At 36.6% G+C, this 249,642-nt stretch overlaps 10 protein-coding genes across 12 annotated transcripts; 6 read left to right on the forward strand and 4 right to left on the reverse strand.

The window, feature by feature from the left end:
* Nucleotides 1-1,101: 1,101 nt before the first annotated feature.
* Nucleotides 1,102-104,256, reverse strand: lrp2a (low density lipoprotein receptor-related protein 2a; the record flags this gene model as incomplete). The annotated part of the gene is made up of 81 exons (XM_081367703.1): nucleotides 1,102-1,858; nucleotides 2,899-2,970; nucleotides 3,507-3,623; nucleotides 3,737-3,844; nucleotides 4,939-5,065; nucleotides 6,545-6,662; nucleotides 6,880-6,947; nucleotides 7,980-8,070; nucleotides 8,282-8,401; nucleotides 9,514-9,693; nucleotides 9,772-9,992; nucleotides 11,157-11,285; nucleotides 11,395-11,560; nucleotides 11,885-12,028; nucleotides 13,708-13,839; nucleotides 15,098-15,229; nucleotides 15,360-15,488; nucleotides 15,643-15,765; nucleotides 16,396-16,533; nucleotides 17,617-17,733; nucleotides 18,001-18,117; nucleotides 25,114-25,233; nucleotides 26,926-27,054; nucleotides 28,075-28,320; nucleotides 29,458-29,654; nucleotides 29,806-29,983; nucleotides 31,223-31,446; nucleotides 31,857-32,027; nucleotides 33,011-33,677; nucleotides 34,529-34,824; nucleotides 36,312-36,513; nucleotides 38,908-39,039; nucleotides 40,861-40,980; nucleotides 42,271-42,396; nucleotides 42,485-42,727; nucleotides 42,844-42,876; nucleotides 43,741-43,764; nucleotides 44,203-44,403; nucleotides 45,662-45,951; nucleotides 46,054-46,212; nucleotides 46,300-46,465; nucleotides 47,112-48,032; nucleotides 49,226-49,414; nucleotides 50,365-50,604; nucleotides 51,802-52,015; nucleotides 52,729-52,906; nucleotides 53,637-53,746; nucleotides 54,759-54,902; nucleotides 55,045-55,211; nucleotides 57,699-57,833; nucleotides 58,467-58,644; nucleotides 59,538-59,766; nucleotides 59,930-60,114; nucleotides 60,200-60,411; nucleotides 61,813-62,061; nucleotides 63,143-63,157; nucleotides 65,313-65,693; nucleotides 66,696-66,812; nucleotides 67,070-67,189; nucleotides 68,184-68,423; nucleotides 68,889-69,170; nucleotides 69,322-69,459; nucleotides 70,179-70,309; nucleotides 70,582-70,707; nucleotides 73,523-73,715; nucleotides 75,217-75,420; nucleotides 75,564-75,704; nucleotides 77,441-77,643; nucleotides 77,754-77,960; nucleotides 78,510-78,733; nucleotides 83,772-83,941; nucleotides 84,908-85,036; nucleotides 85,132-85,251; nucleotides 85,942-86,085; nucleotides 86,200-86,316; nucleotides 86,424-86,537; nucleotides 88,401-88,511; nucleotides 89,771-89,887; nucleotides 90,161-90,283; nucleotides 91,937-92,050; nucleotides 104,199-104,256. The coding sequence occupies 81 exons, from the start codon at nucleotides 104,254-104,256 to the stop codon at nucleotides 1,688-1,690; spliced, it is 14,034 nt and encodes a 4,677-aa protein (XP_081223829.1). The 3' UTR covers nucleotides 1,102-1,687.
* A 2,385-nt stretch (nucleotides 104,257-106,641) lies between these two features.
* LOC308692986 (coiled-coil domain-containing protein 89) lies at nucleotides 106,642-115,601 on the forward strand (the record flags this gene model as incomplete). The annotated part of the gene is made up of 7 exons (XM_081369666.1): nucleotides 106,642-106,701; nucleotides 109,526-109,998; nucleotides 111,093-111,223; nucleotides 112,510-112,646; nucleotides 112,729-112,805; nucleotides 113,192-113,291; nucleotides 113,372-115,601. 7 exons carry the CDS (start codon nucleotides 106,642-106,644, stop codon nucleotides 113,456-113,458), a joined length of 1,065 nt encoding a protein of 354 aa, XP_081225792.1. The 3' UTR covers nucleotides 113,459-115,601.
* Nucleotides 115,602-121,314: 5,713 nt separating this feature from the next.
* On the forward strand, nucleotides 121,315-161,275 carry col28a2a (collagen, type XXVIII, alpha 2a). Its single transcript, XM_081368619.1, has 36 exons — nucleotides 121,315-121,439; nucleotides 122,854-123,009; nucleotides 127,506-128,080; nucleotides 129,627-129,647; nucleotides 129,761-129,820; nucleotides 132,812-132,865; nucleotides 133,087-133,131; nucleotides 133,859-133,885; nucleotides 133,982-134,026; nucleotides 134,137-134,181; nucleotides 135,762-135,815; nucleotides 138,929-138,997; nucleotides 141,357-141,425; nucleotides 141,833-141,901; nucleotides 143,959-144,027; nucleotides 144,357-144,425; nucleotides 145,721-145,789; nucleotides 145,896-145,964; nucleotides 146,595-146,666; nucleotides 147,868-147,936; nucleotides 148,096-148,167; nucleotides 148,524-148,592; nucleotides 148,746-148,814; nucleotides 149,173-149,241; nucleotides 149,969-150,037; nucleotides 150,823-150,891; nucleotides 151,060-151,128; nucleotides 151,921-151,989; nucleotides 153,193-153,273; nucleotides 153,387-153,422; nucleotides 154,158-154,194; nucleotides 154,280-154,837; nucleotides 156,118-156,374; nucleotides 156,470-156,671; nucleotides 157,844-158,035; nucleotides 159,190-161,275. The coding sequence occupies exons 2-36, from the start codon at nucleotides 122,865-122,867 to the stop codon at nucleotides 159,195-159,197; spliced, it is 3,621 nt and encodes a 1,206-aa protein (XP_081224745.1). The 5' UTR covers nucleotides 121,315-121,439; nucleotides 122,854-122,864; the 3' UTR covers nucleotides 159,198-161,275.
* An 896-nt stretch (nucleotides 161,276-162,171) lies between these two features.
* Nucleotides 162,172-169,186, forward strand: bbs5 (Bardet-Biedl syndrome 5). Its single transcript, XM_081367929.1, has 12 exons — nucleotides 162,172-162,421; nucleotides 163,510-163,592; nucleotides 163,739-163,804; nucleotides 164,103-164,152; nucleotides 164,247-164,374; nucleotides 165,794-165,929; nucleotides 166,698-166,793; nucleotides 166,896-166,958; nucleotides 167,611-167,745; nucleotides 167,975-168,058; nucleotides 168,321-168,344; nucleotides 168,431-169,186. Exons 1-12 carry the CDS (start codon nucleotides 162,360-162,362, stop codon nucleotides 168,530-168,532), a joined length of 1,029 nt encoding a protein of 342 aa, XP_081224055.1. The 5' UTR covers nucleotides 162,172-162,359; the 3' UTR covers nucleotides 168,533-169,186.
* A 514-nt stretch (nucleotides 169,187-169,700) lies between these two features.
* Nucleotides 169,701-175,851, forward strand: klhl41a (kelch-like family member 41a). Its single transcript, XM_081367997.1, has 6 exons — nucleotides 169,701-170,851; nucleotides 171,706-171,863; nucleotides 171,940-172,047; nucleotides 172,135-172,320; nucleotides 174,064-174,210; nucleotides 175,079-175,851. The coding sequence occupies exons 1-6, from the start codon at nucleotides 169,757-169,759 to the stop codon at nucleotides 175,188-175,190; spliced, it is 1,806 nt and encodes a 601-aa protein (XP_081224123.1). The 5' UTR covers nucleotides 169,701-169,756; the 3' UTR covers nucleotides 175,191-175,851.
* Nucleotides 175,774-195,549, reverse strand: fastkd1 (FAST kinase domains 1). 2 transcript variants are annotated; one of them, XM_081367995.1, is made up of 15 exons: nucleotides 195,275-195,549; nucleotides 191,822-192,258; nucleotides 190,803-190,871; nucleotides 189,677-189,802; nucleotides 188,755-189,153; nucleotides 188,263-188,373; nucleotides 186,190-186,321; nucleotides 183,885-184,371; nucleotides 182,535-182,649; nucleotides 182,318-182,446; nucleotides 180,428-180,559; nucleotides 179,507-179,620; nucleotides 176,837-176,981; nucleotides 176,215-176,329; nucleotides 175,774-176,129 (listed from the first exon to the last, which is right to left on the reverse strand). In XM_081367995.1, exons 2-15 carry the CDS (start codon nucleotides 192,154-192,156, stop codon nucleotides 176,037-176,039), a joined length of 2,502 nt encoding a protein of 833 aa, XP_081224121.1. In that variant the 5' UTR covers nucleotides 192,157-192,258; nucleotides 195,275-195,549; the 3' UTR covers nucleotides 175,774-176,036. The 2 variants fall into 2 exon arrangements, with proteins under 2 accessions (XP_081224121.1, XP_081224122.1); XM_081367996.1 differs by having other exon boundaries at nucleotides 191,822-192,255; nucleotides 195,275-195,522.
* Nucleotides 195,550-195,593: 44 nt separating this feature from the next.
* Nucleotides 195,594-203,301, reverse strand: cfap210 (cilia and flagella associated protein 210; the record flags this gene model as incomplete). Its single annotated transcript, XM_081368698.1, has 9 exons — nucleotides 195,594-197,554; nucleotides 197,634-197,798; nucleotides 198,053-198,245; nucleotides 199,799-199,938; nucleotides 200,026-200,182; nucleotides 201,265-201,470; nucleotides 201,550-201,723; nucleotides 202,936-203,135; nucleotides 203,235-203,301. The coding sequence occupies 9 exons, from the start codon at nucleotides 203,299-203,301 to the stop codon at nucleotides 197,201-197,203; spliced, it is 1,656 nt and encodes a 551-aa protein (XP_081224824.1). The 3' UTR covers nucleotides 195,594-197,200.
* A 5,931-nt stretch (nucleotides 203,302-209,232) lies between these two features.
* Nucleotides 209,233-220,416, forward strand: phgdh (phosphoglycerate dehydrogenase). The gene is made up of 12 exons (XM_081367708.1): nucleotides 209,233-209,480; nucleotides 210,235-210,386; nucleotides 210,715-210,780; nucleotides 211,076-211,130; nucleotides 213,106-213,204; nucleotides 214,873-215,005; nucleotides 215,601-215,749; nucleotides 215,881-216,033; nucleotides 217,136-217,274; nucleotides 218,424-218,551; nucleotides 218,646-218,862; nucleotides 219,617-220,416. Exons 1-12 carry the CDS (start codon nucleotides 209,247-209,249, stop codon nucleotides 219,769-219,771), a joined length of 1,680 nt encoding a protein of 559 aa, XP_081223834.1. The 5' UTR covers nucleotides 209,233-209,246; the 3' UTR covers nucleotides 219,772-220,416.
* A 4,302-nt stretch (nucleotides 220,417-224,718) lies between these two features.
* klhl23 (kelch-like family member 23) lies at nucleotides 224,719-230,426 on the forward strand. The gene is made up of 4 exons (XM_081369229.1): nucleotides 224,719-224,839; nucleotides 226,361-227,578; nucleotides 229,450-229,602; nucleotides 229,757-230,426. The coding sequence occupies exons 2-4, from the start codon at nucleotides 226,366-226,368 to the stop codon at nucleotides 230,065-230,067; spliced, it is 1,677 nt and encodes a 558-aa protein (XP_081225355.1). The 5' UTR covers nucleotides 224,719-224,839; nucleotides 226,361-226,365; the 3' UTR covers nucleotides 230,068-230,426.
* Nucleotides 230,427-232,289: 1,863 nt separating this feature from the next.
* On the reverse strand, nucleotides 232,290-236,617 carry mettl5 (methyltransferase 5, N6-adenosine). 2 transcript variants are annotated; one of them, XM_081367878.1, is made up of 8 exons: nucleotides 236,582-236,617; nucleotides 236,247-236,386; nucleotides 234,948-235,062; nucleotides 234,679-234,860; nucleotides 233,762-233,844; nucleotides 233,622-233,673; nucleotides 232,877-232,926; nucleotides 232,290-232,743 (listed from the first exon to the last, which is right to left on the reverse strand). In XM_081367878.1, exons 2-8 carry the CDS (start codon nucleotides 236,344-236,346, stop codon nucleotides 232,702-232,704), a joined length of 624 nt encoding a protein of 207 aa, XP_081224004.1. In that variant the 5' UTR covers nucleotides 236,347-236,386; nucleotides 236,582-236,617; the 3' UTR covers nucleotides 232,290-232,701. The 2 variants fall into 2 exon arrangements, with proteins under 2 accessions (XP_081224004.1, XP_081224005.1); XM_081367879.1 differs by having other exon boundaries at nucleotides 236,247-236,340; nucleotides 236,438-236,606.
* Nucleotides 236,618-249,642: the final 13,025 nt, after the last annotated feature.

Consider the following 249,642-nt stretch of genomic DNA (forward strand, 5'->3'; position numbering starts at 1 on the left):
GACTAATTGAAATTAAGGAGTCTCTAAAATGTAAAAGTGTTTACGACCAGGCTTTTAAAAAAAAAAAAAAGATAATAAATCTCAAACCGCTCATTTAGCTCAGACCAACTGACCTCACAAAAAAAAATCTTTCTTCCAATTTTACACAAAAACATTCTCCCATAATCATTCCTCACACTCATTCCTTCAACCCTATTAGGGAACACATTTTTTGAAGATTTATTAAGTTTTAAGTAACCAGTATCACCTGTCTTCACTAATTTGCTCAACCCATATCATTTAGCCTATTAGTTGAAGAGAAGAAAAAAATGTATCAGCAATGACCAAGAAGTGTAGCCATATGTAACTCATATAGCTACAGTATGCATATATATATATTATATGTATATGTGTGTGTGAATATGTCGTGCATGTTGTACATAAAGAATCTGCACATTTCTTAAAAACAAACAAAACAAATTTATTTGATTTTTTTCACAGCAGCATTAATTTGTTTCCAGTTCTTTTTCTCATCAGAAATGGGCTTTATTAAGATGAATACATTCATGATATTCTTTTTTTTTAATGTCATTGATATACAAAATCACTTAAAATTGACTTTCCTGCCCATGGACTTGTCAGATGGGAAAGTAAATATGAAAAGCCCTTGAAGCGCTGATGGGACATCAGAGATCTCCAGCACAGGTCGAAGCAATCAGAGTCACAATCCTAACCCATGCATATAAACTGGGCAATTTCAAGTATTATTTAAATATATAAAACAGAAGTTGTGTTTTCTGCTTCTATTATGATGTGTTTACAGCAGAATATGTCACTGCATTATGATATTTTCACTTTCTTTAATGAGTCTCGCACAGTATTTAGAGTTTCATTTCTGCCATTATTCACTCACCCTGATGTCTCTGGAAACCCATTTTATGTTATATTATGGAAAATAATTTCATAAGGAAACTTCACACCGCTCTTTATCATATATTCAGTGGTAGTCCCCCTCACAAAGCACAAGTAACATGTACTAGTTTTATGGTTGTTTTTGGAGCCTGACAAAGAGAACATCTTAAAGTTGAGTAAATAATGACAGATTTTTTTTTTTTTTTTTTTCTGGGTGAACTATTCCTTTAATTGCACTCGGTAGATCTGATATTTCAGACAAACTGGTGTTTTGCTCTCTCTTGAATCTGGCCGCTCCACAAATGAGTGAGGTATATCTACATAAGTGATGCATATGCATAATCATATCAAACGGCAAAGTCTCAGACGGCTCTCGAAGCACTTTACTCAGTAACATTGGCATATGTGTGTGTGTTTTGTGTGTGAATCTCCAGGAATAAGTAATAATCTATTTCAAAATAATGTCTGACCAGAGGATATTATCAAACAAAATCTTTTCAATTTACAAATGTACAAAATATTCATAACATTCTCCTTCAGCAGCATCAGTGCAAAGATATACAAATATGACATCACAATAATAATAAAAAAAAGAATCATACAACATGAATTGGCATACAAAGTATCAGAAGGCAAAGTGTCTTTTCTGTAGGCTATACAAACATATCTATTCTCATCTATACTTTTTTTTTGTCAAAAATAATCTTAAATTGATTTCTGTTGTATGCAGGCTGCATATAAAAATAGATTCTGTGCAAAGGGAGTGTTTCTTTGTATTATTTCCCATGTGTGTTGGTCATATTTCACTGTCCTCTTTAACCAGGTTGGCCGTGTCTCTGAAGGTGTCCTCTGTTGGTGAATAGGCGCTGAGTTTCTCTCGCTTCTGGGGTTTGGGAGGTGGAACGAAAGGAGACGGCTGTGATGAAGAGCTGGCGTCTACAGCTCCAGATGTCGGCTCGTCCTGCATCTGACACGTGAGAGAGCAAAGACCATGTCAACTTTCAAAATTCTCAGATTAACACCCATATTCTGCTTAAAACCAAAGTCTCTTTTAAGGATTAGTCAATCTTAAGTTTATCAAGCGACGAGAATACTTTTTGTGCGCAAAAAGTAAACAAAAATAACGACTTTATTCCACTATTCATTTTCTTCTCTCTGGGCCTCGAGTGAGTTCACATGTTTTTGTGCAGCGCGTCTGTGTTGTACGTCACACGCATCACACATGACCAGCGTCGGCCAATAGTGAGCCTACGTATGACGTACAACACAGACGCGCTACGCTGAAACACTATGTGAAATAGCTCGAGGCCCAGAGAGAAGGAAATGAATAGTGGCATAAAGTCGTTATTTTTGTTTACTTTTTGCGCACAAAAAGTATTCTCGCCGCTTGATAAACTTAAGATTGAGCCACTGATGTCACATGGACTACTTTGATGATGTCTGTATTGCCTTTCTGGACGTGAACAGTATGCCGTCCATTGACTTTCAATGGAGGAACAGAAAGCTCTCGGACTAAATCTAAAATATCTTAAACTGTGTTCCGAAGATGAACGGAGGTCTTACGGCTTGGAACGACATGAGGGTGAGTCATTAATGACATAATTTTCATTTTTGGGTGAACTAACCCTTTAAGGCAAGTCCCCTTTGAAACGCCTCTCGGGTAGCTATTTCAGTCATGCAAGAGCAGCTCCTATCTCTTTGACTAATTGCTTGTGATTTTCTTTAATTGTAAGTCGCTAAAATGTGTCTGCTTAATGACAAAATGCAAATGTAATATTTGTGCTTCCTTGGCTAGCTGTTTCTTGTTTTACTCATTATTACTATTGGACAAGTGAAATTATAAATAAATGTTTACATAGTCAGAATATGACTAAATTCCAAAATTCCAATAACGTCACAAATCTCAATTTTAATGTGCATATATAAATGTGGTCAATGTACATTCAGTGTTCTGCTATAAAAACAATCATATATACTATTTGAAGTTTCCTTTGTCTTGTTGCTCACCTCTGAATAAGTAGGGTTTTCAAACGTTGTGCTTGGCTTCAGTTTTCTTTTAAAGAAACTCCATTTGGACTCCTGAGTAATAAAATACAAATAAAACATGGTTACGTGATGGAAAATCAACAGGAAACTAGACATGTACATTTTCTGAAGAGAATCTAAGTGGGGATTGCCGTGCGCAACTACACTGGCTCGAGCTAAAAAAAGCTCACCCACTTCTCTATGATATCCTAAGAGGAGTATGGGTGTTGTTTAACATGATGCTAACACATTAGGCTTGTTACTAGCGTGATGCTAACATGACATGTTGTTAGCATAATGCTAACAGTTAATATGATGCTAACATGTTTTAATGCTTCACTAGATGTTGCTAGCATGTGTTAACATGTTTTTGACATGTTCTTAGCATGTTTAGGTAGCTAGGAGATGCTAACATCATTTATTGAGCATTGAGCATTAATTAAGCATGTTGTTATCATGATGCTAACACATTTTATCATGTTTTAATAATTAGTTAGGATTTACTTAGCTAATCGCTATTAGCCATGTAGCTATTCACTGCTAGCATGTGTAGTGGAAAAAACTGAAGACAAACGTTCAGATGTCCTAACCTGAGTGGTCGTTTCCTCTGCGGGTTCGCTCTTCACTTCCACTGCATGTTGACGAGTGTGGTACGCGGGGTTTGAGAAGTTATTCTCCACTTGGTCACCACTGACGTTCACAGTGACCTGTATGAAGCACAGAAACACAAAACTAAAGACCCTGCTCAGAATTGAAATGTTCGATTTATACTGCAGAAGTGTCTAGAAGGTTATGAAAGGCGTTCGAGTAGTAGATATACCTGTGTAGCATGTATTACTGCAGGGTCGCTGGATGGGCCGGCTGCAGTTGAGTACAGAGGATTCTCAAATGTGATTGGCTGCCTCCCAGAGTCTGCAAAATTCTCATCCTAATAATAAAAAACAGATTCCAGATCAGACACAAAGAAAATGCCTTCCTTTAATATCTTTAGTAGTTGTTATTTTTCCAATGCTACGACCCACAGCTGGCTACAGACCAATACCAGTCAGGTGAGTTAAATCCACCAATATCTGGGCACTTTGTCAGATTACCATGTCTACTTGGCACTAAACAGAAGTTGTTTGCCTTTTAAAAGTTTGGGGTCAATGTTTTTGAAACAAGTGTCTTATGCTCACCAGGAATCTTAAAGAAATCATAACTGTGACTTTTGATAAATTTAATGCATCCTTGCTGAATAAAAGTATTAATTACTTTTTTTTAAAACATATTACTGACCCCAAACTTTTAAACAGAAGTGTAAAAGTTCATGTAATTAACATCAACTCGTTTGAAAAGCTCATTTTAATCATGACAGCTCTCGGAATAGTTTCTGAATGTTATTCAATATGGCAGTGATGATGTGTTTGGTCTTGGCGGACTAGATTTGCTGCTGCTATAGATCAAAATATGTACTTGCTACGGCTAATAGATACACAGACACGCTGTTGTGAGCATGTAAGACATTCTGCTACTGCATTAATAGACATACAATCCTGAAGCAGATCTAGGCAGGTGGAGCTGGGGGAGGTGGAGGGGTTCAGCGGTTCGCTAGGGGTTGCAGGACTAGTTTACAGCAAACACTGAACCAGACTATTTAAATGTTGAGCAAGCAATCTCATTGGCTGCAGGATCAGCAGAGGCCAATCAGCTTGTGCCATGCGGTAATGATGGGATTGCTAGCAGACCTATCAGCCTAAGCCCTCTAGCGTTTCATGACTAAACTAGATATATCAGTCGACCACTACTTTTAACAGGATCTTTATTAGCCAAAAGTTTTTTTTTTTAGTGTGATTAATGATACAGCGAAATCCAGTGAGAAACTAGTGCACTTAGAAATCCTGGAAATTATGTAATATTAACACTAGGGTCAAAGTCAAAAGGTCGAACGGGGATTTTACGCCTCATAGATTAGTCAGGAAAAATGTGCTGAGTGCACTTAACAATTCAGGAGACACAAGTTACTGTTAAAAAGGCCAGATTTACCAGCTGCATGGCCCTGTCGATGAACGACACCCCCAGAGTCTGAGGCTCCAGGTCCATCGTGACATTGTCACCCGAATGAAACGACACTCCATTTCCTGTGTCCCCCGACTTCACCAGGCTGCTCAGACTAAGAGAAACAGTGGAGAAATAATTGGTACATGATATCTAAATAACTGGAATAATAATTAGAAATAAACACTAACAACACATGGAAGAGTTTTTAAACATTTTTCATTTATATGCATCAGTATAACAATACATATATTTACTGACATATCATTTTACTAAACATTTTACATGACAGATTCCACAAGGGGACTTCTGAAACTTTTTGAGCGATAAAGTAAATTAATTGTAAAAGTTTTGAATCGATCCATATTAAAGGAATAGTTCACTTACAAATGAAAATTCTGTCATCAACCAAACAGTTGATGGACGCCATTTTAGGAAAAAAATACTATGGAAGTCAATGGGGTCCATCAACTGTTTGGATACCGACATTCTTCAAAATATCTTCTTTTCTGTTCAACAAAAGCAAGATATTCATACAGGTTTGAAACAACTTCAGGGTGAGTAAATTATGACAGAATTTTCATTTTAAAGTTAACTATTCCTTTAATGATTTCACAGGAAATTAAACCAACTTGTACAGTGTTTTCACTGCTCAAGTTTAAATCAGAGACCTTCTTAAAGATCTTAGAAAGATCTTAATTTTAGTCTAATGACATGGACACTTCATAGCCAAATAAAAAGCACATTAAAAGCAGTGCAACATTGATATCATTTGATAACACCAGCAAAGTCTTTGCAAATATTATATCATGAATATTCAATATGAATTAACTCTACAGTAGATTCATTCAAATAGGCGGCAACCAACAAATATTTAACAATTTGGATGTTGTATAACAGTGACAAGCTATTAGTAAAGTTAACAAAGTTAATAAGTTGGGGATATTTTGGAGATATTTTGGGAATATTTAATTTAATTTTATCAATCAATAAATTTCACTAGAAACAAACCTTGTTGTATTATTTTAATTTAATACTGTGAAGCTGCTTTGATACAATCTGTATTGTGAAAAGCGCTATACAAATATACTTGACTTGACTTGACTTAAAGTTATCGGTTTGATATTAAAAAATCACTATCAACATGTATACCATTGGAAAAATATATTATTGCTTTTATTCAGCTAGAATGTATTAAATTCAAGAAAAGTGACAATAAAGATATATAATGTTACAAAAGATTTCTATTTTAAATAAATACTTTCTATTCAACGAAGAATCCTGAAAAAAAATGCAACGTCTGCCAAATGCATAAATGTAAATGTATTTTTTTTATTAAAATAGAAAACAATATTACTGTTTTACTGTATTTTTGATAAAATAAAGGCAGCCTTGGTGATTTTTCAACTCCAAAAATAATAAATAAATAAAACGGCAAAAAAATTCCCTCCAAAATTCACAATAGATGTACTGTTCATACATCCACTAAAAGCACCTCGAGACCGGTTGGTTAAAGAGAAGTCATGTGTTTTTAAGTGTGGCTTAAGTGTTTAAATATGTTTCTACTGTATGTATTTGAGTGTTTGTGTTGTACCTCGGTAGTTTAGGCATTGACGGGATGAGAGAGCCGGTGCGCCTGTAGTTGAGGAAAAGTCCCACAACCAGAGCTCCAGTAATCAGAATAATAACCACTGCTAACAGGACGGTCACGGCTACAAACACACACAATATGTAAGATATATTAGTGCAGTCTCATTACACTTCATTTCAAATGAACATGATCCTTCGCTGGGAATGAGTAAAGCTGCTGAACGAGCTTATTAGAGAAATCAGAGTTGATAAATAACAGCATCACATGTTAAAAACTGTGAGTAAAGGTGCCTACTCAACACTTATACTTCACTAATTAACAAGTAAGAGTTTGTTTACCTGTCCCAGCAGGAGCACCTCTAGACTTCCCCATCTCACAGTAACTCCCTGAGTAACCGTATGGACACCTGAGGAGAAAAAACACGGACCTGTTAGAGACACTCCACAGTTCATTTCTAATCGCTTTGGAAAAATCACTTCTCTTGCTACTATTTGAGACTTACTGCATTTCACCAGTTTCATTCTAAAAAAGGAATTAAAATAATTATTTTCCTATTCCATGTCCTTAAAGGGGCCAAAGAATTTTTTACCTTGTGTACATTTGTATGGTTAATAGTTTTTTTCCAGACAAAATGTCAGAAACAGTTTAGAATTTCATGACCACAGCCATGCGTTCATGTGTTCAAATGTTGCAACAGTTCAGAGTCGTTTTAACAGCTTAGTTTAATAAATTGTATTTTTCTTAAACTTTTTTTATTTAAATTTAATACTTTTACAAATATTTAAATTATATATTTTCATATGAAATTTTGCAGCAGTTATTCATCACAAAATATAGAGGTTTTGAGTATGATAAATTATATATATATATATATATATATATATATATATATATATATATATATATATATATATATATAAAAATAGATAAAAGGCATTGAAAAAGCAGAAATGTTTATATGTGACCCTGGAGTATCGCCTGAAAGCTGAATAAATAAGCTTTTGAAAATCTGGAATCTGAGGGTGCAAAAAAATCGAAACATTGAGAAAATCGCCTTTAAAGTTGTCCATTTATGTTCACGATTGTGCTGCATTCACTAACAAAAATAAATGCTTTATATATTTACGCTAGGAAATTTACAAAATATCTTCATGGAACATGATCTTTACTTAATATATTTAGCAAATTTTTGGCATAAAAGAAAAATGGATAATTTTGACCCGTACAATGTATTGTTGGCTATTGCCACAAATATACCCGTGCGACTAATGACTGGTTTTGTGACCCAGGCTCACATATACTGTTTATAAATTATATAAATAAAATATATCGATATTAAAATATTACAGTATATCTATTGAAAATAATATTAATTTTGGATCAAATAAATGCAGTCTTGGTGAGCATAAGATACTCCTTGACTAGCGGTCACACTCACTTGCACTTGGGCAGGCCTCCCTCATCAGTGAAGCATGTTCCTCCGTTCATGCATCTGCATGCAAGCGGCATGGACACCTCTGCCTCAATGGCTGCAGGTGCGAAGGCCAGGCATGACATGATAATGCAACACAACCACAATATAATCACATCACAACAAGTCAAACACACACATGGCAATAATGAAATCATGCAGTATTCGATGCAGCACATGCATGTACGCTATGAAAAGGATTGATGGGACGTGATCTGATGATCTCACAAACAAACAGCAGTGGGCATCTGTGCATCTGCATCTCTTACCGGCATCACATTCATTCTTGTTGAAGGAGAGGAGCGTGGTTCCCTCCGGACAGGCACAGGTGTATCCACCCGGCCGCAGCAAACACAGGTGACTGCAGGCATCCTGACAGGGGTTGAGCACTGCAAGAGAAAGCAATGATTTATTCCGGCACAGAAAATTTACCCACCAGTACTTTGAATAATTCACCTAAGATGTGCCTATATTTAAGGTTTGTAACTATCAATTTACTAGTATTAGGTTTAAGCCTTTTTTGCTTTTAAATTAGGCAATAAATAATGTCAGATCTATTCTTTATCATATTATTCCATCAAAATTCATAAAAAGGAGAAAATAAGATAAATGAGTACCTTTCATTTGTTAAGTATTTCATTCAATTCATTATGCAAATATAGGTTTTAACACAAGAATTTATCAAATAGAAACAATGTTTCAAATTTCCAGCAAAAACAACTATATTGTGATATACAGTTTACTGTTCATACTAGGATATAAGATACCATGTTATTAGCTAGGAACAGTCCTTCAGCACAATGTGGTATTGTATTTAAATATAAGGGCTGCTTAACCCCTTTCTCTGCACCCCCGATTTTTGCAAGGGAGGCATTAATGACATACCCAAAATAAAAAGGTTGCTGCTCATAAGTCATTCTGAATAGACACTTAACTAACATAATTAGAAAGCCAACACTTGAGAGTTTATAGTTCAAGACTCAGAATTACTCTTGACTGTTATTAATGTGGCGATATATAATCTCAAACATAAAATAAAAATATGAACAATATATATTTTAAACGTATAAAAAAATGCATGTGGTTGTAGAGTAGAAACTTAGAAATACAATGAGGCAGAAGCCACAAGTGTGGTCATGCTTCATTTCAATTCTGATGATGTTATCTCTAAAAATATGAATTTTATAAAACATTTTCACAGACCATGTCATGTGTGTTTTTATATTATTGCCCCCTGTAAGTTCCCTTGCAGTCTATTGTCTATGTCTGGTGTGTCAAATTTCCTCATTCATGTTTCTATTGTTGTCACTCGACAAAACTTTCACACCTTTGCTGGGTATGAGACCTAATCTTTTTCTATTTTAAGCTTTTTTCTATGCTTTTCCTCAAAACTCACTTTAAACCACCAACGAGTGTTTGCAATAACTTCCAATTGTGATCTAATGTGGATTGTGATCATATATTGTTGAAATATGTTTCTTTTTATAAGTTGTTGTCTCACCTGAGTGGTTGTGTCGGTGCTGTTGGTAGATGCGTACTTGAGTCAGCCAGGGGTTTATGGTCAACACCTTCACCTTGTCTCCTTTCCCAAACTTATCTTTTTTCCACACTTCTCCCTTTTCTTTAGTCGTCCAGTACACATGGCCCTCGAACACATCCAGACTGTAGGGATGCCCGATGTCTGCAATGAAAACAAACGTGTGAACGACGGCCATTCAAAGGTTTGAGATGTTCCCGGTCGTATGCTCCAGTGTCTCACCTCCTGATATGATAATTTGCCGGTCTGTTCCATCCACTTTCATGGACTCGATGATGTTCTCTTTTGAGTCACACCAGTAGATCCGGTTTTCATTCAGGTAGTCCAAAGCTAAACCAGTAGGCCAGCCCAGATCTTCATCTAACAGCACCTCTCTGTGCTGCCCATCCATCCACGCCACCTCAATCTTGGGCTTTCTGCCCCAGTCAGTCCAGAACATCTTCCTATAATATATACATGCACAAAATGATGCTCATTAATGACAACAACAGCACAGCATGAGTTCTGAACGATCAAGGCTCCCACAGCTTACACTCTTAAAAATAAAAGTCCAAAAGGGAGTTTTCGCAGCGATGCCATAGAAGAACCAGAACCTTTTAGTGAACAGTTCTTTAAAAAAAAAAAATCTTATTGTGAACATTTAAAAAATCTGAAGAACCTTTTTCCACTATAAATAACCTTTTGTGAAACGGAAAGGTTTCATGGATGTTAAAGCCAATTCAAACCGACAGACGGCAACAGATAATTTTTCGGATCAGTGTGTCTTTTGGAGCAAGTTTTCAGTGATTAAACATGTCTGAGAAGTGAGGTACTGTAATCTGGTGACTGTCCGCGTTGGTCTGTGAATAGGCCCAATAAAAGTTGTTCCTGAAACCAATTAATGCCAATAAAGAACCTTTTATTTTTAAGAGTGATGATCAATATATTTTCAATGTTTCCTCCACACTGTTTCAGACCAGTTCACTAACAAAACACTCCAAATTGAGAAGTGATTTGACTATTCATAGAAAAGAATCGGTACAAAAAGAAAGATTCACATACTGTACAAATCTCTACATAAGAGCAATATCTAGCCAAAAACATTTCTTCAACATAACTTAAAATATATTTTTGTTTATTTAATTCCCATGGCTTCTCCAGACCTGAAAATCACAATTAAAAAATTGCCAGATATTTCCACACAGCAAAAAAAATACGTTTTTCATCAGTATTTTTGTCTTGTTTTCCTGTATAAATATCTGAAAAATTCTTAAATCAAGATTGCAAACATAACATAAGATAAAAAGGGGAAGAAAAAAACATTTTTTTCCCTTTGAATTAAGCTTTTATTTTATCCCATTGGCATATATTTGTTCTTGTTTTAAGCATAAATCAATTCATTTTGATAAGTTTTTCAGAAACAAGACTTTTCATCTTATGTCATTTTGCATCTCAAGTAAATGTATCTTGATGTAAGAATGTTGAGATAGTTGTACTGGAAAAAGGACAAAAATACAAAGTAAGAAAATTATTTTTCGCAGTGCAGGATTTTCATAACCATGCATCTCTCAAGACTGCCCACTGAATTTTTCAATCCCAAGTGGGCAGTTATATATTCATGTTCTTACCCTAGACCAGGGTTGACCACAATAGCAGCCGGCTGATCAAGATGAGTGTAAATTAACCACTTTCTGTAACGTCCATCCAGTTTAGCCACTTCGATTCTATTAGTCCCAGCATCCGTCCAGTAAATATGGCTACATATAACGGAAATGACAAAAAGCATAGCAGATAGATATTTATTTTTCTGGAACTGTTTGCATCAGACCTCAAGTAAAGTAAAGTTTAGAAAAGCAGTGCACAAACCCTCCAATCCAGTCCACAGCGATGCCATCAGGACTGGAGATGTATCTGAGGTCCAGGTCCACCTCTTTTACAGGATTATTTCCATGGTCATCAAACGTGGTCATATACGCCCTCTTGATCGAGCCGAACTCAGAGCCTCGTCCCAACACTGTCCAGTACACTATACCTGAAAATCATTATGCTTCAGTTTGCATTCATAAACCTGATTATAGAAACAAGAAGATAATACAGTTCAACAGTGATCATGTTTTCAGGAACTTAGGACGGTATGGTAGGAATTTCAAAACATTCTTCAATAAAGATTTCACAAAGTCACAAACTAATAAGCACCAAGATGATTCGCAATCAGAAAAAAAGTGTATTTCTCTATAGAGATATAATTGTATTCCTGTTTTATTGTGCTGTAAATTATGCTTCCTTGTGCTGCATCTGCATCAAAACATATATGGGATATTCGGTGGGATATCTCGAGTCGTGAATAGTGCCTTACTGAGACCGAGGCCTTCTGGGTCCCACAGGTAGTCCAGTGCCTGAATGTGCTCTGCATTATCCACATAATCAGAGTACTGTGCAGACGAGAGATTAAAGCGACGGATGCGCACGTTATCAGGCAATAGCAACACGGGAGGATTTCCTGAGGAAAAAAGAAACAGAAAACGAAAGAAACAACAGGAGAGTGAGAAAGGGACACACTGAATTAGGACGTCACAGCCTATCTGTTTATGATCACGATAATTAATTAAAATAGTATGATAGCAAATACCAGTTTGCAATATCAAGCAGTATAACGTATTGGTTTTGTACAGCTAAAATAACTGGAAACGAATGACACTGGAAGTCAAATTCAAGTTACAAATGGCCACATCCACTCTTACATTAAGAATATGGTGGATCGACATTAGACAATTGACCATTTTTCCTGCAAAATGTAGTTAAAATTTTTGCTCATGTGACTGCACTGCACCTTAAGGCAGCAGCCTACCTGAAATGATTGACGCTTTGATGATTTTCAACAATTTGAAACACTCTACATGCAGCAACTCACAAATGTGCATCATTGTCATTGAATTCCATTGAATTTAACTGTATGCATTCTACCATAACAAATTAAAACATTTCTGTCCAAAAAACACTTCTGTCACAAAATATGCAACCTTGAGACTCAGACCTTTCTGACAATATGTGTTTTGTCAAGATTAGAAAATATTTTGATCATAAATTATGAAGCATGACAACGCCCAAAAGGGGAAGAGCCTGATAAAATAATTTAGAGCACCGTTTCTATGGTAACATAATGTCCAATTTCAAAACAGTTTTCACCGGATGAATTCTGAGACCGTAAGCTTTCAAATGATACCTAATTTATGATAACTACTAAAATATGTGATGTAATAAAAAAGGCAATAAAAAATATAATATTATATTTTAGAGGATAATATGTATATTATACTTTTTAGAGGATAATATTATTTTATATATTTTTTTTATTGACAAATACTAGATTAAATGTTTTATTATGAACTTTAAGCATGAAAACCAAAGTTTAAATTATTAAAAGTGTGTGCGTCGACTTTTGTGACAAACGCCAGAAACGCCTGTTATGATGTAGATTTTTTGAGGTGCGCTCTTAAATTCATCTATTACTGTTCTGGCATAAATTGTAACAAAAAACAATGCTGAAATATCTATTAAGGAGTCTTAGACCTTTCCAACGATATACAGTTTGTCACAAATAGATTAGGATTTAATAGTAATGTAGTGTAGTAAATTTAGGTTGCCCGTATACGGGCAGGTGACAGTTAAGGAGTTTGGAAATAGCAGGTTGCCAAGCTAACACCTCGATAATCTAAAAAAACATAAAAATATGTTTAAAACCAACGAATATTGGATAAAAGTCATTTTCAGTCATTCTCAAAAATGTTATCAATATTTTTCAGTACTGAATAATTATATTTATATTGATATATTTATATTTGTAATCAACATTTCTATATTTTTTCCAATAAGCTTACTGAAGTGTGTTATAGAATTGTTTCCTAAATTTGGACAATATAATGCAAGCACTGTAAAATGTTTTGCCACAAACTCAACTCCGTCATGCTGATATCACGAGACGGCTTTTCACCTCAACGAGAAATATTGTCACATTTTAATATCATGTCATGAGATCTCAGCCTTTCAGGAACACGCCCATGTTACTAGCTCACTAGGTTTCAGAAACAAATGCATAGAATGCTACAAATGACAAAAGTGAAAGATGCAGATATCCATCCCATCAATCCCAGAGAGAAATAATAAAACTGCAGGCCTCACCCTCAGCGGCGCATTCGACTCCCGGCTGCTCTCCCACGGATCGAAAGCCTTCAGCGCAGAAACACTCGTAAGTGCCCTTAGTGTTCCTGCACTGCTGAGGGCACATCCCGTAAATCTCACACTCGTTCACATCTGCAGATGGGGACAAAACACTCAACATTACACATTCAGTGTATTTTTAACAATCGCTAGGACACATTTCTCAAGAGCCTTCACACAGTTCTTCTAACCAACTTTCAGCAGTTAATTTCACATTCATAATAAAACCACTTCATACAGTATATGTCTCGAATCAACTCATTCTTCCATAACACTAGCAAAGGTTGTCACCCAGCAAACACACTTTACTATACATGTATATTACTATAAAAGAATGACCTGCTAACAACAGGTAGCATACAATGTTTTCTTTTGTAAAATTTCTTTACAAAACAAGAAAGACACTTCTCTACTGTTTCGAATTCAATGCAATGCATGTTATGTGGTCCATGTTTACGTCACAGAAGAATATTATTTAAGTTTTCCACTTTTGTCTAGATGGTCGTGAAATTGAAAAAGCGAACAAAATATTGAGAAATGGATCTTAGAAATAAAATTGTAACACCTGTGTAAGTGTTCAGCTACATCTAATCGTTTTAGCTTTGGAATATATTTCAGTATAGTATCAGTGTGGAAAAGCATCAAATTACGGATAAATAAATTGTTTATTAATAATTAATTAAATGAAATCACTTTTTTAATATTTAAGTTCACTTTAAAATGAAAATTCTGTCATCATATACTCACCCTCATGTTGTTTCAAACCTGTGTGAATTTCTTTCTTCTGCTGAACAGAAAGGAAGACATTTAGAAGAATATCAGTAACCAGACAGTTTCTGGTCCCATTGACTTCCATAGTATATTTTTTTCCTACTATGGAAGTCAATGGGACCCAGAAACTGCCTGGTTACTGATATTCTTCTAAATGTCTTCCTTTCTGTTCAGCAGAAGAAAGAAATTCATACAGGTTTAAAACAACATGAGGGTGAGTATATAATGACAGAATTTTCATTTTAAAGTGAACTACTCCTTTAATTTAATTTGAAAGTAAAAGTCACTGAATGCATTCAGTACTAAAGTCTTTTAACTTATAACGTTGTGTCTAAGCATTGTGCACGGACGGCATGTGCTTCTTATGTTGCTCCCATCCAGACAGAAAAGATTCCATGAAAAGGACAGAATATAAAAAAAAACAGAATTGTGATTTGAGTTTTGAAACAGATCAGTCGCTGAAACCCCTGCAGGAGTTCCCGTTGTCCTGGCCGGCTTCCGGAATGCCTCTATATAAGCCTGTTTTATTGTAAATATTGAGGTCTTCTAATAAAGAAAGTATTAAGATGACATCACAAACCATCGCAGGTGTTCTTGTCCTCCGGGTTAGGTTTATATCCAGGTCTGCAAGAGCAAATGAAGCCTCTGGACGACAAATCTGTGCAGTTATGCTCACACAGATTCTCACTGCATGAGCGCCCATGGCCGTCGTCTGACAAAGAGAGATGAAGAAACGTTACAAAAACAAGATTTTTTGTTAGTATAAATTGTCATCCACTTTTGTTCATGCAAAAAAAGAAGATAATAAACAACATAAGGGTGAGTAAATGAAGAAAACTCACAGCAGCCAAGCTCATCGGTCTGGTCTTCGCAGTCGTCATAGTCGTCGCAGGCGTACTGCTCAGGGATGCAGTGACCGTTTCCACATTTATACTCATCTGCAGAGCAGGGTCCGTGTGTGGGAGTCACACCTGAGCAATCATTCACACAAAGCAGGGTGTTTTAACACAGTTTAAATAGAATTTGGGGAATTTAAAAGGTATAAACGGGTACATATTACTTATAGTCAGCATAATAAATGCTAGTCTGTATGATGTGAATATCTGTCGATTGGCCATCACTCACAATGCTCCGCCCTCTCGTCGGTTCCATCACCGCAGTCATCTATAGAGTTGCAGAGCTCGTGACTGTAGATGCAGCGGGTGTTATCGCAACGGAAACGGAACGGAGGATCGCATGAGATGTCCACTGAGGAGACAAGACACGTGAAGTTTGTGCATGTTAAAACTGTTCTACATATAAAATGCCAAAACTTGCCTTTTACTGGGTTATATAGCTGATATACTCGCAAATTGTACTAGAAATATACTAGTTGGATAGGATTTATGCACTTTAAAAACTTCAAGGTTTATATAGGGATAGATGGATGAGATCGATTGGATGGATGGATGGATGTGATCGATTGGATGGATGGATGGATGTGATCGATTGGATGGATGGATGGATGGATGTGATCGATTGGATGGATGGATGGATGGATGTGATCGATTGGATGGATGGATGGATGGATGTGATCGATTGGATGGATGGATGGATGGATGGATGTGATCGATTGGATGGATGGATGGATGGATGGATGGATGTGATCGATTGGATGGATGGATGGATGGATGTGATCGATTGGATGGATGGATGGATGGATGTGATCGATTGGATGGATGGATGAATATGATCGATTGGATGGATGGATGAATGTGATGGATGGATGGACAGACAGACAGAGAGATAGATAGATAGATAGATAGATAGATAGATAGATAGATAGATAGATGGATAGATAGATAGATAGATAGATAGATAGATAGATGTGTTTCTCACAGCAGAGATGTAGTTCCTCATCTGAATTATCCCCACAGTCATTATCTCCGTCACATATCCAGTGCTGCTGCACACACACGTGGTTCTTACACTCAAACAGGAAGGGTGGACAGTAGGTGCTGTTCGGGTAGCGTGCGGCTGAAATGTGGACACACACACACACACACACACACACACACACACACACACACACACACACACACACACACACACACACACACACACACACACACACACACACACACACACACACACACACACACACACACACAACTCAACATAAATTTCCATAATACATTTAGCATTTGGCATTTGAAAGCGTCTAACATTGCATTCAAACAATCATCTTTTGATTTGGGTTCCTTGCCACAGTCGTCTCTGGCTTTCTCAGTTGGGGTTTAAAAGAAAAGACACTTAATATTCAATAGTATTATTAAATTGACTGCACTGACAATATCAGATGACAACAAAACTTGACTCGAGCTGTATAACGGCACTTTTGTCAAATGTAGTGCTACTTAGAGCTGAATTAAACTCATTTCATAATTCATGAACTGAACTGAACCAACACTGAACTGACTTGAGCTGAATAATTACACTATACGCTCTATGCACGATCATTTCCGCGTTTTGTCTCAGCCCGCCTAGTTAGAAGCCGTTCTAACATTCGGTGGAGATAATGGCAAATTACACTCGCTGTTTACAAGAACTTCCAGCGGTTAACGTGAATGATGTTAACAATATTGTGAGGCAGTTAGCTGTCACACCTAAGAGTAAGAAAGAGAAGGGCTTTAAATGATATATTTTGAGCTACGTCGACAACTTTGAGGGTGAGTATGAGTTTATTACTGCGAACCTGCTTTGAAACAATCTGTGTTGTACTTAGAATTATTTACATAAAGGTGACTTGACTTCAGTTGGACTCAAACCCAGGGCCCAGGCATGGCTTAATGTTTAAGCCACAGGGATGCTGCACAACAGGTTCCTGATCTTATTGTGAATGATTCATCTGTGTAAATTGGTGTTTGTAATCTTTAATCAAAATGTAAAATTTCCATGAGTTTCTAAGGCCAAGATATTCCCTAGTTTCCATACCAGTGGGAACAGTTACAGATGCACAACCCTTTTGGACTCTAGAGGGCGCTATGATATAATCAACAGCTGTCTTGTTCTCAGGTGCATTTCCAGAATTAAAACAGATAAAAAGCGCGGCACACTCACGACAGGAGCTTTCATCGGTGAAGTCGAGACAGTCAGCGTTGCCGTCACATTTGAAGCGCTCGGAGATGCAGTGGCCGCTACCACACTGGAAGTAACCCGGGTGACAGGTCCGCAGCTCTGAAACACATTCATCCAACAAAGAATAAAGCCAATCTCTCTCAATCCTCCATGGAGAATGAATTATGCACACTTCCTGTAAGTCATTCACAAGGTATCCAGGCGCACAAATGCTTTGAGATATCACCCACTGAGGATCAATCTGTGATAAAAAGACAGTATTATGATGTCGAACATGTCGGCTAGTGCCACGGCCACACTCTTTCTCTCTCCATCTGTCTTTTGATGGCCTTTCCTTTCTGCTGTCTCTTCTTTTCTTTCACTCACCACAGTCTCTCTCGTCAGAGTTGTCCTCGCAGTCGTTGTCATGGTCACACACCCAGCGGTCAGGAATGCAGTGCAGGTTGTCGCAGCGGTACTCGCTCTCAGTGCACGGACGAGGGGCTGTGGACGCATAAGAAGCGTGTCAGTCTGACACACATGAACATACATAAAAGGCAGACAGGCCATTAGAGCAATAAGGTCCAAGTGGCTGTTGGTCACAGTGATTTACCACAAGTAAGGGGCGTTCTTAAGCATGAAGAATGCCTAAAACCCTCTTAACTGTGGTACAATTATTGTTGAACAAACAATACAGCAATTTTGTGCATTGAAATGCAACTAATTTTGTCAGAATGTTCAGAGAACATTCAAAAGTAATGTTTTTCAAAATGAAGACATAGAATGTTCCTTTAACATTCATATAACCGAGTAAAAAGCTTTTAAAGTCCCCCTGTGGTGAACGTTTTTAATGTTGTTAATTTGTCTATGTGGTGTTTTTAATCAGCTTTAAGACAAACCAAGTGCAAATTCATAAGTCGACACCATTGCGGAGTAGTTTCTCTTTAAAACTGCACTGAACCTACCCTGGAAATTCAGAGTTCTCGCGAGAGCACAAATTAAATTTGCTCAGCGAGTTGCTCTGGCGTCGAGTAATGATGCTCATTAACTATGCCCTTGTATCCGAGCTGCACCAATCACATCAGGTTATCTGATACAGGTGGGCCAGAGGCGAGCTAAACCGATGACGACAGCGCTGTGACGTCGAAGGCAAGATGGCTATGGATGAACACCAGTTGTTTGAAATGGCTTTGGCCGCTACAATGAACGAGTTAGACTTGGCTTTTTATCTAAAAGAGGAACAGAAGTTGGCGCTCGAATCGTTCCTTTGCAAGAAGGGCGTTTTAGCTGTTTTGGCGACTAAAACATATACGGCGATACGGCAAGAGTCTAATCTACCAGTTAGCTCCGCCGGTAGCTAAGGGTATGGGGTTTGTTGTGATTGGTCGTAGTGTTATCCAATTGCGTGAAATGAGATTTTCAAATGCATGCTTGGCGCCGCCCCTCGAGCTGGCCCATTTTCATTTGTCGATGCCAGACCATTAATCTTTCAGATTTAGGTCTGGATTTCCAGGCTACAGTGAACCAAAGACAGTCTCAAAAACATGGTTTGAAATCGCTGACGTCACAAACTACCGTGTAACAAATCACGACAACGTGTGATCGTCAACGAGTGGATCTCTGTGCTGGAGTGAGGGAGTGGAGGCGGGGCTAATTTGCATATTCATAGAACCATGTATACTTAATGAGGCAAGAGTGTAAAGTGACATTCAAAAGTAAAGTGAGATCCTGTTCTTCGTGATCCCATGTTTCCAAATTTAGTTAGTGTGTAATGTTGCTGTTAGAGCATAAATAATATCTGTAAAATTATAAAGCTCAAAGTTCAATGCCAAGCGAGATATTTTATTTAACAGAAGTTGACTACAGTGAACGGCTCGTTTGGACTACATCTGTCACAGTGTCTGGTTGTGTTCCCCTGGTATCCACTAGATGTCCTCATTTCCCCACGGTGTCATTCACAGGAACTACCTTTCCCACAATTCCAGTCTGTGTGATTGCACAGGTGTTTGTTATCTGTTTCCAGCTGTCTCTCGTTGTCATCTAGTTTGTTCCTGTATTTAAAGCCCTGTTTGTTCCATGTCCTGTGTGTATCGTTGTTGTTGTCACACCGCGTTTGGTTTCCCGTGTTCCCTGAGCCTGTTTATTGTTTACTGTTTTGGATTGCTTCACTGGATTTTGAACCCTGCCTGTTTTGACCATTCTTTGGATTACCCTTTTAATAAACCTCACCTCAACTGCACTTGGATCCTCCTCACTGTCTTTCTTGAGCGGATCGTGACAGAACGAACCAGCCAATATGTGGATTCAGCGGAGTGAGGTTTTTCCTCAGGGAGAGGAGAAGGGATCTTCAATCTCCTTATTTGAGTACTTCGCCAGATGCGCTCAAAGGACTTGGGAGGAGGAGAGGACCATGGCCGATGACGATCAGCGGAAAGGAGAGCCTTCACCACTGATCCCGAGACGGAGGAGGAGGAGAAAGACTTCCTCCATGCCTGTTCCGGTGGTCCCAACTCCGGTGGTCCCAGTTTCGGTGGTCCCGAATCCAGTGGTCCCAGTTCCGGTGGTCCCAGTGCCGGTGGTCCCAGTGCCGGTGGTCCCAGTGCCGGTGGTCTCAGTTCCAGTGGTGCCAGTTCCTGTGCCGGAGCCAGTGTCTGTTCCTGTGTCTGTGTCTGTTCCAGTTCCTAAGCCAGTGGTGTCTGTTCCAGTCTCTGGGCCGGAGCCAGTGTCTGTTCCTGAGTCGGAGCCAGTCTCTGTTCCTGTGTCGGTTCCTGTGTCGGTTCCTGTGTCTGTGTCTGTTCCTGTTCCAGAGCCGGTGACATCTATTCCTGAGCCCTCAGTGACCGCGACACTGGCCATTATGGCCACAGCCATGTGGTGTGTGTGGGCTGCGCGCACGCTTGGACCGGTGGTGTCTGTTCCAGGGCCGGTGGTGCCAGTTCCAGTGCCCGAGCCGGTGGTGCCAGTTCCAGTGCCTGAGCCGGTGGTGCCAGTTCCAATGCCCGAGCCTATGGTGCCTGAGCCGGTGGTTCCAGTGCCCGAGCCGGTGGTGCCAGTTCCAGTGCCTGAGTCGGTGGTGCCAGTTCCAGTGCCTGAGCCGGTGGTGCCAGTTCCAGTGCCCGAGCCGGTGGTGCCAGTTCCAGTGCCAGTTCCGGTGGTGCCAGTTCCAGTGCTTGAGCCGGTGGTGCCAGTTCCAGTGCCCGAGCCGGTGGTGCCAGTTCCAGTGCCAGTTCCGGTGGTGCCAGTTCCAGTGCTTGAGTCGGTGGTGCCAGTTCCAGTGCTTGAGTCGGTGGTGCCAGTTCCAGTGCCTGAGCCGGTGGTGCCAGTTCCAGTGCCCGAGCCGGTGGTGCCAGTTCCAGTGCCCGAGCCGGTGGTGCCAGTTCCAGTGCCAGTTCCGGTGGTGCCAGTTCCAGTGCTTGAGTCGGTGGTGCCAGTTCCAGTGCCTGAGCCGGTGGTGCCAGTTCCAGTGCCCGAGCCGGTGGTGCCAGTTCCAGTGCCAGTTCCGGTGGTGCCAGTTCCAGTGCTTGAGCCGGTGGTGCCAGTTCCACCATCCGAGGGGTCGTCTCCACCGTGGCCGCCCGAGGGGTCGTCTCCGCCCTGGCCGCCCGAGGGGTCGTCTCCGCCCTGGCCGCCCGAGGGAATGTCTCCGCCCTGGCCGCCCGAGGGAAAGTCTCCGTCCTGGCCGCCCGAGGGAGAGTCTCCGCCCTGGCCGCCCGAGGGGTCTTCTCCGCCCTGGCCGCCCGAGGGGTCTTCTCCGCCCTGGCCGCCCGAGGGGTCTTCTCCGCCCTGGCCGCCTGAGGGGTCTTCTCCGCCCTGGCCGCCCGAGGGGTCTTCACCGCCCTGGCCGCCCAATGGACTGTCGTCTCCGTCCCGGCCGCCCGAGGGACTGTCGTCTCCGTCCCGGCCGCCCGAGGGACTGTTCGCTTCGCCCCGGCCGCCCGAGGGACTGTTCGCTTCGCCCCGGCCACCGGATGAACTGTTTGCTTCGCACTGTTTCCCCAATGTACTGTCTGTGTCACCCTGGCTCCCTTTGAGTCTGTTACCCCCTGTTTCTGTTTCCCTTCATGGACCTGGCCCCCGTCCCTCCCCCTGATCCTCCACCTTGCCACCTCCCTCCTGAGTTTTTGTTTTGTTCCGTGTCTGGTCTTGGAGTGTCTGGGAGCCACTCCGTAGAGGGGGGGTTATGTCACAGTGTCTGGTTGTGTTCCCCTGGTATCCACTAGATGTCCTCATTTCCCCACGGTGTCATTCACAGGAACTACCTTTCCCACAATTCCAGTCTGTGTGATTGCACAGGTGTTTGTTATCTGTTTCCAGCTGTCTCTCGTTGTCATCTAGTTTGTTCCTGTATTTAAAGCCCTGTTTGTTCCATGTCCTGTGTGTATCGTTGTTGTTGTCACACCGCGTTTGGTTTCCCGTGTTCCCTGAGCCTGTTTATTGTTTACTGTTTTGGATTGCTTCACTGGATTTTGAACCCTGCCTGTTTTGACCATTCTTTGGATTACCCTTTTAATAAACCTCACCTCAACTGCACTTGGATCCTCCTCACTGTCTTTCTTGAGCGGATCGTGACAACATCCCTCTACTTCCTTCTTTAATTATGTCACTAGAACCGTTTTTTGACTAACCTCCGCCCACAGGAATGCTCCCTCAACTCTACTGGCTATTGCGCACTTCTTATAACCTACTGTGTTTACTCAGCTCTTACGGTGATTTTCTGAAGTAAAACTGACACTTCATCTTTTGTGTGATGTACAATAAACTTTATTAAACTCATCAGTATATGTTTGATCATCATTCGGACCTGGTTCGAAACAGCTGACTTGTAGGCTATTAATAAATAATGGATACATAGCCTACAAGCAGATGACAAATACGTTATAATAACCGTAATTAAACTACTAAACTATACCTGTTTCATCTCTATACAGCACTCTGACTGTGTAGGCATTATTGTCCGACTCGAAATGAACACCGTTACTGAGAGTTTCTGATTTTATCATCATTCCGTGAGATGAATTTGTCCTGAGAGACTGAGCGCGAGCTCGTGAAGCTCCGCCCCCTGGGTCGTCCAGCAGCAGCTTATTTGCATTTAAAGGGCACACACTAAAACAGAGCGTTTTTCTGAGCCCCAAAAAATGACAATTTAAAGATGCTGTAAAAAATGGTCTGTTGGGTATTTTGAGCTGAAACTTCACATACACACTCTGGGGACATCAGAGACTTATTTTACATCTTGTGAAAAGGGGCATAATATGGGACCTTTGAGGCATGAATAATTTTTTATTCAAGGAAAAAACGTTTAAGTATGTCATTTTGGTGATCAAAGACGAGTTTTAAAGGGATAGTTCAGGATTTTAGACATGAATCTCTATAGCTTCCCCATAAGCAGTGTGGTGCATTGACCATGACTTACCCCCGACAGCGTCCTGTGAGCCGAGCTCCGGTCCAGTTTTGGTCAAGATGAAATTAGTCCGGCAAGTTTGCTGGGGTCACGGCAATAAAGCTTTTTTCTTCTCAAATCAATATGTGTTCAAAAGAGTGATATATTTGCGTCACAAAACCGCTGTCTATGGAGAGGTCAGACCTCGTAATGGCTTGGCACTATTTTCTCCCCCGTCATAACACTGCGCGCTGCCGCTACCTACAGCCACCTGGGAGCCGCGCACGTGTCACTTTGTTAACAGCTCGTAAAGAGAACGATAACATGTCTGACTACAGCAGCGACGATGACAACATTGACTTCGACACACAGCCAAAATGATATCTTTTGGGATATCAAAAGGATAGCTTCTTTATCTTCGCCAGTTTGGAGTTCACATTGAAGCCCAGAGCAATGAGCCAAAGTCGCCTCAGAGCAACATCTGCCACAGGAAATCTTTGAAATGTGTGAGGAGAAAGCGCCACATCTTTGTTTGTACAGTCCGGATAGTCACAATTCCGCACCATTTTCTACAAAGCTTGTACAAACTGATCGCTCTTGGTGAGTAGCTATGTTAGCTCGTTCGTGTAGCTGTTCTGAGCACGTAAACACTGCTGTAAACACTGCCGAACAACTGAAAAAGTGGTGTGCGCCTGCGCAGCTCGCAGCTGGCTGTAGGTAGCGGCAGCGCGCAGTGTTATGACAGGGGAGAAAATAGTGCCAAGCCATTACGAGGTCTGACCTCTCCATAGACAACGTTTTAGAGACGCAAATATATCACTCTTTTGAACACATATTGATTTGAGAAGAAAAAAGCTTTATTGCCGTGACCCCAGCAAACTTGCCGGACTAATTTCATCTTGACCAAAACTGGACCGGAGCTCGGCTCACAGGACACTGTCGGGGGTAAGTCATGGTCAATGCACCACACTGCTTATGGGGAAGCTATAGAGATTCATGTCTAAAATCCTGAACTATCCCTTTAAGGGATACAATTATTGACTACAGGGAGACTTTAAAACTGGACATTTAGACCATTCAGAAATAACGTTTTCATAACGTTAGTAAAAAGTTTAAGAAAGTTGTTGCGTAATGGCCCAAGATCTGGCACTTCAAAAAAGAATAATTCCGGCATAACGCAGTAATATAGTATGTCTAGTGAACAGCAATGTTTCATTAAGTGCTTATAAGGCCAAAGCGCAGCAGAAACACGACCTGAAGCGTTTAAGTAAAGCACAACAAGCCTCTGACACAGATGAGGGCGATGATTAGGCTGTGCTTCACTGTCTCAGGATTACATCTGATGAGCTACGGCTTGCCCTTCAGCAAGAGGACCATTTTTCGGAGGTGAGTTCATAGCTGAATTCATCAGGGGAATGACCCGCGTTCACCCCCCCCCCCCCCACAGCTCTTCTGCAGGGAGGAGAAAGTGCTGAAAAAATCAGCATGCCGCTCAAAGGTTTAGCGCTGACCATTTGTCAACCTTTCACACCTCACAGCACCTTGTCTGCCATCACGCCGTCTCCTCCACGCTTTCTGTCTTTCCAATTTGTTCCCATCAAATCTTTTCTTCCATGTCTTTACTGTTACTGTTTCTCTGGTAAGCAGGGCTTGACGTTAACTTTTTTGCTCACCAGCCACTGTGGCTAGAAGTTTTCCGAAGTTCCTAGCCACTCAACATTTTCACAGGCCACAATTTTGACATCGATACCATGGGGAAAAACTGCCATATAGATATATTTTTTATATTATCTCATAATTTGGCAGCAGGTACATGGATCCATTACACTGTTACACATGCGTTTTCTTTCTCAACTGTTTACATTCATTTAAAACATAACTGACTTGGTTTATGTGACTCGCCAAGACCGGCATTTTGTGTTTAACTGTGTAAGTCTTTGGATGCGCACTTTGGATTTATAAAAATGATAAAATAAAATCAACTTTTGTATTCCACTGGACCACACAAGGGTGAGTAAATAATGATTCTGGGTAAACTATCCCTTTTGTTACCAATCAAACTATCCCTACTGTTTTTATATTGATCTGACCGAACACGAGAGGTCAGAGCTGCTACTTACTGCAGTTGTGTTCATCCGATCCGTCGCCACAGTCATTGTCTCCGTCGCAGCGCCAGCGCAGGGGAATACACTGGTGGTTATCACAGCGGAAATCACCCGCCGGCTCACAGGTCAACTCCTCTGCAAACACAACAGACAACACAGGCTCACACAAACTTTAACACACAAGTTGAAGTTAAACAGAGCGGAAGTGGAGAGACTCAGTCACACAGACCTTAGTCTCATTGACAGAATTAGCAGACACGTCTGATAAAGAAGACCTTATTTAACACCTAACGGTTTGTGCTTTAATGAAGACTAGATGATTACTGCTACAGAGAAAATGAGAGAAAATGAGAGAAGAGGAGGAAATGGGGCTGAAAATATGCACATGGCCGAGAGGAGAGGAAGGTAGAGGAGTTGTAGGAACATCTGACCCGGACGGCACATTCTTACAGTCAGATTAGGGCGATCTCTCCTCTCTCTCCTCTCTGTGCAGGATGGCACTAATGGAGCGAGGAGGAGCTGATAAGACCCAGGAGAACCAGGGCTACATGTGTGTGTGTGTATGTGTGTGTTTATGTGAACATCAGTCAGATCACTGACAAAAAATCTGTGAAATTTATGGTAAAAAACAACAAAACTGCAGATGTGGTGCAACATTTTAGGTTTTAAATACGTAAAACCTAAAATGTTGCACCACATCTGCAACAATGTACAGCAAAAAAAAATATTTCTTTAACTGATATAATGTTAAAATACCAACCTACTGAAGTATACGATATTTATGCTCTTATATACACGTTACAGTAAACCACAGGTGGTAATGAGAAAGTCAAATGAATCAAAGCTCATCACCAGGTGCTTTTCCACAAACTGAGGTAATTAATATATGTTTTTACTGTATATTATATACCTATTGATCCTTAATAAAACAATACAAACATAATCACAACTGCACACACACACACACACACACACACACACATTGGTGCCTGACACAGACATACCTAACACACACACACATAAATCAGAGTTGTGGCCCCAGACAGGAGGAGGGGTCACCGAGGGCCCGTCCATCACAGAGAGACTGAACTAACACTCACTAATACGCTGGAGTGTGAGGGGATGAATAATTCAAACAAACACACACCACCCCAGCATTATATAACATCACTGATAATAATGGAGACAATGCAAAGTAATTTTACATGATACATTATATATAAAGTGCTTGGTCTTAATTTTAGTGTTATTTTTGTAACAATTTTTTTTATGTCAGCATAAAAGAGAAATTGCAGTCGAAATTTACTGCTATATCGTGGCGTTTTTGAAGCTTCTGAGTGAAGCAGCTTATCAAACAAGAGGGAAAAAAGTAAGATGGGACTTGATTCTATCCACTGGTTGATTCGACTGTGAAAAGTGAGTGTTACATTTATTTAATGCTTTAAAAATACTTTTTTTTTGTCATAAAAAATATTTAATATATTTTTGCTGTCTAGACTGCAATATTCCAAAAACTGGATTTTTTTTTGCAGCTCAGACTTGCTAGGAAGCTAGATTAGTAAGCAGAAGAAAAAAATGCAGAGAATTTTTTTTTTTTATTAAGAAATATATATTTTTTCTGTTGTAAGCACTGCTGTTTGTGAATAAAATAAGGTTTTGTTTTTCACTCATGAAAATATATTTGATAATTTTATTTTCTACGAATTTTAATATATGACTACGATTACAATTACTTAACTATTTCATTAATTGTTCATCAGTTGTAAGCACTGGTGTTTGTGAATAAAAAAGTCGAGTTTTGATTTGTGTGTTTGTCTGATGTCTCACCGCAGTCCTGTTCGTCGCTGTTGTCCCTGCAGTCGTTGTGTCCATTACACACGGCCCACAGAGGAATGCAGCGATAGTTTGTCCTGCAGTCAAACTCTGTGTGATTGTCACATCTGTACGCTGAACCCACTGCAAACAACATCACACAAAACATTTAGAACAACGAAAAATACTGCAAGAGATTTAAGTTCACTTCGTACTGCAGCACAATTTCTCCTTTTTCTTTCTTTACTAATTTAAAGGTGCCCTAAGCGATGTCACGCGTTTTTTAGGCCAAAACATTTTTTGTCACATACAGCAAACATCTCCTCACTATCCGCTAGCTGCCTGTCCCCTGAACACAATGTAAAAAACGCGGTCTCTGTAGACAGCCCAGGCTCAGCAAACGGCAACAAAAACAAACTGGCCCAGCCTGGACCACGAAACATAACAAACAGTGCTCCAGCCAATAACCGACAAGAATGATTTGGGGGTGGGGGGGTTAGTGCGTGTGCACATGAAGGGGGGTGTGGGGGGTGGAGGAGAAGCATGAAGAGGGATGTTAGCTAAAGGAGAGATTTCCTTGACAACGACTAGCGTCAAAAATGTATATTCTTGTGAATTTTTATATGGCCGACGCACGACCAAAGAGACGACGTTCCGATGAACAAATAACAAAGAAGAAGGAACGCGCAAAGTCCCGAATTTACATTGGAAAAGCGTTCAAAAGGTGGCGAGGACTCCGCCGTCAGAATCCGACATTCAGGTGGCTCTGTTTTTGCTGGACAAGGGGGTAAATCCAGTTTGGTTTTTCTAATGGTTCATGACAGTTTCAGGAAGCACGGAAGGGAGGGGGAAGGGACGGGATGAGGAAGAGGGAGGGTCGAGCTAGCCTCCATTTTGTTTGACAATACTTCGATCGTCAACAAGAAGTGACGTCACCCAACATCACTTAGACTAGAGGACCTTTAATGTTTTTACCCAGTTGCATGTTTTATGTTTATATGTTTTTTTTTTTTTGTATGTCATAACTTTGATGTATAACTGTATATGCAAACTCGGCTGCCTATCCAGGACACTCCTGTAAAAGAGATTGTAATCTCAGTGAGTCTTCTCTCCTGGTTAAATAAAGCTTCTATTAAACCAATGAATGCTGTGTCAGCAACTCACTGCATTCGTCGATGGGCTCGTCGGAGTTGTCTCCACAGTCGTCATCCACGTCACATTTCCAGCTCTGTGGGATGCAGCGTCCGTTCCTGCACTTGAACTGTCCGGGTCTGCAGGTCCTGCTGGAACAGTGTGTGGGATCCTCGTCGGAGCCGTCGCCGCAGTCGTTCTCCCCGTCACACTGCCAGGCCTCAGAGATGCAGCGTTTATTGGCACACTGCCACTGATGCGACTCGCACTGATGCGTGGCTGACGGTACAGAAACAGAGGAAGATGCTTTAGCAACAGCCCAATCAAAAGCAAGTATCAGAATAGCAGTGTTGTTTTGAATGCAGTGTACATTTAATCATGTGGTTCAAACCTACAACCTGATTTTTAGCCACTAGGCCTTATCATCGGCTGTAAACATAAGCCACTTTCACACAGTAATCCCAGTAAATTACTGACTTTACCTGTAAATACACAAAAATGCTGTACACTCAAGCAACGCTGTTATGGCTTTATACCGGTAAGAGACCATTCACACATCAGCACCAAAATACTGGTAAATTCTGTGATGCAAGTCATCGGAAATGCTTTAGTTTCACTACCTGTTCAATTTGACAACATTTTCTGATGTCTGAGTGACAGGCGTGAGGGGATGATCACAGAATGTGTTTTTGCTCTTAAACACACGAGATGAGCATAATAGTATCCAAATGCAAAGCCGCAGTGCTGATGATTTAGGCAGGGTCTCGAGCGTGACACGCTGATAAAGATGCGGCGCAGCGGTCAAAGATGTCCATCTAGCATGAGCCTGGGTTCTCCCAAGTTTTTTTTTTTCTCCATTAGGTCACCTGATGGAGTTTTTCGGTTCCTTGCCACTGTTGCCTTTGGCTTGCTCAGTTGGGGATACTTAATTTAATTAATCAATCAACAATACTATTGATCAGCATTACCAAACGTGGACGTTTTACATTAGAAACAAACAATGATGTACTATTTTATTTAATACTGTGAAGTTGCTTTGATACAATCTGTATTGTGAAAAGCACTATATAAATAAAGTTGACTTGACTTGACTAGCGCACATTTACATAGAAAAGCTATTAAAAATCATCTGAGCATACTGAAAACAGCGCAGAGTAATCACTCATCTCCATAAGAAGTTTTTTGTTTGGTCCAAAGCAGACTTCTTATGTCAGCACCTTCAGACTTCATACATGTAATCTTCATTTTGTGTTCACAATCATATATATCACTTCTCATACTGGTAAATTGCCAGAACCGGTGTACTGATATTTTCTGAAAAGGTCCTGTTCACACGTGATCTCTTAATGGTAATTACCCAGTGAGGACTGTGTGTGTGAAAGGGGCTTTTTGACATGAGATTGGTTTGTTCCATACCACACAGCACGGTGTCCTCATCCGAGCCATCGGGACAGTCCTGATTAGAGTTACACAGGAAGTGCGGGCTGGTGCAGTTTCCATCATTACACTGGTACTGGCCCAGTCTGCAGTGCCGGACGGGACACGTGGAGGGTTCATCCGAGCCATCTCTACAGTCCCGCTGACCATCACACTTCCACCAAATAGGGATACAGCTTAACAAAACAAAATATTGCATTTTACTTTGGATGCTCCCTTAGTAGGCAGCTGGCTACATAGACAGTATACGGCAACGCAGCTCATTAGATTTTAGAACAGAGCCTGAAAAGAAAGCAGATGTAAAAAGCAGATAAAGGATAAACTCACCGTTCGTTGTCTGCACATCTGTACTGCGTGCTGGAACACATGGGCAGACAGCGTGCAACGCCCCCTATCTGCACGGTAAGGAAGTGGTCAGGGCACTCGCAGGTATAACCTTGACCCCCCGCTCGCAGAAGACACAGGTGAGAACAGCCTCCATTATTCACCGCGCAAGGATTCGTCACTACAGGGGAAAGATATAGTGAGTGTTATATCAGTGGTTCTGTGCTAATGGGTCAAGAGCAAAAATGGGTTGCAATTATTATTCAATGTTTGCAATAAAATCAATATTTATTTTTTCTAACGAGTATTTGCTATTATTCGTACGAACAAAAAAAAAAATAAAACATAATAAGAAAAAAAACATTTAGTGAAAATAGTAATTAACTAAATATTTAATGTTAAGTTGATTTTTAAGCACTGAATACATTTCAGTGTTTGATTTTTAAGGAAATATTCAATGTTTAAAATGCATTCAATGTTTGCAAATAAAATAAATATATATATTTATAATATTCCTGATTATTCATGCATGAAAAAAAAGTCCTTAAAAATCAATCAAACACTGATATTTATTTAATGTTTGAAATGTATTCAGTGTTTGCAATTAAAACTAAAATATTGATATTAAAATATTAAAAATGACCCTATTTCAGATTTCTTTTTTTTTTACTTTTGTACGAATAATAGCCTAATATCTATATTAATATTTATTTTTAATTTCAAACATTAGAAACATTTCAGTTTGATTTTTAACTAAACATTCAATGTTTGAAATGCATTAAATGTTTACAAATAAAATAAATGTTCTTAGGATTATTCTCTATTATTCATCCAAACAAATAAAAAAGTGTTGAATAATATGGGCAATCATACGCAAAATGTGCTTAGAATCAAAAAAATAAAAACATGAGAAGAATAACTGATTTAAAAAATGCTAAAATAATGCAAATAATTAACTAAGCATATAAATCACATTAATGTTACTATTATTTTAATTTCAAATATTGAGTTCATACATTAAAAACATTCCAGGACATCCTTATTTACTTTTGCACGATAAACAAATGTGGTATTGAATTGGGTCATGACACAAAGTAAAATGACCCATCACTGAGTTAGACTGTATCCTCTTACAAAGAACCAGGATGTGGCTCCACATCATGTAGCTGTAGCTCCTCTTTCTAAAGAAGCCCACAGATAAAGAGTTTAAACTACCTGTCCTGGCCATTAAAGCAATGATAAAGAGTTTAGTCTTTCCTGTCTCTGAGAAAAGACAGGCGAGCAGAGACTGGCGGCATTGTGTCGGACTGTGTAAATATTGGCAGAGACCCTTAAGTGCCTCAGCGGACGTTTAAAGGAAGAGATATGGATCTGACGCCTGCGACTGCATCCCGCTCGGGTTACGCTGTCCCGGGCTCACCTATGGGCTGGCGGTAGGGATGGCACACGTGAATGTCGAACGGTCTGTGGGTGGTGTTGACGAGCGCCTCCCGTCCAGAGCCGGTGTATTTGTTGCCCTTCTCAACCGTGCGAGTGTTCCAGTCTGTCCAGTACACGGTTTCCTCGAACACCGTGATGGCGAAAGGATGCGGCAAGATACCGTCGTACACAGTGTGTCTGTGATGCCCGTCCAGATCAGAGAATCTGAGGAGACGCAACCATTTTAACAATAGCAAAAAATAATGCAAACAAACCTGCAATATTAACCATGTTCTCCGACCTGTACATTCATTTTTAAGGTGGTATTTTGCTTTCTAAACTTATCAAAGAAATTCAAGCTACAAGTACCAAAGCACTCATTGTTAGTAAATTTCACAATTAAATGAGAAAGAAACAGCAAGTATATAATCAATAATCCTAAATCCTTTAATTCATTTCAACAAAACCAGTTTTTCAGGTTGGTTGAATTCAGTTATAATCAGTAATCTTAAATCATTTATTTCATTTCAACAAAACCAGTTATTGTATCACATGAAGTACATTTTCTAAGTTGAACTGACTAAACATTTTGTTCAGTGTGGGCAGGATTAGATATAAACGTGAGAAAGTCTTACTCGATGTAGTTTAGGTGAGCATCAGACCAGTACAGCTTGTCATTGGTGTAGTCAATAGTGAGACCGTTGGGCCACTCGATCTTAGTAGTGATGATGGCTGACTTGTTATTTCCATCCATCCCAACACGTCCAATGAAGGCTTTGTCTCCCCAATCGGTCCAGTACACGTATCTGCGTGAAGATGACATTTGATTTAAAAAATAGAAGCTAAAACAGATTCCAACAATGTAAAGGTCACATACACCCTGCAGTTAAATACGCTTTTAAGAGCTTAATCCTGTTCTGTTCACACTGAGTTACTCACAGAACTGACACCTGAATTCTATAACCAGAATTCTTTTTTTTAAACAACTCCATGTAGTGTGAACAGAACCAAACTGAACAGCTGTTTATTGTAAACAGTAGGTGCACAGTGTGTTGGCACTATAATTTGTTACATCTAAATTCAATTATTTATTTATTTTTTACTATTTAGTTTTTTTTTTTATGTTTTTTTATGGTTGAAGTTTCTTATCTTATAGTATTTTAATTACTATAGACTTATAATATTGGCCATAAACCCAAATAAGTATCAAGAACAATATATTTTATATATATATATATATATATATATATATATATATATATATAAATCCATAACAAAATATAAATAAAAAAAAACAATGAATAATGATACTTATTTTATACCGGTAAGTATATATATACTTTTTTTTTTTATATCCATAACAATTTATTTTTTTATGTTTAAAAACATTTTTATTTATATCCATAACAAAATATATATATATATATATATATATAAAAAAAAAAAAAAAAAAAAATAATAATAATATACATACATGCCAGGTGATACATTTATTTGCACCAAAATTCTACAGAATTTGACTGGAATGCGAGGCCTTTGACGTCAGAAAAAAGTATGATTGCTCCTCCATTTTAAAAATGTTTAAGCCAAATTTATTTTTATTTCTTGACTACACATGGTTTTAAAGTTGGTTGTAGTTCACTGTTTGCGTTTTCACAATCCTATCAGAATACACTCACCAGCTGGCAACTTCAGATTTAGGCAACTCACTCCTGATTTATATTTCACTACTAACATTTTGTTATTTTTCCATAGGTCTGAAAATGACTTCTATCACTGGTACACTCACCCAAACTTGGGATGCACTACAATGGCTCTGGGATTCTCAAAGCAGTACGTGTTATTAACATCCACACAGTGTTCTGCCAACTTCCTCACAAACCGCCCATCAAGCTCCGACACTTTCATGCAGTCGAGAAAGCTGTCGACCCAGTACAGCTTCCTCCCGACCCAGTCGACCGCCAGGCCTTCTCCGTGCAGAAGCCCGTTCACCACCACCTCTCGGCCCGTCCCGTTAAAGAACATCCGCTCCAGCACCCTCCGACTCACGTCAATCCAGTACAAGCGTCTGTCGACTCGATCGAAGTCCAGAGCGACCACGCTGCTGAGGCCTTGCAGGATGAGGGAATAGGCCTCGCCATCCGTGGAAAGATTGCGTAGATAGTAGCGATTGCTGAAGATTAGATACGGAGTGATGTTGCTGTTCTGCCTGCAGCTGCGGCCGTCGGGTTCACGGAGGAAGCCCGGCGCACACTTACACACGTACGAGCCCATGGTGTTCTCACACACCTGACTGCACACGCTGGGAGTGACCGAGCACTCGTCCACATCGTCGCACGTTGTTTTATCGGACATGAGACGAAACCCGGGACGACAGGTGCAGATGAAGCTGGTGGGTGTGTCGGTGCAGTTGTGGTCGCAGTGGTGCATGGACGGGTCTGTGCATTCATTGATGCCTGAAACAATAAAAAACAGACAATCTGAAAAGTGCATTTTAACCCTCTGGGGTCTGAGGTGCTTTTTTGGGGCCCTAGATGTGTGTTTCCAATTTCCTAGATGTCTGATTACACTGTATTCACAAAATCTGCTTCAATAATATGTGAGCAGCATGTATGTAAAAGTTTGTAGTTTTGAGAAAATGACATTTATGTGTGGTTTGTGGAAAAAAAGTAACTGAAATCAGGCCATAAAACCCATACTGAACATTTGTTCACACTTTTGAGAACTGGATCTTGTAGCCTAGAATTTTTACTTTGAAACGATGTGAAAATCATCCTGCCCACTCATTCACATAAAACAATATAGTGATTAAAAATGTGTAAGATGTTTGTGTCACAAAGGCTGTATGCGGCGTAATCATCATGAATATTGATGTGTTTCTAATTGTGCATTTTGTAAGGCTGTCAGTCAATATAAACTTCTAGTCAAAAGTTATAATAACCATGATTTTTTTATGTTTTTGGAAGTTTATTATGCTCACATAAGCTGCATTTATTTGATCAAAAATGCAGTAAAAACTGTTATATTATGAAATATTGTTTTCTATTTGAATAAATATATATTATGCTGATTTGCTGTTCAAGAAACATTTATTTTTATTATCAATGTTGAAAATGTTTTTGCTGCTTGATATTTTTGTGGAAACTGTGATACACTACCAATCAAAAGTTTGGGGTATGTAAGATTTAAAAGAAAAATAATGCTTTATACAGCAAGGATGCAATAAATAGTGAAATAAAAGTAAATGTTTCACAAAATACAGAATAGAGTACAGCAAAGAAATCTGATCACATGACACAGTGCTTACCACAGCCTTTCTCGTCACTGTTGTCGTTGCAGTCATCACTCCTGTCACACACCTCGCTGAGTGGCACACAGTTTCCGTTGTCACAGCGGAAGTCTCCGGGTGGGCAGGTGGGCGCCGGAGTCCTGCACATGTGATCCAGCTCATCAGATTCATCCCCGCAGTCGTTGTCCCCGTCACAGACGAAATCCTGCGAGACGCAGCGCCCGTTCTGACAGGTGAACTGGTGCTGTGGACATGTCGAATATGTGCAGCCCTGTTCATCACTGCTGTCTCCACAATCATTACGCCGGTCACACCTGGTAGACACCAAACGCACAGCAGGGATTTATGGGAGAGACTGCTATTTATTATTGGAACCAACTGGAACCTATGCTTACTTGATGTAAACATTGTTTTTGGTGACAATAAAAACTTGCCTTGTATAAACACTGTAAATTCATCATAAACATATAAAAAAGAGGATCAAATGGTTAAAAAGAAATTAAATAATACAATTAATTTTCCATATGTGTGTGTATATATATATATTAGGGCTGTCAATCGATTAAAAAATTTAATCGCGATTAATCGCATGATTGTCATGAGTTAACTCGCGATTAATCGCAATTTTTTTATTTGTTCTAAATGTACCTTAAATTAATACTTTTCAAGTCTGTAATACTCTAATCAACATGGGCATGGATAAATATGGATGCTTTATGCAAATGTATGTTTATTATTGAAACCATAGTCAACATAGAGCATGAAGACGAGACATGTTTCAAAGATCATAGATGTTTTTCAAAGAACTTGTTCATGTCTATAAGACACATGTAGAAAGAACAAAGAAATACCAGGTTCCCATTACTTCTCTTTCTTTGCACTGAGCAATTCACTAAACATGTTTAGATTTTTGCATGACAGGGCAGCTCTGCTGAAAATGCTAAATGTACATTTATTATTTATTATTACATTAGTTTGTCTCTCTCTATGCCCATTTTGATGAAGCTAAATTCTCAATAAAACTGTTTTCATTGGTATATTTTAGAGAGAGAGAGAGAGAGAGAGAGAGAGAGAGAGAGAGAGAGAGAGAGAGAGAGAGAGAGAGAGAGAGAGAGAGAGAGAGAGAGAGAGAGAGAGAGAGAGAGAGAGAGGTGCGCGTGTGCTGGGATTTTCTCAGAAACTAAATAAGGTTTGGGCGCTTTTTTGAAGGGAAAAAATCGCTAAAGGGGTCTGCAATGTCGCTAAATTGGCAACACTGTGTATCTCCATTTCTCCAACTAGGGGTTAATCTGCGTTAATCGCGCGTTAAAAAAATTAGTGCCGTTAATATGATTTTGCGTTAACGCATTAACGTGCTAACTTTGACAGCACTAATATATATATATATATATATATATATATATATATATATGTATATATATATATATAAAAATACAATTAATTACAGTTATAATGCAATGCATTTTATATATTTATTATTATTATTGATGATGATAATAATAATTTAGTAGTAGTTTAATGGGCATGCAGTTTTTAATGGTGTAAAATTTTTTTTACAAATAATTAAAAATCAATTCTGCATATTAGTTATCAGAAACTTAAAGGCCGTGTTGCAGGTTTTTTTTTCATCGAATTTGTGCTATTTACTTGTTGGTAATAAACATTTAAACTGTTATCCATTGTATTTTATGTCGTTGGGTGATGAGCTTCTCAAAGCGGCTTGTCTACACATAAATTGCCTATGAGGATGTTGCATTCTTTGCATCTCTTAGCCTTTTTTTGCTTTAAATGCAATTCTAACCTGTAGGAGATGCGGATGCAGAGGCCGTTGTTGCAGGTAAACTCGTTGGTGGAGCAGGACCTACGAGTGCAGTTCTGGTGCTCATCGTAAGCGTCCGAACAGTCAGCGTCTCCATCACACACCCAGTCCCTCGGGATACACTTCCTCTGAGGAGGCCTGTTATTCATACAGGTGAACTCTTGAGGAGAGCAGGTGCGATTAGCTGAGAAAAAAAACAAGATGCCAGGATTAAAAAAATATACAATTCTGCAAACTCTTTATGTTCAATTCAACTTCTGCAAACATGCTTTTTAGAGTGTCATACTTCACAAGATTATTGGAAACAACAATAAGTCAAATATCAATATGAACTCAAACATTTCTCATCAAATTCTTCTATATTATCAATCTATTAACAATGCCATCCACATTCAATTTACAGCTCTTTAATCTTACTGTATGTCAACAATGATCTAATTTGTGTCTATTTGAGACTTTTTTGATACTTTAATTGAGAGCTCATCAGCTATGACAGAGCAACGTCTTGAGAACCGGAGAGAACAGAGAGAGTTTAAGAGCTGATCCAAGCAGCGAGAGCAGCCAGCTAAGACACTCACAAAGCAGTGAGTGAGGCAGGAGAAATTAGGAATGCAGACTCCTTACACAGAGGCTTCAGACCTCAGCCATGAGCTATAGAGCCTCCACCCAACCACCAGCCAGTGTTCATTTCGTTGACGAAAAACTTTCGTCAAAATTTCCGTCAACGACTATAACAAAAAAAAAAAAAAAAAAAATTTTGCATGAAAAAAACTATGACGAACATCTATTGACATTTTTGTCAACTAATAAAAATGAGATGGAAATGTTAGGGAGGGATGATTTGGGAAGAGATCCAGTCAGAATTGATGTCCTGCATCGTAGATGATGCGCATATTTGAATTGTAACGTGCTAATCTACCCAGCGGGACATAAATTGGCATATACTTGCTGCATGTCTCTAGTCTGGCTATCACCATACCAAGCTCAATCTTTTAAGATTTAACATTGGTCTGGAGAGTCTGCTATGTATTTTCTACTGCACAAGAGGCGTGATCAACGGGCATAGTTCAAATGACTCCGTACGCAATTGGATAGTCCTTCAACCAATCAGACCAATGATCCAGGTGACGTACTTTGCAGAGTGATGCGAACACTCCAGGCAGGAAATGTGAAACCAAACGTGTTGATCAGCGGTTTGCAGAAGCAGCGATGGAATCGAGCAATTTTTGCAGGTTATGCAAAAAAAAAAAACATGAAAGTTAGTGGTATTTACACCCACTCGAGCAATTTGTTTGCTAAAAAGAAGCTATTGAGCATTGTCGAGAGGTTAAAAGTAATTGGACAGAGCCGTAACGTCTCTGGAATTGGATTGGATTAAACCCGCCAATAGCGCGCCGGGTGGATAAGCCAGTTTGTGATTGGTTCCCACAAATTTGTAAGGGAAGCAGCAGAGATAAATGTACAGGTTTCCAGCCGGAGCTGCAGGGCGAAATCAAATCGCCGGCCGATCAGGCTGGGTTTACCCAGTCTAGCATGTCTCATAAAATGTAAAAAAATGTGGGATAGTAGCAGAAAGAGAAGAGCATACATATGGATAAATCTGAGAAAGCGTGACTAAGCGAAAGAGAACTTGATTTGGTCTGGTTTTCTGTGTGCACACAGAAAGCCGCCTCTCAGACATCAACGCACATCTTTTCACGCTTGAACGGACAAATACACAAAATTACGTCAAAATGTCAGTTTTAGTGAGTATTCATGTAAATACAGTCGGTTATGTCTTAAAGGGGTAGTTGATTATGATTTCACTTTTTTAACTCTAGTTAGTGTGTAATGTTGCTGTTTGAGCATAAACAACATCTGCAAAGTTACAACGCTCAAAGTTCAAAGCAAAGGGAGATATTTGCTTTTAAAGAAATTGCGTTTTAAGGACTACAGCAAACGGCTGGTAGAGACTACACAACATTCCTCCTGGGTTAGTGACATCACCAACCCTAAAATTTACATAAACCCACCCCCGGGAATACAATTTATAGATTATCATGACAGAATATGCTAATCAATGACTAGAAGATAACTACACATAAGCTACATAAATTCATCAACTAACCATTCAGAAATGTCCTGTTGCTTCTTCATGTTGTCACTTCTTCTTGAGTCTCTCCATCATTGTCTGACTTCAGTTTGAACATGAAAGGCTAAAAGTGTTTGAAATTTTCAGTGCATGTGTGTGTGAGGTAAAAGGACAGGAGCTCTTGAAGCTCCGCCCCCTATGCCGGGAGCAGCAGCTCATTTGCATTTAAAGGGACACACAAAAACGGTGCGTTTTTGCTCACCCTCAAAAAGTGACAACTTTAACATGCCATATAAAAAATATCTGTGGGGTATTTTGAGCTAAAACTTCACATACACACTCTGGGGACATCAAAGATTTATTTTCCATCTTGTGAAAAGGGCATTATACCACCCCTTTAAGAGAACGTAAACAGTTATCGGATGTGTATCAGTGCATTGGATCCGTGCATTCTGCCTTAATGTGACAGCAGCGAAAAACTGAGTAAAAGGCCCGAGTAATACTGACCACAGTTGTGTCTCTCGTCCTCGTCGCTCATATCCCCGCAGTCGTTGTCTCCATCGCAGATCCAGGATGAAGCGATGCACCTCCCGTCATCACAGCGGAACTGCTCAGAGTTGCAGGTCCTCACCATGGGGGCTGTAGGGATCAAACACACCGCAGTGAGCCACGGATCAAGAAGCAGCAGAAGAGCGAGCTTCCCGAGGGCCATGTCTCACTCTGATATCATAGGGAACTAAGGAACACGTAATCCATTTAACCATTAAATCCCATCCTGAACAGCCAGAAACGTGGCTGAGTGCTTGGATTCCACAGGCAGAGGAATTCTGGGAGAGAATAAGCATTCCTCGCTCTAGTGTCCCGCTTGAACAAAAGACACCGAGGGGTGCTGTGATTAACGGGACAAAAGCGAGAGGATGGGGCAGTGTGTGTGAGAGGAGGGGGCAGAGAATGTCAAAGGAAGTGCCGGTGTCTGTGTGAGGGCTTTTCTGCTGAACGTCACTTTGGAGGAATGTGACACACAATGGAGGGCTGGACTGAACATTGGCATCATAGACACACAGCCAAATACACCAGACGGTTAAAGAAGGCACTTCAGATACCACTGAAGTGTCATTCAGAAAAGCAACCCTTTTTCATATTATTGTAGCTTCTAGTTATTTGATGTTATTGGTCATTTCTGTAATGTAGCACGTTTTAGTTTATAATACTTGTATTTCTATTTCCATAGACTTTAAGATATACCCTTGATTGTAACAAAAACCTATACATTATAAACCTATAAAGATCGCTTTTTGAAACGCTTCAGTTTGAAAAGAAAAAACATCTTAATATTTCTTAATAAAAACAAATAACAACATCCACATCAAAGTAGTGAAATGATTTAAAATTCCACCCTATATTCACTTAACTGTGATAAATGAAAATTATCTAACGCACAACTGAAAAATGTTCAACATTGAAAATTACAAAAAATGTTTCTTGCTTCATCTGACATTGAAGACTGGAGTAATGATGCTGAAAATGTATTTCATATTTTATTTAATATTTAATAAATTCATATTTAATATTATTTAAAATATTATAAAATAAATTATATTTTGATTATTTTGATTAAATAAATGCAGCCTTGAGCATTTTTCAAACACACACGCACACACACACACACACACACACACACACACACACACACACACACACACACACAAAATTCTTACAGAACCCCAAACTTTTGAACAGTAGTGTATGATATCTAATATTTTAAGATATATTAATATTTTTGGAACATGAAAATGCATTGCTTAACAGGAATCACCTATGTATAAAATTTTCGCAAAAGTTCAAGTGTATGTAGGCAATTGAATAAAAAAACAAAATCCGTATTGTGCCTTATTAATGTAAAAAAAAAAAAATGCATTTGTATGGTCATTTACATTAGCAAAATAAAACATATACACTACTAATGAATAGAACTGCTGGATAAGAAGCTCTCCGAGACACACACACCTTCAGTCTTTTGTGAGGGCATTTTGTCACAGACATGCTGGTCTGAATTACTACATTTTAGTTCTGTTTCTGCCAACTGAACCAGTTTCTTGAACACAACGTCAGCTTCATCTTTCCACTTTCCGACTGCATGCATCACCAGTGGAGCATAACATGAGGGGTGGGGGGCAACATCATTTCCCTCCAGCTTCAATTCCCTCCATCACCATGGCAAACAATGAGGCAGGATACCCATCATTAATTCACCACCCAAAAACATGGCCAACGGTTTCCCTTAAAAAACACAGCTTTATATGTTTTCATAGTTCCTCCCCAGTAAAGTGGTTCAAACAGGGTCCAAAATGAACTTTTTTTCCACATATGCTGGATGAATGCCTATGTATATTGTTTTTTAAAATCATCTACTTGATTGAATCTGCCATTAAAGTGTATATAGATATGTGTAGTACTTACTGCAGGTAGTGGGCTCATCAGAACCATCATTACAGTCTGTGCCACCATCACAGTACCAGTGCCCGGGAATACAGCGTCCGCTCGAACAGCGAAACTCGTTCTGGGAACATGTAGATGTGGCTGAGGAGTGAAGAACAACACTAAAGTCAAGTATACAGATGAGGGTTGAATCAATCAGTCAGCCTCAAATGGCAAACATGGGTCATAAACATTATGTTAAACAGGGTCCAAACTATCACCAAACCAGAAAGCCCAGAAAGGGTCACTAATTAAGTGAAATTCCAGAAAGGGCAAGTTGAGCAACAACTTTGGCTCAAAAAGTAAAAGGAAATTATTCTCTAATGCATTTTGAGCAGTTAAACAGTTACTCATCTAATTACACACTATAGCAGAAATAAACAACAAAAATTATTATTAATTTTGTCATTCTTACAGTGGTTGATTAATTGATTGATTGTTTACTAATTTATTACTACTACTACATTTTTGTAGCATCTACATTGTAAAGCAGCATCAAACTAAAATAGAACTATTACTTTTTTTGTCATTTTGACAATTACGTCAATATTTTTTGCATTCAATTCTATAATAATAATAATAATAATAAATTCCTCAATTTTACATAACATTATCTGTAAACCATAAAACATTAAAGCAATAAGCCCCGTGAAACCGTGATTTACAGTGAATTTAGAACAGCTAAGGGGCGTTGTACACAAAGAGAAACACGGCTTCAAGGGGCTTATTGCTTGTAAAAAAGGGTTACTCCATAAAAATATTACTTTATTCATAAAATAAACACCAGCAACAAAAAATATAACGTTTTAACATATTTATTCCTCCGCCAAGCAATGTAGTTTCAAAGAGGTTGCCAATCAGCACATGCAGCAACAAAGAATCACGAACGGCAGTAATACTAATGTAATGCGGTCACAGGTGTATGTTTATTGAGTAATTTACAACGGCTTCGAACATGGCTCAACCAATCAGAATCAAGGACCGGAACTATCCGTTTTATAATAAGTCATTAATTCACATTAGCATATTAACAAATATCAGGGCAGCTTGAAGAGATAGTTCACCAAAAAATGTTAATTCTGTTATTTATTCACCCTCAAGTTGTAAACATGTATGAGTTTCTTTGTTCTGTTGAACACAAAAGGAGATATTTTGAAGAATGTTGGTAACCATTGACTCCAATGGCATTTTTTTTCCATAGTCTGGAAGTCAATGAGGACCAGCATCTGTTCGGCTACCCACATTTTTCAAAATATCTTCGTTTGTGTTCAACAGAAGAAAGAAACAACTTGAGGGTGAGTAAATGATGAATTTTGAACAGAATTTCCATTTTTGGGTGAACTATCCCTTTTCCCACAGGAGAGAGGGAGAGGGTGTGACAGGGAATCTCACCACAATGCGTCGGGCTCTCGTCACTGTTGTCTCCACAGTCATTATCTCCATCACACAGGTACGAGCGTGGGATGCAGATGTTGGTGGTCTGGCATTTGGTGTGCTCTGGCTGGCATGTCCTCTCAGCTGTGTTTTTGGATTGGATAAATGCTTGTAAACTGTAGGCTGTTTATAGTTGAGAAGCAACTTTTTGTAACATTGCACATGAACTTACCGCAGTTCTGCTCATCTGACGTCCCGTTGTCGTAACAATTGTTTATTCCATTGCAGACGTATTCCCGTGCAATGCAGCGACCATTAGTGCAGGAGAACTCAGTGTTGGGGTCGCAGGGGCGGAACATGCAGCCTGTCTCGTCGCTGTTATCACCACAGTCATTATAGTGATCGCAGCGGTAGTGATACGGCACACAACGGCCATTTCCACACGTGAACACGGTGGGCTCGCAGGTGTGAAATGCTGCCATGCACAGATAATTAAAAAAAATCATGTTACTATGCAGAAAATGCTGAATGGATTACCAGAAACTAGTGGAACTCGCCGCCTACCTCCTCTATCTCTCTACTTTAGTTTACCTGAGAGTGAAATGAATGCTGCTGCTTGTGGGACTGCATGCGAAAGAAAGAGCGGTGCATTGTAGAAGAGGTTAGTATGTTTATGGATGGTTATTAAACTTTAGAGTCTAAGACTACTGTTCCAAATCCTAGTAAGTTGCCTTGGTGTCCGCTGACTCATAAATGATTTTAATAAAATGTTGTGTTAGCATTCTAAGCTAACAATTCAGTGAACTACTAAGCATAAACCCAGCTAACAAAAAATGTATTATAAGAATGTTTTGCAAATGTTTCCATTAAGTCATGAAAATGTTTTTTTTTTTATTCTTGGTTATACGAATGTTAAGGAAACATTCCATTTTATCATTCTTCAAAAATAATAATAATGTGAATGTTACTTTTGAATGAACATTCTGAAACTAGTTGTTAAGAACATCCAAAAATTCCATGAACGATATATAAATCAAGTTTTTGTACACATTTTTTGAGAACATTGTTAGAGAACATATAACTTTAAACAAACATTCTATTAACGTCACTGGAAGAACATTTGTTCATAATTTTAAGAGAAGCTTGCCAGAACGTTACTGTAGCTAAAGTTCTAAGAAGTTAGCTGGAACTTGACATAACCCATAGGATTTTCATGAAATTATTTTTTTTAATTAGATTTTTATCTGTTTTTAAGTTCTGAGTAAATTATAATTATATGTATAATTAACATAAATTGCATTGATTTTTGCATGTAGCTTGTATGGCATTATTGTCTCTGCAAAACATACATACAGTACTGTCTTAGAATTTGGCTGAAAGAAGTTATCTTAAAGGGCAGCATAATAATGTTAACTATGTAGGCAGAACACAAGAATTTGGAACAAAGATTTTATCTACATGTGAATAGAGGTAAGCAAGAATACACACCAAAAACGAAATGACTCTTGGATCCTGGAGCAAGAGATTTGAGCAGATTGTGCAAGTAAGAAAAAAGCAAGAAGAAATATGTTAGTGAAAGATTGCGCACCAGTGCAGGAGAGGAAAATCCATTCACCGGCAAACTGTCTGAGATGAGATGGTCAGACAGCGACGGAAAGACTTAAACTTAGAGATTTGATTGTCAACATTATGCTAAGTTGTGCACAAATATCAATTTTAAGTTTAGTTCACCCTTGAAAGTGCATCATTAATTGTCAGTTTGGGTGAATTCCTCTTGAAGTGAGCACTCTGAAGGGTGCAGATTATTGCTGTCTCTTACACACCATGTATGAAGGCACTGGCACATCTTCTGAATCAATAAACTGTATTTACATAAAAACACCCTCGATTCTGAAAAGATTTGAAGTCCTCTGTACAAGCTGACAACATGTAAGCAGCAATGCATCTCACCGCAGACTCTCTCGAGTTCATCACTGCCGTCCCCACAGTCATCATCGTTGTCGCATTTCCACTGGGCGCGGATGCAGCGGCCGTTCATGCATGTAAACTGGCCCGACTGGCAGCGTGTCCCATTGTCAGGGATGCAGTGTTTGTTGTCGGCCAGATACCAGCGGCCCTCAGAGGGACACTGACACTCTGCTCCCTGAGGACCTGGAGGAAATAGTTTTGTATTTGAAATTAAAGTACTTAATTTCACAATTGTGACCCTGGATCACAAAACCAGTCACAAGTCGCACGGGTATATTTGTGGCAATAGCCAACAATACATTGTATGGGTCAAAATTATAAATTTTTCTTTTATGCCAAAAATCATTAGGATATTAAGTAAAAATCATGTTCCATTAAGATATTTTGTAAATTTCCTACCGTAAATATATAAAGCATTTATTTTTGTGAGTGAATGCAGCACAATCGTGAACATAAATGGACAACTTTAAAGGTGATTTTCTCAATGTTTAGATTTTTTTGCATCCTCAAATTCCAGAGTATTAAATGATGTTTTATAAACAAAGTTCGGGAGGAGCACGTTCAAATAAGCAATCCAATCTACTCGTCATCAAACAATTACGTCTACCCTAATCAGCATGACAAGAAGTATATATATATCCACACTGTCAACTCACCTAATATTCCTTGACAGTTTTTTCAGCATCCCTCCACCACCCCGACTCCTCACTCTTGGCTTAATCTTTACAGCCAGGAATACGGGGGGAGTACTCTGGGTTCGGGCCGAATACCGAGCCCGGAGCCCTCTCCTCGGACAGCACGCCAAATACGCATTTATTCTATCTAACTTATTTGTAAGTGTGAACTAGTGAAATAATTGTATCTCGGCCAAATATTGTCCTATCATAACAAACAATACATCAATGGAAAGCTTATTTATTCAGCTTGCATGTGATGTATAAATCTCAATGTCAAAAAATTGACCCATGTGACTGGTTTGTGGTCCAGGGTCACAATTTATGTGTATTAAAAATATTTAATTTTAAAGATGGGTCCAAACATTATAAATATACAAAATTTATTGATGGTTTAAAATGTATTTAAAAAAAGGATGTAGGCTCTGTTCCAAAGCATAGTGAGCTGCCTATGTAGGCATCATAATGTGCACTCCTGATACAAAAATAATTTAATTCTAAGGAAGCATCACATTTATCCTTTACAATCCCATATATTTGTAATAAAATCAACCCAATAATGTGGATGAAGTATTTTTTTAGATATATATAAATTGTATATAATTTAATACCAATAAATATTAAAATAGTTAAATCAACTTGCATTGAGTTGCTGCCTATGTAGTGTTCTCAATGAGTCACCAAAAATGCAGCTCACTAGTTTTTGGAACATAGCTTTTATTTTGGAGCATACTGGCTTTAAAAATTGTTTTAAAATATGAACCTACCTGGGGTGCAAATATGGCTGCAACCACCATTGAATTGTTCGCAGGGACTGCTGCACTGCTGCTGTTTGCCGTTGGATAGCACATGGATGTCCATAGGCCGTGATGGAAGGTTCTGTAACATCACCCTCTGGTCGGACCCGTCATGCTTGTTTGCACGGTAGATGCTGCGTGTGTTCCAGTCCGTCCAGTAGATATGCTGACCGTACACTGTCATTGCAAATGGGTAGATGGCAGTGCTTACGATGACCTCACGGTTAGTGCCGGTGAGTGAGCACCTCTCAATCTTCTGCCTGCACGGAGAGAAAACACCAGTACACAGTGCAGATGAAGTGTTGATAGTTAATAATACCAATAATGTCTTGATATGAAAAATAATATTATATAGATCTTACAAACTGGCATCTGCCCAGTACAGCCTCTGATCTTCATAGTCCAGTGTCAGACCGTTTGGCCAAACCAGACTAGTGTTGACAATCTCTGTCCTGAAGTTTCCCCCCAGAGTTGCACGCTCTATCTTTGCATTGGTTCCCCAGTCGGTCCAGTACATATATCTGACCACATACAGAAATAGAAATGCATTTAAATTAAATGAGAAAATGGCTCATTAAACATCTAAACCTACTGAATCAGAGACTCACCCTCTGCATGGATCGAGCATGATTGCTCTGGGTCTAGGCACCTGTGCTACAACCGTCCTCTGAGATCCATCCACTGCCATAGAGCTGATGGTCTGGTTAATGTAATCACTGTAATAGATCCTCTTATTGATCCAGTCATACGCGATGCCATCAGGAGCTCCCAGATCTCCACAGAGAAGAAATCATTCAGAAAAACAAAGATATATAAACACTAGAGCTGCAAGATTAATCGTTAAAAGATCGCAATCTCGATTTAAAAACCCAAGCCATATTTTTCCTAAATGACAACGATTCTGACAATATTTAAATATTTTTTTCATTTAAATATATTATTTATAGTAATACATTCATACATATTCATTTTAAATATAAATATATTATTTTATATTATAGAATTATTATTATTTAAAAAAAATATATTAATACTCTAAGGGCTGCTTTTGCATATTTTGCTTTTTGTGCACAAATTCTTGATGACTGTCAGACAATAGAAATGCATGATCCCAAATTACTCCAGAAATGAACATCTGATCTGCTACAATTAAAATTCAAAATGAAAATTGCACAAAATGCTGCCTGTGAAACAAATAACTTCTTATTTTTTTTTTATATTTCATAATAAAAGAACAAGTTGGCCAATATGGTAAATAAGATCCAAATAATCTCCTGACTGCAAACTAGCCATTGTAAAATGTAAACGTCATACAAGATACTTTGTCAAGCCAACATTCAAATGTTGCTGCAATTAACTTTCCTTTTCTAGCTAACCCTGCAGTGTCAGAGTGCATTCGGGGTTTGAATAAGCAGCTCACCTGAGGCCACCTCTGTAGCAGGAGAGGAAGGTGAAGCCAAAGTGATGAAGCTGATCTTGCTCTGGCCCGCTCCCGAGCTCTGGGTGAAATAGATCCTGCCATCCAACCGGTCAAAATCAAGGGCTACCGAAGTCCGGGGAACATTAACCACGGGAAACGGCAGCGAGTGATCCTCTGGATCCAGCCGCAGAGATCGCACAGTGCTTTCTGTCGTGTAAATAAGGTAATCATCCCGGGACACAACACAACTGCTGTCATCTGCAGCCAGATTCCCAAAGGCACACGAACACTTCCTCGTCTGAGTTCCCGCGATGGCGAAGCAGAAGTGAGCGCAGCCGGCGTTAGACTCCAAGCAGGGGTTGTTATTGAGCTCGTGGGCTGAGCTTGGCTGCATTCTCCGGTCAAAGATGGTGACGTCCCGCAGCATGTTGATGTTGTCTCTGATCACGAGCGGCTGGTCGGTCGCGCCTGGCTGTTTGCTGGCTTGGAAGACTTTCTTCAGGTTTCTGTCCACCCAGATTACATTCCCCTCAAACACCGTGACGCCATACGGAGTCGGATAACGACTTCCGTACCGTACGACCTCCGTCTCGCCCCCCTCGGGCCGGACTCGTGCGATCATGTCCAGGGAATCGTCCACCCAATAGATGTATCCGTCTCGGTGGTCCAGAGCCAAACCCCTGGGGGTGATGATGCCTGAAGAAACCAGCACTGTCCGGTTGGAACCGTCTAGAAAAGCCCGCTCGATTTTAGGGGTCTGTCCATAGTCGGCCCAGAAGAGGTATCTGTTCATGGGGTCCACCACAATATGACGTGGCATGTCTACTTGGGTTTTGAGAAGAACACGACGGAACGTGGTATTGAGTCGGATGACTTCAATGTACGTCTCGGTCAAAAAGGCATTGGTGAAATAGAGGTTTCCTGTGGAAAAACAAATAAAAGAAATAGTAGCACAAAATTAGCAACAAAAAAAATGTAGTCATGATTAAGTAAAAAGTAAATTATATAAAGTAAAACTAAACTTGAGTGAATGCCTTATATGAACACTATGGAATACTTAGTTTCTACGCTGAACAAAATTATAAACGCAACACTTTTGTTTTTGCCCCCATTTTTCATGAGCTGAACTTCAAAGTTCTAAGACTACATTTATCAAATTTATCAAAGGCCTATTTCTCTCAAATATTGCTCACAAATCTGTCTAAATCTGTGTTAGTGAGCACTTCTCCTTTGCCGAGATAATCCCTCCACCTCACAGGTGTGGCATATCAAGATGCTGATTAGACAGCATGATTATTGCACAGGTGTGCCTTAGGCTGGCCACAATAAAAGGCCTCTCTAAAATGTTCAGTTCTATTCTATTCATCAAAGAGTCCTGAAAAAAATTTCTTATGGTTTCCACAAAAATTCCTTGAGCAGCAAATCAGCATATTAGAATGATTTCTGAAGGATCATGTGACACTGATCACTGGAGCAATGATGCTGAAAATTTATCCATGCATCGCAGGAATAAATTACATTTTAAATAATATTAAAATTGAAAAGTTGTTTTAAACTAAAATAATATTTCACAATATTACACATTTTTTTCTGCATTTTTGACCAAATAAATGCAGTCTTAGAGGCATTTTTCAAAAACATTTCAAAATCTCACCGTTACCGACCACAAACTTTTGATTGGTAGTAGTGTGCCAAACTTGTTTATTCACATATTGGGGTCAAAAGTTTGTTTGGGTCACTGGGGTCTAAACTAACTGAGCCTCTTATCTGTCATATGTTAACCTTTAATCTTCTCCAATGCCACCTGTCTGTGCTTATACTAACGTGAGTTAATGAACATGTCCCTACAGTAAGCCGTCACCATTCTGACCTCTAAAGCTGCTCTAGAACATTCCAGAATAGTATAAACCACATGAAAGCAGTGACTTCACAAAACGCTCCATGAATTCAGTGTATCTGAGGTACTTGGCATTAGAGTTCACATTCCTTTGAGGTACTTCACTGGTTTTGGGATGTGGCCAAATTCGTTTCAATCAACATGTTCTGTATGACGAGAGAAGCGGTGAGACAAATTCACCAAATCTGTTTTAACATACAAGCACACAACCCCTCACCTGCGGCCCAGTCTACAGCAATGCCCCGTATTCCATTACGTCCGATTCCAGAGCTGACGATGCTGCGAAACCCAGAGCCGTCCGGTTTGATCCTGCGGACTCCGTTCTGAGACGCCACGGTGCTGCTGAAGTCACACCAGTAAATGAAACCGGAAGGCATGTGCACGTCTACGTGAAGAGCATTGCGGCCTACAGGACACAGACACACACATGCACAAAAAGTTATAGTGCAAAAATGTTTTTTTTCTTCCCATTGTACTATGCATTTCTCATTAAACACTATATTTACAATGTATTTGTAAAAGTATGCTAGCATGCTTTTTATTGGCTGTAAAGCTTTAATACTTTCAGTCAGTTCGAACAGTCCACTTCAATTAATTGATTCAACACTGATCTAACAAACGTTTGGGTTGTCACTCAAAAAAGTCTTCATATTATATATTAAAATATTTTAGTGAACAAAAATGTAGTTATGTTACATTCATTCACATAAATGGAACGTAAACTCAAACCATTATTTCTCCCTGTTCATTTAGAGGAAAACAATGCAGACCAAATGCATTTATACTTTTTAAAACTAGATTTTTTAATTCATGAATTATACTTTTTGAACATTTTGAATCTAATCTTGGCTAATCCTAATTTTTAATTAAATAATAAAAATAATTTGGAAATCTTTAAATATTATCCGTCCTTGTGTTTCTGGAAAACAATGTAGACCACATGCATTTATAATATTTAAAACTATATTTTTACTGTATTTTAATTAATGAACACAAATATTAGTATTAATTAATATTAATAATATGAATTTGAATCATAAATATTATATATAATATATAAATATAAAATATTATGATTCATATTATTAATATTAACTAATAAGAATATATATATATATATACACACATATATATATTTTGGAAAAACTTATATAAAAGTGATTTTATATTTATATAAAACAGTAAAAATTAAATTAAATATTTTAAAATCTATATATATTTTTATTATATTAAACATTTACTAAATATATTGTAATTATATAATAGATCATTATTATATGATATTAATTAAATATATTATAATATTTTAGTTAATAGTATATTGTATCTGTACCGCCCAGCCCTGCTGATCCTCACCTCTGCCTGCCACAGGCACCATGGACTCCGAGTGATCCGCTCCCTCCAGACTGAAGCCCTTGATGGCAGTGAGCATAGAGATCACAACGTAGGATTGGTATGGAGAACAGGTTCTGTTATCAGCGTTGAGTTTGAACCCAGTCGCACAGGCGCAGCTGAACAGGCCACTGGGACGTGGAAGACACAACTGATCGCATGTCCCCATGTTATTACTGCATCCGTTAGACGAGCCTGCTGAAGCTATAGGGAGACAGACAGAAAGACAAACAACTTAAACCAGATAAGGGAGATATTTAATACTTGCAAAAAAACTGCAAAGAGGTAATCTTAAGAATACATGATACTGACTCATATCTGTCTATTCTTGTAATGCATACACATTTCTGGTGCATCTCAGTATGTAGTGATACTGATATATTATCACTTCCACCTCTTACTGGAAGGACTTATACAATAGACAGCGTTCACAGCCCCAGAGAATGAACATGTGCACTGAGCACCGAACAAAGGGACACTGATTCTTCTCCGTATAAAGCTGAGTGTCCCCCTGAGGCGGAGGGGAACTAATTGGTAAACTGATATCCCATTGAAAGTCATTCATCCCTCTCTGGTAATTGCAACACGGGCATCAAGGTTACGATGACTTCCAGAAAAGACCACCACAAGTCAACCGTGGAATGAATCAGAGATAAATGCTCAGAAATGACACGGTGAGAAGCCTACATAGGCAGCATCTCATTTTTAAAACATTTAACTAATTTACATCAGCATTCTTTCCCCAGTCCATCAAGCACAGTACATTAGGACAAATGTCTGGAATTACAAGTTTTCTGAAATGTTATGTTTAACTCTGCAAATTACACATAATTTGCACAAATTTGCATTACAGAAAGCTGAATATTGGATAAAGCCGGGTTCAAAATACTTTTTTTTTACCTTTGTACAAAGGTTTTTACAGAGGACTTTGGATATCGCTTTTTATCAAATACATTTTCACCATATTTAAGTAAATCAAATAAAGGAACTATAAAAATGAACAAACCCCTCTGTAAAAACCTTTGGAATATAGATAGGAATGAAACTAAAAACTTTGCTCTATGTATGTGCTACTACTCATTTTTAGAAAACTGCCTTTGAAGATATGTATTGTAATTGAAATCTACAGATGCAAATACAAAAATGTGTCATGTTATTAGCGTAGCAACATGCAAACATCAAACTCCACTGAAATCAATAGTGCATCTTCAGTGCACTTTGTGTAGGAAGAGATATTTGTATGATGTGTGGACTTACTGTCTATGAAGAGAGTTACAAATTGTTTTTCATCCAAATTCAGTGGTTCATAAGGCAGTTGTCTACGTAGGTGTAGCAAGGCAGATCACTAGGTTTTGGAACAATATGTTAATTTTTTTTTACATACTATTTTTTAATACTCACAGTCTCTATAGTGTACTTTGAGTACTCTAAGACCAGCCACGTTATCCCGCATCACGACCCGGTTGAGTCCTGTGGCTTTGTCGACACGCTCAATCACCTCAAAGTCTCGATCTGTGAAATAAAGGTAGGAGTCGTGTACGGCCACACCCCATGGGTGGGATAATCCATTCACCATAGTTATGCGGTTTGATCCATCAGGGTCACCACGCTCGATCTGAAACATTTATGAAAGAGTTTTTTTTAATAAAGGATGATGCAAATCCATACATATACAGTATATTTGCATCAACCTTTATATATGTGTGTGTGTGTGTGTGTGTACGTATATATGCACACCGTATAATATTATAGTATAAGATAATAATGAATTAAATTCATCAAAAGTGAGATTTATAAGGTTACAAAATAATTCTAATTCAAATAAATGCTGTTCTTTAGAACTTTCTATTCATCAAAGAATCCTGAAAAAATGTAGCAGTTTCCACACAAAAAAAGCAGCACGACTGTTTTCAACATTGATAATAATAATAATAAATGTTTCTTGAGCAGCAAATCAGCATATTAGAATGATTTCTGAAGGATCATGTGACACTAAAGATTGGAGTAATGATGCTGAAAATTCAGCTTTGCTATCACAGGAATTAATTATATTTTAAAATATATTCAAATAGAAAATAGTTACATTAAATTGTAATAATATTTCACAATATTAATGTTTTTACTGTATTTTTTGATCAAATTAATACAGCCTTGATGAGCAAGCTTTTGAACGGTAGTGTATTTGATATATACTGTACATCCAACTATAGCTAAAATCTAAAGCATGCAACTTTTAATTGCATGCTTTAGATTTAGGCAGTATTAATGTACTACCAGTACATTAATATTTCTGATTGCATGAACCAAACATGTGGAAACAGGGCATACCACGCCAGTTCCTGTGACGGCCCAGTAGAGCTTGTTCTCTCTGATGTCTATCGTTATGAACTCCACATGTTCTAGATTATGGGTGAAGAGGATGGCGGGGTTGGAGCCGTCCATATCTGCCGACGCCACCTTGGCCGGGATACCGCTCTCTGTCCCCTGATCTGTCCAGTACATCTTTCTAAAACAGATATGAAACATCACTAAACAGAAAGTCAAGTCAAGTCAAGTCATCTTCATTTATATAGCGCTTTTAACAATGTCGATTGTTTCAATGCAGCTTTACAGAGATAAGCGTATAATTTAAGGTAACAGAGATTGTTTTGGCTTTATAGCGGTTCTTTAATAAAGTTATTTTCCAGCTAAAGTTAGTTTTGATTGATTCGCTTCCGTCGCAACGATCATTTGTTATTAAATTAGGGGTCGCTAAGACGACACTATTCCCTCTACACAGACTTTAAACGCAAACCTGTGAGAACCGCTGATGGCGTTCGCATGCGCATTTAGAATTGGTTCTATAGTTATGTGCGTTTGAATATATGTGCGCAGGTTTGTAATTCCCTACAAACCAGGCCTAAACAAAGTACTGGTGTTTCCTTATAAATTTTGATACAGAATTTTATTTTATTTGATCACTTCGGGGTAGGTACGCGAAATGAATTTTCCCGACAACGCTTTATCTGTAGAGTGGGAAAGGGATCCTCCATAGGGAGAAACACCTGCAGTATATAAAATACAGCGTCTTTTTGTTTCTGAATATAAACATTTAGGACTGATCACGACTCTGTGTATGTTGACTGTTGTTTATTGTGCTCAGTCAGTTCAGACCTGGCAGATGACATTAAATCAGCTCAAGCTTGTTGAATTTGGGGATCAGGATTAATGCCACGGTTCTGCTTATCTGGGCTTACCCACGTGCCGGGTCCACCGCAATGCCAACGGGAGCTCCTGCGCCAGTAGGTGAGCCGTTGTTGGTGATGAGAGTTTTTCTGTACTGATTTTCTCCTTTTAGCCTCAGAACCTGAAACAAATCAGATTGGCTTTGTCACAATAACAGTACCAGAGAAATTTCTCAATTATCGATACCAATTGCAATACAGTAGCAAAGTGAATATGCTGTTTAACACACTGTTTTATTAAAACATTTAATATTTTAAATATTAAAAAACGTAAGTATTAACAAATAAATAAATAAACAAATAAATAAAAAATAAATACATTTAATATATTTTACATTTAAATTTAAAATTTATATATTTTTTCAGCCTGTTCAAGTAATAATTTAAGTAAATAATAAAATAAAGAACAAAGAAACTAATTGCAAGCAATACAACATAGAAAAACAATACAAATTAAGTTTTTCACCTGCATAATAGCAGTATCAAGTATTTAAGTAAATATTTAGAAATATATAATTCATTAATATAATTATTTATAATTTTGTTCCGCCTGTTTACATTTACTAGAGGCAAACTGACACTGTTTACAGTAATACCTCATCAAATACAGGTATTATATTATGTATTTTTGTATCAAAAACTAATATCATTATTGAAAACGAGATTCTTCTTGTAGCCAGTGTTATTTTAGTATTATTTATATACTATTATTGTATTTATTATTATTTTAATTTATTTAAATACAATTGTAGAATGTATTAATATTTTTGAATTAGCTTTTAGTTTTATTTTAGTTTTGTTAGGTGCTTTTGTCTTTATTATTTTTGTTTTTTGTTTTTTATATTTCTGTTTAATTTTAATTTTGTTTTATTTCAGTTTTAGTGTTAGCAATGATGGCAACTAACTGAAATAAATCTAATATTTATATTTTATTTCAATTAATAACAATTATTTTGAGTATTTTTAGTTTTAGTTAACGATAAAAACACTGCTTGTAGCACATAGATCTACTGGTTACAAGACTTAAACTAGTTTTTAACATTGATAAAACCGTGTGGTCAAACTATTCTTCAGTAGGTAGAAATAATCCCTGATAAGAACAAGCTATGATACAGTGAAATGAGGCTTGCCAACCTCAATAGATTGTGATGAAGGGTTAGAGTAGTACAGATTCTGCGACATCCAGTCCAGAGCCAGTCCGACCGGAGAACCCAAGATGGCCGCTGGTGCGAACTCAGTTCTGTTGGTACCATCTGACTTCACCCGATGAATCTCCCCCTGTGCAGATAAATAAGACAAAAACCTAATTTCAGAATTTAAAACCTTAACTAGTTAACTAAAACCTGTTAACTAGTTCAAATTAAGGATGCATCTTGGATTAATCATCTGAGATAAGGTAGGAAATGTTTATATGCTTTACCGGATGTTCCACCCAATAGATCATCTGCTCAGCATCATCAAAGTCCACATCATATCCATTCAGCAGCCCGGCGACCGGCACCATGGCGTCATTGCTCTTGTCGTTCGGGTTGAGCGGGATGCCGTAAATGATGCTGTCTCTCACCACCACCAGGAATGGATCCTCAACTGCAAAATCATCAGTACATTATACATAATTCAAACGCCATCCATAAAAAAAATCATAATAATGGGCTTTTCATCAGTAACACGTTTGATTTTGCGAAATAATGACATTTTCATTTTTGAGTGAACTGTTCCTGTAAACAAGCTTACAGATGCTTACCATCCCTTGTAAAAAAGTACACTTTAGTATACTTTTAAAAAAAGTATTATTACGTAAATAATAAAAGAATAAAGTGCAAACTGAATGTAATGTTTTCTGACACTTAACTACATGTTAAGTGGAATTTATTATTATTTTTTATTAAATGCAGTTAGTTAAACTTAAGTTAAGAGCGCTTTTTTGACCCACTTAAGTAAGATAAAAATAAATATTTGTATATATTATTGTCTTTGAAATATGTACTAACAAGCATTTATGGTAAACTAAAATATAATTTAATGTCATTGCTATTAAAACTTTATGTATTTAAATTTATTTGTAATTACACAATTGTAAAATGTATTAACTTTAAACCTAATATTGAATAACATACTAGAGTTAAATTTATAATTAAGTACTTTACATGTGCTTTAGCATCAAAATAAGTGCACAAAATATAATAACTTTAAAATATTAAAAAATAGTGATTTAAAATGTACTCAAAACTTTTTAAAAAATGCACTTCAGTGTGAGAAGAAACGGTCATCAAAGTCAACTCTCTTAAATACACTTAAGTGGCATTTTATTTCAGTAATATATACTTTTTAGATTTAAAGTACACTGCCAGTGCGCATTCAATACACTTAAGCACACCTTTTTCACAAGGGATAGCACAGATTCCCAGAACTAGGTATCATCTCGTTGCATTTAGTCTTGCAGATATGAGGTACTGGTGAAAAAGTCCTCGCAGAGTAACCTACGCCATATCAGCACAGCTGATTGTGGAAAAACAGTCCATTCAATCACCGTTTGTCTGGATTAATTGTTAAACTCTCATGGAAGAATGCATTTGACAGCGCTAACAAAGGCTGAAACATGAGCGAGGTCGAGAGTCTGTCCCAAAGAGAATGTTAAGGGCTTCTTAAGACTAAAAGGACTCTTGCGCGCTTTCATCCGTTACCGTCAGCTGAGCTAAGGTCTTTTATAAAAGTAAATGTTTGCCTCCACAAAGAAGCTTACTTAGTAAATCGAAAATGGGTTTCTGTTGACAAGTTTTCATTCCCCTGAAATCTATATCCAACTTTAACAGAAGACTGCTTCATTCATTCACTGCAAAGCATATTAAATGGACAGAGGCCAGCATTAAAGACATAGACACATGCATTATTCTTGCCACAAGCAGGAATAAACTGTTAAACTCATTTATCTTTGTCTATGGCGTATTTATTAAGTTAATTTAGATGGTACAGCTTTACTACTTTAAAAGATCAGAGGTCATTTCTTATAGAGGGCTGGAGTAATGATGTATTTTTGTAGGCCAACTCGCAAGTTCGCATCACACCGGTTCTCTCGAAAAAAAAAACAATGGTAATTTTCCATTGGCTTTTGGATTATTGAAGAAAATAAGCTCTGAGACCAACAATAGTTTATGGGCCATATTTACCAAACAGGGCAAATTAGCATGACTATTGCAAACCTTAGTAAACCACATTGCAAGATTTTTGAAATACTCTTAGTCCATAAATTCTGCATCAGAAAGGAAAATCACTACAAATGCATATGCACAAATAACTGTGTCCACGCTTTTTCATTGCTAATTTTTTATCTTTAGTAAATCCTTACAGCAGTTTTTATACGCCACAAGAGGATTCTTACACATTTTGTTCATCAAGACAATCTTCATGAATACATTTTGAAGCCTAAATACAAATCGCAAGAAGTAAAAAGCTAAAGTTAGGATATAAGCGAACTACACCAGGGTTGTACGACTTCAACATCACCACCAATAAGTTTCCCGACAACTCTTTTAATAATTTTTTTTTTTTAAATCTCCGAGTTGGACAGCTTGAGTTAGAACAGTTTGCATGAGTATAAACACAACGAGGCTGTAAAAGTAGACTAATGAATACAACGTTTATGGATTTTAAAGCCTAAATACAATCGCAAGAAGTAAAAAGCAAAAGTTAAGATGTAAACGAACTACACCACGGTCGCACAACGTCACCATCACTAAACTTCCAACAACTTTTTAAATCTCTTTTTTTTAATCTACGAGTTGGAAAGCTTGAGTTAGAATAGTTTGTGTGAGTATATAAGCCACTTGTTATCAATCGCCCTTTCCAAGACACTTAAAAGCTTTTAAAAAATGACTGGTGTATTTTATGTTGTAGAATAAAACATAAAAATATCTTGAGTTTGAGTTCACCACAGAGCTTATCTCAGGCTTTTAACTAGAAGCCCATTCAAAAAACCCACTGACTTTAGGACGTATTTTTAACCATAAGTAACTCTGTTCTCAAGATATCTGCATCAGCCACTGAAAACCCCACATCGGCCGATGTCTCTCGTACCTCTAGCGCACGTGAACTGGTCAGCGGCGAGAGTCCAGCCGGACGGACAGGCACAGGAGTAGAACCTGGGACCAATCGCTGACAGCAGGCAGATATGAGTGCAGGGGCTCGAACGGGGGTCACAGGGGTTAAAACCTGCAGGAAGAACACATCGAAACTTTAACATTAAACATCAAATGAATATTGACCCTCTTTGTTTTCTCAACACGCTTCTGGTTTTCCTCTGAACGGTTCATTGGTGCATGTTATTCTGATGAAAAAATATGTTCACATATATGTTCATTTCGCATAAAAAATATGTTTGTGACATAGAAAAACACTTTAGAATACTTTTAAGTTCACATTGAATACAGTTAAGCACACTTATTTTTCCACAAAATAAATGGTTACACTTTATTTTAAGGTGTCAGTATTCCAGTGTAATTATGCATTTAAGTACTGAGTAATAATAATTAACTACATATATTTACTATAGGGTTAGGTATAGGATGAGGGTTTGGTTTAGGTTTAATTGCATGTAATATTTTGTTAAGGCATACTTTACAGTTATTACTACAGTAACTACTGTACATGTAACATGTGTAACAATGACACTGTAAAATAAAGTGCTACCAAAGAAATGACTTTCCTTTTCAGCCAGCGTGACAAAAAGCTCTTATTATTCAACCTCCTTTCAAATCTTTTTTCTTATCGGAGTGTCTTCCAGAAATGCTTTCTGCATTTAATCCTAACAATAACACTTTGCTCTCCAGATAGCAGGTTATGTACCTGCAGGCTGTCTGGCAGGGTGAAGTGCCACCAGGCCCATGGGCTGGGGCAGATTATACAGCATCACCGTCTGGTTCTGTCCGTGCCACTTGTTGGCCCGGATCACGCGGTTGACGTATCTGTCGGTCCAATAGACAAAATCCTCAAAAATGGTAATTGCGTGGGGATGTTGAAGTACCTTTTCATTGAGAAACAAGAGGTGTTTTATTTATTCACATGGTAAATATGAAGGAAAAACAAAACAAGCATTCATAATTGTGCAAGATACTTTATGCAAGTGCGTAAACATAGATGCCAATGCATTGCATTACGAACTAGAGTTTATATTGCATTAGCAAATGCAGCGAGTACATTTAATGGGGATTGTGCATTGCAAGGACATAGAGGGAAAATAGTAGGGTTTGCAAAAGTGATGCTCAATCATGTGACCAAAAGTTTTCAATGCACTCTAATGTCGACCAATTAGACATTCATAGGTCTTTCCATCAAATTTAAATGCATCGTATGCATTCAATTAAACACTGTGCATCTGCGTTCACATACTTGCTACTACATTTTATGGCCTAATATTTAAACATTAAATCCCAAATTTAAATCATTGCTGAGTTCCTGCCCAAATATTACATTTTTGAAATAGCACCATATTTGCTTGTACTGAAAAAAAAAAAATTCTTACTTTAAATTATTGTCTTGTTTTCCAGTACAAATATATAAACATTCTTAAATAAATATACATTTACTTTAAATGCTAAATGACATAAGATGAGTGAGGAAAGAAAAATAAACTTGTTTTTTCCCTTTGAATTACTGCATTTTTAATTTTCTTACCCCATTGGCAGATATTCTTTCTTGTTTTCAGCAAAAAACTCACATTATTTTTGATATATTTTTCAGAACACATAACCTTTTTATCTAGTCATTTTGCATCTCAAGTAATTATTTCTTGATTCAAGAATGTTTAGATATTTATCCTGGAAAACAAGTCAACAATACTAAGGAAGTGTACAGTATTGTTCATGCAAAGCTACAGATTCATAAACATAAATGTGCACATAAAACAAAAAGTCTCACCAAATCACTGGCCAACACTTGTTTTCGGTTCTTTCCATCGTAATCACAGTAGTCAATGAAGTCTAGGTAAGCATCGGCAAAGTAAAGCAGATTGTTGGGGTAGTCAATTGTTAAGCCATTGGGCCAATAAAGTTTGTTGCTGATGATCGTAGTCCTTAACTTCCCATCCATGCTGGCTCTCTCAATGCGAGGATTTCTGCCCCAGTCAGTCCAAAACATGAGGTGCGTGCTGAAATACATTCAGAAAAGGGCATACAGGGATTTCGTTTGCAACCAATGGTCATTTAAAATTCATTTTATATCCTATACAGCAATTTCCTGAGGCAAAATAGTTTCTACACCATTTTTTTTTCTCAGTGTACTTGTTAAATGCAGTGAGTCATTGGTCTTACTTATTTCTAGGGTCCACGACCAGACCTCTTGGATTGGTCACGTTTTCACTAATCAACACTGTTCTGTGGGATCCGTCTAGTTTGGACACCTCTACGGTCTCCAAAACGTAGTCTGTCCAATACAGGTTTCTGCCAACCCAGTCTACGGCGAGACTCTCGGTGACGGTCACTCCACTATCAAAGATCTGGCAGGGAAGAGAAATGATATTTTAGGGGGATGATGGTTTATGTTCACTGTAAGGGTGCCGGAGCAGCGTTTGTGTCACTCACCACGGTGCGGTCGCTTCCATTTTTGTGAGCGCTCCATATTCTGTCCTGGGTGGTGTCAGACCAGTAAATACGATCTGTGACTGAGTCGAAATCCACCGCCACGATGTTACGGCCGTCTCGCACAAGAGACCGAATAGCGTTTGGCTGTGCGAGGATGTCGTCTGATATAATCTGATTCCGACTCGCCACTAAGAGCAAGGCCTCTCGAGATCCTGCCAGATCGAGAAAGGAATGCAGAACAGAATAGAATAATGTGAAATATTATTATTGTTTTCTTTCTTAATATATTTTAAAATTGTTATTTTTTCCAGAATTTTCTGCACCATTACTCCAGTCTTCAGTGTCACATGATCCTTTAATAATCATTATAATATGCTGATTAAATGATGCTTAAGTTAGTAGAAATAGATTAGAACAACATTTATTTGAATTTAAATATTATAAAAATATATATATATATATATATATTTTACAAACACCTCTTGTAAATTGACAATAATTCTAAAATGTGTGCAAAAATAATTCAAAAGAGAATTAGATAATTTAATTTATAATATTTAAATTCAAATAAATGTTGCTCTAATCTATTTCTACAAATTTAAGCATCATTTAATCAGCATATTATAATGATTATTAAAGGATCATGTGACACTGAAGACTGGAGTAATGGTCAAAACTATGAAATAGCACAAATGAATTATGAACATTATGTAGTGACCTCACTATATGATGCATTACTTCACTATTGATTCAAATTCATCCATTAAAAAATATATAAAAAATAAATGACATTTTAGTTTTTTAATGAATTTGTATACAAAACAAAATGAATTATTAAGGTTGTTATGATTATTAGAATTATGGAGTGACTAAAATGTTAAACAACAACCTTGTTGATGATTTTTCTTCACTATCCAGTCATATTCATCCATTTAGAAAAACAATATATATATATATATATATAAAAAAATTTTTTGAAATGAAATTCATTCAAATGCACATTTTGTAATTAAAACTCAAATTCCAATCATTCAAGCAGTCTTGTCTTGTTTCGCCGTCATCACAAACATAATTCCAACTTTTTTGTGTCAAACTTCTGCCTGGCATGTAAGCATTTTGTGTTTTATCCTTTAATCACATATTGCCGTCCAAATATGAAGTCCACAATGATCACAATTATCTCAAAATATATCAAATAACCTCACAGGAGCAGGAATGAATCCAAACTTTATTCATGTATCAGCTCTCACTTATAAAACTATGCAAGACATATCTAACAAGGCCAAGTAGTAGGATAAAAAAGCTTTTTTCCCGTTGAAAAGCAACATTCAGGAAGAAGACGAGGTATATCGGATGACAGCATTTTTCAACGGGTTATCTCAAGGGAATGGGCTCTTGTCAGCGGCAGAGCTCATAAACAACCCTTTGTTTGGTGATTACCTCCTAATTACCCCCGTAAGAAAGTTTGTGACTGACATATATGTTATTTGTCTTATCTGTGGTAATCCGAGAAGCTGCGGTAGACCCAGCTGAGCTGGTCCAGTTGGCCCTCAGAGACCAAAGCATGGCTCCACTCGCTCAGAGATCACAAAGCTCAGAGGAGACGCACAAACCTGAGGCCTTGCAGGTGCGTCCGTCCGCCTCCAGAGTGTATCCGTCCTGACAATGACATCGGAAGGAGCCTCTCTCGTTGAAACAGTGCTGACTGCAGACGCCCAGAGGATGGCATTCATCCATGTCCTCACACGTCTTGGAGTCGTTGCTCAGCTGGTAGCCCATGGGACAGGTGCACTGGGCTCCAAACGGGCCCTGGATGCAGCCGTGAGTGCAGCCCGCGTTGTTATCCGAGCAGCTCTCCTGATCTACGACCGAGCACAAAAGTCAAGATCAATACCAATGTGAAGCATATCATATGCATGAAGACACAAGGTATTGTGGGAACATGGTAAGGACAACCATTAAAGGGGAGGCTTACTAGGGCTGGGCAATATAAATGAAACAAAATCTCTATATTTATATATTTATTCTAAAACTGCATGAAAAGGTGTTCTTTTTTCATTCAGATAAACCATTTTTGTGATTAAACAGCCATTTTTGATCATTAAAGTAAAAAAACAACAACAAAAAAAAAAAATTTTTTTTTACTCAAAATAAAATAAATGTTAACTGAGATAAATACAATTCTGAAAAAAAAAAATAGTTCAACTTGATGTACTAAAATAACTGAAACTGAGACATAAAAAAACTATTAAATTACATATTAGAACATAAAAACCCATTTTCAACAAAAAAAAAGACAAAAACAAAAAACTAAATACCTAAGGCATACACAAATAATTAAAATAAAAACAGAAAATATAAAAATAAGAACTAATTCAAACAATTAACATAAAACTATAAGAGTATCTCATAGATTATGATGCAGTAAAAGTACAATATTTATTTATTTTTGTGTATATACCGAATTAAATGTAAAAAAAGTTATAAAAACACAATTTTCTCAGCTTTTTGTTGAAAATTACCCACTTTCAAGTCTTGATAAAAAAAGGAATGCATGAAGTTTTATGAAAATAATCAAAAATACTGCCGTTGACTTTTTATTTTTAAACACAGGTTGGCAAAGAGGTAATGTTCATGATGACCACTGCAGATATATTGTGAATATTCAATATATTCCCCAGCCCTAAAGTTTACTGTTTAAATCCGTTGTCCTTGTTTCTGGAACTGGTATTGGGTGAGATACATCGGTGGTTGTGTACCATTTCTATGGACTAACACAGGTAAATAGTACTACAAACTACATATCTATGCTAAACACACACAATCTTGTCACATTCAGACACTCTGATGGTAATTGGATGGTTAGTGAGTACAGCCAGGCAGATACTGGGATGGATTAGTGCTTCATGCAGAGGATTGTGGGTGATTAGGGATTCAGCCTACCTGGCAAGGGCTCATCTGTGAGAAGGGAAGGCAACATGGAAGGAAAATCACAGATCATTTCAATGTTAATTTCCAGATTAGCTAAACACATGCATGATTTGATGGCAAATGGGATTCATAACACAGACAACACTCTGAAATACTCCATGAACTATTGGAATCGACTGACTGACCACATGAATTACCATTTAATAGTTTCATATCAAGAGAAAGATTAAAGATTTCAATGTAAATTAATGTTCTGGATTCAATACACGAAACGAGAGCATCTGTGGCATGCTTTTGATTAGCACAGAAAATGATTTCGATTCATCCCACGGTTTATAAAAATCTTGTTTATAGAATTATACACAATTAAAGTTTAAGGGGCAAGACATTTCAAATGAATCTATCGGTCCAATTTTATTTTAGTATCATTCAGTATCACATAACATTTTGTTGTGTCCTTTTGTTCATTTTCAGTTTTTTTTATATATTTTTATAATTAATTTTAACTTCAATTTTAGTTTTATTTTAGTACTCAAGCTTATTTTATATCAGTTAATTGCCAAGGGAACATTTCTAATGTTCTTTCTTTAGTTTTTAAGTGCAAGTTTTTTAAGTTCATCTAATTTTCCATATTTTTAATAGTTTTAGATTCAGTTAACAGTAACAAACATCATGAAACTGTGCATTTTAAACTTTATTCAGATGTAATGCATTGCCCTATTGGAAGTGTGATGGTGTTCACTTTTTATGAATGAGGTAAAACAATTATTTTCTGTGGTAATCAACAACATCTGTGGGTTTAAACTTAACACAGGAAAGTGTATCAAATGAACATGTGTAGATTTTCAACCATTTTTCAACCATAAGTCATTAGCACTGTTTAAATGAGACAAAGCAGAATAGAGACTTGTGGGATTGATCCGCAGAATAAGGGCTGTTTAGCTCCTGTTGACGTATAATAATGGCTAAACATTTTGGGAAGTTGTTTCAACCCTCAATAGTATTTATCCAAACAACTATTAAATTCCATATACATCAAAAAAATTATTAATTCATTCATTTTAAAGCCTAGGGCTGTGTTCTAAAACCCAATGAGATATTCTGCTATCCACTGTCTACATAAGCAGCATCCTACAAGAATGAAAACTAGATTGATTTAGAAAACTTTACATAGGCAGCAACTCGGTGAACATGATATTTAATGTAAGAAAGTCTGCCTACATAGGCAGCTCATTAAGTTTTAGAACAAAGCCAAGATGTTCATTAGGGAGGTCAATATTCTTAAAGTTTATGCACTACCGTTCAAAAGTTTGAGGTCAGTAAGATTCATTTTTTTGGTCGCACTTTATGTTAAGTGGCTTTAAGTAATATGTACTTACATTGAAATTAATAATTTGATACAATGGACTTATTGTGTTCATACATGTTTTTACATTGTACTTAATTACAGCTGTAATTAATTTATGTAATTACATTTGTAATTACACAGTTGACCCTTCCCTTACACCTTAACGCACCCTTATACCTATCCACACCACCACACCTGTCCCTAACCTTACCCATATCACATCTCAATAGCAGTAAAAGTGTTTTACAATACAACATGAACACAATAAGTACATAGTACTTAAAGCCAATTAATATAAAGTGGGACCATTTTTTTTAATAAAAAGTGACTTTTAATAAAAAGTACATAGGACTTAAAGCCAATTAATATAAAGTGGGACGATTTTTTTTAATAAAAAGTGACAGGAAAGACATTTATATTGTTACAAAAGATTTCAAATAAATTCTGTTTTTAGAACTTTCTGTAACATGGTTTCAACAAAAATATGAAGCAGTGCAACTATTTTCAACTGATAATAACAAAAAATGTTTCTTGAGAAGCAAATCATCATATTAGAATGATTTCTGAAGGATCATGTGACACGGAAGACTGGAGTAATGATGCTGAAGATTTAGCTTTGCCATCAGTGAAATAAGTTACATTTTACACAACGTCATTTATATATGATATTGTGTAAAATATATTTCACAATATATCTGTTTCTACTGAATATTTGATCAAATAAATGCAGCCTTGGTGAGCATAAGACACGTTCTCGTGTCGTACAAAAATCGTAAATTTGAACGGTAGTGTATATGTCTTGCAAATCTCAGTAAAGCATCTGGCATGACTTACTGCAGAGAGGGGATTCGTCCGCCCCGTTGGGACAGTCTGGAGTGTTGTCGCACACCCTGCTGAGGTTAACACACACACTGTGTCCTGGGCACTGCCACTGCCAGCTGGGACAGCGGAACGGTGGCGTGGGACAGTCCCGCTCATCGCTGCCATCCCGACAGTCATTATCTCCGTCACATATCCAGCCATGGAAAACACAGTTTCCATTATCGCAGCGGAACTGTGAGGTGGGACACGTCCTCGGCGGGCAAACGTGGTGTTCGTCTGAGCCATCTTCGCAGTCCGGGTGCCCGTCACACTCCCAGCTCGAGGGAACACAACTGCCGTCTGACTGGCACTGAAACTCACTCTCGTGGTGACACATGCCGGGTGGCCTAGTGGCTGGAAGGGTCAAAGGTCATGCTAAATTAATGCATGCAAGTCAATCCAAGACAACTGTTAGCGTTTCCTGAGGTTTCAAAGAAATGCTCAAAACAATGAATTAAGAACATGGTTGTATTTCAACCCAAATTTAAAAGAAAAAAAGTATAAAATGTCATTTTTCTTAAAGAGAAAATCAGGTTATACTGTATTTCGATAGTCTACTTTAGACATTTGACTAACTAATAGTAACTTTGCAGCTACATGTCAGATAACTCAAATTAGAGTATATGTAGACTGTTATAGTTACTAGAATGTCTAAAGTGGACCATCGAAATAAAGTGTTACCAAATTTTTTGTAGGATCTTTAGAAATATTGTTTTTTACCATAGTGTTTTTGCATTTAAGTTCCGTCTGTTGAATCAGTCTTTGTCCGATCTACTGTACGTTGTGTATGGTGTGTGTTTCTGCCTGTTCAGCTTTCATTTATATTATTACCATTAAACCTTCGTGTTGGTAATATATTCTCGTCTTCGTCTGCGTTCCTGCAACCACCCGTGACAATTCTCAGTCCAGTAGTTTAAATAAATGTAATAATGATCAATTTTAAAATAATATATTCCTACATCATGGCAGTATTTGTTGTACTGCCTTTAATTTAAATAAAAATAGCTCATTTAAATAAATAAAAATATTGTATTACAATACTTATGCTATACGGTAAAAAATATTATAATAATGCAAATTTAATACGAATCACCATTGAGAATAATGGGAATAACAACAAAAAATTCTAAAAATATGAATGTTCCTAAAATACACTTTGTTTTTTCTTTATTTATATATGTATATATATACTTTTGATTTGGGGGTGCACAGTGACTGGAAATGTTTTTGTAAGATTCACCCATTTATATACTGCATATGTAATGCAATGTCCTACACAATTATCATAATTGAAAGACATATTGGAGATCATCAGAACTAAAAGACAAACTTAGAATTCATTTTGTTTATACTTACGACAGCCAGATTCATCCGAGCGATCGTTACAGTCAAACACCCCATCACATCGGTAGTATGAGTTGACACACTGATGCCCGTTTACACACTTGAACTCATAGGCTGTGCAGTTGTACACTGATGATCAAAAAGATTTAGTCAAAAAATAAAAATCAGCTTGATCTGATCTGAACTTCCATTAGAGATTTTATTATACTGTTTATACCGTGAAAATTACATTTGTGTGCATAGAGAATTCATATGTTTGCACGGCCATGTCTGGTTTATGTTGAAATACATTTGTAAAGAAATAAAATGGCATTTTAGAAATGCAATAAAAGATTTATGTTCTGCAATTCTAAGCTAAACAATATTGCAGGGTAATGAACTCTTACCACATCCCTGCTCGTCCGCCCCGTCTGCACAATCTCGGTCTCCATCACACACGTAATTGGGGTCAATGCAGCGGTGGTCCGGGCACTGGAACTGACCAGGGTGGCATGTGCCAAGAGAATCTGGAGAAAGTAACACCACAAGAAAAGACCACAAAATCAACTTTGTCTCAGATATTTCTCTAAAAATACATATAGGCTCAGTTTCACAGACAGGACTTAGATTAAGCCAGGATTAGGCCTTAGTTCAATTAGGACATTTAAGTAGCTTTTATAAATGTGCCTTAGAAAAAACATTACTGGTGTGAATCTTGAGACAAAACAATGGCAGATTTTAAGAAATGTCAGTGCAAGTTGCTTTCAGTTAAAACAGCTCAAACACGCATTTTAGTCTAAGACTAGGCTTAAGCCTTGTACGTGAAACAAGAGGTAAGAGAAATAAAAACTGACAAATTTTTCACATGCTATGAAATTAATATGAACAGCACATAGTTCAGATCATTTGGTTTTAACATTATTTGATGAAAAATATACAGTATGAGTCCATTTTGAGATCTCCAACATTTTAAATACATTTGTAAATATACATAAAAACCATCGATACACAGATCTACCCCTCTAATCCTGTCTAATCGGCCCTTGTTAATCGTGATCACTAAGACACGCTTCACTGTTCTGTGGCTCATACTTAAGGCTAGGAAGTTCCCAAAGCTTAAGTATTCAAACTTCCGCATAACATCGCTTAAGAATCGGCTTCCTTTCAATTAATGAGTTGGAATTAGAATAGGCCACACCCACAGGAAGTGGACGTGGAATTAGAGTAAAGTGAATTTATTGAATTCCAGTTCTGGAAGAAAATTAGTACAAATCTATGATTAGTACAGATCTATGTGTTCGTTTAACTATAAGGCTTATAAAACGTTGTACTCCTGCATCCTGTTTGCAACCAAAATGCAAATAAAAAAAAATTGTTTTTGTAAAAAAATGGCTTTAAAATGGACCTCATCAAATCAGAATTTACAGTCAAAGCTATCCGTTTAAAACAATATATTTCAAAATTCATAATGAATGAATAGCCCCCATATATATAATCAATTAACATTTGCCAAAGCCTCACCACAGTCGGTCTCATCCGACCCGTCTCCGCAGTCGTTGTCGGTGTCACAGAGCCATGTGCGGGGGATGCAGCGATGGTTGGCACAGCTGAACTGGTCCGACTGGCAAGTGCCAGGGGTCTGTGTGGGACAGTCCCTCTCGTCACTGCCGTCAAAACAGTCATTGTGTCCGTCGCAGTGCCAGCTTCTGGGCACACAGCGCTGATTGGCACAGGTGAAGGCAGTGGGCGAGCATGTGTTATCTGTGAGCCAGCAGAGTGGGGGGGGTATTTTCATTACAAGTGAAAAAGACTTTTTCTGGGTCCATCTTACTAAATAAGTACTTCAAAGATTGCCATGATAAAAATCATTATCTCATGACATTAAAAACATTTTACAGACATCTTTGCCCCGTCAATACATGCCCATGAATGATCATGTCTGGATTTATTTCAAATAATTTGTGATCTTGACATTCTTCCCATTCTGCATGCCATTTATCTAATAAATACTGGTTGATTTAGGGCTTGAGGTCCGAAGGTGGGATTTGGCATTGACTGATTCTTTCCGCAAGAGCTTTTTGTTGCTGTAATTTGCATAAATGTAATTCAGGATGTTGCATAATTGTATTGTGCCAGCAAAATTGTCATTTGTCATCATTTTTAAATTTATATCACACAGCTTTCAGTGCATAAACAATTGCATGGAATGTAAATAGTAAACATTACTATTAGCGCCACAGTTGGCCTCATCACTGTTGTCGTGACAGTCGTCGACGCCGTCACATTGGTAGTTCTGAGAGACGCACTTCCCGTTAGTGCATGAGAAGGAGTTTGAGCCACACTGGAGCGTCGGCGGCTCATTGGATGGATCGTCTACACACGTCTGCTGATTCGCTTCCAGCTTCATTCCATACGGGCAGCCACACACTCGTTGGGAGTACGGTGCTGGGAAACAGAAATGACTGCAGTCTCCGTTTGGGTTAGTTTGCCTGCTGCAGAAGTTAGATCCTGTTGTGGGTAAAAAGCAATGCACATTATTGATTAAACACACAGGTTAATTTCATCTATTGCTTCATGGCAATTAGTTTCATTACTTTACAGCCAATGCAAAAATTGAGTAAAGTAAATTCATCAATAAACAAATGAAAGTGACTCTCACCAATCTGCGTGTCAGCGTTGAAAGATTTGACGTGCATGATGTGGCTGATCCCTCTGCGAATGATCATCATCTCCCCTCCGTCTGTTTTACGGACCCTCACGATTCCACCCAGCCGCCAGTCGGTGAAGTACACGTAACCTGGACCAGAAAACTTCATTAATGTAATCATGCAAGCTATCTCTGTAAAATACCAGTCCATGAACTCTGACTTCTGCCCTTTTATCTTTCAGCACCGAACAGACGAACTACAAAAGTTTAAGTAAGCGGCATAATGACCTTCATTTCACAGATACCAGAAATGACTATCCATCATCAAAGAACAGGCCAGTGTGACTAATGTGATGATGACAGACATCGAATGGTAAAATTAACATTACATCAGTCGGTGGGTTTAATTTAGACTGCTTTATAGAAGTCAGCTGCATCTCAGGACAGACAGACAGACAGACAGACAGACAGACAGACAGATAGACAGATAGATAGATAGATAGATAGATAGACAGACAGACAGACAGACAGACAGATAGATAGATAGATAGACAGACAGACAGACAGACAGACAGACAAAAAGACAGACAGACGGACGGACAGACAGACACAGATAGTCAGACAAACAGAAAGACAGACAGAAAGGCAGACAGACAGACAGACAGACGGACGGACGGACGGTAGGACGGACAGAAGGACGGACAGACGGACAGACAGACGGACATACAAAGACAGACAGACAGACAGACAGACAGACAGAAAGGCAGACAGACAGACAGACAGACAGACAGACAGACGGACAGACAGACAGACAGACAGACGGACGGACAGACAGACGGACAGACAGACATGCATACTGATAAACCCACCTCCAAAAACAGTAAGTCCAAATGGGTGGGAGATCTGGGTGATGCGTTCCAAAGACAGCCTGTTTTGTCCATCGAAATTGCTGTGCTCGATCTTATCAAAGAAGGCGTCCACCCAATACAATCGCATGGCACTGAGAGGCAGAGACATGATCAAGAGCAGAGGGGTTTAGGCCAAGGCTGAGAAACAGGATTATGTCCGATCATGGTTTTAAGGAGATTAGGAGTGAGTGTGCATTGAATGTGTAACAAAACAAAGAACGATGAGTCACGGCTTTAGGAAGTCTTCAGAATTTAAAAAAGAGAGGCAGATTTATGAATGAAACAGATGGATTATTGTTTGTGATATTATGAGCATAACTGAATGCTGTATTGTTGTGGTTTCATTCTGGGAAATACAACTCACCTCCAGTCAATGGCCAGGCCATTGGGCCAGCCGAGAGTGGTGTTTACAATCGACTGAGCATGTGACCCATCACCCCAGGCCCGCATGATCTTCGCAGGACGGTACCAGTCGGTCCAGAAAATATAACTGCCGAGCACAAAGCAAAGACACATACAAGACTTTAATAGAAATAGTTCACGCAAGAATAAATATTCTGTCATCATTTCCTCACCCTCTTTACTTTCTTTCCTCAGAGGACAACAGGCTGTTTTACATGCAATTATAATGAATGGGCAATAAATCTTTCAAGCTTCAAAAAGGACACAAAATAACCTTAAAAGTTCCAAAATTTCAAAAAAGTTCCAAAATATATATATATATATTATAATTAGGGCTGTCAAAAAATTAATCGCGATTTTTCGCATCCAAAATAAAAGTTTGTGTTTAAATAATATATGTGTGTGTACTGTGTATAATTAATTAAATTTGTATATATAAATACACACACATGCTTGTATATATTTAAGAAAAATGTGTAATTTATATATAAAAAAATATATTTATATATAATATGAATTATATATAAATATATACAGTATATGTATGCAAATATTTCTTAAATATATACATGCATGTGTGTGTATTTATATATACAAAATAATTATACAGAGTACACACACATAAAGTATATTATGTAAACACAAACTTTTATTTTGGATGCAATTAATTGCGATTAATCTTTTGACAGCCCTAATTTTAATATAATCAGTAATATAAGTATATTATAAATGCCTTTACTGATATTTCTGTCAGGACCACTATCGTCAAATACGATTGACAATTAGCATACAGTTTGGATTGGCGGTATGGTTCTGTTCTGGGCGAGTACTCCCTGCGCATCCATGCAGCCTAGCATGAATAAGAGCAGCTACGCTTGATTTTTGAGCAATTTAATGTGAGTATAAGTATTCATTTATTAAAAAAAATCACACAATCCTCAAACTTTTGAATGGCAGAATATATATTTGTCTTTTGAAGACATACAAAAGACAATTTTAACAATCAGAAATTGTTTGATATGCCCTCTCAAAGTTTCGGTCTTACATTTCAGTCTGTTCCTCACACATGTGGACCACTCTTATAATATACCTTTTGTGGTGCTTTTTTGTCATTTTGGAGTTTGACAGCTCCAGTCCTCATTCATTAAACTGAAAAGAGTGGCCAAAAAGTCATACATGTTTGGGACAGCATGAGCGTGAAGACATAATGCCAAAATCACCCCAAATCTTCACCCTGTGCCCTCGCCAAATTAATAGGTGGGGACACTTTCGAAACCATCCGCTGGGTTTTATTTATAAACTGTTAGGTATAGACAGTGCTCTGCGGGGCTTTCCCCCGTTAAGCCAAGTTCTTAGTGTGCACTACAATACCAGCCTTCATGCAGCACTAATCTAGTCTCCTGGGCCCAGAGGCCTCATGACTTTGAAGCCATTGGAAATGTCCCACTAGCTCGACATAAAGAGCTCTTTTATCTGTGCCAGGTTCAAAGCTGGAGCAATCTATGAATGGCTGGGCACCTCCTGCATTATGAAAGGTGTGACTGGACACAAGTGGCACGATTTTATTTTCATGGTCTTAGAGAAACAGAGAAGCGAGGTGAAAGCTTTGCTCCCCCAAGCTGTGTTTATGGCTCAGGTCGAATGAATTGTGTCTGTTCACATTTGAACATGCCTGTGATTTTGAACCCACAATCATAATCCTTTTTTTCCATTAAAGGAATAGTTCACCCAAAAATTAAACACGTGTCATCCTTTACTCACCCTCATGTTGTTCCAAACCTGTATGAGTTTCTTTCTTCTGTTAAACACAAAAGAAGATATTTTGAAGAATGTTGGTAACCAGACAGTTGACGGCACCCATTGACTTCCATATAAAAAAAAATTCCTACTATGGAAGTCAATGAAGTCAAACTGTCTGGTTACCAACATTCTTTAAAGGAACAAGCTGACTTTTTGGGACTTTAGCTTATTCACCGTAACCCCTAGAGTTAGATAGGTCCATACATACCTTTCTCATCTCCATGCGTGCCGTAACTCTGTCTCACGCACCCACCGCTAGCCTAGCTTAGCACAAAGACTGGAGGTAAATGGCTCCAGCTAGCATACTGCTCCCAATAAGTGACAAAATAACGTCAACATTTTCCTATTTACATGTTGTGATTTGTATAGTCACAGCGTGTACAAATAACAAGGTCACATGAGACACAGCCATCTTCTAACCGTACACATACTGGGAACTATATTCTCAGAAGGCAAAGCACTGCTACTTGGGTGGAGTGATTTGCTCGCAGCACCTGAGAAGCCCCGTGGTGAGGAACAGAGAGTTCGCTCAGAGTTGGAGTAAATCACTCCCCCCAAGTAGCAGTGCTTCGCCTTCTGAGAATATAGTTCCCAGTATGTATACGACTATACAAATCACAACATGTAAATAGGAAAACTTTGGCATTATTTTGTCACTTATTGGGAGCAGTATGCTAGCTGGAGCCATTTACCTCCAGTCTTTGTGCTAAGCTAGGCTAGCAGTGGGTGCATCAGACAGAGTTACGGCACGCACAGAGATGAAAAAGGTATGTATGGACTTATCTAACTCTGGGGGATACGGTGAATAAGCTAAAGTCCCCAAAAGTCAGCGTGTTCCTTTAAAATATTTTCTTTTGTGTTTAACAGAAGAAAGAAACTCATACAGGTTTGGAACAACATAAGAGTCAGTAAGGTCACTGCACTCCACATTGGTCACTTATTAGGTTCGATTACACTTTCTAGAAGATAGCAGCCTATTTAGCCAGTAGACAGCAAGGTACTGTAGCTCATTAAGTTTTGTAACAGAGCCACAGTATTAACTACTTTTCTTTTTTGATGTATATTAAAATAGCAATATCAAGACTAGCTGATAAATGACTCACCCAGCCACCGGGTGGACCACTATGGATCTGGGGTTGTTGAGGTTGCGTACAATGGCTCGTCTGGACTTATCCGAGACCTTCATGACAGATATACTCCTGTACCGTGGATCGGTCCAGTATAGGTTCTTTGATATCCAGTCATAAGCAAGATCTTCCACGCCATCCACCCGATTGGCTGCTAGTGCCTCCCTGCCTGTGCAGTTTAAAGCAAAGAAGCACAAAGATGAAAGTGCTATCCACTGCTGTTTTGAACGTACACTTAAGAGCTATGAAAGCAAGAAACAATGTGGAAAAATGTGGAGCCTGTGTTGGAAGTAGACATTTGAACTATACATACTATTGAAATTGGAAGTATTTAAGTTGGGGAACTTTCCAAGTTGGGGGCATGTCAGATAAAAAATTAAGATGAAAGCCAATTGATATTGGTCATAAGTTGTAATTTACACTTCCGAAAGCCAATTCTGTGAACTTTTATAAGTACACTAGCATATACACTACTGTTCAAAAGTTTGGGGTCAGTAAGTTTTTTTTAAAAAGATATTAATACCTTTATTTAGCAAGGATGCATTAAATTGATCAATTCTGATCAAAATAATGTTATAAAAGATTTATATTTCAAATAAATGCTGTTCTTTTGAACTTTCTGTTCATCAAAGAGTCCAGAAAAAAAGTATCACAGTTTCCAAAGAAGAATTAAGCTCCACAACTGTTTTCAATATTGATGATAATAATACGAATTGTTTCTTGAGCATCAAATCATCATATTAGAATGATTTCTGAAGGATCATGTGACACTGAAGACTGGAGTAATAATGGCATCACAGGAATAAATTACATTTTTAAAGTTTTTACTGTATTTTTGATCAAATTAATGCAGCCTTGGTGAGAATAAGAGACTTATTTTGAATTAAAAAAAAAAAATCTTACAGATCCCAAACTTTTAAATGGTAGTGGAGATGAACTTGATGCTAAAAAACAGAAATGCTAAAAAAAAAAGAAAAAGTATTGTGTAGGGTCTTAAAGCAGCACTTCATTTAGCAAATTTTGTTTCCCCTCCCCAAAATGCACCAGGCTCCCATGTATTGCCCCTTCTGAAACCCTAATCATCAGCTCTACTGGGTCACACTGGCTGCACTTTGGTACTAAGCTGCTTGCCTCCCAACTTGTGTCTTACAGGTGATGAATAACATGAACTGTCTATATTTTTTGGGTTGAGTCAGGAGGAGGACTGTATTAGTGTCCTGGATTTATTTTAGAAATGTAGTCCAACACCAGCGAACACATTATCTCATGTAGTTGGCCTTTGAAGGTAGCTGATAGCGGAGATCACATGCAGCGAAATGTGTTGTTGGCACACAGCAAACATCCCGAGGGCTGAATGGAGTATTCAGTGAGTATCAGTTTCTCACTTTATCTGCCTACAGGTCAAGGACATTTCATCAAAGATGTTGTGCTTTTGTTCACCAGCAAAATGAATATGATTTTCAAAATGAAAATGATAAGATAATTATGAACATTTCAGTGAATATAAGCAATATATATAATCATATACATTTATATATGATATTTATACATATTTTAATATTACTAAATATGTATCTATAATACACACACACACACACACACACACACACACACACACACACACACACACATATACAGCAGCTTTACTGTTAAAAACTGGCCCTTCTCACCAGTTCCATCAACTTTCTGTTTGTAGATGATGTCCTTCACTGTATCAGAGAAGAAAATTGAATTGTCTGCAGCACTGAAGTCCACTCCAACAAAATAAGATGGAGTTCCTGTCACAGGTAGAATGACGTCTTCTTGTGTGGACAGGTTGAATGGGATTCCTCTGACCGCCAGCTGACTGGAGAACAGCAGAAACTGCCTCACAGCTGCAAGAGACATATTTTTCATTATGTGTTTTCTTTAAACATCAAGTTCTTGTATCTCAAAAGGTTGATGTCTTATATAAAAACATAAGATGCAAATGCTAATCAAAGAAACAAACACAAGGTGTGACTAAGATCTGTCTTACCGATGCATCTCTTGCCGTCAGCGTGCAGATCGTAGCCCATTCGGCAGCGGCAGCGATATCCCAGACCGCCATTATCAGTTCTGTGACTCAGAACGCAGATGTGCTCACAGCCTCCTCGATCAGTGCCACAGGGGTTACTTACTGGCCGAGCAAACAAACATACATGTCACCAGAATAAAACCACAAAAAGAATAGCAAATCATTCAGTGTTTTTGTTTTAAACCTCTCCTAAGCACAGTGATTAATTCACAGGTGTTTGACTGCCGTCCAGGATGCAACAGGACGGATTAACATAATGTTTACACTAAAAATAAGATGAGATCACATTGCATTTCTGATTATATTTATGAGTGGTTTTATTGATCAAAACAAAACTTTTTGGACCACACTTACACCTGTATTTAGCGCTGATCAATTGTGAATGCATAACCAGTGATATAAACAAGGTCCATGGAAACAGGAATGGCTCAGTAGTGACCACCAATTTACGTAATGGAAATCTCTGATAGTCTATTGCAAAATATTCAAATATGTATATGTATATATATATATATTTATGTGTGTGTGTGCATGTATCAATTTGCATATCTGGATTTAAACTTAAACTGAATTTAAAAAGTTTAAACTTATACAAATATATAAACTTATACAAATATAGTCTATTTTATACTTAGGCCGTGTGTCCACCAAAGCGTTTTTAGCCAGCTGAAAACGCCTAGCTATGGGCGCTTGAGAGCGTTTTGGCAGTGCAGCATTTTTTTCAGTTGAGACGCTGTGCTTGTTATAATACGGAATATCCACGAAAGTGTTATTAGTATCTCATTTCACACATATTTTGTGTCTGTGTCGATTCTATATTAAAATGTCGATACAATGTAACTTATTTTTCTTATTCTGGCTCTTGTTTTAAATTATTTTGTTCCATTATTATGCTTGTTGTTGTCATCTGTTGACATTGTACAAACAGAATGTGGCGGTTGGCCAGTGTGGTATTAGTCCCGCCCCTCCTCCATAGTGATTGGACAGCTGGGTATAAAGTGACAGTGATGAGCGCTGCGCTTTACCCAAAGTTGAATATTCCTCAACTCTCGGCGACCAGTAAAAAACGCTGGGCGCGTCGGTGTGAAAAAAACGCTCAGCGCCTCGTTATGCTCATGGTGTTTTAAAAATGCAGCGCTCCCATTGAAAACAATTGAAAAAATACGGCAGCCGTGTGAAAACACGCTTTTGTGGACACACAGCCTTAACATTAGTCAGTTCTAATGACAATTGGTATTTTCAGTATTCAGTTTAATTCTAGTTCTATCATGAAAACTCTCGGAAGACTTTTAGCATGGTAATGGATATGATAATGTTAATGTATTTGGTCTTGGCGGATTAGCCTAGATCTGCTACGCTGCAACTGCTGAAGAGCAACTACAGGAACTTGCTTCTGCCAAAACATACACTGATATGCTGCTGTGAGTATGCAAGACATACTGCTGCTGCACAAATAGGATATTTATAAATTACCCATAGCAGATCTATACAGGTGGAGCTGGGGAAGGTGGAGGGTTTCAGAGGAACTGCTGCAAACTGCTATTGTGAATGCTAACCAGACATTTAAATGTTGTGAGCAGCAAGCTCATTGGCTGGAGATGCGATATGAACCAATCAGCTTGTGCCAAGTAGTTAACACTGTGTGAATATCATCAGTTTGCCTCAATGATCTATAAAGCTGTGCCTCATTGCTTGAAAATACTCATAGAACCAAAACCACAGTAAAACCAAAACTGCACTGAAATCACATACTTATCGAACTAAAATTCTGTTGGCGACATCTAAGCAGTTTAATTTTAATCATACTGAGTGGCACATGCACTTTCTAGGCTGCTTACCAAAGGGCTGTTTGTATGAATGGACCACAGTCAGACCATGTGGTCTCTGAGAGGTCTTGTAGAGCTCTTGAGGACTGTTGTCGCTGTATTTATTAGCCTTCATAACTGCCATCTTGGTCCAGTCAGTGTAGTAGACCGAATGCTCGAACAAAGCAATGCCAAATGGATGAGGAATCACAGAACCACCATGAACCACCGTTTTCCTATCGGAGAATTCAAATAAGAGCCTAATACACTTCTGAAAAGTGGAAACAACATGGGAAAATCAGCATGCATTCCCAAATGAAACATCTCTGCAACTTGTAGAAGATACCTGTGCAAGCCATCGTAGGTTGTGGTTTCAATATAATCGTAACGGCTGTCCACCCAATACACTCTCTTGGCCTCAAGGTCCAAAGTAATCCCAGCAGGCCAGCCGAGTTTGGTCCTAATGATCCCATATCGATTGGTGCCATCCATGTAGGCCCTTTCCAAACCTGGTTCCCCATTCAAAGTATCCCAGTCAGAGAAGAAGAGGTACCTAAACTCAAACACAATAAACTCATTGTGACACAAGTATAATCACATTTACTGTCTACAATAAAAAGAGGAAATAATCTTATATTAAACCATGATTTATCAATCTAATGTTGCACTGAAAGACTTGAAGAGCAACTTGAATTTCAAAGGTATTTACTCTAATATACTGTTAGCGCTCAGTTTGGACAGTATTGGGTTACAGATAAACCCTTGGGGATAAGAACGAGATTTTGAAATAAATACCCAAAGAACTTTATTTTCAAACACGATCCATAGCGATTCAACTTTACGCATTATTTGTCACTTCTCAATTTAGCAGGGGGCCACCTGGCAATACGGCCCTATCTGGTTTCCATGAAGCTCATCTTTGCTTAATTACTTCTGACTAATCCTTACAGACAGTGTACAACATTCCCGTTCTCAGTATCTGATGCTGCAGATCCGAGATCAGCTTTATGATTTCACTAACAATGGGCGCGGATTATGTGGAGGAAGCTAGGGTAAGATTAAAGTCAATGGGAACCGTCTAACCTCTCCTCTGGGAACTCACCCCACAGTCGGGTCAAGCGCGAGACCTCTTGGGTTGCCCAGGTGTTCGGCGATCAACGTGACCCGGTTGCTCCCGTCTAAGTCCACCATGTCGATTCTGTTGACGCTGCCCTCCACCACATACAGCTTGTTATTCACCCAGTCCACGGCAAGGTTTTCAGGATAGTCCACGGATACGTTCATTACCACCTGCAAATGCGACCCATCCATATCCACGGAAAACACCTATTTGGAGAAAACACCTGGTTAGGGAAGCTGTTGCTGAGGTTTTAACATTGCTGAAAAGACCGGCATTTGTTGTAGAGTTCTTAAGTTTATTACACTGAAATAAAGTTGAAATAAAATGCAAGTTGATAAAATTACTAACTAAATTACTAAATAAATAAATATATTTGATATATATATATTAATATATAATATTATAAATAAAATATTAAAAATAATAAATATGATACATTAAATAATTAATATCAATGAACCAAAATTGCTAAATAAATAAATGTATTTATATATTAAATCTAAAAATGATTAATAGCGTTTTTTTTTTATAAAAATAAAATATTAGATGAAAAACTTATACTAAACAAAAATAAGTAAAAAAATTTAAAATAATTAGAATTAGTGAATAAATAAACTGAACGAAAGCTAAAGCTGAAATAACAAAACTTACACCTAAATAGCAATATTAAATAAAATAAATTTTTAAAAAAATTCAAATGATAACTGAAAAATATAAAAATAAAAGCTAATTTAAAATATTTATAACAACTGTTATACCATGGTTTGTCTGAATACTCAATTCTGATTGGCTGGAAGGTGTGCAATAAAACCGTTTAATGGACAGCTAGTTCCAAGTCAGTGTAATCACTGTGCTATATTAATGTGCTGTTTTTATTGAAGCACACACAGACATGTGTCACTCGCACACAACGGAGATCGCGCTGCACACCCACAGAAACTTGTTATCAACGCTTCCGCCTTAACTTTTATTAATAAAAGTAGCATCACTACATTATATTTCTCAGCAACGAGGGGGTTTCATCGCTGGTTTTGAAGTAATTCAACTCACAGATTCTTTGAGAGAGAAGCTGCACACAGACGCAGTTAATTCACACACACACACACACACACACACACACACACACACACACACACACACACACACACACACACACACACACACACACACACACACACACACACACGGGCTGGGTATTAAACGATTTGAATGCACCTTGGCTTCGCGTCTGGTGGTTCTTTGCCTTCATGTCATGCATTATAATTGTTTAATGCACAGCTAGCTTTAGATTATTTCTTACTAATAGCATATAAATAATACTAAAACAACACAGGTTCAACCAGCTTCACTTTAAAGATCACAATAGACAACCAAACTCATAAGTTTGGCTGGTAAACAGCATGGCTATGCTTTATTTCCTAGTATGCTGCACGAAATCAACCTATGTAAGTCCAACCTGATCTAAGGTTTAGAATCCTACCAAAACAATCAAAACTTGGTCAAAACTTGACATTATATTCTCTTCTTAAATAATCATGGGTAATAAGATTATTGTCTGGCTTGTATCATCTAACATCTGAGAGGTTGCCTTTCTCCGCTGCCCCAGAGGTGGTACTCTGAAACCACTGCCCTACTGATTAAAAGATGGCACCAGTTTCTCAGGCTGGATCCCTTGGCATCATAACACAAGCTAAGGCACCATTGCTCTTTGCAGGCTTCGCCCTTTGGAAACCAGAGCCAAACGTCTAAAAGACTATGATTCTTAGCTGACCCGTTTAACAGAAACTCAAGCTGTGAAGGTGGTTTGGTGGTGTGGCTCTTTCCAGACCCCCTGCGAAGAGTCTCTACCGGCATTGTGTTATGTTGGGGTACTAATCGCAGAAACCCGTCTCCTTGTATGTACCCACTTTTTTTGCTCCATGGCTGATCTCCAAATCACGAAGTAGCCAAGAGTTTGAAACAAAGCTCTTTGAGCTGGCCAAAAAATGCGTAAAAAAGGGACTGAACATGGGGAACACGAATACTGCACGGTCACTCCAGATCCTCTCGGGTTGCGTAAAATTACGCAGAAATATGCACGCATTCTCCTGCATATCAGACACTTTCTGGAGATTAGAAAAATGTAGAGTCTAGCACCGATGTGAGCCAGTTACCGTGACTGCAGCCCTTTGGGAGCCAGACTGCTCGCCCATTATTATCGTATTAGCAGTATCTACAGGCATCAGTTGAAGAATTCCCTTTTCCGCTGACGGAGAGCCAACTTCCTTCATAGCCTCAACACCAAAGCACTGATAGTTCTTTTTTTCCTCATATTTTTTTTGTGTTGGGGAGAATTTTGCAATTAGCAAAACAAAACGGAAAACAAAGGGTTTTCAAGGCACTCTCAGTTCTATGTTGGGAATTAAGGAAAGAATATTAGTTTTTAGAATATAACTTTTTGGCCGTTGTGCACTATTTTCCAATCATTAAACTGATGAGAGTCAATTATCCCGCTTATACTACGGTTACCACACTTCAAGGCATGGTTCAGATGCTGTATTTCAAGACATTTGTCAGGTTTTTGTCCTTAAAATGCTCTTGTGTGTAGGACTAATTTCTTACGCATCTCTTCCTATGCCAAAACGTCATTTTAAAGCTATTAACAAAGAACTGAGCCATTGATAGCAGTTATTAACAGTTAATAGAGAGAGAGAGAGAGAGTGAGAGAGATTAAGCGTGTGTGAATTACCTGAGTCTGTGTGTGTCTCAACAGTGTTCGGCAGCAGCGTCTCTACTAATAGCGAAACTGTAAGTTTATCAGATTCAAGAACAGCGCCGTTATTTCCACGCTAGTGAGAAATGGGATGTAGCTTTTAAGTTGCTAAACTATTTTACTGATAAAATCATCAGAGCAGCGCTGACAACACATTTCTGTGCGAGTGTGTGTCTGAACTATATGTGTGTGTGTTTGAAAAGGAGAGAGAGAGGGAGAAAGTAAGTATGTGCTTTCCGTACATAATACATTTTAATTTTGTGGCAAGAAATAATTTGTCGTTTTATCCAATTGTTTACTATATTTATTTGCTTGTTCAGTGTCGTTGTGGGCTTTGGCTCTTTTGCTGTTGTAATCTGTAAGGACCTTTGAAATAACTGAAATCATTTGGCGAAGTGATATGGACATGCGATGCGGTCAAAACCTGCCTGGAACTACTTTAGCTGTGCGTTTCCCTGAAAATAATTACAGAATGTTTGTCAACCAAATAGATTCAAGCGTACATATACAACATATACTATACTATTCAAAAGTTTGAGTTTAGCATGATTTAAAAAAAATAATAATAATACTTTTATTCAGCAAAGGTGCATTAAATTGATTAAAAGTAGCAGTATACACACTATATATATATATATATATATATATATATATATATATATATATATATATATATATATATATATATATATATATATATATATATATATATATATATATATATATATATATATATATATATATATATATATATATATATATATATCCTGGGGTGGAAAAAACAATACATTTCTAGCAGCACAACTGTTTTTCACATGTTTATTGAGCACCAAATCAGCATATTAGAATGATTTCTGAATGATCATGTGACACTGAAGACTGGGGTAATGATGTTTAAAATTCAGCTTTGATCACAGGAATAAATTAAATTTTAAAATATTATCATACTAAAATAGAAAACAGTTGATTTTATGATAATTCACAATATTACTATTTTTACTGTATTTTTTTTTTATCAAACAGATGAGCATTCAAGAGATATTCAATAAAATCTTACAGACCCACACTTTTAGATGGTAGTGTGTGTATATATTCATATAACATAACTACTACAGTAAATTCACATTACACAATCATTAACTTGTTGCAATCATGCATTTGAGAGGTATATGAAGTTGTAACCTATTTTTAGTGAAAACAGATATTATATATAGACGTTAAATCTGTTTTAATTTCTAAGTGGGTCTCTGAGGGTTAACATAATATTTCCTGGTCCTGATTGCTTCAGGAAGAGTTTAGGGAGGCTTGGAAGATGCTGGCACACTCTGTTTGGGCCTTTAGCCAAACGTTGTTGCTGGGGTGTATGAGGTGAGATCAGAGCAGTCTGACTGGCACAATGATTGTATGTGTGAGTGTGTGTTGAGGGTCAGGGACGTTAGTACATGTCCAAGGAGGAAGAGCTGGTATAATGCAGAGCTTTGTTATCAACAACAAATGTAACATCGATATCTCTCGGCCTGACAAGGTTAGAACTTCAGTAATCTGTGAAATGCCACTTATTAAATTCAGGAAAGCTGAGAAGCCGTGGCAGGTGCCAGAGCATTAAATGAATGCAAGTGGGAAACATTAATGCCACACACTGAGCTTTGAAAACAATGAGCAGTAAAGCAATTAGAACTGGCCGATATAAATCTCAAACATTCACAATATATCCAATGATATTGCTAACACCATAAAAATATAATCAAGTTAAGCAATATTGTAAATATTGCGCCATCATTTTTTTAATAGATTTTAACTGTTTTCAACTTGCATTAAACAACTACTAAAGGCTGTTTGATGGAAATGTTAGATTGAAAAAATTATTTACAAAAATATCAACCTTGTCTGAAAGACTGAAAAATATTGAGATTACACACCAGGTCAAACGATTGGGATTGATACGTTTTTAAAATGTTTTTAAAATAAGTCTCTTATCCTCACCCAGGCTGCATTTATTTGCATTTATCTGCACTAATTTAAAATAGAAAAAATGTGAATGTGAAATATTATTGTAATTTAAAATAACTGTTTTCAATTTGAATATCTTTTAAAATGTAATTTATTCCTGTGATGCAAAGCTGAATTTTCATCATTATTCCTCCAGTCTTCAGTGTCACATGATCCTCCAGAAATCATTCTAATATGATGATTTGCTGCTTAGGAAACATTTCTTATTTTTATCAGTGTTGAAAACTGCTTAATATTTCTGTAGATACCAAACATTTTTCAGGATTCTTTGAAAAACACAAAGTTCAAAAACAGCATTTTTTCAAATTTTGTAACATAAATAAATAAATGTCTTTACACTTTTGATCAATTGAATACATCCTTGTTGAATAAAAGAAAAAAGAAAAACTCTTATATATAATATAATTGCCTAGCCCTGCTCATTTTTAGGAACTATATGAAACCTGCAAGGATTGTTGTTCTTATTCTGAGGTCCATTTTACCTTATTTTGGATGGTGTCTGTCCAAAAGACCCTGTTCAGCTGGTAGTGGAAGTCCACACCAACAGCAACTCCTCTGTTCTGGGACTCAACCAGGGTTTGAGCGCTGTGTCCGTGGACATCAGCAATCAGCAAGTCTCTCCCATTGGAGAATATCAGAGAGGGCATCCCAGCTAAAGATAACCAAACAAAGTGGATTCATTTAGGAATATGCCTTCAAAATGAAGGATACGGTTTGACAATCTTCAGACAGCTCACATAATATAATGTACATTTGATAAGACATAACTAATGTGAGAGAGTTGAGGATTGGCTGTTTGGTGCCAGCGCTTGTTATTCATTTTCCCAGGCCTGCCAAACAAATGGTTGGGAGGCAGACATTTCAGGAGCTTAATAACATGATGGCATTCAATGCAAACTGGGGCGCTTGAAGAGAGATGGCCTGCTAAAAGCCTGATTAATGGACATAAAAGATAACAGTTAGCACTAGGAATATTAGTCTGAAAGCCATGATACATAAGTGAAAGCATGCAGGAAAATACAATGCAGACATAACAGCAAAAAGATAAAAACAAATAAATGTATAAAAAGAACAATACTAAAAGTAAAATATATTTATATTACTTAATTTTAAAAAATGTAAAAAAAATTTTTGCGAAGATTTCAAAGGACGTCAACTTTATATTGTAATCATTATGAACACAAGCTGTAATCATTGCCTAACATGTTCATTGTGTCTTCTTAATCTGCTACATAACTTGTATTATCTTATATCTATGACACACTGTGATGAACTTTCCACAGTTACTGAGCGGAACTGAATTGCGCTGAATGTCACTATTGTCTTTTTCAGAGCAGAATGTGATTTTGTCTCATATTTTGTCTCATAGTTTGCATCATTGATCGTTATTTTCCTGTTTATCACTGTGAAGCAATTTGAAACTATATTGTATAAAGTGCTTTATAAATAAAGGTGACTTTACTTGGCACTCATATCTGACTGATAACAGACCATGCATTTTTGTGAAGCTGCTTTGAAGCAAATAAACTTGAATTAAACAGAATGTCAATGAAGAAATTCCAGTACTCCACCAGACAGCTTCTACACACAGGGATGTTAGAGGCCTGAATGAACCTACATGAGGGATTTGCTCGGCAGTATCTGTGCTGCTCCAGAAGGTAACCCTCTCGACAGCTGCAGCGATGGCTTCCGATCCGATCCTCGCACAGCTGGTCACACATACCCCATAGACTACAGTCATCATAATCTGCATGTGCACAAAATACAGGGATAGAGTTGAGTTCATGTCAAGTTTGATTGAGTGTGTGAATAACCATTTTCATCACCAATCAAACGTGTTACCGATGCATGAGCGGCTGTCGTTTCTGCTGACCACATATCCTGGAGGACAGGCGCAGGTTCCTCCGTCAGGAGAGGCGTGACAATGATATTCACAGCTCAGGGATGCACAGCGCCATATACCTGACACAAAACACAGCTACGTCACTCGAAATGTTAGATTGATTGGTTGGGTTGTGGTTTGCTATTGGTCGATCTCATGTGAGTGACAGGTTGTCCCGCCCTCACGCCAGTAAACACGTCATCAGAGAAGAGATATCATTAAAGATGAGGGCACATGAATAAAAAAAAAAAGATAAATGTGTTGTTATTGTTACAACTGTAAAAAAAAAGTTTTAAGAAGTTAATAAATAATAATAAAGGTAATGAAAAAAGTCAATAGTAGATAAAACAAAGGCTATTGGAGTATGTTTTATAAAAAATACTATTTCAGTCTTTTCACTTTTCACTCTTACTTTGAAAGTCTTTTTGATTCTTTTGTTAATTATTTGTGTTGTTTCTACACCAAATAAAATAAAATAAAATAAATAGAATATAAATATTAGATCTGAAATAACTGAAAATAAGAACTGAAATAAAATAGGTTTTAAGTTGAAGTACTAAAATGACTAAAACTGAAATAAAATCTAGACATAGATATGATATACAGGTAGACACTAAAGGTACAAAAGCACATAAAATGCATCGCAAAAATAAAAACTCAAAATATAAAAATAAAAGCTGATTAAAAATATGAATACATATTATAATAGGCTAGTATATTGATAATACTAAAAGAACACTAGTGTTACAGTGGCTTTAGTGGTAACTCACTGCAGTTGCGTCCAGCAGTGATGTTGGTTTCATCTTCTCCGTCAGGACAGTGTACCGTCCCGTCACAGAGGTGGTCAAGAGGGATGCAAACACTAGAAGAAGGACACGGCCATTCCCCTGGATAGCATTCACGCTGTACATTGTCTAAACACATCACATAAAACACAATTTCAGCCCATATTCATATTAAGAAAACAATGAAAATGAAGCCTGGTTTTTGCAATAATTAGCATGCAGAGCAACAATTCAAATGTTTACCGCAGCCTTTCTCATCCGCATTGTCCTCGCAGTCGTCCTCTCCATCACACAGCCAGACCTGATGAATGCAGCGGCCGCTGGGACAGGTGAAGTATGTTCCTCTGCAGGTTGGGTAGGCTGTAGATAGCATATACACAGGCTTTTCTAAGCTACTACTTTATGTTACCTTTTTACATTCTTTATGATTTAGATGTGGAAAAATGTGCAAAATGAAATCTACGTACTGCAGTTCTGTTCATCACTTCTGTCTCCACAATCATCGTCGTGGTCGCAGACGTATCCACGAGGAATACACTCTCCGTTACTGCACTGAAACTGACCGCTGCTGCACCGCCGGGCTGAACACAACCAAGACACATCCATGACACAATTTGACACAAAAGTTAAATATAGTTTAATACAGTGGAAAATAACTACACGAAAGTACATTTTTGTCATTGTTTATTCAACCTTGTGTCGTATTCACCCAATATATGCAGTATATTATGTATATTATGATTCATATGAAGTATATTATGTATACATATGAAGTATATTATGATTCATATGAAGCCATACAATAGATCTGTGTGCGGTCAGTTCTAAATTTAAGCCTGTCAAATATCATTTGTCCCTGTTTTCAATTCCCAAATGCCGCATTTGAACAAATTGCACCAGGTTTGATATCACTGATGGCAGACGTAATTGGTTTTCGAATGTCGCGGTGAATCACGACAATAAAAACAAGACTGCGAATGGGACAATCAGTGAAAAATAACTTAAATTTGCTTTGTTCGTTTCAAAAAACGATCAAATGGCTTCATAAAAATTGAGAAGTTGTGCACAAGTCACTGTTATTCATATTTTTTTATTATGCTTAGCATCTTGTTTTGTGTTTCACAGAATCAGGGATATTAACTAAAATTATTAAAAAAAAATATGTTAATTGAAATAAAGCTGAAATAAAAAAAAAATTATATAAATATTAATTGAAATAAGTTGAAGTTGAAGCACTAAAACTACTAATTTAAAATAAATATTAACAAAAACTTAACTAATACCAAAACTGAAAAAATAAATAAAAATAACAGTAATACCAAAAAACTAATAAAAAAGTATGTAACAAAATTACTAAAATGTAGACTGAAATTGAAATGTGAACTGAAAATATAAACATAAGCGTGAATCAAAATATGAATAAAAACCTTAATACTAAAATAACAGTGCACAGAACAAAATGAGAAAAATATAAATATTAGGTCCCACTTTGTATTAAGTGGCTTTAAGTAATATGTACTTACATTGAAATTAATAATTTGATACAATGGACTTATTGTGTACCTACATGTTTTTACATTGTACTTACATTTTAAAAATTCCTGCGTGTAATTATAGCTGTAATTAATTTATGTAATTACATTTGTAATTACACAGTTGACCCTTCCCTTACACCTTAAACCTACCCAATCCACCACACCTGTCCCTAACCTTACCCGTATCACACCTCAATAGCAGCAAAAGTGTTTTACAATACAACATGAACACAGTAAGTACATTGTACTTATTTTTTGATGTAAGTACATAGAACTTAAAGCCACTTAATATAAAGTGGGACCAAATATTATATATGTGACCCTGGACCACAAAACCAGTCACAAGTCGCACGGGTATATTTGTGGCTATAGCCAACAATACATTGTATGGGTCAACATTGTCGTTCTTTTATGCCAAAAATCATTAGGATATTAAGTAAAGATCATGTTCCATGAAGATATTTTGTAAATTTCCTACCGTAAATATATAAAACATTTATTTTTGTGAGTGAATGCAGTGAGCAAATGTGAATGGACAACTTTAAAGGCAATTTTCTCAATGTTTCGATTTGTTTGCACCCTCAGATTCCAGATTTTCATCTGGCCAAAAACAATATTGTCCTATCCTAACAAATCATACATCAATGGAAAGCTTATTTATTCAGCTTTCAGGTGATGTATAAATCTCAATTTCAGAAAATGGACCCATGTGACTGGTTTTGTGGTCCAGGGTCACATATATTAAATATTATATATATATTTGCATTTTTCTCATTTAAATATATTTCTCACATAACCAAATATTATAGCTGCAAAATCGTGCAGTGGTAAATGTAGCGTAAACATTTTCCAGGCCATCCAGTAGATGACTGTGTCTATATACGTGTCCTGCCAGGGAAAGATACTCACTGCAATTGGCCTCGTCTGATCCGTCTCGGCAGTTGAGCACCTGGTCACAGCGCTGGCTCCTGTTATAGCACGCACCGTTAGCACACCTCAGCTCCGAGCACTCTGGGTACACTGAGAAATAGAGACTCTGTCCATCACTCAGTCATTCAATTAAATATAATCACTGAGTAATACAATCCAGCATCCACTGAGGTACGCCATACAGTGAGTGCTCTTAATGTACAGTACGAGCAAATAATCAGCATAAAGCTAATGTGGAACCAAACATAAACCGTTATGTGTGTAGTAAGTCTGTTGCAGTAAAGCAGTATGTGATAAGAGCTCAATGATGGCACAGAAACTGAACTGACACTTGCACTAATCCACGGAGGAATCTGCAATCAACTCTGACAAACAAGAAGCATATTGTGGCCATTTCTGTCCATCAGCGAGACTCTTAATCTTACAAATTGATTAAAATGCCAAAGGAGCCTTTGAGGGAGGAGGAAACACACATACCTTGTGTATGTGTGTGAGTGTGTGTGTTTCCTCCCTCAAACAATATGTCATATATTCACACTATAAAATTATATTCACACTGTAAAATTAAGCAATATCATGAATTTTGAGATGTTTATGCACTTATTTTGATATTTAAGTGTCATTTGAGTAGTTTTGCTTCCTCCCTATTTTGGGACTTGCAAAAAATTAGTGCATTATTAAAGCAAATTCATTAAATGCAATGCAACTTTGCATACTGAGTGGTATATATTGTTATTAAGCAGCATATATATGAAAGTTATTAAATAAGAATCTTATATTTGTTCATTTCATGAAAAACTAGGTTTTTACTGTATTTTACTACTTGCTTTAACCATTTTGAACCTAAATAGCTGCAATGGTGTTTGGTACAAAATGTCTGACAAAAAAGGTTTGGGGATAGCAAGGATGCATTCAATTCATCAAAATTGACAGTAAACTTTTACATTGTTACAAAAGATTTCCATTTCAAATAAATGCCGTTATTTAGAACTTTCTATTCATTAAAGAAATATTCCACAAAAATATGATCAGTTGTTTTCAACATTAATAATAACAATGTTTCTTAAACAGCAAATCAGCATTTTAGAATGATTTCTGAAGGATCATGTGACACTGAAGAATGGAGTGATGATGCTGAAAATTCACAGGAATAAATGACATTTTAAAATATATTCACATAGAAAATTGCATCACAATATTACTGTTTTAGCTGTATTTTTGATCAAATAAATGCAGCCTTGGTGAGCATAAGAGACTTTTTGGAAAACACTGTTGAATGGTACAACACGACTGTAAGATATATTTAGCTATTTAGCTCTATCACACACACACGCCAGCAGAATACTTACAGCAGTTCCTCTCATCTGCTCCATCTAGGCAGTCAGGCACTCGGTCGCACCTGTATCCTCCCGGGATGCAGGCCCCGTTCGTACAGGTGAACTGTGAACCGGAGCACGTCCTGCCAGCTGCCAGCAAAGATCAAAGAGACATGATTATAATACGAGTGCGCTGGGTGGTCCTCGTCTTCACTAAAGTGGGATGCTCTCCCTACGACACATGCACGCTTTGCCTTTTGTTTCTCATACTGATGCCTGCACATCTGAGATATCGTGTTTCTCCGACATGACGGAAATTACATCCCGGTACATTACTGGGAGTCAATGGAGCTCTCAGCTCTGACGGACAGTCGTAATTGAAATGGAAGCAGAAAGTGAGGGAGAGAGATAAGGAGTACTCACGGCAGTGCTGCCTTTCATCGGAGCCATCCTCGCAATCCTCCTCATCATCGCACACCCAGTGCTGAGGAATGCACTCGCCGTCACTCAGGCACTGGAACTGAGCGCTCTCGCAGGTGGGCTGGGCTGGAAGAGCGCAATGAGACGGCATTGTTAACCAAGCTTGAGGAGATTTGAGCTGGCCTGCGCTAAGAGAGCTCATTTCAAATAGCTCAGAATTCCTTGACAGATTTCATAAATAGAGGAACGCAAGAACAGACATGGACAGAGAAATAAGCATGCCAAGAAATTGACTTTTCTGATCATATTAATTGAACGTTTTCCTTATTTATTGGGCCAGAGTTGTTCGGAATAGCATGCTATCTATACCATTTCTGAAGTATATAGTATGTACACTTTGCATACTAGCAGATCAGATCAGATCTGGGCTGAATTTACTATACAACAACATAATTCGCTGCTTAACTATATCGATGCATCACTACTGGAGAAATTAACTAGCTTGTCACAATTGTTTACATACACTGAAAAAAAATTGGGTGTAGAAAAAAATTTCACTCAAGAATTTGCTGGTAAACTTCTCAATTATTTACAAATAAATGGCGAGCAGCACATTGAATTAAAGTAGAAAAACTGAAACAGGTTTTTCTTGTAAGAAGTAATCCAATAATCATTGTTTTATTCACTACTTCGAAAAATCTTTTCTTATAGCGTAGTAACATCCGTCGCACATCAGTCGTTAATGACTTCATGCACAGGTGTTTAGTAATAACTTCTGCAAATTAATCGATTCATTAATGTCTGATTATTATACTTAATTTACATGCAAAAGAAAGCCATTCATTTTTTTAATCACGTTGTAATTGCTGTACACTTTACTCCCGTACCATAGGCTATATATGCAGGTCATGAAGCTGTAACGTATAATCTGTATATTCTGTTTTGGTTTGGTTCTGTTTGCATGTGTTCCTTGTCATTGTTAGTTGACCTAGGCTGTGTCTGAAATCCCCCCCACACCCTTAAATAGGGCACTATTCGAGGGGACAGCCATTTGTAGTGGTGTCTGAAATGTAATCGAGTGCACTCATTTAATCCCACAATGCACCGCAAAAAAACGCAGCTGATTGTTTTGTACACAGACAAAACTACTAGTATACTATTATACTTGTATGTGACCTTTCAGTATGTACAGAATACCTACTAAAATTGCCAAAATGTGCAGTATGCAGCAGAGTATACTGCACTGGGTATTGTGTCCCACATTGCAAAGACCCTAATTTGACCTTTTAACTTCTTAATGTTTAATGTTTTCTTCTGGACTGGATCTGTGACAGTCATCTGAGCAGATTTGTAGTGGTTCCATAGGTAGCAAGTTTTACAGCAGAATTTATTGTATTTATTACTTTCAATTCTTGAATACATGGGCTAGAATGAATGTTTGAAAAGAGCGCTAACGCTACTGCTCACTTCCTGTGTGTGATTTTACATGCTTGATGACGTACTCTTATTTAACTTGTGAGAAACATGTTTTTAAAGCCCAAAAAAGGCTTTAAAATTCATGTTTTATGACTGTACATAATTTATATCAATAAAAGTATGTGAAAAAATGAGTCAACAAAAACTATTCTAAAATCCCATTTTAAATTCCTGAGGGAACACATGGCTAATGCTAATTCTGTTCCGGGTTTATGGATTACAAACTAAACGGCTCTATTTCACACTTGTCACTCTTTATCAGCGTTCAGTGTGACCTTGTGATTGTCTGGAAGAGTTACTTACGGCAGCCAATTTCATCTGAGCTATCCGAGCAGTCGGTTGTCCCATCGCACCTCTGGCTTGCTGGAATACAACGGCCCGTCCCACAGTGGAAAGACCCAACCTCACAACCTGAACCTACACAGAAAATGACAAGATATTGTGACGATCTGTTCTAAATGAATAAATATACACATAAATATTAACAACTTATACAGCATATTTATAAACAAATATATAAATTAAAAGTTGTTCATATATAAAAAAAAACCTGAAGGGACGCTAGCTGATAGGCATAATTTCCCACATTAATTATATGCAACATTCTTACCTGAGCTTTGCCCTATCATTGTGCCAGGTCTAAATGACAGATGCCTGAACCTTTTGCATCCATTAGCTTTTAAAAAGGGGAGAAAAACTCACATTCATCAATCAGGCCTACGGGCTTACTCAATGCTGACCAACAGATAGCAACCAAGGTTCTTGCACATAGACTTGGAAGATCTACTCCCACAGATCATAAAACCTGACCATGATGGGTCAGTGAAGTCCAGATAATGTAATGTAATAAGAAATAATGTAAACATTGCAGGAGTTACAACACAAGATAAGGTTCAAAGATCCCCCCCTACATGGACAATGCCCTTCTCTACATAAACCGATCCAAAGACCTCTGACCGTTCTAGATGCACTCGTACAATGCAAGATTGCATGATACATGCAAGATCAATGTTGAGGATCCATGAGAACGCCTTGAACGAGAATCCTTGTCAACTATCTAAAAATGTATATTGTTTGCGTTATAACAATGATCATAGAAGACCTCGTCATCTTTTTTGAAGTGACTGTATTCTTTATATATTGTACTCTGCATTAACATTTCTGAACTATACTTTATTTATTTTAAAATCTGCTATATTGTTTATTTTGTACATTTTAATAAAATCTGGTAAATCAAAGACGCTTATTATTATTATTTCCCAAGTTTATTTATCATGATTAAACATTTAAATTTAGTCTAAAAGAAAATTATATTCCCTTGGCATTCACAGAATGTACAAAGACGTAATTAAAATTAGATGCAATAATGAAAAATTACCATTTAATTTGAGTTTGAGAAATTAAAATGTTTCTTCTTAGCCAAAAGTTGCACAATACTGCAAAAAATAATAAAAAATTCTTATTTTTGACTTGGTTTCCAGTATCTAAACATCCTTATAATAAAATAAAATTACATTTAAGCAAATTTGTATAAGCTATTAGAACTCATAATTTGTATTACCCCCTTTGCAAACTGTTGCCTTTGGATTTGTCTTAAATAGACAATAATTTAGTGACCAAAATTAGCTCAAAACATAATCCTAATTCAAGATACATTCTCTGTAAACAAATATCACAATTTCGTTTCTTGCGTATATCTTGTTTAGATACTCCTGTGAAATCAACTAAATCAATGCATCACCCATTACCCCTCTGTGATTACTTCTGAAAAGCAGTGAGTGCACTTCACTAGTCAAGTGTGCATGGGGTTGTGTCATGCCATTGATGAAGCATTCAGACAACCGAATTGACAGCTAGCGGAGCCAAGCGTGCCAGTCGACGAGCAGGCACTAACTCTCCTTCATCTCAACCCTTCCTTTTGATCTCTCCCTATGAGTGACATCTGAGGAGATAAGGTACCACCCCTCTACCTTCCCCGACAGGCTCCAGGACATATCGACACCATCAGCATAGTTCAGCCGAGGAGCTCTCCGTCAGGGCCGTCGCTCGGACGAGCGGAATGTGGGATTCTGATTGTCTCTCGCTGACACTGATGAATGGTGCATGCTGTTCCTTGTCAGAAATGTAATTAGGATAAATATCGGTACCGGGTGGTACCGTAGCCCTTACACCCAAATTCCAAAAAGCAAAGGGAGATGCAAGGTGGAATGACGTGGTGAAGTGCTGGAGGGTTGGAGAGTGGGTGAGTGAGTATGTCTTATCACCAGTTACCTAAACACACACATATACACACACAGTCTGCTGGTCAAACGTATGTGATATTCCCAAAAAGAAGCTGCAGGAGTCAAATTCAGAAGTTCCTAGAACTTAAAATGAAATGCCCCATAATTATTTGATTGTTCCCATTCAACCAATGAAAAGGTCTACCAATAATTTCAGTTTTCATGCGCAATGTTTTTGTCAAGCAAAACATTAAAAGGGTCAAGAAATCCAACATATCTTATTTTGCATGCCCTCTGAGGGCAGGTTTAGTCATACTTAGGAACTTTAATAAACTTCCTAGTATAATTTATCCGGCACTGTTTGTGCTACACCGGAATGATCACTGAAACCAACTTTTTAAGATAAGGTGCTAAACCAACCCGATCTCATAGGAAAGTGTAAGTATTTTATGAAGTGGCGATTTCATACGAATCCGTATGATGTGAATCATAGGAAAATGTTAACGTGATTTTTAGAAAAAAAAGTAAGCATGAAGGTTCTACCCTAAACATTATCTGTAAGTAGACTGTGCAAAATGAGCGAATGAGCCACCAATATTCACTGAAATATAAAATAATTACAAATTTCCATGGGATTGTGTTGTTAAACTAAGTGTCCAAAGTCCAAACTTACACCTGGTTCACCTGGCTGACCTAAATTCACACTGAAATCTAGATACCAAAATATCACAGATATTAGATTTGAGGGCTCTTTTGACTTGAGACACTAAACAACCACATAGCAACACCTTAGCAACAACCCAGAACATTCCACAGTACCAGTTCATGGCAACATTTTAGCACCCGCCCAGAACATTCTGCATATAGCAAAACCCTGGTAATCATTAATTAATAAACCAATAATTTACCAACTGCAAAGCAACACTCTACCAACCACCCAGACCATCCTACAACTTACATAGCAACACCCTAGCAGCCGCCCAAAACATTCTACCAACTACATGGCAGCGCCCCAAGCAACCACCAAAAACATACCAACTGCATAGCAACACTCTAGAAACCACCCAGAACATTCTATTAATTGCATAGCAACACTTCAGCAACCCACCCAAAACATTCTACTAATTGTATTGTAAGGCCATAGCAACCACCCTGAACATTCTACCAGTTGCATCGCAAAAACCCTTGTAGACATCCATGACACCCTAGTATAGTGGCAGGGTTGTGTACATATATTTTAAATAAACATCAAATAATCACAAAAGAAAGCATAAAATGTTTTACACACACTTTAAATAATTATATTATATTTATTTATTATATTTCTCACAGGTCAGAGAACACACCTCATCACAGGTATACTTCTCAATAAAATGAAAGCAATTAATAAAAAGAAATGCATTGCAAGTATTTTTTCTATTTGATTATTAATATCCAAGGTATGGAAGCTTGTTTCCACCAAGGAATACAAAAATGTAAAAGATAATTGTGAATTTCTATCTCACAATTCTGACTTTCTCACAATTTCTGAGAGAAAAGGTCATAATTTTGAGTATATATCACGCAATTCTGAGAAAAAATGTCATAATTGTGAGTTTATATCACGCAATTCTGAGAAAAAAGTAATAATTGTGAGTATATATCACACAATTCTGAGAAAAAAAAGTCATAATTGTGAGTTTGACGCAATTCTGAGAAAAAAGTAACAATTGTGAGTTTATATCACTCAATTCTGAGAAAAAAAGTCATTATTGTGAGTATATATCACCTAATTCTGAGAAAAAAGTAATAATTGAGTTTATATCATGCAATTCTGAGAAAAAAAGTCATAATTGTGAGTTTTATTTCACGCAATTCTGAGAAAAAAAGTCATAATAGTGAGTTTATATCATGCAATTCTATATATATTCTGACTGTAAAATCAATTTGCTGGATCTCAACAAGAGCCTAACGCTGATCCTCTTATTCCATCACACTGCACTGACTCACAGTCCTAAACAATGATAATGATCCGACAAACAAAAAGCCGCTTCAGATGAGTAAAGAAAGCATTTTGAACTGTGAAAATCACTCCAACCTCAATAAATTATCATGAACAAAAAGGTTTTTCATTTTAATTTTTCACGAAGCCTGGCTGTTTGGATCGGTTGAAACAAGAATCTTATCTGACCTGATGCCTTTTAGGAAACTCATGTGACTCAGTCAAACACTCCGCCTGCCAATAGGAAACTGAGAACTGGGCTAAACTACATCATGAGGTCATCGTTGACATTTAGCCGGCCAGTAACCTTGCTAAAAATCTGAAGTAATATGTTTAGACATCCGACTGACAAAAAATGTGTCTTACAGTGCAACAAAGTAATCTCTAAATGGATGGAGGAACAACTCCCTCTTGTTGTGAGACGTGGCAGGTTGGAAGTGTTTAAAGGAATAGTTCATCCAGAAATGCCATACAAAACCAGTTCACAGTAACAATGACTGTCAGGATCTGAAAAAGACAAATATTCAAAATTCTCCTTGTCTTTTCTACAAAAAAAAAAAAAAAAAAATCCAAAATTGAATACATTTTCATGTTTGGGAGAACTATTGCTTTAATGTGCTGTGTGACAAACTCTGGCGCTTCTGTATGCAGGTAAAATATTGCTCTCAATAAATACCTCTTCAATATTAATTTAGACCAAAAACATAATATCATAGTAGACAGCCTGTTGGTTCTGTGCCATTGCAAAACAAATGTTGTATTAGCAGAGCATTTATTATGTATGAGTCAGAAGTTTATCAGCCTCGTTCCCTGTGATGTACTCTTTAATAATGGATTTCGTCCTCTGCCAGAAGGCCACGGGGTTCTGCGCTTGAGCCGCGGCGCTAAAAGCTCAGCGAGGGCCTCATAGCGAGAGGTCTAGACCAAACACCACAGCAAACGCTTTTAAAGCATGCCAGCCAAATGGGCTTCCTTTTTAACTCCTTCGGCAGCCAATTGGGAAACGAGCCTTTTTCCTGCTCAGTTTACTAATGATAAAATTGCTGCTCTACTCGCTCAAAGGAACCCTTTGTTGGTAGGACATGATCCCGGAGGTTTCAGCCGCGTCTGTAACGCACAGGTAGACAATTGGCATATACAGGATCTGGGAGGTAAGACGCTCTTACTGACACCCGCTCGCAATAGAATTTTAAACATCAGCCATCGGCCGTTTCCGCACACGCTGCCAGGATTCGAGGGGAAAAGATGCATCACGTCAAGGTTCAAAAATAACACACAGACACAGAATATAATTTTCACAAGGGTTATTATGGTTAACTAAAACTAAAAACCATTAAAAAAAATAATTACTTAGCTGAAATAATATAATATATATATATATATATATATATATAAAAAAAAATATTTCAGTTCTAATTTTCTCTTAGTTAAAGGGATAGTCATATTCAATTCTGTCATTAATTATGTCGTTCATCTTCAAAACACAAATGAAGATCTTTTTGATGAAATCTGAGAGATTTCTGTTCCTCCATTGACAGCTACGCAACTACCACTTTGACGCTTCAAAAAGTGAACAGATTGAATTTAGGCTTTTGTTCACATATAAACTTTCATCAACTCACACATCAGTTGTGGTAATGGAAGCTAAAGCATGTTTGCTTGACGTGCGAGAACCAATGAGGTTCATTCTCATGTTACACATCATGTTTGAGCTTCAGCAAGAACCAATGAGGTTGGTTCTCATGCGTCATGCGTTTCAAGCTTCTGTTTATGTTCGCTGATCAATGTTAATATGTGGATAAAATACTAAATTAAATCTATTCATCATATAAAGCGATTGTGTCATTTCAGAAATTTTTGACTAAACCGCTCAATTCATATGGATGCGTTTTACGATCTCTCTATGAAAAGTCTTACGGGTTTTGAACAACATGAGGGTGAATAATTAATAAAAATGAATTTTCATTTTTCATTTTTGGGTGAATTAAATGAAAAGTAAAAATTATAAAAACTATATAGACATTTTAAAAAAAATTAATAAACAAAACTTTAACTAAAATGAAAATGAAAACTAAAAAACTATAACAGCATGTTAATGATTTTCTCTCTCAGATTAATTGTTTTCTCTCATTTTAACATTATGAATCAGCTATACATTAGCCAAACAGCTTTTAACAACCTTTGCCAAGAGCCGAAACCTATCCGCCGACCGCATCGTAAATAAAGCCTGCGTTTCCTGACAGTATCAGCAACTGGGAAAACCGACAGGTAAAGTGAACAGCGGCAGGCCTATCCTATTCCTGCACTCAACAAAACCAAGCATTTAGCCCCGTAATTTCCTGGGGTGTCTTTAAAAGGGTTTTATTTGGACGTCTTAACTAAGATTGCACGAATGACAACAGTTATGCGATTGTCCCCGGCTGGCCATTGTGAGGAGAGCGGCTTGTATTATGCAAATGCCGTCCTCCTGTTGATGGGTCTGAGCTTGTTTTTCCTTCCTTCATTAATGTCTTTGCTTACCCTGTTTTGTTCCATTTTCTGTTTCCTTTTTTGCCCCCCTCCATCCCCGTCTCCTCTCTGGGCATGTCTTTTCTAATTAGCCAACTTAAACCCTCAGCAGGCAAGAATCCCCAAAACTATCTGAGGAGAAAAACAAGGACGCGCCAACGTCAGGCCACAAAGAGAGTGCGGTGGAGGAATTTTCATTAGAATGAAGCCTCCCAAAGGCTTAGACCCCACTGTGAGACCACAATGGCACAATGGCCTGGCTGGCGGGACTGCAGCCCCATAACTGAAAGTGTCAGCACGCCAAAAGGGCCGATGGAGACGGATAGCAGAATGGGGGAATACAGTAGAGCTTCCTGCGAGAAAGAAAGCCGAAAAGAGGCCCCCGGAGCCCATCCTCCTCCATTCTGCCATCCCTCTTTCCTTTAAAAAAACGAAAGGCACTTGCCAGCCACTAGCCCCCCGAAACATCTCTTTCCAGTCCCGCGGGGGCCATGGGAGAGGTGCCGCTTCTTTCATCAATGCCGCCTTGTTTTGGGGGGCGGCTGGAGTGAATGCCTGCGCAGGAATGGCTGGCAAAGCCCAGTGCCAAGGCTGGCCGGCCATACCGTGGAGCAGAGTGCCGCAGCCCGTTTCATATGGAAATGGACGACGCTGAACGCAGTCAATTGCTTTACAACTGACTTTGGCTCGCAATCGTAGAGAAAGGACCTACTGGTTCGCGAAGGCGGCTTGGCATTGGCCGCGAGTGGAAAGGAGGCAAACATTGAGTCGGAGAGCCTATTAAACCAGTCAGATCAGCACCGCTGACTCCCGTTAGAAACTTTACAATGAATTAGCTGTATGTGAGACCGAAATATCATCCAAATTAATTGAGCGTTTTGAAATAATCAGCACTGGCAGATAACTGTGCCCGAATGGCAATTCCGACAAATGTGTGTTCGTTCCAAAATCTACAGGCAAACATGTCATAGTGTAAAAGAAAAATAGCATGCATTTTTACAGCATTTATTCATTGAATCTATAAATATACTTTTCATTGTTCGTTAATAGATGTTTAAAATGCATTAGCAAATGCAGAAATTAACATTAACCTAGATTAATAAATGCTGTAAAAGTATTGTGCATTTAGCAGGGTTATTAATGTTATAGTGAACTAAAACTAAAAGCATAAAGCATACTTGAAATAAAATAAAACATGCAGTGAAATAAAATATTTGATTTATTTATTTTAAAATATTTTATTTTACTGTAGGTTGTTGCCCAGGCAACTTTTATCATTTAGTTGAAGAAGATGAAGTACTAAAATAACTAAAACTAAATAAACTAAAACTAAAAACAATACCGACATATTAAAAAAATAAATACAAAAAAAAAAAAAATGACACTCAGCAAAATTACTAAAACGTTAACTAAAATTTAAATCGTATTCAAAATATGAACAGCTATAATAGTATCTCGATGATACTAAAATACCACTGCATTTAGCTCGCAATTCTTAAGGCATTAACTAATGTTAACGTATAACTTATTTTTTAGCTTATTTTTAACTTTAGATTTTTGGGTAAACTATTCCATTGGGTGGGAATATATATCATCATTTACTTTGTTGGAACACAACATGAGCTGTTTTGAAAGACAGTGGGATCCAAAACAACATTATTAATATTATTTTTTATTATTTTTTTGAAGCATGGGAAGTTACTACAATGTTTTTGTAGAAGTTGGCTGGTTATAGCCACTGGATAACCAGCTGTTTTGATGATCCAATGATTGTTAATAGTTTAAAGAATGCTTGTGTGAACAATGGATGTGCATCCTGAAAAAGGATGTGTCAAGCCAAAACACATTGATCAACACTTTTAATGTTTTAATGATTTAGCCCAGTTTAGGCTTTGTATGCCTTGGAAATGTTGTTGTTTCATCTGATTCTCACCTCTTATGTATTTAATGAGCACCACCAATGCATTTACAGCCCTGCAGCACACCCAGTTTGAATTTCATTGCATGAGCAAAAAACACTGCAACATTTTTAAAAAAGATCCTCTTTTGCACAGTTCACAGAAGAAGAAAAAACATACAAGTTTGGAACGACATGAGGATGAGTCAAAGATCACAGGCTCGTCATTTCTGGGTGAACCTCTGTGTATCTCTTTTAAGATACAATGATTCGCAATGCACTCAGTCTCATGCAGTCAAACGGCAACACCAACACACAGGCGTCTCGTCTTTCTGATGGCACTGCGGCAGTGACTAATACGGCCACTGAGGGTGCTGTTTACTCTGAGAGGATTAGAAGTCTTCATTAGTGCCAACTGTGTTAACTTCTGTTCCTGTTTCTAATACAGCAGCCCTGTTGCTCAAGGACTTATACCGGAAAGGCCCAGACGCATGTGTGAGGTTTAAGGGGCACGTGCATAACAGGAAAAATGGGATTGCGGTATTTTCTCACTGTTCAAAACGCAGACGTCATCACTGTTTGTTTAGCTTGTTCACACATTCCTATAATAACCTATACGCAGAAATTATCACCAAACATGCATCAAGAGGACGTGCCATTCTTTCTAGAACAATCAACAAAGACAATTTGAAAGCCGTGCTACTTAGAAGACACGTTTTAACAACCATAGCTGTAAACTTTAAGTATGTTTTAAGTTACATCCCATCAAGCAATAGCCGTCATTTCACAGTCTAGGTTAACTAGACCCGATATAGTCCGGCTATGAGTAGCCCACTTCTAGCCAAAATAACTTTGAATTTGGTTACATGTTGCTTTTGGGAAAATAACTTGCGAGATGTATGATATTCCATCATGTATAAGCAAAGTCAACAGTGATTACAAGGTGTTTGGTTTTATTTCTTTGTCATGTTCTATGCGTGTCTATTCTTGGGCTATGATTTAGACGTCTATTAAATTTTCACTGACTGCCCAAATTTTGCCTTGTTTTAGCCTAGACGCCATCACTGTGTTTGGACGGCTATTAGACGTCGTTTAAACGCAATATTGCTTTCTGGGTTTAGACAAGAAGAACCAGCTTATGTGACTTATGTTTTCAGAGTTGCAACAGTCACAGTCCACTTTTTAAGCAGCCTTCGATCTATACGTTTTCCATTCATTTGATTCATAAGGATTCCAAAACATTCTTCAATAAAAAGTTATAACCTTTGAACCAAACCAACCAGCTCTGAGATGAATTACAAAAAGTACATTTAATGTAAAGCAAAAAATATTTGAAAATCTACTTATCTCATGCAGAATTGCAAATGAAGTTATAAACTATGGCATAAAACACATAATAGTCGAGTCAAGTCAAATTTATATGCACAGCACTTTTTTAAACAATTGTTTTAAAGCTGTTTTCAGAAAATATCTTCACGCCTTAGTCACATTTAGCTCGACGATAATATAGTTTACATTTTGCAACAGTAAATCACGCACTCGAAATTTGCTATATAGTATCTAGCGGTAATGAGTATTACTGGCTAATTAGTGCGGATAAAATACAATGTGACCTGTGAGATAATATAGTTGACATTCTGCATCGATATAAACAATCAAGCAGCCAGGATTTGCAATAGTATCTACCAGTTTACATGAGTGGATGTATAAAAATAAATTTGGATGAACTTATACTGTATATATATACATACAGCTTTGCAATTATATAGTTACATTTTGCGACGATATAAACAATCACTGAGTCAAGATTTGCTATAGTATATATTGCTTTATGTGAGTATACCGTATGTATGCGGATAAAGTAGGATATATATTTAAATATCCAACTGTAAATATAGACCTGTGTGATAATATAGTTAACATTTTGCGACGATATAAGCAATCACATGGCCAATATTTGCTATATAGTAAATATTACTATATGCGAGTACACTGTATGTTTGCAGATAAAGATGTAGGCCTACAATATATACAACTGTAAATAAATTGCCAGGTGAAAATATAGTTTACATTCTGCAACGATATAATATATGTGGTTTATTGCAAAATAATTAAATATAGAAGTAGTTTAAAAGTATTTAAAGACATTATTATATTTCTCTTTGGAAGCTGTGAATGGGATTTTTTAGTTCTGGAAACTACTGTTGCGGTTTATAAAAGAAGTCCAATACAAAAGTGATGCACTTTAAAGCTAGCTGACAGTCAGGTTCAGATAAGGTCCTCTCTGTCCAGCATCAAACTGATTTCCTCTCTCGAAATCCTGTTACCGATCATTCATGAGGCCCCTCACTGGTCCAGCCTATTCAATGAGATATCATTGTTCGCTGATCTTTTGCTGATCTTTGGCACGACACTGGTGAATGTGACACTGAGAGAACGTGTCCTATTAATCATTGCAATCCAAAGATGGCTAATACGTGACTAATGATAGTTGCTTTTGAAAAAACAAGTTATGAATCGCCAGCATCATCACATTTGCAGGCAATGTGTAACACACGGCTGTAAATAATAATTTATACAGAACGGTTTCACAAGTTGGTTAATAAACGCCATGAAATGAGGTGTCAAAACAGTTTAAATTGTGCCAACTCAAGGCTTTTCTTTAAAGAAGTCCAAGTTTAAGATAAAATGCATCATGTTAAACAAGGCAATAAGTAACTACCTTTTTAAGACCTTTGACCCCTGGGTCTGAAACTGAGAGCCCGAGGAACCAACAGGAAGTGAAGCTCAGCGGATTAGAGAAAGTAACCTGTCCCCCTCCATCGAGACCCTTTTGGTCATTTCCTCCGAAACACATGCTGAATAAAGCTGGATTACAGGAACTCATTCCTGGCTCGCATTTCTGAGGAGATCAATCAAGGCTACGGCCACAAATTTAAGCCTGATTCATAGCAGTATGAATTCCCAAAAGTGGGAGTGTGTGAGAAAATGCGATTTTGACACCTCGAGGTCACAATAAACTGAATTCAATCATCTGGGTTTAATGCAGCTCTACTTTTTTGAATGCAAACATCCTAATTCTCCCTATTAACAAAATTGGCAAATGAACACAGGCAATCTACAGTGATTTGGGCTCGATGAAGTCATCCTAAGCTAATTTTCACTACAGTGTGTCGAAGCAAGCAATGGTCATCTTGAGCGGCAGCTGCAGAGTAATTAGTTGCTTGATTCACATAAGAAGCTTACATACGAAGGGTTGGGCAAAAAGAAAGCAGATTACAATCCGAGAAGCTCTAGCCATGCAACCCACACATTTGCACCAGAGGAACCTGTTGGGCTGTCAACTGATTAACCAACTGCAATGCAGCAAAATGCACGGCTCAAACTCCACGTCCCCTCCACAGCAGACTGTTTAAGTCTTTAAGAAACAGGCCCGAGCGCTGAAATGTGTGTGAGTTTGCTTTGTAGCAGCAGCTTGGGGTCTGCTAGAGATTGTCTTCAAGTCACATGCTCGTCTCTGTTACCTAGCAACGCCAAAGCCCATGCAAAAGTTCTAAGAGAACCTCAAATCTGTCTGAGGGAGGCTTTGTGCGACAATTCCATTTGGAACTATAAAAAAGAAAAGAAAAGAATATACACTTCTGTCACGTATAGTGTTTGTTTTCACGATTCTGACTTTGCTTTGAGCGAAAAGCCGTTCATTCTAGTATGCATAAATAACAATACAGTTAGATAACACCGTTATTCCCAGGAATAAATAAGCGATTGTTTATTTTCTAACATGCAGTGAGAATCTAATTGCACATTCCCCACTTGTAGGACAATTAAACCAGAACGAACACTTCTGATATTATGCGGAGTAACTTACCCGTTATGTCTATTGTTAGAAATTATACGCACTAAATCATATCTAAAACAAATATGATACGAGATAAGTTATTAAAAGTCGCAACGTACCTTGGCAATTGCAATGAAGAGCACATAAAGTTATAATGAGGAGTAGTTGTAGGTGCATCGTGACGCACGGTCCCGGCTGGTGTGTCCAGCCCCTCATGAAGCCGGACAGATGGAGCTCTTGGGACTGAGATGCAGTGAAGTGGCTCTTACTCACTTGTCCCGGGCTGATGAAAAAGGGCGTGCACATGACGCTCGCTCCCCCTCAGCTCGACCCACGGGATCAAATCCTTCACTGGCTCCCAGCAACCCGTTGAGCTCATTGACGAGCCTACATAATGTGTGGATTGCGAAACAGTCACAGTATGAGAAATATGTGGGTTCATTGACAAATAAAGCTTCATAAAGGTGTTTCTTTCTAATCTTTTCAAAACTGATGCAATGCATATTTTTGAGTCATGAACATCAATGTGTTTAACACTTTTAAAAAAATGTTTTTATGTCAGGCGGTACAACCTGTTACAGTGTAATTATAGCCTACATTTAAGTACTGAGAAATATTAATTAACTACATGTAGGCTACTTACTATGGGTTAGGGTAGGATTAGAGTTGGGTTTAGGGTTAGTTGCATGTAATTATGGCTAATTTATAGGTTTTACTATAGTAAAAACATGTAACGTGTGTAACAATCAGTTAAATAAATAATAACAAACTCGCGCATTAACACAACACGCATGCGCACGTGTTCACGAGAGCACAGCGACGCATGCGTGTTGCGTGAACGCGCGTTGGAGATTTTGTATAATAAAGTGGTAAATAATAATAATAATAATAATTTTTATTATATAAGTGTACTCCAAACAAACCACTCGCGTCGCTTCATTAAACTTAAGTTAAACCACTGGAGTCACAGAGATTACTTTAATGATGTCTTTCTGGGTCTTGAAAGTGGTAGTTGCATTGCTGTCTAGCTGTCAATGAAGGGACATAAATCTCATTAAAAATGCCATCATTTGTGTTCTAATGAATGTCTTACAGGTTTGGAACGACATGAGGGTGAGTAATTAAGCTGGTGATCAGCCACCTAATGACCAGCTTGCAACAGTTAATGACTTGCTTAAACCAGTTAGAAAACTAACTATGTTACAAAAGACACCATCTTAACCTGGATTCTCCAGAAGGGATAACACAGGCATGAATCAACATTGGCAACGGACATTAAAAAGAAACTTTAAACAATTAAATTTAGCTTTAATAATTAGAACAAGTTAACTTTGTTTTAATTCGTGCTTCTAATATGTATTACTGCAACAGGATGAATTATTACTAATTATAATAATGCTTAGCCCCAAGACTGAGCACAAGTTCATGGTTTCAATAGGCTGAGTAGGTCATTTCAGCTTTGTAGCCAAGACTAAAATAATGCAGAACACTGTTTTAAATGTGTTACTTAAGGTCAGCAGGTTTCTATAGGGAGTCACTCAGTCAAGTCAGAGATCTCATGCTTGGCTAATAAGTGATTCTTTTGCGCCAAAGCTAAAGTAGTTGCAGATTTGGTGTATGAAAGTGAGTCTTTTAAGTGCAAAACATTTAATGTGATTCTCACTTTAAAATTAACGAGCTCACGCTGAGAAAAAACAAACAAACATTGTAAACCAGCCTAAGATGTTTTTAGCTGGCCCTCAGTGTAACCTGAATGGTGCACAAAACCACTATAAAAACCCACCAAAAGAACAGCCAGGGAGACCAACCAGATCCACCAAACCAGTTTAAGCTTTTTCAGCTAGACCTGAAGGGCATAACTTAAAGCTAATCAAAATCATTCTTTAAAAATAATTATTTGTTATTTACCCTTCTTATTAACCTAAAGCAAAAGTGTAAAACAAAAATTCGGTTACACTTTATTTGTGTCATTGTACTTATAACCTATATTTAATTACTGGGAAATATTAATTAACAACATATACTTACTATGGGGTTTGGGTAGGATTATGGTTTTGGGTTAGTTGCATGTAATTATGCATAATTTACTGTTAATACTATGGTAAGTACATGTAACATGTAACAAGGGCACTAAAATAAAGTGTTACCAACAATTCTAACCGCACTAATCGAACCAGTATCTTCATACACTTTAAAGAAGAGTCACCGCGACATCTAGTGCTAATACTCGAGCACTACACTTGCATTTATTTATTTTTTGCTTAACCTGAGGGGGAAAACACAAAATAGAAATTTCTGGATCAACAGTGCGTGTCATACATGTAAGTCGAATTTTAAAATACTGAATTACATTCTCAAATTTAAAAGAGGAAAAGCACGCGAAATAATCGCGACAGAATTCGACTGTTGCTAGGGGCAACCGGCGAAACTTTGTATAGCCACCAACCGTCGGATTGCTGCGGCTCATTGCGGTTGAGACGCCTTTGTGAAGAAACCAGATTTTTTTTTCCTTCTTCTTCTTCTTCTTCTTCTTCTGCAACACACAACCTTGAAAGATTCAACATGACTTCTCCTCGGAAAATCCAAATAGACCTTAAAACGATGATCATAGACACTAAACAGGTACGTTTGAGAGCGCGTGACGTTCATACAAAACTGTTTACGCCCATTTCAGCAACTGACACGCATTATCTCTGTTTATGATCGATTAGCGACTGTTTTGATTTTGCATTTGTGATAAAATCGTTGTTTGAAACATAATTCTCTCAAGCAATAACAAAGCAACTGGTGGTGCTGCAATTTCATTGCGGAACGATGTCGTATTTTGTAATTTAGATTTTACGTCATTTTTTTAATTATTATTTATTATTAATTATGATAATTACTTGAATGTAAGGTTTTGTTTCATAATATCTGAGACGTCATACTCAACTTGCAGTTTGTGAGCTTTTAAAACCAGTAGTCGCCAGTAGGGAAAACATATCGGGGCTAGTTGTCACATTTTTACCCCAGTGAATATTTTTCAATGGTTTATATTTTTCCTCTCGATTGATTCAGTTTCGAGGACACACACATTGAAGACTTGGAAGATTTTCAGAGATATTATTCGAGGCGAAAAAAAAACAGCTCATATAACAAACATTGACCTTTTGTGATAAAATGCCTTAGTGGCGACACAAAAATAATTTGCATAATGCATAGCGTAATGCAAGCAGAAATGTACAGTGAAACTTACAAAACTACCAAACTATTGTTTTGGCTAATAAATATTATACTGTAAAATAAATATTGAAATATTTAAAACACGTGACAACTTGCCCCAACAACCTGTCATTTAAAATCTGCCATCATAGCCTAGCTATTTGACTCTTGCTTGCCTTGTGTATTACAGTGTGGTTTTATTGTGTTTAAAAAAGCCAGGTGATAAACTCAGGTCACTAGTGCTTTTTGAAGCTTCGAAACCTTTGTGAATCTTTTGTTTCGAAACAGTGATTCGGAGCTCGTATCAAACTGCCCGAGTCACGTGATTTCAGTAAACAAGGCTTCGTGACGTCATAAATGTTCAGACATTTCAGTGGCTCGCCGCTAGGAGCGATTAGCCGATTTTGTAGACACATTTGTATAATAAAAAGGAATAATTTTATTTAATAGTCTGTTATTGGCCTGAAGCTCTCCATAAAAAACAAGAACAATTTAATAACAACAATTTAATAAAATAACACATATTATACAGACACTTCATATTTAATGGTATTAGATTATTTGTTAATTGCATTTAATAGATTACACTTTCAATAAAACATTTGCAATTGGTTTCTAAAATGTTAGGGCCGAGTTTTCGATGCATTTACAACGTTCTGACCAGCAGGCGTCACCAGCGCTTCAAACTGATCCGTTTCTCCCATCTCTACCGGTCACAAGAAAGGAGGGAATTTTATTTTCCCTATTATAAATAATAATAATTTAAAAAAATAAGGGTAGACATCAAAAATAAAAAAATATCTTATAAAATAAGAGGTTCCCTGCTGAACAATTACTAGGCTAAATAAAAAAAAATAACATTTAAAAAACAAAACAACATTCAGTAATGAAACCTAAACAAAGACAAACCACAGAATAATACCCATAGTTATTAAATTAGCACACAACTGTGTCAATAGTAACACTAATAAACAAATTAATCATCAAAACTATAGCAAAGAGATGTGTTGTGTGTGACCATCCCTCCCTCCTGACTGACTGATTCACTAACACACAGATATGATTCACTGACTCACAGATATGATTCACTGACTCACAGATATAATTCAATGACACAGATATGATTCACTGACTCACAGATATGATTCACTGACACAGATATGATTCACTGACTCACAGATATGATTCACTGACTCACATATATGATTCACTGACACAGATATGATTCACTGACACAGATATGATTCACTGACTCACAGATATGATTCACTGACTCACAGATATGATTCACTGACTCACATATATGATTCACTGACTCACATATATGATTCACTGACTCACAAATATGATTCACTGACACACAGATATGATTTACTGCTGGAGTGGCAGAAAGGTGGATCCACAATGGGTGCTTCTCATTTCTAATGTGTGCATCCTCGTTTCCTTTCCTCGCTTCCTGTCCTCGTGTCTCAACTCCATCCCCTCCTAGGATGCGAGGGAAGGCTGCAAGGAAAGAAAGGAAGAGTGAGGAAACAAGGAAGCGTCAATTTGAGTATTGAGAAGCACCCCATTTCCCTTTTGCCTGATGTACCTGGAAACACATCCATGGAAAATACTGCAGTCACTTTCCTAATACCAGAGCTTAATTGTACTCTGGTAAATCTGTTATAATACAATAAGTGTGCACGCACATACACTCACACACACACAGAACTCTCTTCACATACATATTTCTTTTATTTATATATGAAGAGTTCAGATGCAAAAGCCTCTAGGCTAAGTGCCATCTGAAATTTTCTTCTAGAATGATCATTTTTATGAAGCTCGTATATTAAAGTTCAGTAATTTCACTTAAATGGCATTGCAAATTACCTATTAATTGTCATTTAAGTGAAATTACTGAACTTAAATATACAAGCTGGATAAAAATGATCATTCTAGAAGAAAATTTTAGACGGCACTTAGAGGCTTTTGCATCTGAACTCTTCATATATATATATACACTGGTTCCTTTTTGTTTGACATCCTGAGGATATTCTTACAAAAACCCATCTCTTCGCTTCAGAAGGCCTTTATTAACCCCCTAGAATTTTTTGGGCTTTAAATTCCTAGGCAGGCTCTATTCACTCCCATTATAAAGCTTGGAAGAGCCAGGATATTATTTAATATACTGTAACTCAGATTTTTTCGGCTGAAAGAAGAAAGTCATATATGGGTGAACTAACCCTTTAATCTTTCCTATAAGGATATGGACGATGTGCACCAAGCTCTGGAAAAACTCCGAAGTCTCTCCCAGGAAGAGAGGACAGAGGCAGAAGTGCTGCGTTCAAGAATCGACGAGCAGTCTACTCTCATCTGCATCCTGAAACAGAGAGCGGACGAGATGCTCCTGCGCTGTCAGGCTCTGGAGAAGATCAACACAGAGCTGGAGAACCTGAGAGCCAATGTGCAGGTGGAGCTGGAGAACGAGAGGAAGAAATCTGCACTGCTGGAGCAGAGATTCATGCAACTGGCCTCCAACCACAGAGAGCTCATCAACTTCATGAACGAGTACAAAAGTCAGAATGACGAGCTGAAGAAAGAGAATGAGAGAGTCAGAAAGGAAAATGAAACGCTTTTCAGCGAGCAAGTGCAAGAAAAGGAGGGGACGATCCTCAAACTGACCCAAGAGCTCAAGGACTTGGCAGAGCAACATAAGATACTAGAGACGGAGTATCGGTAAGAAACTGTTCACAAATCTGTTTTGAAAGTAAAAACCTCATTGGTCATTTTCTCCATAGAGAAACAAACACAAATAGATTTTTAATGATAACTTCACTATAAAGAGGCCATATTGTGCTCTTGTCTTGATTTTAATTTTGAGGTCTAGGTTTTCATGCTTGAATGTTCAAAATAACATTTTCACACATTTAACATTATCGCAGCTCCTCTCTTCCCAGTCTGTCATTAAGACATAGTGAGTCTCTATGAAGCCCCTCCTTCTGAACAGCACAATGTGCTCTGATTGGTCAGCTGAATCAGTGTGTTGTGATTGGTCATTTCTAGATTGCTACAGTGCCAACTTCAATTTTATTTTCATGAGGATGTTTCATAAAAATTAATTTCTAATAACTTTACAAAACTTTGAAGCTATTTATAACAATTTTTTTCATTATGACAATAATTAATTCTACATTTACAATAAACTGCCAGGTGTCAGCTTTCAAATGAGATCATACTTGTGCTTTTAGTACAAAGGGATCATGAACTGTATCTGTTTCAGTTTGGGTATGTCATTTCTGGGGATTTTTCAAAAGTGGGGTTGCAGCTTAACAGGTTAAATGAGGAATATAATACTCAAGACTACAATGTAGGAGTTTCAGAGAGTTCAGAAAGAGTGCGCACTACTGATATAGAGAATAAATCCCTTTGAAGTGACTTTGAAAAAAATGTCATGCTCAAACAGCAACAATGCGCACACTAAAGAAAGTTGAAAATGTGAAAAAGCATAATAGGACCTCTTTAAAAAAAAAAATTAATAAATAAATGGTAAAATTACACTAACATAGATATTCATAAAAACTTCACAAACATAGATATAACATAGATAACATAACATAGATTTGTCTTGTTTAAAAATGTGCTTATACTCATGCTTCTTAGTACAATTTATTGATTCCTTTTTTCCTTTTTTTTTATGCATATGGATAAATGAATGGGAAATATACTTCCAGAACTATGGCTGCTGAAAAAGTGGACTATCATTGTTTACTTTATATCAGTGAAATAAGTAAAACAAGTACATTAGTCAGTAATCTTTATCATCCCAACAGGGAGAAAACGACGGGTTTCCAGATTAAACTGAAAGAACTGATCAACCTCCATCAGATCAAAGAGGCGTCTTTGAAGAACGAACTAAGCGACACACAGAAACAGCTGAAGAACGCTGTGGAGATGTGTGCAGGTACGCATTCAGGATTTGACCAAAACGAACTATTCTAGTCATAAGAATCACAGTTGTAGTTTTTGCAGATCAAAATAATTTAAAATGGTGGTTCTCAACTGATGGATCACAGCCTAAAAACAGACTGCAGGTCTTATAGGCTTGTGGAAAAAATTACAACAAGATCAAATATTAAAATGCAACTAACAAAATAATTAGGCATATCAACTTCTTATTAAAGAAAAAAACATGTGTTTGGTTTAAGGCGAGACACTACAGTTGAATAGGGTACCTTTTTTAACTAGCAGATATCACCATGAAACTTTCCCAGCTGATTACCTACATTAAGATGAGAAAAAAATGTATTACAAGTTTTCTGTAATTTAATGTTTAAATATGCAAATTAGGCCATATCTAATTTCTATCTAATATCTAATTTGCATATATTTAAAAAAAAAAACGAAATCTGAGTATTGGATAAAGCCAGATTAAAAATTAATTTTTTCATTGTGTTCACATATTAGACGGGAAAAAAAATGCAGAGGGATTTATGGATATCTACTTTTGTTATCCTTTAAATCAGGATATACTGTCAATAGCCTTAAAAAAATTATTTTCGCCATGTTTTTTGGAATAAAATGTTATATAAATCAGGCTAGGAATAATATATTTACAAATGTCTTCATAATATAACTAGGTACAAGACTGGAAAGTTTGGTGTATATAGGTGCTACTGAAGTGGAGATTTCGGACTTGGAGTATGAGAGAAAAGTCATTTTGAGAAAACGGGCTTTAAAGATTTATCATCAGCCAATGAGATTGAGCATTCAGCCCTTTTACTTTCACGATTGATTGCTGATAAAAAGGAAATGACCATATTTGGATCCGACAGCATTGTACAGGAGAGAGAGCTTTCCAGCGGTGCATGTGATGACAGATCAGACAAATGTGTATTTCGGACTGTCTGAAGGAAGACATGTTATTGAAAACAAATATCCAAAAATCTCAAAATTCACCAGTAAAAAAAATGATGTTTTTGCCTGCCGTGTCTCGCCTTAAATTGATCTAATAAAACAATAATTTCATTTCAGCATTTGATTTTAAAAACATTTTTGTTCCCTTCCGTAGGCTAATCAGTTTTGAAACTGTGTTGGGTCGCCACCTGATGTTAAATGTAAAATGTCCTGAAACAAAATCAGTTGAGAAGCACTAATTTAGATGTGGCCAAACCCTGAGCTTGAACAATTGTCTCTTCACTAGTTCTTACTGGCACACTGTTAAACACCTCACACATTTCTTTCTGACAGAGTTGGATCTCAAACTAAGACAAACAAAGGAAAAAGAATCAATGAGAGAGACAGACACTCAGGAGAGACTGGAGAAACTCACGAAGGAAAAGGATGAGCTAATTGATCTCTCTTTACAGCGGGGAAAAGTTATTCAGGTAAGATTTGACATGAATCATTAGTTACTTCACTGTATGTTTTCAGATTGAGACGTAATGATTTCATTGCAACGTGTTACAGGACAAGCAAGCTGAAATTGTGGAGCTGGAGAGAAAAAGGCTTGAAGCTGAGAAAAGCAGAGTAGATGCAGAGAACAGGTATGAATCTCAAAACACACTTTTAATCGGTCTGTAAGATTTTTATTCTTAATACAATTAAGGTCAGGACACACTAATGTCAGTCGACTTAGTTTTTTCTGTGTGTTCCTCACCGCTGGCTCTAGTCAGACGCTGTCTGGGTTTTTTGGGGCGATTCAGCGTGTTGAATCTGTGTCGAGAATTTTGATTGGCTAATATGAGTAATAAAAGTGAAAGTGATGAAAGCGAGCAAACAAGTCAAGACTGCACAAACAGAAGGCAGTTATAATTTTACATCATCTAACCTGAGCATTCGAATGCACGAATATTTTCAGAATAACATAAAAATTGAAAATAAAATGATGCATTATTGGCTCAGTTTGTCTTTGTCATGTTTTTTTCATCAGGTTTGAAAAGGAAGCATCAGCCGTGAAGAGCGAGTTAAGGGTGAAGGAACTACAGGATGCCTTAGAGAGGGCAGAGGACACCTGCAATGAGTTGAAAAAGGTCTGTTAAAAAAGCCTGTATGTACATTGGACGTTTTGGTCTAAATGGCATCTCAATGTTTTTACATCTCACACTTTTAGGCGTTTGAGGCATTTAAAAAGCACAGCAGTGAAATGCTTGAAAAGGAGAAGGATTTAAACTGCAAACTTCGCCACATGGTCATCTGAGCCATCCATCCCATTTCCAGTGCATTTCTACCATAAAAGTCAGTCATTATAAAGCAAAACTCATTCACTGACAGCTGAGCTGGATCATCGCACTTGGATTGGTTGTATGTAACGAACCAGAAGACAAAGTTGAAGTGAGATTTTTATTAAGAGAACGTCTTCCATTAGTAGAGGGTAGTGTAATGTCCTTCTGTGAGGAAAAAGTGTGTTTGTTGATAGTTTGCAAATAGTTTTGGCTGAACTGTGATTCTATGAAATAAAAAAAATAGCATTTTTAAACTTAAACTGTGATTTAATCGCGATAGGCTGTCGTGATTATTAGAGAATCGCCTGAACATGATTATTGGAGAAATCACTGATCATTGTAAGCTTTGAATTCCAGTCAAATATTGCCTCAAATAAGGACATTTTAAACAAATTTGGAATGTTTAGAATGGAATTTTAAACTTTTTTTTTTTTTGGTTCTCTCCGACCAAGATGATTACATCATATAATTCTTATCAGATAGAGTTAGAATGTTCAAAATTACAGGAAAAGTTCAGCTCAAAAAAGAGTTTTCATTATTTACTACTCTCCCTGATGTTGTTATAACACAAAAAAATATTGTTACACTTTATTTAGATGGTCCACTTTAGACATTCAACTAATTATAAATAACTTTGCAATTACATGTCAACTAACTCTCATTAGAGCATTAGTAGACTGTTAGGTTCAGGGTTTGGGTTTGGGTTAGTAGAGAAGTTGACATGTGGTTGCAAAGTTACTTAAAGTCAGTATAATGTATAATGTTGGGGAGCATCTGAATAAAGCGTTAGCAGATATTAAGCGAGTTAGTTGACATGTAGTTGCCAAGTTACTTATAGAATTTCTAAAGTGGACCATCGAAATAAAGTTTACCAAAATATGTATTTTGGAGGAAAAAAGTATATAAAAATCATGGACTCCAATGTTGTTTGGATTCCATCGTCTTCAAAATATATTATTTTGTGTTTCTTCAGAAGAAATCTGCGTAATTTCAAGCATTTGGAAAAAACAGAAAAAATGTAATTACCATGCCATTTTAATCATCATGCCAGCTCATCTGATGCTCATCTGTATATGCAATAAATTGAACTGATCTATATGTAGCCTCATTCCTGAGTAGATAAAACCATTCAACTGTGTAGTAAAAGCTCTCAAGCCATATTGCACTTACAGTAGAAGTGTAATGTTCATCTTCCAGTTTCTACCAGCACTTGAAGTTATGCTTTGGTTCACCCTGTATCCCTCCATGAAACAATATATCTTTTGCATTTACAAAGTTTGTCAGCACAATATGACAGTGTTTTGTTAAAGTTTGTCATTCTGACGTCCTCTTTGTCATTTTTAGTGTGGTAATTTTAACGTCATTCCTGAACTAATATGTGAGCAGATAAAAGGTAGTTAGCATAATTGTATATGGTCATCTGGTCTGCATATGTATATGTTTTTTAGAACATCTGGATGATTTGTAGATGTTCATCCCTGATAGCATGTTAAGTTAACTAGTAAAAGACATTTTAATTGCATCTTACATTGCATTTTTAGCGATGAAATATATTTTAGTCCTAAGTTGAGTATATTTAGTCATGAAGCAGAGCCTTTTTTTCTCAAAACGACGGTCCTTCTATGGGGTGTGGACCCAGAGACTAGCTCAGATCTTTAACCTCTAAGGTTAGGTATGCAAGTGGTATGTCCTTATATCATCTGAGTGAGTTTTAATGACTGTGAGGTTGCGGTCAAAATGCTGGATTCCTTCGCGCTCTCGTAACTGCATGTTGCCGTAGTCCGTGTCACCATTTCATACATCACAATCAAGTTGAGGCAAGTTTGTATCCGTGCCATAACTGACCCAATGTACCCGCCCTTTGCATCTGACCTGGTCAGCGGTTCATAACCCCAATGCCATGACAATCTTTTTCCTCAGAAGTGCTGTGAATATTGGAATTGCCTTAAATGGGAATCACTGGAATGGTGTGAATGACCCTGTTTCTGTGACCTCTTGTTTTTTACTGGTTGTAATTCTTTCCAAAAATACTGATGTAGAGAGGACTTGACTGTTAAGATCATTTATTTTAGATGATATGTAAAGCATTTCAAGTATGTATAAAAACTATATGAAAGCACAACTTTTTGTGATCCTCTTTTGTGAGCTATCTCTCCAATCAAGAACATCCCTGCTGAAAAACAAAACAAAAAACACATCTTAAACCGGCCTAAGCTGGTGTGTGTGTCTTTGTTGGTCTGGTGGCTGGTTTTAGAGAAGTTTTGAGCACTTTCCAGGCTTGGTTAGACTGTGAGACCAGCAAACCAGACTGGTTTAAGCCGGTTTTCCAGCAGCGATGTCCAGATCAGATTTTACTACAAAATGATTTAAAAAATCACATTGTAACAATGACTTGAGCATGGTCTGATGCCAAAGTATTCCCAAAACAGATAAAAGGACTGGTTATGGTGTAGCAAGGCCCTTTATTTTGTCGTATTGCTTGTTTTTGGGTAACGTCTAAATAATGGGAAATTATTTTACAAATGTGAAAAAAGTCACAGTAATATCTCACGACAAGTAAACATAAAAGCTGCTACAATATTTCTCATTTCTCTTTATATTGTGCAAACTCTTTATATTACCACTCGTTCAAGCTGTTTTTGAATTAACTTCATCAATTTTAGATCTGCAGAGGTCATAGTGATCTCAGTAACATTTTACAAATTAGTTAACATTAGTAAATGCATTATACACTAAAAAAAGTAAGCCTTTTTTAAAGATTTACACATTAGTAAAATTAATAGTAAAATTCCCTTAATTTGAATTGAATAATCCTTACACGTTTTAATTGATTAAGGATTATTCAATTCAATTTGATGGAATTTTACTATTAATTCTAATGCATAAATCTTAAAAAAAGGCTTGAATTTTTTTTAGTGTATAATGCATTTACTAATGTTTACTAATTTGTAAAATGCGTAAATCTTAAAAAAGCTTACTTTTTTTAACATTTACAATGAGCAATACATTTGTTACAGTTTTTATTAATCTTTGTTAACGTTAGTTAATAAAAATACAACTGTTCTTTGTTAGTTCATGTTATCTTAGGTCCATTAAATAATTTTACAGAAACTACCTTTGATTTCAATATTGTAGCATATTAGTAAAATGCTGAAATTAACATTAACAAAGATTAATAAGTGCTTTAGCTATTTATCATTGTTAGTTCATGTTAACTAATGTAGTTAACAAATGAAACCTTATTTTACAGTGTTACAACTCTCAACTCAATCCGTCATTGTCGCCACATAATAACTACCTTTAACTGTTGAAGCCACTACTATTTCCAAATTTCCAACTTGTAATTATGAGCTTGACAAAGATGTGATGGTTTTTACTAGTCGGAAACTCATAATTACAGTAATTCTGACTATGGATGCAGCAGAAATACACAAATTGGGTAAAAACAAGGAATGTACAAATAATCATTCCAGGACGGGGAAAAAAAGAATAAACCAACAAAGTCATACTTAAGTCATACTTAAGTCAAAGTCATACTTGAGCATAATCAAAATGAGCAAAATGACAGACCTATAATGGAGCTTGAATTGCACACTGAAACATGATGACGCCGGACCAATGACTGCCTGAACTTGCATCCCTGGAAAACTCCCACCACAACTGTCTTCTGGCTCCGCCCACACCTGAAGCCACGCCCCCAGCCGCAGCACTTTCACCAAGACACTCACCTGACCAAACGTCAATCAGTTCATTCCGTCTACAGCTGGAATTTCTAACAATGGAAAGAGCAGTGCCGTTGCTGAGCGCCGCTGCATGCCTTTACATGATTCTGTCATTCTTCAGAGAGAAATGCAAAATTTGTGGTTGAGCTGCACCATTAGGATTGTCTTGATACTTTTAGTTGTAGAGAATCATATTTATTTGAGAAACCTCATCACATGTTCACTCATGCACAGTGGAATCATTTTGTGAGACGTTTTAAAGAAACAGATTTTATTGTTCAGATGTTGCAAGTCTCGGGTAATGTACCTCGAAGAAATACAAATAGACAGAAATGAGTCGAAAGCTGACAACAGAGTATAGCTCTTGCTGTAGTACAGTATCAGATCATTTGGTCTTGAAAGAACTTGGTGAGAAATATTTTAGTTCATATTGACTTTCCGATGGAGATATTTGTGTCTTTGCAAATCTGAACACGGGTTAAAGGGTTAGTTCACCCAAAAATGAAAATTCTGTCAGTAATCACTCACCGTCATGTTGTTCCAACCCCGTAAGAAACTTCGAAATACAAATTAAGATATTTTTGATGAAATCTGAGAGCTGTCTCACTCCTTCATAGGCTGCTAGGTAATTTCATTCTGTCGGCACAGAAAAGTTAGTAAAGACATCATTAAAAAAGTCCAAGTGACTACAGTGGCTCAACCTTAAGTTTATTAAGTGACGAGAATACTTTTTGTGTGCAAAAAAAACAAAAATAACGACTTTATTCAACTATTAATTTTCTTCTGTGTGGACCTCTGAGTGAGTTCATGAGAGCAACTGAGAAGATGATGCAGATGGGTCTCGATGTCGTGTTTAAAATGGTTCTAAAGTGTGCGTTTCCTGGATGTCCGAATCATAAAAAAACGTAGAAAACGTAAAAGTGCCTTACCAATGCCGCAGAATGAATGGCTTAAGTTACCTTTCAAATGATCGTGAGCGTCATCTTCTCAGTTCTCGCGCATGCGTCTCGTGAACTCACGTCAGAGGTCCACACAGAAGAAAATGAATAGTTGAATAAAGTCGTTTTTTTGTTTTGTTGTTTGCGCAAAAAAGTATTCTCGTCGCTTGATAAACTTAAGGTTGAGCCACTGTAGTCACTTGGACTATTTTTAACGATGTCTTTACTAACTTTTCTTAATCAAAACTTTTCTTAAGATATCAAAAATATCTTAATTTGTGTTCCTAAGATGAACAAAAGTCTTACGGGGTTGGAACAACATGAGGGAGAGTAATTACTGACAGAATTCTCATTTTTAGGTGAACTAACCCTTTAAGATCTCTGAAAATCGTATCTTATGTGTTTATTTCGTCAGTAAAATAACAGGCGAAAATATTCGTCAACGAAGGTTTGACAACAATAGGTGAGACGAAAAATGCATATTGTGACTTTAAATAAAACATTTTGGCCTTGTTTCACAGACAGGGCTTAGATTAAGTCAGAATTAGACCTTAGTTCAATTAGGATATTAAAATTTCTTAATAAAATCTTAATAAGATATCTCAGTGCAAGTTACTTTCAGTTAAAACAGCTCAAACATGTATTTTATTAGATTAAGCCAGAATTAGCAAAATCTGGGATGAATATGATTATTTCAAATAATCAAAATGGATACTCAACAATGTATTACAATAGTGTAGGCTATATTCATTATAATGTTGCTTCAGTTTGTGTTAAATGGTGATGAATGTAATATATAAAGCGTATGAATATTTAATTTAATTTTGCATGTTTTCATCAACTTATATGTTATTTCCATTGGCTAAAATGAATGAATATGGCATGATTTAACTGATATTTCCATCAAAAAATAAATAAAATAAACAGCCTAAAGGGGAACTTGTGAGAAGAAAGAAACTTCACTTAGTTTAATCTCTTTGCAGCTGAGATATTAAACAGATTTCAGTTGTGATTTCACTTCTATACACTCACATTTTTGTATCATAATCCTTATTGAGAGGGTTAAGTGTGTGGTTTCTGAGACAAAGCATTCCAGAGTGTCAGTCGTGCTCTGAGTGTTCATAGCCTGCGGAGTTAGAAACCGAAACCGCAGAGCCTCGGCTTCTTCCACAGTCTGCCTCGGACATGCAAACACTTGTACCATACTTGCACTTGGGTCACAGGTCACATACGCTCACACCCGGGTCAGAAATGAACAGGGACTTGAGGGTGAAAAGTCCAACAAAAGTGATAAAATGCCCCAGATATACTGTGAAGACAATCCTCTTTTTCTCTGACTCAAATTATTGCTCTGTTAGGCTTACTTTATTAGAACATATATTGTTTGGGGTCAGTATGACTTATTGTTTGGGGTCTGTTTTTCTTTTGAAAGAAATTGGTTGCACTTTATTTTACAGTACATGTACTTACCCACAAAAGTACTGGTAATGTGAGGTGATTACATGGGTTAAGGTTAGGTTTGGCAGTAAGTTTAAAGTTACCTTGTTATAACCCAGTTACCTTACATTACCAGTTCTTTTGTGGGTAAGTACATTAAAAGTGCGCATACTGTAAAATAAAGTGCAAGTTAAATGAATACTTTCATCCAGCGAGGACACATTAAATTGATCAAAAGTGACAGAACATTTCTATTTTAAATGAATGCTGTTCTTTCCATTCATTAAATAATCCTGAAATAAAAATGCATGACGATTTTTCCACAAAAATGTTAAGCAGCACGACTGTTTTCAACCTTGATAATAATAAGAAATGCTTCTTGAGCAGCAAATCATCATATTAGAATGATTTCAGAAGGATCATGTGACACTGAAGACTGGAGTAATGATAATGATATAAATTACAATTTAACATTTTCATATAGAAAATAGTTATTTTAAATTATAATAATATTTCACAGTATTATTATCAAACAAATGCAGTCTTGGTGAGCATAAGAGTCGTATCGACCCCAATTTTTTAAACGTTAAAATATATACCAGATTATTTCAGAACACGTTGTCGTCGTATATTAGTCTGGTGCAACATCATGATGACCAGGACGGTCATCAGGGTGTTATAATAGTCATAAACAAAGCTCGTAAAGAAAAGACTATCCGAGGTCAGGCCCCTCTGATCGCCATGACAGCCACCGGAGCATCCCGGGGAATGCCTGAAGAAAGACTAAAAACTTGTAAAACTAACTCCACCCATATTCCCCTTTGTTTGCCTCATCTCATATATCTTAAGTCTGTCATGTAGCATAAAACCCCATACAGGAGTACCGTACTAAGTCACGAATAGTTTTCAGACCATTTAAAGGGATAGTTCACCCAAAAATGAAAATTCTGTCATCATTTACTCACCCTCAAGTTGTTTCAAACCTGTATGAGTTTCTTTGTTCTGTTGAACACAAAAGAAGATATTTTGAAGAATGGTAACTAAACAGTTTACGGTAGCCATTAACTTCCATAGCATTATTTTTTTTTTCCAACTATGGAAGTCAACGGGGTCCGTCAACTGTCTGGTTACCGAAAGTCTTCAAAATATTTTCCTTTGTGTTCAACAGAACAAAGAAACTCATACCGGTTTGATGGTGAGTAACTGATGACAGAATTTTCATTTTGAAGTGAACTAATCCTTTAAGGCAATAGTTCTGCAAGTATTTGTACATATTCATGTCTTTTAAAATTCGTATGATGTTATCTTTTGCCCCGGTCAAAAAAAGCACCATAAAATCATAAAAATAATCCATATGATTTGTACTTGTTCCAAGTGTTCTAAAAGTTTTTTGTTTGCAGATCAGTGTTCTGCAATTCTAATTTTGTGTTCCATAGAAAAAAAAAAAAACAGCATTTGGGATTGGATGAGTAAATAACAATAGAGGATCAATTCTGCCTTTAATGATCTGAATATATGTGGAATTTTGAAAAAATAAATAATAATAATTGGAAAGCATGAGATGCATCATCTACTTATTGTAGTACACTTTAAAGCTCACAAAAAAAGTGTATTAAAAGTGCAGTCTAGATGCAATTCTATTAAAGAGTTTGGTGGGCTCTCCTCCCCTTCAAAGTGGGAGTGACAGTCCCAGACGCAGCCCGAGGAACCTTTCTACTTCTGTTCACTCAGGCAGAACTGCTCTTCACTCCAGAGTCTTCTTCACACACACACATACGCACACACACACACGTGTCACCTGAGGAACGCTGAGCTGCACACCTGGGCTGTGCTTGTGGCAAGAGGCTTTGCTGCCAAAGGTGAGTCACTGCCATATATTCATTGAATGATTGCAAATTGTGGTTAACTTTTCAACATCTAATAAAAATATGAACGTTTCTTTTATTGCCGTCTTTGAGCTTTGCATTATTAAAGTCTCTCTGGAAGGTAATATTGTACAGTGCATGTCAAGCAGGTTCGTATGTAAGAATATCAATAGAGATTTCATTTGCCCTTGGAAATTGTTTGTGTATTGATTTATGCTTGAGAAGAGAAATGTTTGAGAAGTTAAATATTTACAGAGAAAATAAGAAAAGGTATTTTGCATAAAGAAAATTAGACCTTTTTTGTAATTTCCATAAAGGGTTTTATAATGTATTAAGTACAAAAAAAAGTCACTGTAAAATTAGGCAGTGCAAGAAAGACTTCTATGATCTGTTGATCTATAAATACTGTACTATGTAGTCAGTGCTGGGTAGATTACTTATAAATTGTAGTCGGTTACTGATTCCAAATTACATGAAAAATACATTTAAGGTAATATAATCAGACTACTTTTTGATTACTTTTGACCTAACTTGTTTATAACATTGATTTGAATAGAATAATCTTGTACCATATTGATATAGAAATAAAAAGAGAAAGAAAATATATTCAATTCTTTGTTATCAACAACATGAAGTGCATTAAATACATTACGTCAGAGTTTCCCAGACTGGGGTTCATGATGGAACTGGGTTCAGATTCAGATTCATTCTGGAAATTTGTTTTCACAGACTGTACCAGGAGCAACATTCAACACGCATTATATGCGCATACTCCACAGAATACACATATTTTGTACACATAAATAGACATATTGCAAAAAATTGACATTAAATAAATTAAGAGTTCCTGAGTTTAATGAAAATCTAATAATTAAATAATTAAAATTTAAAATAGCATTTAAATATATATATATATATATTTAAATATGTATTTGTTTTCCTGCATGCCATATGACCATTTACCGACATCAGAGAACTGTGAACTTAATTTTATTATTTGCCTTACTTAAGAACTTAAAATCTACAGGGTTACTTCAAGAAAATATATCAGGTCAAAGAGGTTCAACTGATAAACAAGTAGGGTAATCTCTGCATTGCATGTAAATATGAAATGATGTGAATTTGTACATTTTCATGTGTTTGAAAGACAAAGGCCTTCCAGAAACAGTAAAACATGGTTAAATAATTCACTAAGTGATAATTCAAATAATAATGTACAGTATGTGTTCGTCAGGAGTTGATATGCACACTATTGTGCATTGTGGTAATAAGAAATTCAGGTGGAAAGTGGAAACTGTCCTATCATAATGCAGTAACATATAACGCTGTATTCTCTTCATGCTAACTTACATTCTTATTTCTATGTTTTTGACAAGTTTATAATTATATATTATTATTATTTTTGCAGGAGTGGCAGTCATGGCTCACACATTGAGCTGGTCCCTGTTGTGCTTTTGTTTGCTGAGCGTCTGGGCTCAGGACTTCTATGAGGAAAGAACCGGGCCAACAAGAGTCAAGACCGGAGGACAGACGGCGGGCAAACTGCAGAAACATGATGGTCAATGTGAGGCGTCTATGTTAGTGTGTTGTGTGACAGTATGCAATGCTGATCCGTGAGCAGCTTTTTTTATTCATTTTTGCTTTTTAGCATGCATGACAAGATAGATTACTGAATACACTGACTCTCATCTACAGCTATTTTTGGAGGACAAAATTAATTAATATATTGTCTATTGTAGAGTTTTTGGTTTTAAAAACCCGCCTTTTTTTTAACCCTTCGCACAACTTTCATGATGAAATCAAGTTCCGCCCTACATTTATTAATCCTAATTCACTCGGAAAAATACAGTATGTCACTTAAGGGCTTTTCACACTGCACTTTACCCTGGGATATCATCGTTCTAAACCCCACTTTTAACCCCGGGTAAAGGAACATTTTGCTAACACCGTAAATTTGAAAATAAGTACGTTAACCCAAGGTTTAGGAATGTACGGTGTCAAACATCACCTTACCCAGTATACCCAGGATTAATGTTTAAAGGAACACGCCGAATTTTTGGGACTTTAGCTTATTCACCATATCCCCCAGAGTTAGATAAGTCCATACATCCCCTTCTCATCTCCGTGCGTGCCGTAACTCTGTCTGATGCACCCACCGCTAGCCTAGCTTAGCACAAAGACTGGAGGTAAACGGCTCCAGCTAGCATACCGCTCCCAATAAGTGACAAAATAACGCCGCCCATGTAGCAGTGCTTCGCCTTCTGAAAATATAGTTCCCAGTATGTATACGGTTAGAAGATGGCTGTGTCTCATGTGACCTTGTTATTTGTACACGCTGTGACTATACAAATCACAACATGTAAATATGATAAAGTTGGCGTTCTTTTGTCACTTATTGGGAGCAGTATGCTAGCTGGAGCCATTTACCTCCAGTCTTTGTGCTAAGCTAGGCTAGCGGTGGGTGCGTCAGACAGAGTTACGGCACACACTGAGATGATAAGGGTATGTATGGACTTATCTAACTCTGGGGGATACAGTGAATAAGCTAAAGTCCCAAAAAGTCGGCATGTTTCTTTTAACTTCGGGTAAATTATGAGCAGAGTGAAAAGTGAAGCAAGATAACCCAGGATTGCGTTTACCTGGATTTTAAAATGATCCAGGGTTAAACACTTTTTTGGATGGTCTCCTTTAAACATTCTGTTGACTAAATTGTAAGTAACGTTGCAGTTATGTCAAGTAACTTTCATTAGAGTATTAGTAGACTGTCTGCTTAGTATCTGCTAACTTTTTATTTTCATGGTTCCCCAACAGACTTTCTACTGACTATAAGTAACTTAAGTCAACTTATTCTAACCCTACCAATCTACTAATATTCAACTAACACTCTAATTAGAGTTGACATGTGCAATGTATAGTCAACATAATGTGTAAAAAGGACCATCATAATAAAGTGTAACAACTATTACAAGTGTGAAAAGCCATAAACTGGTACAGTGTAAAACGATGTGGTGGTAGAATGTTATGGTTAGGTGCTAAGCAACCAACAGCCAATCACGCGCCTCAAATTTCCGTGCTTTGGACACTCACGGAAACATTGTGCGTTCAGCGTTTGAGAAGAAAATGTAAAATGGTGACAGAAAACGTGACAATGAAGACAGACTTACATTTATAGATAAAGGATAAAATTATACAATATAATATGAGGATGCGCAATGCTAGGGCCTTTATGTAAGCATACAGCGTGTGACATTGACACCGTAAATATGTAATTAAAGACGTTAACCCAGGGTTTAGGAATGTTAAATAACAAGACGTTAATATTAAGTATGTAACTTACATTTAAGACACATATTGTCTGTTTTTGATCCTTCAAGGGAAATAGTTCCAAACAAAGCCACATCAGAACCGTTGCGTTTCAATCCTGAAAGAATCAACGTTTCAGATTTGAATGAATGATTCAATGACTCACTCATTAAGACTTCTTACTATGTATAAGCGTTATGAACTCATGGGTCACCATCAGTGCATCTCATGCAGTCTAAGACACATAAAGCTGGATTTACGCTTTAAAACATGCAATGTCATGTTAAGACATACTAGACATACTACAGCAGCACATCTAAAGACCATCTTTCTTAGAGGATGTCTGGTCGTAGTGATTTCAGAGGCCTCAGGCATTATCCATCACAGTTTCCTAACATATACATGATTTATCATTCATATCCGCAAAAGAACTGGTAGGCATGTCTTGTCACCGGTAACATGAAGACTGATGAGCTGCTGTGCTGAAAGTAAGATCAGATGACAGACTGCATTGCTTAGTGAGTCCAAATAGGATTATTAGAAGATTATTGGTGTTTTTTAAAACAATATTGACAATATCTAACAATTTAGTGACAGAGTTAGTTCTGAAATAGTTATGTAACATCAAAAAAGTGTAGATGAATTTCATCCTCTGTGCAAAAAGCCAGATAGATTGCAGGGTTGAGCACTATCCAGAATTTAATATTCCACTTTTTTTTTTTTTTTTACTTTTTTGTTGTCAGTATTTATATATATCAGGTATTTCCAGAAATATATGTATGTATGTGTGTATGTGTATATATATACACACATATACTATATTTCTGGAAATACCTGATGATGTGCATATGATTTTTTTTCTTGTTCTCTGAGCCTGAGTTCTCTGAACTTTTTGAAAGATAACTTTATAAAATACACATGTAGGGCTGTGCCGGTAAACTTGACAACCGCACCACCGCGGTTGTAAAGCGCCACCGCGGTGGCTGAGTAGTACCGGCGGTGTTTTGCCTAAAAAAAATTTTTGTATATGAATGCTGTTTTACATTAATATTATGACACACAAAGCTTTGTTTACAAAAGAAATAATAGGTTTAGCAATTAAATGTTATATCGCAGCCATGTAAAAGTTTGAATTCATGACGAATGAGAGAGTTGTAGCCTACGTGAGCCCATAAACTTAAGCTTTGTCGGCTTTAAATTCTGGTTTGCGATCTGGTCACCCGATTATTAGCGAATTTAAAAATATTCCATTAGTTATTCCTTATAGAAAGCTTGAATTATCTACTTTTAAACAAAACAATTCAAAACGAAAATAAACCAACTAGCATTATGTTTTCCATATAAGTGTGCATTTCTCATCGTCAACTTCATCTTTGCAGCTCGACACTGACACACACACACGCACACAAAACACTTTATTAATAAACAATTCAAATGTCTCCTTGCTATATTTGACACGTACATAATCATTACTTTTGCCGGTTCTTTGTGACAGCTGTTATGTGCGTTATTTGCAGCACTGCGTCACCCTCCGGTTACATGAACGCGTCACCACTGCATCAGCACCAGAACATGGAGATTTTATTTTAGAGAATGATCGCACAACAGACATTAGAACATTAGATATTCTATAATTAAATCAACTAATCGAATATTCAAAAATCGTGACTCATCCCTGCATGGAATCTCTTTTTTCTTTTCCCATATCTTCACTCGCGTCTCACCCAAAGACGCCTTAAACGTTTCTTCCTTTGTTCGCTTTTAGGTCGATTATTTTCGTATTCTTTACTGTGTTAAAGTAGAAAAACGCTGTAGGACAGATAGCCAACATTTTTACTTGTAAGTCAAATTATTTTTAACACAGTTTGTGCTTGTTAGACATATGATAATTGGTAAGGCGCGTCAAGTTCATTTTGTAAAGCGCGTTTCACACGCGCGGGTGATTTTAGTTTTGCTTTCTCTGGCAGCGCGCAAACAGCTTAAATGCCTTGCCCTTGTGGAAGATAAAATTCGCTCTTCATACCTTTTACAAGTAGAAAACATGAGGATATCAGAAACGAGATCGATGGTCGTGTCCCACATCCCTCTCAAAGCGCAGAGCGGTAGGCTTTATCACGCGCCTTTGTGTGGAAAGTTTTTTTTTTTGTTTTTGTTTTTTTAATAGATTCAACTTTATTATATTATGTAAGTTACCAGTATTTACTGATATTTATTTCAATGCTTTTCAGGCTTTAGTGTGTTGTTTCTTTTTTTTTTTTTTTTAACCCCCCCCCCCCCCCCCCCAACCACCGCAACACCGCCGGTATTTGGGTCCATTACTACCGCGGTGGTAAAAAACTGCCACCGTCACAGCCCTATGTATAATTTGTGTATTTTATAAAGTTATCTGAAAAAATGTGTTGGATGTTTTGTTGTGCTATATGGATACAATTTATTTGGTCAATATCTGCGTTAATTGATGATGATGATGATGATATTAAACTAAGTTCAGAGAAATATGTTAAATCATATTCTACATATCAGGAAATAAATAGGCATAATTAGTGAAAAATTACTGATGTATTTATTTATGTTTTGTCACAAAACATATATGGTGGACTAATGAATTTCCTTTGCTCTGTGAGTGTTGGATTTCAACTATTTTAACTCATTTCAATCAAAATAAAAGGAAACTGATTCTTAAATTCAGAATTTACCCAACTGTATAATAGATTATCTAATCTTTCCTTAACACATTATCTCTCGCTGTGACGTCAGCTATCCTGGATGAGGACTGCAGTCTGGAGCTGGGCTTTCTGCTGGACAGCTCTGAGACGGCCAAGGACAACCACCAGCAAGAGAAGAAGTTCACCATGGACATTATAGAAGGCCTCCAGAGCATCCGCTTGGATACAGGCCGCAAACTCAGCTGGAGAGCGGCCCTGCTTCAGTACAGCAGCCACGTCATCATCGAGCAGACCTTCAAACAGTGGAGAGGCTCGGAGAACTTCAAGAGCAGAATCGCACCGATGGCCTACATCGGCCACGGCACTTACACCACCTACGCCATCACCAACATGACCAAGATATTTGTGGAAGAATCGAGTCCACAAAGCATCAAGATTGCCCTGCTGCTGACCGATGGCTTCTTTCATCCCAGAAACCCTGATATCTTCTCTGCTATGGCTGATGCAAAGAACCAGGGCGTGAAGGCCTTCACAATTGGCATCACTCACACTGCCAATGAGCCTGCCAACACAGCAAACCTGAGACTTCTGGCGAGTACGCCAGCCTCCAAATTCCTGTATAATCTGCAGGACCCGAACGTCATGGAAAAAGTCATTATTCAGATTGTAAGTATGGTGTCCCACAAGCACTCTGTGTTCTGTCCTCACACAGTGTGTCATAGGCGGGGCACACACAGAACTCCCTCAAATCTGGTCAAATTCGTTCCTGCAACTTGAGTGTTTGTGTACTAGTCATTATTTTGGCCGATTTGATTATGCTTTCAGCTACCAGTAAGAGTACTTTGAGCTTTGGCATTCTACAGTAAAAGTCTACATAGTTACAGTTCTATGTAAAAAGTCTGCAGATTCTTTTCTGGGCTTGTTCAAGGGTAAAAAATAAAATAAAAAAGCTACAAACACTTCTCCTACTGGGATTTCTACATAGAGCTCCTTTTACACGGTTGGGTAACCATTCAGATTTCCTGATTTGATGCGATTTCAATTCACAAGCTCTCATTTTGATTTGATTCGGGAATAATTTGTGCATATTTTAGTTTCACTGTCCATTGGTATAGTACAAAAACATTAAATATCACACAGCCATATTCAATAAAGGCCTTATTACTATTAAATTCAATCACTGAAAGTGATTGTAACTCGATATTGAAAGATTGGGTGTGCGACTTATAAGAGTTATTTGTTGTGCTGTGTTTTTGACTCACTAAAAAGAATCAGTTTATAAGAGTCATTTTCTTCGTTCGTGTTCACTCGAATCAAACTTCTAATTTAATTACTGTAGGAATTTGAATTTGCCCAAATGTTTCTGTTAGTTTAATATTGCTTTATCAGTTGCTCTTTTATTAGTATTATTATTATAACATTTCATCACTGAAAACGGCTGAATGCCACAACAATGCATTAAACGCTGACATAGAGTGAACTGTTAATGTCACGATTTTCGTTATCGTGCTTAATTTTATTTTACATCAACGATTGACGTCTTTAGCGTCAGTAATATGTGCTTGTGAAATACTGTGACTATCATCCTGCTAAACTTAACCCAGCTTTACTGGTTTGCTGGTCTTAGCTGGTCACCTGGTTTCCGCAGGTCGGTCTGGTTGGCTGGTTTTAGGGGGGGGACTTGTCAGCTGGTCAGGCTGGGAAACTGTTAAACCAGTTTTAACCAGATAAGACCAGCTAGCCACATCTGGCCTGTATTTGACAAGTATTTGAACGTACAGAAGAGAAAATAATTACATTCTGCTAATGTTTTAGGATCCCTGGCACACCTAACTATTAGCCTTTCTACACTTCATTTACTATAATTAGAGTAAACACGTCCCGTAGTGGCTTTTCTATACATCTGGGACTGGGTTTATACAATCCATAAATCTTTGTTATACTGATAAGCACTTACGGCAGGTTTCATTTTTCTCATTTGAGCAGAAACACATTGATATAATTCCAGTGTAAAGCAGGACTCAACATGTTAAATGATAGTGTTTCCTTTAATCTCTGGGGAGATTTATGAACGTATGGCCAGATGTTCATAATGTTAACCCAAACCTCACAAAATGAATCCTTGCCATATAGCAACAATTATGACTGCAGCTTTTATATACCAGTTATAGTTTGTACAGAATCAAATTTTCTTGTTGTTCCCTCTACATAGGCTCAGCTGGCAAATGATGGGGTAAGTAGATCATATTTAATATAGATAATATTTAATGTAAAGCATCACTGCCTTACTGAAACACAAACAAATGAAACCTGCTTTTCCATTTACACTCTTTTCTCTATATTTAGTGTCCTCTGTCCCAGAAGTGTGCTTGTGAGAAAGGCGAGAGAGGACCCGCTGGCCCAGCGGTAAGTATTTTCACTCTAATCTTCCTTCAACATGGGACCATATTTCCAGGAAAGCCCACGGGCACATTTTTCTCCTCTTTTTTCGATTCGAGGTGCGGATTTCTTTGAGGATTGTCAACAGTGGGAAGAGACAGGCACGGTTCTGACATCTTGGATAACTACTTTGTTTAGTAAAAGTCAGGATAATTATCTTTGTCAGGACCCTTCAGCACTACCTTAGGGAAAACACGAAGATTCTGAAAAAAGTGTTTTTCATGTTTAGCCCGTTGAAAGTGAAGAGAATGTAATTACATGTTATGACTGAAAACCGTGACTTTCAAACACTTAAGGGTCCAAAATTAACATGTTGCCACACCTGCCAATGATGGGTGAAAATAGTCATGGTGACATTTATATTTTTTGTCCTTATAACTGCAGTTATTTAGCATTTTTGGATAAAATCAGATCAAAAGCACAGGAAAAAAAGTCGGCTCCAAAATGTGAAAATTTAATAACAGACTCACACACAGGTGTTAACGTTTCAAGCGTGTAGGCGTAGGGTCTGACGAAGAGCCTACGCGCTTGAAACGTTACCACCCGTGTGTGAGTCTGTTATTAAATTTTCACATTTTGGAGCCATGGTGTGCCGACTTTTTTTCCTTTTTTTTTGGATTTTTTGATAAAAAATGCACTGATCGACTGGCCAGAGACCAGAATCAGCCGATTTTTGACATGCTCGGCCCAGACCGGTGACCGGCCAGTCAGTCTCACGTCTTTTCGATTCCGAGCCGGTCCATTTTGTTCCCAGCGGCACAGGCAATAACATCAGCTGCGCGTTCTCACTCTCTTCTCTCCGACGGCCAAGTGACAATAGTTAAATAGTGCTTGTATTGCGCATAATTTACTAATTCCCGAAGGTTTATTATAATTGGCGCGCACAAAAAGCCGCCTCTCAAACAGCTTGTGTGCCAAAATGAGTGGCTTACTGCGATTAAGCGATTAAATACACACAAAATTATGTCAAAATGCCTATCTTGGTGAGTATTCAGTTAAAAACTGTAAATAGTTGAGAAAGATAACGCATGTTGTGCAACTTGTGTTGTGTGCTTAAACTCTTAAAGTGACAGCAGCCTAACATTCCTGCTGCCATCTGTCATGTTAATCAAAGAACAAAAGACAAAGAAAATCACTCTCTGCTCTTGACTGAATAACTTTTGTAACGTTGTAAGCTTTAATCTGTATTTAATTTTTACAATGAAGACTACGGTGTTGTTTTACATCATTTCTATAGTATTTTTTCTTTCCTGAATACTGACCTTCTGTTAGACCCACCTGAAAAACTTAAAGCCGTGTTTATTTCATATCTCTCTTTATACATTGCAATTATTTGTACTGTCGTTTGCAATTTGTTTATTTGTTCTTATTCTATCACTGACAAGAAATCTGCAATAGGTGAGATTTAAAGTCAAAGTTACTGAGTTTGATTCAGTCCAAGTGTTTCTGGTCAAAATAAAATAGATGCACTGAACAAGTTCAGATTGCTCTTTTTATTGCTCTTTTAACACGGCTTAAACTGTAGTGTGTAGAAGGGCGGATCACGTTAGAGTCGGTTATTCAGCGGCAGGCGCCTAACCATCATTATCCAGGTGTTTTACCTTTCAGGGATTCCTCACATTCTCATGGATATAAATGACAGGCCTCGGTAATTGCTCTCATTAGTTTAACATTCTCTGGCCTGCACTTTTGCTGTGACCGAAGCAGTCGATCAGGTGCTGACCAGGTGCTGAGTCAAACTCAGTAAACTCAATAAACTCAAACTCAAGACTGAGAAGTTCAATTCAATTAATGAATCGTTTCAATTGAACAATTCATCTAAATGGTTCAGAAAGCAATTCACTAGAGACTATTTTCACTATTTCACTATTTTACACCCTGTTTTTTAATTGAAATAACACTGCCATAAATTGCTAATAGGAGATTTTGTCAGATTTGGTAAACTTTTGGCAACAAGTATAAACAGATACTTGCTAGACTAAACATAAACAAGTGTTGTTATTGTCAACTAAGACTACAAATATAGTTTTTTATTAATTGAAATAAAGCTGAAATAAGATATTAGATAAATATTAGATGAAAAACCTGAACTTAAAACAAAATTTTTGAACTAAAACTGAAATAAAAAAATTTTTTAAGCTAAACAAAGATACAAAAAGAAAAACATTCAAAGAATGACAAAATGTAAAAAACAAAAAGAATGACAAAAGCACATAAAAAAGTCATTAAACCTTAAAATGAAAACTGAAAATATAAAAATAAAAGCTAATTCAAAATATTAATAAATACCATAATATTATATAAATAATAAAATAACAATAGCTATTTTCCCATCCAAAACTGCGTATTTTAACTTATGCGGAAAATTGGAATATCGAATATTTGTGAATAAAGCACCGTTTCATTCCATTCCTGGAAAATTGGCGCAAGATATCTGTAATAAAAGTGGAAGGGGAAGCCACTCTTTCTTCCTACATCATAAACGCAATAAACTCATGTCATGTTCTCTTGCGTTCGAATGCTGGTGTTTGGGAATGCAATCATGTGAGACACTTCTGGAAGGGAATTAAACCAAATTATTTTGATTTCAGACTTTGGCTCAGGCCTTTCAGAGTGATCAAACCAACATTTAAAATGCAATGCAATCAAGGGATTTATTAAGTAAATGTGTTTCCATTGTAGTTTTAATGCGTCTGCTTTCTTATTAGATAAAAATATGTATCCACCTCAACTGAGTGCATAACATTTTATGCACATTTAGAATTTATGCGCATCTTGGAGTTTAAATCCAGTTTTTTTAATGCGATATTCCCAAATGCGGATAAAAATAGGTGGATGGAAACATAGTGACATATAAAATCAAGGCCGCTCCACTAAGCATCAGATATATGAGGTCATTCACTTTTTCACTCGAATAGAACTAAAACAGCTGCTCACTTTCTCCCGTTTCCCCGGCAGGGAAAGAAGGGTCGCCCAGGAGAGGACGGAACCCCTGGGGCTAAAGGTCATAAGGTCAGCATTTCTATCATTCTCTCTGGCGTATGCTTGCTTATGTTGATGTGCATGGGAAATGTGATGAGGAAGCTGATGGCTATTTATATAGTTGTGCATTTGTCTCTTAATATTTCTATTAAGATTTCATATACACATTTTCTCAGATTCAGCAGAACAGGAATCAAGAATGACAGGCTAACTCTAACTCTTTCTAAAAAACACTTTTGTGCCGTTGTTAGGGTGATGCTGGTTTGAGTGGACTTCCTGGTCGTGAGGGTACAGAGGTGAGTGGCTGATGCTGGGACAAACTATCCGCAAAATCACGACCGAAAAAAAAAAAATCTAAACTTCTGTCTGGTGGTGTGATCATCGACAAAAAAAGTTACCAAATTTTAAATGATCAAACATTATTATTGAATACACTATATCCTAATTATTCAAAGAAAAAGCATTTAAAAAGGTTAAAATATTTTATACAAATATATATTTTTAATTTTTCCATTTGAATTATTATTTAGAAAAGGTGAATCATGTAAAAAAAAAAAAGGTAAAAAGTCAATATTTTGAAAAGCACTTATTGACCATGAGGGTTACACTAATACACTTAGGGGTCCACTGTGATGTCATTTCCTGTTTTTTTTTTGTTTTCTTGTCATGTGACAGCTAAATGGTTTCCTTTATTTTTTATTGCATCATGCTGACTTTTATTTGGTAGACATAATATTGTCAATATTTTATATTGGTTTATATGTATATATTTAAAACAAAACTGCTTCACTGTTACATTAATAAAATATTATTTCAAACTACTTTTTTTTTTTACAATACATTTTACATTTCAGAAATTGAAAAGTGTAGTCAAGCCATTCTAATTATGAACTGCATTTTTTATAATAATTTTAAATGACTTAATATATCCAGACAATATATGACATCACCAATCAATGTGCAAGATGCGAATAAGGGTATTTAAAAATTCCATATATTAATATCTTTCTGTTTTGCTCGCAGGGGAAACCAGGCTACAAAGGAGAGCAGGTACTGAAGCCCCACACCAAATCATAATTCATTTCTGTTAAAGCGCACAATCACGTGAGATTGTCATGACTCTGATCATCTCTTGACTGTGCACAGGGTGAAAGAGGAGAATGTGGAACCCCAGGAATCAAAGGAGACCGGGTACATAAACCTTCAGACGTTACAGCATTCTGCATGTTCCTTGAATATGTGACGAACACAATAATATATGTTTCAAATGCTTAATTAGGTGATATTGTACCATCTGATAGGGTCCTGAAGGTCCAGTTGGCACACAAGGGTCCAGAGGTCTGCAGGTATGCGAGTATACATTTATTTAAAACTTATCTCAAACAAAAAATGTCACACCTGTCTGTATATTTACATGTATATGTATGTCAAAAATGTACAGTTTTTGTTTTCTTTTAAAGCCATTTCAAAGTTTAAGGCCTTTTACTTTTAAAATTGTTGTCTCAGCTAACAGTAATTGTTCTCAGAACGTTCTGGCAAGGTTCTCTCAAAGTTACGAGCAAACGTTGTTTCAGTAACATTAATAGAACTTTCGTTCAATGTTATATTGTTCTCAAAACGTCAGGACAAAAACATTTATCCTGTACATCATTCAGGGAACGCTTTATCTGAAACATTATCTAACATGTTTTAAATGTTGCTGCTCGTTTCAGAATGTTTAGAGAACATTCAAAAGTAACGTTTCCCATAATGGGTTGTAGAATGATCAAATGGAATGTTCCCCTAAAATGAAAATTCTATCATTAATTACTCAACCTCGTGTCGTTCCAAACCCGTAAGACGTGCGTTTCATTCATCTTCGAAACACAAATGAAGATATTTTTGATGAAATCGGGAGAGATTTCTGTCGCTCCATTGACTTTGACGCTTCAAAAAGTTCATAAGAAGATCGTAAAACTAATCCATATGAGTTGAGCGGTTTAGTCCAAATTTTCTGAAGAGACTCGATTGCTTTATATGATGAAAAGAGTTAATTTAGGCTTTTATTCACATAAACATTCATCAACTCACACATATTTAAGGGCTAATTTTTAAATTAAAATTTCATTTCATTTCATTCTCGAGCGTCAAGCAGGTTCGGTTGAGCTTCTGTTTATGTTTGCTGTTCAATGTTTATATGTGAATAAAAGCTTTATATTCATCATATAAAGTGATCGAGTCTCTTCAGAAAATTTGGGCTAAATCGCTCATTTCTTATGGATTAGTTTTACGATCTCTTTATTAACTTTCTGAAGCGTCAGAGTGGTAGTTGCATAGCTGTCAATGGAGGGACAGAAATCTCTCAGATTTCATTAAAAAGATCTTCATTTGTGTTCTGAAGATGAACGAAAGTCTTACGAGTTTGGAACGAGGGTGAGTAATTAATGACAGAATTTTCATTTTTGGATGAACTAATAACCCTTTAACGTTTCCATAACCAAAAAAAAAAAAAAGTGACATTTGAACATTCTGAGAACATTCAGACATAATGTTTTCGGAACTTAATGGGAACGTTAGCACTTTTGTTGGCTGAGGTAGCACTATGGTTGATTGACAGGCGAGTAGGCGGTCCTTCACTGCTGACTGAATATGCAAATGATCAATAACAGAACGTTTGGAAGCCTGTTTACACCTGTATTTAGCTTTGATCACCTGAGACCGATGTTTGTACCATTCCTTTCTTTCAAACTAAATCTGAGAACTTATTTCAGAGGAGGTAAATGTTCAAACACATCTTGAATTTCACCCAACATATGATTAAAAAATCAAAACTTGTATTTTACTGCACTGTAAAGCAGCATAATGCTTAGGTGTCTACAGATAATGCTACACATCCCTAGAGACATCACACAAATGTTCATGCCACTGTTTCATGTTTCCCCTGCAGGGTTTACCAGGACCACAGGGTGACATCGGACCAGAGGGCCCACAGGGCAAGAAGGTCTGTGCCTTATAATCACAAACCATTATCCTAAAAAAGTCAGCTCATCACGTTCACCAAGCACACCTGGAAAAGTCTCACTGTTTCCCATGTTAGCGTGCATGAGAAAACACACGCGTTGGAGGCTTGTTTGTTTGATACGTGGATACTGTTCGTTGCTCAGACTCGCTCTCCCAGTTTAAAACTAGATTAAAGACGCATCTCTTCAGCCAGGCATTCATATAATACTTTTAATCCTACAGTTAAATCCGACCTCTAGTTCATAAACGCCAGAGGAGAACTGGCCCCCGACTGAGCCTGGGTTCTCCCAAGGTTTTTTTTTTCTCCATTAGGTCACCTGATGGAGTTTTTCGGTTCCTTGCCACTGTTGCCTTTGGCTTGCTCAGTTGGGGATATTTGGGGATATTTAATTAAATTAATCAATCAACGATACTATTGATCAGCATTACCGAACGTAGACGTTCCACTAGAAACAAACATTGATGTATTGTTCTAATTTATTACTGTGAAGCTGCTTTGATACAACCTGTGTTGTGAAAAGCGCTATATAAATAAACTTGACTTGACTTGACTTGACTTGATACATCCATTAGTTCAAATCCATATGCCACAGTGAAAGAGAAATATTGATGCATTCTCAGTTGTTTACTTCACGTCTTTAGAAGGAATTATCATTCGTGTCCATTTTCGACTAAATGATGCACTCTGAGGGGAACAGGTGCAGAATAGAGACAAAGGAGTCTCAAATAAGGCTTTCACTCTTTGTGTTTCTAGGCCAGTGTCGTGTATTTTTATGTACAAAAATGTGTGCATCCCTTTACAATGCATTTGAAATTGTCTTAATTTCTCATCATGATTTTAAAGGAATAGTTCACCCAAAAATGATTTTCTTTCATAATTTACTTTTCAATACATTTTGATCTGTTTACATACAGAAAGCTATTTTCTGTATAAAAAGCTAGCACAGTTTCAGGAGTCTTGGCATCGTGACCCTTTAATGGTGTGTGTGAGTGAGTGAGTGTTCTTGTATATATGGTTTTTGAGGACACAAATGTGTATAATGACATAGGTATTACAATGTAAACATGGTTTATGAGGACATTTCCTGTGTGCTCATGAACCAAATGGCTTAAAAAAAATGCAGAAAGTTTTCTGTGATGGGTAGGTTTAGGAGTTGGGTTATAGTGTAATGGGATAGAATATACAGTTTTTACAGTAGCAAAACCATTACCGTAAACCACATATACAAGTAGTGTGTGTGTGCGCGCATGCGTGCGTGTCATTGATTCCTTTGTCATTGATTCCAATAAAAAAAAAAAAACATACTGATTTAGAACAACATGAGTGTGAATAAATTATAGCATTTCATGTTAGGTGAACTAATCCTTTATTTCTGGCATTTGGACAATCTCCCAAGTGTCTTCTTTCAAGAGACAATGGTTTCATCTGCAGTGCAAAGGGTCCATGTACTGCAGCCATTTTAGTTTGAGTATGTGTCTTGCGCTTGTGCTCAAAAATAGGGTCGAAGATGAACGTGTTTTGGCACGTTTTGGATTTCCTTTAATAGATGCCTGTAGTGAAACCTGCTGCTCTGCCAGTAGTTTTCCCCTTGTTTAATTTAACTGCAGGAAGCATTCAGAGGTTTACACAGCTCTGCAGATGTCAGGGATCCTTCTTTACACATGCACAGGTTCACTAAACTAGTGTCAAAGACTGTCTGACTGATATGAACCACACTTTGTTTTGTTTTTAGAGGCAGATTCATCTTAAAATAGAATAGATGATACCACAATAAAAGACAGTCATTATTATTTGAATATTAATAATAAACCCTTACTACCAAGGTTAAACGTCAACCAATTAGATTGTAACTTGCTAGAAAGTGCTTGTCAGGATTCAGGGTGGTCTGCGATTATTGTCAAGGTCGCTAATAACAGTAGAAATGTGCATGATGGAAAAATGCTGTGCAAAGTATAAATGTGTTCTCTTCATGCACAGACACGCAGATGACGTGAACAAAGAGCATTTCCAGCATATAGAAATGCAGCACAGCGAAGAGAAAACTGTAAATGTCATGAGCAGATCATTTAACTGACTATTTGTTTGGATTGGATTTGACTTTTTTTGACAGCAACTATATTGAAAATGATGCTTAAAATAAGCCGATAATGCACAAACAGATTGAACAATACCTTAAATATGGACAGGAATAGTAAAGAATCTAACGTTTCTGGTTCAGACTCTAATCCGTCTTTATAATTATTATTAGGTTTTTTTTGGTATTTTTGAGGTTTGAGGTGATGCAAAAATGCAAAAGCCTCTGAGTGCCATCTGAAATTTTCTTCTAGAATGATCATTTTTATCAAGCTTGTATATTTAAGTTCAGTAATTTCACTTTAATGGCAATAAAAATTACCTATGAATTTTCATTAAAGTGAAATTACTGAACTTAAATATACGAGCTTGACAAAAATGATCATTCTAGAAGAAAATTTCAGATGGCAATTAGAGGCTTTTGCACACATATATATATATATATATATATATATATATATATATATATATATATATACTTTTTTGTGGTAGTATTAGTATGAGTTTGACTATCATCATTTTCATGTTCTGACTGAAGGTTATGTAAAAGGGATGTTCTTGGTTCAATTTAACTTCAGCTCTATTGACAGAATCTGTGGCCTGCTGTCGATTTCCACAGAAAATAAATTCATCCTGTTGACAGTCATGTGCTTTCAATGGAAGTGGATCCATTGTAAGTGGATTTCTGTCAGCGAGATTTTAAGTTATGTTTGTAAAAACTGAGGGACGAGTTTAAATTATTTTCCGTGATAATCAACAGCATGACACGGATACTGTCCTTACAGCTTAAGTTAAACTGAACACAGAACATTCCTTCAATGTTTCTCTGAGATGACAACTTGAATTTAAACTTAAACCTGAATTTATATAATACTTAATACCTGATAAAGGTTCTCCTAAGAAACTCTTATGTCTTTTTGGATATAGATTTAACACAATGAAAAATTTCTTCCATACATAATAATGAATGTGATATAATGACTTAGATATTTGTTGTTTTTGTTTGTAATTAATCACAGGGTGAGCGTGGCCCTGCTGGCCCACCTGGAATACAGGGCGACATTGGAATAGGACTTCCTGGAACAAAGGTCAGTCGCATTTATCTTTTATAATTAAATACACTTTAATTCTCCAAAATCACCACAAACAATCAGCTTTTAACACCTAAGCTGATTTACTGGTCTCTCAGCCTTGAAAACTTTGGGTCGCTTTTCAGTTCACTTTTCCTAAAAGCATCATTAGCCAACTATGGTTGCAAGTTCTGTTGAATTGTGTTGGTAATGACAGAACTGGAGACCATATTTGGCTTTGGGAAACGCACCCCTGATAAACCACAATAATACCAGTTTAGACCAGCTAACAATCTCAGGATGGATGTTTTTTTTTTTCCTTTTCCTTCCCTTTCCATGGTTAATGAGCCACCTAACCAGTTTAGGTGGCTCATTAACCATGGAAAGGAAAGGAAAAGAAAAAAAAAACATCAATTACAGACTTTAATTTAACCCTAATTTAAAAAACATCAGCTACAGACTTTAATTTAACCATATAAAGCCTTCTGTATCATATTATTATATTAAAATTAGAATGATCAAAACTTTACTGAAAAGCCTGTTGCACACAGTCTATGCCTTTTGTCGTCTGATTGATAGTTTAGTAGCAAGTAAAAGATCTTTTAGTATAATTGTAAAAATGTCTCCATTAATGTCTTATTTTTAAAAAGTAAACGTAAGAAAGGCTTATTGAAATATTTCAAGATGAACATTTACTGCATACAGCTTTTTTTTTTAAACATGTTAAAATGTGAGTATCAAATATGATCCATGAGGCCTTTGAATCATAATTGTTTTTCGCTGCATTATATGACGTTATAAGAGACTTTAAACCGAGGTCCTGACTCTCTGTGGTCATTAAAAATCCCAGGATGTCTTTCGAAAGAGTAGGGGTGAAACCCCGGCATCCTGGCCAAATTTGCCCAGTGGCCTCTGTCCATCATGGCCTCCTAATCCTCCCCATATATACTGATTGGCTTCATCACTGTCTCCTCTCCACCAGTAAGCTGGTGTGTGGTGGGCGTTCTGGCGCAATATGGCTGCCGTCGCATCATCCAGGTGGATGCTGCACATTGGTGGTGGTTGAGGAGATTCCCCCCTTCTATGTAAAGCGCTTTGAGTGTCGAGAAAAGCGCTATATAAATGTAATGAATTATTATTATTATTATTATATGTTTTGCCCTTCAAAATTAAAGCCAGAGCTTTGAGAATATTATCCTAAGTCATATTAATTGGGTGATATAGAGTCACAACTGACATTTATATGCATTTTATGTAACTAGTCTGAATCAGAATCAGAATTTCATCTTAATTTTTTGTCCAAAACAACAACTGCACCAAATTGCATATTTTTTCTCAGTTTGGGCCTCTGAATAAAACATTTTTTTTTTCAACAACAACAAAAAAGAAGAATAATTTGGGATTTGTTGGATTTGGTTTACAATAACCATCAATTCAGTATCAACATATAACCCACGGTTACAGACGATTTAACACAAATAGCAGCTCCATATTCTCACTATATCATATTATATGAGCCATAAAAGGCCGGTCTATCAAATATTATATGATTTATTTATATGGTTTTGTCTAAAGGTTCCTTAAACTGTTCCATAAAAAAGATTTTCTGACAATTCATATCCATATTTTTTATCTTGTCATAGATAGTAATGGTTGTGGTGATTCTCATATATGCAGTCATATTTTATATTTCTTAGGCCGGTGACACACTGGATGCGTGGCGTGAGCGTGGCGTTTCTGTTGCGTGTCAGCTGCGTGGCGGCTGCATCGCGTTTTCCATGTCTTTGCACACCAGAAGCGTGTCTGACGCGGCGCTGCTGCTGCTAGGTGACATATTGGTGACATGGGGAGAGAGTTGTGGAAGGCCTATACTTCATGTTAAACATAAATATATAGCAGCAAAGACAACGTCGGCAGTGTTGACGGCAATATAGACTATAGAATATTTCGTTCTGTATTGACAGGTGCAGTATTTGAAAATCGATAATATTTTTTTAAATTGCATTTATATTTGCATTTATGTCAAACCCTAGACACTTTCAAACATCAAAATGACATTTATTAATATGTATTCGTGTCAAAATGTCATATAAACATCTTTTCCTATTCAATTTTGCCTGGAAACGCTTCCAAGACGCTTGCGTGTCGCGTGAAAAATAGGCGTCGGTTCTATTTCTAGCAAGCACGCGTTTTCCGCGCGGCTCGAGCCGCGCCTGAGACGCGCGTGTCACGCACGCAGTGTGCAAGCTCTAACCTGTTAACATGGGAGCCGAAATAAAAACGGACACGCCACGCAGCTGAGACGCTCACGCCACGCATCCAGTGTGTCACCGGCCTTACTCTTTCTCCTGAATTGTTCCCTTTGATCCGTCTGCAGGGAGATATGGGATTTCAGGGGAGATCAGGTCCTCCGGGTCCACCAGGCATCGGCGAGCCAGGTCTGCCTGTAAGTATACAAGCAGAAGGTCAGAAATATTCAGTTTATTAATCAGCCCACACTGAATTCACAGCCAGAGGTTTGTACAGAATCTAAATGCACATCATGCACAAAGATCTACACATGCCCCTGTCCCTTGCATGCTAAATTATTCAATATTTTGGCTAGTTTAATAAGAATGTAGCCCTCTCAGCTCCATTTAACACATTTATTTAAAATCATTTAACAGATTTTCCCCACAAAATCAGCGCAGCAAATGCAGCACACTCTGTTTAGGACTGCAACTCAGCATGCAAAAACCACTATAAGATACAAGAATCAATTCTTTACTTAGGCTTATTATAATTGTGATTAGATTATGTTCTCGCATTGTGGTGCTATATGACATTTTTCTTCACATTTCTTCATCAAATCAGGGGCCTCAAGGGCCGCAGGGGGTTCAGGGTGAGAAAGGACCACAAGGAGAGGGTTTTCCAGGTCCAAAGGTAAGGTTCTCACTAATGTCACTCTCTGCTCTTTAATCTAGCTGGAGATCTGTAGCAGCCAAAGGCAATCTGAGAAGATCTAAGTAAACAAATTCAAGACTGTCATTTATTTTTAAATACACCTCATTAGAGGCTCAGAGTCCCCTGGTAAATCCTCATCTCAAAACCCAAAGCTATTAATTAATGTATGTTCACAGGTAAATTAGCAGAGCATTACCAGCCGGAGGACACGAGGCTCCATTTCCTTGAACTCTATTAAGCCTCTTTGTAATCTATCTAATGTTAGCATCTAATGAGATCTACATCAAAGCCAGAACTGCATATAAAATGTAACCATAAATGAAAAATATAGCAGAGAAACTTGATTCACGTCAGAGACCTACTGTATTTCTGAACCTCAGCACTTTGAAAACCTGCATACAGTAGCTAAACTAAATTATATCATTACTTTATGATGATATTCAGTATGCAATACATCATGATGATGCAAACAAATTCAGTTTTGAACCGATTCATTTATACATTTTGAACTGATTCACAACTTACCAGATCTAAGACCATTTTTGCTTCATAAGTTCATTATTAAAGTCCCCATGAAATGAAAATGGAAGTTTTTTGCCTTTTAGTATGAATGTTAGGCTTGCTGTTATCTATAAGCTAGTGTGCTCCAAAACAATGACAAAATTCACATTTAGAAGAAATAAGCATTCAAAACGTACAGTCTGCCAATATGGATCAATGATTTTGATGAAATCATCACTCTGCACTTCAGCTTCTCATCAGATTTTCTGTCCAATCAAATGCTCTCTAGAATCTAAAGCGTCCCGTCGCCTTGCATTATAAATAGACGCTGAAGCTGCGGCTGAAATCAGTCACTTGTTCACACATTTACTATTGTTTACATGGTGAATGACACATAGTGTGCACTATATAGGGGATAGGGAACGATTCAGACCACGACAACGTTTCGCTTTCCATTGGGGCGAAGGAACACACAGTCTGCTCCTGTTCTGCACAGAATGCTATATTTTAAAGTGATATGGAGGAATGGAGGAGGAACGTTAGAGATTTGGTGGAAACTTCGGCGGCTTTAGTAGGATGTATTTCCTACTAAAAACAGGAAGTTGGGGCGGGACATATTAGATGGCTCGTCAATTTCTTTAAATAGCCAATAGGCTTTAGTTTACCTCACAGCCATGAGCAACGATTTAAATATAGCTAAAATATAAATTAAGCTGAAATTTAAATATAGCTGAAATCAAATAAATTATAAATGTTATAAGAAAAGCGTAAACTTAAAAAGCTTAAACAAAAATATTAAATGTTGACATAGCTACTAACTGAAATAAATAAGTTTAAATAAGAAGTACTAAAATTATTAAAACTAAAAAAATTAAGAAAAGCTAAATAGAAATAATTTTTAAAAACTAATAAAGCCAATGACAAATAAATAAATAAAATAAATTATTAAAACTTTAATTAAATTATTAAAATACTAAAAGATATTAAAATTTTTTTTTTTTTTAAATAAAAGCTAATTTAAAATATTAACAAATACTACAATATTATATAAATTATACCAAAATAATACTGGAATTCATCAGTGGTGAAGGTTTTATTTTGATTACTGTTGAGCAGTGTTTATTATATTACATTTATGCATTTGGCAGATGCTTTTATCCAAAGCGACTTACATTGCATTTCAAGTACACATTTAAAATTCTTATCAGTTCTTGCTTTCCCAGGGAATCGAGCCCATGACCTTGGCGTTGCAAGCGCCAACACTCTACTGTTTGAGCTATAGGAAAGCTGTACCAAGATCAAATCCTGGATCAACTCTAATTGAATCCTTATTAGTTCAACCAACCATCAGACAAATTGAGCCACTTTGAAAGAACAATTTCCCTCATTTAGGGATTGTATCAATATCAGTCGTAAATCCTAGAGTGAACGTTTTCTGTTGACAAAGAAGCAATACGAGCAGTGCAGTAAATGCATCTGAATGGGAGGTTGGCATTTCAGAGACACTGGTCTGACACTGCTCTTTTGTTTGACAGGGGGACCGGGGTCTGGAGGGGCCGAAGGGACCAAGAGGACAGCCGGGCCCGGGAATCAAAGGCGATAAGGTGGGCTGTAAATATATCAGCCCATGAATGGGCTTCACACAACCACACCATTTGTCTCACACAAAAGGCTTAGTGAAGTATGTAAAGTGGCCATACATTCCCACTTAAATGCTGGGGACTGATTGGACCGTGATAGAGGGCGAGAAAGGGTAGATAGGAGGGTACAGCTCAAATCACTGTGGGAAAAAATGAGTCCTGCTCACCTACTGAGTATCATGAAACACCAGTCAATGCTCAGAATATACAGGTTATTATTCTCTTATTATAAGTTCATTTTCAGGATATTTAGAGCTGTTTTATTTAGTGCCATCCATCCTCTTTGTCCTCAGGGTGAGCTGGGGTCTCCAGGTTTGCCAGGACCAATTGGACTCCCAGGCCTGGGCATTCAGGGTGAAAAGGTGATACAATGCATCCTTCCTTGACTTTTATAGGGTTCAAAGAAATAAGAAAATGTACATGAATTGACATTAATTATTTTATAGCATATAATGTTGTCCTTATCAGTTAAACTGCACCTTGTCATCATAATAGACAGTTTATAGTCTATTCTCTTGAAGCAGGATTGGGCGCTCCTGGTCTATTATTTTGATATTTAAATGGTTAAACATACAAGCCTAAACTCAGTGTGCCATTTTGATGTATTTGAAAGTAATTCACTAATTCACTAATTAATACTAATTTCAGTTAATCAAGGAATGCTTAATGCATTAAATAATAATAGTAGAGGCCAAAAAGTGATGTCCGGCTAGGAAAATGTACATCTTCAATCTTTATTCAAATATTATTACAAATTTGTTACATTTTTTTTTTTGGAGTCAATTGTTTGATTTGTGAAAATGAATCAATGAATCATGCCAAATTGTGCGGACATCAAACAAGAGAGAACCAACTAAATATTAATAACCGATTATGTGGTAGTCAAGGTATGCTTTTTCCTGTGAGGAAAAAAAAGTTTTTGTTTTTCTATGCATTTTTTTTTTTTTTGGCATTGTAAAATAAAACCTGTAGCTGTGGTTAACCTTTTTTACCAATAATATTTTCCTCAAATTTTGATTTGTAGAGTCATTAAAACAATGAATCCTTCTGGGCATCACTTATGGCCACTACTGTATATATACTGTATATATAATATATATACAGTACCAGTCAAAAGTTTGGAAACATTACTATTTTTAATGTTTTTGAAAGAAGTCTCTAATGCTCATCAAGCCTGCAGTTTAAAAAAAAAAAAAAAAAAAAAAAAAGTCATATTATGAAATATTATTACAATTTAAAATAATGGTTCTCTTTTTTAATATATTTTAATATTTTAAAATGTAATTTATTTTTGTGATGCAAAGCTGAATTTTCATCAGCAAGTACTCCAGTCTTTGGTGTCTTAAGATCCTTCAGAAATCATTCTAATATGCTGATTTATGATCATTGTTGGAAACAGTTGTGCTGCTTAATATTATTTTTTATAACCTGAGATACTTCTTTAAAAAACATTATAAAAAAAGTAATGTTTCCAAACTTTTGACTGGTACTGTATATATATATATATATATCCCCCTCACCCAAAAATCCCATTTTCTTATTACTTAAACCATAAAAATGTGTTTTTTAAATGCAAAAGGAAATTATTATTTCTAGCGCAATTATTATTAGCGATCTTAAATGTTAGGTTTTCTAATGTAATATTTCTCAATCTCAGGGTGTTGAGGGTCCGAGAGGGCCTCCGGGAGGAAGAGGAACACCAGGAGAGGGCTTCCCTGGTCCCAAGGTTGGTACTGCTAAAGATTGAAGAGAATAACGTAATTCATGGCAAACTGTAAAAGGAAGTGTCAAATTTGTTCTCAATCTGTTGACTATATTTTCCATTTTTCTAGGGAGAACAAGGTTTACCAGGAGAGATGGGGGCGCCGGGAGAGAGAGGGCAGGGCGAATCCGGACCAAAGGTTTGTATTCTTAATAAGCTCAACAAAGGAATGGGCCATTCAGGATGGAAGCTAATTTAAGACCATGATGAGGAATTTAGGTGATACCAGGGATGACCCCGAAGCCTAATTCAGAATTCGGAAAGGCACAGAAATTGAATAACGCATTCTATGGAGTCCCTAAAGGGACATGGTTAGGCTTGCTGTGCTTGTCGGTAACATTACATCAGATTTCACTTATCACGTAAAGACAGTAAGGAGAGATGATGGTCAGAGGATTTGTTGCGCAACAGATCCTGAACATCATTGTCAAATATCTCATCTTGTAAAGTGTGTGGTCAGTAGCCGCTCCCTACACAGAGTATGTGTGATCGTGAACTGGAAAGCGAAAGTGAAAAGCGAGCGTCCATTCAAAAGCGATTTCAAAACCTGCATATTGATAGCAGCTCCATGATGTCTGCAAATTATATACAATATAATTACCCAACTATGTAATTGTGAGAATGCAAAAGCATTGAAATACATGTTTTCTTGCCATCTCATATCTCATGTCACTTTAGGGGCTCCATACATAGTGTGCATCATTTCCTTTTTGAACATAGTATTTGGTTTTGGACACATCCTTACTAAGCACTGATATTATTTCTTCAGGGTGAGCCTGGTTCATCTGGCCTGGCCGGGGTACCTGGACTTCCCGGGGAGGACGGTGCTCCAGGACAAAAGGTAACTCAACTTTCTGACGTCTGGACTGCTCTGAGGTCATCTAACATCTAATATTCTCTTGGATGTTAGATTTGTCTTGGAGAAAACAAGTTAATGAATTAGTGAACAGGATATTAAATGCATTACAAAACCTAATGGGGAAGACATTATGGGCCAGATTTATAAGCATCTTGCACCAGCGCAAACTCTCTTTAGGTGTTAAAAAACGACTGTCCGGATTTCCTAAAGACAAAATCAGCACTGAAAAGGCATGGACAGGTTTATTTTTTGCATATTCCTTATTGCATATACATTTGTAGGAGTTTCCCTTTCAGATGCAACATTTATGGGAGGAGAGTATTTAAATAAATCATGCAAGGTGATTTACTAAGGTTTGCGCTCGTCAATTTACTGGTGTTTACAGCCCACTAAACATTATATACAGCCTCTGTGGTGAAAATCAAGTTTTTAATGTTGTTTATATGTCTATGTGGTGTTTTTAATATGCTTTAAGACAAACCATGTGCAAATTCATAAGTCAACACCATTGCTGAGGTTTTTCTCTTTAAAACTGAAGTGAAAAAAAGACGTGCGGGCGAGTTTAACTATCATGAACTATGACCGCTCTAAAGCAGTGGAGTCTCAAGAGAAGTCAGGCTATCCCTATATTTTAACATTAGCAAACACCACAGCTGTTTGATAACATAGTCAAGCAAAAGGCTAATCATATTAATCACGTTAAGGGCTGATGTTGTAAAGAGCGATACCATTGTGTTTACCTCAGTAAGTTGACCGAGTGGATCTCTGAGCTGGTGTGAGCGAGTGGAGGCGGAGCTAATTAGCATATTCATGAATCCGTGTATAATAAATGAAGCAAGGGTGTAGAGTTACATTCAAGCTATTTTAAAGCATGCAGAACATTTTATCACAGGAAAAAAACTTTAAATGTGTCATTTTGGTGATCAAAGATGAGTTAAAAGGGACACAGTTATTGACAACAGGGGGATTTTAAACATGACGCTAATTTGCTCTGCTCTTGGTAGATTACGATGGTCATTATGGAAATGATCCGGCTGAGTCTGTGTTCTTTTATTCGTCAGTAGATCATGTGCAGAAATTTACACTCCCATCAGCGCTTTTTGGGAATTGCTCTCTCATGCTAATTTGCCCTGTTTAGTAAATCTGGATCTATATTCCTTCCATTGTGTTTCACTTCAATAAGGGTGAGCCTGGGGCATCAGGTTTGAGGGGACCTGAAGGGGCTCCTGGAATTGGCACTCAAGGAGAGAAGGTACTTTATTCATTAATCTTTTTAATATTCAATATGTGCCAGAGTTTCTTTCTATATGAGCGTCTTGTGATTGTCATGTGGTGGATGTCAAAAAAGTATCATATGTCATTATAACCTACAGTATGAGCTGATTGATGTTCTATGTATTAATCTTAATAGGGAGATCAGGGCCAACGGGGCATTCGAGGGTTGCCAGGTTCTCCTGGCATAAGTGGCCCCTCAGGAGCAAAGGTGAGAATATCAACAACAAAAATAGAGTGCAACTTTGGTTCTGGAAGTAGTTTCTTTTGAACGGTAGTATACGTTTATTGTAAAATATTTAAAAGTTGTTTTTTTTTTTTTTTTGTGCAAATTCAAGAGTGTAGGGAGAAAAATCTGTTTCCAAAACCTTATTGTTGTGCTCTATAGGGAATAACTAAAGGAACTAAATATGAATATGAAATGTGAGGAAAACTGAATGTTTTTTTTAGCTCCAAGCTTACAAAACCAATCATTGTTTGAAGTAACAGTGCAATACAATGCTTGTGGTTTTTCACAGTTTTAGAGGTAATGCAGTTACATCATAGAAACATTATACTGCTTTTCAGGGAGAGCCAGGCACACCAGGAAGACTGGGCATGCCGGGACTTCCTGGACGATCTGTTGCAGGATCAAAGGTAACAAAGCCAAGCTACTACAACTGAGCTCCTCCTTACAGGCCCACTGCCAGCACAATGAATCAGAACGTTTCTATTTCACATTCATCATTGCCAACTTAGCAATAAAAGAGAGTTAAGTAATGCGATGACCTCATCTCCTCGTGCCTACAGGGTGATTTGGGTCCCACGGGTCCTCCCGGACCGATTGGAGAGACTGGTTACGGCTTGCCTGGTCCAAAGGTGCGACTTTTTAATCTGTAGAACAGTGAAGAAATTGAGCAAAAGGAATGAGATATAAGTGAAACGTTCGGAATAATGCATTTATTTGACCAAAAATACAGTAAAAACAGTAATATTGTGAAATATTACAATTTAAAATCACTGTTTCAGCATCATTACTCCAGTGTCACATGATCCTTCAGAAATCACTCTAATAGACTGATCTGTTGCTCAGTTATAATCAATTTAAATTGTAATAATAATTCACAACATTACTGTATTTTTGATCAAATAAATGCAGCCTTGGTGAACATAAGAGTCTTCTTATAGATAAATACATATTCATTTATATATATATATCCTCCCTTATCACATTTAGGGTGATCGAGGTAACCCAGGCCCTCCCGGACCACTTGGGCCTAAAGGTGAAGGATTCCCTGGTCCAGTGGTAAGCAGTTTTTACATGCTTATTTAAAGCATCACTGCATGCTCATTAGGGGTGTGACGATACACACGGCTCACGAGACGAGACTATACACGATGTTGAGTTCACGAGAAGACAATATTTAAACACTATTTTTAAGTAATCTTCAATGACAAAATATGTGACTGAAAGTCACAAAATACAAAACAAAGCAGGTGCATTTTGAAATGTTTTAACTTATCTAGGGCTGTCACTAACGACAATCAAGTATTCTGTCGATTATTTGGATTGAGTAATCGGATGATATTTTTGTGGTAATAAAAATAGTAAACAATAGCCTTAAAAATATTTAAAATACATACTGTATATAATAACAATGAGGCAATGACAATTGGTTCAAATAAAGTATCAAAAGCAAGTAATCATATGGTTTTATTGAACAACACTGTTAAAATACAATTGCCTGCAATGACCTGGTGATTGCTGCTGTTACACTTCACAGCATGATCAAATCCTTGTTTAATATTGCCCAAACAAGCAAGCACTGTAAAAGGTTTTGCCACAAACTCAACTCTTTACTGATATCGCGAGACAGCTTTCACCTCGACGAGAAATATCGTCACATTCTAATATCACGAGATCTTGTGACCTAAAGCTTATACATCACTCAAAAGACATATTTCTTAAGTCATTTTTATCATAGTTCCCTTACAAAGGTTTGTATATGAGCATGTGTGTTTACCTTCCACAGGGTCTGCCTGGTTTTCCAGGCCCATCAGGTGAGCCCGGCCCCGAGGGCATCGGTGTTCCTGGACCAAAGGTGAAGTTACCACTTGAACCTGGCACAGCATGTGTTAATGATGATGCATTTCTGACTTTGAGTGTGTTCGGACACTTAAACTTTATTAATTATGACTTGATTAATAACACAATGACAAGAATGGAAAGAAGGAGCTAAAGTTAGTCATTTGTCAATGAGGGATTCATTTTGTTATTTTTTTTTACCATCCTTTGAAATGCTGATATTATCAAAACTGACATTTCTATAAATGTATCAATCATGATGGGATGTTTTAGAGTTTATAGCACAACACATTACAGAATACATCAAACCCATTGATAATACTTACTGACATTTGGTTTCACTTAATGATATCACTTCCTGGAGGATGATGTCATGAAAGAAGTGGCATTTGCTAATTATGGAATTGACTAGACTATCAGGATGCAATGTGATACTGAAGACAGAAAACGCCAAATAAAAACTGTAAACTATAAATTAAATCAATATTCCAAAAAAAAAAAATGTTTAAAAAATATTCATTCATTAGAAAAAGGACAAAGTTTATCATTGGTTTGAGTATAGATGTTAATGGAATTTTTTTGTCGTTGCCATGTCTAACTTATAAAAAGTAGTTAAAATATTTAAAAGTCATATTTGACTTGATTGTGTTATTGTGATAAAAGAAAGCAAACTAATGATTGTGTGGCAATTAATACAGAAATATTGAGTTCAATATATTAAGATGGGAACATGAAAATGTGCTGCATAGTAGGAATGAATTTAAATGGTATAGTTTTGGTGAAACTTGACTTTCTCTTCAGGGAGATGTTGGGTTCAGGGGTTTGCCTGGTTTGCCAGGACCACCTGGTGAAGGACTGCAGGGACAGCCGGTAAGATTGATATTCATTCCCAAAAATCTCCCTGACTACAGTAATGAACCTGTGATGCTGCACGGCCTGAACAAGCATGCATTGGGAGTCTGTCTGTGTTGCTGTGGAGATTGATGAAGACAAGCTGTCTGTTCTGCCCTTATTGATTCTGCTTTATTGCTGTTTCAGGGCAACATGGGAAGACCAGGTCCTCCAGGGCCACAAGGACCCCCAGGGGAAGGTATTCAGGGACCCAAAGTAGGTTAATTTAATACAGCTAAAATAATTATACATTGATATTTTTCAGCAGTCGTTTTCAACCAAACAATCCAAATTATACATTACCAGTCAAAAGTTTGGAATAATCAAGATTTTCTAATGTTTTTATACTCACCAAGGCTGCATTTGTTAAAAAAAATATTTTCATCATCATTACTCCAGTCTTCAGTGTCACATGATCCTTCAGAAATCATTCTAATATGCTGCTTTGCTGCTCAAAAAACATTTCTGATTGTTATCAATGTTGAAAACTTTAAATTTATCTGAGGATAGAAGCAGCAAAAAACTGTTTTCAACATTGCTAATAATAAGAACCATTATTAAAAATAATAATTGATGATAACTGAGCAGCAAATCATCATATTAGAATGATTTCTCAAGGATCATGTGACACTGAACACTGGAGTAATGATGCTAAAAATTCAGCTTAACCATCTCAGGAATAAATATGTATATATTTATTCTTATAAATATACAATAATATTCCACAATATTAAATACAGCCAAATAAATACAGCCTTGATGAGCATAAGAGACAAAAACATAACAAATCTCAATTATTCCTAATTTTGACTGGTAGTGTACTTTTAAAAAAATCAAGACACTTTTTAAACTAAATTAAAAAAAGATATAATTGTCATGATGTCATTTTAAATCAGCAGCAAAATCATGAATATGCAATATTGCCCACCTCTACTGGAAAGTAATGGCATTGTGTCCAAGTCATGATAACCTGGTTTAAAAAATAAAATCGTTTGTTGAATCCATCAGGGTGATCACGGGGGTCCTGGAGTGACGGGACCGAGGGGCCCATCAGGAGAAGGACTTCCAGGCTCCAAGGTGAGACTAACTTAAGAAGACGGGGGAGTCATAAAGATGTTACATTAGTGTGTGTTCACACTTGTAGTTCAGTTCACTAGGGTTCATTTAGTCCTGGTCCACTTAGCGTTCACACTGGCATTTTAACACCAGAACTAAAGGCATAGGGATGTGTTCATAACCTGATTGGTCGGCTTTTATCACGTATATCTCATGACAGAACTTACTGAACATCCAAACTACTGTATACTGTGTTCTGGGATAAATGTGCTCGTTGTATGTGTGTAGCCGAAATATGATGGTATTTTGACCAGCTGAGAACTCGTGAAGAGCGTATGAAATGTGTAAAGGAGTCAAAACAGCGTCAGGAATCCCTCCATCACACACACAAACCAAGATCTGCCGTGAGGAGACGCGGTTCTGATGCCTGTGATGGGCAACATCATGACTATGAAGAGGAATAACAGCATTCTGTCCTTTTTAGGGTCGCATCGTGACATGTCCTGTTTTTGGTTCGTTTACATGTCTTTGCCTCATGTTGCGTTCATATTTCAGTTTGTTTGGAAGCGGAGCGAGACCCATCTTTTCAGGGGTCTCGGTCCACTTGTTTGGTGCGCACCAGGGTTCAGATGGCAGCGTTCACATTATTCAAATGAACAATCGCACTAACAGAGCAATCGCTCAAGTGTTCGTTTTAATCCAACCAAACATGCCAAGTGTGAACGCACTCTTAAGCCCTATTTGCATGGGATTAGTATTATCTGGGGACCTCGTGTGATTTACCGAAAGATGGATAAAAAAGCGCACAGGAAACAAAAACCTTGAAAAAATTATAAACGACCCCGCCAAATCACAGAGACGCCGATTCGCACGGGACTAATATTATCACAGGACCTCGGTGTTCGGCGAAATATGGTAGGTCATTTGCGGGGGAATTTTTACTTTACAAATTACAGACATGGCCGATTCACACGGGATTAAGATCACAGACAACCTCCGCAATTATTACAAATGATTAGAGGTCACCAGGTAATTCTTATCCCGTGCGAATAGGCTTTAAAGGCACAGCCGTATAAAAGCAACCTGCTTAGTTCAGGTCTAAATGAAAAAAAGGGACAGAAAGATTGTTTGATGAAAAATAGACTATTTTAAGTGTACCTCACTTAAAAATCACTGATATCAATGATATGACCCCATTCATCTGTATGTCTCTCTGTCCTGCAGGGTGATCGTGGTTTTCCTGGGGAAAGGGGCTTTAAAGGAGCCAAAGGTGACTTTGGTGACCCAGGGACTCCAGGACTAGCTGTGAGTTCATTTAGTCACTATAAACCATCGTTTGTGCAAAGAGCAGACAGTGTAAATACTAAATCACACTGTACATTAGTGTGTTTAATGAGTGTTTAAATCTCCTCCAATAGGGAAGACCAGGATTAAAGGGCGAACAAGGACTCACGGTAAGATCAAATAGATTCGCATCTTTTCAATTGTAGATTCATTTTAGTAGATGTTAAATTTAGGAATGCAATGATACCATATGCATTGTAAATATTAGCAAATTCAGTCATTTTTAATGATTTTTCAGAGAGAAGACATAATCATGCTTATTAAAGTGTTAATTTGAGGAAAACTGCAACAATTTGCTTTATAATTATTAGCAAATTCAGTCATTTTCAATGCTTTTCAGAGTTATTTTTAGGGAAACTATGCAACATATGCATTGTGAATATACTGTAAGTAACTATAATATTATCATATATAAGTAAACTAAGTTTTTAGAGGGAAGACATAATTAAGCTTGAGTTAATTTTTGGAAAACTATGCAACCATATGCATTGTAAATATTAGCAAATACAGTCATTTTTCAATTATTTTTTCATAGAGAAGGCATAATCCAGCTGATTAACAAGTTCATTTTAGGGAAAACTATGCAACAATATGCATTGTAAATATTAGAAAAGTTAATAATTTTTAATGATTCTTCAGAGAAGACATAATCAAGCTTGTTAAATAGGTAATACAGTATTAGAAAAACTGCAACCATATGCACTCTAAATATTAGTAAATTCAGTCATTTTCAATGTTTTTTTAGAGGGAAGACATAATTAAGCTTGAGTTAATGTTTGGAAGACAATGCAACCATATGCATTGTAAATATTAGCAAATTCAGTCATTTTTTAATGATTTTTCAGAGAGAAGACATAATCAAGCTGATCAAGGAGATTTGTGGTGAGTTTTAGGTTTTAAAAATGGCAAATCAAATGATTTAATAATGAAATAACAGGTGCGTCATGATATAACTGTATATTTCTAGGATGTGGTATCAAGTGCAAGGAAAGGCCCATGGAGCTGGTGTTTGTGATTGACAGCTCTGAGAGCGTGGGCCCGGAAAACTTTGAGATCATCAAGGACTTTGTCACAGCCTTGGTGGACCGTGTCACAGTGGGCCGTAACGCCACGAGAATTGGTCTCATTATTTACAGTTTGGAAGTCCATCTGGAGTTTAACCTGGCAAGGTATATGACAAAACAGGACGTCAAGAAGGCGATCAGGAACATGCCCTACATGGGAGAGGGCACCTACACTGGCACTGCCATCCGCAAAGCCACACAAGAGGCCTTTTACAGCGCCAGGAACGGTGTCAGGAAAGTAGCCATCGTCATTACGGATGGACAAACGGATAAAAGGGAATCCGTTAAGCTGGATATTGCGGTACGTGAGGCTCAAGTGGCGAATATTGAGATGTATGCTCTGGGTATCGTGAACACCTCTGACCCCACACAAGCAGAGTTCCTGAGGGAGCTCAACCTCATTGCCTCTGACCCTGACAGTGAACACATGTTCCTCATCGATGACTACAACACGCTGCCAGGTGAGCATGAAGAAATATAGCCTATATGCACAGAGAAATGATTAGCTTATGTGTTTTTAACTACATATTGGCTTGGGAGATATAACTTTAAAAAAGCATATTTTATAATATATAATAATAAAAAATTAATTGTATTAAATGTAATAAAACAAATACATATATTTTGTTTACAAAGATTGTTAGAAATGCATTTGTACATACATATGCATTTTTAACTGCATGCATATTGGCCTGGGTGATATAACTAAAATATATATTTAATAATATAAAAAATAGACAATAAATTGTATTAAATGTAATAATAAAACAAATAAATATATTTTGTAATCAATGATTGTTATAAAACATACATTTTGACATATATAATAGTCAATAGGCTGAAAAATATAATAAAATGATTATTTAAAATATAAAATAACAAAGAATAAAATGTAATTAAATATAATTTTTATATATTTCTTGTCATAAAACAAATGATGGCAATATTGAATCTTGTCAACAGGCTGAATTATAATGCGATAATGAAATATGAAATAAACATTTTTATACAATGATTGTTATAAAACATAAATATTGACATGTAATAGTCAATAGGCTGAAAATATAATAGAAATTACATTTTAAAATATAAAATTGTATTAAATATAATATTTAAGATAATTTTATACAATATTTTTATAAAACATTGACGAAGTTGAATATCGTCAATTATATTTTATAAAACAAAATAATAAATGATAAAATTGTATTAAATATATGTTTTTATAGCAGCCACTGTCACCAATTATACTGAAAATGTGTAATGCAAGAATTAAAATACAGCAAAAATCTAGTTAAAATAATCAAGGCATGTTTTCTCATTTTATATATTTAACTATTTTTATGCACATGCACCAATTTAACAGTAGAGTACATATAAAAATGAATAAATGAAAAACATGAGTGGCGTTCTGAGTGGTGCAAACATTTGTAAAGTTCTGAATCGATTCATTGAAATGGAAATTTTGAACTGATTCCCTAAAATGAATTAATCTTACCAATTTTAACTATTTTATTTCCAGATTTTTAAATCAGAGACACTATTTAAACATCCCTAAACAAGTCTTAACTCATGTTTAGTTTAATGATACGTGTTTAAGATCGCAATATTCATGATGTTGCTTCATTTTGTATCAGCAAGTCATCATGAAGAGTCCTAAATGCAAAACTAAAGGTCGTCATTTCAACAGTTTCAAGCTCAAGCGAACCGCATCTTGCTCTGTGTTCGTGTCTTTACGCAGCTCTGGAGTCTAAGCTGGTTAGCCAGTTCTGTGAGGATGAGAACGGGGCCCTCTTCTTCAACAAGATTACCAACGGCTTGAACGGAAACAACGGCTATGTCTACAACAACGGCCAAAAAGACCTTTACTCAAACGGGAACAGTGTTTATGGGAACAGATTTCAGGAGTCAGTGGACAGATCGGCGGTGACGGGTCACACCAGAGGCAGAGAACACAGCATACCTCTTCCCATCAACCCCGGCCCTCTCAAAGCACAGGTCAGCTCACATAAACTAACTTACTGTGAATTTCATTTATGCAAAGTGATTTGAAGCGGGGCGCTGTCTGAGTGTGTGTTGTGGCTGCTGTGCAGGGGGAGAATGACTATGACGCAGAGGATCATGACACAAAGACACGAACTCAAAGTGGAGGCACCATTGCTGTTGTCAATAAGACCGTCCAACCTGTACAGCAAGGAACCTCTTCGTCATCATCAGTATCAGTATCTTCATCAGTGTCGACACATTCTACCTCAGTGAATGTGAACGCAAAGCCTCGTCCTGTAGTGATAAAAGGTAATAAGGAAACACAATGCACTCCACACCAACATTCTCCAGCTAAATGGAAAATTTGGTCATTTACTCCCATTATGCCCTTCTATAAAGTCTTAATTTATTTTTGGGGTCTTATTTTTCACACATTTTACATTATTGCACCACCTCTCTTTCCATCTGTCAGTAACACTCTGGTTTAGTTCCTGTCTCTATGAAGCCCCTCCTTCTAAAATGCACAATGTGCTCTGATTGGTTGGATGGACCGGTGTGCTGTGATTGGTCAACCGCTTCGAGCATGTTTCGCAAATGTCACGCCCCCTTACCTTAACCATGACTTTCAACCATAGACTGTAAAAAAATATGGACGTAGTGTCCGTGACGTCACCCGTAGGTTTCTGAAGACCGTTTTTGAAGCCTAAAATGGGCGTGGCCGACCGTCGCCATCTTGGCAGCATCTCCCGAATTAATTTATTTTTACAGTCAGACAATTAGCTGAGGTAACGTGACGGCTAACAGACAGCAGACAAACGGCTAATGATGACTAATGACCACAGCAGCGGGAATCCACCTGTCACTCAAAAGTGGACACCATTAATAATGCAGAAATTTAAGGCTTAATATAATTTAAACGGATGAGTTATAAAAAAATTCACCGCCCTCACAGGTGTCATAAAGGGCAGAATTAGCTATATAGACCAAAGCCTCTTTTTGCTCCAGGCTGTAAACATGTTTTTTTCTGCTGTAAAGTTGGGCATTTTAACATGGGGGAGATGCAGATTTGACTCACTTTTGCAGCCAGCCTCAAGTGGCCAGTCGATGAATTGCCGTTTAATTCACTTCCGTGTTGGTTTCAAGAGAGAGACAGGGAGGTTGCCGCTTGGTTTCAACACACTACTAACTAACTCAACCAAGCCTCGGCCCTTTTTTTGTGTATGCCTTCTATTTGTAGGTTGAATTATTTAAATGAGGAATATTGTGACGTTCGTACCCGGAAGAAAACTCAAGACTACAATGGAGGCGTTTCAGGGAGTTCAGAAACTGTGACACTGATATAGAGAATAACTCACGCTGGAGGGACTTTGTGCTTTGTAGCTTTGCTTTTTCATGCTCAAACAGCAACATTACACGCTTGATAGTGTAAAAAAGCATAATAGTGAACTGATCTTACTTTCTCCTCTTCTGCGGTTTGTCAGAATCAGCTCCCCTGGATCCTCGGTGTCTGCTCAGTATCAATCAGGGTTCCTGTAGAGACTACATCATTCGCTGGTACTACGACAAACAGGCAAACGCGTGTGCTCAGTTCTGGTATGGAGGCTGTCAGGGCAACGACAACCGTTTCCAGACAGAAGAGGAGTGCAAGAAGACGTGTGTCCTCGCCAGCACAGGTATTATTCACTCCTGCAGACAGGAATTCTGCCGCTGTTATAAAACACAAATATTAGCGTCAATAAATATTGTCAATAGGCTGATAAGTATCATACAAATTATATTTTAATAACATAAAATAATAATGAATAATAAAAATTATATTAAATGTTTTTATTATTACCATTTATATTGAAAAATATAAATAAAAAACATAAAATGTAATGCAAGAATTCAAATACAGCAAAAAATTTAGTTAAAATAATCAAGGTTTTCTATTTTTAGACATTTAACTATTTTCATGCACATGCACCAATATAATAATAAACGGAAAACATAAGTCTGAATTCTCCTAGTTAAAAGAAATCTTTAGGGAATGTTCTAGGTGTAATACAAGTTAAGCTCATTCAACAGCAGAGTTGTGATTATTATTGCAATTATTAAAATTATTATTGTTACATTTATTGAAATTAAGCCTTAAAACTTCTAATTCTGGCCAGTGTTGCTATTGTTAACTAAAACTTAATAATTTAAATTATTGTCTGTAATTGAAATAAAGCTGAAATTATATCAAATATGATTGTTAGATGAAAAAATGTAAACTTAAAAATGAGAGCTGTTGCTTTAACAATAGCCTACTAGGCTAATTTTACTAAAACTGAAAAAGCAAGTTTTATACTGTATATTTTAAAAATAAAAACTAATAAAAGAATTACACAATCACATAACAAAATTACTAAAACTTAATCTAAAATGAAAACTGAAATTCTAAATATTAAATATAAATATTATATTATGTAAAAACATACTAAAATAACATAATTTGTGGCATAATGCCAATTATGTTTTTAATGTAAATTTGAAATTATTTTTACAAAATAAATAAATACCAAAACCACAGTTACATTAACTCATGTATGGAACTGAACTGATTCTGTTCCGGAAGGTTTAAAAGCAGAAATGTGAAATTATTTTTGCTAAAGCACTGTGAATTATTTAGTAAAAACAAAAGGATAAAGTTGTCTAAAAAAAGTTGTTTAGATAAACTTTTGGCTATGCATTACAGACGCAATACTTGAGAACATTATATAACAAATACTGTGAAAAACAGAACTTTCCTTTAAAATGTGCAAACTTTACATCTGTCAGACTTTTTCTGCCTTTGTTTTTACAGCTGGCTAAACTGGATGGAGATCTACTTCGGTCATCCTACACTCAACCTCAATAGATGAACTTTATGCTGGTGATGATGATGATGATGATGATGATGATGATGATGATGTACCTCAATGACAGATGCCCACTTCGCTCACTTCTTTTTATATCATAAAAATGTTCCCCAACTTGAACTCTTTCCCGCCAGCGATTTTTATTTTTAAAAAGTTGCTAGCCAACACCATCATCTTTGATCATTTTTCAAAAAAGCTTTCATGGCCTCCAGAATATTTTGTTTGTAAGAATATCTGAACCTACAATATATTAAAAGAATGAACAGAGCCTCTTATTTGAAAACTAACAAACAAACAAAACAAAACAAAATTATTCTAGCTTTATCCGTTTTTTATCAACACTTGAATAATGAGTAAGTTTAACCAAAAAAAATAAATAAAAAATAAATAAAATTGAAGTAAAAGCTGAGAAAATCGCATTTTTGTTAAAGACTAACGTTACTTCTGGATCGGATAATCAAACATAGATCGAGTCCATCGACACTCCCAAAGCATCACAGTCCTGTACCTCTTCCTGGGTCGACATTTCATTCAGTAACATTAGGTAGTTTTCATTTATGTGCTGTTGTATGTTTGATGATCACATTAACTTTGGCTCGGCTGTTTCTGCTTTAGCTTGTTTTTGGATCCGGAGATTCTGTACTCTTTCAATACTCGCAATAGCGCCCCCTACCGTATAACAGTGAAAGCATGGATTGCCGGAAAATGTTTTGTTTTTCGTTTTTTAAGGGTTATTTCAACCAAACAATTAAAATCTCGTCATTAATTACTCGCCCTCATGTCGTTCCAGACCCGTAAGACTTTCGTTCATCTTCAGAACACAAATGATGAAATCTGAGAGATTTCTGTCCCTCCATTGACAGCATCACAGCTGACACTTTGATGCTTCAAAAAGTTCATAAAGAGATCGTTAAACTAAATCCACATGGATTGAGCGGTTAAGTCCATATTTCTGACGAGACTCGATCCATTTATATGATTAACAGATTTAATTTATTCATTTATAAACATTTATCAACTCACACATCAGTTGTGGTGGTAAACTGAAGTTCAAGCATGTCCGCGTGACTTGCGGGAACCAATGAGGTTCATTCTCGTGTTACGCATCACGTTTGAGCTTCAGCAAGAACTAATGAGGTTTGCATGTATAATTGAGCTTCTGTTTATGTTCGCTAAAGCCTAAATTAAATCTGTTCATCATATAAAGCGATCGAGTCTCTTCAGAAAATTTGGACTAAACCGCTCAACTCATATGGATTAGTTTTACAATCTCTTTATGAACTTTCTGAAGCGTCAAAGTGGTAGTTGCGTAGCTGTCAATGGAAGGACAGAAATTGATTTTGATTTAATCAAAAAGCTCTTCATTTGTGTTCTGAAGATGAACAAAAGTCTTACATGTGCCTAAAGTGAAACACGGGTGTTAGTGTGAAGCTTCCATATTCATTTATAAGCACAACAGACATTTCTTATTTGTCTTGGTATCCACTGAGAATCTGTGCACTGCTCTACATGTGACAGTTGTGACATGCAGAAATATTATTTACAACCTTCACTGGGAATTGATTGTGTATATGTATGTTTTGTTTTATTTAAAAATGATATAGGCTACAACTTGAGACTTGAGTAAAGACACAGGCAGGTTTTTAGCAGATTTAGCAGGTTGCAGAAACATCATAAATGATGTCTTGAGGGTTTTATAGGGATATTGTCATTTTGTAGAGGGTAAAAGAATATCAAGCAGTCAAGTCACTAAGTTGTATAATGTAAATGCAATTACAATTTTCAAAAACGAAAACATTTTGTATATATTATTTTTCATGTGTCACAGTGGCTTTATAGTGTTATTCAGACAAATTAGTTTTGCAATCCTGAATTTTGTATTCAAAATAATTTTATTTCTTTTTTTTTATGAACCAACCCTGTTCTAACTGTTGTCTGAAATATGTGGACATTTTGACTGTTTTATGCGAATTATATATTTTAAGGTATTCTTTTGTGGAATTCTTGAATAAAATGTTTTGTTTAATAATGATGTCTAACTTTGTGCTTGTTACTGAACATCTGTAACCAAAATAATTCACGAGTAACTATAATTTAATTTATTACCGATCATATAATAATCTAGCTTTGTAGATAGCTGATTTAAACATATCAATCCTGACAGCTTAATATAGCTAGTATATACTATAATATGTATAAGCATATAAGAGTATTCATATATAGTAATAAAGGAATGGTTGAGTTCAATAGTATGGAAGTTTGTTTCCGCCACTGAATAATAAATTAATAATAATTGAGACTTTTTATCTCACAATTCTGACTTTTTTTCTCACAATTGCGATATATCAAGTCAGAATTGTGACTTTTTTTCTCAGAATTGTGAGATATAAAGTCGCAATTCTGAGAAATAAAGTCGCAATTGCGAGAACTAAAGTCGCAATTCTGAGAAATAAAGTCACAATTGGGAGATATAGTCAGAATTGCATGATGAGTCGCAATTGCGTGTTATTAAGTCAGAATTGTGAGATATAAACTATTCTGAGGTTAAAAAAAGTGTCTTTTTTTCCTTACAATTGGACTTTATATCTCACAATTTTTATATCTCACAATTCTGAGAAAAGATGTCAGAATTGCGTGATATAAAGTCGCAATTGCGAGAAAAAAGTCAGAATTCTGACTTTATAACACGTAATTGCGACTTTATTTCACGCAATTCTGACTTTATCTCGCAATTCTGACTTTATATCTCGCAATTCTGACTTTATTACACGCAATTGCGACTTCACGCAATTCTGAGAAATAAAGTCAGAATTGCGAGATGTTAATTCGCAATTGTGAGATAAAAAGTCGCAATTATCTTTTAAAATGTTTTATTCTGTGGCGGGAACAAGCTTCCATACATTTGGACTCCGAAGCCCTCTAAAACTGAATAGATCTACTTTGAGATCTTCGAAGTTTGTCCCTCGCGGCCCGACGTACTCACTGATGTTACCGTGGTGACGTGAAGACGCTTTGCTCAGTGCTAAATCCTCTTACGGAGCGAGTGAGAGGGTTTCAGTTCTTATCAGAGGAAAAACATATTTACTTTGATTTTATTCGCTTATAAAAACTGATCATGGCGTCAGTGTTAGACGCACTCTGGGAGGACAGAGACGTGAGATTTGACATCACTCCGCAGTAAGTCCTCGCGCTAATCTGCTAGCTGAGAAGCTAATGACATGAATTCATTAAATCAGATACATTAACAGATGCAATTCATGTTTGTTTACATTAATCATTCATGAATTTGAGTCAGTCAATGAATTTAAAAGTGATAAAGTGTCTTTACAGATTTTAAACATTCAGATCTATAAGGTGTTCACCAGGGTTATTATTGTAAATGTTCACTAAAACTATTAAAAACATTTGTGTTAATTTAAATAAAGCTGAGAAAATGTTTATGATTATTAGATGAAAAACAAACTAAACGAAAATTAGAAATGTTGTCTTGGCAACTAACTGAAATAAGTTCAAGTTGAAACACTAAAATGGGAAATACTGTAATAATTCGGGAATCTGGAAATAAATAACTAAAATAAATTAATCCTAAATAGTACGTTACTATTAAAAACAAAACAAAAAAATGACAAAAGCACACAATATATATATATATATATATATATATATATATATATATATATATATATATATATATATATATATATATATATAAATATATATTCAGTATAAATACTGAAATAATACAATTATGTACGATTATAACATATAAATAAATAAATATAAAAATGCATATAAAAATATATAATACATATAAAGCATGTAATCATGCCTTCAGGATTGTCACACTTTTTTACATTTTAATTTGATTCTGTTTTACACTTTATTTTCATTACATATGCAAAATATGGTGCAAAGGCTCTTCCTAGAAAAAATGCTTTATACAAGCATCCACTTTTCAATGATCAGTCTTTATAAAATCATGGGAGTGTATCTGTACTTACTGTAAAATAACCCTGGTTTCACAGACAGGGTTTAGATTAAGCCAGGATTAGACCAAAGTTTCATTAGGATTAGGATATTTAAGTAAAAGTCCCTTTTACTGATGTGCATCTTGTGACAAAACAATGGCAGATTTTAAGATATGTCAGTGCAAGTTGCTTTCATTTAAAACAGCTCAAACATGCATTTTAGTCCGGGACTAAGCTTAGGTTAGTGTTTTATTTTCCTCTCGGACAACAGCAAGTGATTTTTTTGTTTGTTTTAAGGCAGATGAAAACCAGGCCGGGTGAAGCGCTCATCGACTGCCTGGATTCCATCGAGGACACAAAGGGAAATAATGGCGATAGAGGTGATTAAATGTGGCCATTTCATCCTAATAACTTGCGATTGGTTTTTTATTAGATTATTGTCATATAAAATATCATTAATTGTCTTGTTTATATTGTATATTGTTTTGGTTATTGTAATGTCACGTCTTGTTTTGTCTTCATATAGGAAGACTCCTGGTGACCAATTTGAGGATAATCTGGCATTCGTTGGCACTGCCAAGAGTCAACTTGTGTAAGTATTTGAGTAATATTCAATAACAATCTCTGTTGGGCCTTTGTCGCCCTCTATTGAACAGAATATAATTATGGTTAATTACTACAATGAAAAGATCTAAAACTCTTATCTTTTATTTAACGGGACAGGTGTAGCCCTCTCAAAAACATCATTTTGAATGATTGTTTTCTTGTTTTTAAGTAAAAAATAAATTTGAGATTTAATCATTTGTGCATCAGAGGGATGTTTACTATCAGTTGATGGCAGAACCGTCAATCATTATCTGACACATTCTGTCTTTTGTGTTTATTAACAGCTGTGGGATACAACTGTATTATTAATATCACCACGAGGACAGCGAATTCAGTGAGTCGTCTTCCTTCATGTTCCTTCACATACAGTATGAAGCACTTTTTTAATAGCCCATATAGATGATGTCAAATTCCCCCTTTTTTTCCAGAAACTGAGAGGTCAGACCGAAGCGCTTTACATATTAACCAAATCTAATAACACTAGATTTGAGTTCATATTCACGAACGTGGTTCCAGGAAGTCCAAGACTGTTTACATCTGTCATTGCTGTTCACAGGTACTTGTGTTATACATAATGACAAGATGAGTGACAGTTTTCTTTGTTTTTTGTTTTTTGAGTTGGCATATTGGCTTTGTTTTTGTTAATTAATGGACTAATCTTTAAATCTACAGCATAGCGAGGTCTGGAGTTTAATCTAGAAAACACTTTAATCTAGAAATTTATTCTGTGAATTGCATAATATTAAAGGGATAGTTCAATTTGAAATTAAATTTTGGTATGTTTTAGCTTACCTCAAGGGCATCCAAGATGTAGGTGTCTTTGTTTCCGCAGTAGTTTCAATTTTGATATTTTTAGGTCAAACCATTCTTGTCTGTCAGTCATATAATGCAGGTCTATGGTCACTGTCTCAAAGAGCATGCACAGAGTCCAAATGAAACAATTCCCCATCGTAAGTACACATTGATGGCCTAAGACACGAAACGAGCGGTTTGTGTGAGAAAACGAACAGTATTTATATCGTTTTTACTGATAAAACGCACGAGAGATCACTTCCGACGCTTTCCGGCGCTTGTGCAGACTAAGTCAGAACGCATGCACACGTCACACTCCAGGAAGCGCGCGCGCGCCCTCAGATCACTCGGACGTGGTTGTGTAGAGGTAAAAACGATATAAAAACTGTTAGTTTTCTCACACAAACCGCTCGTTTCGTGTCTTAGGCCAATCAGTGTGTACTTACGATGGGGAATTGTTTCATTTGGACTTCTCTGTGCATGCTCTTTGAGACAGTGACCATAGACCTGCATGAAATGACAAGAACGGTTTGACCTAAAAATATCAAAATTGAAACTACTGCGGAAACAAAGACACCTACATCTTGGATGCCCTTGAGGTAAGCTAAAACACACCAAAATTTAATTTCAAAGTGAACTATCCCTTTAAATACCTCAAATTTTAATGTAAACAGTTCAAAAGTATTTTGAACAGGAGTTAGAACAAAATATGTTTTAGTCATTTAAAAATGTAATAAGATGTAGTCATGAGTATGTATTGTAAGATTAAAGAGCGACAAGCTATATTTAACACAGCACACAAAAGATACCACAAAAGATAAATGATTGGTTGGATTTAGTATAAATGTACAGTATATATGTATATAAATGTAAAAAAATAAATAAAAAAAATTATATATATATAAATGGTCACCTTTTTATAATAATAGAAGAAATATTATTATAGGAAAGTGTCAATAAAAGGAAATGCAGTTTTGAACAAAATAAAACATTGGACAAATAGCTAAAAATAAAATGGAGCAAAAATGATCATGTTGAAATATTGGAATGTTAATAGAATACATTTATACATTTACTTTTATTTGTTTAGTTGATCCAAATAATATCACTAGGACATGTAAAGTATTAGATACAATAAGGTATATAGAATAGTTATTAAACTAATCATTTCTTTTTCTTGCAGAGCTTATGAGACTTCCAAAATGTATCGGGATCTGAAGCTTAGAGGAGCTCTTATTCAGAATAAGCAGCTGAGGCTTCTGCCACAAGAGCAGGTGTATGACAAGATTAATGGAGTCTGGAACCTTTCTAGTGATCAGGTATTTACAGTGGATTTACAATATTACTATTTATTGTTTTAGTAGGAATTTAAAGCCTGTTGTTGTGACCTTAACCTTTATACTTTCCTCATTTTTCTTAAAAGTTGAGTGTTCATTGGAGAGGTCAGTTTTGTCACACTTGAAATTGGAATATGCACCAAAAATTACTAAATTCAAGGTGATTTTGTGGATGTAATAAAAATAGTAATAAATCCTTTCCTCATGGGTCAATTTGACCCCCATAGGAATGAATGGGAAAATAGGAAAGATCTTTTTGATCTTTTTTTTTTTTTTTTTTAAAGATCAAATGCTCATTTGCTCCATGTAGAGCTTTTAGGCCATCTAGTAGCAATAGTCATGAAATGCCATGTTAATATTTTCTTTCCTCAAAAGGTCAGCAGAGACACCCAATGCATGATTTTTTTAACTGAATGTTTTATTTTATTTGCAGTTATTTTGTATTTAAGTGAAAGAATGTGTAGAATGTGCTTATTTTTATTGTTAAAATTTCATTATTGTTAAAATTGAGTAATTTAGAGGTAAATAAAATAATAAATAACAAAAAAATCTCCCAGAAAAATTGCATTTAAAAAAAAAGAAAAAATATTATGAGAATGAAATGATATAAGCGTTCTGGACCAATTATTATTATTTTTAATTTTTTTTTGAAGAGGTGTAATTTTAATGCGTCGGGTCATTTTGACTCGCGAGGGAAGGAAGTGTAATTCACACGAGAGGAGAGCAACTAAGCTTCGCCTTGTGTTTCAGGGTAATCTTGGAACGTTTTTCATTACTAACGTGAGGATAGTGTGGCATGCCAACATGAACGAGAGCTTCAATGTCAGCATTCCCTATCTGCAAATTGTGAGTGTTTCTTCTGCTTCAAAAAAGTCAAAGAATGAGCCCTCAGTAATGAGTTGTATTTATAAAAAAACATGCTTTCATTTCTCATCCCTTTGTTTGAAGCGCTCCATAAGGATTAGAGACTCTAAGTTTGGACTAGCTCTTGTGATTGAGAGCTCTCAACAGGTAAGTGTGGACCAGGATCCAGATCTCCAGAAAAAACACCTACATTTTATTTAATGCATAATTATTCTTAAAATTATCATTATTATTTGATTTAGTAAAGAATAAAAGAAGGTATTTGTGCACTATTGTTCAAAATTTTGCATAAAAAAATGCATTTATTTAGCAAGGATGCGTTACATTGATGAGTGATATTTATAATGTTACAAGATTTCTATTTCATATAAATGCTGTTATTTTGAACTTTCTATTCATCAAATAATCCTGAAAAATAGGTATCATGTTTTCCACAAAAATATTAAACAGCACAACTTTTTTCAACATTGATAATAATAAGAAAAGAGCAGCAAATCATCTTATTAGAATGATTTCTGCAGGATCATGTGACACTGAAGACTGGAGTAATGGTGCTGGAAATTCAGCTTTGATCACAGGAATAAATTACATTTTAAAATATATTATAATAAAAAACTTTTTAATTGTAATATTTCACAATACTACTGTTTTTACTGTAATAAATAAAATGCAGCCTAGAAACTTCTTTCCAAAAACACTTACTGACCCCATACATTGGAACTGTTGTTCATTTGGATTTAATATCCTGGTGTGAAATTGAAGGCAACATTTTGTGAATTTTCTTTCTTTCATCTCTCAGACAGGAGGATATGTGCTGGGTTTCAAGATCGATCCAATGGACAAGTTACAAGATGCAGTGAAGGAAATCAACTCCTTACACAAAGTGTACTCTGCAAACCCCATTTTTGGAGTGGAATATGAGATGGAAGAAAAGGTAGTAACAAATATTTGTGTTCATGTATAGTGAAATGTGTGATAATATTGAAAACAGTTGTTTTAAACTGTATTGGTAGTCTATACTTCTAACGGGTGCTCTCCGTTTTGTGTTGTATCTAAAACACCATTAGCCGAGGTGCATCTCTGTTACCTATGCCTCCACTTTTCTGTAAATCAAAGGCAAATGGCCCATAAATAATATACAAATAAATGAGCTTTCTTCTCAGCCTCAGCCTCTGGAGGAGCTGACCGTAGAGCAGCCGCCTGATGACGTGGAGATTGAGCCGGATGAGCACACCGATGCTTTTACCGTGAGTTTTACCTCATATGCTACTCTCAGAGATAACGACGCTCTGCTTTCACCACATAGTGTGTGTGTGTGTGTGTCTCAAATGCTGAAAATAGCTGACGGCTTAAGCCACGACTCACAATGTCCATCCAACACAGACTTTTGTTGCCAGGTATCAACAATGTTTACACAGAGGTCTGATGATTCTGACATTGGAAATGTTCTTTTATCTAAGCTTTTATTACATATATAATCACTGATTTTTATCTCTTTTTCATCTCAAGGCTTATTTTGCAGATGGAAATAAGGTAAATCTATTGTCTGTCTATCTATCTATCCATCTGTATGTCTATATCTATCCTTTTAAATGACGTATTTCTTTCCTCTCCTTAAGCAACACGATCGTGAGCCGGTGTTTTCTGAAGAGCTGGGTCTGGCTATAGAGAAACTGAAGGATGGATTCACACTACAGGGACTCTGGGAAGTCATGGGTTAAAATGCTCAAGCCCTCTGTACAGTTATGTATTTTGGCATTGCATAGTTTGATACATTGTTTACATCCAACATCAAGAATTTTGTAATTAGCAAAATTTGCATTTATTTTCAGAGCATTTATTTGCTATCTGATATGTTTACAAATCATATTTCAACCAAGTGTAAGTTAAGAAAAAAAAATAAGTTACTTTTGTATAATATATGAATGTATGCATAGAAATAGAAAATTATATACAGTATGTATATTTGTATATTAGAAATGAACTTTACATGCTAATTTTGCTGTTGTGTTGTAATAAAAGTATGAGAGAATGTGAGCGGAAATAGTTTTTTGTTTAAACCATTTTCCAAAACCTGTTTAAATGGTTTTGATAGCAGTGGCTTGATCAAACCATCACATTCTGTTTTTAGCTCGGGTTTGACAAAGTCGGGTTCAAAATGTGTTAAAGGAGCTCAACTACTTCACAAATGACCAGAAGCGCTGATAATTGCTCTCTAGCTTCACAGCAGCTGTTGTTTGCTGACCTTTAAGGCAACAAAATGTTAATACGTTATGTTTTTTACATTTTTATCATGATTTACTCACCTTCATGTTGATCCAAACTAGTGTTCTGTTATTTTCTGAAACAAAAATGTCAAATTAAACTTATTTCCTACTTCAATGACCCTTTATAGTCTTCCAAGCACCAAAAAGAACAAAAAAATCATACATTTTATAATACTACTCCATATAGACAGCATGAATAATGACCGAATTTTCATTTTTGGCTGAACTTTTCAATTTAATCCGGACGTGGATTAAGTACAACATGAATGAGTCACAGAACCATAAACTCATTTTTGAGAGTCGTACAAATGACGGCACATGCAAAACAAAAGTAATGACACACACCTATATGATTATTTAAAACTCTTAGACATCTGTTGGATTCCTACTAACGCGTCACTCCCAAACACACATTCATTTTCCCTTTACAAAACACCCCTGACCTCTGAGTGTGTCCAAGGTTCACAGTTGTCTTTTTTAGTCTTTGACAGCTGTCTAATGACGGCTCCCGTTTAGTCAGCCTGAATTCTTTCTGACTGTATGAGGGGTCTATATTTAGAGGGGTGGACTTAAATTGCAGGGGGTTTGTGTTGGTGCTGTGTTATTTCAGCCTCTTACACTCGAGACGACAAGACAAGAGGAAGTACCGCATCCTCTTCGAGACCTGCAACCTTTGAGATGGAACCGATGAGAATCAAGGAGGACCTGAGGCTCTTTCAGAGCACTCTTCTCCAGGATGGTTTAAAGGAGCTTCTGAAGGAGAACAAGTTTGTGGATTGTTTTCTAAAAGTTGGAGATCGGAGTCTTCCCTGCCACAAACTCATAATGGCAGCGTGCAGCCCGTACTTCCGAGAGCTGTATTTTACCGAGGACGGGGTTGAGAAGAAAGACTCCAGCAAGGAAGTAGTGCTGGAGAACGTGGATCCCGCCATTATGGAAATGATTGTGCACTATCTCTACTCTGCAGACATCGAAATCACAGATGATAACGTGCAAGACATCTTCGCAGTCGCCAATAGGTTTCAGATCCCATCCGTTTTCACCATTTGCGTCAACTATCTACAAAACAAGCTGTCTTTGGGAAACTGCTTGGCCATCTTCAGAATGGGACTGGTTTTGGACTGCCCACGGCTCGCTGTGTCCGCTAGGGACTTCATAGCGGAGCGTTTTGAGACTTTGTCCAAGGATGAGGACTTTCTTGAGTTCACCGCTCCCGAGCTGTTCGCCATCATCGGGTGCGATTCTCTGAACGTGGAAAAAGAAGAGGTCGTGTACGAGCTCTTGATGAAATGGGTCCGGAAGAACAAGGAGACCCGTGCAATAGCTTTGGGAGATGCCTTCGAGCACATCCGCTTCCGACTTCTACCGGAGAAATACTTCAAGGAGAAAGTGGAAAAGGATGACATCGTCAAGGCCGACCCTGAGCTCCTCAAGAAGCTGAAGATCGTCAGTGAGGCTTTTGCTGGAAAACTCCCACAAATTAAGGAGGGCGCGAAAGGCGAAGGAGAAGAGGGGGAAAATATATTGCCCGGTTATCTGAATGACAGCAAACGGCTGGGGATGTTCACCAGGGATCTCATACTGATGATAAATGACACGGCAGCCGTGGCCTATGATGCTAATGAAAACGAATGCTTCCTAGCAGCGATAGCAGAGCAGATCCCGCGAAACCACGTTAGCATTACGTCTAAGAAGAACCTGCTCTACGTTGTGGGAGGGCTGTTTGTGGATGAGGAAGACGAGGATTCACCACTGCAGAGCTATTTCTATCAGGTTAAGACAGTCATTTATACTATAATAGTCCTTTCAAAACTGTCTCGTTCGAGTTGTAACAATAATGAAGGTATCTTGCAGGAAATCTAGTATTTGTTTTACACACAATCAAGAAGAATCGAGATGGGCTGTCAAAATTATTATTATTTTTTTTAAATCTGGTTTTATCATATTTTAACCCCTTTGAAAGGGAGTTAGAACTGCTTTTAACCCCGGGTACTTACAAACTCACAGAATATGCACAGGCTCGCCTCATTATATATATATATGTAAAACATTATATAATCTTCATGCAACCATATTAAATATTCATATTCATCAGAGGAAGTCCAATAAGAATGTTATTTATCCAATATATATTTTCTGGCCGCATAAATAAGAATTTTATCCCAAGATTTACAAATGTACACTGCGAAAATCTATGAAATTATGAATATATATAATTAATTTTATTTTCATATATTCCATTTTCATTATAGCTAAAGTTTTAGTAATTTTGTTTTGTGTTTTTTTTATGTCTATAGTTTAGTATTAGTTATTTCAGTACATCAAGTTAAACTAAAATGAAAATGAGAAATGTTGCCTTAATATTTTATTTGATTTCAGTTATTGTTTGTTTTATTTCAAGTAACAAAAATGTTTTATGGTCTTAGTTTTAGTTCAGAATGACTCTGGATTAACATTTTCTAGCATGAAAATCCCATTTTTGTGTTCTATAGTGGTTTGGACATTCATTCAATTGCATGACTTTATATTCCTAGGAATTAGGTGGAGAGGCGTTGTGTATCACCAGGGAGAATAGAATGAAAGTTATTTAGATTTTTAAGTCATTTTAAATCATCCATATTCTTCAGCTGGACACTCATTCTCCAAACTGGATTGCCCTGCCACCGATGCCATCGCCCAGGTGTCTGTTCGCCATGGGCGAGTTTGAAAACTTCTTGTTTGCAGTTGCTGGTAAAGACCTGCAGACCAGCGAGTCTCTGGACTCAGTGCTGTGTTATGATGTTGAGTAAGTACAACATTTTCTACATTATCTGCTTCATGCATAAACCAAAAAACGAATTATGTTTTGCTGCTCTCGGCAGTAAGATGAAGTGGCTGGAGACCAAAAAACTGCCCTTAAGAATTCACGGTCACAGTGTGATCTCACAGAACGGACTAGTGTACTGCATAGGAGGAAAGACGGATGAAAAGTAAGTCAAACTTGAGTTAAGATGAGCTTAAATACAAAATAAAAGCCTGAGATAAAGTGTCATTGCTTGTTTTTATCTCTGGAATAGTAAAACCATCAACAAGATGTTTGCGTACAACCACAAGAAGTCCGAATGGAAAGAGCTGGCAGCCATGAAGACTCCCAGGTCCATGTTTGGAGTAGCCGTCCACAAAGGAAAGATCATTGTGGTTGGAGGAGTCAATGAAGATGGCCTTTTAGCCTCTTGTGAAGCGTATGACTTTTCAACAAACAAGTACGCATTAATAGTTGTTTTTATTGATATTTAATCCTGAAACTCATTTTTAAAAAGGCTTAAAGATGCTCTAAATTAAACCTAAAGTTAGCCAGTGATCAGTGAAGGATTAAAAGTTAGCTTGCAAATTGTTTTTCATTTATATTTTGAAAAACTGACATTATACAGTCATAACATTTAACACCTCAAAACATTACAGAATTCTGCAAATCTATTGATAACACTTTCTGATTTGAGCCATTGTTTTCCCTCCAAAATAATGTCACTTCCTGGAGGATGACGTCAGAAAGGAACTGGCTTTTGTTAAAGGAACACTCCACCGTTTTTTGAAATAGGGCTTATTCACCTTCTTTCCTACATTTAGATAGGTGGGTAAATGCATTTTTGTCTCAGTGCATGCATTGTTTTAGTTTGACAGGGTCGGCGCTAGCTTAGCTTAGCATAATGAATGGAATCCTTTGTTGCCAGCTAGCATGTCCAAAAGTAATATATATATAAAAAAAAACACCTAATTACTTCTTGTGGCCTGCGTATTCACAATGAGTACAAATAGCAATGCAGATTAACAATAGGCGATTTCCTATGCAGATATTGACTTGGGACTATATTAGAGGGAAGCACAGGCGAAGCACTACTACTTGGGCGCAGAGATATCACGCCCAAGTAGCAGTGCTTCGCCTGTGCTTCCCCCTAATATAGTACTTAATATATAAGTCTGTATCTGCCTAGGAAATCGCCTAGTGTTAATCTGCATCGCTATTTGTACTCATTGTGAATACGCAGGCCACAAGAAGTAATTAGGTTTTTTTGTTTTTTTTTATATTACTTTTACTCAGGACATGCTAGCTGGCAACAAAGGATTCCATTCATTATGCTAAGCTAAGCTAACACCGACCCTGTCAAACTAAAACAATGCATGCACTGAGACAAAAATGCATTTGCCCACCTATCTAAATGTAGGAAAGAAGATGAATAAGCCCTATTTCAAAAAACGGTGGAGTGTTCCTTTAAAGTGATATTACATAGATTGACAGGATTGAAAAATAAAATCCCAGCCAACAATTTTTGGTTTCGAGAACGTTCCCTGAATGTTAGCTTTTGGTTCCCAGAACGTTATTTTTTTCAAGGTTTGTTTTTGGGCTAGACATGAAAGTTTTCTTAACAGAAATAGAAGGTTAGTTTCTGGTTTGTAGAACGTTATTTTGACATTAATGTTCTCCTAATGTTATTCTAACGTTCTCAGACATTCCCCTAATCTCTTTACTCTGATATCATTACCTCGCTGTAACCTTATTTTGCAGGTATTAAATAATAACCTAAATATAACCACTAGGGAACGTTCTGTATAAGTTATTTTTAGGTTATTTAAAAATAACCCTCCTGTGACGTTCTGGGAACATTATTTTATGGTATACATTCCTAGAACGTTATTATTTGGTTCTCAAAAAAAAAAAAAAAAACGGGAAACCAAACGGGAACCAAATACTAACATTAGGGGACCGTTGTTTGCTGGGATTAGAGGGCAAACCTATAAAATGATCACCAATTAAAACAATATTTCCAAGAAAACATGTTTTATTTGGAAAAATATATATAAAAGAAGTGAATAACAATAACAAAAATGAGTAGTTAAATTATTTAAAAGGTTTGAGGTATTGTGGCATTGATCTTATGGGATATAGCAGATGTTATCCTTTACAAATCAGTCAGAATCAGTTAAAACCATGTTGTTTTCCCCAATAGATGGGAGGCGTTCCCTGAGTTTGCTCAGGAGAGGAGCTCTGTGAATGTGGTCAGTTCAGCTGGAGTGCTGTACGTGGTGGGCGGCTTCACTGTGAAGGAGAACGACGACGAACAGTGCGTCCCGTCAGAAATCACAGACATCTGGCAGTAAGTGTTCTGCTTTACACACAGCTCAATTATATTCGTCTTAAAGGAACAGTTCACCCAAAGAATGCGCGGACGGCCGTTGCCAGAAGCTGGCGATTATAGTTGAATTGAACCCGTTGCTTCTCTTCGCATTTATTAACCCACTGGAGTCGTATAGATTTATTTTATGATGGATGCTGTTTTTGGAGCTTCAAAAACTCGTGTGCTATTCAATGTTGGGAAGACACAGGATATTATTTATTATAATAATAACTCTGATTGTGTTCGTCTGAAAGAATAAAGTCATATACAGCTAGTTGGGATAATTTTCACTTTTGAGTGAACTATTCCTTTAAGCCTTCATACTGTTCAAAAGTTTGGGTTCAGGAAGATTTTGTTTTATTCAACAAAGATACATTGAAGTGATCAAAAGTGACAGTAAAGATATTTATAATACTACAAAAGATTTCTAATTCGAATAAATAGTGTTCATTTGAAAGTTCTATTTAAAATAATTGTATCCTGTTTTCCACAAAATTAAGCAGCACAACATTGACAATAATCAGAAATGTTTCTTGAGCAGCAAATCATCATATTAGAATGATTTCTGAAGGATCATGTGACTGTGAAGACTGGAGTAATGATGCTGAAAATTCAACTTTGCATCACAGATATAAATTAGATTTTAAAAGATATTAAAATAGAAAATAGCCTTGGTGAACATAATAAATGCCGCGAAAATCTTACCAACCCCAAACTTTTAAACTGTACTGTAAAATGTTTAAAATCACAAAAATTATGATTTAATTAAACAAGTGTATTTAAACTTTTAACTGGTAATGAATCATTCTAACTGGGACTAAATCTAAAACCGCTCTTATTTTGACAGGTATGAGGAGGACAAGAAACAGTGGGCTGGAATGATACAGGAGATGCGATATGCTGCCGGCGCCTCTTGTGTTTCTATGAGACTAAATTCAGCAAAGATGCCTAAACTTTAAAAACATCATCACTGTCATTGATTGTATCCAATAACAAACTGTAACTATATTTTAAAGTAGCATAAACCACACAAAAACTCAAAATTGACCCTATTTAACTATTTAACTCTTTCCCCGTCAGCATTTTTGATCATTTTCGCAAAACAATTATAGACCCCAAGATATTTTGTTGTATGAATATCTGAACCTACAATATATCAAAAGAAAGAACAGAGCATCTGCTTTATAAAAAAGAAAAAGAAAAATCTAGCTTCATGCATTCTTTTCATCCACACTTGAATGTGTGTGTGGGGGGGGTGGGGGTATCCCCTACTCACATACAGTGAAAACATGGATTGCCAGAAAATTGTCAATGGCAGGGAAAGAGTTAATGCACATTCCCAGTCTTTAAATGTTTTAATCAAAATGTAACAAAATGTTCCTTTTAGGCTGACATTACAAATCATCCATCACTCTTCATAACGGAGGTAAAATGGTAGCAAATGGTATTTCATGTTGACCTTCAGCATAAAAATGACCTTTGATTTATATTAATGTTGGGTTCTGTTGTAAATGTGGTGAAGTTGAGGAAAACATCGGATGTCAAAATTAAATTTTCTTTATTTTTTTTCCATATACATCTCTTTTATATAAAATGCATAATAAATACACATTTAAAGGCAAACAGGTAAGCATTTCTCCTTTGTTAATGAAAATAGTGACATGGAGTCATTTATAAAAAAATGAGCAATTCATATAACTTTGCAGTGCTATCTTGCAGCTCCAATGAAGGATCACCTGAAGTACAATCCATAGTGTCTCCCGCTGATTGCACAACATGCTTTAACATCCAGTTTAGATAATGTCTCAGGGCAGCTCTGTAAATATCTTCTTCCTCAGATATTCTTTCCATGCCTTTTCTGTGGAAAGCTCCATTGAGTTCCATTCAAAGTGGGGAATCTGTAGAAATGCATATTATCAGCAAAAACACACTTTTGTCATACAAATAGAGTATGTGTGTCAAATATTATATCTTTCTACTGACCTGTAATACTTGATATCCTAAAATCTCCAGATGTCTTTTCTTCATCATGGCCTCCCCTTTCATGTGCCGGGAATTTTTGCAGAAAGATTTGGAGTCCAAGAAATCCAAGGCAATGCTAGATGGATGAAGGAGCAGGGAGAATTATATGTGACCCTGGACCATAAAACCAGTCACATGTCGATTTGTGGCAGTAGCCAACAATACATTGTATGGGTCAAAATTATCGATTTTTCTTTTACACCAAAAATCATTAGGATATTAAGTAAAGATCATGTTCCATGAAGATATTTTGTACATTTCCTACCGTGAATATATGAAACATTTATTTTTGTGAGTGAATGCAGCACAATCGCGAACATAAGTGGACAACTTTAAAGGAGATTTTCTCAATGTTTTGATTTGTTTGCCCCCTCAGATTTCAGATTTTCAATAGTTGTATCTCAGCTAAATATTGTCCTATCCTTACAAACCACACATCAATGGAAAGCTTAATTATTCAGGTTTCATATGATGTATAAATCTCAATTTAAAAAAATGTACCCATGTGACTGGTTTTGTGGTCGAGGGTCACATATTCTGTCTGAATATTACATGTAGTTTTGCACATTGAAGCATGACATACCGGCGAGCTCCTGGCGGCAGCTCCGTCCTCTCTATGTCTGCCGACACAGACTGCCAGTGAACGTTTCCGTTCTCGCTGATCTGCAGCCGACTCGGCTCGCTGTACGGTACCGGCTGAAGATGACGATCCAGGACAAGTTCAAAATCTGATGACAAAAACATGACAGTTTTCATGAGCCTACAGAGACAGCAATGCTGTATCTAGGACTGTCATCCTGTACCACTGTATGTCTGCAAATGTTTTTAGTCGGAGTAAATCGATTCAACTCATAGTATTAAATGGTACATAACACCCCACAACTAGACAAATCATACTGACAAGATAATGCTTACGCATGGAAATAAAATGGATAACACACACATACATACATACATACATACATACAGTGCAATGCATAAGTGAATACACCCATGCTAAAGTTGACTAAAAAGAGGAATAAAAAATCATATTTTGGAAATTGAACTTAATGCCTCAATTTAAAAAATTAGGAAAAATCCAACCTTTAAGGACACCAATTTTCTTTGTGAATGAATAATGTATCGTAAATAAATAAATGTTCTTCCTTAAAATACAGGGTGCGTAAGTGAGTACACCCCTATGTTAAATTCCCATAGAGGCAGGCAGATTTTTATTTTTAAAGGCCAGTTACTTCATGGATCCAGGATACTATGCATCCTGATAAAGTTCCCTTGGCCTTTGGAATTAAAATAGCCCCACATCATCACATAGCCTTCACCATACCTAGAGATTGGCATGGAGTACTTTCCATAAGATCATCTCTCAATGCAAATCAAACTAGCTATTAGGCTAACTGAAATAAAACCATGCTAATCTCTAGGTATGGTGAAGGCTATGTGATGATGTGGGGCTATTTTAATTCCAAAGGCCAAGGGAACTTTATCAGGATGCATAGTATCCTAAAAAAAAGAAAAAAAAAATACTTAAAAATAAAAATCTACCTGCCTCTATGGGAATTTAACATAGGGGTGTACTCACTTACGCACCCTGTATTTTAAGGAAGAACATTTATTTATTTACGATACATTATTCATTCACAAAGAAAATTGGTGTCCTTAAAGGCTGGATTTTTCCTAATTTTTTTAATTAAGGCATTAAGTTCATTTTCCAAAATATGATTTTTTATTCCTCTTTTTAGTCAACTTTAGCATGGGTGTATTCACTTATGCATTGCACTGTATATATATATATATATATACACACACACACACACACACACACACACACACACACACACACACACACACACACACATATATATACATACATATACATACATATACATACATATACATACATATATATATACAGTATATATACACACATGTATATATATATAGATGTTATCCATTTTATTCCCATTTCCATATATATATATATATATATATATATATATATATATATATATATATATATATATATATATATATATATATATATATATATATATATATATATATATATATATATATATATATATATATATATTAGATAGACAGACAGAAGGATAGGTAGATTGATAACAAAAAAAACAAAACAAAAAATATATAATTAAACAATACATTTTTAGTTAAAACAGATGAATGAAATATAAAATAAAAAATTGAAATAAAAAAGCGTTTTCAGTTAAAAAAAGATGTTGGACCGTAGACCTTTATATTTACAAAAGCCAAAAGCAATGCCCGGATTTGTTTCAATTAAAGTTAAATTAAATCATCAAAGGATGGGGAAAATATTTTATATTTTTAAAATATTTTAAATATGAGACAAAGAACAAAATACTAATCTTGGTTAAGGTACAATCTGACAAAAAATATATTTGGTAGAAAAGGCTAACTACAGCTACAGGTTTTATTTTTAGCCAAAAAAACCAAAAAAACTTAGAAAAACAAAAAGCTCACAGGAAAAAGCATACATTGACTAAAACATAATCAGTTATTAATATTCAATTGGTTCTCTCTTGTTTTTGCATGTGTTCATAATTACTGTTCATGACAGCCTAGCCAAATATTAACTCTGTGCAATTTGGCACGTTTCATTGCGTTATTATTACAAATCAAACAACTGACTACTCAATATGCTTACAAAATATATAACAATTTTTTTATAATATCTGAATAAAGGGTGAAGATGTCAATTTTCCAAGGCCAGACATCCCTTTTGGCTATATATACAGAGCCTAAAATTAATACCAAGCACCAAATGCGAGTAAAAACCAACGTTGGCGAGTATTTGAAACAGTCAATCACCAATTGGCCAGTAAAATTCGTATGAATTTTAACAATGCAATATTGTGAGAACATGAACGTGAACAAACATGATTGATAGTGTGGACAGTTTATAAGTCAGTGCTGGATCGCCAGTGTTGCCATTTTAATTATTCAAGCATAAGATGACGTGAAAGGCAACGTCTTGGTTCCGTATGGTATGGTAACGCTACGTCGGAGTGATCCGACTGTATAGGAATCTCGCTAGAGAGAAACTAAACGAGCCAATGCACATTGGCGTACAATCATTTGCAGCAGCTGCTCTGCCACACAGCGCGAGTATGTAATGAGCAGATATTGATATATTTCCACACACATAAATATCAACAATGTTAGGAATAAATAATGTGGACTATTTTACTTGTAACGCTAGTTTAAAACTCACCGACAGTATAGAAGTATGGAGTCAGCACTCCGACTTTAGCACAGTTGATCCCACCCAGGACGTCTCCGAGCATCTTATGGATCTGCTGCTGAATTGGACTAATGGAGCTGTTGGCTGCAGTCAGAAAAACATTCTTCAATTATTTGAACCAACCAGACTTTTTAATTAAAAAAGTTATTTCTTACATTAAACATTTCAATCTATTTGACTACAATTCTGCTTTCTTTGAAAGAATAAAAAAATCCAATTTCAAAATACATAAATATTGATATATACACTGTTCAAAGGTTTGGGATCAGTACATTTTTCTTTTAAATAAATTAATATTTGTATCCAGCAAGGAAGCATTAAACTGCATCATGGTTTACACAAAAATATGAAGTAGTTTTTAACATTAGTAATTATCAGAAATGTCTCTTGAGCAGCAAATCATCATATAAGAATGATTTCTGAAGGATCATGTGACACTGAAGACTGGAGTAATGATGATGAAAATTCAGCTTTGCATCGCAGGAATAAATTATATTTTAAAATATATTACAATAGAAAACAGTTATTTTCAATTGTAATAATATTTTACAATAATACTGTTTTTCCTGTATTTTTGATCAAATAAATGCATCCTTGGTGAGCATAAAAGACTTATATATATATATATATATATATATATATATATATTTTATTTATTTTTTTTTTAATCTTACTGATCCCCCCAAACTTTTGAACAGTAGTGTACAAATCTTATCAAATGGTTAAAAATGATTGAAATAATTATTTTAGCTACATGGAACAGCCATTATTAATATTAATGTGTACAAAGCACAAATGCTTTCAGACAAGAACTGCTTTCCAATTCTAGTATTTCTAACTATCCAATTCTAGTCCGTTCCCGTTGTCCAGATGGATCTCCGGTGTGCTCACCTCTCTTCTGCAGCCGTTTACAGTAGCGCTCATGAAACCAGGGCACTTGGAACTCAGGACACTCCAGACACACGGCCCGATTCAGCTCCATCAGACGCAGACGTATGCGCATGTTCAGAGCATCCGGCAAAGCTGTCAGCAGTGGGGGAAACACACACACACACACACACACACACACACACTTGTAAAGTTTCAGGAGTGACAACCACATTTAAACACGGGAGTCCCCTAAGCTATCGTTATAAACATATTCCAACCATTAGTTTTCAGTACAGGTCTTTCGGTTAGGTACGCCTGTGTACCAAGGGAATACAGTGTTGTTTTAACAACTGCACTCGAGTAACTTCTCTCTGTGTGGAACGTAGGATGGGTCAATATCGTTTAGATCAATAATCTTTGATGTTGTGAACACAGGCTGTTCATATCACAGCTCAGACAGAGCCGTTGAGCTCGGGAAAGCAGCAGTTTCCTAATAATCTCCAACCGTGTTTTCTACTAATTTCCGCCATATGGCTTTAAAATACAGCCTTCTGTGCAGAATTCAAATGAGACGTTTTCTGGTCCGTGCCGACTCGCGCATACGATCCGCTCTGTGCTGTCGTGTCTCTGGACCGCAGCAGACTGTGTGTGCGCTGCGGAGGTTCACATGACACTAATGTGAAACCAAACTTCATTCCCCCCAATGGAAAGCATATTTACACTGTCTGAATTGTTCACTATCCCCTATATAGTGCACACTATGTGCCATTCACCATGTAGAAAATAGTAAATGTGTGAACAAGTGACCGATTTTAACCGCAGCTTCACCCAGGTATTTATAATGTAAGGCGGCGCGATGCACTAGATTCTAGAGAGCATTTGATTGGATAGAAAATCTGATGAGAAGCTGAAGTGCAGAGTGATGATGTCATCCAAATCATTGATCCATATTGGCAGAAGTGGGAGACTGTACGTTTTGAAAGCTTATATCTCCTAAATGTGAATTTTGTCATTGTTTTGGAGCACACTAGCTTATAGATAACAGTAAAACTAACATATTCATACTAAAAGCCCACAAACATTTTTATTTTGATTTCATGGGAACCCTAATGATAAAACAAAAACAAAAAAAAACATGGTTTGTTTTCCCCCCTGCTGTACTGAAAATATATCGAACCATGACTTCAAAACCGACTTATGTACCGAACCATCATTTTCTTGTACCGTTACACCCATACTGTGTACGGAACACTGAGGCCGGTTTCACAAAGATAGACTTTGACTATGGCTTAGATATAGTAGATAGTCAGACTTCAGATAGACATCTAAATCAGACCGTTGCACAAAGCACTTAAGACTCTGACTATCTTAAGTAGGACTACACTGCAATGCATTCTGGGTAAAATAAGACACTTTTCAAAACAAAAAACATGGCGGATCGAGTAAGCGCATTCAACCGCTCAGTGCAGTTTACCCCAGCGGAAAATATGTGTTTGTTGGAGGAGTATAACTGATACAAGGACATTTTACTTGGGAAATTTAGCGGAGAATGTAGTAACAAGAAGAAATGTTTAAATTATGAGCCATTTTCCCTTTTCTTTTGGCTGTTTGTAATGTAACTGATTGTTACTGCTGGTTGCCAAGGTAACATAGAGTCTTAGACCTAAGTTAGCCTGGGTGTAAGGTGTCTAATTTTTTTGGTCTAAATTAAGTCAGTCTTTATTTTTGTGAAACTATTAAACTAGTCTATGAGCAAATTTGAGACTTTTCTAACACTATAGACCGGTCTAAAATAGCTTTGTGAAACCGGGACTCACTCCCAAAACTGTTTTGTTCATTCGTGGCCTTTCAGACCTTCAAGATACATTAATCATATAATTGTTTACATTATATAAACTCAAAAATACATACTTTCCAGATGGGCATCCAACTTTGCAAGAAAGTCCACGTTGAAGATCTCTCTGACCACTTCCTCAGGGAAATAATCGGCCATAGCCAGTGCGTATGCCAAGAGAACCAGCAGGTGAGGGTCAAAGGAACCTGTTTCAAATCAGCAGGAACAGGTTCGAATTTGCGTCTTAAAGTTTAGAAACAACTCATTTATAGATGCACAGCGGAAGGATCTTACTAATATATGGAGTGAAATGTCGAATGCAGGCATCAAAAAACTCCTCGGCCATCGGTGGGTCGTAATTTAGCACAGCAAAAGGCAGCAAAGTGGCGTATGTTGCAGAGTAATGAATCTGTTTGGAAGAGACAGACATACACTTGTTTTATAACAGATGGATCTGATGTATTTTGCATATTAATAACAAGAGAAAATGTTTCTTGAGCAACAAATCAGCATTTGATTTCTAAAGGATCATGTAACACTGAAGACTGGAGGAATGATGCTGAATAAATTACATTTAAAAAAAATATTAAAATAGAAGTTATTTTAAATTGTAATAATATTTCACAATATTAGCATTTTACTGTGATTTTGATCAAATAAATGCAGCCGTGGTGAACATAAGGGACTTCTTTCAAAAACGTTTTGAAAAAATCATACCGACCCCAAACTTTTGTACAGCGCCAGTTTATGTATATCACCAAATGACTAAAGAAAATATTGAAATAATATTTTTCGCTATATTTTGTGTGGTAAACAATGGCTTCAAAAGAAACATTTAATGGCTTAACAACCTTAGAGCTCATTACAGATCTGTCCTGAAATCTTTATATGTTATATGTATTTTTCTCTCTGGGGGAAATTAATGATATTTCTGAAGAACATTATACAAAATAAATTTTCAGCACCAGAAATTTGAATAATACTTACATTTGGTGACATCTGTTGTTATTGTTAACTAAAACTATTAAAAATCCTTTTAGTTAATTGAAATAAAGCTGAAATAAAATGAAATATAAACAATAGATGAAAAACTTAAACTTTAAAACCTTTTAGAAAACTACAAAATATTAATACTAAATACTAAAAATGATATAAAAAAAACTATAATTATTAACCATACATACATTATATAATTTAACCTCATATAATCTTAATAATAAATAAACTTATATACACTGGTGGTCAAAAGTTTGGAATAACGTTCACCAAAGCGGCATTTACTTGATCGAAAAACAGTAATATTGTGAAATATTATTATGATTTAAAATAACTGTTTTCTGTTTTAAAATAATTCAAAATGTAATTTATTCCTGTGATCAAAGCTGAATTTCCAGCATCATTACTCCAGTCTTCAGTGTCACATGATCCTTCAGAAATCATTCTAATATGAAGATTTGCTGCTCAAGAAACATTTCTTATTATTATCAATGTTGAAAACAGTTGTGGAGCTTAAAATGTTAGTGGAAACCGTGATACACTACCATTTAATAGTTTTGGGTGAAAAAAAAATTTAAATCAATACTTTTTTTCAACAAGAGCGCATAAAATTGATTCAAGTGAAAATGCATTCAAACACCACTTCACCTTGTCTATATTTCCAATCGTCACACTAGCGATACGGTCCAGCAGCGCGGCACAGAAGTAGTTAGTCCTGGTCAGGTAAACGGCCACCTCATGCACATTAGTCCAGGATATCTGGTGAAGCAGTCTCTGCAAGGTGACCATAGACTCCTCCAGCAGCATCTCATCAAACCACTCCCCCGACAAGTACTTCACTTCCTCCAGCACCACATCCACACGCTCCAGCTTGTGCAGCCGCTCGCGCGCACAGCGGTTCAGGATCTGCAGCAGGCGGACGTACTTGCTGGGGGTGTTGTGCTGGTACGAGGGGTCGTTGCGAATCCACTTGGCGACGACGATGGCGTAAGTGTTGAGGTTGTTTAGGTTGCACTGCGGGAGCACGGCTTCCACACGGGAAAGGACGCCCTCGTCGAGATGCCGAGAAGGAAGCATGGACAGAACCCTAGTTAGCATGGTCACCTCGTACGGGTACACACTGCCCTGCTGGAAACTAGGAGTGACAATCAAAGACAGAAAAACAATATTGGTTAAATGTGTTAAATAAGATCATTTAATTGTGTTAACCCTTTATATTAATATTAAATAATGCATTCACTAAATTTAAGTAACAATGAGCAATATTACTTAATAGTAAAACGTTTTTTTTTTTTATATTAGCTAATAAAATAGGGGAGAGCGGGGCACAAAGTAACACTTTTTGACTTTCTCAGTTTGTGTAAATCTACTTATGGTTCAGAGTATTTATTTTTTCCCACATTAATTTCCCACATGTCTAGTACAATAATGTGGTTTTGTTTTATTAATACAGTATATACTTTTTTCTGCATATACCCCGAAAGAATGGAAGTGAAATGTGACAACATGCCCCATAGGTGGGGTACATTGTAACATGACATATGACAGCTTAAAATGTTATCTGATCTAATAAAAAAAATATACAAGACAAACTAAAATATTTTCTAAATAAAATACAATTAAAAAACTTTTTCATATAAAATAATGGCAATTTTTAATAATTAAATATAAACTCATTTTTGAGTTGACTACGAACACATGAAAACACAGCTATACAACATAGTTCAAAACAAATAAATAATTTGTAATTTCTGAACATTGACTCTCAGTCTTTATTCACCTTTTTCTCACGTTTTCTCAATAAAATTAATAAAAGTATAGAATATAATAGCATATTTCTAATAGGGGCACATTGTAACGCAGTGTTACAACATGCCCCGCCTGCACAACTGGGATTTAAACCCTGCTAGTGTCTTCTGCTAGTTAGCGAAGCATTAAATAACTATCTCAACTGTTAAATACCATATTGGAGATTAAAATAATATCAGATTTGTCTAATTTTAAATAAACACAAAAAATAGAGATGAAAAATTAACTTAAGAAATTTACTTTTGCTATGGTTTAATAAATGTCTATGGATATCTTCCAAAAACAAATTAATTTTAGTGCAATTTTTTCTCTATATAGTGTTGATATGGCAACTAGTAAATGCACCAAGTTTCGTCATGCTAGCATGTGTGGAAGTATTTAAAACAAGTGTGTTACAACTAACCCCGCGTTAGGTTGTGCCCCGTGCTCCCCTACAATTGTTCAACTAATGGTAATAGATACAACATTTGATTAAAAACATTATTATTCAATGTTGAAAATAGTATTAATAAATTCTGTAGAATGATTCTTCATTGTTAGTTCATGTTAAATAATTTAGTTAACAAATGTTAAAAGTGTTACCTTAATAATAGTATAAAGACTCCGTAGAGTCAATCACTCCATTTAAAAAAAAAAAATTGTATTAAAGAAGTTTTATTCGACAAGGAGGCATTTATAATATTACAAAAGTTAAATGCTGTTCTTTTGAACTTTCTGTTCATCAAAGAATCTTGATTTTTTTTTATCACGGTTTCCAAAGAAATATAAACCAGCACAACTGTTTTCAACATTGATAATAATAATAAATATTTCTTGAGCATCAAATCATCAGAAAGATTTCTGAAGGATCATGTGACACTGAAGACTGGAGTAATGATGCTGAAAATTCAGCTTTGATCACAGGAATAAATTACATTTTACAAGATACATTAATTGTAATAATATTTCACAATATTACCCTTTTTACTGTTTTTTATTTTTGATCAGATTATTTTGGTATGCATAAGAGGCTTCTTTGAAAAACATTTTAAAAAAATCTTAACGCAGTGTAAATAACAGCATACAGGTTCAAAACGAAATGAGGAGTAAATAATGTGAGAATTTTACATTCTGTGTGAACTATCCGGATTTTGGAAGCACTCACTGCAGCAGTTTGGCTTTCAGTCTGGAGAAGATCTCGGGATTCTGGCAGTGGAGCAGGATGAGATTTTGAGTAATTCGAGCGATTTCCACAGGACGATACGTCTCCAGATTCTTGAAGAGTATTGCTGCCATCCTATCAGAAAAGACATGGGAAGGTCTTCAATTCAATTCAACTTTATTCCCGGACTCATGGTCCAATATAGATACAAGACACACACCAAATAGAAAGAAACAACAATTAAATAGGCATTTTAAAAAGACAGCTGTACCTGATAGTGGACTGCACTAAATCTACTATTTGTTAGTGACATAAATATTTAATTCTCAGATTTATTTAACCTACAGATAGAGCTATACATTAACTTTCGCAAAGTTGCTTGTAGAGTGTGACTGACAAACATCTCACTCTCACTAGTCCATCTTAGTTGCTTTAAAAGCACATGACAAGCATCATTGTAGGCCACTTGAAGCCTTTGCAGACTGGCTTTTTTATAGTTAGTCCAAAGATGGGCTGTGTACAGAGATGTACAATATATCTTAAACAAAGTCATCTTAACATTGTCTGTACAGTGTCTAAACGTCCGTGCGAGAGTATTCGCCTGGGCATACAAAGTTCTACATTGTCTAAAAATGTCTTCATCATCACACATGTCCTCTGTGAAGATATGCACAAGATACTTGATTTTACTTGTGACTTCAAGAACAACATTTGGCGAAAAGAAGTCCGGAAATTCAGAGGTGGACAAAGTACACAACTTCCTTACTTGAGTGAAAGTACAGACACTACTGGTCAAATATCACTCCGTTATAAGAAAAAGTTGTAAAGACTGATTTTTACTTAAGTAAAAGTACAGAAGTACTTGTTTTTAAAAGTATTTAAGTGTCAAAAGTAAATGTCAATGCATTGTTTTATTATTGTTGCATTGTTGTATGTAATACTTGCAGTACCTTATGCCTCTGAATCTATGCCTGCGTACCCTCATATCAATATCAAATTTATTTCTCGAACACAGTTCCAGCCGTGGGATTGAATGTGAGATTGCACTCAATAACGTCCACAATGGTTTCGGACACCCAAATGGCTGTTCCCTCAAATAGTGCCGTATTTAAAGTTTTTTTGGCTTTTAGTGTGAATATGTTAGCCTTACTGTTATCTATAAGCTAGTGTGCTCCAAAACAATGACAAAATTTACATTTAGAAGACCAAACCCAAAGTTGAAAATGAAAATCAGGCTGATGTCAGAATCCAACGCCAGATTGATGTTAATCTCCAACGTTGGACATGCGTTGTATTGTGGTTGAAAATTAAAATCGAGTTGACGTCAACCCGACTTTCATTTCCAACCAAAATCCAACGTCTGTTCGGCACTGTTGTCAAACCAGAATATGTGAAATAATCAATAGGTCTAAGGTTATGAAGTCCAAATATTGTTTTAATGAAGTTGTGAACCTTATACATAAATGCACAGTTGACGTCAAAGTTATTTTGTGATGTACTGTGTGTGTGTGTGTGTGTGTGTGTGTGTGTGTGTGTGTGTGTGTGTGTGTGTGTGTGTGTGTGTGTGTGTGTGTGTGTGTGTGTGTGTGTAAATTATACACAATATAGTTTAAAAGTTTAGGGTCATTAAGATTATTTTGATGTGATGCAAAACTGGATTTCAGCATCATTACTCCAACTTTTGTAACAATGTAAAGCCCCTTTCACACAGCGCGACGATCCCGGCAAATTGCCAGAACGCCTTCCGTGTGAACGCAAACACGACCCAAATCTAACAAAACCGGGTCAAATCCCGGGTCACTTTATCCATGTATTTTCCGGAATCTCTGTGTGAAAGGGGCTTAAATGTCTATACTGTCACTTTTGATCAATTTCATGCATCCTTACTGAAAAAAGTATTAATTTCTTCTTCTTTTTTTAACTGACCCCAAACTTTTGAACAGTAGTGTAAAAAAAAAAAAAAATATAATCACATTTTTTAAAATTATTGCAGAGACAAAAAAATGTCATAATTTCACCGACCCCTAACTGTGTTAAGTTCTGACATGTGGATGTAATGCAGATAACTCGTCTTACTTGTTTATCAACTGAAGGTTCCTGCATTGCATCTCCTCCATTGACTCCAACACTCCTAAAGCCTGCTGGGGATTCAGCTCATCAGCCAATAGCAGCGCAGTACTCTCTAACCTGCCAGACCAATCAAACCAATCAAAACATACAGCGGAAATTCATCTCAGAACTGGTTGGTCTGGTGGTTCATGGCTTAAAACACTTTAATTCAAATCCCTATGGAAAAATACAGTCCCTGTTGCACTCTATTATACAGACACCAAGGAGTTGAGGTCAAAAGTCAGAGGAATTGGTCTGAACAACATATGAATATATGAGAAATAAAGTCAGAAATACTGTAAACTAGCATTTGCACTTAACTGTGAGATAAAAAGTCGCAATTACCTTCTTTATTTTTTATTCCATGGCAGGAACACGCTTCTATAGTATATAAATGACACTAAAATAGCACTGATATAAAACAAAAGTACGTAAATCAAAAGAATAAGGGATGCTCACCCCTCTCTGACACCTTGTCCTGCCATTGGTCCAAGAGAAGCGAAGAGTTTGGTGAAAGTGGCAGGATCAGTGCTTGTGTCCACCAACTCCATGAGTCTCTGTCTCGCAGCCACTCTGAAATCAGAGTTATTGTACTGCAATGACTGATACATTCCCAATGTGATATTGATGTGCTCTGCGTCCAGATGGGCCACGTTCTGCACGAGAAGCTGGTTGCATTTCTCCAGGAGAGGTAGGTGGATATATTTGACGTTTCGGAGGAACTGCACCACCCTTCTGGGGTTGTTGAATTGAAACGGGTCCATTTTGTCCAGAAGGGTGTCCGCTTTTGTAAGCAGCGCATCCCGCAGTTGTGGCGACACCAGGGCAAAGATACTGATCATCAAGGGTGTGAGCACTCTGTAAGGAGGACATGTGTAAATACACTTATTTTCGGGTGCACTATGGCAAGCCATTTTAGCTTAAATTGTACCCAGCGTTACTCGTCGTAATTGCATTTTTACTAGTAAGAATTAAATTAGAGAGCTCTACAACTCAATTATTACTAGTAACAATTCCAATTAGAGAGCTCTACAAATGAATTTTTACTAGTCATATGTCGCCATTGACTTCCATTCATTTTTAATTACGGAGCTCTACAATTGAATTGTTACTAGTAAAAAAATTAATTAAAGATATGTATAATTGCAGAGCTCTGTAATTGAATTAAAGAGCTCTGCAATTGCATTCTTACTAGTAACAACTGAATTAGAGAGCTCTCCAATTGTAATTGCTACTATTAAGAATTGAATTGTAGAGCTCTCTAATTGAATTCTTACTAGTAACAATGCAATTACGACGAGTAACGCTGGGTACAATTTAAGCTAAAACGGCTTGCCATAGTGCACTACACCTTTAAGGTGTTTGATGGTTAAAAACACACCTGGCGTCTTGAATGGAGTCCAGTCTCTGACTCACTATTTGAGTAATCTGCCCCATCAGAGGGCTGTGCTGCAGGAACTGATCACTCAGGCAAACCGCAAACTTTGAAAGTGTTTTCATCTGGAATCTGTAAAGCACAGAAAGCAAACTTTTACGGGGCGAATCATGGGTGCTGGTGGACTGTGCAACGGGACATTGAATGTTGCTGCTCATTTGCATAGAATTAAACTTTTTAAAACTGTGTTGCTGCAGTACTTACAGTATCCACATCACATCTGCATTAGAGTACAACAGTTGATTTTTAACAATAGCTCGTAAATCTTTAAAGACAGACGTACTGTGAGCTACTAGGCTGTTAGTCGATGGTATAAGCTATGCTGCATTTTTTCCAACTTATTTTTTAATTAATCATTTTTAACAGCAGAATTCCTGGTATAAAACTATATGATTCTGCAGAAGTCTCCACCAATCAGAGGACTGAAACAGCAAATCATACCAAAATAACTATTTAGCGCCCATCCAGTCAGTCTTCCCTATGATTGTGTGTGTGTGTGTGTGTGTGTGTGTGTGTGTGTGTGTGTGTGTGTGTGTGTTTATATTTTGCAGGGTCTGCAAAATGTTAATTATTATAAGAAAATAAGAGGATCATACAAAATGCATGTTATTTATTTAGTAATGTACTGAATAAGATATTTTGCATAAAAGATGTTTACATATAGTCCACAACGTTTACATGTTAATCATGTAAATTTTACTATATATATTACAATCAACACCTCTAAATCAGTTGCTTTATTTATTGAAATATGTTTCAATCATTTATTTATTTTAACTATTGATTTATTTTAATTATGTAATTTGCAATGACACTGTCTTGTATCTTTGTCTTTCTGTCCAATTTTCAAATACTTTTTCGCCTGAAATCAAAGTTTGAAATGTTGTGGTTCACCTCCTAGCTGGATGTTTTTGGTTCATGGCTTATTTAACAAAGACTTTTTTAAATCCCTATGGAAAAAGAATGAATGGGAAAAATACTTCCAGAACCAAGGCACTTCCAATCATGCCATTGGCAATCACCAAACTCTCACTGAAGTGGTTGCATTTATGAGATGTTTCATGTACGGTACCTCTCCAGTCGGGTCCAAGCCTCTGTCACCAAGTGCTGCACAAGAGAGTCGTGATGTTCTACTTTAAGCCTGCAAAACAAGACCAATGCAATCAAAATATGGCTATATTCCCACAAATAATTAATTAAGACACCATATTTACATTGTAAACAACAGTTTTGACAATGGCTCTGTTCCAGAACCTACATAGATGAAAATAGTGAACTGAAATAGACCTCATAAGTGACCGAGTGCTTAGAAAACTTTTTGATTCATAATTGAGTTTGGTGCTAGCATGTTGCAAAATTAATGACACAACACTTTAAGCATAAAATACATTGCATGCAATAATACTGGTTAAAAAAAAAATGTAATCAGAATTTATTCTGATCAACATTTCTCTACATTCGTCTGCGACGTTAAAATAACTTTTTCTGTCCAATGCAATGCATCACAGTATTAATGTTTCAAATTAATATGTTTTTGCTGCTTAATATTTGTGAGGAAACCGTAATAACATAATTTTTTTAAGGATCCTTCCGCATTTATTTGAAATATAAATCTTTTGTAACATTATAAATGTCTTTACTGTCACTTTTCATCAATTTAATCCATTCTTGTTGAATAAAAGTATAAATTTCTTCTCTTTTTTTGTTAAATCTCACTTACCCTAAACTTTTGAATGGTAGTGAATCACAGTTTCCACAGAAATATCAAGCAGCACAACTGTTTACAACATTGATAATAATAATTAAAAAAAAATCTTAAGCAGCAAATCACCATATTAGAATGATTTCTGAAGGATCATGTGACACTGAAGACTGGAGTAATGATGCTGAAAATTCAGCTTTGATCACAGGAATAAATGACATTTTACATTTCAATATTATTATTTTAACTGTATTTTTAATAATATAATGCAGCCTTGGTGAGCAAAAGAGACTTCTTTCAAAAACAAATCTTAATTATTCCAAACTTCTGACCGTATAATACTATCTAGGTAGGCTACACACAAGGTTTTGCACATTTTCACGCTGTACCTGAGCACATCATAAAGCATTTTCACCACTGAACTGTCATCCAAGAGGCTGATCTTGTTTTCAGCCAGAACTCGAAGCGTCAGGAACTGCGGGTGATCCTGGACGAACTCAAATGTCCTGAGCATCTGTGGTCTGTCCCGTTGAAACTGCCACAGCAGTCCAATAGCGCAGCTCACATGGTTCACGGACAGCTTGGCTTTGTTCCGGCCCACCACATCGAACACCTGGTCCTCAGCAGAGCAAGCCCGAAGCTGGTCTAGAAGCTGGTCACGGCTGACGACCCCACTGTGAAACAGCCTTCGGGAACAGACCCGAAGCGACCGGAGCCGAAACATGGCACAGGACGGCCGGCGTCAGGAGTCACTCCACATACTAGAGAGATCAGATGTACCGAAGAATCAGATCATCAGCTTTTGTCCATGTCAGCTAGAGCACTGCTGTTATTAAAGCAAAGGAGAGAAATATCAAACACAAGACATTCTGAAATACATGTTCATTTCATTTCATTCATTTATCTCTTATTCTTTTCATGAAAATGCATTATTTGTACAAGGCACATACAATTCATTTGAATTTTCCTTTACATTTCCATGATCAGAAAGGAGCAGATGGAAGAATAATATTCTTATATTTATCTGCCCCCTTGTAAAGAGGAGATGTATACATGTAAATTGTATACATGTAAGAGAGATGTATACATGTAAATTGTATATACAGTGCCGGTCAAAAGTTTGGAAACATTACTATTTTTAATGTTTTTGAAAGAAGTCTCTTATGATATATTACCTATAATTACTGTATATGGTGAAATATTATTACAATTTAAAAATAATGGTTTTCTATTTGAATATACTTTACAATATAATTTATTTCTGTTACTCCAGTCTTCAGTGTCATGATACTTCATTTATTATCAATATTGGAAACAGGTGTGTTGCTTTTTTTTATATATATATATATATATATATATATATATATATATATATATATATATATATATATAGGATATATATATATATATATATATATATATATAGGATATATATATATATATATATATATATATATATATAACCTGTGATACTTTTTTTCAGGATTCATTGATTAAAAAAAAGAAAAGAAAAAAAAAAGAACAGCATTTGTTTAAAGTAGAAATTGTGTAACAATATACACTACTGTTCAAAAGTCTTTTTTTTTTTTTTTTTGAAAGAAATTAATACTTTTATGCAGAGCCGGATTAACGCAAAGGCAAACTAGGCACGTGCCTAGGGCCCGATTGGCGGGATGGGGCCCAGACAGAGGGACAAAAAAAAAATAAAGAAGTACAAATGTCCTATCTACAATTTATTTCAATATTTATTAATTCACTAAAAATAGTGACGATGTTTATCTTAACCATAGACTGTTACATTACTGCAGTTAAACCAATTAATGTGTGCCAGCTTCTGAAAGTAACGAACGCATCCATCAGATGCTGCGAGGCTAAAGCCTAATAAGCACACAAAGAAGCACAGCTCATAATGCAGGTGTGTGAGTTGTCGTCATCTATTTTGGAGTGATTGCAATGTATTCTAAATATAAACTTGTACTGTAGATCAGCGTCATTTCTGGAAAAACATTCACCGCTTTACTACGAGTTTAAAAGAGCGCGAGCGTCATTAACGTGCCCAGACGCGACGCTTTGAATTTGCGCGTACAATGAATAACATCGCGTCGGGAGCTGACTAGTAAAAAAGCTACAAAATTAAAAGACAAGACGTCTGTATTCTAAGTTAAAAAGCCAACACACTACAACATTTTTAAATGTTTCAAATAGTCTAAAGGATCTCATATCTATGGGTCTATCTTCTAAATTCTGCTGATGATTAGATTCCTGACATTACGCCAATAATTGCACTTTATATATTTTTTTCTGCTCAGTAGCGATCGTGTCTTTCTCTTCCACTTGATTTGTGTATAGCATAAGGTAGCAATGCAATATAAAAGCTCTTATGCTCATCTACTGAAGTGGGATTCTGGAACTGTGAATAAATTGAATAAAACAGCAAAATAACAACAACAACAATAACATCTTCATTAAACAAAAAAGAGATTACCGTAGATAAAGTTTGATTAATATGTACAGTACCGGTAAAAGTCTGGACCCATTACTATTTTTAATGTTTTTGAAAGAAGTTTATTATTATGCTCTACAAGCCTGCATTTATTTGATCAAAAATACAGAAAAAAAAAACAGGAATATTCAGCAAGGATGTGTTAAATATATAAAAAGTGATAGTGAAGACTTTTTTAAAACAACTCTTTAATAATCAAAAATCCTGAAAAAAAGTATCACAGGTTATAAAATAAATATTAAGCACCATTTCTAACATTTGATAATAAATCAGAATGATCACGTGGCACTAAATTCAGCTTTGCATCACAGAAATATAAAGTATAGTAAAATAGAAAACCATTATTTTAAATTTTAATAATATTTCACTATATTATTTTTCTGTATTTTTGATCAAATAAATCCAGGCTTGATGAGCATAAGAGACTTCTTTCAAAAACATTAAAAATAGTAATGTGTCCAAACTTATGTACTGTGTAAGTAAAAATATACTGCTTTTAAAATTAAATGTTGTATAAATAAAAAGGTTAGGAATCATATTTGTTTCAAGTGTTTTTTTTTATTGGGGGTGGGGGGCCTCCAACATGAATTTTGCCTAGGGCCTCCTAATGTCTAGAACCGGCTCTGCTTTTATGCAGCAAGGATGTTTTAAATTAATCCAAAGATTTATATTGTTGGAAAAGATTACTTTTTTAAACATAAATGCTGTTCTTTTTAACTTCTTATTCATCAATGAATCCTGAAAAAAGTATCACAGACTCCAAAAAAATATTAAGCAGCACAACTGTTTCCAACGTTGATAATAACTGAATATCAAATCAGCATATTATAATGATTTCTGAAGGATCGAGTGACATTGAAGACTGGATGCTGAAAATTCAGCTTTACATCACATAAATATATTTTATTTTAAAGTATATAAAAATAGAAAATCATTATTTTAAATTGTAATCATATTTCACAATAATACTGTTTTTTTTATCAAATAAATGTAGTTTTAGTGAGCAGAAGAGACTTATTTCAAAAACATTAAAAATAGTAATGTTTCCAATTCCAAACTTTTGACCTGTACTGAATATATATATATATATATATATATATATATATATATATATATATATATATATATATATATATATATAACATGTCATCATCATTATATCATTCTTTTTTTTTTACCATAGCACTACTTATCTAATGCCTCCTAGAATGTCAACTAACAAACATATATACTTATGTTTTATGAGTTAGTTCTTACAAAGTCTGAATGTCAGCAGCAGATGTGTTGGACAGGATCATGTGCTATATAAATAAAGCCGAATAAGAGAGATTCACAGTACCTTCTTCAAGCTGCCATGCCATAACCTTAGACTGTAAAGAAATAACACACATCATGTAACACAACATGAGTGTCCTGAGCTGCAGCAGACCACGTGTTTGAAGGACTGATGTCGTCAGATGGGGTGTTTCAGTCCCACAGATGTGCGCTACTGCTTGTGTTTGTTACACAGATGCTTATCGTGCGTGTAAGAACAATGTTTTATCAACCACCTGAACAACCACCTGTTTCATGGTCAATGCTGCTACTGGCTTCCTGTTTAATGAAGCGCACAGCTAAAAGTCACGGTGTCTGTCAAAATAAAAGTCACACCATGCGATAGAAAAAGTATCTTTATTGGACAAGAGTGAGACCATAATGAACTTGGAGGTGGGATATACACATGTATCATGAATTAAAATATTATGAAAAGAAGAAAAATTTATAAATGTATAATTACACAAGTAAATCATTGTCATTACACAAATAATTCTCCTGATATCCTAATATTTAAAGCAATAGTTCACAAAAATTCTGTCATCATTTACTCATCCTCAAGTGGTTTCAAATTTACTCATCCTCAAGTTGTTTCAAACCTGTATAAATTTCTTTCTTCTACTGAACACAAAGGAAGATATTTTGAAGAATGTCAGTAACCAAAAAGTTGATGGACCCCATTGTATATGGAAGCTCGTTTCCGCCACAGTTGAGTAAAAAGTATAATTCTGTAAGTAATAATAATGAGAAAGTTTCTCATAACAATGAATTATGTATAATAATGAGAAACTTTCTCGTAATACTGAGAAACTTAGTTACTCATTACGAGAGGTTATGTCATAATTACGAGAAAGTTTCACATTAGTAGCCTATGACATGAGCCTATGAGTAGCCTATGTTACTAAGTCGTTAGGAGAAGGTTTCTCATTATTACGAAAAAACCCCTTAACATCTTAACATCTAGGCTAGTAATAATGAGAAACTGTCTCGTAATAATGACTTCCCAACAAACCGGGGACGTTAAAAAACGTCCAGGAGATCCCCTGTTTGTAGGTAAGTCATTATTACGGTAAAGTTTCTCATTGGCTACTAGAAATTTTCGTATTATCACAAGATGCTAAGTCATAATTGCGAGAAATTTTCTCATTATTAACCTATGGGGTCCCTCATTATAGGGTCCCTCATTATAGGGTCCCCATTAGGTCCACTTTGTGACGTTCCCGGGCGGACGTTCCGATGACGTCCGCAAATTTTGGTCCGCTTTATGACGTTCCGATGATGACGTCCGCATTTGGTCAGCTTTATAACTTTCCCATACCTGCCATTTCCATAACAACACTTGTAAAATCCAGTCGCCCATGCGTTGCCGTTTATCATTAAACCTGATACCTTGCAACGCAGACAAACGAAAAACCATACTAAAATTTAATCCCATATCGGATTTAAAAGGGGATTTGTTTATTCCTTAAAATCCCTTAAATTCATTGTGATATTGGATTTTATCCAGAAACCATGGTTTTTGTTTTGTTTTTTGTTCAGATTGACATTATAACTTGTTTATTATATATTATGGATATAACACCTATCTTAGTTATTGCATGTGTTCTTCTTGTATAATGAGAAAGAAAAAAAAAGAATAAAGAAAAAGAAAAAAAGATATTTATTATAAAACATTCTCTCGTACTTTAATTTGACTGCTTTCAGTTTAGTTTGTTTTAAAATATTCCTCAAGTTTCTCTGAATACTACTTTCAGGACTTATTTATAATATTACAACTTACTTGGTCATAAACAAGCAGTTTTTCTTTGAGGAATCCACACATCAGAATATTTCGAAACATACTTATAAAACATCCAGTTTGATATTGTAATAAAATTGCAGCAATAAGAATTTCTTTTGCATAAAATCTTAATTGTTGCAATAGCCAGACAGAGTCATTATAACAACTAGATTACCAGGTAAATCCTAGTCTTTTCTTGGACTTCTGAATGTCATCGGTCTCATTCAGCTCTTTTATGTTTTGAGTTGTGCCGCTCACATAAGTGGGCATCTGAACACCCGACTCATCGTGGACTAGATAGCTTGGTCTAATTCCACCGAACATGGGCCCCAGGCCCCCTCCGATGCCCTCTCTGCCAGCCTTCAGGAGCGGGTAGATGTTTCTCCCAGCCTTCTCGGCTGTTTCGACGACTTGTTTGGCGTATTTCTGGAACTGGTTTTCCTCCTCAACAATGAGAGCGGTGTTCTTCGCCACAAAGTCCTTCTGTTCTTTCTTCGTACGGTGATGCTTTGCACGTTTTTCAGCCTTTACAAAACCAATATTGCATTAGAGAGAAATTATGAGTGCAATGCATAAAATAAGACATATTAAGAGCTATACCCACCATTTCTTGTATGTAGATGTCTTGGAGTGCTTTTCCTTCTTCTTTAGCTTTTCGAGCTTGACGTTCTTGCTTTTCCATGAAGATTTTATCTGCTTCCTTCTTTGCATTCAGCATCTCCAGAGCTTTCTGTTTTTCTTCCTCTGCTTTTCGTTCCAGCTCTTGCCTCTGATATAGAGTTGAGAAAAATGGTTATTTCAATAAATGCATTTCAAATTATATATATAAACAGTGTGATGCTCATAATCCCAGCATCACTGTGGTAAAATATCACTGTAATACATGGCCTCTTGTGGCTATACTTGCTTTTAGTTTATAAAAAATTAAATAATCATGTATCCATTAATAGACAAAGCATAAAATTGAAATCATACATTTAATTTTATTTACATGTATAAAAACATGAGGAATAGGTCATTTACCATGGATTCTCTGTGTGCAGTGATAGATTTCAACACGGCTGCATGTTTTTCTTCTTTCTCACGCTGCACTCGGGCCTGTCTGGCCTCGCGTTCAGCGACCGCTTTTGCGATGATCTCTTCCTCATTGCTGATTTCTTCCTGCTTCTGCACGGCTAACTTCTGTATAATAGTCTCTCTGTGTCTTTGAAGCTCTCTAAAGCAAAAAGAAAGACAAATACAAGCCCAGTTCTGAGACAAAAGCAAGCAGTGGAAAGAATTATACTTTCTCTCCAGGCTTCCCACACTTCACCCACACACTGAATTTCCATGATTTCCATAACCTTCCCAGTTAGATGTGATTGATGAATGAGTAAGTTGAAAGAATGTGGATGTCAAATGGTATGTCAGGTAACAATCTTTTGATTTGATGTAATTTATTTACATTTGTGTAAATGTTCCCAAAAGACCTTTCACAGACAAATTAAAGATTGGATCTGGTTTGCAAGCAAGTTTGAATTTGAAACAAACACTCAGAAAGAGCAGATTTTTGTTTTGTAATCATACATTTTAATTGCTCTTAACTTGAAATATTTGAGTAAGCTAATTCATACACAACTTAAAATTATCATGTAATCTCAACTTCATTTTTTTTAGTAGTGGAAACTTGGCTAGCTTTAACCAGCTAATTCAATAAGTGCTACCTTGCTAATTGGTGACACAATGCTTTGTTAGCGTCAGCATATCATAGCACTTGCTGAATGAGTACAGCAACTTGAAACATATAACATACACTGTTCTCAAACCATGCTCATGCTCTACTCGTCACCAGCCATGATGGTAACCCCCAAAAAAACCCAACAACAGAAACTCTTCTAACATTAATCTGGCATTATGTCATAACATTATATGACATTTGATTTTAGCATTACTCTCCCTGTTGAGTGTCATGGCAAAGCTTGCTGGGAAATAGACATCCCAGCCCAGTTTCAGTTAAATTTAAGTTTGTCTAAATTAAAAGAAACAAGTTCATAGAACTCAAAACAATGAAACAATTCAGCTTACTTAAAATGTGTCAGTTTTGTGATACTTAGTTTTAAAAGTTTAATTTGAAGTATCTTAAGTTAATTTGATGGAACTAATTTGTATAATTTGAGTTGGCCCAACTCAAAAAACATTCATTATTTTGAGTGTTAGGGTTAAAAAAAAAAAAAATTATAATAATTAATATTAGATGAGACATTAGATGAGAAACTTAAACTTAGAAATGTTGTCTTGGCAACTAACTGAAATAACATTTCAATTTGTAAGTTGAAGTACTAAAATTACTAAAACTGAAATAAATATAAAATAAAGCTCAAAAGAAATATATAAAAAAAAAACAATAAAAAATGACAAAAGCACGTACCACAAAAAATAAAAAGTAATTCAAAACATTACTAAATACTATATACTATAAATAATACTAAAATAACACTGAAAGCCCATGATCTCTAGAAATTCACAATTTTAAAGCAACAAAAATGCGGCAAAAGTTATTTTATCTGTTATCTAGCATTTAATATATCAAATTTAGTAAGGGTTGGAAGTGTTTAACATAAATAATCAGCATGCTGTGTGTTTTATACGTGTTAGCCCTCATAAATGTAAAAAAATGCTCCTGAAAATCAATTGCAGGGAGCAAAATGAAGAAGTTAATTTCTGACACTAATGAGAATCCTGTCATTAATATCCACCACAGGACGCATTTCCATTGATTATGTACAATACCTAAATATTTCCTCCTGCTTTTCTTTCCTCATTCTCGTCACTTTTTCTTTATGGCTGGCAAGCTGCCTTCTTTTCTCCTCCTCTTCCTCCTCCCTCCGAGCCTCTGCTGCTTTCATCCGCTCTCTGTTGGTCAGTTGGTCCTGATGGAAGACAGAAGAAGGGATTTCAAAACAGCATGTGATTAAATCTGCTTTTACAGTGTGAATGCTGTCCAACAACCGCCTTACACGAAAAGCCTTCATTGTGCTTCTCTTCTCTTCCTGATTCTTGCGCTCTTTCATGGACTGTTCCCACAGATGAAGATCTCTGAGTCGCTCGATTTCTTCAGCCTCCCGTTTGATCTCCTGCCTCTCCTGCTCTTTCTTCATTTCATGATCCTTAAACCTAATAAAGCAGGAAACATCAGATACTTTGTCCTTTAAGGTAATTCCCAGCTAACAGGGAATGATCTCAGAACTTTATAAGGTTCTCTCAAAGTTACGTTCGTTCAAAGTTATCTGGTCTTTAATCATGTTCTCAAAACATTAACACAAAAATATTATTTACATTCGTGGAGTGTTTTTTTCTTTATGAAATGTTTTAGTTGGACAATCGTCAAACTTTTTTTTAATGTAAGTTACTAATTATTTCAGCACATTCAGAGAACATTCAAAAGCAGTGTTCGGGGTATTGCATTACTTAAGATTACTTTTTTCAAGTAACGAGTTACTTTACATATACATTACTTTTAAATTTACAGTTAATCTTTCAAATAAGTAACACACGTTTTCCCATTTATGGACTGACAGCTCTCCTGTCCCCATGTTGAGAGAAATCGGGAGTAAGTGCAGAGGCGTTTGTGTGTAAATATGATGGTTATTGCATCTCACTTGCACAAAAACATATTCAGCATTCCTCAAAATAAATAAAAACAGTAAAAACTAAGAATATGGCAATATGTCAAATATACAAATACTTTATGCATTTAATCTCACTTTATTAAGCAATGCATTTGCTGTTGACCTTTGATGTTCCAATTACTAATAATCAAAAATGACTTTAGATGAACAACACATTTGTGTTTCCTTTTTTATTGCTGAAATACCCTTACGAAAAAGAAGTATACTTCAAGTTCATTTTATGAAGTATACTTAAGTAATGTTCAAGTATATTTTTAAGTATATTTTATGTAGTAAGTATACTAATATCAATGTGTAATTGTAGTAAACTACTATTTCAATACTGCTTGGGACTAAATTGGCCCACTTTTAGTATATAAAAGTATACGTTTAAGTGTACTATAAACTTTAAGTACACAACTAGGTTTCTCATTTGTAATGCATCTGTACTACAAGTGAACTTATAAGTATACTACTGTAGTAGTTTACTATTTTAATACAAGTAGTACATTTTTTAGTTTATTGAGCATATTTTTGTTAGCTGTGTTTTTGCCATTGAAGCATGAATGCACTTTATTTTCTCCTTACTGTAGTTTCAAGCTCTCAGAAATGGCCAGTTGGTCTTGTTTCCTCTGCAGTGCTTTCTGCTGCTCCTGCTGGACAGCCCGTTCTTCTCTGCAAGCCATTTTGGCCAAGATATCTCTGTCAGCGTCTTTGCTGGCATTCTGCTTCATGCGTTTTAGCTCTATCTGAGCCTCCCTTTCCTTCAGAACCTCCGCCAGCATCAGAGCGCTCTATAAAAACAAGAGGATAGTTTCTGCCAACATTTTACCACAGAAAAAGATCTGTGATCTAATAACGTAAGACACAAACATGGAAGCCTTTCACTCTGTCGTTCTGGTAGTACTGCTGGGTTTTTGCTTTCTCAATGGCCTCCTTTCGTGTCTGGGCCTGGTATTTCGCTTCTTCTATGTCATGTAGTTTCTTTTCCTCTTCTTCGATCGCCTCTCGGATTTTTTTCGCCTCTAGCTTTTTTTGTCGTTGTCCCTGTAAGGACAAAATCAGATTTGTTGTACTTTGTTACTGTATACATCAAGTCTCATATTGACCCTCAGAGACCCAGGTTTTTTTTTTTTTTTTAATGAAGAAAAACTAAAGTATCACATCAAGATGACATTCAAATTACAATTGAACATTATACCAAATTGTAGCAAACTTAATATTATAATAGGGGCACAAACACAAAAAGAAAATTAGACAGAGAGAAGTATAAATAAGGCTATATAAAAAAATAAAAGTATCTGCACATGTTCAAAAGAATAAATAACGGTAAAAAAATGTTTGTGTTGTGTATGTTCTTTTTGGGTTTAGTTTGTGTTTTAGTTTTGTTCCCGTTTTCCTGTCTGCCTTGTCATTTGACTTAGTTTCGCAGTGTGTTTGATTAATCATTCCTTTCACTTGTTGTACAATTAATTAGCTCTTTTGTGTGCTCTGTGTATTTAACCCCTCAGATCGAGTTAGTTCCCTGTCCAGTATTGTTTGTATTAAGTGTAATGGTTATTCTGTTTCTCCTGCATGTTCCCATTGGTGATTAAAGTACTCTTTGTTTATCTCTGACTTGTGCGTGTGGTGGTACTACATGTGTCCACTGTATATTAAGTTCACCATTAGTTAAGTTCAAAGGTTAACAGGAACAAACAATGAAAAATAATTCTAAAACATTTATTGATCTTTTATTATATTTTTTTTAAATCAAAAGTTGTCAGTCTGTTAATATTAATAGACCTGAGCTAACATGAACTAACAATAAACAGCTGTATTTTAATAATTAACATTAACAAGGATTTAAGATATACTGTAACAAATTAATTTCAAATTAGTTTTACTTAATGCATTAACTAATATTGTAAAGTGTAACCTGAAAACATTCTAAACACAAACGGCATACAAAATAAACAGGAGTACAAACAAAATATTATAATACATTGTACATACGAGCTAAAAAATCCAACCAAATAAAAGCTTTTTATTCGTATTTCTTAATAAAGACTTATATGAATAAAAATAGAAGAGTTAATAAAGTAAAATAAGACTTAATAAATAAAAAAGGCCTATTTTCCTCCTTAAAAGTGTTTAGGTCAATAAAAAGTATGATGTTTACGCATATTTAGTTTTAGGGTAAATTTGTTTTGTTTTTCAAGCAAGTATTGCACAGTAGTGTAATGCAAGAAAAAAAAAATTTGTGTGCTCATTGCTCACAGCTATGGTGTTGGACCAGTGTTTGACGAGCTCTTTAGAGCGCATGTGCAGCGCCTCCCGCTGTTCAGCTGCTGCTATGACACTTCTCTCGTGATGATTCACACCGTTCACACTGTCCTGCACGCGCTGCCATTCAGATTTGGACAAAACTACCACTTGACGAAGGTCTGCTTCGGTTTTCTCCATCTTCGAAGTCACAACTGTATGCAGTCGACAACACATTTCCAAGTTATCATAAAAACTCTAATTATTAAACGTTATTTTCAGATATTTTGTTGCGCAGTATTTTTAATTCTCACCTTGTTTACTCGAGCCTTTCCTCCGACCGTACTGGACGGCACCTGTTCTTACCAAGGCTGTTGACATTTTAACTCCTCACATTCGTTGATCTAGATGTATATTGAGATGCTTTTATTTTTTTATTCCTTCACACGTCGACGAACTTGGCTAACGTTGGTAACATGCTCGGACTCTACACTGTATTGCTTGGCAACCGCTTTTGTTACACCGTTACCCAGCAACCCAGTATGGAGTTAATATTGTGCCATAATTAAACAAACAAATCCAGCATTTTGCAAACAAACTCGATCTGCTTTGCAAAGGATAACTCGACTCGCAAACAAACAGAAAGCAATGTGCAAGTACAAAGGTAAATTTGAGCGAAAAATGCAGTGGAGTTACAAATATGTATTGTGTTTTACAAATATAAATAAATGAGCCTAGATAATATTTTACAAATAAATACAACCCATTCTACAAATTGCATGTAACCTTTGAACAAATAACAAATCTAGTGCAAACAAATGCATATCTGTCTGTTATGATTGTGAGACACTTGGCTTTTTTAGAGATCTCCGCTCCATTTTCTCACAAATGTGTCCAGGCAGATTTTCTCACAAATAGAGTTGAGCAACTTCCTCTTCTAAAACAGTAGATGGCGCTAAAATAGGGTATTCATTAAAGGGATACTTCACCTCTGGGAAGATGAATGTGTATTTAAAATAGGTCATTTAAGTAGAAGAAATGTGGAGAAATTTTTGAATTTGGAGCTTTCTAGACTGAGAAAAGCCAGAAAATGTATTTTTGGCTTATGTGGATGAAAGACAACAACTCCCAGAATGCACTTGCTTCGCTGCCTTAGGAGGCCACGCCTACCGGTTAGAGAGCACAGTTGAAAACAACAAGGCTAGCCTAAGTAAGTGATGAGTTTGCCAGGGATTTAGAGACCCAAAATGTCCGGGATTCGGCTTTTGCGTTCTACAGTCGCCATTCATCATGTTTACTGTGGCGAGCAGGACGAGGCTGACGGCCGCGGGAGAACGGCGCGAGGCCGGTGGCTTCATTACTGAGACGCGCCGGGTCTCGCATCTCTCACGGAGGAGCGGGAATTTTCTTAGCAATGTTAAAACGCACATCAACCTATCCTAACCTTGTTTAGCGTTCATGTAAACACTACAGTCAGATTCACCGATCGGAATTAATTCAGCTAGATTGAAACGAGAGGTGTGCATGTAAACATTGAATGGCGACCGCAGAACGCAAAAGCCGAATCCCGGACATTTTTAACGATCTCGCCCGCCGGACAAGTCCGGGAAAAAGATGGTAACCCCTACTTACTCAGCTTTCTCCTATTATTCAGCTTTCTCCACAGAACAAGAGCATGCTAGCTTAGCTTCCAAAGAAAGACGGCTGATACTGTGTACATTCTGTGAGTGAGATCCCACCCTCTATGGGCGGGTTGAAAACATGCGGAACAACGCCATCTACTGGCTGTAGTCTTTAGCCTCTGGACAGAAAATCCTCCGATGACGCAAAATGACGATTTTTGCGTCATCGGAGGATTTTTTCCAGACAAAAAATACATAAATCTCTCCTCTCAGGGGGATATGAGGGGGGAAAGCATGGTAATTCGAAAATACTACAGGTTTTCTACTAATACAAAGCTTAATGCTAAATCCTGAAGTAACCCTTTAAGGGGGGGATCAAATCAGTGCTTCTCCCGGGAGACTAGCACTAAATTAATCCTCTATTTTAGCGCCATCTACTGTTTTGGAAGAGGAAGTTGCTCAACTGCATTCGTGAGAAAATCTGGGCTGCGTTTCCCAAAAGCATCGTAAGCTTAAGTTGATCGTAAAAACGATCGTACGACTGAACTTAATATCACGGTCTGTTTCCCAAAAGCATCGTATAGCTTAAGTAGCACTTAAAAATCTTCGTAGAACTACGAGTGCTCTGGAGTAATCGTACATCCCCAAGTGCATCGTAAGAAGACAGATTTATGAGGACACCTGCAGGACAACCGTCAGATTACACCTTTAACTTTATTCAAATGCAATGTGATTATAATATAAGGGTTTGATTGTACTTTATTGTACACTTTATTACTCTTTTTTTTTGTTGTTGGTTAAATTAATGTATAAGTTAAATAATTAAAAAGGCCAGAAAACAAAACAAAAAAATATAAATAATTTAATCTAATACAAATGAACAAAAAATAAATAAAAGAAATTCTTTAAATCTGTTAAAAATTACATCTTTGATTGATTGATTGATAGCACTTTATTGTCCGTGTACACGGAAATTTGTCTTGCAATACAAGCTCCAACAATTACAATGCAACAACCTACAAAAACAAACTAATAACATATAAGCATCAGTAACAACATAAATAAATAGTTAATATGATGGTGGGCCCTGCCCCATCTGCCCTGCAAGAGTGGTCTTCAATATCCATAAAAATATAAATAAAAGTGGGTAGGAATTAACACTTCTTTACTCTCCCGTATTTATTAAGCAGAGATATGGACAGAGGAACAAATGAGTGTTTATATTTGTTCTTTCTGCAGTCTGGGACCCTATAACGCCTGCCGGAGGGTGTTAGTCCAAATCTTTGTTTCGCTCTATCTCCTCTAAAAGGACATTAATTTCATCTTTTTGAAAGGTATTCTTTTTTTTTTTTTTTTTTTCAGCAATTTTGTCAGTGCCTCCGCCTGTAGGTGCTTTATATAGACTTGTCTTGATTGCTAATCCACAACAAATGACAATTATTAGGTTAAACGTTCAGAATACGATTCCATATAAGGTTATATTTCAGAACTTCACGAATGGACAGCGACTCTTAAAGGGGTCATATAATGGTACATGCACTTTTACAAGTTGATTGCACTGAAATGTCTGTTGGCAGTGCCTGTACACAACCATCCTATCATGATAAAAATCCATCCAGTGGTTTTGTTTTAATCTCCTTATATGTTTGACCATCTCTGAAATCAAGCCGTTCGATATTGTGACGTCATAAGATCGTACGCCCCTCCCGCTATTGTGATTGACAGCCGTGTTTCAACACAAGACCCGCCCTGAGCGAGCTGTGACAGCTGTCGTCTGTAGTCCGCCATTGTTGATATGCTGGAGTAGAATGGCGTCTAAGCGATTGTGGTGTTCTGTTCTTAGATGTAATAAGGAACAAACACAGCAATCATTTGGATGTTCCTAAATCCGAGCCGTTGAAGAAGCAGTGGCTGAGTTTTGTTTTTGAAGGGATATGCCCAAAGGATTGACGCGGGGATTCCCTCACGGGGATTCCCCACGATCATCTGTGCTTTCATGTTTGCGCGAATCATTTCACACCAGACAGCTTCACAAACGAGAAAAAACGGATCGGTACCAACGTGTTCCTGCTGAACCTCCAGAAGATGTGAGTGTAATGTTTTATTAACCTTTATATTAGTATTTATATTAATCTTTGCGAAATTTGCAAACCTTGCTGCAGGCTTCACGATGATTGCGTCTAAGGTTTACACTCAGGGTACATTACGGCATGTTTTCTGTGTACGACGTTCTCAATATAATTCATAATCCCACGTTTATAACGAATAACACGTGGTCATTGTGTTAGATGCGGTCAGAGAATGTCTAATATACGGTGTACCCACAGAACAGAGGGGCGGGATGAGCAAAGCTCATTATCATTTAAAGACACATGCACTGAAACGGCGTGCTGAAAACAGAGCTGTTTTTGACCAGGTAAAATGAGTGTTTTCTTATAATACTAATGAGAATTTTTAATTAAAGTATATTACAAACGTTTAATTTAGACCCTAAAGAATCATATTAGCTTGTACAAAAATGGCATTATATGACCCCTTTAAGTAGCACGTAGAGCACGTAGAGCACGTAGAGCGCGTTCTCGCGCGTTCATGTTAAGTGCATTTTTGGGAAACGCTCGTGGAATTGCTGCGAGCTTTCGTAACCTTGCACGTAGAAAGCGCTCTTAAGAGCTAAGATACATCGTTATCGGGAAACCCGGCCCTGGACACAATTGTGAAAAAATCAAGTCAAAAGCCGAATGTCTCACAATCATAACAGACAGATATGCATTTGTATGCACTAGATTTGGTATTTTTTCAAAGGTTACATGCAATTTGTAGGATGGTTTGTATTTATTTGTGAAATATGTTCTAGGCTCATTTACTTCTATTTGCAAAACACAATGCATATGTGTTACTCCACTGCATTTTCACTCAAATTGACATTTGTACTTGGACATTGCTTTCTGTTTGTTTGCGAGTCGAGTTTTCCTTTGCAAAGCAGATCGAGCTGGATTTGTTTGTTTAATTATGGCACAATATTAACTCCATAATCCTGCCTGTGAAGTCGGTGACATCATGCGAATCCTTAAAGAGCCAGAAAAACAAACTGATTTAGCCAATTTGGTTCATTTGCCTTAGAAATTCTTAACATTATGGAATGAAATGAAATTATATTTACTTTAAATCCTTAGTATAGAACTTTTAATAATACAGATACTCTCAGAAGCCTTTCTTTTTGGTCTGGTACATGTTAAGACAAAATGGCAAAATAGCCTTCTATATTCAATTCTCCTACATGATTTTACTTCAGTGATATTGACTTCTAAAGTAGGCTAGACCAGGGGCTAGTTTTCACACATTTTATTCCAGTAAATAACATAGTTATATTATTTTTAACTGCCTTTTTTTCTTTCAAATTAGTGTTGATTATTGTTACTGAACATATGTACCATGTTGTCACACTATATGGGGTAAGTTGTCACAACTGAAACTTTGTGAACAGTGAGAACAGTGAAACAATTCTGAAACACATTACTGTCATCCAGTGTTTTAAAAAAACTTTTCCTTTTAACACATTTCACATTTTAATGACATCTCAATAAAACAAAAAAACTGCATAAACTTTATTATGATTTTACTAACTTTACTAGATTGTTACTAACAGATAAGTCAAGACAAGAGAAAATGGCAGCAGAATAAATGTCTGTCATGTGGTCACCTAATTAGTCAGATGATGGAGCTTGTGTGAAGAATTAGTCCAACTGACCTGACCTGTAATAGCCTTCTTTTCATCCTATGTATCCTATCCATATATTGAAACATACTGATCATTGAAACACCCATTATGGAGATCCAAAACTGCAGAAATTAAGAATAAATAAATAAATGTATATTAGGAAATAAATAAATAAAAGTGGACATAAATAAATAAAGAAAGAAATGTGGGGAAAAAAATTATAATTTTTTTGTGAGAATAAATTTAATAATAGGAAAATACTTCAAGACATATCTAAAATGTGACGTATATAAATAAATACATGTTTGAACAATAGATAAATAAATAAATATATGTGAGAATAAATCATTGTAATAATAGAAATATATAAACGTGGAAATAAATAAATACATGTGTGGGAAAAATGAATAAACAAATAAATAAATTGATGTGAAAATAAATAAATAAATAAATGTAATAAAAATATGTAAAGAAATATATAAAAGTAGAAATAAATACATGTGGGGAAAATAAATATATAAATTAATGAATAAACAAATAAATTAATGTATGTGAGAATAAATAATTAATAGGAAAAACATAATGAAATACATAAAATTGGAAAAAAAAATTATAAGTACATGTGGGAAAATAAATAAATGTATAAATAAATAAATACATAAATTGATATAATAAATATATGTGGGAAAAATAAATCAATGTATAGATTAATAAGGAAATAAATACATGAAAAAACAGTAAAAATAAATACAGAAAATAATAAATAAAAGGAAATAGTAATACAAAAATTAATTGTTCAATACTTGTTTTATCATGTTGAATTTTATCACTTGTTTTAAATTTTTTTTTTTACTTATTGTTAATTTCTGCAGATTTGTGGGTCAATAATATCTGCGTTGCCATTAAATGTCGATAAATAAAACTATTGCGAAATGTGTGGTGCTTCTGTTGCCCATGCAGCGAGGCGCGTGAAGGGCGGAGTTTATATGAGGAGGAGATCTTCTGTTCTTATTCAGAACATCAGTTCGCAGTTCGCACGCGATCAGTCATTTGAGTCGAGTCGAGTCAGTGAATCAACAGCAATGGCTCCGGTATTAGTCAAACGCGTTTTAATCAGTGAAAGTGTTGATCCATGCTGCAAAACTATTCTGCAAGAGAATGGCATCGAAGTGACGGAGAAGCAACAGATGACTAAAGAAGAGTTGATTGCAGAGATTCAGGTAAGTGATTCTGAAGTTGTGCAGCAACTTCACCGGAATATCAAGTGGCTTGATTTGAATCGCCGCCAAGCTAATGGCGTCTTCCAATGCAGCAACAGTACAAATGTGATGTCAAATATAAGCGTGGCTGTTGGATGTGCTGAAGTTTGTGTGTGACTGTCACCCCTCCTCCTCCTCTACAAGAGTCTGATGCAACAGCAGCCTGTCTCTGCACCATTACACATTAGATTCACAACTAATGATAAACAGTCAATCTTGATCATTTCCCAGTGCAGTGTGCTTAATGAAAGTGTGTTTTGCTCTTTGCATGTGTTTTATTTTATTGTTTTATTGTGTTTTTATTTATAAGGTATTAGCATTCGCAGTTTATCATTTTCATTATATCACCATTGATTCTGTCATTGCAGCACACCAGGTATTTTACAGATTATAAAATATAATACATATATAATGTATTTATATACATATATAATGTATTTTATAATATGTATATATATATATATATATATATATATATATATATATACATACATTTATAATGTATTTTATAATATATATATACATATATAATGTATTTTCAGGATAAATAATAAACAACATTTTACAACATAAATAAGCAATAACATTTATTTATTGTCAGTAATACATTGCATGTTGACTTGCATGTCGTTCTTATAAAGGTTTGGGATAAACTTAATAATACCTTGTTTACATGCCAATTTTGTTTACATGTCTTATAATCTTTTCCCCCAAGAATTATGATGGTTTGGTTGTCCGATCAGCAACCAAAGTTACCGCTGATGTCATCAATGCTGGCAGTAACTTGAAGATCATTGGCCGGGCCGGAACAGGAGTTGACAACGTGGATGTGGATGCAGCGACCAAGAGAGGAATCATTGTCATGAAGTAATGAAGCATGTTGAGTCTTGCTCTGACCTCTATTCTCTGTGTTCTCAGTGCTAAAGCAGGTTGCTCTAGTTGCGCACTTTTCTTTATTCTGTTGTTAAAGGAATAGTTTGCACCATAAATAAAATCATCATCATTTATTGACTCCCGTGTTATTTTAACTCTGTATAATATATTATTTTTTTCGTCCAGTTAGGAGGTGCTAAAACGAATGGCTAAGAATTCCTTTCCTAAAGTTTTTTTTTTAATGCTGTTTTTTAATTTATTTATTTTATTAGTGAAGAAGGTGATTACAGAAACATGTCTTTTTTTCTTTGTATATCTTTAGCACTCCGAGTGGAAACACAATCAGTGCTGCTGAGCTCACCTGTGCTCTTTTGATGAGCTTGTCAAGGTAAACTTGAAAAATTATTCTTTAATAAAGAACTTCTGTTCATATTTTTAAAGGGTTCATATCATGTTTTGAGATTAATTGTGTAAGAAATTATTGTAACATTCAGAACTCAAATTTCTAAACTAAATTTTGGCTGCTTTGGACTGTAGAATAACAAGTGGACCTTAGAGATATATATTTTTTAAAAACATGATATCCCTTTAAGCTTTCAGAATCATTATTTAAGTTATGTTCTGTTCCTATTAAATAAAACATTTCCAATAATATATTTATTATTATTTTATGCATTTCTTAGACATATTCCCCAGGCTGTCATGTCAATGAAGGATGGAAAATGGGATCGTAAAAAGGTATGCACACTTTTTGTCCTCTGTTGCACAAGGCATTGCATTATGGGATTATTATTGCATGCAACAAATATTTTGGTAAATCATCAATGTATTCTGTGCATACTGAAAGTTTACAAAAACTGTTCAATGTATACACTGATGAGCCAAAACACTATGAGACCCCCGAAGGTGTCCTGTGGTGTCTGGCACCAAGACATTAGCAGCAGATCCTTCAAGTCCTGTAGATTGTGAAGTGGAGCCGCCGTGGATCGAACTTTGTTGTTCCATCACATCCCATTCCCACATATGCTCAGTTGGATTGAGATCTGGAGAATTTGGAGACCAGGGCAACACCTTGAAATCTTCATCATGTTCCTCAAACCATTCTTGAACGAAATGTGGAGTGTGGCAGGATGCATTACCCTGCTGAAAGAGACCACGTCCACCAGGGAACACCATGGTCATGAAAGGGTGGACATGGTCTGCAACAATGTTTAGGTCGGTTTCAAATTGCATCCAATTGAATGGCTGGAGCCAGGGTTTCCCAGCAGAACATTGCCCAGAGCATCACACTCCCTCCACCGGCTTGTATTCATCCCACAGTGCATCCTGGTGCCATCACTTCCCCAGGTGAACAGCACACATGCACATGGCCGTCCAGGTGATGTAAAAGAAAACGGGACCCATCACACCAGGCGACCTTCTTCCACTGCTCCAAGGTCCAGTTCTGACACGCTTTCGGCAGTGGACAAGGGTCATGATAGGCTCTCTGATTGGTCTGTGGCCACTTAGCCTGTGTGTTGTGACACATTCCTCCTATAAACATCATTTAAAATTGTATGTCTTGTGCCACAGTAGGCCTTCTGTTGGCTTGGACCAGATGAGATAGCCTTCATGCATCCATAAGCTTTGGGCGCCCAACACCCTGTCGCCGGATTGTCTCTCCTCAATGTCAGTAGCCGCGTTTCCATTAGCCTTCAAATTTCGCAAATTGAAATTGCGAATTGAAAATACGCCCAATGGAAACACATAAATTTCGCAAAAACTCCCATTTATTGCAAAAAAGTTTTTACGCTCGCATGAGGTGGTTTTTCAGGCAATTCGAAAAAGAAATATTTCGCAAAACTGCAATGGAAACAGTTTTTGCGCATTTACAGTCACCTGACGAAGATGACGCGGTTTGTTTGGACAGAATACAAGACAGAGTTCTTTATTAAATTCATAAAAGACAACAGAATTACAGGAATAATGGATTCTAAACCTCAAAGAAATGCCACAATCAAGACCTCGAAGCAGAAATGAGTGAGAAACACCCAGAAACACCTCATATGTGCCGCTCTCAAGTATAAGGGTCTTTCCTTGCCATTAATGCTTGGATAACACACATACTTTACGATTAATAATAATGCGGAGGCTGGGATATATGTCAACCTACCAACATCCGTCACCATGATTTTTGGAAGGACTTATCGCGAGAGGAAAAAATGACGTTTTAGTCGCATAACATCAGTTAATGGAAACGCTGTCATTTCGCAATAGCTTTTTGTCGACATTTAGAAAAAATCACAAAAGTTTTGTGCAAATCTGTAATGGAAACAGATTTACTGTTAGTTAATTCTCACCACTGCTGATCGAGAGCAACCCAGTCGCCTTGCCATAACAGTTTGGCCCTTGTCAAAGTCACTCAGATCTTTATTCCTGCCCATTTCTCCAACACATTGATTACGAGAACTGATTGTTTACCATCTAATCTACCCTATGTGTCCTTGTTCGGAAGATAATCAACGATATTCGCTTAACCTGTGACTGGTCATACTGTTTTAGCTCATCAGTGTACAAAGCACATCCTGCAGAAATAGTATGCCAGTATGCCGTTCCATAGCCATGCTTTCCTGTCTGTGTCAACTCAGTCATCACTAATCAAATGTGATCCCTGAATGTGTTGCTTCACATTGTTTTGGTCGAATGGCTGAGAGTTTTGCTAATGATTTTGCAGTTCATGGGTGCAGAGCTGTATGGAAAAGTTCTTGGAATTGTAGGGCTTGGAAGAATCGGCAAAGAGGTGGCGGCGAGAATGCAGTCCTTTGGTATGAAGGTAAGATCTTTGTGACCTAAAAATGGACTTGACTTAAATGCAGGCATGATCAGAGCCGGATTAACGCAAAGGCAAACTAGGCACGTGCCTAGGGCCCGATTGGCGGGATGGGGCCCAGACAGAGGGACAAAAAAAAAATAATAATAATATAATGTAAAAATATCCTATCTACAATTTATTTCAATATTTATTAATTAACTAAAAATAGTGACGATGTTTATCTTCACCATAGACTGTTACATTACTGCAGTTAAACCAATTAATGTGTCCGTTACAAAGCGGGTGCCGGCTTCTGAAAGTATGTGTAACGAACGCATCCATCAGGTGCTGCGAGGCAAAAGCCTAAGCACACAAAGAAGCACAGCTCAAAATGCAGGTGTGTGAGTTGTCGTCATCTATTTTGGAGTGATTGCAATGTATTCTAAATATAAACTTGTCCTGTAGATCAGCGTCATTTCTGTAAAAATCATTCACCGCTTTATTACGAGTTTAAAAGAGCGCGAGCGTCATTAACGTGCCCAGACGCGACGCTTTGAATTTGCGCGTACAATGAATGAATAACATCGCGTCGGGAGCTGACTAGTAAAAAAGCTACAAAATTAAAAGACAAGGCGTCTGTATTCTAAGTTAAAAAGCCAACACACTACAACATTTTTAAATGTTTCAAATAAAGGATCTCATGGGTCTATCTTCTAAATTCTGCTGATGATTAGATTATACCCTGACATTACGCCAATAATATCAGTTTATACATTTTCTTCTGCTCAGTAGCGATCGTGTCTTTCTCTTCCACTTGATTTGTGTATAGCATATTTAAAGTAGCAATGCGATATAAAAGCACTTATGCTCATTTACTGAAGTGGGATTCTGGAACTGTGAATAAATTGAATAAAACAGCAAAATAACAACAACAACAATAACATCTTCATTAAACAAAAAAGAGATTACCTTAGATAAAGTTTGATTAATATGTACATACAGTAGGCTACCGGTAAAAGTCTGGACCCATTACTATTTTTAATGTTTTTTGAAAGAAGTTTATTATAATGCTCTACAAGCCTGCATTTATTTGATCAAAAATACAGAAAAAAACAGGAATATTCAGCAAGGATGTGTTAAATATATAAAAAATGATAGTGAAGACTTTTTTAAAACAACTTTTTAATAATCAAAAATCCTGAAAAAAAGTATCACAGATTATAAAATAAATATTAAGCACCCTTTCTAACATTTGATAATAAATCAGAATGATCACTTGACACTAAATTCAGCTTTGCATCACAGAAATATAAAGTATAGTAAAATAGAAAACCATTATTTAAAATTTTAATAATATTTCACTATATTATTTTTCTGTATTTTTGATCAAATAAATCCAGGCTTGATGAGCATAAGAGACTTCTTTCAAAAACATTAAAAATAGTAATGTGTCCAAACTTATGTACTGTGTAAGTAAAAATATACTGCTTTTAAAATTAAATGTTGTATAAATAAAAAGGTTAGGAATCATATTTGTTTCAAGTGTTTTTTTTATTGGGGGTGGGGGGCCTCCAACATGAATTTTGCCTAGGGCCTCCTAATGTCTAGAACCGGCTCTGGGCATGATAGTGATTTCTATCAAATAATTTGATTGTTTTACAAAGATTGAACTTTTTGTATCCCTAATAGACCATTGGGTATGACCCCATCACGCCTCCGGAGGTTTCTGCGGGCTGGGGTGTGGAGCAGATGTCTCTGGAGCAACTGTGGCCACAGTGTGATTATATCACTGTCCACACTCCACTCATGCCCTCCACTACAGGTACACACAACCAAAACAGGACATGTCGTCTTTCCCAGTTTGCTCAGGCTGCACAATTTGGTTAAAAAATAAAATTGTGATTTAGTCTGGGAAATATTTCAATACATCTCATCTCATATTGCCGTTGCTTGGATGACAAGACTAAAGTCCTGAGATACCTGCGTCTAATATAATATAATATAAAACCTGCATCTAATCTAATCTAATCTAATCAAATTTTATTGTTGAATATTTGAAATTATGTTCTATAGCTATATAGATAAAATCCTAAGTTCAATAAAAAACTTTCATCTGTCGATTTATCCATCCATCCATCCAATCAATCACATCCATCCATCCATCCATCCATCCATCTAATCAATCACATCCATCCATCCACCCAATCACATCCATCCATTCATCTAATCAATCACATCCATCCATCCAATCAATCACATCCATCCATCCATCCATCTAATCAATCACATCCATCCATCCATCCATCCAATCAATCACAGCCATCCAATCACATCCATCCATCCATCCATCCATCCCACCAATCGATCACATCCAGAGTTGCCCCAGTGTAAAATCAAACCTCTGATGTCCTACACAGGTCTCCTCAATGACGCCTCATTTGCCAAGTGTAAGAAGGGTGTGAAGGTGGTGAACTGTGCGCGTGGTGGCATCATCGATGAAGCCGCCCTCCTCCGGGCTGTGGAGTCGGGGCAGTGTGGAGGAGCGGGACTGGATGTGTTTGTGGAGGTCAGAGCTTGTCTATCACCCAGACTGAGAACTGTTTTAGCTTTTAGCTGCATGAATATAAATAAATAACATTACTTTCAAAAACATTTTAAATATTACTAATAATGTTGCTGTTATTTTTGGGGGTTCAGGAGCCTCCAAAGAACCGGGCGCTGGTGAACCACCCCAGTGTAATCAGCTGTCCTCATCTGGGAGCCAGCACTAAAGAAGCACAGGCTCGGTGTGGGAAGGATATCGCCCTGCAGATTGTGGACATGGTTACTGGCAAAGCATTAGTGGGAGCTGTGAGTTACGCTCAGTTTACCAGTGTCAGAAATTAATGATGGATTAAGGAACTGGGACTGATTCTTTTCCCCTCTGATTTTTCAGGGACATTTTGTATATTTATGAGGGCTTTTATATTTTTCTAACCATATAAAATCGTAGCAAATTGTCCTTTTATGTCAAATAGTTAAGTTAAAATAAAAATCTTCAATCTGAACAATTATGAATGAAAAAGTTGCTGTAAATAATGCAACCAAGTAATTTATTTTGTAGGACAAAACAAGTAATGCTCACCAAATTCCACCATAGAAAACCTGGAAATATCAGGAATTTTGAAAATGAAATCCTTGCTAGATATTGAAAGGAAAAAGTTGGTACACAACAGCTCTGAAAATACATTCAATTTATTCAATTCTTACTTTCAAATGATAACACTCTTGTGTATTGTAAAACTTGCTTGCAGGACAAAAGTGATGTTCAGTTTGTGTGTGAATTGTTATTTTTAGTGAAACCGATGCGCAAAATGAACTGAAAGATTCATTAGTATATTCTTCTTAATGAATGAGTTTTAAAAACCCTTGTCCAATTAAGAAATTGATGTTATAAATTGGCGAATGAGAAAGTATCTTTAACATATAAGAAATTACACACATAACCTCAACTCTTTAGGATATTTGCATATTATTTGATTAATTTGTTTAAAGCCAGCATGAAATGAAAATTGATATAGGTTATTTTGTAAATGCATGTTATTGATCTCATTGTAAACAATTCATCCATGCATATGCTTTATTTTATTATTTTATTTTTTATTAAGCTTGTAATTTTTAATCAATTTCATAACTTGACATAACAAAATCTTCCAGTAAAAATAGTAGATTTCTCTTTGGTGACGTGTGCCGGAATTCTCCAATCATTTAGTCTGCTTAAACCCCGCCCCTTTCCTCGCATTCAGATCTGCCTCCATCCAATCAACATCCGACGGACAGAAATAGTCCCCGCCCTTCATTCTTTTGTGTTTCGATCATTTATTTCACTTGGAAGTTTATCATAATACAGTAGAACAGATCTGCACTACGTCTGTTACATCTAGACCTTAATCTCTTGTTTTATTCTCCTCAGGTCAATGCTCAGGTGTTGGTCAGTAGTTTCTCTCCTGACTCTCATCAGTGGATTCGGCTGGGAGAGTCCATGGGCCGAGTGTTGAAGGCCTGCAGCACTTCTAAGAAACCCTACAGTCAGGTTCATGTCACGTCACTTGGTAGGTCAATTATTAACGGAATAATTCTGCCAAATACGTTGTCAACTTTTGTTATTAACTCACTAACTGAATAAGTTCTTAAAAAAATGGCAAGCAATACTGTTAAATTATTTTAATAACCATTTTTTCATTTACACATGATGCGGGATTGGATTTACACACACATATTTACTGTCAGGAGAAAACCCTCCCATATATACATGTGAGAGTTTGCTGTCCGTCAGATATATTTTATGGACTTTGAGTAGATATTTCTACTCTTCTGAGAAAAATGTTTAATTCAGTGTTTTTATTTTTTTATTTTTTTAATCAAATTAATCCACATTTACAGTAGTTTATAAGGTCTTAACATCTTAACCCTGTGTGACCACTAGAGATGTGTAACTCTCTCTCTGGATTAATAATTTGGAATTATTAATTCCATATTATTAGATACAAAATCATGTTCTTGCTTTGAAGTTACCCCCCCCCCCCCACATGAAGATCAGTGTTGTTATTTTTAACTAAAATAAAAGCCATTGAAAATAGTTGTTGTTAATTAAATCAAAGATGACATTACATAAAATATAAATATTAGATACATTAAAATTTAATTTAGAAATGTTGCCTAATAAACCAAGAAATAGAATAAGCTTAATCTGAAATCTTAGTAGAAATATTTCTTAAACAAAAACTAATGAAAATAAGTTAACACAAAACAAAATAACTATAATAATAAAATATAATAATAAAACAATAAAAGTATATAAATAGTACTAAAATATCAATGTTTGAATTTTTAGATATATTCATTCGTGATGTAAAAAGTCATGCATAACAGGGTTAAATTTCAATAATGTATGGTTTTCGCCATGAAAATAACCAAAGAATCTGGCGTTCGCTTTTAAAAAAAAAACTAACATGATAACATTGTCTTGATGAAACAAAGTTTTTTTGCATTTTATAATGATTACCTTTCTGCTGTATTACAATTAAATAAATATAATTTAAATTTGTATCTATTGGCATTAAATTTTTATCATCAACAGTGCAAGGATGCCATCTTGTGGCAATATCATACATTTGTATCCATTTTACATACAGTATATACATATAAAATGTAAAAATATACAAAATATTTGTTTGTTTGTTTGTTTTTTTGCTGTTCAGGGGAGTCCTTGAAGAAGTCCACTGGGTTTTTGAGCTCAGCAGCTGTAGTTGGTTTGCTCACTGAAGGTCCTCAGAAAGGCCCCAACTTGGTGAATGCACTGCCTCTTGCTGCAGAGACGGGGATTACCGTAAGACAACTTTACAAAACCTTGGTTTTGAACCATGTATTTTAGGTCAAAGCACACGTTACGTTAAATCTGTCCCTGTGTCACAAACCCCCAGATGAAGACGGATCATAGCGACTCGAGTGACCGCGAGGCGTGTGTTGTGGAGGTCTCTGTGAACGGCAGTAGCTGTAAGGCGGTTGGCTCGGTGCAGGCTGGGGTTCCTGTGCTGGTGGAGCTGAATGGAAGTGTGTTTCGACATCCTGTTCCCCTCAGCGGACACTTGCTGTTCTTCAAGGCCGCCTCCTCCACTGAGCTCCTGCTCTCCATAACCGGTAAAGGCTGATTCACAGTTCTGCACAGACAGTGTAGCTTTTAATGGGAAGAATAACTGAGATGAAATACTAGCAATATTAGGAATTTTAAAATGATGATTTCCTGTTCAGCTCTAAAATATTGACCAGAAATCGCTCTTTGCATGTAATTTATAGAAAATGTTTAAAAATCCTAAAGTAATCACGAACGACTGAAAGTCTTGAAAATGTATTGGTCAAAAGGCATGTTTTTTTTTTTCAACTTACAACATCCTGGAATAAATACATATTATGTTTATTTATATATGAGAGTTCAGATGCAAAAGCCTCTAAGTGCCATCTGAAATTTTCTTCTAGAATGATCATTTTTATCAAGCTCGTATATTTAAGTTCAGAAATTTCACTTGAATGGCAATGAAAATTACCTATTAATTGTCATTTAAGTGAAATTACTGAACTTAAATATACAAGCTTGATAAAAATTATCATTCTAGAAGAAAATTTCAGATGGCACTTAGAGGCTTTTGCATCTGAACTCTTCATATATACATTTATAATAAATAAGTTTTTTTTTTTTACTGAGAGGAAAGCGTATTCATCATTTATTGAATATTTACATATTCATCTAACCATCGCTCTCAGCAGTGTGGGTGTTGAATGTTCGCTAACAGTATATAGCTGCTTATGTATTTATGACTTCTTTTTACCCGTAAGATAACTTCGCCGTGAGTGTATCGGGACCTTCAGTTTATTGATGCTTTCCTATCTTCCTCAGGGGTTTTGGCTGCTGCAGGTGTGGAGCTGGAGTCCTTCAGTGCCTCTACTGCCAGCAGTGGAGACCAGTGGTTCTGCATGGGGATTTCTTCACTGCTGGGGGACATTGGTGCCTTGAAGTCCTTAGTGAAAGAGGCTGCACAGCTCACTGTTTAAATATCTCTCACTGAAACACTTAACATTCCAGCGTCTAAAGCTCTAGCCTGACTGAGTTTCATTACTTGCTGTTACTCACATTGATCACTACATTACATTTCCTAAAGCAACAGTGTGGGGAAAAAGTCAGATTTTTACTTTTGTTGTTGTTATTAGTTCACTAAACCTTATTTCTATTGCAGATATGTGAATGTTCGATTAAAACAATAACCATCAGTGCTTTGCAGTGGATTGTGTCTCTTTTCATACTAAAGGGTTGCCATTTTTGTCTCTAAGTGTAAAAATTAAGTTAAATAACTGACGCCAGTTTGTACTACTAAAATAGATATTTACTAAACACTGCACTTATTTTTCCCTTTTTTTTTCTGTATATAACTATAATGTATTATCAGAAAGTCTTTTTTAATATATTGATCACATGTTTTATTTTGGTAATCAGGGGATGAACATAAAAACAAATTGGTCTCAAGTTGGGATCAATTTGTAATAAATTACTTTAGCTCCTTTTCATTCCCAAATTACTTTTTGAGTAAAATCACACAGCCCTTTTTCGGTGTGCTTCTCTTTACAGGAAGATATAGATGATGTATACTTATTGCTAATATAATCAATCACTTGACAAAAATATGTGCCTGAGTCTTCATTAAATCCACTTTCGAACACTTTTTAGTTTCACCACCTTGACCACTAGGGTTGCAATGTCAAACTCAATGTCCCCTAACATTATAATACGGTCCTCATTTTTATAGCTAATGTTCCCAGAATGTTGCTGAGAGGTTTTACACTGATAGTAATTTAAACAGGGCATTATTAAACAGGGATTTATTATTGTACGACCTAAACATAAACTAATAATAACATAAACTAATGTTCAAAGAACGTTTCAGGAACCAAATATTGTCATTTACTCACCTCACGTTTTTCTAAACCTGTATGAGTTTCTTTATTCTGCAAAACACAAAAGAAGATATTCAAACAGTTTATGGTCCCTCAATTGACTTCCATAATATATATATTTTTACTATGGAAGTCAATGGGGACCAGAAACTATTTGGTTACCAACATTCTTCAAAATATCTTCTTTTGTGTTCAACAGAACAAAGAAACTCATACAGGTTTAGATCAACTTGAGGGTGAGTAAACGTTGACAGAATTTTAATTTGTGGGTGAACTATCCCTTTAATGTGTTTATATCTTTAGACTCAATTCACATTTCAATTATACATGTGAATTGAATATATTTTGAGATTACAGAATACATTCAATTTAAATTCTTCAATTATTCGCACTTAATAATAACATGAAAGTATATTTAAAACCTCTGAGAACTTTACTTATAAATCGCCTCTATCAAGCAGTAAAAGGCGCTCGCTTCATCGACTTGACCCTCAACACTGTTTCCATGGTAACTGTGAGTTATTTCTGTCCTTTTAATGTACCCTATGGACTTAATGGTAGCTACACACCAATAACTCACCGTCGCTAAGCTATATAAACAAACGTTTTTTTTTAAACGAGTTAAGAAAGCGGTGAAGCGCTCGGAATGGATTAATTCTTGGTGTTCGGCCGCCCTTGGTACTATAGTTTCCCTCAAGCGTTATTACGCAACGGCTTTAATCCTTATTAGGATTATACACTCAGCACTGCCATGATAACTGAAACGTGAAAGCTAGTATTATGTCTCAGTTGATTGAAGAATCGATCAAATGGTGACACTTTGAACATGTCTTTGTAAAGATGGGATGCTTGTGAACATACTGGTGTCGTCACATGGCTGAAGGACGGCTGTGTTGAATCACTAGTGGCGGGTGACAGCAGCGAGTCTCCAGCTATTACACAGATACCAAAATAGGAGCTCGACATTCTCTAGTGGCTGTCAGAGCCGGATTAACGCAAAGGCAAACTAGGCACGTGCCTAGGGCCCGATTGGCGGGATGGGGCCCAGACAGAGGGACAAAAAAAAAAAAAAAAAAAGTACAAATGTCCTATCTACAATTTATTTCAATATTTATTAATTCACTATAAATAGTGACGATGTTTATCTTAACCATAGACTGTTACATTACTGCAGTTAAACCAATTAATGTGTGCCGGCTTCTGAAAGTATGTGCAGAGCCGGATTAACGCAAAGGCAAACTAGGCACGTGCCTAGGGCCCGATTGGCGGGATGGGGCCCAGACAGAGGGACAAAAAAAAAATAATAATAATATAATGTAAAAATATCCTATCTACAATTTATTTCAATATTTATTAATTAACTAAAAATAGTGACGATGTTTATCTTCACCATAGACTGTTACATTACTGCAGTTAAACCAATTAATGTGTCCGTTACAAAGCGGGTGCCGGCTTCTGAAAGTATGTGTAACGAACGCATCCATCAGGTGCTGCGAGGCAAAAGCCTAAGCACACAAAGAAGCACAGCTCAAAATGCAGGTGTGTGAGTTGTCGTCATCTATTTTGGAGTGATTGCAATGTATTCTAAATATAAACTTGTCCTGTAGATCAGCGTCATTTCTGTAAAAATCATTCACCGCTTTATTACGAGTTTAAAAGAGCGCGAGCGTCATTAACGTGCCCAGACGCGACGCTTTGAATTTGCGCGTACAATGAATGAATAACATCGCGTCGGGAGCTGACTAGTAAAAAAGCTACAAAATTAAAAGACAAGGCGTCTGTATTCTAAGTTAAAAAGCCAACACACTACAACATTTTTAAATGTTTCAAATAAAGGATCTCATGGGTCTATCTTCTAAATTCTGCTGATGATTAGATTATACCCTGACATTACGCCAATAATATCAGTTTATACATTTTCTTCTGCTCAGTAGCGATCGTGTCTTTCTCTTCCACTTGATTTGTGTATAGCATATTTAAAGTAGCAATGCGATATAAAAGCACTTATGCTCATTTACTGAAGTGGGATTCTGGAACTGTGAATAAATTGAATAAAACAGCAAAATAACAACAACAACAATAACATCTTCATTAAACAAAAAAGAGATTACCTTAGATAAAGTTTGATTAATATGTACATACAGTAGGCTACCGGTAAAAGTCTGGACCCATTACTATTTTTAATGTTTTTTGAAAGAAGTTTATTATAATGCTCTACAAGCCTGCATTTATTTGATCAAAAATACAGAAAAAAACAGGAATATTCAGCAAGGATGTGTTAAATATATAAAAAATGATAGTGAAGACTTTTTTAAAACAACTTTTTAATAATCAAAAATCCTGAAAAAAAGTATCACAGATTATAAAATAAATATTAAGCACCCTTTCTAACATTTGATAATAAATCAGAATGATCACTTGACACTAAATTCAGCTTTGCATCACAGAAATATAAAGTATAGTAAAATAGAAAACCATTATTTAAAATTTTAATAATATTTCACTATATTATTTTTCTGTATTTTTGATCAAATAAATCCAGGCTTGATGAGCATAAGAGACTTCTTTCAAAAACATTAAAAATAGTAATGTGTCCAAACTTATGTACTGTGTAAGTAAAAATATACTGCTTTTAAAATTAAATGTTGTATAAATAAAAAGGTTAGGAATCATATTTGTTTCAAGTGTTTTTTTTATTGGGGGTGGGGGGCCTCCAACATGAATTTTGCCTAGGGCCTCCTAATGTCTAGAACCGGCTCTGAGTATGTGTAACGAACGCATCCATCAGATGCTGCGAGGCTAAAGCCTAATAAGCACACAAAGAAGCACAGCTCATAATGCAGGTGTGAGAGTTGTCGTCATCTATTTTGGAGTGATTGCAATGTATTCTAAATATAAACTTGTACTGTAGATCAGCGTCATTTCTGGAAAAATCATTCACCGCTTTATTACGAGTTTAAAAGAGCGCGAGCGTCATTAACGTGCCCAGACGCGACGCTTTGAATTTGCGCGTACAATGAATAACATCGCGTCGGGAGCTGACTAGTAAAAAAGCTACAAAATTAAAAGACAAGACGTCTGTATTCTAAGTTAAAAAGCCAACACACTACAACATTTTGAAATGTTTCAAATAGTCTAAAGGATCTCATATATATGGGTCTATCTTCTAAATTCTGCTGATGATTAGATTCCTGACATTACGCCAATAATTTCACTTTATATATTTTTTTTCTGCTCAGTAGCGATCGTGTCTTTCTCTTCCACTTGATTTGTGTATAGCATATTTAAGGTAGCAATGCAATATAAAAGCACTTATGCTCATCTACTGAAGTGGGATTCTGGAACTGTGAATAAATTGAATAAAACAGCAAAATAACAACAACAACAATAACATCTTCATTAAACAAAAAAGAGATTACCGTAGATAAAGTTTGATTAATATGTACAGTACCGGTAAAAGTCTGGACCCATTACTATTTTTAATGTTTTTGAAAGAAGTTTATTATTATGCTCTACAAGCCTGCATTTATTTGATCAAAAATACAGAAAAAAATATATATGTGTTAAATATATAAAAAGTGATAGTGAAGACTTTTTTAAAACAACTCTTTAATAATCAAAAATCCTGAAAAAAAGTATCACAGGTTATAAAATAAATATTAAGCACCATTTCTAACATTTGATAATAAATCAGAATGATCACGTGGCACTAAATTCAGCTTTGCATCACAGAAATATAAAGTATAGTAAAATAGAAAACCATTATTTTAAATTTTAATAATATTTCACTTTATTATTTTTCTGTTTTTTTGATCAAATAAATCCAGGCTTGATGAGCATAAGAGACTTCTTTCAAAAACATTAAAAATAGTAATGTGTCCAAACTTATGTACTGTGTAAGTAAAAATATACTGCTTTTAAAATTAAATGTTGTATAAATAAAAAGGTTAGGAATCATATTTGTTTCAAGTGTTTTTTTATTGGGGGTGGGGGGCCTCCAACATGAATTTTGCCTAGGGCCTCCTAATGTCTAGAACCGGCTCTGCTGAGACTAAATACAGGGGCCACATGTCTGATCTGTCCGAGCACAAGTTGCACTGTTGGGGATAAAACTTCTCCAGCGAAGAAAGGACGAGCTGTGTCAATCAGTCAGTCAGTCATTACGGGCCAGGTAAGCTTGTTTTTACATAGAGGCTAGTTGTCACAAGCTTCATCCAGGTTGTGAGGTAACGAGTTATAAATTGCATGAAGGCTTGTTTTCATTCGCAGTGTTTTTGTAATAGGTTGCTTGCAAAAAAATTATTCAAAGGTTCACGGGGTTATTATTATATTTAACTAAAACTTAATTACAAACATGCTACTTAAAATTAATTAAATAAAACATTTTATTTCAGCTAACGTTAGTCTAGTTGTTTTCTAATTTCTCATTTAGTTTAACGTTATGTACTAAAACAACTAAAACTAAAATAAAATTTATATAAAAACAAAAACAAACAAAACAAACACACAATATATCGGTCACCATATCGATATCGGCCGATGTTCATTTTAAATGTTATCGTTTTCGGCCTATAAGAAAATTTGGTCGATATATTGAAGCCGATACATAGCCTAATGGATTATATTCTTCAGCTGAGACACTGTTCAAAACTGTTCAAAAAGGAAAATACAGTTAAGTGTAACATGTGCAGCACAAAATCTGTCATATAGCCTAGGCTACATAAAATTATAATGAGGACATCATTATAATTGTGTGCTTGGGACATGGCTTTTAATGATAAGACTTTTGTTCTTATAATCAGGCTCTCAAAATTATAAAAACTTTGGATTTTGATTTATCGGCCAATATATCGGTTATCAGCTTTCAAATATAAAGAATTATCGTTATCGGCCAAAATGTTCATATCACATGTTAAACAAAAGCTGAAACAGAAAAGAGATAAATGTCAGACAAATTTATTGTCACGTGTGTTTACGATGTTGCAATTGACTAATTACTATTTCCTGGCCAAAACAATATAATATATTTATATGTTACAATTTACATATAGCTTTTTCATGATTGTTTTTTCGTAATTGTTTTACTGTTTGCATTTTGCCTATAATGTTTAATGCAAGGTACTACAAACTAAGACTAGGTCAACAACATGTGTGACAATAAACAACCACGTTTTGATATTAAAGACTTTAATGTTCATATACAGCAACGGACCTTCAGAAATAATAATGAAAAATATTCACAGGAATAAATGTGACAACTAGCCCCAGCGTCTAAAATATAAAATTTGCTTTTTAAATTTGCTATTTATCTGTTGAAATTTTACTTTTTACATATTTACATACATTTTATGCCAATTCATTATATCTTAGCTTAAATCTTGCACACACACAAAAAAAAAAACATATAAAACTTTATTCTCCCTTTTGAGTGTCATGGCAAAGCATGCTGGGAATTAGAAATCACAGCCCAAGTTTTAGTTAAATTTAAGTTAGTCTAAGTTAAAATAAACAAGTTCATTAAACAATTAAACAATTCAGATGACTTAAAATGTGTCAGCTTTGTGAACTCCAAAGAAAAAGAAAGTTCTAAATACTCATAAAAGTTTAAACTAATTTGTTTAATTTAAGTTGACCCTACTCAAACCAATTCATTATTTTGAGAATTACAGTGTTGAAAATCATCTCGTTCCAGTTGCAATGTCAGGAAAAGTTCAAAGCGGCTACTCGTATGAGTTCTGCGACGCTTCACATTCATCAGAAGTGCTGGACGCTCTTCACGAGTTCCACAGCAGCGGTTTGTTCACGGACATCACCCTGCAGTCTTCATCCGGACAGCTCTTCCACTGCCACAAGGTTGTCCTATCAGCCCGCAGCTCCTATTTCAAGGTAATGTTCACCTTAGACATGAGAGAACGTCTGAATGACTCCATCAACCTACCTTGCATAGACGGGGAGATTCTGGGTGCTTTGGTGACTTACGTCTACACTTCAAAGATCAGCATAACCCAGAGCAACGTTCAAAGTCTTCTGGAGGCCGCAGACCTGTTGCAGCTCAGCTCGCTCAAGAAAGCCTGCGAGAACTTCTTGATTCGTCTGCTGGATGTCGACAACTGTCTCGGGATGCACTCATTCGCCGAGCTTCACGTGTGCTCTTCACTGGAGCGCGCGGCCTTGAGGATCATACTGAGCCGCTTTGAGGAACTCACACTTCAGGAGGAGTTCCTAGAGGTGGATTTCCAAAAGCTCGAGGTGATTTTAGCAACTGAGAACCTTAATGTGTGGAAAGAGGCGACGTTATTGGACGCTGTGGTGAAATGGGTCGCCCATGACGCGGCTCCTCGAATAGACCACCTGAAAGAGCTTCTCAACTGCATCCATCTCGACATAAATGATGTATATCTCAAAACTGCTTTGGATCTACGCAAACAAAGCTTTGAAAGCAAATTGCGATCCCTAATTCTCACCTCCTTGAAGCCAAGCAAAGGTTTCTCAAACTGCTGCAAAAAACTAACATGCAGCTTGTATGTTATTGGTGGGTATTACTGGCATCCGTTGTGTGAAGTCCACATGTGGGACCCTGTTTCCAACACGTGGGTTCAGGGCAAAGACATGCCTGACTTTGCAAGAGAGAGTTATAGTGTGGTACTTCAAGGCCCTGATATCTACGTGACCGGAGGATACAGGACAGAGACTGTAGATGCTTTAGACACCGTGTGGATTTATAACACAGACTCGGATGAATGGACAGAAGGATGTCCGATGATCACAGCCAGATATTACCACTGCTCCGTGGCTTTACGGGGGTGCATATATGTCATAGGCGGATATACGGCAGGAGCTCCTACACGAGAAACTGAATTCTATGACCCCTTGAAGAAGACATGGTTCCCTGTGGCGGATATGATACAAGGTATGAGAAATTCAAGTTGTGTCTCAAATGACTCACCATATACCAATACTATGTACTCAACTGTGTAGTAGTGTATGAATTTTATAAGGTTATTTTGTCATCGAATATAAGTCTTATAGCCCCTCCCCCTCAACTAGTGTCCAACATCCCACAATAAAGTGCATGATCCGAGTATTTGAAGTTCACTTTTGGGAATTTTCTGTGTAAAAACACTACTTTCATACTATAAAACGGCACAGAATAGTGCATAGGTAAATTGGGATGAATCTTCAGTTTATTTACACACAACCTTTTACTAAAAAGTGTGGTTTTTTTTTTAAGCGGCCTCAGTTCTGGAAGTATTTTTTCCCTAATTTTTTGTTGGGATTAAAAAAAAAAAACTTCAATAAATAGCCATTTGCCAAATCTACCAGATCTATCTATCCAAGATGAATTACAACATATTTTCAGCAAAAAAGTATGTGAAAATAGGACAAAAAAAGGACAAAAGTACAAGACTGTGCACCTAAATGTTGTCGTGTCATTTGCAATGTTTCATGTATTACGTAATGAAATCAGAAACCATGGTATATAAAACATTCTCATTTAAATACAGTAAGATTTATTAGTAGTTTTGTTCAGCAAGGAAGCATTAAAAAATGATCAGTAAAGTCAGTTATAAAGTTATTTTATAAAAAAATGCTGTTCTTTTGAACATTCTATTAATCAAAGAATCCTGATAAAAATGCATCAGTTTTCATAAAAATTTGAAGCAGCACAACTGCTTTCAACAGTGATAATAAGAAATGTTTCAGTTGAAAATCAGCATATTAGAATGATTTCTGAAGGATCATGTGACACTGAAGACTGGAGTAATGGTGCTGAAAATTTTGCTTTGATCACAGGAATAAATTACACTTTACTGTATATTCACATAGAAAACAGAGCTCTGTTTTAAATTGGAATAATATTTCAGAATATTACTGTTTTTGTTTGTATTTTTAATCAAATAAATGCAGCCTTGGTGAGCAGAAGATACTTCTTTTAAAAACATTAAAAATCTTACTGACCCCAAACTTTTAAACGGTAGTGTATGTGTAGTGCAGCTTTTCACTACGATTTTAGCTATTAAAAGACAGTTTAAAAAAAAAAATTATGTTGCAAAATGTATTGTCTTACACAGAAAAACTTTAAATACCAAAGACTTAAAGGAACACTCATTTTTGTCTCAGTGCATGCATTGTTTTAGTTTGACAGGGTCGGCGCTAGCTTAGCTTAGCATAATGAATGGAATCCTTTGTTGCCATGCCAGCTAGCATGTCCTGACTAAAAGTGATTAATTACTAATTACTTCTTGTGGCCTGCGTATTCACAAGTACAAATAGTGATGCAGGTTAAGACTAGGCGATTTCCCAGGCAGATATTGACTTATATATTAAGGACTATATTAGGGGAAGCACAGGCGAAGCACTACTACTTGGGCATGATATCTCTGCGCCCAAGTAGCAGTGCTTCGCCTGTGCTTCCCCCAATATAGTCCCAAGTCAATATCTGCCTAGGAAATCGCCTAGTGTTAATCTGCATCGCTATTTGTACTTGTTGTGAATACGCAGGCCACAAGAAGTAATTAGGTGGGTTTTTAAAAAAAATTTATATCACTTTTACTCAGGACATGCTAGCTGGCAACAAAGGATTCCATTCATTATGCTTAAGCTAAGCTAGCGCTGACCCTGTCAAACTAAAACAATGCATGCACTGAGACAAAAATGCATTTGCCCACCTATCTAAATGTAGGAAGGAAGGTGAATAAGACCTATTTAAAAAAACGGTGGAGTGTTCCTTTAAAATGCCTGTTGATGGAAGTTCATCGTTTTTTTTATTTTTATTTAAAGGTGTGGGAAATGCAACCTCTTGCGTGGTGAATGAAAGAATCTATGTAACTGGAGGGCATTATGGGTACAGAGGAACCTGCACTTACGAGAAGATTCAGACTTACCGGCCAGATATCAACGAGTGGACCATCACAACGATATGTCCACATCCTGGTGAGCCACCTACGCTTCGTATCAGATGAGCCAAAATGTGTTCTCCACCAGCATCCTAACAGAAATGAGTCCATCTGGTTTCTCTCATAATGATATTTGACCTTCTTCACCATCCCTTATCATTTGAAAACTCATCAAAACTCTTTACTTTCAGAGTACGGTCTTTGCTCGGTCTCCTTGAATAATAAGCTTTATCTGGTCGGCGGTCAGACCACCATCACAGATTGCTACGACCCCGAGCAAGATGAATGGAGACAGATGTGTGCGATGAAGGAGAGAAGGATGGAGTGTGGATCGGCCGTTATAAACGGGTGCATCTATGTAGCAGGAGGGTATTCATACTCTAAGGGGACGTATCTGCAGAGTATAGAGAGGTACGACCCTGAGATAGATTGCTGGGAGATAGTGGGGAACCTCCCATCGGCCGCACGCTCACACGGTTGCGTTTGTGTGTTCAGCATGTGAAATCACTAAACAATCACATTCAGTGGGGTCTAAAAGTCTGAGACCACCATGTATTTATATAAACCTGACAATAAAGAGTTCAAGCAATGTCGTAAAAGGAATAAGCAATAAGCAAACGAGATGTATAACCAGACACCAGCTTCTGTCAGCGTTTCTGAGGGAATCTAAACCCATGCCTTCTTCAAATCCCACCAGAGATTTTCTATGGGGTTCAAGTCAAGTGACATTAGCCGTGTTTCTATTACCCTTCAAATTGCGCGAATTGAAAATACGCCCAATGGAAACGCGTCAATTTCGCAAAAACTCCCATTTATCGCAAAAAAATGTACGCTTGCATGAGGTGGTTTTTCAGGCAATTCAGAAAAAGAAATATTCCGCAAAGCTGCAGTGGAAACAGTTTTTTGCGCATTTACAGTCACCTGACGTAGATGACGCGGTTTGTTTGGACAGAATACAAGACAGAGTTCTTTATTAGATTCATGACAGAAGAATTACAGGAATACTGGATTCTAAACCTCAAAGAAATGTCACAATCAAGACTCTGAAGCAGAAATGAGTGAGAAACACCTCATATGTGCCGCTCTCAAGTATAAGGGTCTTTCCTTGCCATTAATGATTGGATAACACACATACGTCTCCTTTGATTAATAATAATGGCCAGTGCGGAGGCTGAGATATACATAAAGCTACCAACGTCCGTTGCTATGATTTTTGGAATGACTTATCACAAGAGAAAAAAATAAGTTTTAGTCGCCATTTCGCAATAGTTTTTTGTCAACATTTAGAAAAAAATGGCAAAAGTTTTGCGCAAATCTGTAATGGAAACACGCCTTGTGATGTGTAAAAAGTTCTTTCTTGTGCTTTTGGGTCAGTAGTGGTGTACGTCTTGGAGTTCTGGCATGGAAACCATCTGCGTTTAGTACTCGCATTACTGAAAACCTCAGTGCCTGTTGCCACCAACTCTTGCTGTAGGTCTTTTGCAGTCACTCGAGGGTTTTTCTGAACCTGCCTTCTCAGAAATCTGGTTGCAGCCGTTGATAGCTTCCTGTTCTGCCCCGTTCAGGTAGTGTAACCGCTGTTCCTTTAACTTTAAACTTGTGAACTGTGCTTCCAACGGTGTCTCTAGGAACATTTATGGCTATCTTATTGTATCCTGTTCCTTCTTTGTGAAGGCAGTGATATATTTCATTCTCATACCATTCTTTTGGTCAAACGTGACACTCAACAAACCTAGCCAGTTCAGATATTTCATGTGTTATAGCTCAAGCACACCTGGTGCAACTAATGAGCCCTTGATTGGTTGCATCAGGTGTGCTTGAGACATCTGTTTTGCAGATTTGTGCTGTTCTGAGGGATTCTCTTCAGGGCGTTGAATAATCTTGAGACTGCAGAAGTCATTAAAAGTTGCATTTTCAGTTGAATTTGGGGAAACCACTTGAAACATTTGTTGTGTTGAGCTATTTCAATTACTTTTGTTTGATTTGTTCATTGCAAACAGCTGTAAGTCTATACATTTTGCCAATAAACCTGATTTGCAACGGGGGTTGAATAATTTTAATCACAACTGTATATCATTATCGTTCTTGGAGTGAACGGGCCTTAAATCCTAGTGCATTGCAAATCCACTCTCACATCATATTCACTAAACCTTTGGCTCCGCTCTCTTCCTGATCCGAATGCCTGCTCTGCTTGTATGACAAATCTATTTTTAGAAAATTATTTTTATATTTTAGACAACAAAATAGGGGCAATAGTATGAAATAAAATATTTTTCCATACTTATCCAGACATGGAAATGACAAATCAAATTCCATACTTTTCCATTCTGCGTAGGAAGGAACCCTGCAAATTTGTTACATTGATCATCGGACTTTTTGTACATAAGGTCAGATGCACAAAATGCTCTTTGGATAATCTCAAATCATACTGGAGATCATGATCATCAGGTTTTGTTCATGTCAGCTCCGAAAGGGAAAAAAATATTAAAAATGAACTGAAACTCATGTACATTTTCAGTTTTGATTTATCACTTGAATTGTTACCCTGAAAACCTCAGACTTTTGAACCCCACTATATATATTATAACTTGTGAATGGTGTCAATATGAGATCATATTTGTTCAACATGTGAAGCCACTGATATGAGAAGCCACTGATATGAGAAGCAGTTTGTCTGTGCTGGAAGATAAAGGGCTGTTTCTAAATGTATACTGACAATAGATTACAGCACTTCACTTTTTGCAGTGACTTTATAATATTTTGCAACTAACAACAAAACTACTGGTATTTCAAACATGATTTAAATGTATTTATTCCTTAATCAGTATTCATTTACATGATTTTGAATTTGCAATACAATTGTGAACCCAGGATGTTTAAAAAAATGTGTGTGATGTGTAATTTATTGTTTTTAGTTATGATGATGATGATGATGATGTTCAACTGTGTATGCTGCCAAAAATTTGAAAAGCACAAATTGAAATAAAGTTCCAACAACAGTGTGTTTGTAAATCTCTGCGATATACCCACCCAAAAATGATACAGTATGTAAATGTATAAAATTTATTTTGTACAACAGTGAAAAACCCTAGTAAAATGTTGCAAAGCAACACAAACTCCTTTTCCCCCAACGCCTTTATGTTGGAGTGAATCGAATGAAGTCCACTTGAATATCAACCTACAATAATCAGATAAAAACAGAAATATTATATTAGCAGTTTATCATAGTAAAGTCTGATACACATGTTGCCATTTTTTGTGGCAGTGTAAAATGTGAAAATGAAACTTCTCAACTCAAAACATGGACTTACCGACTTCTTTTTGTGGAACTTATAAGATGCCGGCAGGTCATATCTGAGCTCTGTGAGGAAGACAACATTTTAAGATAAATAAAACATCATTATGACTAACTATAAAGCTTATTACATCCTACAGGTATTGCAGAAACTCCTCCATGCTCTTGTAGTTCAAAAACAAAACAATAAAACAATACCCTTCAAAAGTTAGGAATTAAATGTTAATAAAATAAAATGTTCGGAAACATTTTTAATGTTTTTGAAAAAAACTAAAATCTCTTGCTCACCAAGGCTGCAGTTACTTGATCAAAAATACAGTAAAAACAGTAATATTGTGAAATATTATAACAATTTAAAATCACTATTTTCTATTTGAATATATTTTTAAATTTAATTTATTCCTGTGATGCAAAGCTGAATATTCAGCATTATTTCTCCAGTCTTCAGTGTCACATGATCCTTCAGAAATCATTCTAATATGCTGATTTGCTGCTCAATAAACATGTATTTTTATTATCAATGTTGAGAACAGTTGTGCAGCTTAATATTTGTGTGAAAACCAAGACACTTTTTTCCAGGATTCTTCTTTTGAAAGTTCAGAAGAAGCATTTATTTGAAATAAAACAACTTTTGTAAAGTCTTTACTGTCACTTTTGATTCATTTAATGCATCCTTGATGAATATAAGTAATAATTTCTTTCAAATAAAGTCTTTCTGAACCAGTAGTAGCCTATGTGTTTATAGTTGTGATAAATGTTACCTGCAATGACTTCCATTTTCACTTTCCAGTCATTTACTTTCTTCTGAATGTGCTGCACAAAATTGCAATTCAATTGTAAGTTATGTTTTCTCATGTATAGAGTTGAAGCTGCTAAATTACGACACAATGGGGTAACTTACATCTCGTGTAGAGGTCTTGTGAAGGGAATACACTGCCGTACTTGCCATAGAAATCGCTGTCTGCAGGAACTGCATGTCAATACCTAAGTTTGAAGACATGGAAGTATAAGTTAAAGGAGAACTCCGGTCAATTTTAACATTGAGCTCATTTTATTGTACATTTGGAGTGCTGTCAATACAGAGAACAACTACAAAAATCGGTGTTGCCTACACCGAGTTATTCTATTTTTAAAATTTGCACCCTGTTGACTTCAATGGGGCAAGTTTTAAACCTGCTTTTAGGCTCTTAACATCCTTGATGTGTCATTACAAGTGCACAGAAAATGTGAGTGATTCCTTCTGAGTGAACACGAGTGGATCTGACTGCAGTAGATGCGAAAGATATGTATAAAAATGATGTTATTTAAGCCAGCGCAAATACCTGTTTACATCCTGTTTTTCGGTTGAAGTCCAAAGTAGTCGATTGCCGAGTTCACACGCATAGGTTTAGTTACCTATGATCACGCGCGTGAACTCGGCAATCGACTACTTTGGACTTCAACCGAAAAACAGGATGTAAACAGGTATTTGCGCTGGCTTAAATAACATCATTTTTATACATATCTTTCACATCTACTGCAGTCAGATCCACTCGTGTTCACTCAGAAGGAATCACTCACATTTTCTGTGCACTTGTAATGACACATCAAGGATGTTAAGAGCCTAAAAGCAGGTTTAAAACTTGCCCCATTGAAGTCAACAGGGTGCAAATTTTAAAAATAGAATAACTCGGTGTAGGCAACACCGATTTTTGTAGTTGTTCTCTGTATTGACAGCACTCCAAATGTACAATAAAATGAGCTCAATGTTAAAATTGACCGGAGTTCTCCTTTAATGTGAAGTGAAGCATTGCATGCAGAGGATAAGCTGACTCTTACCCTGGTTGTGCTTGGTGCCAAATGGCGGGTTCATGATGACCGTGTCAAACTTCTTGCCGTAAGACGATCCGATAGAGCACACGTCACACTGGACCACATCAATGTTTGACAATTCAAATTCCTCAACATTTCCTTTGAATATGTCCAAGGCGTCATCATCGATGTCAAATCCAACACACAGTCTTGTAAGGAAAGATTACGGTTATGTTGATTCACATCATTTTTAAACTCGAGTTAGGCCATGGAGAGAAGGATGGAGTTGGTCTTACCCAGCATCAAGGACTGCAGCTCCTATAGACAGAACTCCACATCCACAGCCCAGGTCTGCAACTAGTTTATTCTGTATGTCATCAAATGTGTTGTGAATGGTGTACAACATGCAGCCTACAGACAAAGCACATAGGACAACTGAATGCAGGGCTCAACATTAATGACGTTAACAACATTAATGAATGTATACTGAATTGCGGTATTCAGATATGGAATACAGATGTGAATAATATAGCATATAGACTACCGTTCACAAGTTTGGGGTCAGTAAGATTTTTAATGTTTTAAAAGAAGTATCTTCTGCTCACCAAGGCTGCATTTATTTGATTAAAAATACAAACAAAAACAGTAATATTGTGAAATATTATTGCAATTTAAAACAGCTGTTTTCTATGTGAATATACAGTAAAGTGTAATTTATTCCTGTGATTAAAGCTGAATTTTCAGCATCATTACTCCAGTCTTCAGTGTCACATGATCCTTCAGAAATCATTCAAATATGATGATTTGATGCTCAAGAAACATTATCATCAATGTTGAAAACAGTTTTTTACATTTTTATTTCATGATGCTATGATGAATAGAAAGTTCAAAAGAACAGCATTTATCTGAAATGGAAAGCTTTTGTAACATTAAACACTACCGTTTAAAAGTTTGGGGTCAGTAAGAATTTTAATTTTATTTTTGGGGGAAAGAAATAAAATAAATTAATACTTTTATTCATCAAGGATGAGTTAAACTGCTCAAAAGTTACAGTAAAGACATTTATAATGTTAGGAAATATTCTATTAAATAAATGCTGTTCTTTTTAACTTTCTATTCATCAATGAATTTTGAAAAAAAAACATTAAAAATAATAATTATTGTTGTTTAGCATAAAATCAGCATATTAGAATGATTTCTGAAGGATCATGTGACACTGAAGACTGGAGTAATGATGCTTTCATCTGAGGAATAAATTACATTTTAAAATATATTACAATAGTCATTTTAAATTGTCATAATATTTCACAATAATACCGTTTTTTTTATTGTTTTTATCAAATAAATGCAGCCTTGGTGAGCAGAAGAGAGTTCTTTTAAAAACATAAAAAATCTTACCGATCTAAAACTTTTGACCAGTAGTGTATATATAAAATATATATAATATTTAAATGTGAAAATATATATATATAATATGTGTGTGTGTTTATTCACCTGATACAGACCACATCCATACGTTCAAAAGTACGCATCTCACATTAAATAAATAAAAGTGTCATTATTGAGTCTATAAAACAAAAATACATAATCCTCACCCGCTATATGAGGACTGGTGGGGTACTGCTCCAGGAGGATTTTGGGCTCCTCAAACCCATCCACCTGCTGAAGGCAGCTCTCCAGCTCTTTAAGCTTCATAATTTACATCAGATGATCAGTTAATCCAGCTCATATCAGCCTGTTGGTATATGTCAAGCTAATGTTAATCGGATGAGGAACGTTGACTCACTGACTCTCTTAACTGAAGCGCCTAATGATCATGATGGATCATGGATGGTCTCCTTCTGATATATGGTGATTTTCCTCAAGTGGAGAGTTCATACAGTGGATCGCATTGATATGAAAACCAAATGAAAACATGTAGTGCACTTACATGCGTTTTTTTCTTCTTCTTCTGCAAGATTATCTTGCAGGCCTATCATATTAGCGCCATCTGCTGGATGATTACCACCATAAGTCAAATTACCAGAGGTGTAAAGTCAGGTCAGAAAGTAAAAATCCAGAAAGTAAAAATAAGTAAAAATCCAAATTCAAAAAAACTTTTTTTTTCTGGGTCTCAGGAGGTTATCCTTCTGAGACCAAGAATGTCGTCACATTGTTTAGAGCACAATAAACAAATGGTAAAATAAACATTTTTGAAAAAATTATATTTTATTCATATGTTATGCTATGTCCTCTGTAGTGGACACCAGGACTAAGTTGTTTAAAAAATAAAATGACATGAAATTAAATGTATAGGCAAAAACAATGGGATTTTTTTTTTTTTTAATTTCCAATACATTTTGGGGTTTCAGGATTTTTTTTAACCAAAATTTGTATAAAGATGATTCTCAACTATGTTATGAAAGAAATAACAGAATGAATTGATACAGCATTGTAATTTTTGCAATATGTGAGTAAAATGGCCATACATTAATATTCCCATTCAATGCAATGTATCTATGCACTGTATCTTTGCACATTAATGTGTTCTTGGAGCAACATTTAATGAAAAAAGAAGTGTAATAATTGGAGTAATAATTAGCAACATTTTAATAATATCTAATATTTCATAGGAATATTGATGTATAATTTATTTCCATATTCACTTGTTGTGTCTCACAAAATGCCTGATAAAGACGATTTAAGTCCTGATGTCCTCTACAGTGGACACGTATGAAATCAACGCCCTGTTTTGTAACAGAAAGTACTTTTTTTATTTGAAACCCCTTAACATTTTCCTGAGATGTTGTTTTATGAAATACAATTTGAAAAGTAGTCCGATTTAAATTATAATTACAATATATTTTCTTTTATTAAATCCAGACAAGACAGAGGTACTAATCATCGGTTCAAAAAACCGCCCACAAAACCTCTCACAATACAACTTTAACATAGTAGGATGTCCTGTTACTTCATCCTCTACAGTAAAAGACCTGGGTGTTATACTAGACTGCAACCTGTCTTTTGAAAATCATATTTCATATGTTACAAGAACAGCCTTTTTCCACCTTAGAAACATTGCTAAGCTATACATGCTATCAGTTTCTGATGCAGAAAAGTTAGTTCATGCATTCATGACCTCGAGACTGGATTACTGTAATGCTTTATTAGCTGGTTGTCCTGCATCCTCAATAGACAAGCTACAGTTAGTCCAAAATGCCGCCGCTAGAGTTCTTACTAGATCAAGAAAATATGATCATATAACACCGATTTTAATATCACTATAAAGTTCCGTATTAATTACAAGGTATTGCTACTGACTTGTAAGCCCTAAACGGCTTAGCTCCAGTCTATTTAACGGATCTTCTATCGCCCTATAATCCATCGCGCTCTTTAAGATCACTAAATTCGAGGCGTTTGGTCATACCTAGGATATCCAGATCCACCAAAGGAGGGAGAGCATTTTCACATTTAGCTCCAAAACTCTGGAATAGTCTTCCTGATACTGTTCGTTGCTCAGACTCGCTCTCCCAGTTTAAAACTAGATTAAAGACGTATCTCTTCAGCCAGGCATTCATATAATATTCTTAATCTTACAGTTAAATCCGGCCTCTAGTTCATAAACGCCAGAGGAGAACTGGCCCCCGACTGAGCCTGGGTTCTCCCAAGGTTTTTTTTTTTCTCCATTAGGTCACCTGATGGAGTTTTTCGGTTCCTTGCCACTGTTGCCTTTGGCTTGCTCAGTTGGGGATATTTGGGGATATTTAATTTAATTAATCAATCAACAATACTATTGATCAGCATTACTAAACGTGGACGTTTTCCACTAGAAAAAAACATTGATGTATTATTTTAATTTAGTACTGTGACGCTGCTTTGATACAATCTATATTGTGAAAAGCGCTATATAAATAAACTTGACTTGACTTGACTATATTATCATATTTCCTACATTTGATCACTAAATTAATGTCAGACATATTTAAAGACCAAGGAGAAGTTGTTTTCATGGTGAAACCTCCAAACATTTGGTATCTCTGAAAAGTCCTGAATGTGCTCTTTACAGAACACCCAGGTTGTGTCATGTGACATGTATGATGTCAGAGAAATTCACTAAAATATAATGTCCACTACAGGGGTCCGTTCTTCGTACGTTGCTTATTACATCCGAGATCAAATGACACATCCAGGATGATATCATCGTGCGAATCATGATCTGGCTAACTCGGTTCTTCGAACACACTTTCCGGATATGATTAGTATCGCTGGATTGAGTTATCTGAGATAATTGCGCGTTCATGCGCTGGTTAAAAGGGGATATGTATCGATCGTAGAAACATTGATCAGCAACGCTGCTATTGGCTGCTCAGCGTGGCCAAAGAGCGCGCTCAGTTTTTCTCCTCAGCTGAGCAAAAACTAATAGTCGAAGTTTATTCTGAATTTTAATGTTTAATCAAAACGCCACCTCAAAGTCTGCAAATGCCAGGAGAGAGGGCTGGCAAAAAGTAGCAGACAATTTAAATCCGTTAGAAGTGGCCATGTTAGATGTTTTTATCACTTATTAGCCTATATTTTTGTATTTTAATTTTGCATATTACTTTGTGCATTGTAATGTCAGTCACCATACTAGAACATGGGAACAAATAAAAGTGAAGTACAACAATATTCTACATAATGGTAATTTTTAGTTATATTATAATCTCTTTTATAAAAGGTACTGTTAAATAAATGGTTGTCTGTTTATAAAAGCAACCAAGAAAAAGGCTGAGAAAAAAATAGAAAAGATCTTAGTACTGTAAAATATTTTTTGCTGCATTAAATTAAGGCTGTATAGTCATTTCAACTGTTAAATCTTGAGTAATGATGAATTGCTTTGACTTGTGAAAGTGAAAACTGATAAACTTATGTTAATGTAAAAATATTTTGCCATGAGTTATTGATCACATTTTCCCCCAGTGTAGTTCATTGTAATGACATTGTGTTTTCCTCTTTTGTGGCTGAAATATGTGCAGTAAGTGGACATTTTCTAACTTTCCAAAGGACAGAAAGTATAAGACTTTGTAATGTCCATTTGTTTCCATTGCACTGGACAGTGAATAAAGCCTCTCAGATAACTGTCATGGAGGAACTAGCCTACCTGCAAGTGCATAAATAACTTTTACTTAATTTATACTTGTATGCTTTATGGCTGCAATATAAGTTGCAGGATTCCACATCTACAGAAAGGCCTACAGAAGAGTCTGCCCAGACAGAGGAGACATAGGCCTACAGGTGGGCAGTGGATAGCCAACTTTTCCTTTTTATTTGTTGCATGAGGCATGTGTCTAATATCTCTTGTTGCAGGCACTTGACCACTGGCTTTTCTTTACAAAGAACAATTGAAATAAAACTCAAGGAACTAAGCATATTTGTCTTTTATTAAACATTTAATGAAAAGTGTTTTTTTTTTTTTTTGGCAATGTTGTGTAATATGGCACATGCAGAAATGTCGCAGGCCCTGTCAAGGTGTGCAACCCTCAGACTTTTCAGACACTGAAATCTTCCCTTTAGTTAGCCAAAGTTCATTTCCTTGTGTGCCCTTGTCCTGGTGCTGCATTGTAACTGGTTTGGGTCAGGGAATGGGGTCATAAAACACCTGTCTGCAGGAACATGTCATAATCACCTATGAAAAAATGCAGTTCTGTTAGGATCAGCATAAGTGTGTGTAATACAGTGAGCTTGATATTTAATTGTGGAACTTTCCTTACCACTTTAATGTGCATAAATGTGAATCTCTGCAAATGTTTAAGTCATGCACAGATCCTTGCCATTTTGCTTTCACATTTGTGATATGGAAGATTTTAGTTAACTGCCTTTTTAAAAATTTGATATAGGCTAATATTACTAATTTTGAATATTAAGAATCAAAATTGTAACTGGGCTGCACATTTACATTGTGAACCTCCTTTCTGTTCACATAATCCCCTTCATTGAGGCCTTGATGGCAGTCTATAGTCTGGTACCAATCACGTTAGTGAAGCCTGAGTGACATATAGGCCTACTGTAATCGGCATGGTCATGATTGCATGATATTCATAAAAATTTATGATAGCCAAAAAAAAAAAAAACCTGCTTTAAAAAAACTGCTTTACAACTTTGGGCCTTAAGTGGCTTGGAAATGCCACAAAAAAAAAAAAAAATAAAATAAAATAAAATAAATATATTTATTACACCTAAAAGCCCCAGGTAAACTCCGAATGACACAACAGACAGCACTTTCCATAAATTTCTCCGCATCTTCAATAGTGTAAAGGAAAGAGCCACTCACAAATAATCTTAGGGCAATGCAAACAGTTTGTGCTGTAGTTAAAGCCCAAACTGCCCGACTAAAGCCCGACTCCAACAAGTCGAAAATAAATGTGCGTTTCCAACAAATTAATAATGTAAACGACAATCTCACGAGTCACTAGAAAAATATATATCTCAGAAAGTGGACTATTGCGCTGCACTGACTTCCCGTATCAGCTCCGCTTATGAAGCCATGCACAGTCTAATCCTGTTAACATGAAATAAGCCAGTGAGAGCCCCCACCACACCAAGAGATTTTTTTCTCGCCCAAGCGCGTGGAAGAAAAATCCTTCTTTTTTTACATTTTCGAAAAATGGAGCGTATATTTGCACTAAGTGCCTGTCTTTTTGGAAAAAAGACGCCCACCACTAAATATCTACAGTGGCATAGGTTGTATAGTCCAGGCGTTTTAAGCCAAAATGGGGGTCAACTGTGAACAAATTGCAACAGAATCAAACTCAACTGATTTTGTATCCTCAATATGTCCCGAGTAAGGAAAAAAAGCCCCGAAGAATCCCATTAGAGGAAAGTTCTGAAAAAGACCCAAATATATCCTATTCATACGCCTATTCATTCTTTTTCTCACATGAATAGGGTAAAAATTTTAACCTTTAGATATCACCATGAAAATTACTGAGTTGATTACTTACATCAAGACAAACAAAAAATGTATTACAAGTTTTTTTAAATTGTTTGTTAACATGGACAAACGGTGCATAATCTAATTACAGATGTGCTAGTTTGCATAAATACCACAACAGATCTAAACATTGGGTAAAGCCAGGAGAAAATGTCTTGTTGAATCTTGTTGACATATAACAGTAAAATACTTAATATTAAGGTCTGAATGGAACCCATTTAGGCTACCCATGAGCATTAATGCCTAGAGGCAGGAAGAAGTACTTTAGAAACCAGCCTTTTGCCGAACTCGCTCTTCTCCCTTTTCCCAACACATAAGATGTAAAATTTATAGCCTAACATAAAGGTCTCCAGCGTTATATTTTGTCAAGGAACTAAGGAACTAAAATCAAAATCATGATATGGCTTTGTGCCTTTATAAAACAGCACAAGACTTTAATTAAAGGTATAGCGGAGGATCTTTCCGAATTTTAGATAAGTCTCGCCCTCTCCACTTTTTGAAAAGTTTGATTGATTCACCAGAATGATTGACAATTAGGAGGACCAATAGTATAGGTGATCCACCCGGAAGTAAAAAATCCTCCGCTATACTTTTAAGTAGCCTATATAGGCATTCTGTTTGTGCTGCGTGATTTAGAAAAAAGTGCGCACTTTGCTCACGTGATCAGCATGGTGATCTGGTGTTTTTCTCCAAAATAAAAGCTAAAGGGTTTATTTCTTGCAAGTGAAGAAATTAGGACAAAAGTATTGTAATATTCCAGCCTTTGCATCTCATTCTACTCTTAGTATCCTGGGCTTGACTGAGACCTGGATTCGTCCAGAAGACTCAGCAACCCCCGCTGCTCTCTCTAGCAATTTCTCCTTCTCTCACTCCCCTCGCCAATCTGGGAGGGGTGGGGGTACAGGGCTTCTCATTTCTAACAATTGGAAATACTCAGCACTCTCTTCTCTATGCAACAACAACTCATTTGAATATCATGGTATTAAACTTACAACTCCCAATACGATCCATATTGTAGTCATTTATCGCCCCCCAGGTCAGCTGGGTAACTTTGTAGAGGAGTTGGATGTGCTGCTGTCCTCCTTCCCTGAGGACGGCACCCCACTTCTAGTCTTTGGTGACTTCAACATTTATCTCGAAAAGCCGTATGCAGCAGACTTCATCTCTCTCCTAGCCTCTTTCGATCTCAAACGACTCATCACCACAGGTACTCACAAATCAGGCAACCAACTGGACCTGGTTTACACACGCAACTGCATCACAGACAACATTTTGGTGAGACCTCTCCATGTTTCAGATCATTTCCTCATTACTTTCAGTCTACAACTCTCTACCTCTGCACCACCACCCCCACCACCAGTCACTTTCAGACGAAACCTGCGCTCACTTTCTCCCTCCCACCTTTCCTCTGCCGTGTCATCTTATCTTCCCCCACCCTCACAATTCTCATCTCTGGATGTGAATACCGCAACGGATACCTTATGCTCCACTCTAACCTCTTCTCTAGACATTATCTGCCCTCTCTCCTCCAGGCCAGCACGCGCTACTCCCTCCAATCCTTGGTTATCTGAGGTTCTCCGTGAACACCGGACCGAACTCAGGGCAGCGGAGAGGAAATGGCGCAAATCAAAAGACACATCCGACCTGAGTATGTATAAATCTCTCCTCTCTTCCTTTTCTGTTGATGTTCATGCTGCAAAATCTTCATACTTCCACAACAAGATCAACAGCTCCTCCAACACACGATCACTCTTCAAGACATTCAACTCTCTCCTCTGTCCACCTCCACCACCACCCACCTCCTCTTTAACTGCTGACGACTTTGCGAACTTCTTCACCAACAAAACAACAACTATCAGCAGTCAGTTCTCAGCTCCACACACACAGGAACCCAGTCTGACCCCTTCCACAGCCAATATCCCTCTGTTCTCGTTTTCTATGCTAACCGAGGAAGAAGTATCCACACTTCTCCTCTCCAGTCATCCTACCACCTGTCCTCTAGACCCCATCCCCTCACACCTTCTACAAGCCATCTCTCCCACACTTCTACCAGCACTCACACACATCATCAACTCATCCCTCCACACTGGCTCCTTTCCTACAGCATTCAAGCAGGCTCGGGTTACTCCACTGCTTAAAAAACCAACACTAAACACATCATTTGTAGAGAATTACAGACCTATCTCTCTCCTACCATTCATTGCGAAAACACTTGAAAGAGCTGTTTTCAACCAAGTAACATCCTTCTTGTCTCTTAACAACCAGCTGGATGTCAACCAATCCGGCTTCAAGAAAGGCCATTCCACTGAGACTGCATTACTGTCGGTCACAGAAGCCCTACGGATCGCAAAAGCTGCTTTTCCAAATCTTCAGTCCTCATTCTCCTGGATCTGTCTGCTGCCTTCGACACTGTAAATCATCAGATCCTTATGTCCAGCCTCTCATCACTGGGCATCACAGGTACTCCTCTCCACTGGTTTGAGTCCTATCGCACAGGTAGGTCCTTCAGGGTCACATGGAGTGGCGAGGTATCCAGAGCACATCAGCTGACCACAGGGGTTCCTCAGGGTTCAGTTTTTGCTCCCCTCCTCTTCTCCATCTACACCGGCTTCTCCTACCACTGCTATGCTGATGACACACAGCTCTTCCTCTCGTTTCAACCAGATGATCCCACAGTAGCTGCACGGATCTCAAGCTGTCTGGCGGACATCTCGACATGGATGAAGGAACATCACCTGCAGCTCAACCTGGCAAAGACTGAGCTTCTCGTCCTCCCTGCCATTCCGTCTCTACAGCACGACTTCACTATCCAGCTAGACTCATCATCAATCACCCCATCAAGGTCGGTCAGAAATCTTGGAGTAACGTTTGACGACCAGCTGACCTTCACAGATCACATTTCAAAGACAACCCGATCATGCAGGTTTGCACTGCACAACATCAGGAAGATCAGGCCTTTCCTTACTGAGCATGCAACACAACTTCTCATCCAGGCCCTGGTAATTTCTAGGCTTGACTACTGCAATGCTCTTCTGGCTGGACTTCCATCATGTGCAACCAAACCTCTACAGATGATCCAGAACGCTGCTTCAATGAGCCCAAGAGGGCACACGTCACTCCTCTGTTCATCTCTCTGCACTGGCTACCACTCGCTGCTCGCATCAAGTTCAAGGCATTGACACTTGCTTACAGATCTACCACAGGCTCAGCTCCCTCCTACTTTCACTCACTCCTACGAGCCTACATCCCTACCAGAAGCCTACGATCGGCCAACGAGCGACGTCTCGTGGTTCCATCACAGAAAGCCACAAAATCTCTTTCCAGAACATTCTCATACACAGTTCCATGCTGGTGGAACACTCTCCCCACCCTCATCCGGAATGCAGAATCCCTGACAACATTCAAACGACAGCTGAAAACCCATCTCTTCCGTGAGCACTTAACCTCTTAAAAAAAAAAAACCTTCCCTTTCCCTTTAAAAACCTCGCTTACCGGGCTTATGCTACTCTGAATAATGCCTGAACTTCGTATTTTGAGCACTTCTTGCGTTGTTTTTGCCTCTTCATGATGACTCGCTTAACTTAGTCCTAATCTGTAAGTCGCTTTGGATAAAAGCGTCTGCTAAATGACTAAATGTAAATGTAAATGTAATTTTCCTATACTATAGTGTAATGTAAAATATACTTTTGAAATATTCATTTTAATTTATACAGTAGCCTACATATTAATGGCTATGGATTTTACGTCATATAATACTTATATAAATTATAAACACCAGTGATAATGTAATGTAGACTGAGACTCTATATCATAACTAAGATGTTTGAGCCCTCTTTAGTGTCCAGGTACAAGTCAATGTTTTTTTTTTTTTTCAATGTGCATAGTTCATGGGTTGCCGTTGAAGCTCTTCATTTTTAGCTCTCAAAGTGCACCAGATTGATGCATTAATGTAACCTTAAAATGTACAAAATTTTCTTGCGTGGGAGCATGCCCCCGAAACCCCCTAGAGGGACAAAGGTTTACCCAACATAGTTTCACAAAATCCTAGAGAACGATCATTTATTAACTTTACTCCAGCATAGTGCAACAAAGTCCTTTTAAGTTAGTAAAACTGTTAATGCCAAATTACAAGTTGGGCGAGAGCGGGGTGTGTGTGTGTGTGTGTGTGGGGGGGGGGGGGAGGGTCTGTTACCCCTTTTCCACCAAGGCAGTGCTGGTGCCGGTTCGGAGCCGGTGCCTACTCGCGAACCAGTTCTTTGTGTTTCGACAGCCAAAGAACCGGTTCTCGGCCAGGAAAATTGGTTCCAAAGCGGCACCAACTCTTTGCTGGACTAGAACCGTTCTTTATCCACGTCATGCTGGAGGCGGGGTTATTGTTGAACTTCTTCTCGAACGTAACCTCCGTCCGAACAGCACAAATGTGTTCTAAACGTCTTGTTCTGACCCCAATATAGGATCGCAAAGCAAGGAGAAACATTTGCAGAAAGACGATGTATTCCGCCATTGTAATTGTTATGTTTGAATTTGGCGCAAGTGTTTCTAGGAAAGCTAAAGGGGGTCGCACACCGGACGCGCAGCTCAGCTCAGCGACGCGCCGCGTCTTTTAAATTTGAACGCATTATTCTCTAGAAGTGTACACACACCGGCGGTGCCTTTCGGCGTCTGTCCGCGGCGCCCAGCAACGGCTCAGGACCGTGTTCAAAATCCTGCCGCGCAACAGAGCGCCATTGAACCGACGTTACATAGTTTTATATTAAATTTGCATGTGTCTCATATCGTAGTTAATGTATACTGACTTCACCCTGTGCTGCAAGTTTTATATTCATTTACAGAAATCAGAAAAATGCTGATGTTATTGGATTTTCAGGTGGTGTACACCCCCTTAAGACGTAGCCTATGGCAACGTACACAGTGATGACGTCGTTCGCTGGGCTCTCTAGTCAGTGGAAAAACAAACAGGTTCTGAGAAGGTTCGCAAGTTGAACCAACTTTGAACCAGCACCAGTTCCGAACCAGTTCTTTTTTGGTGGAAAAGGGGTATATGGGAATCAATAGAAATCTTGCCTAGGGTGCCCAAAAGGCTAGAAACAGCCCTGATACTACTAATACAAATATCAGTATGCATTAGCAATCAGTTCTGCAATGCTTTGTGGTTTTTGGTTGGTTTGTGTGAATATAAAATGCCCACCAACCCCCCTATAGCAAGATCATTTTTGGGACCTCTGTATTTATAAAACCCAGTATTGATCTCTTCTGTGGCTAATATTAATTTCACAATGATCCTTTCTCTGAGAAGTCAAGCAGACTAGTCTTACATGTCACTGTTTATAACACAGAGCGTTCATTCTTTGCTGGGACGCTTAAAAAAATATTGGGGGCATACATTAAGAGTATACCCACTTCTCCAGGCACCACTACATCACTGAGCAAATTAGGTTATCAAAAATTGATAAGTGTGTGCGTGTGTGTGTTATCATGTAGCCTAGGTTATAGACTGATTGTCTTATATTGTAACCTTACAGGCCTACTGCATGTTGAGAAAATTTAGATTGGTATTGCGCAACAATCCGGACATCCCTCAATATTGACAGGTATTTCGCACACTGTTTCTAACTCTAAATCTGACTTTTAGTTTATCTAACATTATGACAAACTCTTCTAGGTTTAATATTCTGACAGACTCTGGAGATAATGCCCTACTAAAACGTTCTGTTCTTTACTCTGGAGATAATTTACTAAAACGTTCTGTTCTTTGTCTGATTATGTGAATATTGAGTAACTGAACTTCAACTGAACTCTTAACTCTTCACAATGTTTTTGATGATTGAAAATATTTGTGCTTATGTCAGTAACAGAGGGTGAAGGGGGGGGGGCTTGCTTTACCAATTGAACCAATCATATTGATAGAAGGTGACATGTTAGTCACACTGATCTTATTTTGATGTGTCTGTCTTCATTTTATAAAACCTGATGTATTCTTCTTTTTGGGTGAGATTCTCTGGAGAACTGCTGTGAGAAATCTCCCGGCCGTGATTAAAGCATTTAAAGGACATTTGCTGAAGTCTGTCAGTTATTAATGCTGTGCAGCAAGTTAATTAGGGGAACAGGTTAGAGTATAGGATTAGCACCCAGTCGCCGTCGTCTGTAGATGTTCGGGGACGTCGATTGTAGACGAGACCCAGGTAGACTTAGGTCAGGTGAGAAACAGAGAAAAATGTACCACATACCTTTGCAGTGATATAGGCCTACTGTTAACAAACATCCAAACGCTCTGAGAGCGACGATGAATACTAATGTAAATGTAGTGTTGCGCGCTTTCCTCTCAATAAAATAAAACAAAAATGACAGTGGTGAGAAAGCGTCAGTTAAGAAAGCATCTGATCATAGTGATGTATATTTGTACAAGCTCTGCAGTTCACCATCATGCCGACAGATGAGGTAATACATTTACACTTATGATAGTTTGATAAAATAGCCTATGTATTTGAGACTATAAGCATTTGTTTCATGTGTCATGGATTAGAATGGAAGACAAGCTCTTGGGAGCACGCGTAAACGGCGTTGGTTTTCCCGGTAAAAACGTAAAAATCATTCTACAGGCTTCACACATTGACAATAAAAAATGTATCAATTCATGAAAAATCTTGGGATACTCCACTTTTTTGGAAATAGGCTCATTTTACAACTCCCCCAGAGTTAAACAGTTGAGTTTTACTGTTTTCGAATCCATTCAGCCGATCTCCGGGTCTGACGGTACCACTTTTAGCATAGCTTAGCACAGATCATTGAATAAAAATGACCAAAGAGTTTCGATAGTTTTCCTATTTAAAACTTGACTCTTCTGTAGTTACATTGTGTACTAAAATCGACGGAAAATGTAAAGTTGCGATTTTCTAGGCTGATATGGCTAGGAACTATACTCTTATTCCTGCGTAATAATCAACAAACTTTGCTGCCGTACCATGAGTGCAGCAGGCATAATGATATGACGCAGTGTTCGAAAAACAATTGAAGTTTGTTGATTATTACGCAGGAACGAGAGTATAGTTCCTAGCCAAAATCGAAGAAAATCGCAACTTTACATTTTCCGTCGGTCTTAGTACGCGATGTAACTACAGAAGAGTCAAGTTTTAAATAGGAAAACTATCGAAACTCTTTGGTCATTTTTTTGAGAGAGATGCTAATGGTCTTGTCCGATTCAATGATCTATGCTAAGCTATGCTAAAAGTGGTACTGCCAGACCCGGAGTTCGGCTGAATGGATTCGAAAATGGTAAAACTTAACTGTTTAACTCTGGGGGAGTTGTAAAATGAGCCTACTTCCAAAAAAAGTGGAGTATCCCTTTAAGCAGTGGCTTACTTTAGCCAGCTTTTCCTCTTCATTTTCTTGCAAGTGTCTTATCCTGCCAGGTGTCTGAGTTTAGATATATATAACTGTGCCCTAACTGTGCCACAACACCCCCTAACCCCATGTATAAATAAACTTTAACATATTTTAAATATAATGGCTAACATAGAAATGGTGCAGAACCTTAAATAGGAGCAATTTTTCATAAACTCTGTTTTACTTTTGTCAAAATCCTTTAGCTTGTTTCTTTCCAATGGGCCTATTTAAACCTGGTCATTCGTGCCTTTTTCACTGATTGGACAGCAAGCCTATACATTTACACTGGGGAACTTCTTCAAAACGAATATAAATCTAATCTTCAATTCCCGTGCGATATGCAAATTTAATGGAGTAAAATTTACATTTGTGGCTTCAACAACCAGATGCATTTTGTCTAGTTCCATCTGGAATAGGAAAAATGCACTCTCTTTCAGTTTTTTCACGATTGGAGAGCTATGTGAGTGGAATGTTTAATAAGGACTCAGTATACTTAGTTGAATATCTCCAAAATATCTCCAAAATGTATAGCACTGACTATAGTGTAGCCTACAGCGGAACAAACTGTAAGCTGTCAGTCATGCGCAGTGGTTGCTAATGAATTATCAGAGCTGGTATTTTTAGAACTACTAACTGAATAAAACAAGCTGTGTTATGACGAA

The sequence above is a fragment of the Scardinius erythrophthalmus genome (assembly GCF_964197995.2).
Source record: "Scardinius erythrophthalmus genome assembly, chromosome: 6".
NCBI lineage: Eukaryota > Metazoa > Chordata > Actinopteri > Cypriniformes > Leuciscidae > Scardinius > Scardinius erythrophthalmus.

Excerpts from the sequence above, each read along its gene's own strand:
- phgdh (XM_081367708.1), top strand. The coding sequence starts at position 209,247 with ATGAGGAGGAGATCTTCTGTTCTTATTCAGAACATCAGTTCGCAGTTC. Across the intron at positions 215,006-215,600 it reads ACTCATGCCCTCCACTACAG|GTCTCCTCAATGACGCCTCA; the intron begins GTACACACAACC and ends TGTCCTACACAG. Across the intron at positions 216,034-217,135 it reads GCAAAGCATTAGTGGGAGCT|GTCAATGCTCAGGTGTTGGT; the intron begins GTGAGTTACGCT and ends TATTCTCCTCAG.
- klhl23 (XM_081369229.1), top strand. The coding sequence starts at position 226,366 with ATGTCAGGAAAAGTTCAAAGCGGCTACTCGTATGAGTTCTGCGACGCT. Across the intron at positions 227,579-229,449 it reads TGTGGCGGATATGATACAAG|GTGTGGGAAATGCAACCTCT; the intron begins GTATGAGAAATT and ends TTTTATTTAAAG. Across the intron at positions 229,603-229,756 it reads AACGATATGTCCACATCCTG|AGTACGGTCTTTGCTCGGTC; the intron begins GTGAGCCACCTA and ends CTTTACTTTCAG.
- col28a2a (XM_081368619.1), top strand. The coding sequence starts at position 122,865 with ATGGCTCACACATTGAGCTGGTCCCTGTTGTGCTTTTGTTTGCTGAGC. Across the intron at positions 151,129-151,920 it reads AAGGTATTCAGGGACCCAAA|GGTGATCACGGGGGTCCTGG; the intron begins GTAGGTTAATTT and ends TGAATCCATCAG. Across the intron at positions 153,423-154,157 it reads AGGGCGAACAAGGACTCACG|AGAGAAGACATAATCAAGCT; the intron begins GTAAGATCAAAT and ends ATGATTTTTCAG.
- fastkd1 (XM_081367995.1), bottom strand. The coding sequence starts at position 192,156 with ATGTTTCGGCTCCGGTCGCTTCGGGTCTGTTCCCGAAGGCTGTTTCAC. Across the intron at positions 184,372-186,189 it reads CTGAAAGCCAAACTGCTGCA|TTTCCAGCAGGGCAGTGTGT; the intron begins GTGAGTGCTTCC and ends TGTCACTCCTAG. Across the intron at positions 180,560-182,317 it reads GTTGGATGCCCATCTGGAAA|CTTTGCCGGATGCTCTGAAC; the intron begins GTATGTATTTTT and ends CACTGCTGACAG.
- klhl41a (XM_081367997.1), top strand. The coding sequence starts at position 169,757 with ATGGAACCGATGAGAATCAAGGAGGACCTGAGGCTCTTTCAGAGCACT. Across the intron at positions 172,048-172,134 it reads GGAGGAAAGACGGATGAAAA|TAAAACCATCAACAAGATGT; the intron begins GTAAGTCAAACT and ends TCTCTGGAATAG. Across the intron at positions 172,321-174,063 it reads TATGACTTTTCAACAAACAA|ATGGGAGGCGTTCCCTGAGT; the intron begins GTACGCATTAAT and ends TTTCCCCAATAG.
- bbs5 (XM_081367929.1), top strand. The coding sequence starts at position 162,360 with ATGGCGTCAGTGTTAGACGCACTCTGGGAGGACAGAGACGTGAGATTT. Across the intron at positions 164,375-165,793 it reads TCTGTCATTGCTGTTCACAG|AGCTTATGAGACTTCCAAAA; the intron begins GTACTTGTGTTA and ends TTTTTCTTGCAG. Across the intron at positions 166,794-166,895 it reads GCATTCCCTATCTGCAAATT|CGCTCCATAAGGATTAGAGA; the intron begins GTGAGTGTTTCT and ends CTTTGTTTGAAG.
- mettl5 (XM_081367878.1), bottom strand. The coding sequence starts at position 236,346 with ATGAAGCTTAAAGAGCTGGAGAGCTGCCTTCAGCAGGTGGATGGGTTT. Across the intron at positions 235,063-236,246 it reads CACCAGTCCTCATATAGCGG|GCTGCATGTTGTACACCATT; the intron begins GTGAGGATTATG and ends CTTTGTCTGTAG. Across the intron at positions 233,674-233,761 it reads ACAAGACCTCTACACGAGAT|CACATTCAGAAGAAAGTAAA; the intron begins GTAAGTTACCCC and ends AATTTTGTGCAG.